The 288,358-nt window shown below is 41.5% G+C and overlaps 4 protein-coding genes and 1 pseudogene across 7 annotated transcripts; 1 reads left to right on the top strand and 4 right to left on the bottom strand.

Moving 5' to 3' along the window:
* Positions 1–60,893: 60,893 nt before the first annotated feature.
* On the bottom strand, positions 60,894–236,374 carry PARN (poly(A)-specific ribonuclease). Of its 3 annotated transcripts, XM_028512738.1 has the most exons (24): positions 236,191–236,374; positions 235,680–235,757; positions 234,309–234,388; positions 233,766–233,833; positions 233,600–233,681; positions 229,145–229,205; positions 222,327–222,492; positions 221,465–221,530; positions 220,723–220,761; positions 219,335–219,377; positions 218,017–218,097; positions 213,150–213,206; positions 207,224–207,301; positions 203,236–203,279; positions 201,995–202,037; positions 201,260–201,335; positions 195,664–195,774; positions 195,286–195,355; positions 166,897–166,952; positions 165,080–165,166; positions 162,598–162,672; positions 105,490–105,679; positions 72,150–72,343; positions 60,894–61,914 (listed from the first exon to the last, which is right to left on the bottom strand). In XM_028512738.1, the coding sequence occupies exons 1-24, from the start codon at positions 236,207–236,209 to the stop codon at positions 61,862–61,864; spliced, it is 1,917 nt and encodes a 638-aa protein (XP_028368539.1). In that variant the 5' UTR covers positions 236,210–236,374; the 3' UTR covers positions 60,894–61,861. The 3 variants fall into 3 exon arrangements, with proteins under 3 accessions (XP_028368539.1, XP_035876808.1, XP_035876809.1); XM_036020915.1 differs by lacking the exons at positions 60,894–61,914; positions 72,150–72,343 and adding an exon at positions 87,294–87,330 and having other exon boundaries at positions 236,191–236,355; XM_036020916.1 differs by lacking the exons at positions 60,894–61,914; positions 72,150–72,343 and adding an exon at positions 88,267–89,453 and having other exon boundaries at positions 236,191–236,355.
* A 4,044-nt stretch (positions 236,375–240,418) lies between these two features.
* Positions 240,419–241,570, bottom strand: LOC118499373. The gene is made up of 2 exons (XM_036020085.1): positions 241,268–241,570; positions 240,419–240,929 (listed from the first exon to the last, which is right to left on the bottom strand). The coding sequence occupies exons 1-2, from the start codon at positions 241,568–241,570 to the stop codon at positions 240,444–240,446; spliced, it is 789 nt and encodes a 262-aa protein (XP_035875978.1). The 3' UTR covers positions 240,419–240,443.
* BFAR (bifunctional apoptosis regulator) lies at positions 240,445–269,694 on the top strand. 2 transcript variants are annotated; one of them, XM_028517044.2, is made up of 8 exons: positions 240,445–240,583; positions 257,663–257,999; positions 259,349–259,553; positions 260,283–260,452; positions 263,530–263,674; positions 264,952–265,125; positions 266,574–266,776; positions 268,327–269,694. In XM_028517044.2, the coding sequence occupies exons 2-8, from the start codon at positions 257,737–257,739 to the stop codon at positions 268,517–268,519; spliced, it is 1,353 nt and encodes a 450-aa protein (XP_028372845.1). In that variant the 5' UTR covers positions 240,445–240,583; positions 257,663–257,736; the 3' UTR covers positions 268,520–269,694. The 2 variants fall into 2 exon arrangements, with proteins under 2 accessions (XP_028372845.1, XP_028372861.1); XM_028517060.2 differs by having other exon boundaries at positions 240,464–240,583; positions 257,663–258,178.
* Positions 242,915–243,226, bottom strand: LOC114500396 (annotated as a pseudogene).
* A 1,196-nt stretch (positions 269,695–270,890) lies between the features above and the next one.
* LOC114501896 (group 10 secretory phospholipase A2-like) lies at positions 270,891–281,283 on the bottom strand. Its single transcript, XM_036020914.1, has 4 exons — positions 281,180–281,283; positions 278,044–278,194; positions 276,223–276,332; positions 270,891–271,584 (listed from the first exon to the last, which is right to left on the bottom strand). The coding sequence occupies exons 1-4, from the start codon at positions 281,226–281,228 to the stop codon at positions 271,442–271,444; spliced, it is 453 nt and encodes a 150-aa protein (XP_035876807.1). The 5' UTR covers positions 281,229–281,283; the 3' UTR covers positions 270,891–271,441.
* Between the last annotated feature and the right edge of the window lie 7,075 nt (positions 281,284–288,358).

The following is a 288,358-nucleotide window of genomic DNA, read 5'->3' as shown; positions in this document are numbered from 1 at the left end:
AGGGGCAGGGGGACCTGGGCCTCCACCCTGGTCAGGACAGTGGACACGCGTCAGAATGAACGGCCGACACTTCCTCGGTGCCAGCACTTCTCAGGCTGGAGAGGGACAGGCTCCTGTGTCACACCCCACAGGCCTGGCCCTGGGATGGGGGCCCTGCTGGAGCACCCGAGGGAGGCAGCTTGGCGGGGAGCAGGCTCCCATTTAACAGTCCTGGTGAGCTGACTTCCAGAGTGTGTTCTAAGTAAGCCCAGCCACCAGGCACTTTCCCCTGCACCCTCCCTTCAGAGCACAGCTTCTCCCCTCTCTTCCCCATTCCTGCTCATTCCTGCCCCCGGGCCTTTGCTTCTGCCACTGCTTCTGCCTAAACTGGTTTCCCAGGCTCCCTTGTGGCTACGATTTCTGCCCTTCAGGGCTAGGCTCAAACTCAACCTGCTCAGAGACACCTGGATGAGCCTGTCTCAGATCGACCCCTCACCCCTCATCTTGTGGTCTGTTTTTCACAGCCCTTTGCTCTCTCCAAAATGACCTCGAAGTACGTCCTGGCCTCTCCCTTTAATCCATGAGATGGACCGTGCCAAGCCCCCCCAGGAGACTTTGAGTGTCAGGAGCGCAGGGACTCGCCCAGACTTTTCGCTGCACTGCTCCTAGGCCTGTCATTGTCATGGCACCAGGCGTGCTATTGGTGCTTGGCAGTTAACATAACCAAAAAAAAAAAACAAAAAACCATCCCACAGCTGGTTTGAGGAGAGGGCCAGGACTTAGGGCATGACCTCTGAGCCACTGGGTCTCCGTGTCCCCACTGCAATGACACAACTCCCTTGGCAGCACCTCTGAGAGCAGGGTGTTGCCATATCTCGGTTGCCTCACTGCTCCCACCCCCACCCACCCCACAGAAGGCAGGGGGGTGGTGACCCTAGTGAAGAGGAGGTGACAGAAGCGAGAGAGGAGAGCAAAGGTCATGTGCTCTTTTCCCAGGCAGCCAAAGGCATTCAAGACCTTCAGGAATGCTGAGCCCGCTAGGAAAGGCCAAGGACCACCACAGCGGGCCCACAGTGGGTACTGGGCTCTGTCACTGAAGGCCAGGTTCTTGGTGGCCACTGCCCACACCAGGTAGAGCTGCAGCCCAGCAAAGTGACTGTCTAGACCCCGCTGGAGCCAGTCTCCTGCCCTCCCAGTCCTCACACAGGGTGCTCCAATCATACACAGGGCCTCATTCATTCATTCATTCACTCATTCATTCTTCAATTATTTATTGAACATCTACCGTAAGCCAGCAGTGTTCTGGATTAGGAGAATACAGTGGTGAGCAGAGGCCCTGCCCTCTCAGCTGTCACAGTTGTGACAGACTGAATAATAACCTCCCAAAGATGTCCCATTCTAATCCCTGGAACCATATGTTACCTTACATGATAAAAGGGACTTCACAGATGAGAACAAATAAAGATTTTGAGATGCAACAATTATTTTGGATTATCTGGGTGGGCATGGCCTAATCACAAGTCCTTATTGGAGGGAGGCAGGAGGGTCCAAGTCAGAGAGATGTGAGGATGGAAGCACAGATCAGAGAGGAGAGAGGATGCCAGCTTTGAAGGTGGAGGAAGGGGCCGAGAGGCCAGGACACAGGCTGTCTCCAGAGGCCAGAGAAGGCAGAGGAAGAGATCACCCTCCCCGCACCCTGAGCCTCTGGAAGGAACCAGCCCTGCAGCCCGAGTTAGGCCGCAGACCTCCAGAACTGGGAGATACCGACATCTATGTAGTATTAGGTTCCTAACTTTGAGGTTATTTTGATGGGGGACTCAAATGTTGGCAAATTTTTAGTTTTAGGTAATAGCTAATAAGCTTAGTAATCAATGCAGGCAAAGAGCTATTGTTTCAGGAGCTGAAGGTGTGACCCACCTCGACTCCAGCTGACCACAAGCAGCTGCACCTCTGTGGTTCAGGAGCACTGCATGTAATTTGAGCCGCGTGCTCCAGGGTGAGAACCCACAGAGGAAGGCCAGCGCCCCAGCACAGAGGAAAGAATGCTGCAGCTCTTTATCTGATTAACTTTGTCCTGAATTCCAAACCCCTTACCTATACTTTCCTTCTCCTTATACGAAGGGTCAGTTTAAAATGGACTGTAAGACGGTCTGTTAGGGCACAAACTCATTGTCTTCTCAGATCTCTGGCCATCTGAATAAAGCACCCATAAGATTCAATCCCTGTCTCTGCTTATTGGGTTTGGTAGTGACAGGCAGCATGAACACCAGCTTTTCCGGTTTCAGTCGGTTAGAGCAGCCACAGGAAACTAGAGGAATGGTCCAGCAGGATAGGCGCTCAGCCCTCTATCCCACCAGCACTGGCTACAATGATTTCGGTGGGGGGCCAGCACAAAAAGAAAATGCAGGGCCCCTGGTTCAAACATTTCTTAAGAATTTCAAAACAGCAACAGCAGAGCACTCAGTGAAGTGTGAGGCCATGTGCAGGGCACAGGTTTTGCACCCACAGAGCTGATCCTGAATCTCCTGTGGAACTAGCTCATTACAATGGTGACATCAGGCCAATAAGTGAAAGGACAGGGGCCCCTGAGCGTGTGCAAGCGTGAATGGGACCCAGGAGCTCTCTGAGGGGGTGACACTTGCTCTGGACCAGATTAAGGGGAGGTGGTAAGTGCTCCAGGCCTAGGGGACTGCAGGGCTGCAGAGGCCAGGAGGGGGCGGGGCTCGGCTCACAGAGGCAGCTGTGCCTCCCTGAGAAACATCCTTCTCTCCATCTCTTCTCCAAGACTCAGCCTTCCCTTCCTTGATTAACTACAGCATTTTGCCCCCACCTATTTTAATATTTGTAAACTTCACTTTGGAAGATCTTTGGATTTACAGAAGTATTACACAGACAGCACAGAGAATTCCTGTGCACCTGACACCCAGCTTCCCCCGTTGCTGACGTCTTGTGTTAACTTCGGTACTTCAGTCAGACTGAAGACATTAACATTAGACAATTAGTATTATCTACACTCCAGACTTTATTCGGATTCCCCCATGTTCCCACCAATGCCCTTTGTTCCCTTCCAGGACCCAGTGTGGGGTACCACATGGCATTTAGCCCCCTTGCATCCCCAAAATTAATGCCTGAAGACAATGACGGGCTAGGCCCTGCGCTCAGCCTCTCCGAATTCCCATCTCCATCACCGCCCCCATTTTGCAGATGAGAAACCTGAGGCCCAGAGGTGGCTGGTAACCAAAGGGCCCTCAGGCACTCTCCTTAAATCCAGTTCCTGTCTCACCCTCCCTGCCTCTACCCCCACAGCGTCACCCAGGCCGGCTTCCTCCTCTCCTCCAGGGCTTCCCAAACCCGAGTCATGTATGCTTTCTCCTCTTTCTTTATTTTTTAAACAAACTCAAGTTTTTTAAACAAAAAAAGTATTACAGATTTGTCACATGTGGAGCATAGTAGACAGCCTGGGCCACTGGCGAGAAATAGAAGGTAAGTGACTGTTCAAGTAGAGAAAACGAGGGTGAAGCGATGGTAGGAGCTCCCCCAGAACCTGGTGTCCGGGCTCCAGGCGAGGGAGGCCACAGCATGAGCCCTTCTTCCTGAGGGATCTGAAACGTGGGGCAGCCTCCCTGCTCCACCCAAGCCCCAGCCCCTGTCCTCAGGGGGCACTGGTGGTGGGAAACCAGCTGAGTCAACAGAAGCCCAAGGCAACGAGGAAGGGACCCGGCAGGGCAAACCCTGAATGGCTCCGGTGTGTTACGCACCTACTGCTTCCCAGGCACTGCACACTGCCTCAGGGAAGTCCTCAAAAGTCAGTCCTGTTTATTACCCCCGCTGCACACAGGAGGAAGCTGGGGCACAGAGAGAAGTCTCCCAGCTCGCCTCCCAGCAGAGCAAAGTGGCACTCGAGCGAGCCCAGTTCCCGTCTGTCCTCTAACCCGCTGTCGGGTGGGCCGCCTCAGGTTCCCCCTATGAGAATGAGCGTGTGAGGCTGGGCTGTCGGGCCGTCTGCGGAGCAGCCACGTCCACCAGGCCCCGTGCTGCACATCTGAGAAACCGTGTGTCCTGTGAGCCTTGTGGCAGCCTGGAGCATGGGTAGTGTGTTTTCCCCAGTTTACAGAACAGGCCACCGCAGCCCAGAGTAAGCCATCTTTTGCGCAAGGTCACACAGGCTAAAAGTGGCAGGACCAGATCTCCACCCCGATCAGCTGGACCTCCAGGCAAGAGACCTTGGCCCACACCTGAGCGCTAGGGACCGGAAAGCTCAGATGTTCACAAAAGAGCTATTGAGAATCTCTCCACCCTGGTAGCGTCCAGCGCAGGAGCTTTAGGCAAATCCCTCTAGGGAGATGTATCTTCGTCCCCCAAAGGTAAATGAGGGCATGAAATTTGACTCACAAAAGTCCTCATGAAGGAGCAGTGTTAAGTAAGGATGAATATCTGATTCACTTCTCAATCCTCTGGGCATTTCCTCCTTTCCCTCCTTACAAAACAGGAGCGGGCCCCAGCCCACACCCTGCAGGGCAGTGGCAACTGGAAGGAGGGAGGCAGGAACGCTCTGGGCCTTTGCCTTGTGGTGGTGGCTCCTGAAGGCCTCACTCAGCCTGGGGCTGCCAACCACTCCCTGGGGGACAAACTCAGCCCCCTGCCCCCTTCGTTATTATGACCGTTGTGGGACGAACACTTACCATGAGATCTACCCAGCAAACAAAACTTTAAGTGCACCATACAATACTGTTCACTATTGGCACTATGTTTTCCAGGAGATTTCTAGAAGGTATTCACCTTGCACAACTGAAGCGCTCTAGCCTTTGAGCAGCACCTCCCCACTTCCCTCTGAAGCCCTGGGCAACCACCGTTCTGCTCCGTCCCTGTGAGTCTGACTGTTCAGATTCCTCGTGTACGTGGAGTCACACGGTATCTGTCCTTCTGCGGACTGGCCTGTTGCACTCGGCACATTGTCCTTCAGGTTCATTCATGTTCTCACAAATAGCAGGATTTCTTTCTTTTTAAGGCAAAATAATATTCCTGTATGTATATACTACATTTCCTTTATCTTTTCAACCACCAGTGGACACTTAGGTTGTTTGCATGTCTTGGCTATTGTGAATACTCTGCAGTGAACTTATATCTTTTCAAATTAGTGTTTTTTCTTTTCAGATCCATACCCAGAAGTGGGATTGCTGGACCATATGGAATTTTTATTATCAGTTTTTTTGAGGAACCTCCATGCTGTCTTCCAAGTTGATCATTTCTTTTACTGAGCTATTTTTGTAAATAAAGTTTTATTGGAATATAGCCATGCCCAATTATTTACATATTGCCAGGGGCTGCTTTTGACCTACAATTGCAGACTTGAGTTGTTGCTACAGAGACTATACAGCCAGCAAAGCTGGAAATATTTACTCTCTGTCACTTGACAGAAAGCTTGCCAACCCTGTCCGGGCCCTCAGGGGCTTCAGGGAATTGAGGCCAGGCTCCGTGTCTGGGCTGGGAACACGCTGGAAGCCAAAGGGTGAAGGTCACATTGAGCAGGGGAAGAATGGGAGGCAGGGGACAGCCATTCTGAAATTAAATGGATTCACACAAAACTTGAATTTCAGCATATCCGTGTGTGGAGCTGTGTCTTACACACCTGCCCAAGTCCACCGTGCATTAATGACCAATCATGAGGCAGAGTCATGCTGACTCACACTTCAGGAACATCTGCACGGGGTAAAGGCAGGCACACAAATGAGACTGCTGGCCCCTTGGTCCCTGTTCCCTGCAGAGTGACTGCCAGCCTTACCTTGTCCTCATGGGGAGCAGGCAGGGTGGTTATCACTCCCATTTCACAGGTGAACAAAGTGAGGTACAGAGCTGTTTATTCAGTAAAAGCAGTCCCCAAGGCCATGGTGGGTAGAAGCTTCTGGAAAAAGCCCTCGCTGGGCAGGAAGTGAAAGGCCTGTTCGCTGAATGCGTGGTCAGGCACACTGCTCGTTCCCTGCTCGGCTTTGGGCAGCTGGCGCCCCTCTGCTGGGGTCAGCTGGTGCAGCACGAGGGCTGGGGGCCATCATGAAGAGTGGTGTCTCGGGCTATACACTGGGCTCTTCACTCTTGGGGTTTCCAAGAATGAAGACTCAGCCAAAGGATCAGAAAGGGCAGGAGGCCAGAGCTGGCTAAGGGGGACTCACCACTCTGTGTCCTCACAGAAACTATGCCCCAGCCCAAACCAGGAGCTCCAGCAATCTGACGCTGCCACCCCTTCCCCCCAGCTCCCAGCTCCACCAACAGCACTCAAGCCTGGAAGTCCCCCCACTCCTCCCCACCACCTGCCTTCACTGAGCAAGGGAATGTGGAGGGGAAGACCCCACTGTCATGTAGCAAGTGGCTCCCATCAGGCCTGGGCCCCTGCAGCAGAGGGGAGACACACCCTGGACAGAGAGGACTCAGAGCACCTCTGGGGTCACATCCTGCCCCCTGCAGCCTGTGCTTTCAAGAAGCCCACCTCCACCACCAGCTCATTCCTGTTGTCTGCCTACTGCATACCAGGCACTGAGTGCAGCTGATCTCATGTAATCCTCCCGCTGCACAAAACTGGAACCATTTTTATCCCCCATTTCATCAATGGAGGAACTGAAACAGAGAGGCTCAGTACCTTACCCAACATCACACAGCTACAAGAGGTTGAAGCAACACTCGGTGTGACACTTGAGCCCAAGCTGCTGCTTTAAAACAGGCTTTGTTTCAAAGCCACCAGGGTTTTTAAGTTTGAGATTTTGAAGAGTATTCAGTTCACAGGGGTCCACATGAAGAAGGAAGGGGATGAACAAATCTGTGTCCCCTCCCCGCCCTCTCCACGTCCCCCATGCAGGGAGTTTCACCCAGCTTCCTCAGGGCATATTTAGTTACTCAGTGGGCGGCCACAGTTTCTGTATGAAAATATAAGCTAATACAAATATATACTCTTGTCCTGCCCCTTTTACACAAAGATACATCCTGTGTGACCTTTTCTTTTCGCACCTGACAAGCTCTGAGGCCGTCCCTCACTGCCGTCTGTGCTCACGCACACCCCAGTCCGCTACATGGTTGGACCAGTTCCTCTGACCGGCCCCTACTCCTTGGGTTTAGGTTGTTTTTAATCTTCATTTTTACAAACAGTGTTGCAAAAGATAACTTTGTATTTAAATAATGTCCCAGAAGTTCCAGTTTATCTGTAGGATTACGGTTGGGCAGCAGTCCAGCTGGGACAGAGGGTTCCTGCGTTTGTAATTTGGGCAGATATTGCCAAAGGAGACCAAGCTTCCAACAAGGTACAGCCCCAATTCCAAAGCCCTGGGGCTGCGGGTAGGAGCAGAGGCCTGTGAAGTGCCGCCCCCAAAGGCTGGGGTGGTCCTAGGAGGGGACCAGCCGGGGGGGCGGGGCCAAGGCGGGAGGCGGGGCAGGGAGCGGGAGGGCAGAAAGAGCAATCGCCTACCCCAGACTGTCTCCTCCAGCCCAGCCACCATCCCACCACCTCAGCCCCACCTGCTTCCTCTAAATCTTCCAGTGATGCCTTAACCAGCCTGGCAGCGCACTGCTTTAAACGATGAACAGCGCACACGATGAACACACAGACGCGCGGGTGAGGGGGACAGTACCTGGATGCACTAAAAGGGAGTAAAATGAGAAAACGTGCAGTGAAGGGGAAGCCTCGCCACCCCTATCCACCCCCAGCGATGGCCGCACACAACCAGGCGAGGCATCATCTGCTGGACTTCCCCTGACCAGCTAAGCCATTAAACCGGAATGCTGAGATGCCTGCCACATACTCTGGGCATTTTCTAATCAGGAGGGTATTTGCGGCAGCCCGTCCCTGCGCCAGGGCCCCGTGCAGAGGGTTTCATGTGCATTATCCCAGTGAAGCCTGCCAGCCACCCATGAGGTCAGTTCTATTATTACCTTCGTCCTCCATCCTCCTGAAGAGGACACAGGTGAGGTAACTGCCAAGCCCACGATCCACAGAATCAGCAGGGCCACAAATCATGAGCAGGACATTTGAAGGGGTGGGTAATGTGGCTAAAAATATTTGTTCGGAAGGGATTCTCAGGGCAGGTCAAACTCCCATCCAGACCCCACCTCCCGCTGTGATAGCTTCGGGGACAGGGAAGGACTGGTGAGGAGGGGCCCGTCCCAGCTCCTCTTCTATGATGTGTGTGGATTTATTACTCAATGAAGGTAACGCAAGCTTACGGCAGGAAATTTGGAACATTGGAAAATGAAATCAATCCATAAACCCACCACCCAGGAGAAAGCTCTATTAAACACATGTACAGAAAAGTACTCTCATCACAAACGTATAGCTTGATGAATTTTCAGCATGAAATTGTTCCCATAACAAGCATCCAGATGAAGAAACAGAATGTGACCGTGCATGTGGGTTTTAAACATAACGAGGACCCTATAGTGTTGTGGCTTGAACTGCGTCCCCAAAAAGGTTTGTTGACATTCTAATGCCAGGTATCTGTGAACGTGGGCTTATTTGGAAATAGGGTCATTACTGATGTAATCAAGCCAAGATGCGGTTGTACTGGATTCGGGTAGGTCCAGAGTAGGCCCTGATCCAATGACTGGGTCCTTTTCAGAAGAGACACAGCAACGCACAGGGGAGAAAGCCGTGTGATGACGGAGGCAGAGATCAGAGTGATGCAGCTTCAAAGCCAGGAACACCAAGGATGTCTGGCATCTTCCAGAAGCCAGAAGAGACAAGGAAAGACCCCTCCCTAGAGCCTTCAAGAGGGAGCTGGCCCTGCTGGCCCCTGAGTTCCAGAGTTCCACCCTCCAGAGCTCTGTGTGCACCAATTTCTGTTGCTTTGAGCCACCCGTTTGTGGCAATTTATCATGGCAGCCTGAGGAAACGAATTCATGTGGTATGTGCCATTTAAATTTTTTCTGATTATGAAAGTCACAGGAGTTCACCTCTCGTCTGGAGATACTCCGACTCCTGGACTGATCTAAGAATGTCGCCTCCTGGAGCCCAGTGACCATTGCAGACACACTGGATGACATCACCACCAAAAGCACTTTGCTCCCCCAGTATCCCTAAGGTCTGGCTCCTGCATCCTCCAAACTCTTCTCATGCCTAGCTCCCTGTCCAGCACCGCGGGCCACTTTTTAGCCCCTTCTCCTCTCTGTCTCTGCTGCCACAGGGCCTTAAATTCAGCGGTGCCATCTGCCACACACACTTTCACTCTCCCCTGGATGTGTGCCCAGCTCACCTTCATCCTTCAGATCTAAATTCTTCGCTGCCGCGCCCCTCACCATGCATCCCTGTATACCAGTGCGCTAGTGCCTCTCCTTACCGTGTTTGGGAAGGGGCTTCCAGGGAATTCTCCCCAGCACACCATCACTGGGGGCCCGGCTCTGCTTTCCCAGCTCTTGGAGAAGAGCCTCCTTCTCCATCCACCACTGGCCATCGGTCCTCAGGGCTCCCACTAAACATCTCCCACATCTTGCTCCTCCTCATCACTGTGGCCACCTCTTGGCACTGCGATGCTGTCTCCCATCTCCCTATTCGCTGCACTTGGCTGGGGGCTCTATAAAACACACCCACCTTCTTACTAAAAACCCTTTCATCCCCCACTGCCATCAGAGTAAACTTCCACCTCCAACTTCCTGAGCCTCCTCAACAAGGCCATTTTGATCCAGCCTCCAGTGAGCACTTGCTTACCGCCCTGGCCTCACCTCCCTCCAGGCTCAGTCCCCAGGACCAATTCACCTAGGTCCCCTCGTGCCCAACTGGCTAGGCACCATCTTGCTTCAGTGCCTTCTCCCTTTGCACCTTCTGTTCCCTTTGCCCGGTCCCTTTACCTTTCAGCCTGACCTGGCTGAAAGCTTACTTCATCCTTCACAACCCCCATTGAGGCACATCACCTCCTCCAGGAAGTCCTCGCTACTCCCCAGGCTGCATTTTCCCTGAGGCAAGAATGGTGGTTTGATTTATCTGTGGAACCACAAAAGTGGGTACACAATGAGCATTTATCAGACAGATTATATTCCAAAGACAAGGCTGGTGGTAAAAAAAAAATCTGATTTTTATTATGTATCCAAATTATATTGACTCTGCCAGGATCCCCTCAGCATTCAAACTTTATCCAAGACGCAGAGCTATGGTTCCCCCTTGTGCCTGGGGATGGGGACCTCTCCTGGTCACAGCACTCTGTCCAAGGCCCCCAGGCCCATCTTCAGAGAACCTCTGAAGCCCACTGGCCTTACTCTGAAGTGGTGCCACCCCTCCAAGGTCCAGGCCACGAGGCCCTGGAGCCTCGAGAGGTCACTTCTCACCTGTCCTGAGACTTACTGCCCCAGGCCACATCCCTGGCCCAGGATGGATTTATTCTTGGCTGAGGGACAGAAAGCTCACTCCCTTATAGGAATCCTGCCCCTTGCAGAAGGAAAGATTGGGCTCTCCAGCTAAAATAATGCCCATCGCACTGGGCCGCAAGGCTGTAACATCCTCACACGCAGGCGCCTTGAGCACCTCTGGGAGGCAGCAATTGTTCCTTCTCACCTGACCTTTACCACTCGGTCCCACCTCTCTGCGCACTTTTCTCCATCAGGAAGCCCGGTACTGGGGAGTCCACATTTCATCTGAACAAGCAGTCCTGCTAGGCCCCAGTCGGCCCCTAACAGGCCGGTAGGCAGGTGGGCACACACACACAGTGTTGGCTGACCCTTCTGTTTTCAGAAGGCAGGTGTCCACACTTCTGTGCAAAATGGCCCTCTTTAAAACTAGACTCTTCCCCCCACCCCCCAAATCCCTAAGTGGCCAGATAGGAACCCAGGCTTGGACCACCAGGCTCAGGACACCAGCCTGATAGTGAGGTCAGTAACAGCTTTTGCTTTCCCAAGCATCACCAGTGGGGACTTGCTTTAAGTCACAAAAAGGCCACCGTGAGGCTCTGGGAAAGCTGGGCTATGGAGATGCTCCTCAAGCAGTGTGAATATTCGGAGAGTTTCATCTGGAAACCCACAAGCCTGGGGCAAGGAGACAAAGCTGTGACTAAGTGTGCCCAGGGCGGGGTTCTCAGCAAGGGTGGCAGGAGGCCCATGTCCTGGAGAGCCTGTGGTATGGGTTGATTTTCTCACCCTCTCTCTGGCAAGGTAACACTCTCAAGAGCAGATTGATCATCAGGAACAGTTTCCCAAGCTGAGAGGCGAGGGCCACCTCCCTCCTAACAAGACCAGACAGCCCAGGAAGGGGAGGGACTCGGGGCAAGCCTGTGCCCGTTGTGGGCAGGGCCCCAACAGGGAGTGAGGCAAACCTCAGCCCACATCTGCTCATCACCTGCCCTGCCTGTCCCCAGAGAGGACTTTGCCCAGCGAGGCCTGGCCATCATCAGCACTCAGTCAATACTTGTGGAAATGACAGGCCAGCTGGCAGGATAGATGGCTGGATGGCTGGATAGACAGATGCAAGGATGCATGGATAAATGGATGGATCAGTGGACAAACAGAGTGATGAATGGACAAATGGATGTGCACACAGACAGACAGGTGGATGCATGGGTAAATACATAGATGGGTATATGGATGAATGGACAGCTGGATGACTGGAGTTGTAAATCTTTAAGGATAGAGAAGGAAACTTGGCCAGCCCAAGGTGCAGACAGGGCATGGTAGAAGCAGTCCACTCGTTAGGTAACGTTTAGCATCCAGCTCAGAGAGCACAGCAGTGGGCAATTTGGGCAATCGCACACCTGGGGCACATGGAGAAGTTGGGGTGGGGGGTGACTACATTCACATACCTCCAGGCCATGGCCTGTGCTATTCCCTCTGCCTGAAACACCATCTCCACTTCTTTGCCTGCCCAACTCCCATTCAATCTTCTATGACTCACTTGGACTTCTGTGTCCACAGGAAGCCCCCTCAAAGGCCCTCCTCCCCCAGCCCAGGTGGGCCGGGGTCTGCCCCGCAGCACCCCTCCATTGCTGCACAGTCCGCCCTGCATGGTGACGGTGTGTCCGCTCCCAACTCCACGTTGGGCGGTGGGCCCCTGGAGCCAGGCCCACGCCCGGATCCCCTCTGCGTCCCCAGCACTGAGCCCGGCAGACAGCAGTGCTCAGAAAATGCCACCCCCTGAGTGTGCAGATGATGTGATTCGATGGGAAACACACTGACCCAACTCAACTTTAAGGAACACAATCAGAGCCATGAAAGAAACAGGCTCAGAAATGAGAGCATAGAGCTCCAACCCTGGCCATGACGGAACAGAAAAGCCCTGTATTCATGAAGTGTCTCATGGTTCCCAAAGAGCTGTCACATGAGTCAGCTCAGCAAATCCTATCATAATAGCCACCTTCGCTCAGTGGGGACAGAGGCCCTGAGATAAAGCAACTTGCCCAGGGTCACAGCGGGTGTTGGGAGCAGGGCCAGGGCTGGGATCCTGGTACAGGGATGTCACCTGCAAGTCTGCTTGTGCTCCCTCTGACCACTGGGATTTTTCAAGTTTAGGAATCTGTTGATAGCTAGGCCCTGCCCAAGAGGAGAAAGACTGATTTTTCCCACACAGAGGCGACAAGGAGGCTCAGAGAACCCAAGTCACCCACCTGGTCTCACACAGCTAGGAAGGTAAAGCATGAGGTGAGAGGTGGCCAGTTGGAGAGAAGGGAAGGCCTGGAACCTTGGATGGGGAAGTCCATCTATTCCTTCTCATGGATGAATGGACAAACGGATGGATGGATGGATGGATGGATGGACGGACGGACAGATGGATAAATGGATGACGACGGACCATCCAGGACCCACAGATGAGCCACCTGTGCCAACTCTAGATACCCCAGGTCCCAGGTTGCCCTATTCCAGGCGTGAAAGACAGAGCTAGCAAGAGACCCTCCTAACTGGCTCAGCTGGGAGACACCCAGGCTTCAGTCAAAGGAACACTTTCAGACCAAATCCCAGCTCTGCCACTTGCGAGCTGGTGAACCTGGGAATGCCTCTCTCTGAAGCTGTGGTAGCTAGACCTGCCTGCAGGGTGGCTAAGCCAATCATGTGAAGTCATCTATTCAAGCACCAGCCACAGGGCCCAATACATGATGAGTGTTACTGCCCTTGCCACCAGGAACCTCATCAGGACACCAAAGCACAGCCAGGAGGGTGAGGCCCAGACCCCGATGATAGGGCAGGACTGCAGGTGCCAGGTGCCCATGGGGCTGAGTGAGCCCCCGCCGCCTGCAGGGTTTCCCTTGTGCTAGGAGCTTTTCAGATCTGCTCTCTACAACTTTCAAACACGCAACACAGTGTTACTAACTGTAGTCGCTATGCTGTACAGGAGAGCCCCAGGACTCATTTTATAACTGGAAATTTCTAACTTTTGTACCTTCAAAATGAAATGTTTTTAAAAATGGCACGTGCAGTATGATGTCCGCCATTGGCTTTCAAACCCTCCAGCCAAACGGGGGAGAAAGCAGGACAGGGAGCTTACAAGCAGGCGATAAAACGAGATTGCAAACCGTCCTGGATGATGACACAGAGAGGTGGGGAGGCCAGAATCGCTGCCTGGGCCTCTTGACGTCTGTTTATTTTTGAAAGTCTCCATAATGAGGAAGTTAAATAAAAATTGCTGATATGCAGTGGGGGGTGGGTTCTCATCTGTCCAGGCACCCACGGGAAGCGTGCACCCAGAGCGCTGACTCACGGCGAGCTCTCCGCCCCGGAACCCTCCCAGACAGCTGGACGTGCGCATGCGCATTAAAGGAAACAGAGAACGTTTAGCTGCTGCTGTGGAATCGGCCGCACTAGGTCACACATCTGTCAAGCCAACTGTAGAGTGGGTCGAAATAAGTCCAGGGTTGTTTGAACTCTCAGAGAGAACTTTCTAGAAATTGGCTGTGGGGTGGGTGACTGTGATGGCTCCTAATGGGAGAGGGTATTGGGAGGGGAAGTCTCCGCAGAAGATGTGGGGTGCGCAACAATTTCCCCAGGTGGCCCCAGAGTCTGGGAGCTAGGGAGGAGCTAGCTTCTAGGCAAAGGGAGGTTTGGGGGGGCATGTCAATTTTGGGGAGTGCTGGGGGTGCCTCTCAGTGTGCCCGGAAGGGAGCTACTGCCAGTCCACCTCACCTGATCCCCTCAACAGCATAATTACTTCAAGAGATTTTAAAATGACGACTTGCCCTTGGGAGAAATCACTTCTTGCTCTGAACCTCAGTTTCCTCACCTGGAAAATGGGTCCGATGACAACGCAAATCTCATAGTGTTGCTGGGAAGGTCAGGTGAGACGGCCACAGCCGTGCACAAAACTGACTCAGCCTCCGGCCTTGCATTGAGGACTCTGTGTGTATATCGAATCCTCCAACACGTGGCACTGTTACCACCCCCACCTGCCAGAGAGAAACTAAGGCACAGAGAGCTGAGAAACTCGTCCAGGGTTGAGTACCTGAGATTCAAACCTGCAGGTAAAGCACTAAGTTCGAGTCCTCAGTAAATATTATGATGATAATGATTTTAAGTTGTAACGCACGTTCGCAGCTGAAGCACGTGTTGGGAGGGAAGTGCAAGGTGGGTGTCTCTCTGTCCCACTTGAAGATCTGCCCTAAGCCTGGCCCCAGACAGAAAGATTGGGGACTGGAAGGGCTGGGCTTAGGCCCCAACCCCAAGGCCCCCAGCTGGGCTAAAGACCAGCACTCCCACCGGAAAGGGCTGGTCAGTTCCGGGGAGCGGGGATGAGGGGAGCAAGGAGGGCGCCCCAGCCACCCCACCACAGTGCCTGGCCCTCTCAATGTCACGTGTCACAGAGGGGCACGTCACAGTTTCCCCCTCTGCACCATGCGCTAGCCAGGCCCTCCACCCAGGTGGCTTTGAGATTTGTTCAGTGCCCACAACTTTTCCACAGCCCTCTGTGACTTTCCCTCTGTCCTGAAGCACTTCCTCCTCATGAAGAAGAAAAGAAGGCCACATCCCGCAAGAACAAAGGGACCTGTGTACAGGTAGATGAGCAACTAGAAGCAACTAGAAGTGACACCTCCAGCCCCCAAGGTGGCAGGGACAAGAACTCCATCCCTGGGGCCAGGTGGGGACAGGAATCTATGTGCTCAGGTGAGACCCATACATGGTGCTGACCTCCACTCAGCTCCCTCCTGTGCCTCCCTCTGCAGAGGTGGGGGGCAGACACTGGACTAGCAGTCACACCTCAGGCCCCCCAGCCTCCTGCCTCACTTCTCAGGGGAATGTCATTTTCCACAGGCACCGTCAGTGAGGGGTGCTGCTGGCTGGTGGTCCACAGCTAAGGGAAGCAGGGGGCATGCAGGCGTGGCGCGAACACAAGGACAGCCCTGCCCTGGAGACCACACGGAGGTTCCCTGCCACCCACAGTCTGGAATGAAGGCTCCCACACAAGGGGAGCCCCAGAGTCGGGTGAAAAGCCTTCAATTACTGCAGATGACAACTTTTCAGCCAGCTTAATTTATAGATGGTCCGATTCAGACATGAAGAGGTTCTTTGTGGGATAAAAGGTCAGCTGGAGGGGCATGCTGGGGCAGGGGACAGAGACAGCCTGAGAAAAGGACACAAAGCTTCTGAGTGCCATCATGAGAAACCCAGCAAGACCAGTCTGGGCCGGAGGCTGGCGTGAGCCATCCTTCCCTCCTGCACCCACTGCCTGGAGCCAAGGATTGTTGGCACCTGGACATGGGGTGACAACAGCACCCTGGGCTCCTGGAACCCCTGGTCCCCTCTGAGCCGCCACTCCAGCCTCAATGGTCCCTCCTAATGTGTTGTTCCAACAGGAATCATAAACTCACGTGCCCCCAGGAACCAGGCTGGAGACCATGGAGCCATGGAGGCCGGTGGAAGACAGCACGGAATGGTAAAGACTGTGGATAACAGGAGATCACAGGTCCCCCGCACTGGGCAGCTGTCATGCTCCAACACATACTTGTCATGTGGAAATGTGGGTCTAGGATTGCCAGAGTTTTTCAAGCAAGTCAGAAATATAGATTGTTTTTCAATCTTGATTTCTAAACTTTGTAATTCCCCCCAAAATGGGAATCGAGGTGCTATATAAGCCATACAAAGCTCATCGGTGGCCAGATATGCTCTTTGGACTCAAAGTCGAGCCCTGGTGACCAGGTAGAGCCCTCTGGCCACCTCCCCAGCTCCTTCTTTTCATTCTCCCGCCCTCAAGGACTCCTGAAACAGCAGCACCTGCCTGAACACACCAGTGGTTTCCAGCTTCCTCTGCCGCCCCATAGAAATGTGCCCTGAGCTCCCCGGGGTGAGGGAACGCAGTTCCCCAGGGTCCCCAGAGGACCTCTACTAAAAACATGTAGCACATGGGACTAAGTGAACCCTCTTCCTCCATTCTAAGCTACTGTTGATCTGATAACAGCATCTAGGGAGACTGTATAGGTCTGTCCAGAAGGTATCCAGCCATGTGATATGAAAAATAGAGACATACACTGAAGATACAAGAAACAGTGTACAGAAGAAAATGATACCTCAGTCCCCTTCAAAGCAGACACTTTGGGACCTCACACAGTTCTCCCAGCTGCCATCAGCTGCCCTGTCGTATTTTCCTGAATCTCATCGACTGTCTGAAATCTCTTCCCTGTCAAAGGTGATTTTAGTTTTGGGAAAAGCCGGAAGTCACAGGGCACCAAATCTGACCTGTAGGCAGGCAGAGTCACTCAGGTGATTTGATGTTTTGCCAAAAAATTCTGCACGAGACATGATGCATGAGTGGGCACATAGTTGTGATGAAGCTGCCAATCACCAGTTGCCCACAGCTGTGGCCTTCTGAACCATCCGAATAGTGTCCATGGAGGAATGTTCAAGCTTAATGAAAAATCTGATGCAGATTTGTTGCTCTGCTCACTCAGTCATTTTGAATGTGATGGCCACACAGTACACACACTCACTTAGTGGCATCTACCACACCCACTGACTAATACAGTGAAGTCATCATTGTTCACATATGTGCATTCTAGTCCACTCTCCTTAGCTGCCGGGTTACACTGATGTCTCACAAACCATTCTCATTATATTAGCAATGGCTGGACATTTTCCAGGCAGGACTCATATATACATAGTCTCAATTCATTTCAAAGGCCTACAGGTCCAGTGTGATGTGGCCCTTATCTCTGAATTTTATCTCCTCCCTCATTTCACTCTGCAATAGCCTCACAGACCTTCTTTCAACTTCTGGATGTGCCAGGTTTCCTCCCACCTCAGGGCCTTTGCACATACCATTCCCTCTGCCTGAAATGCTTTCTCAGCAGGTCTTGCCAGGTCTTGTGTACGGGGTGTGTGTGGCAGGGAGCACACATCTCTCTGTAAAGTGACACTTTCATGGGCTTTGGGCCACCCAGTCAGGCCAACATCACAGGCCATTTCATAACACAGTGCCTTTGCCCAGAAAGTCCCCTTAGCTGAGGATGCTGTGTCACTTTGTCCCAAGACCAACTCCTTCTCAGACATTTCCTCTCCCACATCCAGTAAAATGAACCCCTTTGGACCCTGTGTCCATTCTCCCCCATCAGGGCTCAGTTCAAAAGTCACCTCCTTAGAGACGCCTCCCTCCAAACTCCCCAGGGACAGGTCATCCCAAGACCCCTCCCCAGTCACTCTCCAACCTTTTGCACTATTTTAGTTCCTTCTGGCATTCAGGTCTCCCCGATGTCATCTTGTTAACTAACATACTCCTTTCTCTCCATCTCCCCCCTTGGATGGGGGTTCCATACAGCCAGGGGCTTCAGCTGTCCCCTTCCCCATCCCCCCCAGTCCCACGAGCACCTGGCCATCAGTGAGCACCAATAAACACACATTATTCCAATGTCCGTTAAACAGGAGCACTATTCGGGAGGCATTCAGATTTTGGAAATTGTTCGCATCTGAGGAAAAAACACATCTTAGAGGCAAGACAATACTGTGGCTGGAATACGTGCCTCCTCGGCGCCCCTGCACCAGCGAGGACACGCCTGTGTTGTTTTCCTCCGGGTGCCGGTGCCAGGCCTGGCCAGGAGGCATTTCAGTGGCTCCACTCTGTGGCTCTAGTTTCCAGGCTATTCACTCCGCAGAGGTGGAAGTATCCACCCCCGAGCCAGCAGCCTGGGCTCCCAGTCCAGCTCTGTGGGCTCCGGGCAAACACTGCCTCGTTTTAACACTTGTAACAGACTCAAGGAGGCAGGCAGTGCTGTCCTCATTTTCAAGCCAGGAACCTGAGGCTCATCAGGCCAAGGTCTCACACCCAAAGACACACAGCAGCTTCTGAGGGCAGAGCTGGGACCCCATCCCTGGGCTTTGGCAGCCTTGGCTCAGGACCCAGCCCCCCACCTGCGTGGGGGAGGAGAAGGGGGAGCAGAAAAGAGCCAGCTGGAAGCCAGGAGCCCTCACACGGCAGCCCCAGCCCGGGCCAGTGAGCAGCTTCTGTGAGGCCCAGCCGGGTGGCCCCAGAGGCAGGCTGCAGCAACACTGCAATCCACACGCACTGGCAGGGGATCATCAGGGTCTGGCAAGTGGACAGCCAGCTTCTAGGGGACATGATCTTTGCCTCCACATTCAAGAACGGACTGCCCTTTCTGGCTGCCTGGTCTTTAAATGCAGGAAGCACTAAGAGACTCAGTCTTCTCTTCTTCACAACCCGATGATGACCTCCCTCTGAGATAAAGAAAGGGACTGAGACATTTTGTGCAGAAACCAGAGAACTTGTAACTTGAGCTGGGATCACAAGAGCTGCACAGTGCCCAGCTCTGAGTTACCCCCAGCCTTCCCCCATCTGTAAACAACAGCTTTGTGGGCTTCAACCTACCTGATGGGCCGACATCATGGGCTCTTTTCTACCCCAGGGCCTTTGCACAGGCTTCTCCCTCTGCCTGGAATACCTCCTTTCTTTGTCCCAAGACCAACTCCTTTGCAGACATTTCCCCCGGAAACTTTCCCTGACCCCTTTCTACTCCCTTTGCCCTGGTAGAATTAGCCCCTATGTACCCAGGGTTGATTCTATCTTGGCGCCTCCAAAAGTAGATCCTGTTCATCAGTGCAAACGTCTGCAGCCCTTGGCCACACTCCTGACACCTGGAAGGGCTCGAGGTGTATTTGTTATCCAGGAGACGCTCCTGTGATGGGAGGACAGTGCATTGCACAGTGGCCAGGGAACAGCATGCCAGGACTTCACGTGTCCCAGAGAGCTGCCCTCAGCCTGCACCAAACCCATGGATAGGCCCGAGGGAGCCACACACCCGCTGGCCTTTCCCTGGGGTCCCATTTCCCACCTAGCACAGGCACCTCTGACCCTCAGAGCGAAGCACTGACAAGGGTGGTTCCCCCTCCTGGCCAGCTGGCCCCCCCTTAAGGCAGTGCTGGGCCCCAAGGGTCTCTGTCTCACTCCCATACCCCGTCATCCTGAGGACAGGCACAGGCCAGAGCAAGGACGGGGCTGAGGATGGGCAGAAATGCCGCCCTCCCACTTGCCTGTCTCCCCAAAGACAGCACCTGGTTGTCTGCATACATTCAAAGCCCAGGGCCAGTTATCTAGACACATTCCCAAAAAGGGTATGAAGGAAGACCCGCAGGCTGGGTGTCCAGAGGCTGAACAATAGCAACACCCAAAATATACACTACACTTATTTGGCACCTACTGTATGCCAGGCCCAGCTAGAAGTGCCTTTCTATTTTACCTTGTTTAATCTGCACAAGGTCTCAGAGAGACTTGGTGAGGACATGGGGCTGGTACCCCAGGCCCTGCCAGTTCAGATGGGACCCTACTTGAGACACACCAGTTGGCCAGGGGCCATCTGTAAAATGGGTGACAGCTTGCACCCCTGTTCCCCACCCCCTGGAATCCTGCTAAAAGGATGACATCCTGCATGTGGGCCCAGCCAAGGCTACACACGCAATGAGGGTCTAAGGGGGGAGTCGATGCAGCCTGGAGGGGTTCCTTGGGTGTCAGCAGAGGGAACATGCCCCATGGGGACCCAGCCCAGGGATGGGGAACCCCAGTCCCCTGATCCACACGGGGGGCCGCGGGGATCAAGCACCAGGGGCTGTGGGAGCTGCTGGCCAGGCTGGATGGGTGTGTCTGGGTGGCGGGCGTGGAGCCTGGCTCGAGGTCACCCTGACCTCTGAGGCAGGCCAGCTGGGAGTCACTCTTTCCAACCCCATCAGCAGAGCTTGGCTGCGGCCACAGTGGGAGGTGCAGGGTGGAGGAGACTGCGGGCCTGTGCTTCCGGCCGCTTCCACCGGGGCCACGTGGCCACACTTCACCTCAGGCTCCCCAGCCCCTGGATATACGCCGTGTCCGCACACACTGTCTCCACCATCACTTGCCTGCTGCCCTTCGTGACAGAGCCGCTTCCAAAAATATCCATCCTTCATGTGAAATGGAAATATTTTATCACTCCCTGGTGAAATTATAGTCCGAGGGGCTACTTATATTTCCCTTTACCCCCTGTGGCTCTATGGTAAATAAATAAGAATAAAACATGACTCACCAGCATAGCATGAAACCATCATATGAAGCGGGGACTCCCCCCAAACTGGAATTACCTTCTGAAGGGCAGGCCTCTTGTGGTACAGGTTTCCCCCAATAGGTGAGTGTTCTAGGAACCCATCTATATCAGTGCACCAGCTAGTGGTGGTGTGAGAGGCAGTGTTTGGCTTCAGTGAAATTGTTTTGAAGATATTTTCAACACATTTGCCCATTTCATGATGGGTGATTTATGAGTGCACCTGCCCACACTGCACTGAGTGTTCAGCAGTTTTTAACCAAAATTGGCATGATCCCTGTGCCCCACCCTCCCTATTCACCCAATCTCACCCAGAGCAACTTTTTTTTTGTTTCACCAGACTAAAACGTCCGCAAAGGGAAACAATTTGCTGATGTGGAAGAGATGAAACAAACAAACAAACAAACAAACAAAAACCAGCAGAAGCACTAAAAGGCATCAAAATTGATGAGTTCAAAAACTGTTCTGAGTAGTGGAAAAAACATCTTGATTGGTGTATTGCATCAAATGGAGAGTACTTTGAAGGTGACTGAAGTTTAAACATGTAAGAATAAATACACAGTTTTTAATAAATAAATTCTGTTTTTGGGGCCCCCCCTTGTACGTTTCATCAGGAGTACAAGCAAGTGCCCTGTTCTGTCCAACTTCCAAGAAGAGATTACTGGTTGCTCCTTTCTCAACTCCGGATCTGGGAGGCCCCCTTCTCAGGCTTTAAAAAGGAGGGGTGAGGGTGTAGGAGGGATCCAGGATATTCCTTCAACCCCTGTGTACCAGGCACAAAATGTGGGGCTACAATGCTGAGCGATCACATACTCTCCCCGGGAAGAGACCTTGACACCAAGGCCCCTGGTGCACGCTGGGGAGACAGACACAGCAGGGCAGGCAGTGTGGCCAGCCCTGTGACCCGGGCCATACGTGGGGCCACAGAAAGCCGGAGGGGAGCTCCCTTGCCCTACCTGGCTGAGATGACAGAGGTGGTGTCCAAGGGGCTCTCGAGGATGAGTGGTTAGGTGATGGAGGGGGGCTCCCAGAACTGTCTTGTCGGCTGTCTCTCACCAGCAAGACTCCCTAGGCCTGACCGGGGCCAGCGCTGTAGGACGGGTCATGCCGGGGTTGCAGAAGAGGAAACGAAGGGGCAGAGAGCTAACAGTTTCCCCCGCCAGCCCGGGGAGCATTTCTGAACCTGAGGCTTCTGAGCCCATCACTTGGGGAAAGGACTGTGTCTTCTGCTCAGGGAGCCTGTCGTTGCGGCTCTCAGCCGGCCCACATCAAACACCAGAGCCAAAGCCAGGCCTTCTGCCCAGGCCCAGGCAAGGCCCCTCTGCGGGGGGCGGTTTGCAGCAAAGGGTCACATGTCACTGGACCTGGCCCCAAAGTGGGAAAGGTGGTCGGCTGCCCTCAGGGCACAGACACACCCTCCTCTCCCAAAGTCTGTTTCTGGGTGAACAAAAGGGGGTGTGGTTGCCTCTGAGCTCACCCTGAAGGCTTTAAGCAGCAGCTGTTAATGCCTGGGGTGGGGGTAGGAGGAAGGTGGAGGAAAGGATGCCTTGGAGAGCTGATGGCCCCCCACCTGGGGCTCTTTTGGGGGCATGAACCCCAAACGTTACTTTGAGCTCTTCTGGTGAGAGCCAGGGTCAAGGTCAGGCTTGGAGGCTCTGCAGTGGGCAGTGCCAGGGTTGTGGAGTCCCCATCTCTGAAAGGGAGAAGGGTGAGGGGTCAGGAGCCAGAAGTAAGGGTCTCCGCTTCCCAGACAGGTGTCAGAGGACAGACCCACCCTGCTCCACTCTGACTGCTGTCCCAGATCAGCTGGGCCAGAGGCCCCGGGAGGCCCTGAGGCTTCCTCTGAGCCCTCTCCAGCGGAGCCAACACGGCCTCTGTCTCCAGAAGGGGCCTGCTCGGTGGTGCAGGCAGAGGCCCCCTGAGGGGGTCTTACCAGCCTCCAGCCTGGGCCTGCACTGATGCAGAGACATTTGATGCCCTCCTGGGACTTGTAACCAGAATATATAAAGAGCTCTTACAACTCAATAAGAAAACAAATAGTCCCATGAAAAAAGAGAAAAATATCCAAATAGACATTTCTTTAAAAAAGATATACACGGGCCAACAAGCACATGAAAAGACACTCAGCATCCTTTCATCACCAGGGAAATGCAAACCAAAGCTATGATGAGAGGCCGCTTCACACCTACAGGGGCAGCCAGAATCACACACACACACAGTGGGCACGTTGGTGAGGGTGTAGGAACGGGAAAGAGTAGAGCGGCCACTCTGGGAACAGTTTGGCAGTTCCTCAAGAAGTTCAACAGAGATTGGCCACATGAGCTAGAAATTCTATCCTTCAGTATACGCCCAAGAGAAACAAAGGCATATGTCTACACAAAACCTGTATACAAATATTCATCGCAGCATTGTTCATAAAACCAAAAAATAGAAATAACCCCAATCTCCATCAACAAATGAGTGGATAAACAAAATGTGGTATATCCATGTAATGGAATATTACTTGGTCGTGAAAAAGACATAAGTACCAATACATACTATGACATGGATAAATGTTGAAAACATGATGTTACATGAAAGAGGCCAGACACAAACGATCACATATCCCATAATTCATTTGTATGAAAGTCCAAATGAAAATCTGCCACACAGAAAGCAAAGAAATGACGGTCTAGCACCATAAGGAGGGTGAGGAGGATGTAGGAAAGTGACTGCTAACAGTACCAGGTTTCTTCGTGAAATGTTGAAAAGGCTCTAAGATTGATTATAGTGGCAGTTGCATGGATCTGTGAACACTAAAAGCCAATGAGTTATACTTTAAGTCACTGAAATATATGATACATGAATTATATTTGAATAGAACTATTTTTTTTAACCCTGGAATTTAGCCACTGAAGGACCTTCAAAGCCATTAGGTCCAACTCTGTCCCTAGAGACAAGCAAACTGAGGCTGGGAGGGGAAGAGATTTGCCCAGGGTCCCTCAGGGCTTCCAGCCTCCACCTTGGACTCCCTGTAGCCTGCTGGCCCAAAGGAAGGGGTTTGGAGAAACATGAAATGTGCTTAACCTGGACAGGAGGGTGCTGGGAAGACAGGAAGGGTGGGTATCTCTTGGTTGAATATGTGATGAGCTCTTTGCAGACTCCCTGACCCCCAATCCTTCAAGCAGCCCAGGGTCCTACATCTCTGCCACAACAAACGGGCAGGTAGAGACCTTGTGGACATCCCTGTGACTAGACAGAAGGTGGGCTATGTCCAGGGACGTCCAATATCCCCTCGTCTTGGGGATGGAAGAGACTTGGCAGTGGAAAGGGCCTCACGTGGCCAAGGCCATGGAGCAGGCAGGACACCACCCCAAGCAGAATTGTGTTTATGGCATCCCAGTCCCCACAGATGGAAGGGGTGCCCTGCTCCCAGGCTGTGTGAAGGGAAACGCTGACTTGGCCTCCCTGTCAGAAAGGGCCACTCTCCACGGGCTGCTGGGGTGGGAGGGGCAGGGGATTTGTCTGCTGAGCTGGCAGGTTAACCAGACAGTGGTGGGGCCGTGAGTCACAGGGGCTCAGACCCAGGCAGAGCCCTGCAGCCCTCTCCACCCTGCCTGGGCCCACTGCGGGCTCTCACAACAGATGTTTTTGAAACCTGGGAGCCTACCACCTCTCCTGTCCACTCCCACTCCAATGACTGAGACCAGTCTGGTCCCGCACTCAGTGTCCCTGAGGGTTCTGGGAGAGTTCCCAGGCTAAATTCCCGGTCCTGCCCACTGAGCCTCCCAGTCTTTTTGAAATACTCACAGGGAGGTGCTTTGGGCTTGGACAGCCCCTCCACATGGGGTTATGCCCTCCCACATTGTGCCAACCCTGGGAACCCATCCCAGGATGCAGGTCAAGCTGCTGCCAAGGTATGCGCTTGAAGGCCAAGGTCCCAGAATTAGGCCTAGATCTTTCTGGGGGTACAGGGAGGCCCTGGGATTGAGGGTGGGGGGAGAAGACCTGAGGCCACAGAGTGGAGATGCTGCCCAACCCTCCTGGGAAGGAGGGGAAGGAGAGACCCAGGACACCCCAGATTAGTCCTTGGCCCAGAGGGACTTTGGGAAAACAGGGGCACCTCTCAGAAAGGCCTTCGCTGACCCTCTAAGCAGCTGCTTTCGAGCCCTGGGCCCATCGTACCACACCAGACCCTCCAGGCCCACAGGCTGTATTGCACTCTGCTGCTGCAAAACCCTCATGGCTCCCTCCATCCAGCACAGGGTCACCCCTCACCCCACCCCTGTCTCAGCCTTCGGGGCTTGGTTCCGAACACCTTCCTTGGATGCCTCCTGTTTTGCCACACGTTGTTCCCAACCGCCCTTTCCTCTTTCCTCTCCTCCACCCAGAAAACTCCCTGAACTGTCAAAACTCAGCTCCAACACCACAGCAGCCACCCTGGATGGCCTAGAACCGTGTATACAGCATGTTACTTTTTGTGTCAGACAAGAAATAAGAACACCTACACTTGCCTATTATGCTTCTGTGGTAAAAAAGAAACAAAGGAAAATGAACAGAAACTAAAAACACAGTCACTCAAAGGGAGCTGGTTGGGATTGTATTTTATAATCAATAAATAAAATGAAAAGGGAGAAGCAAACCCCAAAACTGAATACAAAAAAGAACCAAGCAAACTTCGTTGTATATCACAATGATAAAATAACCACACTGAACAAAGAGTATTTCACATAATTCATCTGCCTCTCCTCAGAGTGAGGCATTTAAGGACAAAAGAAATGCAAAGGAATCTTAAATAGCTCTCAGGAGGGATTTTTTTTCACTGATGTAAAATTTACAAAACTTAAAATTCACCATTTTGCAGGTTAAAATTCAGTGGCATTTTGTACACTCACAGTGTTGTGCAACCACCACTGCTATCTAGTTCTAAAGTTTTTCTTCCCTCCAAATGCAGTCTCATAATGATTAAGCAGCCACTCCTCACCCCCTCGTCCCCCACTGCTGGCAAAACCAATCTGCTTTCTGCCTCCTGTGTATTCTCAGAAGCCATTACTCTTACACCTACCTGGTACCATCTTATGCAGAGTGTAGCACAAAGCAAAGAGTAAATACTAATGTTACTAGGAAACTAGACCTTCAGTGTAAGAGAAAAGAGACACAAATATAAAAGCAGTTAAGAAGAACAGATACCGTGCACCCATGTTTAGAGCAGCATTATTCACAACAACCAGTAGGTGGGAACAACCCAAATCGCTACCAGAGAATGAATGGATAAATGGAATGTGGTGTAAATATACAATGGAATGTTATTCTGCTTTGTAAAGAAAGAAAATTGTGACACATGCTACAACATGGGTGAATCTCAAAAACATGCTACTTGTAAGAAGCCAGTCACCAAAGGAGAGGCGTTATGTGATTTCACTTACTCGAGGTGCCTAGAGCAGCCGAATTCACAGGAAGCACAATGGGGCTTCCCGGGGGCTGGGCAGGAAAGGCAATGGGAGTTGTGGTTTAATGGGTACAGAGTTTCACTTAGAGATGGTGAAAAATTATAATTTCTGGAGATGGACAGTGATGGTGGTTGTAAAACAATGTAAATGTATTTAATGCCACTGAATTGTATGCTTAAAAACATTTAAGATGGTACATTTTATGTTTTACTATGCATTTTACCACAATAAAAAAGTTAGCTAAGCCAGCCCAGATGGAGGCACAGGTAGATATGCTTGGCTTCCTCACACAACCAAAAGAAGAATAATGACCAATTTTAAAACAAAAAACAAGAACTGCCAGAAAATCAAACTGTGTGGAAATCTAACAACCAAGGAGTTAAAGAAGAAACATTCATCCAGACTGCTAGGAGGGGCGGTGGTGGGCAGCTGGGGCAGAGAGGATGCACAGCAAGGCGGTGGCTGGCTGAATGGGTGGTCCCATATTCATGTGTGGATAAACCAGGAGGAACAACTAGAGAGCGAGATATACCGCGCAACCCAGGGTTCCAGCATGGGGAAATAAAGCTTCAAAACCTCTGGCTGTAAACATCTGTTGCAGTGGCAGGAGAAACTCCCAGCCTCACAGGAGCATCCGCTACAGAGACCCACAGTGTCCTAGAACATATAAAAACCCACCTGGGAATCAGCACCAGAAGGACACAATTCGCTTGTGGGCAGCGGGAGAAGTGACAGAAAGCAGGGTGAGAGCTGAGCAAGCAGCGTTGTTCCCTCTCTGACCCCTCCCCGACATACAGTGCTACAACATAGTGACATGGGTTGCCCCTCCCTGGTGAATACCTAAGGCTCCACCCTTTACAATGTAATAGGTGTGCCAAGACAAAGAAATACTGCCAAATAAAAGAACATATCAAAACTCCAGAGAAAGAACTAAGCAACGAGCAGACAACCTATCAGAGGCAGAGTTCAAAACACTGGTAATCGGGATGCTCACAGAAATGGTTGAGTATGGCCACATAATAAAGGAAGAAGGGAAGGCTACACAAAGTGAAATAATGAAAAATATACAGGAAACCAATAGTTAAGGGAAGGAAACCAGGACTCAAACTAACAGTTTGGACCAGAAAGAAGAAATAAAAATTCAACAAGAACAGAATGAAGAATAAGAATTTTAAAATATGAGGAGAGGCTTAGGAACCTCCAGGACAACTTTAACATTCCAACATCCAAATCATAGGGGCACCAGAAGGAGAAGAGAAAGAGCAATAATTGAAACCTTATTTGAAAAAAAAAAAAAGATGAAGGAGAACTTCCCCAATCTGGCAAAGGAAATAGACTTCCAGGAAGTCCAGGAAGCTCAGAGAGTCCCAAAGAAGTTGGACTCAAGGAGGAACACATCAAGACACATCATAATTACATTAGCCAAGATTAAAAATAAGGAGAGAATCTTAGAAGCAGCAAGAGGAAAGGAGAGAGTTACCTACGAAGGAGTTCCCATCAGACTGTCAGCTGATTTCTCCAAAGAAATCTTATAGGCAAGAAGGGGCTGGAAAGAAGTATTCCAGGTCATGAAAGGCAAGAACCTACATCCAAGATTACTCTATCCAGCAAAGCTATCATTTAGAATAGAAGGGCAGATAAAGTGCTTCCCAGATAAGGTCAAGTTAAAGGAGTTCATCCTCACCAAGCCCTTATTATATGAAATGTTGAAGGGACTTATCCAAGAAAAAGATGATGATCAAAAATACAAATAGTAAAATGACAACTATCAACAACTGAACTGAAACAAAAACAAAACAAACTAAGCAAACAACTAGAACAGGAACAGAATCACAGAAAGGGAGATCACATAGAGGGTTACCAGCAGAGAGTCAGTGGGGGGGGTGGGGGGGCAAGAATGGGGGAAAAGGTACAAGAAATAAGAAGCATAGATGGTAGGCAGAAAATAGACAGGGGAGGTTAAGAACAGTATAGGAAATGTAGAAGCCAAAAAACTTACATGTACAATCCATGGACATGAACTAAGGTAGGGGAATGCTGGAGGGAGTCAGGGTAGAAGAGGATAAAGGGAAGAAAAAAAATGGGACAATTGTAATAGCATAATCAATAAAAATTTTTAAATGGAGTTAAGAAAACACTTTTTTGCCCTGTCTGGTGTAGCTCAGTGGACTGAGCGCAGGCCTACCATCCAATGGGTTGTTGGTTCAGGCACATACCTGGGTTACGGGCCAGAGGCAACCACACATTGATGTTTCTCTCCCTCTCTTTCTCTTTCCTGTTTTTTCTCACTAAAAATAAATAAGTAAAATCTTTTTTTTAAAAAAAGAAAACAGATATCATAAAGTTAAAAAAGGAAACACTTTAAAAAAAAGATTGAGCTGGCAACCTTTTATTTTGTGGGATGATGCCTAACTGTCTGAGCCACACCAGTCAGGGCAATAAAACACTCCTGATGTATGAAATTCGAATGGGAAATGCCGACATGCACACATGTATAAATTTATCAGTATGCACTTGTGATTTTCACAAACACAGGTCCTATCTCTGTCCACTGTGATGAGCAAGGAGCAGTGACGCCAGCCACGAGATCACCTCCTGCTCAGGTCTTGGTTTTCAAACCTGTGATCTCTCAACAGAGGCTCTTTATAGAACTGGTAGATTCCAGGTGAGCTTAGGATACCTGGCATAAAAAAGTGAGAAAGCTATCAAAGACAAAAAGAACCATCCCAAAAGGATACAGCAACCACCCCGTGGCCATATGGGGACTTTTGAACATCTGAAAGCATAGGGACTATAATGAACCATAATATAGTCAATAAATAACAATCCCTGTGTACATACTGATACAGTTGATCCTCACTCTCAGATTCAGCATCTGCAACTTTGCTGAAGTGTGTTTGTAAGTTCAGAGCCAATACTTTCAGTCATTCTCGGAAATGCCCAGAGTGGTAACAAACCTGAGTCACCGGACCTGTGTCCCCACCCCCCGAGGCAGAGCAAGGCAATGCTCTGCTTCTTCTTTTAGCTCTTATACAGAAAGCTGAATGCAAAAGTGCTTTCTGTAGTCTATTTACTGCTGTGATTTTTTGCATATTTTGTGGGTTATTTTGGTGATTTTGCTGCTTAATATGGCCCTCGAGCAAAGTGTTTAAGTGCTGCGTGTGTTCCTAGGGCAAGGGGGCTGTGATGTGCCTTGCAGAGAACATACGTGTTAGAAAAGCTTCATTCGGGCACATGTTGTAGTGCTGGTGGCCATGAATTCAATGTTAATGAACTGATAGCACATACTAAGTGTCTTTAAGCAGAAACACACGTAAAACAAGGTTATGTATTGATCAACTGATGAAAATGTTGCAAACCCAGAGGCTCTCAGGAACGTAAGCCTGCATTTCCTCTAGGAGCAGTGGTTCACGGATGACAGCAACTCCCCAGAACATAACTAATGAGAATTCCCTGTACTTAAAAAAATAAAGTGGAAGAGCTCTTTTCTGTAGAAGAATACCAGCTGAAAGTGTAGACAGAACGATAGCAAAGTCACAGTCACACTGTTACTGCCAGTGCAGTAACAGACTCAGGCAAGGATAACTACAGTTGTGAAGACCCTGGGGGCAAGGCCGGCAGAGGGCCGAACATTCGCCCGGTGCCAAGACACCGCCCCGCAGGTTACTTATTACACAGGGCACAGACAATAGAGTTTACGACTGGTGAAGCCCGGCAGACAACAACTCAGTGAAGTAGTGAACTCAGCATCACTGTATGTCATAAGCTCCCAGTGTGAGTTTCCTGACGTGAAATAGCATAATGTCACCCAGGGCGGGTGTTCTTGCTGAAAATGGGTCGGAGTCCAGTGAAGCCTCTAGGTCTAACTCCCAGCATGCAGGACATACAGGGGACAGAGGAACATTAAGCAACCTCGTGAGCAAATAATTAGACAAATATAGAACTTGAGATTATCTACAAGATAAAAGACCTAGATTCTTGTAAAGGTCAATGTCATGGGGGTAAAAGAAGACAAGATGAAAATAGTCTAAAAGCTTGAAAAGACGTAGCCAAATGCAAGGAATGAACTGTGTGTGATAGGACCCTGGTTTTAAAAGACAGCTATAAAATATATTTATTTTTATTTTGTTTTAAAGAATATATAGATTGATTGATTGATTTCCTCACCCAAGGACATTTTCTACTGCTTTATTTTAGAGAAAGAGGGAGGGAGAGGAAGAGAGAGAGAGAGAGAGAAACATCCATTGGCTGCTTTCTTGTATGTGCCCCGACCAGGGATCGAACCCACAACACTTCTGTCCTTTTTCTTTTTAAGATTTTATCAATTTATTTTTAGAGAGAGGGGAAAGGAGGGGTAAAGAGAGAGAGAAACATTGGTATAAGAAAGAAACGTTGATTGGTTGCCTCTTGTACGCTCCCTGACTGGGCACTGAACCCGCAACCCAGGCCTGTGCCCTGACCAGGAATTGAACCAGTGACCTTTCACTTTGCAAGACAAAGCCCACCCAAGCCACACCGGTCAGAGCTAAAATATATTTTTTGTAGAACAGGACAACTGGGAACATCTGGATGTGGACTGGATACTAGATAATACTGAAATGGCATTAATTTTCTTGGGGATAATAACCTATTCATCTCCCACTTGTGTCCAGATGGGTCTGGGTCAAACTCCCGGTGAAAACAAGCCCGGTACTGCTGCTGCTGCTCAACGCCAGACCCCCCATGGGAGGAGTGTGCGCACATGGCATCCAGCTGCCTGGGTTTGCATCCTCCTTGCTGGCAGTGTGACCACAGGAAATTCACTTAACCTCTCTGTGCCTCATCTCTTACAGGTTGATAATAATAGTTCCAAACTCATAGGGCTGTTTGAGGACTCAGAGAGACAAGGACTGTAAAGGACTTGGCTCAGATGGGCGCAAAGCCAGTTTTCCACAGTGTTGTGGATTTTCAGATCCAGACAGAGCCGGCCACCTCTTCATGGGCTGCTGCTGACCAATGAGTTAGTGCCTCAGGGCCACTTGGGCCTCTTCCTAAGAGGGGCAGATACTATATGTAGTGATGTGTATCCCGTATTTATACACGTCCTATATTTATGCACATATATCTGCACATGTATAATCAATCCTCACTGTTCAGTAGCAGATTCTGGGTTTGTAAAACTGCATACTCATTAGAATTTACCCACCACCCCAGAGTTAACACTTGTGGTCATCCACAGATGTGTGCAAAATGGCAAAAAGTGTGAGCCGCCCCGTGCACCTTCCCACTGGGGCTGGGCGAAGCCACGCTCTGCTTTGTGTCAGCTCTCACACTGTGCACAAAATCCTCTTAATGGTCTATTTAGTTCCACGTTGTTTGCATTTTTCATGTACGTTTTTAATTAGTGATTTCAATATTTAAAACGGCCCTAAACATAGGGCTGAAGTGCTCAGTGCCGGGAGGCTGGGACAGACGTCACAGGAAAAATACACCTTAGATAAACTTCATCCAGGCACAGGTTACAGCGCTATTGGCTTTGACGTCAATGTTAACCATCCACGATGCATATTAAATAAAGTGAACAAGGTGTCTTTAAATAGAAACATGCAGGTTGTGTATTGATCAGTTGGCAAAAATGTGACCAGAGGTTCTCAGGAACCTAACCCTGCATTTCCCCTGAGAGCAATGGTTCAGGATTTACTAAGTCAGTGTTTGCAGTAACTTTATAAAATATAACTAACGGGAATAATGAGAACCAACTGTGCGTGTGTGATTAACCATTCCTATTATGCAGAGAGAAAACAGGCTTGGGAAAGTTCAGTCCCTTTCCAAGGTCATGAGGCTCGCTGTCTTCAGACAGGGGATTTGAACTCGGGCCTGTGGATGCCAGTTCTGCAGCCCCTGCCCCAGAGTGCAGGCATCTGGAAATTTCGGGGTGGGGTTCCTCTTGACTGCTCAACCACACTGCTGTCCCTTTCTGGAAATATCCGCAAGGCGGGAGAAGACTTGTTCTGGGCCTGGCAGCTGAACAGTGGAGGTTGGGGTTATGAGGCAGGAGGGTGTAAGAGGAAAAGCTGTCTGTTGCCTGGAGAAGCAGGTGCCAGCAAAGGGAGACTTGCAGGTGGCCAGTCACATGTCATTGACACACACAGGGTAGCCCAGGGTCAAGGGAGGCCCAGAGAGGCCAGGTCTGAACCTCACCTTGCACTGTCTGGCTGTGACCTCAAGCCGGCTCCTCAGTCCAGCCCCTCAGTGCCCCAATCCCTGTTAACTGGTCTACAAAAGTGGAGCTAATGCCACTCTCTGAGGGGCCCAGAGGCACACTTGGGACAGTGCACCTTGAATTTCAGAGGCCAAGCTGTCACAGGGCTTCACACGCACCCCGGGGAGAAGTGTGGGCCTGATCCCCACCCACTTCACAGGTGCGGACGCTGAGGCTCAGTGATGCAGGCCCACTACGCACTAGGTCAGGGTCCTTCCCACTGTCTGCTTTCCTGCTGCACTCTCGTCATGTGCAGAGACACTGAAGTGCAAAGATCCCCTAGGGACAGAGAAGGCCAAAGGGGGCCAGGCCCTAGTCTGTCACAATCCCCACCCCCCCCACGTCTTTTACTTTTGCCAGTTTCTAACTAAAGTGAAGAACATAGAGAGAACTGGGCACCATCTTGGGGGTGTCCATTCCACGAATGTTCGGCCACCCCCTGCAACGTCCTGAGCACTAGTTCAGACACAGCGACATGCCGACTCTGTTGCCCCAGAAGGCCACAGTCCACAAGTCCCTGCATTCAGGGCACTTGTGAGGCCAGCAAAACCCTTTTTCATGGAACGTAGTGTTATAGCAGTTTTTACCTACAGAACTAGCAAGCCGCCTGGGAGGTGGAATTTTCAGGAGGGTCATAGTGGTGAAGGTGTGCATCACTCACAGGGTAGAGGACAAATGAAGGGGACCTGGCATGGGTAGAGGCTTCTTTGAGAACAGGGGTCAGCAAACTAGGGCTCCCAGAACAAATCTGGCCTGTTTCCTGTTTTTTATAAATAAAGTTTTATTGGAACACAGCCACACTCATTCATTTACATCATGCCTATGGCTGCTTTTCTGCTACTACAGCAGAATTGAGTGGTCACAATAGAGACTATAGGGCTCACAAAACTTGAAATATTTACTACTATCTGGCCCTTTGCAGGGAAGGTGTGCCTACAGGTGCTTTAGGAGCTGCAGAAGGTTCTGTCTTTGTCAGTTTTGTTCTCTGCTGTCTCCCCAGCACCCTGCCCAGGGTCCAGCCAGTGTAGTGATAGTGCACTGCTTATACCATCATTTTCTTGTTCTGTTAATGTGATGTGCTTTCAAGTACTTACTGAAAACTGTATCTTCCAGACAAGTCACTGAACATCCAACCTTGGACAGGAGAACAAGGGAACCACCTGTTGTGGCCCTCCACCCCTGCCTGGCCTTGCTGTCGCCTGGCGTGGCCGATCTCCTACCCTGCCCTTGGTGGCCTGGGGCTGCCCCGCCAGCCCAGCCAGGCCTGTGAATCATCAAGGACTGACTCACCCTCTGTCTAAAAATACATATTGTCTCATGTTGGCGGGTGCTGCTTTGATCCCTGTTTGCGCTCAACCTGGACTTTTTCTGAGTGCTTTGTAGGCAAGGTCTGGATTTTCATCACTCTGGGTCCCTGGGGTCCAGTTGCCCGCAGCCTGGAGCTGAAAAGGCACCTGGGAGGAAGAGCTCGGGTATTAGATGCAAATCCTGCCCTGCCACTCATTAGCTGTGTGACACTGGGCAAATCACCCAGCCTCTCTGGGCATCTGTCACCAGGATGAAATGGGCAAGGGAGGCACGGCTCATTTCAGTGTGCTCCTGCCTTACCTGAGTGTGACCTGCCCACTGACTCCCCACTGGGCTTTTCTCTGCCAGTGAAATCATTTGACATTATTTCAACATTTTGGGAAATTAGGAACCTGAGCTGAAGCCAAAACCTGGCTCTCAGTGTCAAGCACTGAGTGGAACATACCCAGAGGCCTGGAGGTGGAGCTACTCTGACCTGGCCATTGTCCAGGTGGGGCACCCGGGCTGCTCAGCATTCTCCAGCTCCTGCTTCTGCAGAGGGCAGGGGCTGGGATGGGTGCCCGCCTCAGGACAGCTGAGGAGGGATCCAGATCATGGCCTCAGGGTTGGCGCAACTTCAGTGGATCCCCCTACCCTACTCCATGCTGTGTGACCTGGGGCCTGTCACCTCACCTCTCTGAGCTCAGCTGCCACATCTGTGAAGTGTGGGAACTCGGGGTACCTCCCTCAGAGGGCTGCTACATGAAAGGCTCAGTAGCTCAGCCCCTGGCCCAGGAGGAGCCCTCAGTCAGTCAGAATGTGGAAACACGATGGGGGCAGGCAGTGGGGGGTGGGCAGGAGAGCCAAGACCAGGAAGTCCTTCTCATTTGTGCATTCACTCAACAAACACTTACTGAGAGTCTACTCTGCATCAGACAGAGTAGGCACCAAGACAGAGCCAGCCCTGCCCCCAAAGGAAGAGAATAAGTACTGTTGTGAGATCATAGAGAATACACATGTTGGTCTCTGCCCCCGGTTCCCCGCCCAGAGCTCCTGAAACCCTCACAATTTTTCTGTGATAAGAGCACTAGGAGTATCCTTTGCCCCACGGAGGTGACTCTGGGTGGCTCCTGGGTGGGGGCTGGTCACCAGAAAGAGCAAGTCATGATCAGGAGCTTAGGATTTCTCTTCCCCCAACTCCCCATTTTCTTGAGAAGGGGGGAAGGCTGAAAATGGAGTTAACGATTGATCACACCCTTGTAATAAGACCTTTGCAAAATCTCAAAAGTGTGTGGCTCAGGGAGCTTCCAGGTGGATGAACACGTCCAAGCACCAGAGGGCGGCCTGCCCCACCTCCATGGGGGCACAGACCCCTGGGCTCAGGACCCTCCCAGACCTCACCCCGGGCATCTCTTCACTAATGAGTGCATAATTGGATTGGATTATAGGACACTTGGCTGATGTCACAGAGAGTTGCCCGGTGAGGGAAAACCCCGCACACATTTGGTGACCAGAAGGGTCAGAAGCAAAATGCTCTGTGTGGGAGTAAAGGAGACAGAGGTGGAGTTTTCCTAAAAGTAATGTATATGTAATTGAAACAACCCTGTGAAGGAAAAAAACAGGAGGCTTGGATGGAGAGTCCTGGGTGGGAGGGGTACTTGGGTCAGGGAAGGAGCCTGTGACAGGAAGAAGGGAGGAGGGGGAATTCCAGGTGGGAGGGAGGGAGGGCGGAGTGGGGGTGGCCTTGGGGGGCCTGAAGGCAAGAGAGACTTGCCGGATGGGGTGGGGGTGGCAGAGGTGTTGGAGGTTGGTCAGGGTCAGGGTCACCAGCTCGGGATTGTGGGTCTATCCCAGCATCCTGGGGAGTGGAGGAGGGGTCTGAGTGAGCCCTGACGCCACCTGCAAACCCTGCCTCTCAGGGGAGGGCCTTTCTCTGGAGCCCCGGCTGGCCAGATGCCCCACAACCCCACCCCCCGCCCCCCACCAAGGCCAGATGTAGAAACTGCCCAGCTTCCCCTGAAGGGCAAGGCTATGGCTACGTCCCCAAACCACTTCAGAGCCTCCCGTGGCCCTGGACCAAAAATGGGCTGGGGCAGATGGTGCCAGCTCCACAAGGTAGCCTTGGGACGTGTTAGGGATCCCTGGGTCCGTCCTGCAGAGGCGGAAGCAGATGCCAAGCGGAGGACAGGCACCCATGGTCCCACGATGAGTTAGAACCATTCTGACATCCATCGGTCCGGAAGAGATTTGCTGAGCACCTACCATGTGCCCGCCCTGTGACGAGCACATGGCCAGGTCCTAAAGCAGCTCCAGAGACGGGGCATGCACACCGACCCCTGCAGCCCAGCCTGGAGCTGCCTGCTCCCCAGATCCTCCACCTCCCAGCTCAGTTCCATTCCACCACCTGCCTCTACCCCAGCCTGACTTGGAAGTTTTGTGTTTGAGAGCAAACTGTTCACATTTCCCCTCACCCAGACATACAGACAGAGCCCCAGCCTCCTGCCTTATCTTCAGGAGCCTGCCTGGGCAGTGGAGTGGACGAAATGATAACTCCTGGACAGAAGGACAGACAGAAGGACAGATTAAAGAAGGGAGCCTCCTGCATTTACTCTACCCCACTCAACTTCAGCTGGGGATGTCACCTGGCCCCCCCAGCTCTGGAGACTCAGTGCAGCCCCTGACTCTCAGCATCTGTCCACCACCCCTATGTCCACCCTGCCCGTGGAAGGGGACCCAGAGGGAGGGGCGCTTACACAAGTGAGGAGTTGAGGGAGACATCAGAATGGATGCAGGGCAGGCAACAGGCAGCCGGGCCGCCTGTCTCCTGGGGTGGTGGGGACTCCTGCTCCCAGACACCTGCCTCAGCAGCCAGGCCCCCCCTGACAGGTAGGAGGTGAGCTGGCCCTGGGTGCAAAGCCTCCACTGGGGGACTCCAGCGCGGGCAGAACACACCTGTGCCAGCACTAGCTCCCCCTCATCTTCCCTCCTTAGGAGAGAGCTCCCTGGCTCCCACTCAATGCCACTGGTCCTTCCCTCAGCCCCAAAGTCCAAGTTCAAGGACAGCAACCATCCCTGTTAGCCTGAGACTAAGAGATATCCTGGGAGGCCAGGACAGTCCTGGGCAAACCGGGACCTTTGGTTGCCCTAGCAATTGCCTACAGGGTGAGATTTTGAGGGTGTCCTGAAGGTTCCCAATTCCCACACTAGCTCACCTCCCTTATCCTTCTGGCACAGGCACCTGGAACTCTGCTACTAGAGTAGAATTTCCTAAATATCCTCAACCATGCTGATAATCAGGCAAAGGCAAAATAAAATAATGAGGTACTATTTTTTCACTAAGATGGGCCACAATACTGACAAGCGCTGGCTCTGGTGTCAGAAAACGACCCTCTCTGTGCCAAGTGCGGCAGACCTTCCAGAAGGAAGCCAGACGCAGAAGGTCACATGTTGCACAATCCCATTTATACGAAATGTCCAGCGTAAGTAAATTCATAGGGATGGAGAGCAGATGAGAGGTTGCCAGGGGCTGGGGGCAGTGGGGTGACTGCTTCCTGGGTACAGGGTCTCTGGGGTGATGCAAGTGTTTGGAATTTAGACAGAAGTGGTGGTTGCACAATGTTATAAGGATAATAAACACCACTGAATTGTTCCCTTTCAAATGGTTAATTTTATGTCATGTGAAATTTTTTTTAAGGTTCCCTGTTAATAACACGGAGACCTGGAAGGCATCTGAATGTCACTCAGGGGGTAGGAGGTGTCCTGGGCCCCTGGTACAGTGGGAGTAGAGGGAAAATGAGAAGACCCCCAACCTAACCTAAACCGTGTCCCTGTCTCCACGTGCAGGTATCCAGGGTCGGGCTTGCAGGACAGGTGCAAAAGTAGCCCCTTGGGGTGGACGGTCTCAGCCTCTTTTTATTCCACACCAGCCTAGGCCGGTCACCTCAGCCCAGGCGGTGGGCTCTTGGCCCCCTGCCTCTGACAGGCTCTGGGAGCCCAGTTACCTGGAGATCACCAAAGAGGATTCTATCTCAAGCCTTTTCATAAAAGATTTACAAGTAAAAGGATACAGTGTGTAGGGTATGCTTAAAATCCTCCAGGGGGAAAATGGGGACAGAGGAGATAGAGGAAACAACAACAAAAAGGCAAGATGTTGACATGTGTGGAGCTAGGCATGTCGGAATGCATTGCGCTATTCTCCCTATTTGGTATACATTGAAAATGTGTCCAATAAAAGTAAAAACAATGCACCAAAAATAGGACTGACTGATGGGTACACAGAAGAATGGATGAATACATAAGTTTAATAAAATGTTAATGAATCAGTGTTGCTGTCTGTTGGAAAATCTTCATAATAAAATGTTCGAAGGAAAGTAGCAACCCCTCCCTCCCCTCCCCACCTCCAAGAAAGTACGCCTTCGGTGGCCCTCATTTCCTACAGAACACCTCCAGGTGCTTAGCTGGGCACCCACCCAGCACCTGCCTCAGACCCTGGGTGCACATTTAACCTCTGCAAGCCTCATGTCCCTGACTCACGGGAGCCGAGAGGCCCTCATGGGGCAGCGGAGAGGCCAGGCGAGCAGCACTCAGCATCACATCCACACACAGCACATGCCCGGTAAATGCTGCCTCCAGTCCTCCGGGGTTCCGGGCCGCCAAACAAGAGCTCCCCTTTGTCTGCACCACGGCCTCTCAGTCCCTTTGGTCATTTGTTTGCTGGTCTGGGGAGTATTTTCTGTGAGCCAAGACCTGCACTGGGTGCCACCCAGTAGTAGATCCTTGCCTTTAAGGAAACCCCTCCAGAGATGGACATTTCCAACCCAGTGAAACCGATGGCCCAAGGAAACCGATGAACCAAGCCTAGCTGGCAGCAGCAGCGAAGTCTGACAACACCAGCTTGGTTGGAAAGCCAAGCCAGGCCTCAGAAACCTGTCTCCTCCTCAGCCTGGAGGAGTGGGAGCCTCCACATAGGGAGACCCCCTCCTCCCCTGGCTCAGCAGCCCCTTCCACCTCCTTAGCTGGCCAGCATGAAGCCCCCGCCCTCTGAGAGCAGAAGCCTCACTAGAGGGTCTGCAGCAACCACAGCAAAAAGGCAACAGGTATCCACTCAGGGGAAGAGCAAGGCCAAGAGAGGGAGTACATGTGATCTTTTCCCCTACTAGCCAGCTGTAGCCGGGATCCAGACACCCTGAAATCAGAGCACCTCGGAAGGGCTCACCCAGTTTGAGATCCGATTCCCCATGCCCCATCCTAGCTACCAACACAGCTGTGTTCCCCTTAAGCAAGGCCTGGGCCCGCAGTCACACTCAGGGTCTAGGTTCAGCTCCACAGCTGCTGCCCCAGAGATAGACACCATGGTGTAAGTTCAGAGACGTTAAGTAACTTGCTCGAAGTCACACAGAGCCAGCCCTAGCCACTACCTCTACTCAATCCACGCCGCTGACATTCTGAGCCACCGCACATACCTCATCTTGTCCACGCCCGCCGCGACCCGAGGAAGGAAAGATCATTACTTCCCCTCTGCACAGAGGTTCAGCAACGCCTGAAACAACTTCATGGGTGGACGGCAGAGCCAGCACTCAGTGCAGAACGGCAGCAGCGATGGTTCTAGTCACAGAAGGGGCCGCTGTGTTCCTCTCCTATCGCTGCTGGAACAACCATCACGAACTTGGACTTACAGTTCTTGAGGACAGAAGTCTGAAATCAAGGTGTTACCAGGCTGCACTCCTCTCGGGGGTTCCAAAGCAGAGCACGTTTCCTTGCCTTTGCCAGCCTCCAGAAGCCGCCCCACCTCACGGCACCTGTCTCCACCTTCGGAGTGCGACGCTCCGCCTCTCCCGCCACCGCACATTCCCCACCGCACATCCCTCATCTACTTGGGTGCCCTCAGCGCCTCCCTCATGAAAGGCCCCTCCTGGCTAATCACATCATTGGGCCCACCTGGGAAATCCTTACTCCCGTCTGCAAGGACTCTTTGACCATGCAAATGAACATCGTCACAGGTTCTGGGAATTAGGACCCGATGTCTTTGGGAGCCATTGCCCAGCTCGCTGCAGCAGGTCAGGTTTGCTGGAGTCTGAATGCCAGGCCCTGAGTTTGGCATGTTGCATGCCTCCTTTCACAGCCACATAGCTCACACTCCAATGTGCACACAGCTCCCCAGGAGGTCTTGTTAACATTCGGGTTCTCTAATTCTTGTTCAGGAGTTCTGGATTTCCAACAAGCACCCAGGCAGGGCTGATGCTATCTACCGTCCAGAGACCACACCGGGAATGGCAAGAACCTGGGTGAGGGGCTGACAGCCCTTTGCTATAAAGGACCTGAGAGTAACATGTTCAGCTTCACAGGCCCTATAATCTCAGTCTCGACATCTCTCCTGTGCTGTCACAGGCCCAAACAGCCACAAACGCCAGGACAAACGGGCACGGCTGTGTGCTGACAAAACTTTATCTACAGACACTGAAATCTGACTTCCACATAGTCTCAAGAAATGTTCTTCTTTGGATAGCTTTCAACCATTTCAACCATTTGAAAATGCAAAAACCATTTCAAAATGCAAAAACCATCCCCAGTGTATAGTCCATGCAAACACAAATGCCGGGCCAGCTTTGGCCCAGGGGCCATCGTTTGCAGACCCCTGATCTGGAACATCAATGCCAGGAGAGCACGTATTTCTGCCTTATTTTGTTCGCCATAGTACCCCTTGCATCCAGAATAATGCCCAGCACCTTGTAGCTGCTTGAAAAACAGGTGTTGAAAGAAAGAGCAGATTATCTGATTTAATTCTCACGACTACTTTACTCAGGAGGTATAGTTATGGACCCTGTTTTACAGGGGAGGGGCTGGCGAGTAATTCCTCTGGGTTTAGAGACAGAAAAAAAGGAGGAGAGAGGGCGTGCAGGAGGCCCCGCCGTTGGCCTCCTGGAGGAGCCAGAATCCCTCTGCCCCCTCCGGTGTCTCCTTCCTACAGCCAGAGAGCCCCAGGGCGGCCGCATCACGGCCCCTGCGAGGCACGCTCTGCCCCCCACAGCAGCAGGCCTGGCCCTCTGCGCAGCCACAGTGGAGCCAGGCCTGGTGGAGCTCTCACAGGGCGAGGAGAGGCAGCAGAAAACTCTCCCCCCTGTTGGTTGGGAACAGCAAACCCCCGGCACTTCCGGCCTGGGCAACGGGGCACAAGCTCCCTAGGCCAGAGCCTGGCAAGCACGTTGCCTTCGGGGGCCAGTCTGGTAACATAAACATGTGGAACCAATGGGGCTGAAACCACAGGCGCCAAATTTCTGCTGCTGCCACAGTCGGTGACACCTGACTCCATGGCTTTGAAAGCCCTTTGTGGCCAAGACAACACCGCAGGGAGACCCAGCTGGCCTGGAAGTGGCTGGGCGTGTCTGCCCTCGATTGTCCACAGCGTGTCCCCCACCCCAGGACCCTTGCTCATGCTGTTCTGTTCCCTCAGTGTGGGATGCCCTTCCTGCCCTGTCAGTTAGCTCCTCAGATTTCAAGTCCTGGGGACCCCGTGCCTCCCTTGTCTCACCAGCAATTTCACAGTTGTCTTAGTGATGAGTTGATCAATGCCTGCACACTCTCGTATTAGTTTCCCTGGGCCGCTAAAACAGATTACCACAGCCCTAGCGGCCTAAAACAATGGAAATGTATCCAACATTTCCGGAGGCCAGAAGTCCAAGTCAAAGTGTCAGCAGGGCTGGTTCCTCTGGGAGGTTCAAGGGGAAGGTCCATCCTGTGTCCCTTCCCCCACGTCTGGGGGCCGCGGCACCCCTCGGCACCCCTCGGCTGCAGACGCACCACGCTCAGCTCTGCGTCTGTCTTCACGTGGCCTTCTCCCTCTGTGTTTCCCTCTGTGTCTGTGTCTCAGCCTCCCCCTCTTTTCTCTTATAAGCACACCAGTCATTGGGTTTAGGGCTCACCTTCATCCAGTGGGACCTCTTCCTAAGGTCTTTAACTTAATAGCATCTGCAGAGACCCTATTTCCAAATAAGGTCACCACATTCACAGCTGCCTGGGCTTAGGACTTGGCATATTTTCAGGGAGGGGGGTGCTGCTCAGCCCACGATAACCCACTTAGATTTCAACTCCGTGAGGACAGAAACAATGCCACCATTTCTCACCAGGCTATCCTGGTACCTGCCCCACAGCCTCACATTCCCTTAATGCTCAGTAAATGTTCGTTGAAGATAGGACTGGCTATGTAATTTGTGGAAACCTGTGAAAATAAAAATGCAGAGCCCTTTGTTCAAAAATCAAGAGTTTCACAACGGCAACAGCAGAGCATTCTACCAAGTTCAAGGTGCTTCTGAGAATGGACCCCGGCCACACTCCCGTGAGGCTGGCCCTGGTAGCACGAACGATACCACTGAGAGTCGCCCTGGAGAATGGCCAGTGAGATCTTCTCCAGCCCAAGGCCCAGGCACGGAATCTGAATCCTGTCCGTTTTGCAGACGGGGAACTGAGACCAGACGGGGCTGAGCCGGCACCCACGTCTCCTGCACCCTGGCCACCTCCTCCATCCCAGCCTTTCCTCTGAACCTCTGGCAGGAGCAACCCTCTCAGCTCCCCCTGGTGCTGGTCCTCTCACAAGCTTGAGGGCCCTTCGAAACATGTGCAGTGGGGCCACCAAAGGACCAGTAAAAAAAAAAAAAAACCAGTGTGGGAAGTTTGCCCACAGCTTAACAAAGACTTGGCCCAAATGTCTGTGTCACATGTGCCGGGCGCTGACCCTGGAGCTGTCTGGGGTAGCCTGCAATAGCCAGTCCCCTTTCATCTTGAGGAAAGTGCTACCTTACCCCCTCCTCCAGATGGTGGGAGGGTTCAAGTTCAGCAGAAAGTGCTTGCAGTCACTGCCATTTGCACCTGACTCCGAGATTTGAGGTCCTCACCACACAGCCCCTAACCTCTCCACAACACTGCCAACACCTGTGCTGTGGCCACACGGCCCACTCAGGGAGGACGCCATCATTGCCCCCATCTTTTAGACAAGGGGACTGAGGCACAGGGCAATGCTTTCCCAAGTTCATGGGGCCAGCAGAGGCCAATTTGGAATTCACACCCAAACAAGGAGCTTCCTGAGTCCTTGCCACTAGGATGGCACTTGACAGCCTTGGGTGGGGTCAGAGGCAGGGGGAGGGTAAGGGAGATGTTAAAGGGAGGTGCCGCTTCCGTGCCCAGGAGAGAGGATCCCGGAGGTCAGGAAAGGGTGCAGGAGTCAGCATTTGCCCTGAGTGAGTCAGTGCAGCCGGGAGGGCACAGGATGAGGAAGCTGCCTGCCCTGCTGAGGCAGTGGGCCCAGGACTGTGCCGCCTACGTCCACACACCCGCCTCCCGCTCTCCCGGGGCTGCAGCACACCCTCCGGTGTGGGACGAAGCCTGAATAGTTCACAAAGGACCAGGCACAAACGGGCACTTGATAAAGGCTTTACAAAATGCCTGTGGCCATCTAGGGTAGGACACACACTGTGTTTGAGCCGGTGCCCTGCTCCCAAGGAAATAAAGTCAACCCCAGCCTTAGTGAGGGGAGCCAGCCCCTCAGTTCTTGGGGTGCAGGGCTGTCAGTGTTAAAACAGGGCATGCCCAGCACACAGGGACCAGCTGTCACCCTAGCTGTAGCTGCCCAAAGCCACTGTCTCAGCAGAGCCCTGGGGAGAGCTCAGCCAGGGGCTCGAGGGCGATGCTGGCCACTGCCGTCCCCAGGGGGTGAGAGGAGGCCTTCCCTTTGAAGTGGCCCCAGTTACAAACATCACGTGGCCTTTCTGCTAAAATCTGTCAGCAGCCGAGAATTTACCCTCCTAGAAGGGAGCCAGTTCCTCCTGTGAAGTCCTTCGGGATGAGACGAGAACTGCCAGTGCCCTGTGTCACAGTCCCGGGGCTGCTGCGACACAGCCCCACCCACTGGGAGGCTCAAAACAACGGGACTTCATTCTACCAGCGCTGGGGGACAGAGTGCAAAGCCAAGGTGTCGGCAGGGCCATGTTCCCTCTGAGGCTCTAGGGGCGAGTCCTTCCTGCCTCCCCCAGCCCCTGGCAGCGGCCAGCACTCAGCATCGCTCCGATTTCTGCTCCTGTCGTCAGACGGCATTTCTCCCTGTGTGTGTCTGCGTCCAAATTTCCCTCTTCTTATAGGCACCGGTCATTGGATTCAGAGCCCACCCTAATCCAGCATGACCTTATCTTAATTTGATTACACTTGCAAAAGACCCTATTTCCAAATTAGGTCACAGTCACAGGTTCCTCGTGGATTTGAACTTGGGAGAGACAGTATTCAACTCAGTAGAGCCTCCTGTGGAAAGGGATCCCCCGCACCATGCCTGGAAGCTGGGGCAGGAGCAGGCTTCCAAGCCCCGAAACACCCTCCCCCACTCTCCACCTCTCGGCCACCGCAGCCTGGGCTGGGCTGAAGGTGGGTGCACCCGGGCAGGAGGAAGAGGAGCACTTGGTCAAGGCGCCCCGGGGTCCAGGGCAGGAGCTGATGATGCACCACGGCACAGTGCCACGTGATGCCAAAGTGTGACAGCCTCCTTTCCTCCTCCTCCTGGCAACAGAGCCCAAATTCCCTTTGAAGACTCGCCCCTCTCCCACTCTCAGTTCACAAGACTTGGGAAGAAAACACAGTCTGGGAGAGACAGCTTCATGGCCATGGCAACATTGTTTGCAATAGCCAGGACAGGAAACAACCTGAGCATTCACTGGTAGATGAATGGATGGATACAGAAAATGTGGTGCATGTGTGTGCATGTGTGTATGTATATTACAGGGGAGGACAAAAGTAGGTTGACAGTTGTGAGTACATGAAACACGGTTTATTCTTGTATTATCATTTATTCATTATTGTATTATTTTCTATATGGACAACTGTCAACCTACTTTTGCCCACCCCTGGACAAATGTAACGGAGTATTATTCAGCCCTGAGAAAGGGAGAAGTCCTGTCATTTGCAACAACATGGATGAACCGTGAAGGCATTATGCTAAGTGAGATGTCAGAGAAAGACAAACACTGCATGATGTCATTTGCATGCAGAATTTTAAAAAGCTGAGCTCGTAGAGACAGAGAGTAGAATGGTGGTCACCAGGGGCGGGGCAGTGGGGGAGAGGGGGAGGTGGTGGTCAAAGATACCAACTTGCAGTTATAAGATGAATGTGTTCCGGGGGTTTAATGTACAGCAGCGTGACTATAGTTAACGATACTGCAGCGTACACAGTAGCCTCCCCTCATTCACGGGGGATGCATTCCAAGATCCCCAACGGACTCCTGAACCCCCAGAAAATACCAAACCCTATACACACTGTCTTTCCTGCATCCACACAGCCTTTCACCTAAGGAAAGCACTTCCCAGCTTCTCCTCGGTGCGTCTGAACTGCGAGCATCACCACCCTGGCGCTCTGTGGCCACTGCCGAGTAGAAGGAGGGCTCCCAGAACGCAGGCACCGCGATGCACCGAGATGATGACAGTCGATCTGATAACCAAGACGGCTGCTGAGTGACTAAAGGGTGGGAAGCGCCTACAGCTCAGAGACTCGGGACAAAGGGATGATTCACATCCGGGGAGGGAGGGAGCGGAACAGCGAGGGTTTCATCGCGCTAGTCAGAACAGTGTGCAATTAAAAGCTTATGAATTGTTATTTCTGGAATTGTCCATTTAGTGATTCTGGATGGAAGGTGACTGTGGGAACTGAAACTGGGGAAAGTGAAACCATGGATAATGAGGGACCACTGTACAGCACGTGAAAGTTGCTAAGAGAGAAAATCTTGAATGTTCTCACCACAAAAAAAAGGTAATTATATGACATGATGCAGGTGTTGACTAACGCTATGGTTTTGCAAGACATGAGTGTATTAAACCAACACATTGTACACTTAAGATTACACAATGTTACGTGTCAATTATATTTCAATAAGGAAACATTTTAAATAACAGAAAATTTTTAAAGTTTGTGACATTAAAAAAACCCACAATTGTGGAGTTAACCTCATTCATCTGACTAATGCTGGAGGATCCCACCAGGAAGGCTGCTGGGCACTCCCTGTCCAGTCTCTGGACATGCCCCTGCACCCCTCCCCCTTGCCCCTGCTGGGGGGGGGCACCCCTCCCCGCCCCCGCTGCTTGCTCCTAGCCAGCAGTCAGCTATTAAACCCAGGCAAAGTTGGTAGGACCATCCCTGCCTCGCAGCATGGCTGCATTGGTGCCTCCCCTTATTGCGACTGTTGCAATTCTACCCAGTCCTTTGCAAGCTTCAAGTGGGAAGCCTAGTTTGGTAAAATACCAGCATGTTCTCCTAGGACAAAAAAAGTAAAAATCTCTTAAGAGTGCTAAGCATAGGACAGAAAAGAAAATCAACAAGTTTCTTTTCAAATGTTTCAGGAGAAAAATGTAAAGATGTATCAGTGAGTCTCAGAAACGTCCTGTCACTAACCTCCCTCCTTCTGCCCCTGACTCGATGATGACGGAGCAGTCTGCTGAGTCTGCTGTTGTCATTACTCACTTCCTGCATGCCGCTGTGCTTCGTAACCCTGCCCACCGGCTGCCCATTTCCTCCTGCCCATCCCCAAGCTGGTGCCTTTCCTTAGGACCTCTTCAGGGCTCAGGTTTTCCCTGCTGCTTCAGGGACCCTGTGACCCACTCTCGCCCCAAAGAGCAAGGGCGAGCCCACCACGTTCCCCCCCAACCTGGATTCCCCTGTTCCCTAGAGACAGACATCGCCCAGACCCTGGAGACCTTCCCGCTGAGGCTGACTCTCATCTTCTGAAAATAGAGAGAGGACAATATTCATAGTTCATTGCACACACGTGATCATCTGCAAGACTGAGAGATGGGCGAGAGAATGGGGCTGAGAGAGGGAAACCATTCCAAGTGAAGCCTGGTCCTACGGGGTCCCCACACTGACACCCCCTGACCAATGACCTTTGTGCATTCAGCTTTACCTCTGGGGTGACAGGGCCACCCCCTGAGGTCAGAAAAGGTAAGTGCCAGGGAGTTGCCACTAGTTAAATACTAATGCCAGGCTCACAGCCACCCCCCATCCTGATAATGTTTCCTGTGGATGACACTCTCTGGAAGAAGCCGGCTGTGAGCAAACAGCCAGCTCACTGTATCTTTTGAGCGTATCAAATTCCTAATAGAGAATATAATGGCAAGGGCGGCGTCAAGAAAAACAATCACCCAAGGACCAGTCTGTAACTGTTGCTAAGCTGAATGGCTATCAATTACTCATCTTGAAGACTCAAGCAGGACACACCCCTCCTCCTGACTGCTTCATAAATGGTCCTGCTCCTCACCAGAAAAAATGTATTCCTTTCCTCCTGAACACTCTTCCCCCATCCACAGCTCCTGTGTGCCTGTGCCCGGGCGCACACCCCCAGAGTGCTTTCTGCTGAGTCTGCTCTCCCTTCCAGAAAGAGGGGGTGTTCGGCCTCCCTGCACGTCATTTTGTTGTGAGCACTTTCTGAACCCAGGTGCTCAGCCTCCCCATGCCTTCTCCCTCTGGCCCGCCCTGGACTTTGCAATCAAGCTCCCTCGGGAACCTCAGCGACCAGTCTCTGCTCGCATGGCTTTCACATCATCGGTCAGGTCCCTCTGTGTTTCACAGGCAGGACCCTGAGAAGCTTCTGAAACCTCATGCCAAAAACGTATTAAGGTCAATTTTTAAAAAAATTTCTAAAACCATGCTAACATAGCATTAAATAAGAGCAGTACCCTACATGTGCATCCATGGCCTGTTAAACTCACTGATTTTAAAGAAATGACTGCTTTATGGAATTGAAACAACTGGTAAAAAAATTTAATAATGCAGTGAAACTTTCTATGAATATTTTATTAAGTTCTCATATTAAGTTCTCATATATAGTTCACTAATAAAAATAAGGAGCAAGAATATTAGCACCTTTGTATCTTCCATCATTACTGAAGGAGATTAAAGGGGAAAAAATAAGTCTTTGGACTGACTGTCAATTTTTCTCTCCCCAGAACATTTGTTTTCACTGAAGTGCCTTGGTTTCAACCCATTCTGAAAAATTGGGATTTCATTATATCTGAAATGATTCGGGAGGCCGCATCCCTCCAGGGTGACAAGATCCCTGCATCCTGGGGTGAGGGGGATAAAGCAAGGAGGGCTCCATCTCGCCTCAGGTAGATGCACACATTACTGCAGGACCCGGGGACACTGTCTAGATTTTTCTCCCGGTTGCAGTTGTGAGGGACAGGCTCTCGGTGGACTGCAGGACTTTGGTCTCTTTAAAAAGACAAGAGGAAAGGTCCCAAAAGCCTAAAGGAAAACCAGAAGGGAAATATGATGCTCGTTCACTCAAAAAGCACCTCATGTCCCATAAACCTGACCTCGACTACTCTTGGGGAGAGGAAACTGGGTTGAATTAGTGTAATTTTTTTATGAGGAACTCTACAAATGTTCCAGTCCTGGGCTCTGCCTCAGCAATAGCAGTGGCGGGGGCTGGGGTGGGGGGTGGGGAGGTAGAACAGAGAGCTAGGTCTCTCTCCAGCAGGGGTCCAGCTCCTACCTCTGCCCAGAGGCTGGGGGGCCACGAGCAAGTGTCTGGTTCACATCACAAATGGGGGGACTGGAATGGAGGGGCTCTAAGCCCCTTTCCTGTGAAACTTCACCATTCTGTGAGCCTACCAGCTGGCTTGGGGACCTTTGGTTTCGCATGAGTGTCATTCTTTAATCTGGGAGGGCTTGGTCTGAACTAGAAAACAGGGGAGGGAGCCCTGGGTGGGGGGGTCGGTCGGTGGGAGCATTGTGCCGAACACTGAAAGCTTGCGGATTTGATCCCCAGTTGGGGTGCATGTGGGAGGCAAATAACCTCTGTCTCTTACTTACTCTCTCTCTGAAATCAATGAATAAATCTTTGGGTGAGGATTCAAAAAAAGATGGGGGAGAGGGAGCCAGGTAAAATCACCTATTAGACATAGCACAGCTGTGTCTCCTAGAACAGTTTGGTAAGAAGTCTGGAAAGTGGACTGTGGGTGGCAGCCTTTCACTAACCACCTCTCCTTAGGCACTTTCTGGGTACTGGCAGATTGCAGGTGGGCAATTAATAGACTCACCTCATTCCATCCTCGCAACAGTCCTGAGAGGCAGTTGCAGGTGGTAGCAACTGTTGGTTGCCTCCCAATCTCCACCCTCCCCTTCCTTCTTACTAATAGAATTCTGGGAATGTGTCCACCTGGAAAACTACTGTATTAGTTAGTTATTGTTGTATAACAAATAAGCCCACGATGTAGCAGCTGAAAACAAGTGTTATTATCTCAAAATTTCGGTGGGCCAGTTTTGTGGGTCCCCAGGATTATGTCCCTCAAACTGCAGTCAAGCCCTGGCTGTTGTAGCTCAGCAGATTGAGTGCTGGTCTGTGGACCAAATTGTTGCTGGTTCGATTCCCAGTCAGGGCACTTGCCTGGGTTGTGGGCCAGGTCCCCAGTAGGGGGTATGCAAGAGGCAACCATACTTTGATATTTCTCTCCCTTTTTCTCCCTCTCTATAAACAAACAAATAAACAAACAAATAAAATCTTTTTTAAAAAGAAAGAAATTGTAGTCAAGATATTCGCCAGACCTCCAGTCATCTGAAGGTTTGGCTGGAGGAGAATGTTCTTCCAAGTTCACTCATGAGGCCATTGGACTTAAGGGCCTCAGGTCCTTGCTAGCTGTTTGCCAGACACATCAGTTCCTTGCCATGTGGGCCTCTCCACAGTGAAGCTCACATGACAGCTGCCTTTCCTCAGAGCAAGAGAACAAGGGAAGGTATCCAAGGTAGAAGCTACCCTCTCTTTGTAGCCTAATTTCAGAAGTGACTTCCTATCACTTTGCCATAGACTATTGGTTAGAAGAATGTTACTAGGCCAAGCCCACACTTGAGGGGAGGGAATTAAACAAGGGAGTGAATCCCAGAAGGAAGGGATTGGAGACTACCTACCACAACTACCTTTTCCAGACTCCCCTGCAGCTAAACATGGCCATGTGCCTAAATTCTAGCCAATGAAATATAAGCAGGAGTTTGGTGGTGGACTTCTAGGGAGACTCCTAGGAAAGGTGAGTCAGAATGTACTTCTTCTTTTCTTGAAGTCTGGAACAGAATGGCAGCTCCAGCAGCCACCTTGGACCATAAAGAGACCTTTGAAATAGAAGCTAACATAGGAAGACCCAAGAAGACTAGGTCTGTGAAGATTTCACTGGCCCATACTACCAGCCTTGACTGCCTGCCTGGGGAGCCTTTTTTATCAGTGTTTTAAGCCACCATATTCAGAACTCTGTCACTCACAGATGAACCCAGTCTCAAACAATGCAGTATTATCATCCCCACTGTACAGAGCAAACTACCAAGGTTCGTAGGTACATGGAAATTATCCAAGGTCAAAAAGCAAGTAAGTGGCCCTGGCTGGGTGGCTAAGTTGGTTGGAGCATCATCCTGTACACCACACACAAAAAAAGTTGTGGTTTGATCCCTGGCCAGGGCACATACTTAGATTGAGTGTTTGATCCCCAGTTGGGGCACATACGGTAGGCAACTGATCCATGTTTCTCTCTCACATCGATGTCTGTTTCTCTGTCTGTCTCTCTCCCTCTCTCCCTTCCTCTTTCTCTAAAATCAATTAAACAAACACTCAGGGGAGGATAAAAAAAAAAGCAAGTGGTTGAGCCTGGGCTTCACCTACAATTTGTTTCATTACCAAACACATCCTTCTTCCAAGGCTTCGAGAGGGAGATTGCTGGGGAGAATCGTCTGGAGTTCCTGCCCCGTCTCCTCGACAGTCTCGCCGTGCGAAGTCAAATGGGGGACAGCAGTGGTCTCCCACTGCTAGCAGCCTGGCAAAGCAGTCCCTTTCCTAGGCCAGGGAGCAAAGGTTGCTGTTTTATTCATCATGTTCCCCGTCTTTCCCGGGGACACGCAGCAAGGAACACTGTGGACTGGGCAGCTGTTGGTTTGGGAAACGTTCCCAATTTCAGAGCAAGTGATAAGGAAGGATGTACTAAAAGAGCAAAAGGTCTGGATAACAGATGGTGTGTGTTTGAAGGCAGGCTGTCCCAGGCTATGGGCAGTGTTCAGTAACGCCTTCTCAGAGCAGGGACAAAAAAATGCCGCAAGGCACTCAGCCACATCCTTCTGGAGGAGAGCCTGATCGGGCCCCCACCAGAGCTGGACGGAAGGCTCTGGCTGAGCTGGGTCGTCCCCGACCCAGGGAATTCCACTTCAAGCCCCAGGACCTGCCAGAGAAACCAGCCTTCAGCTGCTGGTGGAGTGATGCTCATCACTCAATGTCTGTGTAGCCTTTTCATGTGTAAGAACTTTCTTCTTTCACTGACCACCCCACACCCGACCTACAGCAGTCCCTGCAGTTGGAACCTTAACCCCCTTAATGAACCTGCCGCTCTGAGGGGTTTGTTAGCAGCCGATCAGTTAGCCATAGGTCAATGGGTACTTCTCAAGGGTCTGAAAAGACCTGACTTTCTCAAGTTAAGCTAAACATTTAACATTTCTACTTTGCTGTTTGTATTAGCCTGCAAATAGTCTGTCCTAGCAAGTCTTTTCACAAACTGCAGGGCCATTCCTCTATCCAAATATTTCCTGTAATAGTCGGGGCTTTTATGGTAGCAAGTCACAGGAATGTAACTCAAACTAAGATAACCAAAAGGAGAGAAATGGTTTATTGATATTTACATAACTGGAAAGGAAGGGGTGGGTCTAGCACTGGGCACAAACGATTCCAGGCCCCAAACGTGCCCTCCACACGCTCTCACATCGGGTTGTCCTTGTCTCCTGTGGCAAGTGGGTTCTCAGCGTGTACTGGAAACAGGCTGGTCCCAGCAACCTCGGACCAGGTTCTTCCAGCACAGAGAGTTAACGCCACCTGCCTGGGACGTGACTGGTCCATGGGGTGAGGGGGGTGGCACTCTGATTGGCTGGGCCTGGATCCCATGCCCACCTCCTGCGGCTAGGAGAGTGGGGTGCTCTGAACGGCAGGCCCTACCAGAATTACATGATGGGAGAAGTTGGGCTCAAAGAAATGGGTGTTTCCAGAAAAAAAGCAACCTGTTTCCAACCTGCAGTCCAACGTTGCAAATACGTGGATGAAGGCTTTCCTGCACATGCTTGCAAAACCAAGTGCCCCACTGATCCCGGCTTGTTGAAGGATGTGTCAATGCACTGTCCCTCCTGAATCTGGCATGGGGCTCCTTCCACCTCCACACCCTCTGCCCTGCTTGCTGCCTGCCTCACAAAGTCCCCTCGTTTTCCCATCTGCTTTTGTTTGCACGGGGATCCTAAATGACACCAGCTATAGAGTTCTGGGACATAACCTAACATTCCCCTCCAACCAAGGCTGAGCTTTCTCTGTTGGCAGACAGGGAATTCCCTCTGTAGTTCCAGCAGAGGCCCCTGACAGCTGCCCTCCCACTCTCTGAAGACAGAAGAGCTGCTGGTAAGCAGGGCCTCCAGTTCCAGATGACATTTGACCTTTCATCTCCAACGGCTGAGTGGCAGCTGAGTGCAAAGCTATGGCTGGACACTCACAGCTCTCGGCCTCAAGGAGAAAAAGCAGGGGTGGCACAGACTCCACCTACAGCCTGGGGCCAGAAGAGGAAAGTGGATCTGATTTGCTGAGTAGACACTGGGTATAAGCTTATTTTTGTTTCTTTTTTCCCCCAAACTGCTTGAGCCATAAAATAAAGTGCTCCTTTCCAAGGAGCACAACTCTTTTTTTAAATTCATCGATCAATTTGAGGGAGAAACATCAATATGTTAATATGTTGTTTCATCTATTTATGCATTCACTGGTTGATTACTGTTATGTGCCCCGACCCGGAATCAAACCTGCAACCTTGGTGTATCGGGATGACGCCACAACCAACCGAATCCCCTGGCCAGGGCCGAGAAGCACAACTCTGCCTCAGTGACCCTTTGCACACGTGTGTCTCTGGCTGTAGCAACCTCAGCACGGCCAGGAAGGAGTCCAGGCTGGAAAACGTGGTGAGGTTGCCCAGCCACCTGGAGAACTTGGAGGCTCAGTTGCATCTGATGTCAGACGCTGGTGAACATCTACAGCTACTGGCCCCTGTTCCGCCATTCGGTCACTGCTGCAGAGCCAGGGCAGCGCTTCTAAGGCAGCAGAGGCCTGTGCCCAGGTGAGCGCCCAAAACACACAGGCGGCAGTGGCAGAATTCTGGAGTTAGGATGGCCCTCAGGAGTCTGCCCTGTCTCATGGTCTTCTTCCACAGACGCACCTTGACCTCTCCTCCGCCGCATTAGGCTGTCTGCCTGGTGATTTAAAGGAGGGCCTCCAGACCACCTTTTTTCGGGGTCCTGCCTTTGATCGCTGTCAAGGTCTACATTCTCTGTCTAGCCACACTCCCTCCTCCCACACATCGCGCCCCGTTTTCTTCGTCATTCGCCCATGTGGGGGCAACGGAGAGAAGGAACACAGTGAAGGAGAGCTGTTCCTGGCTGAGAAGGAGTGGACTGCAGGTTCATGTGTTTCCAGGCATTTATTCAAAACCTTCCTTTCGCCCTATGTTTCCACTGGCCCCATCTATGACCGTAAAGTCATGGCTACACTCAAGAGTCCATTTTAGAACGTTCAGCTTTTTTCTTCTCTCTTTTCAGTGCTGGGGTCCAGAGGGAAGCAGAAGCGAGGGGCAGAGCCTCCTAAAGTCTCAACTCAAGCTCTCTCTCTGCGGAGGGACATTTGCTTCCAGAATTGAGCCGTTTCTCGGCACATCAGTCTATTTTTGCAGTAGAGCTGGCTGCCCCATGCCAAGGTTCCTTACCACAAATAGAACTTCTGGAAGGGCCTGCTGGTTTCCTCCGAGCTTTTAGACACCTCTTCACATTTCATTTGGCTTCCCTTCCCCTGCCTCAAAAGGGAATATTTGGAGCCCCTTCTGTTTTGCTGTGACTGCAGGCACCTCTGGGGCTCTCCAGGGGGATGCCTTCGGGGCAGCAGGGAGCCTGGCCTGATGCTTTGGCTCCGGCCTCTGGCGCACCCTACCCGCTGCTCCCCGGAAGCTGAGCTGCAAAGCCCAGGATAGCCAGAGTACCAGTGTGCATCCCACACTTAGGCTCAGCCCTGAGTGAGATGGTAAACCACCGGCACCGCATTCAATGTCCTTGTCCCCTAGGACCCCCAGCCCTTTCAAGTGCCTTTGGCCCCCACCTGTCATTTGAGACAGGATTTGAGAACTCATTGCATAAAGTGTCATGGGCAAGTGACGTACCACTGAGACACTGCCCTACCAGAGGATGCCTGGAGTGAGAACACTCTAGAAGCAATCTGTACAATTGAACTGAAATAGGTAGGGAAAAATAAGAGATCACCTCATTAACCTGCCAACCAGGCAAGAGCTACCTGTGCCCAAGACCAGCTTTGGTTTGCTGGAGTCTGAGGTTAGAAGAAGCAAGGGAACACCATGTTCTTGAAGCACTTAAAACAGCTTCAGAAGATTCCAGAATAGTAGCAAGCCCAATTATTTGAAAGACTCCCACATTATGTATCTCAGCTCCTTCTCTCAGGTCTGCCACTGACTAGCTGTGTGAGCTGAGGTCGCTTCTCTAAGCTCTCCTTTTCCCTCCCGAGGGAACAAAAGGAATCACGATAATGTGCCCGGCATGTAACAAACTTCTAAGTCTGGATAACAAATGTCTGCAAGAGCTAGACCCTTAACATTAGACAGTGACACTTTCCACATGGTTCCAATTACCCAAAAGATAGGAACAAGCTAAGGGGTGCCGGCTCCTAATGCCAACTAGAGTTGGACATGACCTTGCCCTTGGATTTGCTCCCAGCAGCCCGAGCTTTGGTTGATGGACAGGTATGTGCATTGCTCTTGCTGTGCAGGCAGTGTTCACAAGGCCAGTGGCCCCCGGGCCTGAGTGGGCACCAGAACATCTGCAGGGCTTGCTTCCAGACTGCTGGCCCCACCTCGGGAGTTTCTGACTCAGTAGGACAGCGGTGAGGCCCAGGGATTTACATTTCTACCAAGTTCTCGGGTGATGCTACTGCCGGGAACAGGAGCTTCAAAGGTCTGGGTGTGTTTCTTCAGCGCTCTGGGCCGCCGTGGCCTCCTCTGTCAGTGAAATGATTCACTGGCTCACGTAGTGGGGACTTTGGACACCAATGCTCAGGATCTGAAGTCCTTTGACAGCAGGTAAATTGGAAAGCAGTCTGGCAATACAGATGGAGAGCCTTTAACATGTTTCTGCTCCTGGGCGCTGTGAGCCCTCTTCTGGGAAGCAGTGCTGTAAGCAATAGTCTAAGGTATGGACACAAAGCCTTAGGATTGCCTGTGGTATGCAGGACGTTGCTGGTCTGTGGGGAAGTCTCTATTCCTAGAGCTGTGGGTGGGCAGAGAGTGCAGAGGGGAACCGGCCCGACCAGGACACAAACTCCTGAGGTAATCAGGACAGGTTCCTCTGGATGAGACTCGGGATGCAAACAGTTCCTGCCACCCTGTGTCCCTCAGGTCCCTCAGCACATCTTCCACCGTCATTCTGTCTCCCTTCACGCAGACACGGGACAGTACCAAGTCTCGGTTACACATGTGCCATCGTAGTCAGACATCCTGAGGTTTGAACTCCAGCTCTGCCACTGACCATGACCTCCACAGCGACAGAACTGACCTCGGCCTCCATTTTATCAAGTGGGAATACAAGGACCTACGCTTCAAACGGTCACAGAGTACTCAGAGTACACTGTGCTCTGTTCTACCTTTCCTGTTACTACTCTAGAAAAAACACACAGTGGGGTGGAGAAAAAAAATCTTTCAAAAAGCAAGGATTAAATACTGGAGGGTGAGTTTACACTAAAGTGGCAAGTTCTAGAGTCGGAGTTTGTGTGTACAAGGAGGAGACTCACTTTCTCCCAGCGTGAGCGAGCTGGGGACGTGGCAGTGAGCTGGGAAGGACCTCTGTGAGCGCTCACTCCCCGTGGTGCTTCCCGCTCCCGCTGGGGCTCAGCCGCTCACAGTGGCCCCAAGAGGAGGGTGGCAGTGCTCTCCTCTGACAGCCCGGGAAACTGAAACTGAGCGAGTGTCCTTGGATCGCACAGCCGACAGCCGAGCTCAGGCCTGGGCAATCACCGAGTCCAGGAGCTGTGCACCGCAGCATGCTGTCTCTGCAGTGTGGTTTCCTCAACTCCTCTGATGAATGGAAACTCTTTCAAGAGTCTAAGTGGAAATGAGCGAATGGAAAAGGGAGACAATGAGGGCTCTGAGGCTCCGTAAGGTGGGGGCTCCTATCACACCATCCATCAGGACAGGACGCTAAGTGCTTGCCGATTCGCACACACCCTGTGGAAGATGAAGTCAGGGCAGTGGAGAATTACGGGCATCGTAAAGACAAAACACCCAAAGGACCCTCCATTCCCTCCCCCCCACACATGCTTAGGTCCAGGCTCCAAAAGTAGGCAAAAGCCTAAGCTTCTGAGTCACAGTCATTTGTCAAGGTAACTTGTAGACACAGCATTCTGAGATGGCACTTAATTTTTAGCCCGTTCAACAAAGGAAGGACAATGTGTGGGTAAAACAAAGGCCTCTGAACTCCCAGATTCTGGGTGTTGAAAATAAGACTGCGGGTCTACTAGACTGCAGTGCACGGAGGGGAGAGGTGAAAGGCATTTATGCTCCTCGTCACCAACTGGAACATGGGAGGCAATGGCTTTGAGTCTAAGATTCTACCACCCAGGTTCCGAGAGCACCTGTGAGAGCAGCTGGATTGAAGGGTGCTGCTCCCCACTTGTCCTTGTGCTAGAGGAGGCAAGTGTCCTAAAGTCTGGCCACCAGTCCTCCCACTGGTCTCAGCCACACGGCAAGATGTTTTCGTGGACCAGCAGCACGAGGCAGGTGTGGGTCTGCACAGGTGTCCAATCTGCACACCCAGGCAGTTTCTTTCGCTTCGAGTTCTCTGCTCTAATATTTCCCTAAAAAAAATGGCTATGACAATTCAATTTCTTCTCATATGAAATATTAAGTCCCCCCACCCCAATAAGAGGGCTCTTTTTTGTTGTCTTTCCTTTTCTGATGGGATTATCTTGTCTCAAACACCTCAGTTTTAAAAAATCTCCTCAGCTGGTGACATTTTCACCAGGCCCAGCACACCAAAATCTTGCTCAAGTTCAGGTTCATGGCATGGCTAAAAAAAGCAGGAGGCCGAGACAGAAGTGGCAAGTGGCTAAAGACAAACTGAACTGCTTTAAGCAGGGACTGGACAACTTAGGGGAGAGGGTGGCTGACAACCAGGAGAAACACAAACTGGCCTTCAGGTATTCTATTTCCCCTCCTTGACAAAACCAGGTGCACGGATTTACTCCATGAATCATTTGGGGAATAAGATTTCAACTGAAGTTATGAAGCTTGTCATGAGATTTAAAAAAAAAAGGAGGATCCCAAAAGATTGCACTATTTTTAATGCTCATTAGCTTCCCAGGTCAGGAGAGAGTAACCTAGCCTCAGCAGCAACCAAGGGTCACAGCACTTTCCTCCCCAGGTGATGAGAAGGGCTGCGACATCGGCCCAGTGGGAACTGCCCATGGAGAAATGATGACACCCTCTCTGTGTGGCTCTTCAGCAATAATAACAGCACAATTTAATTTTTTTTTTTTATCTTCACCCAAGAACATTTTTTTCACTGTTTTTAGTGAGGGAGGAAGGGAGAGAAAGAAACATTGATGTGAGAGAGAAACACAGATTGGTTGCCTCCAGTACATACCCAGACCAGGAATCTTATGTACCTGGACTGGGAATTGAACCCACAACCTAGGTATGTGCCCTGGCCAAGAACTGAATCTGCAACTTTTTGGTTACAGGATGATGCTCCAACCAACTTGGAGCCACACCTGCCAGGGCAAAACACCACATTTTACAAACACACACACACACTCTAGACCCACACTTGTTATTGGGCCAACAGATTTTTGCACCAGGCACCAAAGCAATCCAACAGGAAAGGTCTTCTCCACAAATGCTGTTGGAATAACTGCACAGTCACATGGAATGAAGGGACCTCAACTCCTGTTCTCACACCACATACAAACAAGTAACTGAAGATTAACTTAGACAGACTTAAACGCTATAACTATAAAGTTTCTAGAAGAAACATGAAAGAGTATCTTTACGACTTGGGGGTTTCTTAGAAAGGACATAGAAAGAAAAAACTGATATCACAGGCTTCATTAAAATGAAAACTTCTGCCCAGTAGAAGACACTGTTAAGAAAACAAGTTGCTGGGGGAGTGGGTCATGAATATTCTCACCACAAAAAAGAAATGGTGACAAGTGATGTGATGGTGGTGCTGGCTAGTGCCATGGTGGGGGTCCTTGGGCAACGTATGGGTGTATCAAGTTATCACATTGTCCACCCTAACCTCACACGATGTTACATGTCCATTCTATCTCAGTAAGGCTGGTATAAAAAAAAAAAAGAAGAAAGAAAAAAACCAAGCCTGTCATAGACTGGAACTAAAAAACTTCAGAACAACTTTGACAAAGGACTGATATCCAGAATATATAGTGACCACCTACACCTCAATAACAGAGACGTAAACCAATAAAATACAGACAAGTGAACTGAACAGGTACTTTGCAGAGGACTATATACAATTGGCTAGTAAGTACATCATTAGTCACCAGGGAAGTGACTGCAATGAGAACTGCAATGAGATATACTACACACCCACCAAGATGGCCAACGACCCCAAATGATGCTGAGGGCAGGGGCTACTGGAACTCTCACACAGTGTGGATGAGAGTATAAAATGATACAACCACTTTGGGACAAGATCTGGAAGTTTCTTGCCATCCAGCAATTCTACTCCTTGGTAGCTACCCTGCAAAATTAAAGCTTTTGTTCTCAAAAGACTTGCACTAGAATGTTCATAGCAGCTTTATTCATAATAGCTGCATAGTCCCAACCTGGGAAGAGCCCCAGTGTCCATCCACTGGAGGACGAATAAACCGCCGTGGGTGCACACGCTGCAACATGAAGGAAGGGACTACTGATGTGTGCAGACATGGCTGAATCTCAAAACGTGCTGAGTGGAGGAGGCCTCACACCAGAGAGTGACTCTATTTTCATGAACTCCTAGAAAAAGGTCAAACTAATCTGTGATAAAAATGAAAAAAGCAGACTGGTGGCTGCCTCCGGGGGTGGGAGTTGACTGGGAAGAAGCATTGGGGAGAATTCTGGGGTGATGGTAATGCTGTGTCTTGGCAGGGTGAAAATGAACAAAGGAAGCCTCATCAAAATGCGGTCGGAAAGCTGTGAAGGGAGAGCTCTCACCACTACCACTCACCACATAAGGAAAAGTCCTCTCTACCCGACACAGCAAGCTGCCCTTGCCTGCAGCCAATGATGAGCCCTCACCGCTTCCATCTCATTCTCCTCCAATAAACTCTGTTCAAAACAACCCCTCCCAAGCCCCTCCTTTCCTTTATAAAAGAATGTTCTTCTCCTTTGTTCTCCACACTTGCCTGTGGTTCACCATAATTTGCTTGTACCAAATTGAAATTCCTCTCCCATTTTTGAATAAATTCATTTGCTGTGGATGACCTTTGTTGTTTAATTTTGAAGGTTAATAGTATGAGATTTGAGCATTTCACTATAAATTTTATTCCCACTGACCTCCAAATATAAACAAATACTAAACTCTGACTGTTGACAAACATGCGCAAGTATTTGGGAAGGAGAGTGCACTGATGTTTGCAACTTAGAAATGAACTGATGGATGGATAGGATGGCCAAATGGTTATATAATGAAACAAAAACAGCAACATGACAACTGTACAATCTAGGTGGCAAGTGAGTGAGTGTTCACTAAATGATTCTTTCAACTTCTCCACATGCTTGAAAATTTTCATCATAAAATGTTGGGGGGAGCCCTGACTGGTGCGGCTCAGTGGATTGAGTGCCGGCCTGTGAACCAAGGGGTCAAGGGTCTGATTCCCAGTCAGGGCACATGCCTGGGTTGTGGGCCAGGTCCCCAGAGGGGGGCGCATGAGAGGCAGCCACACATTGATGTTTCTCTCCTTCTCTTCCCCTCTCTAAAGATGCATATATCTTAAAAAGATAAGCTGGGGTGGGGGGGACCAGACAAATACAGAGCTATGAAAATGGGCAGAACTACAGTGCTCAGTCTCCACCCTAGATCCAAAAGACAAAAAAACAAACAAAAACCCTACAAAACTCTTTCAGGAAACATCAAGGGCCCTACACCCAGGCCTGCCTCCAGATTCAGCCACAGTCTTCCAGAAACCCCTGAACCACAGCCCCATCATGATAAAATGCCCCTGGGCCTATCAAAAAGCCCAAGTACCATCCTAGGCTTTATGCCCAAAAGAGACACTCAGAAAGCCTAACAGGTATGCATGGAGGGGGAGAAGGAGCACCTGTTTAAGTCATTTGCTATAGTTGGTAAAGCAGAGGCCAGGATGTGCATGAGGGCTTCACTGGGTATTTAATTCTGTCAAATCCCATGTGACCATGCCTATGTCGGCAGACACCACACGGGTTCCAGATCGAAAGTGTAATCTTCCAACATTATTACAATTTATTGTGCACTGTGGGTACCAGGCATTTAACATAATATCATTTAATTCTCACAGCCACCGTGTAAGGTAGGTTTATTATCCTAATTTTAGGATTGAGAAAACTGAAGCTGGAGCTGAAACAGACTCTCTGGAGGTCCTTTCTAGAAAGCACTCCTCATCAAGACCCTCTCTGGACCAGTAGTGACAGGAGTACAACCTGTGCTTGCAAAGCTTTTTGAGTAGAGAGCACTGGGCTTCAGGGAACAAAAAAGATTTTCATTACCTTAGGGCGAGAGGCCTCTCTCCCCCACTGAGGACCTGGCATTGTGAGACCCCCACGCAATCTGCGTTTCCTGGCCAGGTGCCCTCATTAGGCAATTTGTACCTTTCACATGTACGTCAATCACAATCTTCAAGAGGTTTTCCCTTTTATTCGGTGGCAAGAAGTGTCCGGTACTACCTGCTTTCCCTGTACGTTTTAATGACACATCAGAGTCCGGCAGTGCTCTTTAAGCCCCCGGCCTGGATATTTTCCTTTACTGTTTGTTTTCCACTCTCCCTTCACACTTCCCCACTGAGCTGCGAGCAGTGACAGCTTGGAAGAGGTGCCAAATTTGGGTTTGTAACTTTGTGGCTGTCAAACTCCTGTGGAAAGGAGGATGCAGAACGGGAAATGTTAAGAGGCTCCTAATTGGGGAAAGTGTCTTACAAATCTGAATTCGCACAACACCACCGTTTCCAGATTCCGATCAGAGCTGTGAGACCTCAGATTCTTCCCACCACAGAAAAGATGCAGACCCTCCCATGAAGCCTTTACCACAGGGCTCAACTCCTGCACTGGGATGCGATTCGCTGAGGCAGGAAAAACAAGCTCTGGTAACTTACAGAGCTTTTCAGAGGTGATCTTTAGAGAAATGATACCTATGTAGAGGCTGAGTATTTCATTCACTTATTAAAAAGAAAAGGGAAAAAAATCAGAATTCTATGAAAATGTCTTTAATTTTCACCTTCTGGAAATACATTTTATATTTTTATTTCCATGATACAAAAATGTAATATCTCTAACAATGATGTATATGACACAACTCTACTGAAGTAGATCCACGAAATTCTGTCGCTGTTGTGATATGCTTAAACAAAGGGCTGGCATATGTAGCTTTAGATCATGACTTCACACATGTGCGCACACACGCACACGGGCCACCTTGCTCCCAGACAGCCACACAGAGACCACACACTAACACACTGACAAAGTGACCACAGTGTACATGTAAAAACAGAAATTAACGTTTTTACTTGTCCTGGAGCAAGAAACTCACATCTTAGGAAAAATAACTCTAAATAAATATTCCCCAAGGCCAAGGCATATGGTAAGCTCCTTTATCGGTAGAGATTTTCCTACTGGAAAAATAAGCTTAAAAGCTTCGTATTTTCAGGCAGCTAAGGTGGGAAGCAGAGAGACATAACCGATTTCTCCACTAGGAGATGGTAACCACGTGCTGCGGCTGCCCCAGAATCTGAGCATGAGGAGATGAAACCTCTTGAAGCAGAAGGGCGTTCAAGCCCCGAACTCATGATCACAGCATCCAAGAATGTCAGCTCTTTTTGCATATTTCACAGCTGAATCACCCACCCCCACCCCAAAATCAGGTGGATTCCTAAACATACTAATTCATGACAGGAAGGGTTCACATGAGCAAAAAATAACTGGTTAATCATGTACACCTTCACAACAGCTTTTATATTATGCTGTGTGTCAGCAGACAGTTTACATTAAAAAGGAAAGAAGAAAACCACAGCTGCAAAAATAAAAGCTAAGTTTTTTTCAGGAGACACGCTTGTTTTCAAACCCCTCCCATAAAACACATTAAATACAGTATGGCTTCCAATCGTGCCGGCTGGGGTCTTTCTCAGCAACAGCACCCATGACTTGTTTCATTCAGGTCTTGGTTACCACGTGTCAGGAACTTCGAAGAGCTTGGCAGAGCTGTCCGAGATGCTTCCTAGTGGGAAAGGACAAAACAAGATGAGCAAGGAGAGAGCAGCACCTGGAGGGGAACGGATGGCCAGCACAGGGCCAGGGCAGCTGCACAGTTGTAACAGGAAAAAGTCCACAGACAGGTCTTGTCCATGGAGCGCAGTGTCCAGCAAACAGAGTGACACCAGAGACACATCACAGGTAGGACTGATGAGGTGCCTCCCTCCTGCCTGGGCTGCCTCTGTTAATTTTACTGGAGTTAACATGCCTGCAGACGCTTACCACACCTCCCTGTGGCACACACACCAAATTCTTGGTTGGTGACCGTGCTGGGCACCTGCTCTTCAGAAAGGTCCCATACAATGGTGTAAATATCCACATTTCACAGATGCAAGCAGTTCAGTGAGGCTACGTGAGCACCAATGTGCAGAGCTGAGTGAAGAGGAACTAAGTCAGGAAAAGGCGTGTTCGTAATGGAAACTGCAGCAGACTAGGCACCCTAGCACGGCTGGTGTCATGCCTTACTTAAGCCGTAACTGAAGAGTTGGCAGGAAAAATGGGCAGAGCCAACCCCAGCTGCTAACACTCCAAGATTTCAAAAGGAAAGAGGTCTTTGATGATTCCTAGAATGAAGAGTAACTCTTAAAAAGAGATGCGATTCAGTGTCCCCAAAGAAAGAAACTGCTCAGCCGAGATTGACTCCTGTCAGTGACAGGAATGACTAAAGGTAACAGGATCTAAACACCTAAAATAACACGGGAATTTCAGCTAAAATGAGAAGTCCCACTTCTGATCACTTATTGAGATAAAATCCAGAGACACAGGATGAGCAGACTGGGCGAGGGGCACTTTGCAGATTTCACCACTGCTGACCATGCAAGTCTTGGGACCTCAATAAAGACTGCAAGACTTCTCCTGGGAAGGGAAGATGGAGATGGGCCACGTGAAAGAGAGTCACACGATACAGTAATAAAAGGAATAAAGACTGAAAAGCAAAACAAAGCACAAACACTCCCCTCCCCAGAACCACTAAAAATAGCAGATGGTCCATGATAAGAATAACTAGCCTGACCTTCTCACTCACACATTCAAGCAGTACCTATTGGAAAAGAGGAAAATAAAGTTGATAAGAGCATTTTTATAATTCACATATCGAAGAAATAGCAGCCACTAAAGGTAAAGGCCACAAAGCCAAATATGGGGAACTAAAATAAAGTAGCCAAGAGGGGAAAAAAAGATAAAGGGCTAAAAGCAACCACACTGCCATACTTATAGCCGCACCTGCGGTTAGATTGAGGGGAATGTGTGTTAGATGGAGGGGAATATATGGTACGCCACCATATACACAGGAAGTGACTCCATGAAGAGCAAGGGAGAAGTAACGGAAGAAGCTTTGGAGCTGGGCGCGTCTAGCATGGCCATTTTGTTAGCGGGGTGCCTCTGAACAACTCTCATAGCCTCGTCTGTAAGGTGGACTGGCTACTGCTTTATGCCACATGGGACTTTTGAGATACAGCAAAGTCACTGGTACAGAGCAAGTTTTTCATGCACATTAGGTCCCTTCTCCTTATCAATAAGGTGGCCTAACATTGAACATGGTTGCTCCACAGGAAGCCTACAACATGCACTTAGAGAAATGCCAATTTTCACTGCCTATAATATGTAGCTGCTGAGCAAGAATACTCATAGAGGAACCAGAACTTCAGGAACCCTCTACAGGACACCCAGACAAGAGGGGAGCTGGAGGTCACTGCCAGTGTTCTTTCTAGCACTTTCCACAAAGGGAACACTGAATACTGTCCAAGCATCAGTCTCAGAGCTAGTGGATAAGAAACAATGGTTCCCAGTGAACTCATTTTCACAGCCCTGTTTTACTACAATGCAAAAATTATTCAGGAACATTATTTCCTTTTATTTTTTTAAAAGATAGCATGTTTGTTTACTTTTAGAGAGAAGGAAAGGGAGAGAAACATCAGTGTGTGATTGTCTCTCACGTGGCCCCCACTGGGGACCTGGCCCACAACCCAGGCATGTGCCCTGACTGGGAATTAAACCAGTGACCCTTTGGTTCGCAGCCCGCACTCAATCCACTGAGCCACACCAACCCAGCCACATTTTTCCTTTTTAAAATAGATACTTAAGGACATCTATCTCTGGCTATGATGGACCCCAATCCATATCTTCCATCACATACAAAGATTAACTCACAATGGATCATACACCTAAATGTAAAACCTGAAACTATAAAATGACTAGAAGAAAACAGAGGAGAAAATCTTTGTAATCTTCAGTCAGACAAAGATTTCTTAAATATGACACCAAAGGCATAATGCAAGAAAAAAACTGATAAATCGGGTTCCATTAAATTTCTACTACTTGAAAAATACTGCTAAGAGAATGAAAAGATAGGTATTAGACTTATTGGGATGATCACTTTGTAAGTTATATAAATGTCTAATGACTACACCTGAAACTAATATAATATTGTGTCAACTTTAACTGAAAAAAAAAATTTAATTGTGGAAATAAAAGAACTCTATAAAATACACAGAAGGTATTGAGAGAGAGAGAGACAGAGAGAGAGACAGAGAGAGAGAGAGAAGTTTGGAATATTTTGCAAAACACCCAAAAGAGCTTGTATCCAGAATATATAAAGAACTCTGAAAACTCAAGAAGAAAACAAACAATGCAGTGGGAGAAAATGGGCAAAAGAAATGAGTAGACATTTCACTAAAGGAGGGATGTGGGCGGCAAATAATCGCATAAAGAGATACTTAACATCAATTAGGCATTAGGGAAAGTCAAATCAAAGCAACAATGAGACATCAGAACATACCCATCAGAATTGCTAAAAATGTCAATGCCAATACTTGTCAATGCACAGAGTTACTAGAACCCTCCTTCCCTGCTGGTAGGAATGCAAATGGTGCAGCTACTTTGGAAAACAGTACACCAGTTTCTTATGAAGGTAAAAATACACTTGCCACATGACCCAGCAATTCCACTCCTAGGTATTCACCCAAAAGAAATGAAAATTTAGTTCCTTCAAAAGCCTGTACCTAAATGTTTATAGCAACTTGATTCTTAGTAGCTGAAAACTGGTAACAATGTAAATGCCAACTGGTAAAATGGATAAATAAACAGCAATATGTCCATAATGCAGAATATTATTCAGCAATAAAGTGGAATGAACCATGAATACATACAATGTAAACGAATCTCAAATTCATTATACTAAATGAAAGACTCAAATGTTACCTACTGTATGATTCCACTTATATGATATCCTGAAAAAATATCATATAAAGTGATAAGAAAGTTTATCAGTGGTTGCCAGGATCTAGGGGTGAGGGTAGAAACTGACTACAAAGGAGTATGAGAGAGTCTCCTGGAATGACAGAACTGGTCTGTATCTCAATTATAGTCATTATTAAGTGAGTTGTCAAAAGACATCAAATTGTACATCTAAAAGTGATGACTTCTATTGTACGTAAATTATACTTTAACAAAGCTGTCCTGCAAAAGATATTAGGAATGTTGTTTAAAAAATCCAACAAAAGCTTCCCCGTGTTAGCTGGAGCGTTGTCCTGTGCGTGAAAACGGTTGTGGGTTCAATCCCTAGTCAGGGTGCATACGGGAGGCAACTGATAGATGTTTCTCTCTCACCTCGATGTTCTCTCTCTCAAATCAATTAAAAAAAACACATCCTTGGGTGATTAAAATTTTTTTAATTCAATGAAATTTTAATATAAAACATTATGCTGATAATTAAAATTATTTAGCCAAGAGCCGTGGCTGGGTGGCTCAGCTGGTTGGAGAGTCATCCCATACACCAAAAGGTTGCAGGTTCGATCCCCAGTCAGAGCGCATGCTGTGTGGGGGAGAGGGTGGGGAGCCAACTGATGTTTCTCTCTCTCTCCCTTCCTCTCTCTCTAAAACCAATAAACATTCTTGGGTGAGGATTTTTTAAAAAATTATTTGGCCGAGAGTTGTTTCTTTTTTAATGGACAAAAACAGGATACTAAACTGCATAGAGCATGATGCCAACAATGTATAAAAATGACAGGCAGAGTAAAACACATTAATAGAGTTATCAAGTAACCTATTTTTCTTCACTTCACAGATTTTCATAGTGAGCACATTATTTTTATTAACCAAAACAACGAAAGAAATTTAAAAGTGGTCAACAAAGTAGGTGATTGCTTCTTCTTACCTTTCCATAAACTACAGTGGAGAAGAAGGAACTCTGAAAGGTAAGCCATCTCTTCCCTCAGGTGAATCCAAAACAGAATCTAAAGACTACACAGTACACTGGAAACACGCTATGGTATCATTTTCTCCAGAGTGGAAATCTGCATTCAGAAAGATCCCTCCGGGTGCCATGTGAACTTTCTAACTAGGAAAGGCTCCAAAGGGCCTGGTGCCAGGGTGGTTTCCCACAGCCAGCAGGCAGAGCTGCCCCAGATGGCTTATGGGGGCCCCAGAGGGTTGCCAAGAGGGCAGAAATGTGCTGAGCAAACTGCCCCACAGCACAGCACAGTACACACCTTGTTTCCCACATTTAGTCTGGAAACCACTTTAACTGAACAATTACAAAGCTGCTTGGGAGGTCACTGGGCCTTCCTAGCCAGATTGCTCAGGTGAGCGACGGCAACAACTGTAGACCTTGTTTCTGTCTCCGAGGAGACCTGCAATAGCACGAGGAGACGGCTGCTCTAAGTAGATTCTAAATTTCTATAATGATTAGTCAAGACTCCAATATAACTCACAGCTCTTGGCAAACATTTAAAGGTCTAATGTGTTGTGTTTTAAATGCAAAGGGAGAAAGTGTCTCTATTATATGACAAGATCGTCAACAGGACAGTCGATGTCTCTTGCTATTCATACCTCCATGGCCGCTGTTTAGAGGGGTGCCGACGGGACCTCCAGCTACTGGACTGTCCATCAGCATTCTGAGAGTAGCCAGTCTGCTCAGTGTCAGGCTACTCCTCTTGGCCCTGCAGGTGAGGCTGGGGTTTCTCCAGGCCCTGGGGACACTATTTACTTAGTCATCAAAAACAGGTATGCTATGGAAGCCCACCTATTAAACACTGCCTGGGGAACATTTCCCTGAGACAGTTTATTCCAGCATAAATGGCATAGAAAATTGTTTTCCTTTATGTGCCAACAGAGAATTCACCTCAAATTCCTCAAAGGAAAAGTAGATAGTACTACCAACCTACACTAATCACAATAAATAGAAAGGGGAACATATACATTTGCTTCTTAAAAATAGGATGGAAACAACAAAGCCTAAGAGAAAGATATTTATTATGTGTATAATATGTACATAAAACAGAAGCTTTAAAGGAGAGTGGTCGCTTGGATTTTTATCACATGACTTCATCATTTGAAAGTTGAGGTTGGTTAACTGTTTCTGATCCAGAAGAGCTGCCAGAAATACTCACCTTTGTACATAAAGAGTCCTTTGCTTCCTCTAAACCTCACATACTGCAGAGTGTGCAGTGTGCGGGCTCTGGATTGGACAGCACCCGCCCTAGCCCCAGCTATATTTGACTTTGGCAGTTTGTAACTCTTTGAGCCTTGGTTTCCTATAGAAATTGAGTATGTATACCTTACTGGGTTTTTATAAGGATTAACAAGGTAACTAAAGACATTCCCAGTACAATGTCTGGTATTATTATTTAAATTTAAATGGTAATTTGGGTCATTTTGTTACCTAGAAAAGGATCTAATACTCAACTCTTCATGAACCCTAGATATTTAAATGTATAACTAAGAAAAACAGCACTGTTTTGTGTGGTGTTTATTGAGCTTCCTCTGTCCCAGGATTGCCATGGTAGATGATTCTATGGTCTTACTTTTTGCTACCTCCTCCTTGGAAAAGAGAAAATTCCCTAAAGATGAAGCACCACCTTTCATGTTTTTCATGCCTTCACTGACTGTGCTGGGCACCCAGCACACCTCTGTGAATCCCTGAGTACCTGTCAAGACACTCTCCCCAGGAGAAGAGCCCAGGCTTGACACCTTAGCCTGTGTCTGTGGGCCAGACTGTCCATGCCGTACAGAACACTCTAACGCAGTTCCAGCCAACACCCAGACTAGGCCCTCGCAGTCCCTGGAGTGTGAGAGTGGAACACAGACCCTTCCCAGGGCTGGCCTCTGTACTCTCAGTATTACAGGACTTTATTAAAGTAACTGGGCAGTCAAAGTTGGCTGTTTCAACAGCTTCAGCATCTGATCACTTGACCTACATCCTGCTCATACTATTAGGACTCAACACAACAAACCAACTGAAAAGGGTCCACCATACTTCTGCCTGGGCAATGATGGAAGGTCTTACTCAGTGAGCATGCTCCAGAAGAAAGCTCAATTCTCTCAAGTTCTCTAGTTCAATTAAAAGTTGTCAAGATGTCTCTCTCTTTTTTAGCAGCACTGACAATGAAGTACAAAATCTATCATTTTTTTCTAGCTCACATCTAGTAGCAGTGACAGCTTTACTGTCAATGGGAGAGGGGGAAAAATCCCTATTTTAATGATGGTATTATAAATTCAAAACCCCAAATAACTCATATAAAGTTTTCCCTTAAAATGATGTAAGTTATAAAAGGAGCTAATCTATTAATGCAGTCTATTATTAGGTATTTTAATTTTAATACCTTTAAGATATGCTGAGATAGAAGGTAAAAACTGAAATCTTGTCCCTGACAAGTAACAGATAAGCTGAAAAATTCAAAAGAGAATGAGATATGAAGGAAAGGATGCTCAGGGTGATCTCTAAAAGTTATACTAACATTTAATATTTAACATGTTGAGCAGGTACAACTGGCAGTGGTAACAAGGTGTCACAGATGAAGACTCGGTATGCTGCAGATTAAAAACTTCTCCAATACTTATTTTAAGGAAAGAAAGGGAGGCAAGTAAAAGGAGATACCCCCATTCAAAAAGTCAGTTCAAATATATAATCCAGGTTTCAAAAGTTTTCATTTAAGTTAGGTCTCAACAGACTGTACAAAAAGCTTCTGTGACATTTTGCTGCTTTTTTTATTTCATTATCAGTGAGATACAGAAAACTCCCTACAGTTAGACTGGACCACATGCGAAAAAAGGAATTAACTGAAACACAAGTTCCTAGGTCTTGGGTATGAGTCAAGTTCCACTGCTTTACTACCTTCAACTTGATTGTTGGTTCCGCTGAGCACTCTGCTGAGCATGGCAACTGTCACGATGTAAGAGGTGCAGGGAAGGAATTATGGCGGCTAGGCTGGTGCCCCTCTTATCCAGAGCAGACAATACATAACTATGCTTATAAGCACCGGCTTTCTTATACAGAATCAAGGGCTCCAGGACCGTGGGCAAGTCACGTAATCTTTTAGGTCTCATTTTCTTAATTATAAATCAGCTCATGATGACTACCTCAGATATTCAAATGAAAGAATTTCTGACTTCCGGCCAAGACAGAGGCATACATAGACACACTGTACCTCTTCACGCTACCAAAAGGAGGACATCAAAAAATTTAAAAACAAAAACCAACCAAAACGGCCAGAAAATCAAACTGTATGGAAGTCTAACAACCAAGGAGTTAAAGAAGAAATATTCATCCAGACCAGTAGGAGGGGTGGAGATGGGCAGTCGGGATGGAGAGGACCCATGGCAAGGTGGCTGCTGGAGAACCAGACAAGGTGGTGGCTGGCAGAGAGGGTGGTCCCACATTTGCATGTGGATAAATTGGGAGGAACAACTGGGGAGCGAGACAGATCACACAACCAAGGGTTCCAGTGCAGGGAAAATAAAGCCCCAAAACCTCTGACAGAAAAACCTGTGAGGGTTGCAGCAGCTAAAGAAACTCCCAGCCTTACAGGAGAATTCGCTGGAGAGACCCACAAGGTCCTAGAATGTACACAAACCCACCCATCCAGAAATCAGTACCAGAAGGGCCTAATTTGCTTGTGGGTAGTAGAGGAAATGATTGAAAGCCTGCCAGAGACCTGAGCAAGTGGCACCGTTCCCTCTCAGAACCCTCCACCACATACAGCGCCACAATGCAGGAATGTGGATTGCCCTGCCCTGAAGAATACCTAAGGCTCTGCCCCTTACTACATAACAGGCCTGTAGAGACAAAACAATACATCTCAAATGAAAGAAGAGATCAAAACTCCAGAAAAAATACAACTAAGAGATGAAGAGACAGCCAACCTATCTGATGCACAGTTCAAAACACTGGTAATCATGATGTTCACAGAAACAGTTGAGTATGGTCGCAAAATAGAGGGAAAAGTGAAGGCTATGAAAAGTGAATTAAAGGAATATGCACAGAGAACCAACAGTGATGGGAAGGAAACTGAGATTCAAACCAACGGTTTGGAGCAGAAGGAAGAAAGAAACATTCAACAAGAACAGAATGAAGAAAGAAAAATTCAAAAAAATGAGGAGGCTTAGGAACCTCTGGGATAACTTTAAACATTTCAATGTGTGAATCATAGGGGTGCCAGAAGGAAAAGAGGAAGAGCAACAAATTGAAAACTTATTTGAAAAAATAGTGGAGAAATTCCCTAATCTGGCAAAAGAAATAGACTTCCAGAAAGTCCAGGAAGCTCAGAGAGTCCCACAGAAGTTGGACCCAAGGAGGAACACACCAAGGCACATCATAATTAAGTTACCCAGGATTAAAGATAAGGAGAGAATCTTAAAAGCAGCCAGAGAAAAGGAGACAGCTACCTACAAAGGAGTTCCCATGAGACTATCAACTGATTTCTCAAAAAAAAAAAAAACCTTACAGGGAAGAAGGAGCTGGAATGAAGTATTCCAAGTCATGAAAGACAAGGACATACATCCAAGATGACTCTACCCAGCAAAGCTTTCATTTTGAATGGAAGGGCAGATAAAGTGCTTCTCAGATAAGGTCAAGTTGAAGTGAAGGGGTTCATCATCACCAAGCCCTTATTATATGAAATGTTAAAGTGATTTACCTAAGGAAAAGATCAAAAACTATGAACAGTAAAATGACAACAAACACAACTATCAACAACTGAATCTAAAAAACAAAACAAAAAACAAAAACCAACTAAGCAAACAACTAGCACAGGACAGAATCCGAGAAATGGAGATCACATGGAGGGTTAGCAGCAGGGAGGGGGAGGGGGAAGATATGGAAAAGGTACAGAGAATAAGAAGCATAATGGTAGGCACAAAATAGACAGGGGGAGGGTAAGAATAGTATAGGAAATGGAGAAGCTGAAGAATTTATATGTAGGACCCATGGACATGAACTAAGGGCGGGGGAATGTTGGGAAGGTAAGGCGGAGGGGAATAAAGGGGAAAATGCGACAACTGTAATAGCATAATCAATAAAATACATTAAAAAAAAAGAATTTCTGTTAAGCATTAGGTGTCCATGCAGATCCTTGGCAAACACTCAGTCAGCGGCTATAATTACTGTCACCTTGACTGCTGCCTCACCAGGTTATGGCTGGATGTGACAGGCAAGCCCTTACCTACCTCACACTCCAGCCCTGTATACAGCCTGCTATGAAGGACTAGGTTAGGCCATGGACACCCCAGAGCATAAATGGGTGGCAGAGAAGACGTGTGTTTCGGCTTTGGGTGGGCTGGGGTTCACCTCTGGGTCTGCTGCTTACTAGCAGCTACACGGACCTGCCTGTGTTTCTCCACCTCCCTGAGCCCAGACACCTGAATCACTAAAACAAGGACAGTAATTTCCTACATCTGGGCTGTTGTGAAAATGAAATTAAATAAGGAGAGAAAAAGACTCCTATTACAGCATCCAGCACATAGTAAGCTCTCAACATGTGCTAATTTCCTGTTTCCTTTGCTCCTTATATAATTCTGCTTATGAGAGAAATCCAGGCTGCCTGGGTTTTCGTGGGAACAGTGAAAACTGCTACTGAAAATAGCATGTGTAGGAGTAGGCCTCCATGCAAACTTAAATGTACATTTAAAATACAGAGGCTACTTTAAACACATCAGCAAAACCTCTAAACCATGGAGAAGGCAGAGAAGGTACCAAATAGACTAACCATCGAGCCCCCCCACTCTAACCCCCTTCTTGTTGAGAGCCATGGCTTTTAAGGGATTCCTCAAATTACTTAAACGGTCCTAACAACATCTGGTCCCGTGGAACAAGACATGGGCCTTGCTACCAACTGAAGCCCTGCTGTGCCTTTTCCCACAAAATATGCGTTTCTGCAGCACTGAAGAGTACACAACTCTAGAACTTTAGAAAGAGCCAATCCAAACCTGCTGGAGAATGGTCCTTCTTCATTCTTTTAAATTTCTTAGTCTTTTTCCTTTTTTCCGAGGGTGATTCTGCACAGGTATCTGTCTGCTCAAGTTCAAGGTCAGATATCTCTTCTGATACTCTGGCCTCGGAGCCCGTGTCTGCTTGATTGGGACTCAGACTTCTCTTTCTCACTGTGCTGGTGGCTGTAAGACTGAAATGCAAACAGTGAAACAACATGAAAGGTGTTAATAGTAACAGGAAGACTAGCTTATAAAAGTATCTTAATACTGTTAATTCTATTAACACTTAACTAGCAATAAAAAATATGGCAGTTTCTGCCTGTACGTGCAAGTTAAAACATTATTTTGAACTGAAGTCTAAAAGTTTACCCATGAAAAGCTTATTCAGAAGAAAGTTCTGCATTACACTTGTGCAGAGCTATATACAAATCTAAGTTGTTTTTAATGCCTAAAGAACAAATTTTTAAAGAAAACCCCTGGTCTCTATTTTGGTAGAGCTACCATAACAAAACAACAGTCTTGAAGACATTACATCAGAAGCTAGCATTGTTACCTTCACGACTACCTAATGGATATACAGCAGGACACAAGGAACCTTGAGTCAGTTCGCACACTGCTCACGCACCTGAACACGATTCCAGGGCGTACCCTGCATTCCTCATCCTCTCCTATTCCAAAAGGTGTTAAATGTATAATTAAACCTGGCTTCATTTTTAAAGCTTTATAGGATTTGACATGTTGAATTAAATCAGATCATGTCCCAATTTTTCCTTAAGAAAATATGTTCCCTGAAATATAACTTGATAAAAACAGAGTCTACATGACCAGTGTGAATCCTGTCTCTTCTAAAATGGGTCTTACAAATAGATTTTTTATTACAGTCCCCCAGTTACAAAAAGCTTTAAAAAATCAAGTCATTCCACCTTCAACATTCTCCTACCTAAGCCTTCCCTAGGAAATGAATATTTTTCAATGTTACATGTATTAAGAACACTGCCGCCACCACCACCACTCTGGCTACTAAATTATGTACTATTGTGTGGTCAAGACTGTATAACCTGAATGCAATCATGAAGAAACATCACACAAACCCAAAGGAAAAATATCTTACTGAAAAAAAATGTGTTGCAGAATTGGTGTTCTTCAAAGATGTCATAAAGAAAACTAAAGAGACATGAAAGTTACATGGAATATATTATAGCAACTGAATCTTATACTGGAGGGGGGGGAAAGCTGTAAAGATAATGTTAGATCAAATAATCAAACAGATATAAACAGTAGATTAAATGTTAGATCAATGTTCAATTGCCAAGGTTGATAACTGTACTATAGTTATATTACAGACTATCCTTATTTAGAACATTTGGGGATTAAGGACCATGATACATCAAACTTCCTCTCAAATGATTCAGGAAAAAAGTAATAGCGTTGGTGGAGGGGTGGGGGTGGAAGGAGTAAGGAGAGAGAAAAGTGAAAGGGAGAGAGAGAACGCAATACAGACTGGGTGCACAGAGTCTAAGCCTCCCACTTTACGACTTCTATAGGTTGTATGACTTTAAGCAAACTGACATATTGTGAAATCAACTTTACCATAGGCTAACTGATATAAACAGAAGTTAAGTTCCAATAGCCTCTCCTCAACGTTGTAATAAAACAACATCGAAAGAAACGGTGAGGACCTGCTATACAGATAGAGAGAGGGAGGGGGAAAGGAAGAGAGTGTGTGTATAGAAAGAAAAAAAAAAAAGAAGCAAAGTGTTAACAATGGGTGAACCTGGGTAAAGAGTGTGTGTGTGTGTGCACGCTATCATTATAAGATTGTTAGATAGGACAAGGGTCTCAATGTCTGGACAGCTCTAAATGTTATTCTTGCTAAATGTTAAAATGTAGCGCAGTATTTTGCAGCTGCAGCAATAAACAGGATGAGCTTGAGAGGAACTCAGACAGGTAAGTGTAGTAAACTAAAAAGAAGAACTGACCAAATGGTGTATGTAGACATTTCCTTCAAAGCCTTCTTTCAAAGACCCAGAGCCTTGAATATGAACCCCTCCCTCCTTTACTTGCTGCAAATAAATAAAACTACCTTGTGACAATATCTTGAAGAGAATGCCTTGACTATTATACAACTGAATGCCTATCCAGCCACCCTGGCTCACACCCTTGAAGCCGGCCACCTGTCCCTGAGTCCTACTCCTTCAGAGAAATGCACCCCCCATTGATCAGTATTCCACCAACTTAGCAAGTGTCTCCCCTGGGCCACCCCAAACAGCCTCCAGTCCTGCTCATTTTCTTTCTACCTACCATCAGCCCAGCTCTTTCCTCACCCACCGTTACTGTGGGCCCTCCTTATCGTGCCCCAGAGTCAAAAGAGGATCCTAATTAGCTCATCTCTCCCTCTCCTCTTCTTTCCAGTCTCCCTTCCCTTAAGAGCCATTCCTTCCAATGTTGCCAAACTTCTTCCAAAGCAGAAATTTCATCAAGATGTTCCTAGCTCAAAAACTTCTATGGCTCTCCACTACAAAACTAAATTTAAACTGCCTGGCATACCATCCAGGAATTGCTGTCCTCTGGATCTCAACCTGCTTTTCTAGCCTTATCTTCCACTAGGCAGTCAAGTCGCAAAGACAATACGCATTACCCTTAATGAATCCCATTACATGCACTTTCTCATATATCCACCATCCCTTTGGAGAGCTTATCAGCCTCCGTACACCCTGTATTCCCCATTTCAGTGTTGTTTGTGCCAGGACCCTACTGCTCATTTTTTCCTGCTCAAATACCACTAGCCTTGAGAACGTTCCCCAGTTCCTCTGCCTAGTGTTCCTCTCCTTCCCTGCTCCCCATAACACTTGGTTTGTCTGTCTCAAGGGGCAATTAAGTCACCCATCATTATTTATAGTAAATAAAAATGGGGAACAGTGCAGGTGCCCATCAACAGGAGAATGGGTAAAGAAACTGTGGTATACAGATACAATAAAAACAAGGCAGCAATAGCAGTAAGAAGTACTGATATTTGTAAAAACATAGATGAATCTCGAAAATATTCTAAGTGAATAAAGCCTTAACAGAAAAGAGTGTGTATTTCATAATTCATTTATATGAAATTCCAGAAATGCTTAAACTAATCTATGGAAAAAACTCAGAAGACTGATGGGGTAGGGGAGGGGCAGATGGAGCTTGACTGGGGGACACAAGGGAACATTTTCTGAGGTGATGTTAATGCTCTTTCTTCATAGGAGTATGCTTTTGTCAAATGTTAGGTGGATATGCTCTAAACATGGGACTGATTCTTTCATCTTATCATTAATTGTAAAATAATGATTTTGTAGGCAATTGCTGGAACACAGAGTTTTTACCCTAACCATAGGCTACTGTGGTATTTTTGCCCAACAAGGCCCATAAATCTGTCAGTTCCCTCTACACAAACATCTGAGAGTCTACAACGTGTTAGAGACTATGCTACAATACAATCTTGCCTCTGGAAGGTTATTGTTTTTACATAACTTTTAAGATTACAAAGCATTTTCATAAACATTTTCTGCTATTTTGGAATATATGTCTTAGTTCCTAATCTGTAGTTTGTGCTATCAAATAAGAATCCTTTCTAGGAAGCACTATTATTTATGGAACATCTTGCCTGAAAAAGCCTTCAGATGTGTCTGAAATGGAATACATTTCATGTTTGCATACTGTGACAATGAAAAAGATACCCACTAAAAAGGGCCCCTGGTGGCTAACTGGGATCAAATTTTATAAAACAAAGCCTAGCAACTATTTCAGCACAGGGACCTCTCACACAAAATGCACTTCACAGAAAAGCCTGTAGTGAACTGCCTGCCTGCACCGTGTTTCTGCCACCTGAGCCAGCCCTTATAAAGGAGTTCCTGGAACATTATTTCAACCAATAGGACTGAGGCTTTCCCCACCGATCAAAACTATACAGCTATATCTCCATCAACATCTTCACTGACCAATCGGGGCAGCTCCATTCTGACCAATCAGGAAAGTGTCTTTTGGACCAATCAAACTGCCAAGACTTCAAGTCCTCATCTGTATAAGGACACACCAATCAGTGACCAGGGTGGGGGACTTCTGTCTGTATAAGCCACCTGCCCTCTGGCTCTGAAAGTCCACCTTCCCTTGCCACTGACAACTGTGTTTCCCCACAGCTGTGCTGTTTGAGCTTTTTTGCACTGAATCAAGTTTCCTTTTTCATTGCACTCCAAATTGGGGATTCCTGTTTTGTTGAATTGGCACCAAAGGCCGTCAGTTAACAATATGTATTTATATATGTATGTAATACGCACACCAACATAGAATCTCCTCAACTAGCATTCTCTAATGAAAATAAAAGCTATGATTATATCATATATAGCTTAAGTGTTTTACATCAAAAAGAGTTTTTATTAGCCTTGGCTGGTTTGGTTCAGTGGATTGAATGCCGGCCTGTGAACCAAAGGGCTGTCAGTTAGATTCCCAGTCAGGGCACAAGCCTGCGTTGTGGGCCAGGTCCCCAATGGGGGATGTGTGAAAGGCAACCACACATTGATGTTTCTCTCCTCTTTCTTCCTCCCTTCCCCTCTCTCTAAAAATAACTAAATAAAATCTTTAAAAAAGTTTTTGTTATACATTGAAAACCAGATATATGAAGTACTACCTTCAAAGTTTTAAATGTTTTTTTTTTTTATCCTCACCCAAGAACATTTTTTCATTGGTTTTAGAGAAAGAAGGGGGAGAGGAAGGGAGATGCATTGATGTGAGAAAGAAACATAGACTGGCTACCTTCTCATATACACCCCAACTGCAGACCAAACCTGCATCCTGGACATGTGCTGTCCACGGCATCACATCCATGACCCTTCAGTCTACAGGGGAATGCTCCAAGCAACTGAGCAACACCAGCCAGAACTAAAATTTTATTTACCATATTTTGCAATGCACAATGTGCTCCCACATACAATGTGCACCCACGTTTTTAACCCAAACTTTTCAGGAAGAAAATCTTTCATTTTAATTTTTTAACTCAATTTTTAAATTTATATTTAGATACTTGTTTTTATATTATAAAGGAATTTTAGCATTTCTTTTTTTAACATATTATGGTACAATAAATTTTACATTAACAAATAATTACAAAACCAGAGTTACACTTCCAGTGTATAACGTGCATCCTTATTTTTTCCTCAAAAATTTGGGCAAAAAGTATGCATTATATATGGCACAATATGGTATGTATACACTTTAAAGATACAGTTGTTTGTGGGGGTGCCTGTGTTCTATGTATGGATATTCTTTCTCTTGTGCATGAGAGAGAGAGAGACAGAAAAAGAGAAAGATACCCCCATATGGATTGATTTCAAAGGTCAAAAGTCAAAATGAGATCAGGCAAAAACAACCTCCCATTAGTCTTGAGCTTATTTTGTATGCAAAATTATAATGCATGAAGTAAGCCATTTTATAAGGAATATGAAGAACACATTTAAATCCACTGAAGAAGTGGTGACTAATTAAAAAATAAAATGTGTCAGACACAATTTGGTATGTCAAAATTGAACATTAAACCTTGATTAGTATTTATACAGGGGATGCAAATGATAAACCATCCTGGTTATAATGAGAATTAGGTCAAACTTAGAATTTTGCTGTAAGATATTATTAACAAAGCAGCAACTACATACAACGTCTGCAAAATTCTCCATTAACTTCTTCCTTTTAGTAGAAAAACTGTGCTAATAGAAAGGTCACATTTATAATCTCCTTCTGTAAAACCATAAAAATATGACTTCTCCCCTCTATTTTCAATTACGGTATTATTTGCAAGCAATGAAGTTCACATATTTTAAGTGTACAGTTTGGTTAATTCGAGGAATTGTACATAACCATGTTTACACTACAACCATCAAGACACAGAACAGGTATCTTTTCTCTAAAAAGATTCCTGTGGGCCCTGGCTGGGTGGCTCAGCTGGCTGGAGTATCATCCCATGAACCAAAAGGATGAGGGTTCAATTCCCAGGCAGGTCACATGCCTAGGTTGCAGGTTTAATTGCTGGTTGGGCCACATATGGGAGGCATGAAAACATTTCCTTGGGTGAGGATTTAGAAACAGTATTAAAAAAAAAAAAGATTCCTTGTGCTACTTTGTGCTCAGGCCTTTTCCCAGCAAGTATAAACCTGCTTGAGGTCCCTAGAATTTTGCCTTTTCTAGGAGTTCATACAAATGAAATCATACAGATTTAGCCTTCTGTGTTTAACTCTCACTTAGCATAATACTCTGAGAACTAGCCACTAGCCAGAAGTATTGGTATTTCATTGATTACTGAGTAGTAGTATTCTTTCATAGTATACCTATACCACAGTTCATTTACCAGTTGATGGACATTTAGTCTCCTTCCAATTTTTTGCTATTGTAAGTAGTAATACTATGGATTTTTGTGAAAAAGCTTTTCTGAGTTGTTTTCAAACCATGGAAAAATACACACAACATAAAATTTATTATCTTAACCATTTTTAACTGTATCGTTAATGCTATTAAGTACATTTATATTGTTGTGCAACCACCTCCCCATCCACCTTTAAAACTCTTTTCATCTTGCAAAACTTAAACTCTATGGGCATCAAAATATAACTCCCCATTCCCCCTCCCCCAACATCTGGCAACCACCATTCTACTTTTTGTCTCTATGGTTTTGACTATTCTAGGTATCTCGTATAACTGGAATCATACACTATGTCTTTTTGACTGATTTATTTCCTTAACACAATGTCAAGCAAGGTTCATCCATGTTCCATGTGTCAGATTTCCCTTCCTTTTTAGGGCCAAATAATATTCCATTGTATGGATATACCATTTTTGCTGATACATTCATCCATCTGTCAATGTACACTTGGGTTGTTTCCACATTTTAGCTACTGTGAATAATGCTATAAGCACGAAATGTATGAATATCTATGGGGAGGAAGAAATTTTGTACACTTCTAGATTCTTCCAGATAGTCTAATAATGAATTGACAAGAGACAGATCAACAAGAAAAAAATAACCAAATGTACATATGGGAACCCCACACACATGAGAGTCAGAGACCCCATATACACGAGAGGTTCACATACCTCTCATGAGGTACATATAGCATCTTGAGCCAAGAAATGAGGTAAGGTGCCTGGGGCATTACAGGGGAGGAAGGCAATTCATAGAACAGTAAGAGCAGATGTTTAGTAATTGTAAGTTTGCTCTGTCTCTCTGAAATAATAATAAAACTTATTTCTGGTGATAATTCATTATTGGCATGGATGGCCCCAATTTAAATTCTTTAATGGGGAGGTAAAATCTGTCTCGGGTCTGCAGGGTCTCAATTGCCTTCAGCTCAAGATAATCCACATGCCAAAACAGCACATCTTGTAGAGGCCTGTTCTGAAGTCCTTCATATCTCCTCAAGACCTACTTTCAATTCTTTTGGGTACTGACCAAGAAGAAGAATTGTTGGATCGCATGATAAATCTACTTTCAGTTTTTTGAGGAATCATGATTCTGTTTTTCAAGGCAGCTGTACCATTTTATATTCCTACCAATAGTGCACAAAGTTCCAATTTCTCCATATCCTTGACAACTTTTTTTAAATTGTAGCCATCCCAATGCATGTGAGGTGATGTCTCTTTGTGGTTTGGATTTGCATTTCCCCAATAACTAGTGATACCGAGAATCTTTTCATGTGCTTACTGGCTATTCGCATAACTTCTCTGGAGAAACATATAGATGAGTTCTTTGTCCATTTTTGAATCAGGTTGTTTTTTGTTGTTGAGTTTTAGAAATTCTCTATATACTCTAGATATTATCCCTTCCCAGATGTATGATATGAAAAAATTTTCTCCCATTCTGCCTTTTCACTCTGTTAATAGTGTCTTTTGGTGCTCTAAACTTCTTAATTTTCAAGAAGTCGAACTTATTCTTCCTTTCATTGCCTGTGCCTTTGGCATCATTGAAAGAAATCAATGCCAAATTCAACACTGTGAAGTTTCTCCTTTGCTGTCTTTTAAAAGTTTTACAATCTTAGCTTTTACGTTTAGGTTTTGATCCAGTTTAAGTTAATTTTTATATATGGTATTAGGCAAGGGTCCAACTTCATTCTTTTGCATGTGGGTATCCAGGTAATCCAATTTATTGAAATGACTGTCCTTTCCCCATTGAATGGTCTTGGCACGTTGTCAAAAATCTGACCATATTTGTAGATTTATTTCTCTCAATTCTAGTCCACTGGGCCAAATATGTTTCGATAACCACAGCTTTGTAGTAAGATTTGAAATCAGAAAGTGTTAGTCCCCTCAACTTTGTCTTTTCAAAGTTGTCTATTTGGGGTCCCCTGAGACACCATGTTAATTTTAGGATGGATTTTTGTACTTCTGTAAAAAATGTCATTGGGGTTTTGATAGAAATTATACTGAATCTGCTGATCACTTTGGCTAATATTGACATCTTAACATTGTCTCAAATTCATGAACATGAAGTATCTTTTCATTTAAGTCTTCTTTTATTTCAGCAATGCTTTGTAGATGGTAGAAGAGAGCCATTTCTCTCCTTTTTCTTCTTCTTACAAGAGTATGAATCCCATGATAAGGCCCCCATAATCATGACCTCATCTAACTCTAATTACTTCTCAAAGTAATATTATCACTTTGGGGGTTGACACGTCAATGTATGCATTTGAGGGGAGAGGAAGAGAGGCAATTCAGTGAACAACATAAGGTCACTAAGATTTTTCCCCATCTTTTCTTCTATAAGCATTACAGTTTTAATTCTCAAATTTAGGTTTACAAGTCATTTTAAGTTTGCTAAGAGTAGAAGTCCATTTTTTTGCATACCATTATCCCAACTGTTTTAGCACTGTTTGTTGATAAAACTAACCTGTGCCTACTGGATCACCAGCACCACTGTTAGAAAATTTTAATTTTCCAAAGTCCCAATAGTTATTAATCTTCATGATATGAGAATAAGAAATAAAAAAAATTCCCAAATCATAAATTATTCTGTATATTTTAATAGTACTTTATTAAGTCTTTTAAAATAATAATGGGCCCTGGCTGGTGTGGCTCAGTGGACTGAGTGCTGTAAATCAAAGGGTCGCCGGTTCGATTCCCAGTCTGGGGGGCACATGCCTGGGTTGCGGGCCAGGTCCCCAGTAGGGGGCACCCAAGAGGGAACCACGCATAGGTTTTTCTCTCCTTCTCTTCTCTCTCCCTTCCCCTCTCTAAAAATAAATAAATAAAATCTTTAAAAATAAATAATAATGGGTTATCATAAAACAGTGAATCACTTTTCTGTGTTAGGGTTATACTAAAAGCTTCAGAGGGTAGTTTGGTAAAACAAGATATAATAATAAGTGAATGGGTTATCATTATGAACCAATATACTGTGATAAAATTACATACTTCAATAAATAATCTCTACTTGATACAGACATTTAGTAATAGGAAAATTAAAAGACTAAAACATTAGCACCAAAGGGATGCCCAATTAATACCATTTAAACATTGAAAGATGCCATGAATACTTACTATTTAAAAGTTATTGTTAAATGAGATTTTAAAACACACAAGCACTAATTGCTAATATTTGTCCTATGACAAATATTCCAGGTGTAGAAGCTTCTTTCATGTTGTGCTGATTTTGTTCACATTGTTCCATATACATCCAAAGCTACATAACACAAACTGGGTATTAGACTACACATTGCTTCATATAAGCTCATTTCCTTTTATTAGAAATGAAAATATTTTGTCTGCTTACCTTGATTTTTGGTTTTGTTGTTAAAATTGATATTGCTTGCCCTAATTCAGATTTTAGATCAGCTGATTTCACACTGGAGTATTCCACAATGATATTTACAACTGGTCTTTGAGTTTCTTCTGCAAACACGTTTACAAAGAACAGTAGCTTACAGCAAATATTTAAACACTGAAACACCACTGGATTCTATTGTAAGATAATATAACATTCCAATATCCTAGCAAGGCAAAAAGAATCATGTCTCAAAACTGCCAATTTATGGACAGCATGAAAAACTTAGTATTTCTTGGAACAAGACTTGCAGAATTTTTTTTAAAATAAAATTTTGAATGCAATATTTTATTAAAATAAGAGTTTAGTCAATCATTTTATAATTTTTAAACTTTAATCTTTATTGTATTTTTCCCCATTACCATCCAGTCCCCTTACACCTGCTTCCCCCCAGCAATCACCACACTGTTGTCCATGTCCATGAGTCCTTTTTCCTTTTTGCTCAATCCCTTCACCCCCTAACTCTCCCCACCTAGCTGTCATCCTGCTCTCCATCTATGAAGACTCGTAGGATTTTTATAAAGTATACAAATGTGTACATACTCACTAATATATTTTTATTAATAAGAATGACTCACTGTTAGTAGACAGGGCCACAAACACAGCAATAGTGACAAGTAAGAATCACTAATTAAATCACGGCTCCTTTTCTTCTACATGCTCTTGTCCTGGTTTCAGAAATGTTACCTTAATCTTTGATATAGATTCCACTCTTGTTTTCAATTTCATGTCAGTAGACTCATTTGAATTAGTAATACCTATATTGATGATTGAACTTTAATTCCCAGATTTTTTTCCTTTATCCGAATTTCTCAAATGATGATTCCCATGATTTGGAGTAACATACCAATGTCCCTGAAAATGCCAGTAAAGAATTCCTTCCTGAAAACACTACTGGAAATCAACTGACCACATGTTTGGTTTTGTTTTTGGACTATTCTGTTTCGTTATCTACTTGTCTGTCTTTATGGCAGCACCACACTGCCTTCACTTCTGTAGGTTTACAGTAAATCTTAAAGATACAGTTATATCCTTTAGTTGGCTGGAAAGTTCATGCTACTGGATAACATAGTAGCCACATTTCATTTTAAAGGGCTACCCAGTTAAAAAAATTCTCTCCTTTGAGACATGTATAGGACCATTTGAAGCTGAACATGTGTTTTCATTCCCATTTTACAGACAAAAACATTCATCCTCAGATAAGTGACTTCCCCTGGGTCACGTAGCTGATTAAGTAGATCTGAGATCATCCTCCAAGTCCAGTGCTCTTTTCAGAGCTTCCTTCCCACCCCCATCTTCCCAGAACGGGAGCTCCTCAGAAAGGCTTTCCCTGACCTCTGAGGAGCCCAAGCAGCCCCTCTCCCTGTAGCCATTCATCCTCTGCCTTTTGTTTCCTTCCTACTGCTCATCTCTGCCTGTTCTTTTTTAATTCTCTTCCTCTGCCACTAGAATGTTAAGTTCTGAGAGAACAGGATTTCACACTCTGTGTTGACCACCAGGTTCTCAGCACCTGGCACTTGGATTTATAGAGTAAATCCTCTGCAATCAAGGTTTACTGAAGGGATGATGTAAGTGGATGCTTCCCCCAAAGAGCAATAGGGCAAGTGACAAACACCAAATTGCTTATTTTTGTCTTGAATTATATATAATATTAACATGATTTACATTTTAGTATCCAGTCAACTTCCCCAGTCTGGACAACACCACATTCCCTACTAGAGATAACTAAGGGAAAGGGGGAATGTCCCACTGTGCAAACTAACTCACAAAGCAAAATGGACTGGAAAAATCTGGGGAAGTGGGAGCTAGAAAATGCATTTTCATTGTTTTCACAAAGTCTCATTCTGAACTCAAATTCCATGAGCATGACTGCTTCTGTGTTTTTGGGCCTGATCTGGGTGAATGAGGTGAGACCACTGGATAGCCTATGCCTTAGAGATTGCTGATAACTGTGATTCTTATCGCTAAAAAGAAATTTGATTTCAAAGAGCAAAATAAACCTTAAGTAAGTTATGTCTGTTTGATAGCTATTAAGTAATAAAGAACATCTTTTGTGGAATGGGAGTACATGGTGTCGGGGGCAGAATTTTATATATGTGAGTATGTGCTCAGTTCTAGGTACAAAGTTATGTGCAAATATGAGATTGGCCTAAATGAGAGAAAAACTGGTTGTGGGTTACAAAGAATCAATGATATTCAATTAGAAACACTTTTATACTGATAACAAACATGACAGAAATTAATACTAATTCCTAAATAAAGAACTTACACTCAACATATAATTAATTAGAGCTGAATATGAGAACACCTGAAATTTTCAGAAGCTAAGATAAATTTTATTTTGCACCAAAATTTACCTTGGATTCTGCTGAAAGAATTTGCTAACAAAACCAGTAATCTAATCAAAGTTATAGGAGGAAAATATACCTACTGCCTCCCATACCAAAAGCCCAACTATTTCAGAAAAATAAATTGCTTTAAAAATTTTTTCCAGAAAATTAAACATAACCAATTGAACACATATTTGTCTGCAGAGAGATATAAAAATCTTCACAGAAGCACAGAGAACAGGAGAGGCAGCCTCAGAGAATGGGATGTTAGCTCACTTTGGAGATGACCAGTAAGGAGAAGAGTGCCAAAGAACTTTGCACAGAGGAAGCAGAAATCTAAGTGCTTTGTAAAAGGCTGATTCACCCAATAGAGCCCTGCAAAGTCTCAGCAAAGAACAAGTACCAGATTTCTGAAACAAGCAGATAGTAAGAACTGGCGCTATATCAACAGGGAGAAAGGCTGGACTAGGATCCCCACCCCATCCCTGGGAAACCAGGGCAATGGCATTCCTCCAGGCCAGCAGGAGTTAGGGAGCAGGTCTAGCAGAGGAGACTGAGAGCGAGTGGGACAAGAACTAGTTGTGAAAGCAGCATCCCCCACATACTGGGAAGTGAGGTCTCCAGCTTCCTTTTGCCAACCAGTACCCAAAGCACCAGCAGCAGTCAGGCTTATCTCCCTCAAGCTGCAAGATCACAAGATTAATCTATAAAACACAGGAATCCTTACAGCCATTATCATACTTAGCACTGAATACTTTTCTCCTAAAATCACGAACAAGACACAGACGCTGATTCACTACATGTTTTCAACATTGTTCTAGAGGCCATAACCAATGCAATAAGGGGAGAGAAGGAAATAAAACTCATATGGTCCTTTGGACAAGGAGAAATACAATTACCTTTATTTGCAATATGTTTGTCTAAACAGAAAATACCAAATAGTGTACAAAAAGTTATTAGAACTAATAAAAGAATTTAGTATGGTACAAGGATATAAAGTCAAAATATACAAATCAGTTGCATTTCTTTATATTACCAATAAGTAACTGAAAACTGAATTTAAAAACATGACTTACAAAAATCTTCCATCACCAGAGCAAGTTCAGCCACTAGGCTCCTTAAGCACAGTTCCAAGAACATATGAACCACTTAAAAATGTTATTGGTTCAAAAAAATGTTACTGGTTTCAAAAACAGAAAAATATAAAAAATATGTATATAAAATTAGATGTTTATAAAACAAAACTATGACTTACAATAGCATCAAAAAGCCAAATACTTAGGGACAACTCAAAATGTATGTAAAAATTTGTATGTTGAAAACTACAATGTACTGATGACAAAAATCAAAGAAAACCTAAATAAGTAAGAAGATATACCATGGTAATGGACTGGAAGAAGCGAGATATTTAAGATCTAAATTCTTTCTGAAATATCTATAGATTCAACATAATCTCAATCAAAGTCCTAGTAAGCTTTTTGTAGAAATAACAAACTGACTCTAAACTTTTTGTAGAAAAATGAAGGACTTAGAATAAACATTTTTTTAAAAAGGTGAATAAGATTAAAGATTTACTACCTGATTCCAAAACTTATTAAAATATAACAATCTAGACAGTGTGACACTGGTGAAAGGATAAACAACTAGATCAATGGAACAGAATAGAGTCCAGAAATTTTACAGACACACACACCCAACTGGTTTTTGACAAGGGAGTCAAGATAATTCAGCAGAGAAAAAAGAGTCTTCAAATAATGGTGCTCAACAAATGGACAGCTACATGCAAAAAATGAACTTGTACCCATGCCTCACACTGTATATAAAAATTAATTCAAAATAGATCAAATACCTAAACATGAAAAAAAAATTATACAACTTACAGAGAAAAATGAGAAAATCTTTGTGACTCTAGTTTAGGCAACAATTTCTTACACAGATCACAAAAAGTACAAGCCATAAGGAAAAACATAAACCTTACAGAAGAGATATAATTACAAAGTCAGCTTCTCACCTAATCACTCCAAGAGATGAGCCATCAATATGATCTGCCTCCACATCCAGAGTTCTCATACCTTTTTAGTTCACTCTTAAATAACACACAGCCAAAAATAGCCAAATATCTGAAGAAAACCTTCAACATAAGAGACAAAATCCACAACAGACCAATCAATATACAGACAGAAAAAAATCTGAGGAAACAGAAACAATGTACGGAATGGAAGAAAACTTAAAAAGTTATAGGTGTCCCTGCTTTGCACATATTACAGGACCGCAAAAATGACTGGGCAACCTGCCATACCTGCAGGTCAATGGATAAACAGAAAACTCAGGATGTGTATGACTACTTGGAAAAATAGGTAAATATCAAAAGGAAGTTGAAAGTGACTGCCTCTGAGGGACAAGATGGGAGTAGAAGGGGACTGCTGCTTTTCATTATAAATGTTTTTATATTATTTGGCCTTTAAAAACAATATTCATGTATTTCATTAGAAATATTTTAAGAGAAAAAATACCAAGAACTGCACAAATATCCAGTAAACATATGAAAAGCTACCATACCAATAAATCATTACTTGTCTGGTTATGCTAAACACTCAGCTCTTGTTACTAAATTGGCTCTGTGACCTCAAGTGAGACACAGCTTCTCAGACCCTCCAGTTCTCCTGTGTAGTCACAAAGGGTGGACTGAGTCACCTCCAAGACTCTTCTGGCAAGTATATGGCTTCAGCAGTTAACACTTTTACTCACACAATCATAGGTGCCACCGTTCTTTAAAAGAATAAATCTGCATTTCTTAAAAAATGTCTTTAGTTTTCATTTCCATTCATCTGAATTAGTGTGGTATTACTATGTTCCATGATTAGCATTTGCAAGTAGAAATGACACATAGTTATTTAAACAACAAAATTTATATTATTACTATCTTAATCCTACATGTTTTTGAAGACATCCCATCTCTTCGGAAATTGCCATTTTTGGTTGTTGCTATTTTTCTTATAAACCCACTAAACATAACCTGAGAAGGAAACAAAAAACATAATGTCAACTGATCAGGCTCAAACTTAGAAGTAAACTACTGTTTCACAAGTGATGTCAAAGGAAGGAGGCAGGTGGGGTTTTCATGCTCATGGAAGGTACCAAATCTTTCTTTCTGCTTGGGCACTCACCTTTATATGATGCCCACTGTAGTGAAATAATTTTAGCTAGTAAAGAGAAAAAACTGGGGGGTGAAAGAAGAGGATAAAAAGAAAACTATAGACCTTACAGAGAATGCTACTCTAAATTCTAATAGTTTAATTATATTCATTAATTCAGCCATCCTAAATCATACATTTAGTCAAATTAATGATGAGATGACATCATTAGCACTAATAATTTGACTTGTTGAATCAACAGGGTTAAGATGGCTTTACCAGGAGAAGAGAAAAAGGCTCTGCCTGACAGGCTGCTCGTGATATGAAGAATGTCATTTCAGCTTCTTCAGAACAGAGGACCACCTACCACAAGATGTTCTCTTACCAAGAAATTGCATGCTTCTTACATCTTGGTTTGAGGAGATCCTTGTGGGAATTATTTGTGATTATAGCAAACTAGAAACTAATACTTTCCAAGAATTTAGAATCATTAATCTAAGATGATAAACGAATGTACCTCCTGGTCATTCCCAAGAATTTCCCAATTCTTCATATTAAATAGAGATAGCAGATATAATACTCAGAAAACAGTAGTCTGAATACTGATTTCCATAGCATCACATGGGATTGATTTGCTTTTAAAGTTATTTTCCCTTAAAAAATGTGGTAAGGCCTGTATGAATAGTCTTTAGCTGAGATATTCAAAGACATCCACCACCGACCTACTCCCACCTTCACATGGCTCTTTCAGTCTAAACAGAAGGTAAGACAGTAAGATAGGGTAGAGACTGGTGTGATTATGAAAAGAATGTCATTCCTTTCTGTCTTACCTTTAGCAAAGCAATTAAAAGTATTCCTGGCATGACCCAGTACTGTTCAAAAGGAAAAAGCAGTCTGCATGCATTCTCCAGTAACAAACTGAAAAGGAAGGTCCGTTCCTGGTGTATTATGGGTTCTCTTGTTCATTCATTCATTTGCATCTTTTTCGAAGCGAACACAAGGCATCATTTCTTAGGTGCTGGAATACTAATATAAATAACAATAATCCCCAACTTTATTCCAGGTGGCATGGAAGGAGGCACTAAGACTTTTCTGGTAGTAGAGAGGGATCACATGTGGACATCTGAGGGAGCAGACATTCTGGAAAGAGCATGAATGAGATGTGGAGTGAGAGAGATGAGGGCTTGATTCTGAGTTCTGTCATCTATTGGTGTTGTGACTCGGGGCAAGTTCCTTTAGTTCTGTGAGTTATCAGTCTCCTCAATTACAAAATAGGTTATTGTGAGGATCAAATAAGAAAATACAAAACAGAAAAGTTATAATGCTTGACATGTGGTAAACAGTAAATGCCACTGCCTTCTCTGTTTCCTCTCTATTCCATGTCGGGCAAAGGGGGAGGGTCCATGTTTTTAGAGACAATGTTGATGGGTTTTCAGAGGCAGGGTCCAAATGTTTGAAAAGCTTCAGGAAATGAGAAGAGAAAGAGGGAAGAAAGAGTGGAAAGAAGATGCTACTAGCATGAGGAGGTGGTACAGCATGGTCCTGATGGCTGGGAGGGTTAAATGTTCCAGCAGCCTTTCCAGTAGGTAGGTAAGTAATCAGCTAGATAGCTATTTACTAACTCGTGGGTGTCCAGAACCACCCCAAATGCCCTACTCTGTTGGAAATGTATACAAGGTTACTAGAAGACACAGTTCCATTTTTTCCCAACATTTTATTATGAGAACTTCAAAAATACAGAAAAGTATGAAGAACTGTACAATAAACATCAATTTAGCCATTACTTAAGATTCTATAATTAGTTCTATTTTGGGAATAGAGATGTGAAAACATATAACAGATATTTGCTCTTTTTCATTTGGAAAAAAGGGGCATAAAAGGGAGAAGCTCTAGAATGTTCCCTTGTGGTAAGCATTTCACTTCTGCTCTCTCCCAGCAATGCAGTTGAATGAAATGAATCTTTGCTTCAGAGATTCTTGAATGGACAAAAGGAAGCACCTAAAATCTGTAGACAGAATTTAAACATGGAGCCACCTATCAGCATAACGACAAACTTCTGTATTGGGCCACAGTAGTCATTCATCCTTATACCCGACCACCCCCAACACACACATGCTGTAGTTTCTGCCGCCTTATAATGTATTGGGTAGGGTATAAAGCATCAAAAAAGGACTGCCAGAAAAATGTTAAGGATTTCTATACCTGGCCATTAAAATATAGGATTTACACATTTCATACTTTATTTCAGCTAAAAGTACTACAAGTAATACAGGAATAATTCTAACTGCACATGATCTGGGCAACTCAAATAGGAAATTTGTTTTGTGTTTGGTTAATAGATATGGAAAAGATAGCATTTCACTTCCCTATCACCTAAGTGTGTTGAGGGCAATTTCAATTGTTAGCCCCATTCTGAAAAATTATACTGTTATATGAACATAAGTATAAACAGTATAACATATTATTAGAATCACAGATGTTAATTACTTTTAATTATGGTTATTCAAATAAATAACACGAAGATATGAAAAGAAAACACTGCTTTTCAAATATTACTGCTATTATGAAACATGAAAGTATTCCAAAACATCAAAAGTCAGATTAAACTGAGCTTTCAAATTATTTAAAATAAAATCTTGAGATGACATACTGCTTTGAAGTGGGGTGAAGGCAGGTTCTCTGTGCCAAATTCTAACTTTCTGCATACAGAAACTTTTAAAGGGAAATGACGAATTTTCTTGGAGATGGGGACTAATTCCTCTTCTATTTTTAAGTTTAGTGAAAGCTAAGTCATTACTAAAATTTTCTAAATTTTAATAAAATAACTACAGATTGTTAAAGATCAACGACAGAAATCTTAGAGATTGAACTCTTTTAAAAATACACATAATTGCTAATAAATATAATTGTTCTGTTTGCACAGCTGTGCTTTAGTCCATTTCTGTAGTGCTGACACTTCATACTCTAGATCTCTTAAAGTAGACCTTCATCTAAGAATTAATTGGTCTGGCTGCCAGACATGTTATAGCCCATGCAGTAGTGAGGGAAAAAAAGGCCAGATCTTATAGCATTTCCAATCATTTTACCTATTTTTCATATTTTATGTACAGAATTTTTACATCTACAAAAGTATTTTAATAAAGGATAAAACACATAATAACTAAAAATTATAAATTCACCCACTATTTTTCTTGATAATTCATAATTTTCTGCTGAAATTTTAAAAGAATTCTAGGTCAGCCCTGGTTGGCATAGCTCAGTGGATTGAGCACAGGCTGAGAACCAAAGGGCCACAGGTTCGATTCCCAGTCAGGGCACATGCCTGGGTTGTGGGCCAGGCTCCCACTGGGGGCCACACGAGAGGCAACCACACATTGATATTTCTTTCTCTCTCTCTTTCTCCCTCCCTTCCCCTCTCTAAAAATAAATAAATAAAATATTTAAAAATTAAAAAAAGAAAAGAAAAGAATTCTAGGTCAACATCCTTATCCCCAATAATCACAAGAAAGGCTTCAAGTTAACTTCTATAAAATATTGCATTCTAGATTGCCTGAAGTTTGTAAAAATTTTAATTGTGGGGAAACACACCTAACATAAAATTTACCTTCTTAACCATTTTTAAGTGTATAGTTAGTTCAGTAGTGTTGTTATGTGACCAATCTGCAGTGCAGAACTCTTCATCTTACAAAACGGAAACTCTGTATGTGTTAAATACTAACTCCCATCCCTCTCCATGTGCCCTCCCCAACCCCAGCTCATGGCAGACACCATTCCACTTTCTGCCTCTGTGAATTTGACTGTACTAGGTACCTCATTCATAACCATGGAATCATACAGTATTTGTCTTTTTGTGACTGGCTTATTTCACTCAGCATTATATCCTCAAGGTTCATCCATGTTGTAGCATGTCAAAATTTCCTTCCCTTTTTAAGTTGAATAATATTCTACACCAGCGATTTTCAACCTCTTTCATCTCATGGCACACATAAACAAATCACTAAAATTATACAGCACACCAAAAACACCTGTGGCACACTGGTTGAAAATTACTGTTCTATATATCACATTTTGTTTATCTAAGTTGTCTGCATTTTTAAAAATATTATTTCAGGAATATTGCAGAAATATCTTCTTTGAAAGAAATAAGTGTCCTTTCCTATTGGTCCAAGATAAGTCAGAGGAAGTAGACAAGTTAGTTCATCAGTTCAGCTTTCCCTGACACTGGCCAGGCAGACTGGACAATATTTAGAAGGGATATTTGTTATAGTTGTTTCTACATCTTGACTTTTAAAGGCTCCCAGGCTTTATGTCTTAGGAACATTCCATGGTGAAATCAATTTGCCTGATACTTTAAAATTCTGCATTTTACATTAATCAGACTCTATTTTTATGTTGAAGGTTTATTTGAATTTCTTAAATACTGCCTTTAGGACAGACTGATCCTTTCTTCCAATTGTCAGATGTTAAGGTGGAAAGGAGCTGAATAAAAGGGAAGACTGAATGGACGGCCATGGTTATTTTTTTTTAAATCAGTCAGAACAGATTTTAAAGGTCTCTACTACCTTTCTAGTCTGAAATTAACAGAGTCCTTAAAATATAACTAGGGCTAGGGAAAATCAGCAAAAAGGAGGAGAAGGTAGTGGACCAGCAGAAAAGAGTGGTGTCACCAGTTCTATGATCTGGAGCAAGCCACTTCCCTTCTGAGTTTTCCTAAAAATTTTATTTAAATCAGTGTAATAAGACTAACAATGCTACCTTAGTCCCCTCAGATTTCTTCCTCAGTTCCCTGTGAGGATAGAGAACCATTATTCTTCTGATAATGGCATTTCATAATCTTAACATGGTTCCTACTGCCCCTTGCCTCTAGCTACTATTCCAGACTGAACAGACTCAGTATTTCCCCTTCCTTTCAACACCAAGTTATTTTTGTCTGTACTTGCTGTGGCTCCTCTACTGAAAAGCAACCAACCAGCCCTGGCTGGTGTGGCCCAGTAGATTGAGTGCCAACCTGTGAACTAAAGGGTCGCTGGTTCCATTACCAGTCCGAGTACATGCCTGGGTTGTGGGCCAGGTCCCCAGTAGTGGGCATGTGAGAGGCAACCACACACTGATGTTTCTCCTCTTCCTGTCTTTCTCCCTCCTTTTCCCTCTCTCTTAAAATAAACAAAATCTTAAAAAAAAAAAAAAAAAAAAGCAACCGATGAATCCATCAAAGACCAAGACTGGATTCTAAGGGTATGACCACTGATGAGCACACTAGAAGGATGACACTCCAGTAACTTTACATTGGCTTATATATCCCAGGGTCATTTTTGTCTATTTTTTAAAAAACGTACAGTTTTATATTGATAATCTATGGGACCAGATGTCTAAATCCTTTCCCCAAAGAAATAAGGTTGAAATTCACTTTTAAATTTAGGGCTTCTTCAGTTTGTCTTTTTGTGTGTGTGTGTATGTAAGAAACACAATTTGTTAAAATGAGCGAGCATCTCTCTCAAATATGCACACTCATAGATGTATATGTGCCATGTTCCTAAAAGGCAACTTAATACCCTGGATTATGGATTCATGACACCTGTAAATTAGAATCATGTATAACTTTAGCTAAATTATTCAGCTTCTCTGAGACTAAACTTTCTCATACATAAATCAGGAACGTCACTAAAGGTTACACTGAGTTACTACATAGATTTTTTAAAAATGATGTAAACCACCTAGCACAGTGCCTGGAATGCCTGGAATAAAGAGTCTGCTTAATGAATATGAGCATTCTCTCTTGTTTTTCATATTTATCTGTAGGTATTCCAAAAAGCATGCTGTGTGTCAGTGAACTTAACACTTTATACTGATGGGTCAGAGAAAGAAATAAGGTAAAGGAAGAATGATTCATCTGAACTAGAGCACTGGTCATGAACTGATCTTTCACAAAGCATCTACCTTTACAATATTCATGAATTTCACTCCAAGCCTGATCATTTAAACTAGGATTAAACACCCAGGTAAGAAGGCTGAAGAACACTAAAGCCATTTGCAGTGGAAAGAATTACATTTTAACAGAAGCAGAGTAAGAGTGACTCCCAGGACACATGGTAAATAAAAAAAGGAAGGTAGAGAGAAGTATGTGTGGTCCATTACTGCTACCTAAGAAAAGGTAGCGAGTACATACATGTAGTTGTTTACATATTTGTAAAAATGGAAAGACAGACTAAAAACTAGTAACACTGATCGTTGCAAGGGAAGGAGAAAGAGTTGGAGAAAGCAGGGAGACAAGCTTGGTACAACAGATTTCACTGTGGAACCACGTAAATGTTTTACATAATTATAAAGAAAAATTAAATTTTTAAAAATGTAATCTGTAAAAGTAAAAATAAGGCGAACCTAAATGTTTACTTAAGTTGGTGGCTTAACCACACAAAGAATAGTTAATTACTTCAACTGACTTTAAGATAAGGTAATTTGATTGCTTATCTCTGGTCACATATACTGTAGGGACAAAAAAACTGCTACAAATATATAAAATTATTTTCAACAATTATATTCCTAGTAATGATACTAATATAATTATTCTAAAACTAATATAAGGGTGGGGGAAAAGCAGGTTTACAGTTGTGCACATGGAAAACAATACAATATTTAATAAATAATAATATAAGAATAAACTGTTTCACATACAATAGTAAATCTACTTTGCCCATCCTGTATATAGTAGGATAAAGCAAATAAATTAATTTATTCTCACTAGAAATCAGAATTGTCAGCAAAGAAACAGGGAAACAAAATTTTTAAAATGTTACATAAGTTCTGAACTCTAACTGGAATTTGAAATATCAGTAAAAACTTACTTGGAAGCCCTGGCTGGCATAGCTCAGTGGATTGAGCGTGGGCTGCAAACCAAAGTGTCACAGGTTCAATTCCCAGCCAGGGCACATATGCCTGGGTTGCAGGCCATGACCCCCAGCAACCGCACATTGATGTTTCTCTCTCTTTCTCCCTCCCTTCCCTCTCTAAAAAATAAATAAATAAAAACCTTTAAAAAAAAGGATTAAAAAAAACTTACTTGGAAAAAAGAAGAGGAACACAGAAAAGACCCCCTTGCTAGCTCTGTACAGTTAAAAAGGCTATAAAACAATAAAGAAGCCAATTATCAATCAACATCCTTAGAACCCAGATTATGGTTTGTTTGTTTTGATTTTTTTTTAAGTATATTTTATTGAGCCCAGGCTGGTGTGGCTCAGTGGACTGATCACAGGCCTGAGAACCAAAAGGTTGCTAGTTCAATTCCTGGTCAGGGCACATGCCTGGGTTGCAGTCCAGGTCCTCAGTAGTGGGTGAATGAGAGGCAACCACACACTGATGTTTCTCTCTCTCTTTCTCCCTCCCTTCCCCTCTCTATAAAAATAAATAAAATATATATTTAAAAAGTACATTTTATTGATTATGCTATTACAGTTGTCCCATTTGTCCAGTGTCCCCTCCACACTGTACCCCCCTCCCTGAAGCATTCCTCCCCTTTAGTTCGTGTCTGAAGAACACAAAAGTTCTTTGGCTTCTCCATTTTCTATGCTATTCTTAACCCCCTATTTTATACCTACCAGTTATGCTTCTTATTCCCTGTACCTTTTCTCCCATTCTCCTCCCTTCCTCTCCCTACTAACTCTCCATGGTATCTCCATTTCTGTGATTCTGTTCCTGTCCTAGTTGTTTGCTTAGTTGGTTTTTGCTTTTTTTGTTTTTAGATTCAGTTGTTGATAGTTGTGTTTGTTGTCATTTTACTGCTCATAGTTTTGATCATCTTCTTTTTCTCAGGTAAGTCCTTTTAATATTTCATATAATTAGAGCTTGGTGATGATGAACTCCTTTAATTTGACCTTATCTGGGAAGCACTTTATCTGCCCATCCCATTCTAAATGAAAGCTTTGCAGGATAGAGTAATCTTGGATATAGATCCTTGCCTTTCATGACTTGGAATACTTCTTTCCAGCCTCTTCTTGTCTGCAAGGATTCTTTTAAGAAATCAGCTGATAGCCTTATGGGAACTCCTTTGTAGGTAACTGTCTCCTTTTCTCTGGCTGCTTTTAAGATTCTCTCCTTATCTTTAATCTTGGGTAACTTAATTATGATGTGTTTTGGTGTGTTCCTCCTTGGGTCCAACTTCATCTGAGCTTCCTGGACTTGCATGTCTATTTCCTTTGCCCGATTGGGAAAGTTTTCCTTCACTATTTTCTCAAATAAGTTTTCAATTTCTTGGTCTTCCTCTTCTCCTTCTGGCACCCCTATGATTTGGATGTTGGAATGTTGAATGTTGTCCCAGAGGTTCCTAAGCCTCTCCTCATTTTTCTGAAGTCTTGTTTCTTCCTTCTGTTCTGGTTGAATGTTTATTTCTTCCTTCTGCTCTAAACTGTTGATTTGAGTCCCAGTTTCCTTCCTTTCACTGTTGGTTCCCTGTATATTTTTCTTTATTTCACTTCGTATAGGCCTTCACTTCTTCCTTTATTTTGTGTCCATACTCAATCATTTCTGTGAGCATCCTGATTACCAGTGTTTTAAATTCTGTATCTGATAAGTTGGCTATCTCCTTGTTGGTTAGTTATTTTTCTGGAGTTTTGATTTGTTCTTTCATTTGGGCCATATTTCTTTGTCTTGGCACATCTGTTACATTTTTAGGTATTCAACAGAGCAAGGCAACCCACTTCACTGTAATGTAGGGATCAGAGAGGGAACAAAGTCACTGGCTTGCCTCTATCCCCTCTTCCAAGAGACTGGCAGTTTCTCCTGCCAGCACAATCATCACAGGTTTTTACCACCAGAGGTTCTAAGGCCTTATCTTGCCCTCGCTGGAACCCTGGGTTGTATGATCTGTCTCACTCTCCAGTTGTTCCTTTCAGTTTATCCACATGCTAATAAGGGGCTGCCCTCGTCCACCAGCCGCTGCAGCCGCCACCTTGCCATGTGTCCTTTCTGCCCAGGCTGCCTGTCTCTGCTCCTCCTATCAGTCTGGAAGAATGTTTCTTTAACTACTTGGTTGTCAGACTTCCATACAGTTTGATTTTCTGGAAGTTGTGGTTATTTTTAATTTTAAATTGGTTGTTGTCCTTCTTTTGGTTGTGCAAGGAAGCAAAGAGTGTCTACGTATGCCTCCATCTTGGCTGGAAGTCCAGATTATGGTTTCTAAATACCTTTTCCTGTCAAAAGGAACAAGCCTACTAGAGAAATGGTGATTCTGAATATACAAGTGGGGACTCCTAAACCCTGGCATTTATTTATAAAAATATTGTATATTTATTCTTATATGTTTAAACTTCAGTCACTTTCAAAGTACTCTCCATTTGATGAAATACACCTACTAAGGTATTTTTTTCCCAATGCTCAAAATAGTTTTTAAAATAGTGGATTTTGATGCCTTTTAAAAAGTGCTTCTGCCATTTTTTTTGATTCACTTCTTTTACATAGCAAAATGTTTCCCTTTGAGGACTTTTTTTCATCAGAGGAAACAATACAGGAGTCCCTCAGGGTGAGATTGGGTGAATAGGGAGGGTGAGGCACATGGGTCATGCCATTTTTGGTCAAAAACTGCTGAATACTCAGCGTGTTGTGGGCAGGTGCGTTCATAAATCCCCCAACATGAAATGGACAAATACGTTGAAAGAGTCCTCAAAAATATTAACTGAAGCCCAACGCTGCCTCTCACAACAATGCCAGATGGTGCACTGATACAGATGGGTTCACTTAGAGTGGGAAGCCTAAATTACAGGGGGCCCACCCTCCAGAAGTTAATTCCAATTTTTTGGAGGGTCCCCTCTCATAAGGTAGGAAATGTGTAAAAGCCTGGAATATCTTCTTAAACATACCAAAAGTCAAAGAAGCTATTAAAGACTACTGCAATGGGCCCTGGCTGGAGTGGCTCAGTGGATTGAGTACTGGACCAGAACCAAAGGGTCGCTGGTTCTATTCCCAGCTGGCACACGCCTGCATTGGGGGCCAGGTTCCCAAGTGGGGGGCATATGAGAGGCAACCACACACTGATGTTTCTCTCCCTTTCTCCCTCCCTTCCCTTCTCTCTAGAAATAAGTAAATAAAATATTTAAAATAAAAAAAAAGGACTACTAGAATGGTATCAGGAATCTCAAAGAACAACTCAAAATGGTTTTCATTGGTCATAAACAAGATAATTACAGCATTAAAAAGAATAGCAACTGTAATGTATGAAAATATGTAAAATATATTAAAAAAAAAAACCATGATTAAAAACAAATAAAATAAACCTAATTGCTCACCTTTGGAAGGTATTAGCATGGAAACAATAAATTATTCTGAAAACTGGGTTTTAAAGCGTGTATTAGGGCCTTGACTGGTATAGCACAGTTGGGTGGGTGTCATCCTGAGAAGTGAAAGGTCACAGGTTCAATTCCCAGTCAGGGCACATGCCTGGGTTACAGGTTTGGTCCCTGGCTGCAGCGCAACTGAGAGGCAACTGATTGATGTTTCTCTCCCCATCTCTCTTCCTCCCTTCCCCTCTCTCAAAAATAAGTAAATTTTTTTTAAAAAGAGGTGTGTTGGGAGTAGAGATTAAAGAATTTATTCTGCTTTTTCTAGATGGACTATAGTATAGCTCCAGATAACCAAATAGATAATGAGAAGAAATTTTATATTTTAAATAAAAGCATTTGGGATAATAAGAAGGAAAAAACTTTAATATTATCATTTTGCAACTCTTAATGAAATAATGAATCTAGCATTGATCATTAATGGCTACTAAAACCATCAGGTGAAATCTGATAGGGAACTTCATATTGGATGGACCCGAAGAGCAACATTTTCAACCCACCTGATCAATTTTATCACGAGAGACAAGTAGACATGTTATGCCACACAATGTGATGTAATAGGAAATATATAAAACCTTCTGTGAAATATTCTTTTTAAAAATTTTTATTAATTTTAGAGAGAGGAAAGTGGGGAGAGAGGAAGAGAGAAAAAGAGAGAGCAAGAGAGAGGGAAACATCAATTTGCTGTTCCACTTATTCATGCATTCATTGGTTGATTCTTTATGTGCCCTGCCCAGGGACTGAACCTGCAACCTTGGCGTGTAGGGACAACACTCTAACCAACTGAGCTTACCATCCAGGGCCTGAAATATTGTCATTAACTCAGTCCTGAATCAAGTTTATAGATATACCTACACGTTAATTATAAACACAGTAGTCAGGGAACATGTTAAACAACCTTTAAAAAATGTTCCAGAACCTGGGAAATTCTACAGAGCAAACAACCTGGTTTCTGAAATATGCTGCAGAGGTCTGTGGGGGGCGGGTGTGGGGAAGGGAATCCAAAGAGAGAGGGAACTCACAGACTAAGAGATATGAGATGTCAATTAAATGTAATATGCAAACTTGTTTGCCAACTAGAAGTCAAACAAAATCATTTTTAAAAATTTGTGAGCAGGAAATCTGAACACTGGGTATCTTAAGAAATTATTAATTTTTGTGGTATTAGTATTCGAGTTTTGTTTAAAACTGGCTGCTCATCTTTTTGATACATATATATAGACTATGGCTGAAATGATACACTGTCTGTGACTTGTTTCAAAATTATCTGAAGGGGAGAAGGAGAGAGTACTAATGAAATAAAACTGTGACTTGTGACAGCTAGATGGGAGTTTTGTTATATTATTTTTTCTACTTTTATACACTTTAACAATTTTTTCTGTAATGAAAAATTTTGGTATTCTTTTAAGTAGAAATTCAAAAGGCCTCTCTTCTGCTTCCTAGGATATCACTTTTAAATGAAAAGATACAAGCTCTCAGATGTTTTCTTAGGTGTGTGGTGATTATAGTCAAGACAACAGTCCTCTATATGGCATGTGTCTAGATGCAATAAGCCTATTTGAGTCCTTTCTTCCTTTGAGGACAGGGCTATCCCAGACCTGGGAAAGAACAGGGCTTTTTACTTTTAGATCACACTGGTATCAAATCCAACTCTTGGTCAGGACCTGTTTTATTGTCCTAAGCCTCTGTGAAATGGGGATAACTTCACCTCCCCCACATCTAGCCCAGAGCAGGCACTTAGGAAACTGACACTTGAGTATTTATTAATTCATTAATTCACCCAACATCTGAGTACATACTCAGGATCAGACTCTAGGTTAGGTGCTAGAAGTATAAAGACATGGAAAATATGGTGCCTGCCTTGAAGTGAAACAGGAAAGTAAATCAATGATTATAGTGTTAGTGTGTTTAAAGCTCTGAAAGTATACAATGTTTGGATCTAGAATTCTATATTCAGCAACATTATCAATTAGGAAGGTGAAACAGAGGCATTAAAAAAAGAAAAAAATACACCACTCAGAAAAGAAAATTACTTCCCTCAAAAAAGTCTCAAAAAAGGCTGAGAAATTTGGAAGATTCTCCTTTGGATAGCAATGTTTTGATGACACAAGAATACATTTTCTTCTCTATAGGCCCCACCTATGTGCCCTTTTTTCTTTAGTATATTATTGTTACTAATATACTAATTGTATATTACACAATTGCAATAATATACATGCTATATGCCTGTTGCCATCTCTTAGAATCAACCTCTCCAGAAAGCACTGCAACAAAGATACAAAAAAAGCAGTAAGCAGTATAAATAACTTAACTAACAAAGTAAGAAGGGGACAAAGAAAGGTGGAAGGTACTATACATGCTTAATTTTTCATCTTTTATAGAAGTGATCAAGATTGGTCAAAGTGGGCCAGACATTATTTAAAGGTAGAGTGAACCACCAAAAGAAAATGATAAAGTAGCTGTCACTGGCAAGAAGAACTGAGAATGAGGAATGAAGATTCCCCCCTCTTTGTTTTATATTCTCTTATACTACACAAAAAAATTTTTAAATGTGTGCATTTATTAATTTAATGGCTTAAAAAGTGTCTTGGGAAACACTTTCTCTGCTAAAATACAGGTAACCCACAAGCTCTACAATGAATTTGCTAACTCTGCCCAAACACAAGAAAGATTCTGAGGTTAGTAGACTAAGATAACTTCTACAGTCCTTTATAGAAGCTAAGGGTCTATCCAAAAGAATATACAAATTGTAGTTGTTGTTTGCTTAAGATAAAGACATAGATGTAAAGTCTGTTCCTAAGCTATGAAGCAAACAAGAGTGAAACAACAGAAAATTTCCCCAGAAAAAGGCAGCTGAGAACCAGAAACAAAGAAGCAGTTAAAGCTGAACGGAGATTTTTACAATGGAGCCAAGAGCAAGACAGAGAAGAAACAAGAGATGGCAAACAGAAAGCTTCAGAGTGTACTTCGGAGCTGCCCCACCAGGATGAGGGGCTGGTTGCTCAGGCTGTAGAAATGCGTTGGGGGGGCTCTGAATGTGAGGCAAACACTCTCAGTACCCGAAACAGTTAAGCAATTAATGTATAAATCAAGGACCAACACACAGAAGACAAAAAGGGCTAAATACAAGTTTTTTCTGCCACAGACTAGTGAATTCTAACCATTTTTTGAAGTCATGGGGAGACAGACCTTCTAAGAAATTCTAGTCTACACATGGTAGGTGGGAATTAAAAGACTGTACCCATTGAAAGTGACAATAATCTTTTCTTATTTGGTGTGTTGACTTTATTATTTAGTGTAGGTTTTTAAAAAAAATTTTCTTGAACTTTTCCAAAGGTAAACACTGAAAACAACTGGCCATTTAAAAAACATCCCTAGTGGGTACACTCGACGATTTTATTTACTTATTTTTAGAGAGAGGGGAAGGGAAGGAGAGGGAAAGAGACACTGATGTGTGAGAGCTACATCAACTGGCTGATGTGTGAAATACATTGACTGGCTGCCTCTCTATCCAAACTGGGGACCTGGCCTGCAACCCAGGCATGTGCCCTGACCTGGAATTGAACCAGCAACAATTTGGTTAGCTGGCCAGTGCTCAAGCCACTTGAGCCACACCTGCCAGGGCTATATGGTATATAATATTAAAAAGCTTTAAATGCTTTTTATTAGAAAAGAAGAAATATAATGAAATCAATGAGCCAAGTTCCCACATTAAAAAGTGAGACAAAGAATAACAAATCCAAAATAAACAAAATAAATAATAAGATTATAAATAAATGAAAAAAGAAGACACAAAAAACAACAGGAGAGAAACCAATAAAATTTGTTCTTAGAAAGAATTGATAATCACCTAGATAGGAAAAAATAAATGAAACACAAATTACAAGTATCAGGAGTTTTTAAAGGGACATAATTTTAGATTCTACAGATACTGAAATTATAATAAGGGAATATTTTGAGCTAATAATTTTATGCTAATGAATCTGACAACTTAAATTAAGTGAAATATTCCTTGAAAAAGACAAATTCCTAAAGGTGATTCAAGAAGAAACAGAGCATCTAAACAGCCCATACCTATGAAAGAAACTGAGTTCATAATGAACAACCATTCTACAGAGAAACTATGTCCAGATGCCTTCACTGGTAAGCTCTACCAAAAATTTAAGAAAAAATCCTATATACATTGTTTCAGAAAAAAGCAAAAATTTCCTAACTAGTTTTTATGAAGTCAGCATAATCCTCATACAAAAACTTGACAGAAACATAAAATTACAATCTAATATTGCTCATAAATAAAGACATAAAAATACTTAATAAAATATTAGCAAATCAAATCTGGAAACATATAAGAAAGGTAACACATCATGACCAAATAGATTTCTACCAGGAATGCAAATTTGATTGGGCATTTAAAACCAACCAATGTAATTCAAAATACTGACAAAATAAAGGACAAAAAACATATGGTAATTTTAAAAGATACAAAAAGAACCCCTGAAAATATTCAACATCCATTCATGATACAAACTCTTACCAAACTAGAAATAGAAGAGAATTTCCTCAGCCTAAAAAAGGACTTGAATAGACAACCCTAAAATCATTACTTTGTGGGGAAACACTGAACCTCCTCTCTTATACTGGAAACAAAGCAGGGATATCCCCTCTTCCCATTTCTATTTAACAACAGACCAGAGGTGCTAGTCAGCGCAATACGGCGAGAAAAATAAATGAGACATAAGTACTGGAAAAATAAAACTTTTGTTACTAGCACACCAAGATGATTGAGTACATTAAAGCTCTGTGCAATATTTAAAAAAAAAAAACACCACCAACAACTGACAGAATAAGAAAATTTTAAAAGGTTGGAGGGTATAATATCAATATACAACAATTAATTATATTCTATATAGAAGCAGTGAACAATTTGAAAATGAGGGACCTATTTTAAGAAACTTCCCTTTACAATAGCATCAATAATATAAAATATTTAGAAAGAATATTAATATAAGACATTTAAGACCTCTACAGCAAAACCTACAAAACAGGCCTAGTAGAGAAACAGACAAGATGATCCTAAAATTCATTTGGAATACACAGGATCTAGAAGAGCCAGAACAATCTGAAAAAGAAAAATAATGTTGGAGGGTTTATGGTACCTAATTTTAAGTCTTACTATAAAGTCAGAGAAATAAGAAAGCATTGTACTGGCATAACAGACATAAAAATGAATGAAATAAAGGAGTTCAGAAACAGACCTAGATACACAGTCAATTTATTTTAAGCAAAAGTGCCAAGTTAATCCAATAAGAAAAGAAAAATCTTTTGAACAAATGCTGCTGGAACAACTGGGCATCCATATATAGAAAATTAACACTACCTCCAATATCATTCCATATACAAAATTAATTTGATATAGAGCATGAGTTAAATATAAAAGCTGAAACTATAATCCTTCTAGAATAATACAGATAAGAAAATCATTGCAACCTTGGAGTATGCAAAGATATTTCATCAGGAATAAAACCCACTAATCATAAAGAAAAAAATTTTATAACAGGATATCATCAAATTATAAATATTTGCCCATCAAAAGGCACTGCTAATAAAATGTACTGACAACACAAACTCAAAAAAATATATTTCCAACACATATCTGACAAAAGATGTGTACCCATAATACGTAAAAGAACTTTTCAGCAAAAACAGTAAAAAGATGAACAACCCAATTAGAAAATGGGAAAGAGACTTAAATATCCACTTCAAAAGAAGATGACTGAATGACCAATAGGCACACAAGCAGGTAACTTAACATCATTAGTCATGAAAGAAATGTAAGTGAAAGCTGTAAGGCAATACCATCTTACACCTTCTAGATAGGCTAGAATAAAAAACACTAAGAGCACTGAACATAGGCAAGGATATGGAGCAACTGCAACCTTCACACAATACTGGTGGAGTATAAAATGGTACATCCAGTTTGGAGAACTGTTTGGTTGTTCTTATAAAGTTTAACATACACCTAAACCTAAGAACCAACAACCCTAGTCACAGGTATTTACTTAAGAGAAGAGAAGTGAAAACATATGCCCATAGATTTTTTTTAATGAAATGATCAAAGCAGCCTTATTATAATACTCCCAAACTGGAACTAACCTAAATGTCCACCAACAGAACAGGTAAATGTATATTCCTATAGTGAAATGCTATTAAACAATAAAAAATAGTGAACTGCTGATGCACACATCAGGGATAAATTTCAAAAACATTTTAAGCAAATGAAGCCAAACACAATACGCCACATGATTCCATTTTTTACAAATTCCAAGAATAAAAATTAATCTATAGCAGCGATTTTCAACTGATGTACCACAAGTATTTTTAAAACATGTAATACCTGACTATTTTAGTCAGGGGCACTGACCTCTTTTCCCTTTGATTATCAAATAAAAAAATGACAACAGCCAACACAACAATAGCCATCCAGTGTGAATGAATCAAACTTTACCTATTTTTTGTCAGATTGGCAAAAAATATATTTATTGGTGTGCTGCAGAATTTTAGTAATTAGTTTATGTGTGCCATGAGATGAAAAGGTTGAAAATCGCTGATCTATAGTGACAGAAATTAGCAGTAGTTGCTTGGGGCAGCAGACTGCTTAAGAGTGGGGTACAAGGAAACTTTTGGGGGTGATAAAAACATTCTGTATCTTTCCTAGGGTGGTGGTTACATGGATATATATAACTGTACAACTCTTTGCACTAAACATTTTAAATCTGTATACTTTATTGTATGTTAATTATGCCTCGATTTTTAAAATCCCTATAAAACCATTTTAAAAGTATGAAGAGCAATACAAAATACTAATTGTGATTGCTTCTGGATAGTGGGATTCCAGCTAATTTTTTCTTCTGCTAATTCACACCTTTGTGAACTTCTAGAAGTTCATTTCTACAATGAACTTCTCCCACCCTTGTTCTCTATACCTATGTTTTGTAGTTTCACAAATATGCCAAAGTGTTACCAGTATTTAAATTCTGACTCTGGCTAGTGTGGAACAGGGGACTGAGTGCCAGCCTGTGAATCAAGGGGTCGCTAGTTCAATTCCTAGTCAGGGCACATGCCTGTGTTGCAGGCTAGGTCCTCAGTAGGGGGCATGTGACAGACAACCACACACTGATGTTTTTCTCCCTCTCTTCTCGCTCCTTTTCCCTCTCTAAAAATAAAAAAAATTTTTAAAAAATTTTTTTAAAATTCCAAAAGTAGGATTATAATCATTAAGGGAGGTATGCGTCAAGTTCTCTTTCTATAGTAGGTATGTGGTGCAGATCCCTATGCAAGACCTGAAAGGAATTCAGAAGCTCAGGCAGAGGCAACATGGCATGCTGAGAAGAGAAAGGGACCAGAATTCAACCCTGAACCTGGCTCTCTCACAGAAACTGATGGGAAGTCATGAAGCCTCTGTTTCCTCGCCTGTAAAATGGGAATAAGATGTATCCTGTCTGCCTCAGAGGGCTTTGTGAGTGTTAAGTGAACCAGCTGTGGTTGATAAAGCAGAGCAGGAATTAAGGTAGTAGTAACTTCTGATATTATGGTAAAAGTTTTTAAAAAGCCTTTCTCAAAAGTCAAATTTATTACTTCCAATCCTGTAGGAAGCAACAAGAACAGATATTGCTAGAACAACTCTGCCCTTTTAAATCAATAGCCAAGCATTCTTACCTATTGGTGCGGTAATAGTGATTCTGCAGAGCACAGGATATGCACTGATTGTTTAACCGCTTTCTCTCAACCTCCTTCCAACTATCTTCTGGCCACTTTCTCTTGATCTGCTTCTCCTCATGTTTTTTTCCCACATATTCAGCATACGTCTGAATCCGATAGCTTTCTGCATATTTGCTGGTATTGACAGCTACAAGGAAAAGAAAAAATCCTTATGAAAGGGTCTAACCTGACCCCAGGGGTAGTCAAAGGAACTCAGCATTCAGGTTTGAGCTCACACACTGGCTCTGCCCCTTAGAAGCCAGGTGGCCTTGGCAACATTCCACAGACTCTCCAAGTCTGAGTTCCTCATCTGGAGAAAAGAAAGAGTCATTGCTCCTCAGTCTCCTCATAGTGTGAAAGCGCTCTGAAAACTGTAAAGAATCGTCATGCTGTTAAGTAAAATATTTTTTTTATTTTAATTGTTGTTCCAGTACAGTTTTCTGTCTTTTACTCCCATCCCAGCCCACCCCATTAGTAAAATAATTTTTAAAATATTTGCAGGGACCATTACTACTTGAAAATTGTTCATTTTCAGAGTAAGAAAATGAAAACAACAATGAATCGAAACCATTAAGGGAAAACTGTAAATGCTCATTTATTTTGTTGAGAGTAAAAATGGCAATAAAAGCAATCTTCACTGTCAAATGCTGAAGGTCTATTTGTGTCCAGTGTTTTGCATACATGATGTCTAATCTTCACAATACACTTGCAAGGGAAGAATTGTTTTTGCTGATGAGAAAGCACGGTACTGAAGTCAGGTGATTTACCGTAGACCTCACCATGAGGAAGTGGCAGTTTTCAGATGCAAAACCAGGCTACTGTGACCCTAAGGCCAGGGGCCTTCTCGCTGCTCTGTGCCTTACTTCAGACTCTGCAAATTCAAGAGATCCCCACAATACCTAAGACATGCCTCTTCTCCTTCCACTTTTAAAGACCGCTAATTCTCTGTAATGTGTCTCTGGCTGGCAGGAGTACTCGAAAGCTGGATGGAACTTATCCCCTCCTTGGTGTTAATGCTTGACTTAGGCCAGGTCAGTTTTTTTGCAATCCCTTGTTGCCTCCTCCTCGAAGGCTGGCTGTGAGATGGAAAATCCTGGGAGCGTGGGAGTGAGGACCCATGGAAGGCCTTCTGGTGGATGGGCACCCATTTCCTGATTCTGGCTTATGCAATTTGAGCATATACTCTCCTAGCCCTATTATCACTGCCAACAGTTATTGCCCACACTGGCGGTGAGACAATAAGAGCCCAGTCATGCTGACTTGGTACCTGGCCAGCTTCAAAAGCACCATGACACTTGACACAGAATCTATAGACCCACTCCTAGCGAAGTTCTTGGTACAGAGTAGTTCTCAATAAATATTATGTGAATGAGTGCAGGCAGAATGCAGCAAGTGGTGATAAGCCTGCAGTCTTTGAGAACATCTGAACTGGACAAGGGACTCCAGTTATATTAGGCACCTTACACGAGAGGGAAAAACAACGGTGTGAGAGGCAGAGGCTCCATATAGTCAACACCTGATACTTAATCTTCACTCCAAGTGGACCAGATTTGCTTAAAACTTCTCAGCACAACAGTGGATTACAGAATGTGGTGTGCTAAATGTTTAGCCACTTAAAGAGCAAAATAAAACAACTACAGAAAAAGAAAAGAAAAAAACCCAATTCTAAAAAAACACAAATTTTACTAAGAAGTTTGCCATACATTTCAAACATTCACTTGAGTTAAAGAGAAACAAAAATAGAAGAAAAAAAGCATGAGCGTATTAAGGAACTTTCGTATTATATAGTCTCCCATACCACAGTGAGTTACTGGTGTGTGAGCTCTGACTCACTCACCAGCAGATAAACAGAGGCATCAGGTTCTGGAGATGTGCTGTTGACCGAAGTCACTCACATCAGAGAACCACAGAAGCAGGATCTTTTTCTTGAAAACCTTATTCCTGTGACAGTTATATTTCCAGCTTTCAGTGGGCCACATTTTTTACTTTTCCCTTCATTTATCTAACCACCTAACAATTTCCATAGTAACAAACATTATCCATCTATCCTTCCATCCACTAACTGCTCACTCAGTGTCTGTCCAGGGAAGGCACTAGTATTTGGTAAAACAAGGCACAGCTTCTACCCTCTTAAGCTCACCCTATCACATGCAAGCTTTATATAGAGTTGATTTCCCTGTATGTTTGAGACTGCCTACAAAAACAGGATAACCTACCAACATGATACAAAATGAGAACCCATAGATTCTACCATCATTATTCTGTACTGACTCTTGGTAAATGAGCACTTCCTGGATTTTCCTCTTTAAATTTCATTTACCTGGCAGGTTCATTCTGCAAGCGTGCTTAAAAGGCATGACATCTGCAATAACCCTCTCCCAAATTTAATTTGGACTACCAAATAAAAGAGTAGGCCTGAGTCAATATTCCCCATGAAAACAAAGGTGATAACTGGACCACAAAGGAGCCAAGATGATCTATTTAAGTGTCCAATTGTTTCCAATAATTTCACTCTCAGTCCCATGGACAAATGTTACAAACAACTCCCTAACCAAGGAGGGGGAATTTATTTGAGCACATTTGGAATTAGGATCCCTTAAAAGGGGAAACAAATAACAATCCACTTCTCACTGCTGGCCTTCACATGGCAATAATTTACCAGCATTCCTTCAAGTCCCAGCAGCTTTGCAGCTCTCCGCTTTTAATCTAGAAGCCAAGCTCTGGCTCAAAGCCACCCCTCTAATGGATGAATCAGCAAAATGAACTGGCTGTCAGCTGTGTCCTCCAGTGATTCCAGCTCGCCTGTCAGAAGCAGCATGTAGTCGGCTGCTTGGCAACACTAACCTTTTCCAAAATTGTCAGAAAAATGATTCAAGGCCATCTTTTGGTTATGACACTTGGTTCAGCCACTAGGGAACTGAACACACTGAGAGTTCTTTTTCCTTGTAGGTGAATGAGAGCAGTTCCTCCCACATAATAGTCTCATCCACTCATGGCTGCACTGTGCTGGGTCCGCTGTCTCTTGACACTCTGCACACATTATAGCATTTAATCTTCACAACAACTGTATAAGGAAGAGGATGTTCTAGTCATCAAACAGATAAAGGGATGGAGCAGCAGAGAAGCTAAGCAGCGTGCCTAAGGTCTTGCAGGAGCGCAATAAAGCTGGTTTGGAAACAAGATGGGTTTTTCTCTTTTTTAATGTCTGCCACATGTCTGTCATATATTTGTGTGTATTTATGTTTTTATTCAGATGGACAATTATTTCATGAAATGATTCCTTTACTAAGAGTTTTTAAAAACTGCTTAAATGTTTAGTTTTTTTCCCTAAAAATTAATAAGCACTTTCCATTATTGTCAAGCTAAGTTTCTCCAACTAAGTTGATAGATACACTACATTTAAGGGCAAGAAGACTTAACATAAGGGTACAGATTCCTTCCTAAATTGATCCATAGATTTAATGCAGTTGCAGTAAAAAAAAAAAAAATCCAAAATTTTAGTAAGACATTGCAAAAAGTTAAATGAAATTAAAAACACATCCGAACAAAAACCAGAGCAGTGGTAGCCAGGGACAGAGGGAGAGGTCAAATATAAACGAGATGAAGCAATTTGGGGGGTGACGTAACTGCCCTATACATTGAATGTGGTGGCGATTACATTTGTTGAAACACAGAAATGTTTGACAAAGAGTGTAATTTTACTGTATATAAATTATACCTGTTTTTCTGTGGAATTAGAAAGGTCAGCTCCAAGATTTAAGTGAAAAAACAAATGAGCCAACAATAGCCCAGACATTTCTTACGAAGAAAGGTGGTGGAAGGACTTGCCTGGGTAGCTTAAGCTTATTAAGCTCTGACCAATGGTACAGAGGAACCTAGAAATAGACTTACCCATCTGTCAAAGTTTGATTTTCGACAGAGACATCCTAACAGAAAGTGTGGAAAAGGAAAAGTTGGAAAAATTGTTTATCCATAGGAAAAAATGAAATTGAATTCTTATACCCTGCCAAAAAATAAACTCCAGATGGGTGAAGAGCTTAAATGTCAAAAATAAACTTTGAAAACTTGAAAAGAAAATATAAGTAAATATCTTTCTGAACTTGAAACAGGAATTTATAAAGATACAAAAAGTGTTAAGCATAAAAAAGATCAATAAATTTGTCTACATTAACAAAAAAGCTTTTGTCATCAGAAGACACGCTAGAGACTGAAGACAATCCTCAAACTGGGAGAAGTTATGTGCAACACATGCAACTGATGGAGAATGCGCACCAGAATACACGAAAACATGTACAAATAGGTCAGAAAATACCCAACAGAAAAATGGACAAAAGACAGGAAAAGTATGTTTAGTCATTTCACAGGGAAAAAAGCATGTAACAACAATAATTATATAAAGAGCTGCTCAACCTCAGGCAATAAGGTAATATTTGTAGAGGAAGATGTGGGGGGAGGGAGAAAAGAATGGATGCTGTTGGGGAGAGAGAAAGAATTAAAAAACCAAAAACCAAGAAAACGATCCACACACAACTTTCAGGAAAGTAGCTGCCCCTGGTGGGGAATGAGGAGGGTGGAATAGGGGAGGAACAACAGGTAGATGTAATTTATCAGCAATATTTTAGTTCTTTGGTTGAGTGGTGGTTTCATAAATGTTCATTACATTTTAACCAAACCAATTGTTTAGGTTTTCTGTTGTCTTCCTGTCCAGCTACTAAGGGCCATTTCCAATTCATATTTTCCAAGTAAGAAGGTCTATGTAAGACCAGGTTACAGTTAACTTTGGTTTGTATGTCTTCTGTGAGAAGGAGATGCCTCTGAATGGCCTAGGTAGTACAGATGAGCACTGCTGCTGATATGCCAGACTTCTCAAACCTTTCCCAGGACATCAGTACAGCCTGTTTATCAGACTGATAAGATCAGTTTATTGTAACAACTGCTGGGAGGGGCATGAGGGAGCATTTAGGAAATTGCAGGGCATGCCATTATTAGTCCTGCATTTTTTACAATGGCTATCCTCAGCTAACATCATGTTCTCAATTTCTAAGGGAATTACCTATAATCTTATTAATCCAATGTTTACAAGAAAGAGAAATATATATCAAATACACTGCAAGACACAGAAAATCCTGTAAGCATTATCCTGATTTTATATTAATAGATAAGGAAACTGAGGCTCAGAAGAAGTGACTAGCCCAAGGTCCCAAAGATTACAAGTGTTTGGGCTGGGATGCAAACCAAAGCCTACATTCTTCTCAGGACACCACTGGAAGGAGCGCATAGGGTGCCACTTAAAGTTCACACTGGCATACACACCTGTGTGCAAGATGATCAAAGCCTGTTCATCTCTCCACACAACAGTAATAAAAGGACTCTCTATGTGATACGTGGTGTATTAATCCACCACCAGCAGTGACATGTGCCAGAGCAGCTTTGCAGACCCAAAACCTACTCCCCATATGTTAACATGGGTTTTCACACTCAAAGGTGCCTGCTTTAGACCCCCATTAAGCTGGCCTCCCTCATTCCCTGACAGCCTCCAGCCCCGCCCTGCACTACCATACTGCCATTCTAGGTTTCCACCGCATCCTGGCATGATACCAAATGTTCCGTGCTTACTTATTTATTTAACTGTGAACATAATGGATACCAATGTTTTGTCATGTTCCATATAATTGTGATTATATTTTGGTTTTCAACAAAATGACCACTTTTCTACTTTTATCAAATAGGAAATGGAGGAGCAAACTTTAAAATCTTTAAAGAAAGGAGCTAAGACAAAACCAAACCAAACCATGCAAACTTAATGCTCATTCTGAACATTTTTCCTATGTTCAAAAACCTGACCCAGGATGTATTTCCCCTCAACCCATCGAAGGGTCTCAGCAGACACTGAGGTGCAGACAGGAATGAGTGGTCTAATGAGCATGATGAAATATAGCTATTTCCAGAGTGCCAACATGCAAAAATGGGCAGGCCAGCCAGAATAAGAGACCCTCTGCAAGTCCATCCTTTCCCTGCTGACAACATCCACTCTCTTCTGTAGAAGCCTTCAGAGTCTTCAAGATAAAGTCCCAACCTGCAGGTGCACCGTGTAGCGCCCTGAGTAACCATCTAGCCCTGTGGGGCTCTCTCACCTCAGCTCTTACTCTTTCCCTACATTTACCCAACAGGGCCAGATGCCCTTTGAGGAAGGGGACTGTACTTTATTCACCTTTGTAGTGCCTGGGCTCTACCACGGTACATTGGTGGGAACTTAATCCAAGATGATGAAAGGAAAGGAGGGAAGAAACACAGCCTTTGTATCTATTGGCAGCCTATTCCTACTCAAGAGAAAAAAGTCAGAACCAGGATACATATGCACAAAATTTTCAGTTAAATATCCCATGGTGAAGCCTGGATCTAGTGGATGAAGAGCCCTGAACTTGGAACAAGAGGAGATGTCTCTGATGCTAAAGAGTCAGCTCCCGTACGCAGTAATAGTCCCTACACATCGCCACACCTGAGCTTCACAGTAATGAGACCAATGGACTTGTCTCAGGCACAAGGTGAGGACCACAGCATGTGATTCCTCATCCTTGTTATTCCTTCATACAGTGGGTACTTCTCCAACAAACTGTAATTTCTTTAAAAGTACTGAGCCTGAACAAGTGAAAACTAAGGCAACAAGATTCAAGCCCTGTAAGGGGGATAGATGGAAACAATGAAGTAAGAGGCAGAGGAGACTTGATCCATTCGTCTCTGCTTTCCCAAGGTCTCCACCATAGTGCCCGACTCCGAGGGGGCACCCCAAAAAAGAAATAAGGGGAAAGGAAACAGTCTCAAGCACCCACGCTCTTTCAAAGATGTAAAGTGCAGAGCATGATGGCAAGAGCAGCTAAGTGTTTACAGACACCTTCCACATACCCCACTTCGCCGGTTTCTTACCACAGTGAAGGTGGGTGTTACTGACAAGGCTGTGAGAAAACTCAGCTGGCACCCAGCAAGAAGTGGCAGAGAAGGGGAGAGTCACTGTCCCACACCTCATTTCACCTCACAGTTCTCTAACTAAGGCCAAAGAAGTGGCAAAGAAAACACTCTTTATAAACTAGACAAGGGCTGATATGTAGATGTAGTGACATTTACTTGAAGCCTATAATATAAAAAAGAGAGGTAACAAAGTCAGGTGGGAAAACCACAGGTCCGGCAGCTACAAAGGCCTGGGTTCAAATCCTGCCCAAATCTTAACCTGCCTGAGGCAAGTCATCTGCCTCCCTGGGCTTCTGTTTCTTTATCCATAAAATGATCATGTCCACCTATCTGATAAGACTATTAGGAAGAGAAACAAGTATGTACGCAAAGATTCTAGCATAAGGCCTGGCACATAGTAGGTGCCTAATTAATGAGGCTACTGCTGTTAAATTACAAAACGTATTTCTGACAAAAAGAACTATGTGCAAGCCAATAAAGATGTTCTACAGGAACACAGATTCAGTGAGCTGTAACTCATCACACCCTGGTGTGCTAGAAGTGAGGAGGCCTGACATACTTGGGTATGCAACAGCTCATGGAATACGACTATCATTTTAGAATATGGAGTATAGATGCAATCTAGCAAAATCTCTCCTACGCAAAACTGTGGAAAGAAAATGGAAAATATAGAAACCAATGTATCAACCATACTCAGCAAGTATAAAATCAGAAATGGAGCTATAATTTTTGAAAACTGTACTGAGATCAAAATTAATCAATTAATTTCCACTAAGTCTACTGGCAACACAACAGCCTCCTTTTTAAATAGTCACCACTATTCATTTATTCAACAAATGCTAGTCCTAGGTACTATGCTGGGTATTTGGGGTGTGGCAGAAGGGAAGAGAAATTCCCTACCTTGAAGAAGTTCACATCCAGAGGTAGAGGAAAGGAAAGGAACAGACGGGCAAGGGAACACCAAGTAGGCAAGAATAAGGTGAGAAACAACAATTTTTAACATGAAGAAGGCTGGAGAGAAGAAGAGACAATAAATACAAGCTATTAAAAGGCTGAATGTGAGGGGAAGAGACTGGTATTTAGGTTCTACATTCTCAAAGCCTACCAAAACTGCCTTAGCATTTAATGAATGCCGTCACTAAGGAACACTGCTTCCATTAACCAGACTGGTGGTGATTTTTTTTTTCCATGGTTACTAGCTGAAAGCCAATTAAAAACAAATGAAGCTGCCATTTATTGAATACTTACTATATATCAAGAACTATGCTAAACTGCTTAACAAATGTAGTTAGTTCTCACTTGTTCATCTATCCATCCATTTGTTTATGAATACAGAGACTGATATATTAAATTCTCATTTGTTCACTTATTAATCCATTCATTCATGAACAAACAAACCATCTTCTAAGACTAGGCAACTGGAGCTGTGAGGGTGAATCAGAGACACAGTCCTTGTGTTCAGCAAGCAGAGAAAGACAGCATACAGAGCTCCACATGTGTGCTGAGGATCAGAAAAGGAGAAGGGCCTCTGGGGTTTCTAGTGGGGAGCTGATCAAGGCTAGGACACAGGGACCATTTCCCCAAAGAAATGACATTCGTGTCTTTGCTGAGACTTTCAGGTTGGGAGAACAGACAGTGTTAAAATTATTGAGAGTTGGGATTCATGATGTAGGCAGAAGGAACATGATGTGATTGACCTCTGAGTGAGGAAGCACAGTCTTGACTGAGGAACCACAAAAAGACCTTAATGGTGGAGCCCTAAAGAGGGAGCAGAGAGGAGCTCACGGTGAAGCTAGAGCAACAGACACAGCACAGAGGGTCCTTGGCCATGCCAAGTGCGGCAGAAGCCCCCACAGGGTTTTTAGTCAGCAGGAGGATGTGATCTGATGTTCGTTCCTACAAGATCACTGTGGGTGGGGGTGGGGGGCAAGGATAGGAACTGGAATGGAGAAGGCACAGAACAGGAAAAGAATTCCTAATGGAAACAGGAACACGGACATTTATTCATCATGTACATGGGGAAGAGTTGGCACAGGGGCCTGAGAAGCTGCAGGCTGAAAAGGAGAGGGACTAGCCCAGAGAGGATGGTGCCAGGGAGCTCAAGAAGGAAGAATGTCAATGGATTTAGTGACCTAGTAAGAGGAGAGGGTCTAGTGGAGCTATAGTACAGAGGACACTGGGGAGCTTAGTAAGGGTAAGCTCAGGGCTGTGTAGGGACACCACAGCAGACTGAGAGTAAGACGAAACCATGGCAAGGGGGATGCATGCTGATCACTGGAATATGTGCAAGGAGAGAAATGATCAGAAGCCAAGATGAATTGGGATCTCAGGAGTTCTTCTGAAAAAATGGAAGGAATCCAGGTTTTTGTGCCATTGGAAAAAAAGTCACTGGGTAAGCCCAGAGATGAGGGATAGCTAGTGCAAGGCCCTAGGGAGTAAACGTGTAGCATCTACTTGTGAGAGAAGGGAGGAGTGGGTGCAGAGCTTTGAGAATCTGTGGGTAGGAAGCTGTGCCTGGAAGTTGGCTGTTTCCTGGGTAGAGGGGTAGGTCTTCCTGAGCTCCAGGACTAAAGATTAGAGAAGAGAGAAAAGCCCATGGGCTAGTTACTGCAATGACCCTGCCAGAGTTAGTGGCCTTCTTTGCAGTTACTAATCTGTCCTTGTTCTTTTTCTTCTCAGATCAACCCCTCAAGGTGGGCAGTAGCTCTACTTTTACAGATCCGAAAATAGGCTAAGAGGTTGAGTGACCTGTCAAGGAACAAAATAACTAATTGGCAGAGCTGGATTTGAGTCCTGATCTCCCTGACTATGGTTTTGATAACTATTTTAACCTACCCCTCAATGCTGTCAACAGAGCAGCTGCTCTAAATTCAAGTCAAACAAAAAGTTTTCACAAGTGCTGAAATAGCTCCTTAAAAGATGGGGTAGTGATGTGCAGAAAGTAAGAAGGAACTTTATAATGGACTCACACAGGAGCAGATGGAGTTCCAAAAAAGTTTAGAATTGAGAGTTGAGAGAGAAAGAGAGAACCTTCTTCTTCTTCTTCTTCTTTTTTAAAGATGAAACACACAACTTAAAATAGGAGTTGGAAAGCAATTCCATACTTAACAGTTTTGAGGAACTTGACAGACAGCTGAAAGACCTAAGCAATTTACAACATTCTTCACACTTCATGGGAGAAAATTAAGATTGATGTCTCAACTACACAGGAATAATTTAAAGTAAAAATCAAAGATCTCCTCAACTGTACAAAATGGCAGATCCTAGACGTCAAGAACACTGAATAAGTTCTTCTCTAGGGAAGTACAAGTTTTAGACTATTTTATAACAGTATCTTTAAGGGTTATGTGCATATCACAAAGGAGTACAAATAAATAATAATCATGGTTTATATTCTCTAATATCCTAATATGTTAATCTCAACATATTTTCTTTCATCTCTAATCTTACCTACACAAAACAGCCCTGTTTTGAGCATGAATTTGAACAGATACAGCCCCAGACAGGTTAAGTCACTTGCCTAATGTTAGTTACAGTGTTTGATGGTGGTAAAGGGACAAATTTAACCCATCACTGACACAACTTACTCCCCACCCCACATGAGTGTCTTTCACACTCAAATGGCAGCAAAGAGTGTACAATAGGTTTTAAATTGCAACAGTATCACCAAACAATACCTACCTTTACTATACCCAACCCACTCTGATGTTTTCTATTCTGTTTCTTTCCTCTTTCTTTTTTTATACTGGTGTCAACCAGCACTGATTTCCTGACCCACTAATGGGCCCTGACCCAAAGTCTGAAACACACCACAGCTCACTGACACCCACCTTTCAAAATGGCATTTCTAGGCCACAATGTGCTTTGTGTTCTAAAAGGTTAATCAACAAAAGAACTTTTAGGACACAATCTATTCACCAACCAGAGCTCACATGTAACTGAACTGCTGGCTGGAGATAGTAGCTGGGTCTATAGTCAGAATTAAGTAGGGTCCTTTAATCTGGACTAGTTCTTGTAACAATGCTTTGGATGCCGGATACTAATGCACACCAGATATAAACATACACCACATACACCAAGACTATACTTTTTGACTACTTAATCTTGACAGCTTATGGAGCTGTTTATGAAGCATTTCATCTGCCACAATATTAATGCTGTTGTAATGAAACATAACTGAATCATCTTTTCTCCACTTCTCATAACCAAGCTTGCAAAAAGCCTGACAGGGCAGCACATTTTCAGACTGAAACATTTCAGTAGTTGAGAAGCTTAAAGTCTGTTTATAAGCCAACCAGAAATAGGAGATGCTGTGCTGCAGTATTAACACTTTCATTAAATGTCTCATTGTGGATGTTTTGATGTGGTTTTCATTTGATCAAAGAATTTACTTATACCTCCTGACTCAGCTTATTCATTAAACAACTAAAACCCCTGAGGAAAGGAGGGGACTTTGAGAGAAAATGAGAATGACAGGCCCTTATCAGTGAGGCAGGGCTGAGCTATCTCACCTGCAAGATGAGTCATTACCCCTGGGAAGGAGGCTATCAGTCACCAAAAAGCAACCTCTCCCAACCTAGTAAGGAAGGAGTCACAGAAATTACGTGTAAATTCCACATAAATGGGACAACTCTGCCTGTGCGTTCCTTTAGCCACTGCTTGTCACACCACGAGTCTGGAACCCGTCCGTGCTCTCATGAAGGCACCATGGTGTTACTCTATGAACAAGAGTCCTCTTCCTAGCCCTGCCTTTCATCTCTTCCCTACTCCTCACCCCTACAATCCATCTCCAGACGCAGAACATTCTGAATCTACATCAAATGTCAATGCACCTTTTCAGTGTCTCTAGGGCACCCCACATATGATCTGTCACCACCAAAAAGGTTTGGAAAAATACCGAAACAACCTCATTTCACACTTAGGCCAGCTGCCTCCGTGACTTCATACAGCCCTCACAGGCACTGTGCCTGCCTTTCACGGAGAGTAAACAGGTTAACAACAAAAGGAATAGAATCTGCTTTTCAGACTATAGGTTGGCCTTGGGACAATGAAATATATTTGTTATAATTGGCAATGTTTGACTCTAGAAAAGAAGTATACAGAAAATCACACACTTTTCAAAGGGAAATAAAGAATGACAAAGTTAGTCTTATTTTCCACATCCATTTTACTCTGCCTTTGCTTAGACGATGTGTCCAACGACTGATTTATTTCACTGATGGGTTCCATCTGTAGACTGCACACTAACACCCTGAGGATTATCAAACGTCACAAAAGGAGAGCACAAACCTGAACAAGAATTATTTATTATTTGAAAGTCTCATCTTGACATTTAACACAATCATTCTTCTACTTGTACTTTTCTCCTTTTAAACTACCAAATCACATCCCTATAGATTTCATGATTTTAGGAAAACTCTATCACCTCTTTATTTTCTTCACCCATAAGTTTATTCACCTGTTATGGAAGGCCATTCTCCAGGGAGTGTTCAGGTCTGACAGGAGAACTCTAAGGTGCCAAAGCAGCTTAAGCAAGTGCAGTGACAGTTCTCCAGAGTCAAACACATATACACATACAGAGGAACGGGAGAAGGAAAGAAGAAAAAAGGAGAGAGAAAAAGCAGGACCGGGAGAGGAATGGGGCATGGAGAGCATGCCAGTGTGAGTCAGGGAAAGCAGTTTTTCCCATTTGATGAGTAAGTGCTTCTAGAAGGCGGCAACTCCCAAAATTCAGAGAACTAACAAGTTCTTCACCATTCATGCACATTTAATGAACCTGTGAAATTTTTTGCCAACAGGAGAATAAGGAAAAAAAAAATTTTAAGTGATGCTGACATTGTCTAGCTTTCCTGTTTCAATTTGTTAATATCTCTAAGATGTTGTAAATAGTCATCTTGTTTTCTACACCCTAAGGTAAAAGTAATGTAAATCTCTTTGCCTGTCTGTACAATGTAAGATCAACTGGTTAGATAAAAAAGTTAAGTCTTATATTTGAAAACATTTACATGAAATTAATACAATGGCAAATGTTGTAAAATTGCTACATAAAAACTTTTGGAATACTTTATAACACTTTAAAATTCACAATGGTGCAAGGGTTTTCCACAATGTCAAAGTACTCAACGCATATTAGGAAAATGACAAACAACTTTGGAAAGTCACGTGATACATTTGGGAATACAGTGGTACATAGAATGCTCATGAATGAAGCATTGGTGGATTTAAAAACGTACTCTCTCCCTTTATTTTTCTCTACAAAAATATTATCATCCTTTAAATTATAACCCAAGGTCCCACATCTAATACCTCTAACATAAGTAAAGTCTCATTTTAGAGCATGTAAAATCAAGTGTGTTTGTATAATGAATGAATTTACTTACCCTGACTTTGCATGTTATTATGCTATGATTTTAATGAAGAAAAATATGAGTATGTGACAGCAACTTGGTGTAAAGCTCCACAAACCACGTTTTTCCAGTGAACTCACAGACAACCTCCCATGCCCTGTGCCAGATTAGGGCAACAGCCAGAGGCCTTCATCGACAGGAAAAGAACGAGCCAGGCTTGCTTCAAAACTCACAACTGGATCCTTCTGTCAAGACCAAATCAATGGCAAGAAAGTGCATGCTATAGACTCCGCTGCTATATAACAGACTCTGAAAACATCCCCAGGCTTGAATCACAGATGAAATAATTTTGACTAATAAAAAAAGAATATATTTTTAGTAACTAATTCCCATCTTGTTTCAGGACCCAACTGTCCAGACTCTACATTTAAGTGATATACAAATGGGAACAGAAGAGACAGCAAATGCTAAAATGCAGGCAGAGACCTGAAAAATAAAGAAAGTCACCCAGCCGGTGAAATCAAGTTTATCTCCTACCCCACCCTTGAGTGGTCAGCCAAGAGCTGATAGAGGGCTTTTTGGTAAAGTATGTAGAAAAAAGCCCCACGACTCTCAGGTTGCCAGGCAACATGCCACATTTTATTAAAGGAGTAGCAGTGAGAATCCTGGCTGCTGCAATTCTGTGTCATGTGTTCTTTCCCAGGCTCCAGCTGGTCACCTACCCTTGCACAGGTTCTCCCCGCTAATATGCTCTTGGGGGACTGCATGAAGAAGCAGCTACCTGAAAGTAGCCTGAAAAATCAAGAACAAGGAGCAATACACAAGCCAAACGGGGCTTGTTCTTTATCCAACTCAAGCCACAGCACAGACGGAATTCGTGGCTGTAGCCAGAAAAGCAAAGGCAAACCCTGTGCTTGGTTCTCCAGAAACCTTAACTAAATGCTGCGTAGATTATTTAAAAGAAAGAAGGAAGGAAGGGAGGGAGCAAGCAAATTAGTTTTGACCACTTTATGATTTAAATAAGCATTGATTTAAATAATTTAAATAAACATTGTATGAGCAGAATGCCGCAGCAGGATGAGTGCCCTCAGGGGTGAGACAGTTCTGCCCTGGGACTACCAGTTCAGTTCTGGCCAACTGCTTTCTTTATCCTTGAGCTGAGGTGCTTTCCACAGCTGATTTCAGAGAAAGCACCAAGCACTGTGGAAGTGCAATAGAGTTGGACAGAGGGGTGGCAAGACTAAAGCAGAAAACTGTTTATTCAAAATTACCCTTGAAAATTACCCTGTGTTGGAGGCACCTCCAACACAAGCCTCTGACATGTCCCTCCAGTGTTGGAACATACTGCTATTCCTTCTCTTTCATACCAGAGGAAGAAGAGCACATTGCTGAACACAAACTCGTGTGAGAACACACAGTTTCCAGTCAGTGGGATGCTCAGTACACACAGGAGAAAACTGACATTCACATGGGAAAAGCAGACCCATCGTTCTCATTTCATCTCCAACTCACTTGGACATCTTCTTTCACCAAGTGAAGTAACAAGCAAACTTCAGGGAGGAAACGTTAAATAATTAATCTGGTAATTTAAACCATTTTAATATTAAAATAAAATGGATGTATTATTGAGAATTTTTCAAATTTGCAAGAGTGGTTTAAATGGTTAAAAAATAATTTTCCAAAATACGTAAATTTGAATTCACACTTTGAATCAAGCTTTTATGATGCAACTCTAGTTGGAACCTAGTGAATACTGGGGCGAGGGGAAAAAGAAGGTTTACAGTTGTGAGTATGAGAAACACTGAGTTTATTCTTGTATTACTGCTTATTAATTATTGTATTATTTATTTCTATTACAACTGTAAACCTACTATTGCCCACCCCTTTATATAATCAATGCCTTCGTGTCTGTCCTCTGATTACACATACCCAAGCTGGTTCTCTGAAGACAAAGAATGTGTTTTAGTCCATTTTATCTCACCAGTGACATTTCCCCAAGAGAGAATATGTAACAGCTATTTCTCTGCTTCTGAACAGCCCTGTGCTTGCAATTACTACAAGCCACTGAATAACCATGGCTTAACTTCCTGGAGCATAGATTTTTACTGGCCATCAGGGAGGAAAAGTTAAATAATTAATCTGGTAATTTAAAACATTTTAATATTAAAATAAAATAGATGTATTATTGAGAGTTTTTTTAAATTTGCAAGAATGGTTTAAAAGACATCAGAGAAATTCCAACTCTTACTCCCCTCCTTTCTCTCTCTCCCCAGCGCCCCCCCCAGCCCCCCCCCAGCATTCCTATCTGCTCTCTTTTGGTGTTGGGATGCTTAGTGAAAGTTTAATAATAACCTCCTCCCACAGACACAAACAAACATCCTAATGTTCAACAGCAGGGAAAGAACTAAATAATTATGCTATTCATATTTATTAAAACTTACACTTTTCTTGGGATAAGTATAATATACCTCCCACAGAAGCCCTTAGTAATACATATTAGCTGAATGAATGATCAAGTCTCCTTCCTGATAAAGTGAGAACGTCAGAAGAAAGAAGAAACTCCCACCTTCTCTTCCTGACAGCAAAGTGGTGTAATGTCCACACAGACTAGTTTACACAAGACAATTTGTACTCTAGAGTCACAAATGACACAGAGCTGTTAGCAGCACTTTAGGATTGGAAGCAGAGCTTACTGGTATGAGAAAGAGGTAATGCAGTACCTTATTTTTCCAGCAAAGGTAATGGACAGTAGAAAATATGGACATATCATATGTAAGTGAGTGAAGATGAGGGCAGCCTAAGCTGGGCCCTCGTGCTCTCACAGTTAAATAAACATGTCTGGAAGGAATTATAACCTGCATACCTGTAGGCACAATGGGAAGGTATGAATCCTGTCCTTTAAGATCACATCCTAGCCCTCATTCACTTGACAAGTACTTCTTGTTCTAGTTGAAGTGGTCCCCTTGCATCCATCAGTCAGCTTACCTAACAAAAGAGTCTGGACCAGGGACTGGGTAAATTTTGAGCACCAACGCCAACTGCACTAGAGCTGCAGTTATGTTTCCGAGATTACACACCATGTAGTCCACACTGCCAATGCCACAGACTCTGCTAGCCTCGCTGCAGAGAGGAATAACCTGAAATCTGCTAATGACTTGCCCAAAGTCTTGTAGCTGGTAGAAGGGGAGTAGCTGGAATTCAAACCCAAAGCATTTCAGTCCCTCTACCCACCAAAGAAAATAATGTCAAGGCAACTACCATACACTGGCCACCTACTCTGCTAGCTATTCTCTGAAGCAGGGAACACAAGGCCCCAGTGTCAGTTCTTTCTGTGTGCTTTCATCAGCAGATAGGTCTACTGCCTGCCAGTGAACGTTCTACCTACATGAGAAGGGGCTTAGACATGCTCATATCCTTTGACCTAGTCATTTCTTTTAGGAAAATAATCTATGAACACAATCTGAAATGAGGACTAATTTTTAGTGCACAAGGTTTTTGAAGATCAAAAATACATACATATATACATACATACACACATATACATTTGAAAAACCACAAACAAACATCCTAAATGTTCAACAGTGGGATAGCTAAATAATTATGCTATTCATATTCATTAAAAATTATGCTTTTCAATGGGATAACAACCAAACAATAAATAATCAATAAATTCTCTGGTTAGTAATTTGGACAAAAGTAACCTGACCGCCTAACTCACCTGTTACACCACTGATTTATTCAACAAGTATTGCTGATCACCTACTATGTGTGTCAGATACTATTATAGGCACTGAAAATATATTCAGAATAAAAATCTTTGTCCTTCACAGGGGTGGTGGAATGGGCGGACATCTGTCATAGTATCAAGAATAAAATAAGTAACTAAATAATTAACTAAGTAAATAAATCTTTGTCCTTCTCCAGATGGTGGTTATATGGGTATGTTCATTTTGAATAATTCATTGAGCAATACACTTATAACATCTGCACTTTCCTATATGGATATTAAACCTCAATTTAAAAGTTAAAAAAAAAAAAGCTTGACTTCATGGAGTTTACATTCCAGTAGTGGAATACAGACACGACATTAAAAAAGTAAAATACATTGTGTACATATAGTGCTATGGAGAAAAAGAAAAGCAGGAAGTGCTGAGATGGGAGTTACAATTTTAACTGAAGTAGACAGGGAAAGCCTTACTTACAGTGTTGCCAAATAAAAACAAAGGACTCCTAGTAAAGGTGAATTTCGGACAAGCAAGAAATTTTTAGTATAAGCATATTTCATAAAATATTGGGAACCTATAATTGCAGAAACTATAAAAGAATAAATTCATAGTTGTTATTATGGAACAATGTAACATTTTGATGTTACAGGTAAATAGACTATTTCAAGAAGTGCAAAATAAGTGGACACAGATAGTTGCATAATACAAAGTCCACCATGATCTCTCAAGCTTCAGTTTCTTCTGTAAAATGAAGGGGTAAAATGGTACATAGGTATGAAGATTTCAGAACGGCATCTAGTATCTAATGACTAACAGCTCACTAAATGTTAACAACGAATAATAATCATAAAAGAGTACTTACAGATCAATTAAGAAAAGCACATAATCCATAAGACCCAATTAAACTTCAAAATAATTCTACTGCCTGCTTTAACCACATACAAACTGAAATGTGAAAGACATCCTTGCACAAGTACTACCCATAGAGTACTAGTTTATTACAGAAGGGGAAAGCTGCAGTGGTGAAATCTGAGGCTACCATTTAACTAAATCATCTCACGAAACATATGTAACAATGGAACGAACTGACACCATGGGTCTCTGGATATGATACACTGAGAACACATCACCTATGTAGTACTCCTGCCACAAATGTTTAATCTGAATCTTATCACAAGACGGACAAAGCCAAATTGAAAGACACTGCAAAACAACTAGTCTCAACTCTTCAAACAATGTCAAAGTTATGAAAAAGACACACGGGCTAGGGTACTATTCCAGATTAAAGGAGACTAAAGACCTATAATGACTAAATGCAATATTGTGATTTTGACTGGATCTTGGATCAAAAAATAAAAATAAAAAACTGTAGAAGATATTATTGGGACATTTGGGGAAATTTGATTACACCCTGAATATTAGATCCTATCAGTATCACAAATTTCCTAAAAAAAATATATATATATATACAAACATTCATATGACATGTGTGTGTATGTACAGAGCAAAGGGGACATAAAACAAATATGACAAAATGTTGCCATCTTATCAATAGGTTTGAAAGTTTTCAAAATAAAAAGTTGGGAAAAACAGCAAAAATAAAACAAAAAATGCATGAAGTCTATCAGCAAAAAGAAAAAATACATTCTCAGCAATCAAAGAACTGCTAATAAGAATGGTTTTAAAAAGTTAAATACCTAATACTGGATGGATTATAAATTGATTATAAAATTTATACAGGGCAATCTGGCAATAAATGAGAACTTTTTATTTTTAAATTTCTTTTAATCAATTCTCTGAATCTACTGTGTAATTAAACAGAGATCAAGTAAAATTCCAGAGATATTACTTTGCACTTGGAGTTCCTTGTGTCACACAAAGTTCTTGTGCCCTAAGAGACTTGAGAGTATTAGTTACAGCATTAAAGATAAAAAAATAACCTAAAAAAAATCTATGAGTATTTTATGAATAATCTATGGTACATTGACTTGATGGCTTATTTAACTAATGCAGCCAATTAAAATGTTTTCATAGAGTTTAAATAACAAGAAAATTTCTCACACCTGTTAATGAGAAAAGCAAAACCTGAAGTGTTATATATAGTATAATTATACCCACATAACGAGACAAATCACAGGAAGAAAATATACCAGAATGTTACAATTATTTCTAAGTGATTATTTTTTATTCCACTGGAGTGTTGTGTGTGTTTGAGTGTATTCCTCCCCAATTTTCTGTAATGAGCATGTATTTGTTCTATTTTTTGAAATACTTTTTAAAATTAAAAGACAAAAAGTTGGCATTTTTAGACTCAGAATATAGTGAATTTTTTTGTTATTGTAGTTAACCAATTAAGATGATCTGAAAGCCAAGTAAAGGAAACACAGGTTCATATTCTCACAGTATTGTCCTCTGTAATAACTAGAAGACAGCTGCATTTAAAAAGGAAACTTTTTAGCCCTGGCTGGTGTGGTTCAGTGGATTGAGCACCAGCCTGCAAACTAAAGGGTCAGTGGTTTGATTTCCAGTCTAGGGCACATGCCTGGGTTGCAGGCCAGGTCGCCAGTCAAGGGCGCATGAGAGGCAACCACACACTGATGTTTCTTTCCCTCTCTTTTTGCCACCCTTCCCCTCTGTCTAAAAATAAATAAATGAAATCTTTTAAAAAAGGGGGAGGGGACTTTTTAGCTGACTGTGGTATAGCAAAGTTTTTAAAATTTAGAGAAAGACTGAGTTATGAATACATTTACAGCTTATAATAACCCACGACCTTCAAACCAACTTGAATATATTTACACATGTTATTATTAATATGCTGAAATGTTATACTCAAAAGGACTGATTCAATGCCAACAAGGACCAAATAAATTTTCTTGGAAAAGGATGAGTCTCAATTTTTTTACTTAATTAACTTGGTGTCTGGCTATAGTAAACCTCAAAAATCCTAACCTATATGGAAGAAAATTCCACAATTTGTTTCATTTATAGCTATGAGATTAAGAATCAGTGTTATCACAAACTGAATGAAAATCCTTAATGTCTTTTCTGACTTATGCAATTAATATCTTAAGCCAACAATTGCTAATGTTTGATAGAATTTTAAAGTTAGTCTTAGAAATAAATCCAAATCTATTGTTCTGAGAATAATAGTCAGAAGGCAAAATTTTAAAAAGGTGAAATTTCTAAAATGTAAGCTAAATTGTAAATAAATAAGTATTTTCAGAAATAATTATGTAAAATTATCCTGAGAAATAAAATAACCCTCTTAGGGGTTTTTGCCTGCTAAGACTGACTTCTCAAGAAAGCCAACTCCACTGAGAAAGGACCCTCTCCTACAATGCTGCAAGCTGCCAAAGAAAAGATGTAAACCGTGTGTCAACCTATTTGACTTTACTGATCTGCCCCTGATGTAGCATCAGAGAAGGACACCATGGCAGGGAAGGGCACTCTGCACTTTGGAAATATCATCATTCAGCTGGCCCTGCTCACAAGAAAGAACAAACTTACTGAATTGAGGGCGGTAAGGGGAAAAAAAGGCTTTATTCAACGACGTGATTTCACTGTATGATTATTTAAGAACTTTTTCTTTGGCTATAAATAGACTATTTTTAAATGTTGTCACAAATGGTAAAGCAGTATAATTACCATTCATTTTCCTGTGAAAAAGGATATTTGGAGGATAAAAATTTTACACCCTAAACCCCATCTATCCCACGAGAGATATATTAAATGGATATCAAATTATAAACTCTTATCATCATTACTATGATTTAAAACCCACACAGATGTAGCTCTAACACTTGGTCAAATATCACCAATATGTAAGAGCACCTGAAAGAATTTTTATTTGTAATTATCAACTCTAATACATAGTATTATGGCAAAATGTATTGCAATAAATTATAGAGGGTTTTTTTAAGCTGGAATGGGAATAAAAAGTCTACAGAAGCTATGTTTCAGGTAGAAACCTGCTTCATATGAACAAGTGCATTTTCCAACCCTTGGGGAGCCTTATACATACGTATTTTTCTATTCTTTAAGGAATAAACATTTTATCATTAAATTTCTTTAGTAAAGGAGGAATATGGCTAAGTGTTTTTGTTCCTTCTAGTTCCTAAAAATGTGTTTCACAATTCACTAGAGTTAAGATATACAACTTATGCTAACATATTCCTGATAGTTTTTCAGTGGAGAATTATAAATCCTTACCCAGAACCAACCAACAAACTATAAACATCCCCAAAAAACAATGACAAACACAACTGGTGGAAACACTCATATTCAGAAAAGATTCCTAGATACCCAGGGGTTACTAACTGAACCTGTTCAGTGTTGCTGCAAGCACATTTCAAGAATCTCTGCAGCCCCAGACTCTTTCCCCAAAGGACAGAACACACAGCAGAGAATTGGGGGAATAGGTTCATTTGTGAGGAAAAGGAAAACATCAGGGCTATTTCCAAAACATGAGGTAATGAGCTTCACCAAACGAATTTCAACATAAAAACTGCAAGAAAACAGAGTAAAACAAACTATTCTCCTAAAGTCATAAACTGCCATACAGGGCAATTCTTTTAGCAATACATATACAATAGCCAACTTAACCAGTACTATATTTTTCTATCATTTTCACAACTTCTAGAAAAAATATAAACGCTAGGAGAGCTATCTATTTAGGCATAGTTAGTGCCTATATAGAACCACAAATCATGTAGGCACTTATAAAAATTCATTTTTAAAAAATTGTAAGTAAAAAAGAAAGATTAACCTATATGACTTGAAGAAGAGGAGGAAGATTATCAAGTCCTTCAGAGCAAAACAAACAAAAATCTCGCTTAGTTGAAAGGGCCAAAAAAAGCCCTGGCTGGCATAGCTCAGTGGATTGAGCGTGGGCTGCGAACCAGTGTCACAGGTTCGATTCCCAGTCAGGCTACATGCCTGGGTTACAGGCTATGACCCCCAGCAACCGCACATTGATGTTTCTCTCTCTCTCTCTATCTCCCTCCCTTCTCTCTCTAAAAAAAAAACAATAATAAATAAAATCTTAAAAAAAAAAGGGCCAAAAAACCCCACAAATCTTAAACTGGACTTAGTTTCTTAATCTAGCATTCTGCCTTTCAAAAGAACACACCAGATCACTGCATTTTAAAGCTAGGTCTCCACTGACAAATGCAGAAGCACAGATCAGCTTACCATCCTGTGACGTGGTGTTCTGACTTTGCTGTGTAGACAATGTTTATCATCTAGCCAAGCTTGCCTTTCTGTTATGCTAAACCAAGACAAGAGAAGAAAAGAAATCTCTACAGATTGCAGAAAATGCAGAAAGGAAGTGAGCCATGGAGGGAAAAAAAATATTCACCAATGTCAAAAGTTGTGAATGCCACCCAACCATGGGGTTGCTCCATAAAAGTCATTTCTAAACCATTTCCCCTTTTACAGAGTCCCAAGAACCCACAAAAATTAAGATCACAAGTTCTTGCTCTTCTATTATCTCTAATCTATACAAGTATTTCCTTTAAATAGTATATTAGTCTTCCCTTATTAAAAAAAGGAAACAAAATTACAAATTCACTGCTGGCCCAAACCCTAAAGCCCATAGCTTGCTTATCACCACGAGTTGACACAGGGTGATAAGTCCAAGGTTCCATTATCTTTTAAAGGTTAAGGATGAGATAGGTTGGCCTGTTCTAGGGACACAGTCTATACACCAGCACCCTTAACACACTGCTCAGAAATAAATGCTGTTGTTCACAAAAGAGAGGGAAAGAGAATCTGGACATATTAACACAAGTTATTCCAACTGCTACGAAAACCCCAAGCCACAACCTATTTGATAGTTCATTAAAAAAAAAAAGTTTTGTTTACTTGGAAAGCATTCAAGCAGTAGACAAATTCCAACACTACTTAGAGAGGGTAGCTAATAATACATCACATATAACATAAGCTTGAATTAATGCACTGAAATCATGACAAAAATATGAGACTGAGATATCTTTGGCTTTCCTCTCCCTCCTGAATGATTAAGTTTAACAGATTCAAGTTGAGATCCATGTACCTAAATGATTAGATGCATCAAAAAAGTAATTCTGAATAACCTTTAAGGTCTAAAAAGAAGTGATTTTCTTTTCTCACTCTGGAAGATGTAAGTTAAAAAGCCATTGATTATATATAAAACCCAGTAAGACAAATTATTTTATCTTCTGTTCAGTCGATAAGAGCTACCACTTAGTTGAGACATTCCTAAGTGCCAGATCCATGTTAAGTGTTGTACTAATGATCATCTCATTCAACCTGGGAAGCCTATGACAAAGAAGCTACTGCTAACGGGACCTCTATGAGGAAGAGGCTCACCAACTTGCTACAGATGGATGGGCATAGTACTATTTCAGCTTTGTTTTGAAATCTAGGCCCAGAAAGCCTGGGTATGTAACTGGCAAACATCACACAGCTAGCTCATAAGAACCAGGCCCCAGAAATCAAAGTGAGGCCTATGGAACTCCAAAAAGGTCCACTCTGTCCACTCTGCATTACTGCCTCTGATACTTTTTAAAATCCACACACAACTATGAAACTTGACCTTTCCAAGTGAAACTAGCAATAAAACTAGTCATCTTTTACATATTAAAAGTTTTTTCTTTCTTTTAAAAAATGTTACAACAAAAATAAATGCTTCTCTTCCAGGAGCACTTTAAAAATATTTTCAGAACACCAGTAAATAAAGTATACTATTACAAACAAAAATATTATAGTACTGTGACCTTGCTAATATATAATACAAATATGAAGTATTTGTTACACATATTATCTTCATTTTATCTGAGGTCTCTAAAAATTGCTACAAGGGAACCACTGGTAGGCCATGAGAAATGGATTCCATCAGTTCTGTGCTTGGACGTCTTGTTAAATTCTGTATTTATTATATATATTGTAATTTACCATACTATTTGAGTTGTGACCCAACTTATGTGGCTGTGACTGGTACTACTTTTTAGATAATGCAGTAAAAGCAAAATGTGTAACTTGGCCTAAAAGCTCTGCCTGACATGGCTGGCCCTGCCTGGCTTCCCCACTTACCTCTCTCCCTTAGAGCACTGTCCTTCTTCCAATCTGTTTAACTGAACTTGTCATTCTTGCTCTCTCTTGCTACTGAGCCTTTGAAAAAGATACTCCATTTTTTCCGTAAAACTCCCTACATTGCCACAAAGCTCACACATACGATTCTTTTACTTCTTAGCTTAAAACTCTCACAGAGATGCCTATCCTGACAGCCCTAGGCAAGTTGTTTCCCCTGTTGTGCCCTTTCATATAGCACCTTCCACACTTTATTTGACTAATTTCTGTCTCTCCCACTGGACTACAAATTCCCTGAGGGCAAGGCACTGGTTGCTCAACACTGCATCCTCAGTACCTAGCTCAGTGCCCAGCACATACACATTGACTCAATAAACCACTGAGCATCTAGGGCATGTCAGGAACTGTTCTAGGCATCAGAGAGATATCCTGGACCTTAGATTCTAATGAGGACAGACATGGGGGTAAGGATATGAAAATGGAAAAAGAATCAAACATTTACAGTGCTTTTGAGAACAATAAGGCAAGACTGAGGGTGGGGAGGAATGAGGTGCTCTTTTTTTTGGTGGTGGTGGTGATGGGCTTTAATATTTTTTTAATTTTTAATTTTAAAAAATGTTCTTTTTTATTGAACTTATTGGGGTGAAATTAGTTAATAAAATTATATGGGTTTCAGGTGTATAATTCTATAATACATTATCCGTGTATTGTATAGTATATTCACCACCCAAAGTCAAGTCTCTTCCGAACACCATTTATCCCCCTACCCCTATTTATCACTGGTTATCACCATACTGTTGTCTGTGTGCATGAGGTTTTTTTCCTGTTTTGCTTAATCCCTTCACCTTTTTTACTGAGCACCCCCAACTATTATGAATCTATTTCTACTTGTTAGTTTATTTTGTTCATTATGTTCATGAAATTCCACAATGAGTGAAATCATATCTGTCTTTCTCTGACTGGCTATTTCACTTAGCATAATGCTCTCCAGGTCAATTGATGCTGTCACAGAGGGCAAGATTTCCTTCTTTACTTACACCCAAGTTTCCCTTGTGTACATGTACCACAGCTATTTTATCCATTCATCTATTGATGGATACTTGGGCTGCTTCCAAATCTTGGTATTGTAAATAAAGCTGCAATGATTACAGGGGTGCAGATATTCTTTCAAATTACTCCGAAATGAAGTGGTATACCAGGCAAATAAAATTTGAGCAATGATTGGACAGAGGTGAGGTACAGGAGTGTAACTCACCAAGTATTTGGGGAATGATGATTCCAAATGGAGGAAGTAGCTAGTGAAAAGGCCTGCAAAGGGAGGGTGCCTGGAACAAACAGTTCCCACATAGTGGGCACTCAATAATGATGTTTTGTATAGATGAGATGGCACAGAAAAGCTATATAATAAGATCAAGCTGCTAATTATAACAGATGCCAAGGTAAAGCTAAGTTTTCTTCAGATAACTTCTCTGTTGGTAATATCATACTATGTGGTCCATGGAACAAAAATCTTTACATATGCCCCAAATCAACACTTACCTGTTCCTCATTGTCCCCCCAACCAAACTTGCCCTGGTCATTGTGCTTGTCAAATTCCAAAATACATACCTGCTCCTCTCCCTCAATGTTCAGCCATACACATTTCATACATAATTTGAACCTATGTACCCAAAGATGCTAAATTCCTTTTTAAAACAGTGTCACCAATGGAAACATAAATGGTTTTAACCCACCTCAGGTAGCAAATTCTCAGTGTTTCACTGCATTTAAATCACTGAGACTGACAACTGAGCTCAAATATATGTACATGAAAATATTTTATTGCCAATTTAATGACTTTTCAAAAGTTTTAATAGTAAAAAGAAAATACAACCAAAATGAGAAACAGAAGAGGATTTTGTTCAAATTCCACAGGAAGGTATTATAAAGAAGAAGCAGAAAAATTACCTGCATGGCCAATAAAAGCATGCCATGAAGACATGCTACAATAAAGATGAAAACAGAATTTACATTTTGAAATGAACTAAAAGAATTTAAAGGAATAATATATGAAAACAAAATCAGAATTAGAAGAACTCAGAAATGAGGTAACAGTAGTAAAAAAAAAAATGCATTAGAACTAAAGAAAAAAAATTAGGCATCAGGCCTGGCTGGTGTAGCTCAGTGGATTGAGCACAGGCCTGTGAACCAAAGCACCGCTGGTTTGATTCCCAGTCAGGGCACATGCCTGGGTTGCAGACCATATCCCTAGTATGGGGTGTGCTAGAGGCAACCATACATTGATGTTTCACTCCCTCTCTTTCTCCCTCCCTTCCCCATCTCTCTAAAAATAAATAAATAAAATCTTTTTAAAAAAGTGAAATACACCCTGGCTGGCGTAGCTCAGTTGGATTGAGCGCAGGCTGTGAACCAGAGCATCGCAGGTTCGATCCCCAGTCAGGGCACATGCCTGGGTTGCAGGCCACGGCCCCCAGCAACCGCACACTGATGTATCTCTGTATCTCTGTATCACTGTATCTCTCTCTCTCTCTCTCTTTCTCCCTCCCTTCCCTCTCTAAAAATAAATAAATAAAATCTTAAAAAAAAAGAATGGAATCTCTCAATTCCCTCACCAAAGCTTTAAAAAAAAAGTGAAATACATTTAAAAAATTAGGTATAAAGAAAGCATGTTACAAATGAACACCAAACTAGAAAGTACATAAGAATAAATAAATGTGGTATGCCTTAAGACACAGAGAAGATAAAAAGGAAAATTTTAGAACCAAAAGAAATAGATTAAATAAATGATTAGAAAGTGATACATAAGATAGGCAAAGAAGATTCAAATAGATAAAGTAGCCATTCTCAGAGACAAAAACAAAAGCAATGAAACAGAACAGTGCTGAAAATTATAATGTAAGACACCTTTGTTGAAGTAACCAAAAAAAAAAGAAAAAAGAAAAAAAAAGACTTGATATTGTACATTGAAAAAACATACCATATACCTAGGAAAACTGGCCCCAAACCATTAGCATGAAGATATATCCTACTAAAGCTAGTGTACTTTAAAGCAAAAAATCTTTTCTTGATTGCTGTTGTTGAACCAATAGGTTTTATTGGGAGATGAACTTTTACCCAATACCTAAGAAAAAACAACTTTGATATCTCAAATCACAGCATTGCAATGATTGACAGGGTGAGGAGAGCACTGCAATGGCTGAATAAGCTGTGCTTAGACTAGCTCTTATTTGATTCATGAGTCTCCTCTAAAACATTCCCAAGAAGTGCTCATTAAACTTTTGCTTGAATATCTCCAGTTATAGGGAAATATTCCTTAAAATAGCAGCATATTCCATTGTTGGGCAACCATAACTGTTAGACAGTTCTTAACATTGAGTAAAAAAAGGCTGTCTTCTTATTTGTTCTAATTTCCTGGGTGGAGCCAAAGAATGAATCTGGAAATTCTTCCATTTAGCAGCCTTTTGATTATCTACAAACATTTATTATGGGCTCCTTGGATCTACTTTTCTTCAGGTGGTAACACCTCAGTTCCTTCAAGCACTTCTCATATTTCTTGAACTTAAGCTAAAGACACAATCCAGGCAACTTTGCATGGTAAACCTGACCTTGATGCTGGCAAGTCAGGTGGCTGTGGGCTAAAATTCTGGCTGTGCCATTTCTGGCCATGTGCCTGGCCTTTGGTGAGTTTCTGAGTCTCAGTTTGCTCCTTTGTAAAACAGTGATACTCATGACTTATATGATTTAAGTGAGATGATAAATGTAATGTGTATATAAAATACCTGGCACAGAATACATATACAGAAAAATAATGTCCAAAAGATTATTAGAAAAGAAAAAAACCACATTTCCCTAACACTATGAGAGAGGCACTTCAAGTGAGAAGAAAATGGAATAGCTTATTTAAAACATGCAAAGAGTGCTTCTCAACTAAGGCTCCCATACTGACTTCTGGCCAAGATGGAGGCATGGGTAAACACACTCTGCCTCCTCGTGCAACTACAGAAAGAATTACAACTAGACCTCAAAACAAAGAACACCCAGAACCACCAGAAAATCAAGCTGTGTGGAAATCCCACAACCAAGTACTTAGAGAAGCCACATTCATCCAGACAAGTAGGAGAGGTAGAGGCACAGAGATAGGCAGTAGCAGAATGGACAGTTACACATTCAAGCATGGTTGATAAAAATCCTTGGGAGTGAGTGATCCCAGCCCCAGGACAGAATGCAAAGCCTGGGATTCCCAGCACCAGGAAGATAAATCTCCATACCTTCTGGCTGGGACTGCGAGAGAAACTGCCAGATTTTCAGGAGACTTTGCTAAAGGGGCCCACGGGGACCAAGAACATATACAGACATTCCCAGCCCCTCTGAAATTCAGCACAAGGGCAATAACTAGAAGGGTACCAGTCACATATAGGGAGTAAGTGAAATGACTGGGAACAGGGTGAGTGCCAGGCAAACCTCCAGAAGCCAGGCAGTGCCACTGCCCCCTATCTGAGCACTCCCCACACACAGAGCTAAGAGCAGTGAAGTGGGTTGCCCCACCCTGGCCAGTATCTAAAGCTCCACCCCATACAATTATAGATGGCTTTTCTACAATAGGCCATGCTCCTAAGACACGGAGTCAAAGCAGCTCTACATAATATATAAAAACAAACACAGGGAGACTGCCAAATTGAGGAGACAAAGAAATAGAGCCCAAATGAAAGAGCAGATCAAAACTCCAAAAGAAGAGAACTAAGTGAGGAGGAGATAGCCAACCTATCAGATGCAGGGTTCAAAACACTGGTAATCAGGATGCTCACAGAATTGGTTGAATATGGGCACAAAACAGAGGAAAAAGTGAAGGCTATGAAAAGTGAAATAAAGAAAAGTGTACAGGGAACCAACAGGAAGGAAACCCAGACTCAAATCAACAATTTGGACCAGAAGGAAGAACTAAACATTCAACCAGAACAGAATGAAGAAACAAGATTTCTAAAAAATGAGCAGAGGCTTAGGAACCTCCAGGACAACTTTAAATGTTCCAACATCTGAATCATAGGGATGCCAGGAGAAGAAGAGGAAGAACAAGAAATAGCAAACTTATTAGAAAACACAATGAAGGAGAGCTTCCCTAATCTGGCAAAGGAAACAGACTTCCAGGAAGTCCAGGAAGCCGAGACAGTTTCAAAGAAGTTGGGCCCAAAGAGGAACACACCAAGGCACACCATCATTAAGTTACTCAAGATTAAAGACAAAGAGAAAATCCTAAAAGCAGCAAGAGATAAGGAGACAGTTACCAAAAAAGAGTTCCCATAAGGCTATCAGCTGATTTCTCAAAAGAAACCTTACAGGCAAGAAGGGGTTGGAAAGAAGTATTCAAAGTCTGAAAGGCCAGGACCTACATCCAAGATTGCTCTACCCAGCAAAGCTTTCATTTAGAATGGAAGGGCAGATAAAGTGCTTCCCAGATAAGGTCAAGTTAAAGGAGTTCATCACCACCAAGCCCTAACTATATGAAACATTAAAGAGACTTATCTAAGAAAAAAGATTAAAAATATGAACAATAAAAGGACAACAAACTCATAACTATCAACAAATGAACTTAAAAGAAAAGAAAAACAACCAAAACAAAAACTAAGCAAACAGCCAGAACAGGAACAGAATCAGAGAAACGGACATCACACAGAGGGATTTCAGTGGGGATGGGGAAGAGAGGAGTAGAGGGGAAAGGTACAGGGAAGAAGAAGCATAATTAATAGGCACAAAACAGACAGGGAAAGATAAAAAATGGTATAGGAAACAGAGAACTCAAAGAACTTATGTGTACAACCCATGGACATGAACTAAGGGGGGATGCTGGCAGGTTGGGGGGGCAAGGTGGAATGGGGATAAAGGGGGAAAAATTGGGAAAACTGTAATAGCATAATCAATAAAAAATGATAAAAAAACAAAAACAAACTAAGCAAATAACTAGAACAGGAATACACTCACAGAAATAGAGATCACATGGAGGGTTATCAGCGTGGGGTGGGGAGAGAATGAGAGAAAAGGTACAGGGAATAAGAAGCATAAATGATAGGTACAAATAGACAGGGGGAGGTTAAGAATAGTATGGGAAATGGAGAAGCCAAAGAACTTATAAGTACAACCCATGGACATGAACACAGGTGGGGGAATGAGTGTGTGGTGGGGTACAGGGCAGAGGGCAATAAGGGGGAGAAAAAATGGGACAAATGTAATAGCATAATCAATAAAATATATTAAAAAAAGATAAACAGAGAATCTTAGAATCTTAAAAGCAGCAAGAGAAAAGCAGAAAGTTACCAACAAAGGAGTTCCCATCAGACTGTCAGCTGATTTCTCAAAAGAAACTTTGCAGGCAAGAAGGGACTAGCAAGAAGTATTCAAAGTGATAAGAAGCAAGGACCTACAACCTAGATTACTCTATCCAGGAAAGCTATCATTTAGAATCGAAGGGCAGATAAGGTGCTTCCCAGACACAAGGTTAAGCAAATGGAGTTCATCATCACCAAGCCATTATTACCTGAAGTGTTAAAGGGACTTAAGAAAAAGAATATCAAAACTATGAACATTAAAATGGCAGCAAAATCACAACTATCAACAACTGAATCTAAAAAAAAACAAACTAAGCAAACAAGCAGAACAGAAACAGAGTCATAGGAATGGAGATCATTTGGAGGGTTATCAGCTGGGAGGGGGAAGGGAGGGAATAGGTGAAAACATGCAGCAATTAAAAAGCATAATTGGTAGATACAAACTAGACAGGGGAGTGTTAAAAACAGTAAATGGAGAAGCCAAAGAACTTATATGTATGATCCATGAACATGAACTAAATGGGGTGGATTGCTGGAGGGAATGGAGGGTACTGGGCAAAGGGAGGCAAAGGAGGGGAAATCAGGACTACTGTGATAGCATAAGCAATTAAAGATATTTAAAAATAAAAATAAAATATACAAGGAAAGGATATTTCAACCAATGTTTTTACATAACAATATGTATCTAGCTAAATTGACTTTCAAGTATAACGGCTATAGAAAACTAAAATGTAACAATTCCAGGTGCATTTTCCCATACTTCCTACAAAATGCTAGAGAATAAACTTTGGACAACCAAACTAACTGAAGAAACATCAGATAAGTACTGAGAGTGAGCATTATATGCATATTAATTTACCTGTAAAACACACACAAAATGATGGTTATTGAAGATAAAGTAAGGTGTTTGGCTCTGACAATGCAGATACAGTGTAGTTACTTAAAAAAGAAAAGGAGAATGGGAAGGCATACAAGAGGGGTAGAATAATAATGCTGCCTTCCTTATCATTGTTAGTAACGATGAGTAAAAGAGTATTTTTTCAAATAAGATGTAGAGGAGATGGGAGGCAAGGGAACTAAGAGATTATTAGCTAATTTTAGTAGGGAACCAACAGACAATAACTAAATATAGGGAAGATTAAATATTATACAATGTTAGTTGTGGTAGACTATAAAATGGCCAAAAATTTTTTCTTCTGTCTATGCACAACCTTTGCAATACAACTTTTCTACTCTCCCCATCAAGAAGTGCACTATATTTACTGCTACCTTTGAATCTAAGATTGGCATGTGACCTGCTTTGGCCAAAGCATAATGCTAAGAGAGGGAATTAATGGACAATGAAAAAAGTGGTATAGTAACTAAAGTGTTACATAATGGCATTAGAATATGGTAGCCCTTAGAACAATAATGTAAGTTGCTCTTTAAAATACCCCACAAAACAATAAACAAAAACAAAATCATGCTAAGTAATGGGGGGAGAGAATAAATGAAACAAACCATACAGAGGAAGACTATTCAATTAAAAGACTCATGTACACACATATGTAATATAAAATAATAATAGAACTGAGGACAAACGTATCAATTATATGAATAAATTTAAATGGGCTCAAATTCACCTAATAAAAGAAAATTTCAGAATGGCTAGCAAAGCAGAACCCAATACTATGCTATACTACTGATAGTGGACTTAAGAGGTGGAAAATTTTAGCTTAAGGTAAATAGTTATAAGCCTAGCAAGTAATGCATATGTTAAAGCTTTTGTTTCAACTACAGATAAGGTCCACCTTGGCTCCTGGGAAAACAGCCGACCTCCTAGGGCACTGCTAAAGATTACCCCCTGGAAACAAGTGGAGGCATCCAGGCCATTGTGTTTCAGGGAGAGACAGACCACCACCTGCCCCTGGGAACAGCTAACAGCCCAGGACAGGAATTTACAGTTTCTTCTACGTGACCCTACCTGAATTTCAAAACCCCTCATCATACCTTGTTCTATTCCCTATAAAAACCTTGGCCTGGAGAGAAAAGACAAGATGGTCTGTTAGGGTATGAACCCACCATCTTCTCAGATCTCCAGCCATCTGAATAAAGCGCCCATAAAGATTCAATTGCTGTCATTGCTTATTGGGTTTGGTAGTGACAGGTAGCCTGAACTCCAGTGTCTTTTCTGGTTTCACTACTATTGTGGTCCTACTAAGAAGTAATCTGAATCTTGTGAAAATGAAAAAGTGAAAAAAGGCACTGTATTTTTCGGACTGTAAGATGCACCTTTCTCCCCCTACCTCCCAAATTTGGGAGGAATAATGGTTGTTAATGCTGCTGTTGAGTTGTTTACATTTACACTGGTGAAATATTATGTTATTTATGTTATTAAATATTTTACCACATTTTTTGCTTCAAAATTTTTTTCCTGTTTTCCTCCTCTAAAACCTAAGTGCATCTTATGGTCTGAAAAATATGGTAAATATGGTAGATTGTAATTTATCTAAGAAATAAAAAGTATGTGTACACATATCTGTTTATGTTAACAAGCAATAGAGGGATAAAGAACAAAGTTTTTAATAGTTCCTTATAAGGGAAGGGAGAGAACAGGGTACAGGAGAAGGGGATAAAATCCAGACTTTTCTGAATACAGTATACCTTGTTTTTTAACTTTGACTTTGGAACCATGACCAAATGTTAACTAATGACAAAACAATTATAATCTTAAAAGGAATCCCTAAAAACTGAAAATCAAAGAAAACAAACCTAAATCTATCCAGCTGGGGGTATAAACTCAGAGAGGGAACTGATCAAAAAGGCTTTATAAAACAGCAATCAGAATGTATGCCCCTCAAGAGGGGTACATTAAACAAAAAAATACTGCGAAAGTCTTACACTGTTCTCAATTATCATATTGGTAGTGACTGCACTGGTTTCATTACTCTGAGACAGCCATATACATATCATGGGATAAAGCAAATGAATAACTATATATTCGATTTCTACCATTCCTGGTATCATTGAGAACCAGGATTACTGGCATGAGAGAAAGAAGATACTTGTACAGTGTGCGTAAGACAGAAGAGGTTAAGTAGAAACTGTAGCCCTAATATTGAATCAGAAGTACCAGTTTAAATGCATGACATATTTTTATCTGGAAGGAAGAAGGGAGAGAGGGGGAAGGGAAGAAAAAGAAAAAATTTTCTCAGCTCTGTCTGCCGTAAAGGCTCAGAAACAATGACCGACCCAGTAACCGCCACTCCAGCACCTAGGCTGTGGTCTTGAAATACCATTTGCCATGAAAAGTAACCAGGGTTCCTTGGATAAGTGCTGATTTTGGGTCTGGTGCAGAACATATATAAGATGAGCCTGGAACACCCTGTCGTATCACAGGGGAAGTCAAAACAATGGGGAAACAGAGAGGCTGGGACAACTGAATCATCAATAAGGGTCAAAACTGCAACTATGAGTTCATAATGATCCTAAAACAAAATAACTGACTGGTCCCCAATGAACAAGTCTAGTAAATCAACTCACTTTTTAAAAAAGCAGTAAGTGAAGGGAAAGAATCAAATCTATATTCTGTTCTTTCTATAATAATTGCAAACCCCAGATAAGTGAGTTTTTCTTTATAAGTGTATTCCAACAAATGAAAGAAAAAGGAATGCTAGAATTACAATACCACAATATTACAACCTCTAATGAAATAATGGATATAGATTAAACAGGAGGAAGAGAGAATACACAGTCCCCGAGGGGACAAAAACCAGTAAAATCAGGGCTACAGGAAACTCTACAGGACAAATGACCCTGTTTCTTCCACAAATGAAAGAAAGAGAAAAAGACCTATAGAATAAGAGACATATTAGGCACTTCAATAATCATAGTATGTGGTAGTCCTTACATGGATTTTTGACTTGAAACAGAAAAATAAAAACTTTCAACCCTTGAGATAACTGGAAATTTTAATAGCAAGGGAATATTTGATGATAATAAAGATTATTTTTAAAGAACAATAACATTGCTTTGTTTTAAAAAAATCTGTCTTTGAGAGATACACATTGAAATATTTACCAATGAATATTATGTGGTATTCAGAATATGCTTCAAAATAAAACAAAAAGGGAGAGAGTGTACATTGGTAGAGATGAAACAGGATTGGCCACAATAGGGGTTGAATGGGGAGGCAGTGAGTACACAGAGGATTCACTATATTCTTCTGTCTTCTGAGTTATCTAAAAAGATTCCCATAATAAAAAATTCAACCAAGCCAACAACGAGGCCAAAGGGAACTTTCCCCTTCCCTTGCCCACATTGCTCAGAAAATTTTCTATGGTTCAAGACTCACCACTGTATTCACCTGTCTGGTGACTATGACCCAATGTGCTACCCTTTGGTTTTCTAGTCCAATTCCCCAAATAGCTTATCTAAGGTAAAAGATCTAACAGAACCTCATTTTTACTTTCACTGCTTTTTCAGCTCTATCAAACTGCTCTAACAACACACTCTGGCAAACCTAAATATTCATTTTTCTTTTTCATATGACAAAGTAAAATAGAGCATATGACATACAGTAGACTAATCTTCTCTAATTCTTCCCACAGAGTAATTAAAGTGAGGCCTAAGCATCACTTAAGATATCTCGACCAGAATTTGGCTCCCTTGTAGGGATTAGGTGTTCAAGTAAAAAATGGAGAACATATCCCCAAATCATTTTCTGGAAGCAAACTGGGGTTGCCAAAAAATTCAGCAACTGCAGGTCCTGTCCCCACAGTCCTCCAGCATGGCACATGTCCTACACATAGTAAAGTCTAGACAGAGTCCATGTCAGTAAATGAATACACAAAACCAGTGAACATCAGTTCACACTAAAAGACAAATGGTGCTGTTTTCCATTTGGAATATTTGTTAAAATATTAAAAGGAGTAAGTCAAAGGTAAAAGTGGTCCAGCAGGTAAAAACCAGAAAAGCCCAAAAGATCTTTAACCACAGACATCACTTACATCATATCAAGAAACAAATAGAACTGGGTGCAGGTGAATAGGACTGAGCTAATGCAGAAATGCAGAGCCTCCTCCCACTTTTTTTTTTTTAATGTACAGCTGAGCTTAAAGGAAAGAAAAGGAGCTCCTCGGGTGTCAGAAATAAGAGAGAACTTAAAGACAGGTGTTCAGAACAATAGAGGGCTGGGACAGCTGAAGGGAAGAGGGTGGTATAGGACCTGTAGACCCCAACATCCAGAAGCCACACAGAGAACCAGACACAGTTTTAGGCCTGTGGGGAGCAGGAACTGGGCCAGAATATAAAACTGGACACATACAACAGCTACTCTATCAGCGAGGACTAAATTAAGAATTCATAGCCCTGGCTGGTGTGGCTCAGTAGATTGAACACTAGCCTGCAAACTGAAAACTGGTTCAATTCCCAGTCAGGGCACATGCCTGGATTGCAGGCCAGGTCCCCAGTTGGGGCATGCAAGAAAACCAATCAATGTTTCCCTCCCTCCTTTCCCCTCTCTCTAAAAATAAATTTAAAAAAATTTTTTTAATTAAAAACTCATAAACTGGTCCTGAGACTTGGCAACCCTGTCTGTACCTGCCTAAGCCCTTAGGTAAGAAGAGTCTGTAAGAGAAATCACACCTCACACCTGCTCCACAAGTTGGTGTTAAGAAAAAAGAAATATGTGTGGTAAATTAACCAAATTCACCATTTCAAAGACAGAGGTTCTCAGACTAAAGAAAAGCAAACTGTTATCTTTATGCTATTCACAAAGGCACATCTAAAGCAACTCAGAAAGGTTCAAAGTAAAAGAATGAAAAGAGTTGAGATAAATACTAAACAAAAAAGGAAAAACTTAGTATAATTTATATCAAAGAAAGCAAAGTTCAGGACATAAAAACAAACAATAAACCACTAATTAGAACAACAGCATTAATTAAATTATCCAAAGCAAAAGCCAACAGAATTACAAGGAAAAGCCAACAATTTCAAAACCAAAGGAAGAGTTTAAAAATATATATATTCTAACTATAAACTTATAAATCAAGCAAACAAATGTAATTAGTAAATAAATAAAAGATTAACAAACTTGATTACTGGACAAATCGAACCCTATACCACTTCACAATTAAAAATTATAATAATATTTTTCTTCCAAATACACTTGGAATATTTTTATAAACTAATTAGGTCATAAAGCAAGACTCAACAAACACTATAGTGGGGACCAGGGTGCAAATTAGAACAATCTCCACTTTCTGCACCTATTTCTCTGATCACAGAGAGAGAAATCAATCTTCCCACTAACCTAAAGAGAATATTGTATTTATTTAGAGAGAGAATTGATACAGGAAAAGCTAAACATTTATATGAAACATGGAATGATTATGACACTTACCATCATCAAGCAGCTTACTAATCCCATGGGGAAAAAAAAAAACAAAACCTCTTAACACTGTGTCACATCACCCTGGAGTGATGCAAAGACTGGGGAGGAAAAGGAGTAAGTCAATTAGGGGTGAGGGGAAACTAGAAATAACATAAATAGTTGGTTTTCACAGGCTGATAGCCTGTGAGTTTTATTAAAATTCTTTTTTTCTTATCCTAAGACACTTAAAACCTTTCGTTAGCTGCTGTTTTTCCTAGGCCACTACCTAATTATAAATTCTTTGTTTTGATTTTCCCTGTCAGTAAGCTCTCCAAGAAGAGCTAAGGCCTGAAAGCAAACCAGTATATTATCATCCCTTGGTCCACTGCTGGCAGTTTAGATAATCAAGATGCATTACCAGGTATACTTTCCTGTCCAAACATGAATTATGAAAAAAGATCTTTACTCCTAAGGTCAGCTGTTGTTCATTCACTACAGCTGCTAAACTGCAGCATTAAGAGTATTCAATTTATCAAGATAAGAAGACAAAGATCAAGCTCTAATATAATCACTTTTCAAAATGCTTGTAAGCATTTAAAATGGGGAAAGAACTATGAGGGGCAAGTTTCCTTTACTCAAATTAGAAATCTAATGAAAATTTAGAGGAAAGTCTTTAAATTTACTTCAAATACTTTATGGAAAACTTTTGATCTGCACTTACATATAATTTCCCAAACATTATTCAGCTAAAGTGTCTCTGTCTGTAAAGGTCTCTGCAATATTAAAACTGAGTATCAACTGCTTGTAAAAATTTCTCCAAGGAGTTAACATCAACAAAACAGCCATCGGTGTCATTCAGACTCTGCCCTGTAGTTTTTATGTGGATCTTTCCTCATTCAGACACATTAAATCTTCCTATTACCAGATATCTGGTAGTATTTTACACACATATATAGATATAAAATGAAACTCTTACTTCATTTGTACACCAAAATAAATATCCCCTTTAAATATAATAGCACAGTATCTAATGGGAAGGAAGATCCAATTTCATAAGAAAGGAGAAAAAAAATTTAAACAATGATGGATTTTTAAATTAGTCTGTGATATTTTCCAGAATGAACAGTACTAATAAAAAAAATTGGGGTTAAATAATGTACTTCCTTGTTTCTGCTTATCTGAAGTTATCCAGAATATTTAGATAATTATGGAATTTCAGCTTGAAGATGTCTGAGAAAAACCTCCAGATTAAGTTCCTATGCAACTTTTACTAAATGTCACTCTCTACAGCTGAGGAAGTAAGCACACGGAATGATAAAGGCTGTTCTCTGCCAAGAAATAAAACAGATGACTCCTCCCATCTGAAAGATAAAGATGTGTCTGGGAAATGTAGGAAGCCTGGTTTGAAGTTGTCCAAGACCTGTCAGTTTCAGTCAGTACTTAACACTGATTCAGTCATGTCAATGCAGCAGTCACCAAAGGGTCAACCTCTCTGAGACAGCAAGGCGCGGCACCCAATCATTCTCAGAGTGAGTGAGGTAGGGTGCACAGACACCCCATTCCAATGACAGTCAATGTGGCTGTGACTGTGGAACAAGCTTCCAAGTGGATGAGTGAAGGCAGCGGCATGCCAGGAGTGGGATCTGTTGAAGCACAGGACAGTCCCCATTCATATGGCCATGGCCATGGTACTCACTGCAGCCTCTCTCCATTATCACCCACATGACAAATGACAGGTCAGAGCTGGCCAGTGAATCCAAGGCTTTGGCTAGCTCAAACCACCTAAAAGCAACATTGTCCTTAATTGTAAACTCCACTAGGAAAAGACACTAGGATGGTGTGTTATATGTACAGATGTGAAAAAAAAAGATTGCATAATGGGACATTAAGTGTTCTCACTTTAATTTCAACAAAATTTGCTACATGTTACTTATTCCAAATACCTGTCAAAAGAATTAAGTGACTTTCATTGCTTTTAACCCTTTCCCATCTCAGGCCCGTTCTTTTCTAAAGGGGCCAATGTGTTCGTTAAAATGTGGCTAAAGTGAAGAGGCTGGCAAGGTAAACCACACATCCCTGATTTTCTCACCACAAAATGGAAAAGTTAAGGTGGAGATCTACAATAAGAGGATTCATCAGCAGAAATAGGATATCAAGAAAAATAAAAATAAAGACATCACCTTCAATTAAAGTCAAATTCAACAGTTGCAGGAATTCTAGGTGCAGAAGATATGTTCAACATACAACGTAATTTAACTAACCTCAATCATAGCCACACAACCATGATAAGAAAAAATTACCAAAATCGCAATAAACTGAGGATATGGCTCATTGTCCTCATCACACCAAGTGAAGATCCTAGGTCTCCATACACCTAATTATCCAGCACTTGGAGCCATCTCAGGGTGGGCCAGTTAGTGTCAGAGCAGCTGTCACTCTGCAGGAGTGCCAGGAGAGGCTGTCACCCTGCAGCAAGCCCATTTTATAGCAGCGTTTCTATTAGGCACAACTCTTCTGAACTCTGTGATAGGAACCTCTCCATCAAAAACAAAAAGTAAGCAGCTCAGAAAACCTTTTCCTTAAGGTCTCTGGGTCAAATACCCTGGAGAAGAAAAGAACAAAGATCCAAGTCTCAAATCTCATTATTCCTGGTAGTTATGGTCTATCAAGTGTCCACAAACACTGAACCATTCATTGCTTCTAGGGGAAAACCAGGGTTAGGTTCCTACAAGCCCTTCGACACAATATTTTTGTAAACCAATCAATACATACTCTTGTTTTATGTGTGCTTCTGTTTAAAGATACCTTATTTAATATACATTGCTGACTCACTAATACTGAACTCACCAACAACAGCCCTATGACTCCTGCCTGAATTAAGCTTATATAACACTAATATTTTCTCCATAAGGCATATCATGGTCTTCTTTTTTGCTTTGACACTATACTTGGGGGCCATGTTTAACAGCAAAATCACCAAGAAAATGCACAAAAATGTGGAAAATGCAGCACACTAAAGACTGTGAAAAGAACACTTGTTTACAGCATGACAGCTGCAACAAGTAGGCTGAGCACTGCCTTGTTCCCACCTCAACTGGGGAACCTGTGCACTGGGAGACTCAAAATGCCACCATTCTTCACACATCCACGAATGACTGCAACAGCTCCATAAGTAGTGATTTTGAGGTTACAAAAAAATTTTAATGAGTAGGTGAGTTCACAAACACAGAATCTATGCATAATGAGATCTGACTGTACTTTTGAGACCATTCCCAAACCAGCTTCCTACCCTGAGTCTGAAAATCCACAGATCTTACAGCAATCTTACAAACTTCTCTGTGTCTGGAAAACCCTTCTGTTATTTAAGAACCTACTCAAAAGCTAACTTCCATATCAGAAAACTGCTCCAGTAACTCCCTGAGTAGGCTCTGTGGGAGACCCCTGACCACACTGATAAGAGATTAATTAAAATGGCAGCCAGCTATAGGAAGCCATGGGAAAGAAAAGGAGACACAACTAAGAATCACCGTGGCAACAATTTTGGTCTTTTGTTCACACGGTACAAGCAAGAGAAGATTTTAACTGCAGATCACTACAACAACAAACACGGCCCTACCTGAGGGACATGTCATTATGAAAGCTGAGCAAATACTGAGAGCTTTATACTTAGCCTCCATGATGCAGCAATGCATACTTTTTGTAAAACCAATTTGGTAATATAATGTCTAGATTTCTGGATGTGGATGAGATGGGGCAGAAGTGAACACTTACTGAGCAGCTAGTGCCAGGCACTATGTTGAGAACATTACCTTTATTACCCAGATCAATTCTTCCAAGGCCTGAGAAGCAGAATTTCTCACCTTCATTTTACAGCTGAAGATTCAAAGAGGTTAAGTCAAGCACTCAAGGTCATTCAACCAATTTTACTCCAAGTTCATCATACTGTCTGGGTTTCTTTCCAGTAGTAAAATAAATGAAGAGATTGCTTGGGTATTTCAACTACTGAAGTATTCAGTTAAGCACTGAAATAAGCATAGTATTTCTTATAAACTTAATGCATGACTTTTCCTCTAGGTACTCAGATCTTTCTCAAAAAGAAAAAAAATGGTTTCCCCACCTAAGGAAACTTCTCTCATTTCTACTCATTCATCTCCAAACCAAATCAGAGAAGTCTGCACACAGATCAAACAGCACCTAGCAGCCATCTTCCTCCTGCCTCCTATAACAGTATCACTTTACCCTGAGTTGCAAAGGTTGCCCTGGGCAAACACCTAACCAAGGCCCCGGTGCCTGGTTTCTCTAGCCCCTTACTTTGTAAGTTTGACACTATGATGTTCCATATTGCCCCTCTGGTCCCATTCTGCATGAGGTGGTACACTGTAAACACCATATGCTAAATGTCCACTTGATTTAGCATGAATAGCATTTAGATGGTAAGTTTTACTAGAAGGAATAGTGAATTGGTTTCCAGCACAACAGCACCATCTTCTGGTGGGTGAAATGGAATTAAGACATAGAAAGTCACATCTGGAGTTAAGCACTTCAATAGTTGGTAACGCAGAAGGGTATCAAACTAGAAAAGTAGTTACCACAGACTCTGAACAATATCAGTATTAAGTAAACACCCTCACAGACCAATTATGGAATAGAAAAAATTTTAAGGTGTAGGTCACTACTGGTCATCATTCCACTTTTGCAAAAACAGCAGCCTCTCTCACCTCTTCCATACTGCAGAACCCATTATGCACCTTATGAAAGAAATTTCTTATCCTGTAATCAGAGTCACACCCATCCCCACCTGGGTGCACAAAAAAGGCTCTCTGCTGCTCACGCACGAAGTCGAAATTTGATGCGGACAGTGATTGCTATCAAGGCCTTCAGAATCTGGACCCTTTTAGTACTGGATAGCAGTTAGGGAGCATCATCCTCTCTTATGGGTCCTAACAAATTGATGAACAGATAGAAGAGCTAATGATGACTTAACATCATCTTTATGTTCCTCCGAAGTACAGGACTCAGTAGACTGTGTTGAAACAGACCTTGGGCCTGAGGTTCAAATGGTGTTTTCTACTTAGCTGCTGTCACCATCTAATGAAATCCAGATCAAGAGACCTAACAGCTGCAAGGAGACTCAAAACTATTTCCAAATCTCAGCTGCCAGAACAGACCCCAGCAGCTGGTTTCCAGGCCTGCCTTCTTCAATGAAACGGCCTCACCCACTGGTCAGAAAGGCCCTAGGATGTCAGTCTCTTCCTGATTTTACTCATCAGATATGCCATTTGTCCTTTCATGAGGAGGACCAAGCAAGGAGGATAGAGTGGGGTCAGACACTTCAACCACAATATTCTTCTTTCAGTGAGAACCAAAATGTCTCCTCCTGGTCCATGGAGATGTAAGGGTAAAGAAACAAGCATTCTTCCTAGATGCTGTCTGTGTGAATCCCCAGGCCCAGAATAGTCTAGAGAGAGGAAGCACCTGAGGATCGAGACCTTAGGGCTACCTTTGATTCCTCCCCTACCACAGTGCTTTGCACACAGAAGAGAAAAGTCTCCTAAACCATCTGAGTGCAAACTTTTTTGACCATGACCTACATCAATACATTCTGATTACAATCCAGTATACATACATGTATTATCTGCATGTACAGATTTGTACCTAAACGAAAGTTACCTTTAAAAAAACAAAACAAAACCTATCTACCTTTATTATATGGCATTCACTCTGAACTTTTCTAACTCCCTTTTATAAAAATGCTGGTCACCCTCACAAAAACAATTTCACAACCCACTGAGAGAGTGTGACCTCTGACAAACACTGTTGTATATACCCACTTTCATTCCAATCTCTGTTAGCTGGCACGATTCTCTCTATTCTCTGCTAGCCCAAATCAGCCCTCCATCAAGGGCCAAAGCAAGGTCTCTCCTTAAAGCCATTACCAATTTGTGGCCAGCATGTCCCAAACACCAAAGATGTAAAATAATGACTATGACTAGTCCCTACTTTGAGAAGCCAAGTCTGCTGGGTGGGACACATTAACTTTTTATGATATGTTTTAGCACAGTTATCTCCTCTTCCTCTAAAAACAAAAATATATGCCATCTGTACTCACCTGTTCATTTGTTCATTCATTTACTCCCCACCTTGACTTCTTCCAGTACCATTTATATAAACATTTAAATGTTTACCAAAAAATTAATCCAAGTAAAATTTCTTCTTCTTCCTCCTCCTCCTCCTCTTCTTCTTCTTTACAATAGTATTTGTCAAGGGATAATTTTCATGACCTCTAAATTAGAAACTAAAGTGCACTGTCACTGACTCTTGGAAGCCCTGTGGCCCATTTATTATTCTGTGCAGCATTTATACATATGGCAGTTTCCCAGATAAATTCAATCTGGCCCCAGTCTCTTAGAGAAGATTATAAACTAGAGAGTAAATGCAACAACCAACCTTCTAGATATTTAAAAATAAATGGAACCTGCTTGAATATTTTGATTCTGCTACAATGCCACCATACACACATGGACAAGTGCCACTGAGCATACCACTTCTGATAATAAGCAGGCTTTCCTATGGCAGCTCCCTGTTTGGTTGGCATGCTTGGCACTCAATACCTGGAAATTCTTTCGAGAGCCCCAAACTTTTAAAAGAAACAAAGTTAAGCACAATATTTTATTTTAAAACTTGATTTAATTTTAAAAAATACCCCCAAATCAACACTATAGCAGGGTCTGTACAAAGGATACAATTCAAACTCCTATTTTTAATACACAAATTCCATATTTGCACCTTCTAACTTCCCCTCCAGCCATGCCACCACATGTACCCTCTGTTCCAGTCATACCAAAAGAATGTGCTAGTTCCATTCTTTGCCAAAGCTTTCTCAGCCTTCCTCTACTGGGCTAAGTCCAACTCATTGTTTGAGGCATCACCTACTCCAAGAAGCCTTCCCTGCTACCCTCTGCTGCATTTCTATACCAGTCTGAGCTGGTCCTCCCTCCACCTAGCATATGCTGATGTGCTAGTCCTCTAGATACCCATCTGCATTGCTAGACCATGAATTCTTTGAGTGTAGAGACTATTATTTCAACTCTATTACCCATCAAATTTGGTCCCTCAATTCTTCAACAGTAGAGAGGCAAATATTTGTACAAAGAAAAACACTGCAGTTTCAAAAGAAAACCATCTTTTTAAAAGTCTTACAAATACCTTCATAGTTACTCGCTGCTGTTACTATTTAAAAAAAACTAAACATAAAAACATAAGGTATATAGTGTGAAGTAAGGAATAAAAGCCTTACATTTCATCTGAAAATATAATTATAAAATTTCACACTTAAATATGATCCTATCCATGCTGTCAGGTGATTTAAACTTATTTGGGGAATTAACAATTACTAAAATCTAAATCTACTCTAAATCTAATCTATTACTAAATCAGTAGATATCTAAAAGTAGTACTTTTCTTGCTATATAATATGCTAAAATAATTTATTTTACTTCTCTTTAAATTGTCTATATAATAACAATAAAGGATCTGAAGGCGGGGGTCTGTTTCAAAGTTTTATTTGAATGTGTGGGTGACTTTACTGTGCTCCTTTTCCCAATACTGTAGCAATCTGTTCCTTGGCCCTTGACACAATTTGAAAAAGGGTGTCTATGAAGTTCCCCACATTGCTACAATTCACACAGAGAAAGGATAAAAAGGCATTCCTGCTAGTTGGACAGTATAATATAAAAGCTTTGTAACTACCCTGGCTGGTGTGAATCAGTGGACTTGAGTGCCTGCCTGTGAACTAAAGGGTTGCCGGTTGGAATCCTAGTCTAGGGCACATGCCTGGGTTGGGGGACAGCATCCCAGTAGGCAACCCAATAGGCACGAGAGGCAACCACACATTGATGTTTCTCTCCCTCTCTTTCTCCTTCCCTTCCCCTCCCTCTAAAAATAAATAAATAAAATCTTTTTTTAAAAAAAGCTTTATTACTAAACAATTATTTTAAGCCATGTTTGCTTTTTATAATCAGACAACTTAAAAATACTCATTAATACCCAGATGTATTAACATGGGATATAAAGCTTAAGGTAAAACCTGGTCTGAAGTGCTAGAACCACCACCACCATCGATTATAAGTTACTTAATGCTCCAGTGGTCTAACATTTTCTGGAATTTTTGCTAAACATAAGGAAGTGACATCACCTTGATACTAAAGTGATGGCTGGACTTTTTGCCAGGATAAATGAGAAGAGATAGGTTGTAAAAATACTCAACAGCAGAAATATAAACATATCAAAAATGTTTCATATTCATCTTTTTAGAATAGCAGAATTTTTTAAATTTATTTTATTTTTATTTTAGAGAGGGGGGAAGGGAAGGAGAAAGAGAGGGAGAGAAACATCAGTGTGAGAAAGAAACTTCAACTGGTTACCTTCTGCAAGCGCCTTGACCAGGGATGGAGCTGGCAACCCAGGCATTTGCCCTGACCAGGAATCAAACAGGTGCCCTTTCGGTTTGCAGAACGATGCCTAACAAACTGAGCCACACCAGCCAGGGCCAGAATAGCAGTTTTAACTCAAAAGATGAAGAAGGAAAATTCAAAGAAATAAATTCCATAAATGTGATGATTAGAAAGAAGATGCTATAAAATAACTACAATCAAATATGAAAAGACCACTCTACCAGTTAAGAAATTCAAAAGCCAGATGTTTCCCTTTGCTGAGTTCCTGTGCATATAAAAAAGTAAGTAATACCTTTTCAGTCTTAAATTTCAATATTTTAGTACCTGTTCACAATGGGGGGAAAAATCGAAAAATAGAAAAAAAGTAAAATCTACCTCTTTTTCTATCACCCCAAAAGATTCATTGGTAACATTTTTAGTAACACAATATTCTAAATTAACCACTTAAGTACTCCAAAATCACTTCACATTTATTTCCAATTTGCTAAAAACAAATTTATTTCATCTTCAAAAATAGTAATGTTTAGACAACAGGAATCATATATGAGAAAACAATGTATACACGTAAAGAGTAATACAGCTAACCTACCTAATCAACTAGTTCATTATTTTGGCTAACAAAAAAGTAAAAATGACATCTGAAGCCTCAAGAATAACAGAGACACAGTGTTAATGCTAAATTCTCAAACTTAGTCTCTCAGTGGCCTGAGAGCAACCAGGCATTAATATCACTGCTTTAAATTTCCAATTACCACTATCATCCTAAAATCTTTACTGAGAGCTGACTATGGCAGTAGTACTAAATCAGACACATGTACCTGCTTTCAAAAGTATTCTGTATAACCTTAAAAAAGTATGCAAGACAAAAAATAAGAACAACAATAAAGCATACAACTAAATTCACAGATACATAAAACTACCTGTGCAAATGAAGAGAAACACTATATTCCTGGTCTTAAAGGTTGAGTAGGTCTAAATAAAACTGTCAAGGGGATTAATCTGTTAATGTCAGTGAAAATCCCAAAGGGCTTTTCAAGTGACACTAATAAAACAATTCTAAAGTGCAATCAGAAGAACAAATAAAAGCCTGAGAAATATGATTCGAGTCCTAAAAATGGTTTAAATTATGTGTCCAACAAAGAATTGGTTAAATAAATGGTAACATACTTATAAGATGAAATGCTGTTCAGCTAAACACACAAAAAAGAAACGTACAGGAAGAGTGTATTATACAAATAAAGTACTGTTAGGTTAAAAAAAATTGTAAAATGATATCCATAGAATACTGTGGATGAAATACATACTTAAATATCATATACAACTAAAAAGTAAATCTCAAATACTATTGCAATGATCTTTATTAACAAAGAAAGAAGCACTAGACAATGTTTCATTTTTTCTTTGCAGCTTAAAATTATTCTAGTAACAAAAATAAATGATCATCGTTTAATATAATAAGAGGAAAAATGAATTATTTTTAGATTTTTTTAAAGATCATCATTATGGACCTAGTAATTTCACTTCTTTAGAACATATTTTTAGAAATAATCAAATATAGACAAAGACTGAGACAAAGACACTCATTAAAGAATTAATTTCAAATAGTAAAAATTTGGATATAACTTAAGCATCCAAAAGACATATAGTTAGTTATACATGCTCTGTGTATGTGTATAATATACAATATAATATAATGCATTCATTTAAAGAAAACACTTTTAGAAAAATTTGTAATGGGAAATGCTCATGGCATGATATTAACTAACAAAGTATCTGCAAAAACATACTTAAAGTCAGAACCCAATTTATATTTAAAATGTTATGAAAATATCCCTAGCCAGTGTAGCTCAGTTGGTTAGAGCAGCATCCCATAGACCACGGGGTCACAGGTTCAATTCCTGGTCAAAGCACAGCCACAGGTTACATGTCCAGACCTACGTCAGGGTGCAAACGAGAAGCAACTGATTGATATTTCTTTCTCACATCGATGTTTCTCTCCCCTCCCTTTCCTTCTCTCTAAGCATGTCCTCAGGTGAGGATTAAAAAAAAATGTTATGAAAATACCTCCTAAACAAAGTAAAACTGAAAGGAAATACTAATCAAAATATTACCAACATTCATGTCTAGGTTGCAAGATCATGGGTGAATTGTTTTCTTACCTATATTTTCAGATACTTTTCACATTTTTAACAACTTAATTTACTTCTAAAATTGGGGGCAGGACAGTACAACAAAGTAATTTTTTTTTACAAATTATATTACAACTAAATCTGATAGACTTACTAAGTATCCTGATAATATTATCACAAAGCAAACATTCTTAGATCAGATAAAATAGCCCCTAAAACACAAAAACCAAACCCAATGCTTTGGGTTAGAAGCAATTTAACAGAACATGAAGATTCAAAACAATTTAACAGAACATGAAAATTCAGCCTCTAGAGCACAAACACTACATTTCTTTTTCCTGGTTATGTTGTCACAGGACTCATTTTCTCACTGTTACATTAACTCTGGAAATTTTAATAAGAACTTGGGCCCTGGCTGGTATGGCTCAGTGGATTGAGCACTGGCCTGCAAACCAAAGGGTTGCTGGTTTGATTCCCACTCAGGGCACGTGCCTGGGTTGCAGGCCAGGTCCCCAGTATGTGGCACACAAGGGGCAACCACATACTGATGTTTCTCTACCTCTCTTTCTCCTTCCCTTCACTTCTCTCTAAAAATAAATAAATAAAATCTTTAAAAATAAAAAAAGAACTTGGGATGCCTTATCTGGCGGTCAGGAAGTTTTTATCCTATTTTCATACCAGCTAATGCCCTAAACCATTTATACGTATAAATATATATACACACCCATATTTTATATATACATATAAAAATGCCCTAAATGTGTATACATATACTTTACATATATAGTATGTACATATAAATATATATACATAGATATCTTTTACATATACATAAATGTGTGTGTATATATACACACACACACACTAATTAGGTAGAGTGCTTATTGTTACACTCTGAAATAAATCTGCCTGATACAGATTTCATAGCAGAAATGTATAAACTGCTAATTCTCAAGATTAAACACCTAGGGGAATTAAGAAAACATGAAGGTTCTTAATAAATATTATCAAAAATTTCCACTATGCTTTGCATAGATTGAATTAGAGGGAAAAGAAAAACAATCAGTTGCTCTCAAAAGTTTTCAAATCAGAAAATATCTAAACAAAACATATAGATATTCACCCTTTTCACTAATAAAGATTTTTCTTTACCAAACTTGACATATTCAATAAGCTACTAATGTAAAAATCTTGCCTAAATATAAGAAATACATTATTTCCAGGGTCCAATACTTGTGGCATAAAAATCATATCACTTAAACCACAAGATAAGTAAATTATGGGATCCTTCCCTCTAAAACAAGCTTATTTTAAAAAGTCATGTCATAGTTAAGCTCATTTGTCTATACTGCTATACTTATAATTCAAGATAACTATTACAAACCTACATAGTTTAAGATTAAGAAAATTAACATGCAAGGGAAAAAAACAACCTTTCCAATGATAACAGCTAATATAATAAACTTGGAGGCGGGGAATGAAAGAAAACAAAACCACAATCATTTGAGGTTCTCTGGAAGATGAACAGAAAGAGTTTTTGGAGAGGAAGCAAACTGGCAGAGAGTGAATTTCCTGGTGGGTGTGTGTGTGTCTGAGAGAGAGGAGTGGAGGGAAAAGGAAGAGAGAGAGAAAGAGACAAGGAGAGAGAAAGTGCCCTAAGGAGAAACTGTAGTTAAAGGAGCATAGGCCAACTAAAACTGATAGAAAATCCTTTGTTTTCTTGCAGGAGGAACCAGAGAAAGAAGCATGGGGCAACCAGTGGCAATAAAGAGTAGGGGAGGAATCCTAGAGGAGAGGAAATCAGAAAATAAGAACCCCAAATTTGGTGTATAAACTCAGCCAAGATCCCTGGCTGACCCTTAGCCATGCATGTGTAAACTAAAAGCAGTGGAGGCTAAGATTTCAGCTGCTGCCATAAGTATGGCTTAAGCATGAAAGAGTTGCAGTTTGAATTTATGTAAGTTAATTGTCTGCTAAAACTAAAACAAAAATATCAACACTCTTGAGAAATACAAGTAAATCCAGAGTCTCCATAAAAGAACATTCACAATGTCTGTGAGATCATCCCAAATTACTCGATATATGAATAGCTAGAAAAATGTGACCCATTCTTAAGGAAAAGGTTATCAACAGGTATCAACACCTACATAACACAGATGTTAGAATTACTAGATAAAGTCCTTAAACAAGCTATTCTACTTTGCCAAATGAGGTGAAAGAACAGAGTTCGAAATACAAGATAGGATATTTCAACAGAGAAACAAAGATTTTAAAAACTGAATGAAAATACAGAACTGAAAAATAACATGAAATTAGAAATTCACTGGATGGGCTTAATAATGATTACTGAGGAAACATTCAATGAGCCAACAGAAATGATCAAATCTGAAGAACTATAAAGAAAGGTAGAAAAAAATGAACTGAGCATCAGGAACCAATGCAAGAATATCAAAATGTCTCCTATATATAGATCATTATAATCCCAGAAAGAGAAGCAAGAGAATACAGAACAGAAAAAGTATTTGAATCATATCTAAAATTTCCCAAATCTGGTGAAAGACATACATTTATATATTCAAGAAGCTTAGTCAACCCCAGTAGGCTAATCCATGACTAAGTACATCAGTGTCAAACTGCCAAAAAAAAATGGTAAAGAGAAAAATCTTGAAAATAGCCAGAGAAAAGCAACCCATTACATGTAAAGGGCAACAATGATTCAAATGACTGTAGGCTTCTCATTAGAAACCACTGAAGCCAAAAGACAGAACAGTATCTTTAAAATGCTGAAAGAAAAACCCAGAATTTTAATCCAGCTAAAATATACTATAAAAATAAAGGCAAAATAAAGAGACATTTTAAGGTAATAGAAAATTAATAGAATCACTAGTATAATAAGAAATACTGAAGGACTTTCTTTTTTTAAAGATTATTTATGTATTTTTAGAGAGCGGGGAAGGGAAGGAGAAAGAGAAGGAAACATCAATGTGTAGTTGCCTCTCAAGCACTCCCTAATGGGGACCTGGCCCACAACCCAGGCATGTGCCCTGACTGGGAATCGAACCAGTGACCCTTTGATTTGCAGGCTGGCGCTCAGTCCACTAAGCCACACCAGCCAGGGCTGAAGGACTTTCTTCTGGCTTAAGTGAAGTGATACCCAAAGAAAATCTGGGTCTTCAGGAATGTCGACATTTAAAATAGTAAATATCTGGGTAAATAAAAAAGAATTCATCCTCTTAAATATAGGATTTAAACTTTTTAAAATACATATGGCTATTTAAAGCAAAATTACACCACAAATTATGGGATTTATCATGAATACAGATGTAACACATATGCCAACTATATCATGAAAGACTAGGGGATTGGAGTAAATGGACCTATATGGATATAAGGTTTCTATATTCTGCGTTAAGTGGTACAGTATGAACTCTAAGTAGACTGTGAAAACTTATGGACATGTTCAAATTTCTAAAGCAACCACTAAAAATAATGCAAAGAGGTAGCACTAAAAAGCCAACAGAGAAATTAAAATAAAAATCTTTGTAAAAATTCAAATAATTCAAAAGAAGACGGAAAGGGGAAAACAAAGGAGCAAAAAGCAGAGGTGTTGGGGACCACTTTGCGTGGTATCAGAGACTACAGCCCCGCACAAGCAAGGCCTTGAAAGAGGCCTGTAAGTCTCCACTGGAACACCAGGAATGCAGGTGGCAGGCATGACTGATACTAACACCAAGGGTTGTGGGGGGGGGGGGGGGGGGGATATCAGGCCTGAAGAATACATTGTAACCTTTGAAGCTTGTTTTGCTTTGTATGGCTCTGTTGATATAAACCAAGTGTTTAAGTTCAAGGTATTAAGGAGTGAACTCCTTACCTCACGAGACATGTCTTAAAGACTATCTGGCATCAACATGTCTAGCAGATCCTGACCTGAGGCAGATATCTCTGTGTTCCTTCAATTGTTATCTATAGATAATACCTGTTTTCTATAACTATAGCCTTTTGACATTGACTGATGAGCTATGCATGCATGCTGTATACTCCTACACATACTGGTCCTAATAAAAGCCGCTTCAGAGAAGGGCTTAGGGCATTCTCCACTAGAGGGAATTGCCACCCCCTTTCCCACCAGAACAGACTGTGTCCGGGAGGCCTCATTTCATCTGAGACCAGGAGAAATCTGCAGGACCGGGTTCTCCGCACAGAGGGTACAAACAAAAAACAAGTTTTAAAATGACAGGCCTAATCATATAAATAATTATATTAAATGTCAATAGACTAAGTATCCAATTAAAATCAGAGTTATCAGGATGGATAAAAAAAGTGAGACCCCACTACATGCTATCTATAACTACATACTGTATACACATATAGGTTGACAGTAAATGGAAGGAAGAAGGTATACCAGCCAAATATAAAAAGCACCAAAAGAATAGATCAACTATATTAATACCAGGTAAAGTAGTCTTAAAAATAATAGCATTATAGCCCTGGCTTGGTGGCTCCATTGGCTGGAATGTCATCCTGTGCACCAAAAGGTTGTAGGTTTGATCCCTACTGGGACATGTACGAAAACAACCAATTGATGTTTCTCTCCAACATCAATGTTTCTCTCCCCTCCTCTCTCTCTCTAAAATCAATAAATGTATCCTCGGGTAAGGATTAAATAATAATAGTAATAGCATTATGAAAGATAAAAAAGAACATTTCATAATAACAAAGGAGTCAATTTATCAGAAAGGCAAAACAATTATAAAGGTGTATGTACCTAATTGCATAGCCTCAAAATATGACATGCTAATTGACAAAATTAAAGGAGAAAATAGACAAAATCACAGCAGATTTTAACAGCCACTGTCAAAGAATGACAGAACTACTAAATAAAACACCAGTAAAGTGAGTATCTGAACAACAAGGATATTATAGACCAAATCATATAACATATACCAAACCATTTATGGAATTTCCATTTTTTTCTTTTCTTTTTTTTTCCCCAGGATTAATTTTTAAGGGTATGCAAGAAGGCCAGATCCCAATGACCTTTAGAATTCAGAAGCTTACAGATGTAATTTAAGATATTTCTGTAACTTTTTATTGCCCCAGATAATAATTGATTTGGTTATTTTTTTCTTTTCTTTTTTTCCCCAATTTTATTTTAATCATTGTTCAAGTACAGTTTCCTGTCCTTTACTCCCATTTCCATTTCTTTCAAGTGTATGTAGTATGTTTAGCAATACAGACTTTATGCCAGGCCATAAAGCAAGCATTAGTAAATGTTAAAGGACTGAAATCTATAATCACAATGGAATTAAATCAGAAATTAGTAAAAACAAGAGATCTAGGAAAGATCTAAGTACTTGGAAACTAAATAACACACTTCTACATAATCTAGGGTCAAAGGAGAAATTAGAAATTTTACCTAACTTAATGAAAATGAAAATGTAACATGTAATTTGTGGGATGCACCTAAAGCAGTGCTTAGTGGGTATTTATAGCTTTAAATGCTTTTATTAAAATAGAAAAGTCATACTCAATGACTTGGAGAGATTCTAAGCTATTTACACACTGCTGACTGGGTTTGAGGCCTTGTGTGCCCACAGAGGAGATGAAAAATTCCAGCCAAAAGTAAAAACTGGGCAGACCTGTAAATTGATTCAACATTGAGTGTGTTCCCCAATGCAGTTGGTAAGGGTGGAAGCCTTACTGGCTCAAGGTGTTTAGGCACAACAGCTGATCAATAGTTAGCTGGCCACTAAGCTATACTGACTGACCCAGGGGCAACCAACCTCTAGGAGGCCAAGCTTTAAAACTTTTACAAGAATTTTTTAAAAATCAATCACATAAGGCTGTACCTTAACAAGCTAGAGAAACAAAAGAGAAAGTAAACCCAAAGCAAGTAAAAGAAAGGAAAAAAGAAAAAATGCAGAAACCAACAAAATAGATAATATTTATCTGTTAAATGCAATCAAAAGCTGTGCTTTTAAAAAAGTCTGATTTAATATAAGCACATTCATACTTTGGAATGAAGTGAGGCCAAGATTCCACCCACCCCCACCCACCCCAGTCCCAACAAATCATCCTAAACAAATCCCTAAGGTTCCAAATCAGGAATTTATATAACTAGCTGAATTTGGGCTGGCTTTACAAATATTGTAACTGTTGCTAACTCTTCTGAAGTATCTTTATCTGAAGTATGGTGTGCTCTAATCCCCAACTTTCAAAATAAACAAAAAGGCTACTTTTCTCAAACTATTACTATAAAATTATAGGCAGACAGAAAATGTCTTATAACATATTTAAAGAAACTCAAAACAATGTCTAAATATTGAAAGTATGACTAGAAATTTCAACTACTTCTGAAATATTGTTGAGCTCTTTTCCTTTGTAACAAAACTTAAGTATGAATGTGCTTCAGATGTGACCATTAAAGATTTCTTATTTAACTACTTTGAGAAAAAAATCTCAAAAATAAAAATCTCAAAGGCTAGGGATAAGGGATCTTCTCCATAGTATCAAGTCCCACACTGGCCACCTGAAGAGCGAAAGGGGAAGAAGGCTGAATGTGTGGCTTGTATGGGTTACCACTATCCGAACACCCAAAGCCACCAGGGACCCTCACTTTCCCAAGCAGCAGCAGAAAAAAAGCTCAAGATGCACAGCACTCAATAGAGAGTTTCAAAAATTAGTACAATAAGGTCTCCTAGAAAAAAGAACTCCAGATATTCAAGATCTTGAAAATAATTTTTTAAAAAATCTTTATTAGACTTAATATCAAAAGATAGTATCAACTAAAAGCAACTCCTTAAATGTAAATCAAAAATAGTCTGTAGCTGGGCCAAAGAAGCCATTACAAGCTGCTATATAAATAGGCATTTAATGATTTTTTTCCAAAGTTACATTATTGATCTAACAGGACCTCCATTTCCACAGAAATGAGTAATTTAAAGTAAGATTAATAGGATTTGCAGCACGTTAGAATTATCACCATAAGAACAAATTTTACATTGTCTTTCGATGAAACATCTGCGTAATTTTAGAAATCACAGCGTAAGACCAGAGACAGTAGGTATATACATCGTGTGCAAAAAATCATTTCTAAGTCATAATACTTCAACATCATTTACTCAGCTAAATAAATATTTAACATGCACTTACTAATGCCAGACAATACTACCCTAAGCACTGAAAACACAATGGTGAAGAAGAAATACGGCCCCTGTTCCTAAAGAGTTCAGTCTGTCAGAGAAGACAAACAAGGTGTGTCAGTACAGGATGCCAAGCTGGCACAGAAAACAAGGTACATCCCCCTAACAAATGGAGCCAGGGAAGACATCCAGAGAAGTGGACATTCAAGCTGAGATGAGGAGGGAAATAGGACCCAGACAGGCTCTAAAGGAACCTGGGTGATAGTCGAGTCAAAGATGGCTTCTGCCAAAGAACATTAAGATCACAGGCACAGCACGTGCAAACGGCCAGGTATTTATGTTAAGAGTTGTCTTTTAATAAGAAGAGACATGACAGTGGAAAATTAGACTTTACCAGTAAAACTGCATATATCAAAAGACAACGGACACCTACTTCTTAATCTGTGAGGAAAAGGGTAAAAGGATCACAATGTCACCTTGGCCTATTCCACATATTACCCGTTCAAACACACATTTATTTATTTATTCATGCCTCAGTGTGTGCCAGGCAGTAGAGAAAGGGATTCAATGGTGAATAAGGTGGACTCAATGTTACCTTCAGGGAAGCAACACACATAGGCAAACAATCAAATAACAGTGCCTCTGTGTCTACCTGATTCTGAAATCATTGCATAAAATACTGAGCTTAAAAGCTACTGTTTGAACAACCTTTCAATATAAGTAATGGAGAAATTATTACTGAACATCAAATACAATATAATACCCCATACACATAAATAAGAATTATGCTTGTATTTTCCAGTAAATACTACTAACTAGTGTTTTATAAATGTCAGAGCATTTTTACACATTCTCATTTTTACTGTTCACAGCAAGGGAGGCCAAGTAGTTATTTTAATAATTACCTATCATTTGTCAAGCATTGCTTGTAGAGTGGTAGCCACTTTGGTGGGAACTTAATATTCATGATCTCACTTCACAGAGTAATTATAGCACCTCCATCTCTCAAACAGGGAACCTGTGGCTTACAGAATTTACATAACTAGCCCAAAGAGACATGCCTGACAAGTGGCAGAGTCAAGGTTAGTCCCCATGTCAGTATGACTTTAAAGACTAGGCACTTCCTTCGCTCTCTGCATAGCTTCAGTGTTACAAGTGTGAACAGTGAGGGAACTGACGTGTGACACTGAGCAGAGGAGGTGTGACCAGACTTTGGATCTGGAGTTTTTGTTTAATCTTCTTTCAGCCACAGTGAAGTCTCACTACAGTCTGAATCTCAGAGTCCCTTGGCCCCTACTTGAATTTATCTTTAGCTCTCTAATAATCCAACTCCTTTGGACTCTATCTAAACTGTCTTTCAAAGGGTTGTGGGGGAATGGATCATAGAAATAAACAAATATTAAAACATTTAACAAGCAACATTATTCACAGCCTGCATCCAATGCCATTCTGGGTGTGTCATGTGCTCCTGAAGTACATTTCACACTGAAATCTACTATTAATAACCAAAATAAAAGTCTGAAGCTATGTCAAGCTTTACATACATAAACTCACATAATCCTTACAATAACCCTAAGAAGTCCATACTATCATCCTCAATTTATGGAGGGATGCAGATGCTCATCAAGTTTAAATACTTACTCAAGGTCACACAACTACAGGTAGGAATGCAAAATATGACTCCAGAGCCTAAGGTTTTCATTTCTGTAATAGCCTATATGTCTGTGGTGGCCGTGTAATTTCTTAAAATACCCAAATACTCTGATCTGAATTTGTATGTTTGTAGAAGTTTTCATAAATAAGTACTCTTATAATTACTTTATCAGAATTGTTAGTTTTGGCATACGGTGCTTCGTTAAATAAAAAGAAAAAATTAATTAGATATGCCACTTGAAAATTTCATACATTTACATTATTAAGCACCAGAAAACTTAAAATCTATTTGAATAAGTAGCTTAACACTACGTATTTTCTCCAGGATTTTTTTCAGGTAACTTTTCATCCTAAGAAAATGGAATGTTTTGTGGTGGTTAGTATCAAAACTATTTAGGGTTCAAGTAGAAATGCGATACTCCATCTTTTCAGAATCCTGTTTTAAAAGCAAACAACATATCTTTCAGTGTATTTGTTTGTAAAACAAGTATTTGATACAAGTTTAATGGAATGAACAAATCACCAAAATTTATAAATACATGGGAAAACTATAGACATGAAAGTCCAACATTGGTATCACTTTTTGGTGTCCCCCATTCCTTTCAGTTTGCTACATCTACTCATAAAAGTAAATCTGCAACTCATATTAGCAAAAATGCAATGGGAAGGGAATAGAATGGAGGTAAGTAAAAATATATATTATGTAGTATATCTAATGAATCAATAAATTTGTCTTATTTTCTCATCTAAACATGACTTACTAGTTATTTCCTTTATTTTACAGACAGTCTCAAAACAAACCAGGCAGCAATGCTTGTGAATCAATTGTTTGAACCCACAATATTCAGACTGGGGATGGGACGCAACCTCCTACTTTGATTAATACACAAAACAATGTCCAAAACACTTACCAATTTGTACTTGCTCAGGCTGGCTAAGAGAAACGAATGCTGATGTATCATCAATCCAAGATATCTGAATGTTACCTGTAATATTGAATTAAATGTAAAGTGAACACTTGACCATTAGATAGAATCAGATTTCATTTTCATCTGTTATATTTCAGTATACATGTTAATTTAGAGAAAGATGAGGTGCTGGTTTAAAATAAAATCAAAATTTATCATTTTGGTATTAATAAATTGATAAGTTTATTATAATATCATACTATAAAAAGCTAAATCAGAGATCTACCACAGCAGTTATTTCAGTGAGAACTTCAAGAAAAAAGACAAATCGGGGGGAAAAGGAGCGTTAAAAATTTATTTTAAAATCAAAATATCCTTCATGATTCACAATGTCATGCTAGCACTGGAAACTTTGTCCGTATCAAGATCACAAACAAAATTCAGAGACTACATAAATTCAAAATCATAACAATTTCTTTTTAGAGATATAAACTTTGAAAATTACAAATGGGAAAAATAAAATACATCAATGTAGCAAGAAATAAGAAAAATTCAATGCTGATTTCAAGGCCAGGTAAAGAAACCAGGTATCAGAATGGAAGAAAAGGAAAAGAAGGTGTCAGAGAGAAAACAAAAACAGATTAACGGTGGGGGGGGGGGGGGGGGGTTGGATGGACCAAACAGGAGCAGGAAGCAGTATAGCATAATGGAACAAAATGATTTTCAGAGAAACGAATCTCAAAAAGGCTAACTATAAACAGAATGAAATATGGAACAGTGCTGAGGAGAAGGAAGGAGGAGTGGGGTGGGAAGTTGGAGAAAACTGAAAAGAAAACAAAAGATTTAATTATTCTGCTACCAAGCTTCTTGAAAAAAAATACAGAAAACTGAAAATTTTTAAAAAGGATAAACACACAGGAATTTAGCAATGAAAAAAAGTTTTAATTCCAACTAAATTTTCAAAGGTAAGGAAACTGCTTTGTTTTACTGTCACAGGAGAAAAACTCTCAATTCCTGATGTGCAAATAAGTCCCATAATGACTTCTTCAATTAGAAAGCTGCTTACTATTATTTTGTTACCTCTCTACTCTACATGTTGTCTTTGAAATAAATAACAATAGCTAATATTTACTAAGTAGTTACTATATGCCACATACTATTCTAAATGCCTTCCATGGATTAGCTCATTTTAATCTTTGTGAAATGTCTAAGAAATGGGAGGTATTATGATCATCATCAGCTCCATGAGGAAACGACGATATAGAAGGGTTACTCATCTGATACCACACAGTAATTTTCTTCACTTTAAATGAAAAACAATTCCACTCAGAGCATCCTACTTAATTTAGCCAATTAAAGTTTGACTACACAGGGACAAAAACTTAACAATACAAGACAAGAAACAACATCGAAAACTTTCAAAAGAAATGCACTGTGAAATCAACTGTATTTCTATACCTGTGTTTAAGTTTAAAAACAAAACTAGAATTTCAGAAGACATTTAGACTATCTGCGAAGATTAGAGTAACATTCTAGACATATACCTGCTTTCACTTGCTTTTCTAAAATTTAAGTGGGTAAAGTTTTTTACTTAAAAAGCTAATATATGCTTACTTTAGAAAATACAGAAAGCATAAAGAGGAAGAAAAAAATCTTATCTAAAACATCCACTGATAGTAGCATGGTGTTTCTTTTCAATCTGGTTTCTAGACAAAGCTGTTTAAAAAATGATTTTAATTACAAAGGAATCCTACTTTGTATTCACTTTTTACTCTAAATATTAAAATACAAACACTGTATCATCTCTTAATAAACTCTTCAAATATTTTTAAGCGGCTACATACTAGTCTATTGAGAAAACAGGTGAACACTTACTAAATATTCTTACTATTGGACATTTAGATTTTTGCTACCTTCACTTTATCCAAGAATATCCAAAGAGAACAGCCCAAATACTTCATTTGTTAAAGAGGCATTGCTGACGACTTAACAATCAGAATAGTCTTTATAAACCTTAATCAGAGACTATTCAATTTAACCTAATCACCTGACCTAATAAAAAGGAAAAAAGAAAAGCTGTCCTACCTCACACATATCACATATCATGGTCCTCTCAAATATCTGTGTTCATCTGCTTTGATTATTCAATGCCAAGCAATGACCAACAGGCTGCCCTTAATCTTAAAAATAATTTATCCTCAGCCTAGACTTATTTGCCATGGTCAGCAGTAAGGGAAGTCACAGTAATTGTATCTTGCTTTCCATGGATTAATAATAGCACTCTATTGTGCGTTGCTATTAAAAGTTCCTCAGATCATATTAGCACAAAAATAGCAGCATGCCAAACTACCAAAAATTCTGTGAGATTAAAACCTTGCCAATTAATATTCCTTCATGCCCCTGAAGCTATCTATTTACCTTTGATTACCTAGACCAAAAGAAGAGCAAAGTCTTAGAAGTGCATTTGTACTTGTGATGAACTTACCAAAGGCACTGAAAAGCTGGTAAAGGTCACTGGTTTTCCACTCTTTGGGGAATGTCACATGGAGAACATGATCGCGTTTAGGCTGCACTGTAAAACAAATTTTTGCTAAAAGTTTGATAGCTGAAAAGTGAACAAAATACCAGTGGTTCTTTAAGTCCAAGCTAACTTGGGTAATCATAAATGCCTCCTGATTACCAAATATCTAAAAGCATTCTTAGGAATGGCAGGACTCAGCCAACTTTGCCTAGATATCACGTTCTTATATTTTATAGAACCCACAACAATTTGAACCCTAGCAATTCTATGCAGAAACATTTTTGCTCATGAAGTTGCTATGAGAATTATTTAAAAGAAAAAAATGGCTGCTCTGTTTGAGAAGTTTCATTAAACGTTTAACTTTATTTTAATCTAGTTGTCCAGATGTTTGTTTAGCTAAAAAAAAAAAAAATGCACTGTCCAAATTAAATGGACTAATTGTGTTTACCTAAAGGCAATTCTAAGTCATAATCTTGTGTTCTAATATCAGACCCACTGAGCAAGAAACCTAACCACCCTAGCCACTCATGGCTTTATGACGGGGGACCCCCCAAAATACCTGAATTTATTTATTAAAAACTGTGCATTTATTCTGATATGTTTAAACTTCAGTCACCTTCGAAGTACTGCCCACTTGATGCAATATACCTATCCAGACATTTTTCCACTGCTCAAAACAGTTTTTGAAATCGACAATTTTGATGCCTTTAATAGTTCTGCCATTTTCTTATTTTACCTTTCCACATCAGACATCAGCAAAACCTTCCCTTTTGAGGACTTTTTTCATCCAGGGAAACAAAAAAGAGTCACTTGGGGTGACACTGGGTGAACAGGGAGGATGGAACATAGGGGTCATGCTGTTTTGGGTCAAAAACTGCTGAACACTCAGTGAATTAAGGGCAGGTATGCTCATAAATCACCCATGATGAAATAGGCAAACACTAAAGAGTCTTAAAAAAAAATTCACTGAAGCTGAATGCAGCTTCTCACAACACCACCAGCTGGTACACTAATGCAGCTGGGTACCTAGACCCCTCACCTAGTGGGGGAAACCTCTACTACAAAAGGCCCACCATCAAGAAGACAATTTTGGGTTTTTTGGGTCCCCCCCCTTGTAAATTGGGAATGACAATATTTAACTTGCAGAATTGTTGAGAGGATAACAGATTAAAATGTAAGTCTAATAAGGAGTGCAACACAGTATATCCTCAGATTGATATCATTACAATAACCTTCATCAAGTAGTGTTCACCCATTTCTATATCCCTGTAGTATGTACTAAGACAAACATTCTAAGGCTTGGAAGAGAAGAATGGGGATGTGGATAAAGTACAGGATAATTAGAAAATGAAGGAACCACCTCCCAAACAGATCAGCTTTCCAAGGTTTTCAAAAACAACAATTTAAAAAATCACATACTAAACTTAAATATACAATACTATAATAACTGAAAAAATAGGGAACTTACTGAAATAGCTAACATATCTTAAAATCTATTATACACATACATTTGTAAGAAATTATAAATTTAGAGTTCTAAGTGAAAAAAAATTATGGAGGTACATTTTTTAAAATTCAACTCATGCATAAACTGGAAAATGTAAGAGATGAGTTGAGGCTCAAGGGTACCATTAACTTAAGCATACTATTCATATCAACCACAAAATCACTGCCTATTTTTAAATGAATAAAGCTCTTTCTTCAGTCATACTTTTCCTGTTACCCCTTCCAGACCACAGACTTAAATGTGTAGATGTGTAAGAAAATAAAATTTCACTTACAGTCTGGTCCTTCCAAGTTTAGATAGGGAATATCCATGACTCTCATAAGAAATAACCTACAAAAAAGAAAGAAAGAAAGAAAGAAAGAAAAACAGGTAATGAACTAATTTCTACTGAAAAGACAGGCATCTATTAAAATTTTTAGTGGCTACTTGATTAAACTACTCTATTTTAAAAATTATTTTAAAAGCTCTTAAGATTCATTTCAAAGATTTTTCTTGGGCTTTATCAAGTATCAAAAAACAAACTGGGGTATCCCCAACACCTACAGTAGTTCCTGGTATTCAGTAGCTGCTAAGTGAATATTAGCTAAATCAATGAAATTAGTAATCAAAGAGTCAAAAGAAAGTCCTCTGCAGACCTGCCTTGTCAGTCCAGAGACACTGAGGAAAAGGCAAACATTATAGAGTGCTAAACATTTTCCCAACCTAAGAACAATCGTTCCCTAAATTGTAAAGGTCACCCCTATAATTGGTGTTTTTTGAGTTGAGAATAACAGCAGAGATGTCTTTTTTAAAGAAAACTATCACACTGATATAAACCGTGGTAGTCATTTTATGTATGACTTCCAAAACAGATATAAAGACACCTAAAGAAGAATGCTTGAAAACTGCAAGTCTATAATGCCATTTAATTTTCTCTTATTTGCAAGACTATGGACAAAACATCAGGCATTCTGTTGTTTGTGAGAGGATTTCAATGAGTTTTAGATAACTACATATGATACACTTCTGGTTGAGAGTACATTGTACAGCAAATTAAAAAGGCAATCCAAATGCCCAACAAGCAATTAGTTTGGCTTTACTGACCCACAATTAAGGCATTTTTCACAAGACATTCAAAAGCCAAGCAGGGCATGATACAGTTTACAAATGGAACCATCAGCCTGAACAACACTTTCATTAAAAGTAGAAAAAAGAAGGCATGGTATTCTATGGTTTGAAACTTGTAGCCAAGCCTACAATTTAATAAACCAAATCCTATGGCTAAGAAACCAAATTTATTTTTAGTTCACTAATTTAGGATAAAGTGTACCATTCTGGTTCTGGTAGCTATTTTTACCCAATTTAATTAGTACTACCTGCAATGCTAGTAGACAATAAAACATATAAAGCACCTAACACACAGGAAATTCTCCTGGCAGTAGCTATTCTTACTATTGCCAACCAGAACCTGGAAAGGTATTCCCGAGTTAGAAAGCTCAGTATTTTTATGTTTCATAAAATCTTAAATTGTCCATTTAGCAATTTTAACAATGGTTTCCAAATTCTAAAAATCAAATTAAAAATCATTTTAAAGTTAGCACAACATATCAAGCACCATAAAAATAATTTAAAAATTTTACCCTAATTTCAACAGAAGAATAAAGTTGAATTGACAAGATGCTTATGGCCATACTGCCAGATACACCAATAATCAAAATCAACCTCAAGATTTAACAATATGTGGGGGTGGTTAAATTATAGTTCATTATGTCTACAGAACATTAAACAATCAAAATAAATTCAAAATAACTTTTGAGAGCTTCACAACATGAAGAAACTGTGATACAATTTCAAATTTTAAAAAAGCACAGAAGTTTATACTATAATTACAGCTTTGTAAAATATTTGTCATTAAACCAAAAATAAAAAATATCCCCACACCAAGAAAAAAAGCCAATGGTTTTATGAAACTAAACTTTGTTTTTCAAAATTCTTTTACCATTATTTTTAAACTTAAAAAAAAAAAAAAAAACATAAAGGCTACCAGAATTGAGAAACCCAAAGGAAATAACTAGAGACTTTCTTAGAGAAAGACCAGCTGCAAATGCCAACTGAATCAACCTTATATATGCTGTGTACCATTTCACCTGTTGTGGGGGAGAGGAATATAAAGCAAAATCACAAGTTGTGAGTCTACAATTGCTTTATTTCTTATTAAAATACTGTTTTACTTCTAAAATCATGGGACCTCAACTACGAGTTTAGGAGACCTAATGACCTATAAGTACCAATAAGGTACTTAAAAAGAAAAAGGGACTTCCAGCCAAGATGGAGGCGTAGGTAGATACACCGTGCCTCCTCATACAACCAAAATAAGAACAATTTAAAAACAAATAAACAACCGGAACTGACAGAAAATCAAACTGTATGGAAGTCCGACAACCAAGGAATTAAAGACATATCCATCCAGACCAGTAGGAGGGACAGAGTCAGGTGGCCTGGCGGAGAGGGGTCATGGCAAAAAAGTGGTGGCTGGCAGACCCCAGGCATGCAAGACAGCAGCTGACAGACCCTGGCACACAAGATGGCAGTGGGTGGTCCCACATTCGCACAGATAAACCAAGTGAAACTGAGGAGCAAGACAGACTGCACAACCCAGGGCCCCAACACAGGGAAATAAAGCCTCACAACACTGACTGAAAACACCTGTGGGGGTTGAGGTGCCAGGAGAGACTCCCAGCCTTACAGGAGAGTTCACTGGAGAGACCCACAGGGTCCCAGGACATACACAAGCCCACCCACATCAGCATCAGAAGGGCCCAGTTTGCTTGGGGGAAGCAGTGGAAGGGACTGAAATCTGGCAGAGCGGAGCAAGTGCCATTATTCCCTCTCTGACCCCTGCCCCACATACAGCATCACAACCCAGCGAATGGGTTGACCCGCCAGGGTGAGGACCTAAGGCTCCACCCCTTACTACAGGTGCATCAAGACAAAAAAAAAATGGCCCAAACAAAAGAACAAAGATCAAAGCTCCAGATCAAATACAACTAAACAACAAAGAGATAGCCAACTTATCAGATGAACAGTTCAAAGCACTGGTGATCAGGATGCTCAAAAAATTGGTTGAATTCGGTCGCAAATTAGATGAAAAAATGAAGGCTACACTAAGTGAAATGTACAGGGAACCAATAGTAATGGGAAGAAAACTGGGACTCAAGTCAATGGAGTGGACCAGAAGGAAGAAAAAAACAACCAAACAGAAAAGAATGAAGCAAAAGAATTCAAAAAAATGAGGAGAGGCTTAGGAACCTCCAGAACATCTTTAAACATTCCAACATCCAAATCATAAGGGTGCCAGCAGGAGAAGAGGAACAGCAAGAAATGGGAAACTTATTTGAACAAATAATGAAGGAGAACTTCCCTAATCTGGCAAAGAAAATAGATTTCCAGGAAGTTCACAAAGCTCCGAGTCCCCAAAAATTTGGACCCAAGGAAGCACACACCAAGGCACATCATAATTACATTACCTAAGATTAAAATTAAGGAGAGAATCCTAGAAGCAAGAGATAAGGAGACAGTTACCTACAAAGGAGTTCCCATAAGACTGTCAACTGATTTCTCAAAAGAGACCTTGCAGGCAAGAAGGGGCTGGAAAGAAGTATTCCAAGTCATGAAAGGCAAGGATTTACATCCAAAATTGCTCTATCCAGCCAAACTTTTATTTAGAATGGAAGAGCAGATAAAGTACTTCCCAGATAAGGTCAAGTTAAAGGAGTTCATCATCACCAAGCCATTATTATATGAAATGTTAAAGGGATTTATCTAAGAAAAAGAAGATAAAAAACATGTATAGTAAAATGACAGCAAACTCACAATTATTAATAACCACACCTAAAACAAAAGCAAAAACAAACTAAGCAAACAACTAGAACAGGAAGAGAACCACAGAAATGGAGAGTACATGGAGGGTTAGCAACAGGGGAGGGAATGGAGGAGGGGGAAAAGGTACAGGAAATAAGTAGCATAGATGGTAGGTAGAAAGTAGACAGGGGAGGGCAAGAATAGTATAGAAATGTATAAGCTAAAGAACTTATAAGTATGACACATGGACATGAACTAAAGGGGGGGAATGTGGATGGGAGGAGGTGTGCAGGGTGGAGGGGAGTGAAGGGGGAAAATGGGACAACTATAATAGCATAATCAATAAAATATATTAAAAAAAGAAAAAGGACACTCTTCAATTTTTCTCACCATACAAATGTTTAAAATTTTTTTGAAAGATATCTTTTGTGAGAAAAAATAAACAATGGGACTACATCAAACTAAAAAGGGTTTGCACAACAAAGGAAACCATCAACAAAACAAAAAGACAAGCCAATGAATGGAAGAACATATTCACAAATGATACAACTGGTAATGAGTTAATATCCAAAATTTGTAAGAACTCATGCAACTCAACACCAAAATAACAAACAATTCAATTAAAAATGGGCAGAGGACCTGAATATACACTTCTCCAAAGAAGACATACAGATACTCAATATACATATGAAAAGATGCTCAATGTCACTAATCATCAGAGAAATGCAAATTAAAACCACAGTGACCTGTCAGAGTGGCTATCATCAATAAACCAACAAATACCAAGTGTTGGTGAGAAAGTGAAGAAAAAGGAAACCTCATGCATTCATGATGTAATTGCAAATTAGTGCAGCCACTATGGGAAAAGAGTATGGAGTTTTCTCAAAACATTAAAGAGAGCTAGGTTATGACCCAGCAATTCCACTTCTGGGTATGCAATGTGGGGCAAAAGTAGGTTTACAGTTATAGGTACATGAAATACACAACTTATTCACACATTATTGTTTATTAATTATTGTATTATTTTCCATATAAACAACTGTAAATCTATTTCTGCTCCACTCTGTATACCTGAACAAATCCAAAACACTAATTTGAAAAGACAAAGCACCCCTATGTTTTGCAGCATTATTTACAGGGTCCGGCTGAAGTAACGCCTGCTTGAATGGGATTGGTAGGGTAATAATATGGGTGTAATTTATAATTTTAATTTGCATCTTTCAACTAAGATGTCATATGGTGTGTTTAAGTATGATATTGTTATGTTACAGAATTACATGCCTTTGTAATAAAGGCATGTAATTATGACTTTGTAATAAAAGATTCTGCAATTAAAAGGGGGCATTATTTGTGTCAGACCCTGTACAATAGCCAAATATGGAAGTAACCAAAGTATCCATCAATAGACAAGGGTATAAAGAAGATACTGGATAAATATACAATGGCATATCACTCCGCCATTAAAAAAGAATCAAATCTTAACCATTTGGGACAATACGGATGGACCTAAGGGATATTATGCTATGTGAAATAATTCAGAGAAAGACAAATGCTGTATGATTGCACTTATTACTTCATATATGTGGAATCTAAAGGACAAAAGAAACAAAACAGAAATAGACTTATAGGTACAGAGTTGCCATATGGGAGGCAGGACAGGTGACTGGGTGAAAAGGTGAAGGGATTAGGAAGTACAAGTTAGTAGTTAGAAAACAGTCATGGGGATCTAAAGGAAAGCATAGGGAATATATTGTAATAGCTTATGTATAATGTCAGGTGGGTATTAGAATTATCAGGGGGATTGCTCTGTAAATTATATAATTGTCCAAGCACTATGAGGTACACTGGAACTAATATAAAATAATATTGAATATCAACTGTAACTGAAATTTACAAAAAGAAAGAAGCCTGACTGGTATGGTTCTGTTAACATATGAAAGGCAACTGATCAATGTTTCTCTCCCTCTCTTTCTCCCTCCCTTCCCCTCTCTCTAAAAATAAATAAATGCAAACTTTTTTAAAAAATAAGAAAAGAAAGAAAGGTATCTTTTGTCAAGCAACATACGGGCTATCTGTTTCCAAAGATTTCATGTGAATTTTAAGTATCATCTCTGTTTAAAATAAGAAAATTGATTCTCAGCTAAAACATGCAAATGATTTTTTTAACTAGTTAATCCTCTATTATTTTGGTTGTTTACTTGATACTTTTTACCTAAATGGAAACCCCTCTCAAATGAATTATTAATAGCACTTTTCACACTCTTCCCCTAGGCCTCCACCTTCACGTCTGGGGCTTCCCAGAGAACTGAATAGCTCCAAACCCTGGAAGAACACGAAAACCAACTCTGTGCAACTTGGCAGACTGTGTCTCTGGAGAGAGCCATGCAATTAATTGGGAGACGGACTCTAAAACTGTAGCTGAGTGTCTGTGGAACTGAACCAAAGTAAACTCTCCAATGGCCTTCCACCCCTTTATACAGGGCTGTTTGCAAGCTACTGCTCTGGTAATATGTGTCCTTTTGAAGTAAAATTAAAGCATTTCATTGTATGCATGCCTCATACAAACTAGCTGTCAAAAGGCCTACACTGACTCTCTGAATGATCTGATAAAATAACTTCACATATGGATCACTGGACTAGACAGTTTCCGTTTTAACATGTGAGAAACGCACTGGGTGAGCAGAAAGGATGTCCCTTCACTGTGAATTGTACTGAAGAACAATTTTTCCCAGAAGGCCTTTCATTGGGAGATATCAAAAAGACATTCAGACTAACACTTGCATAGAACATGTTTTCTGTTTTAGTAAAGATTCAAGATGGCTGTAATTGGGTAAAGACACTCAAGACTGTGCAAGAGGAGTCTTACCACATTCCTGCAAGCTTTCTAATGAAATGTTATTTTAGCACTTTGTCCCTAAAGTACTAACACTAACTCTGTCGAAAACTAAAATTAAAATTCCCATTTGACACAACAGCCAAATTTACAACAGGATTTTATCCTAATAACTGTATAACTCAAGTTTTTTTAAAGTTCTATGATTATACAACTAGTGATGCTGCTCATCTCATCTTTCCAACAAGTCTGAAAAGATCCAAGGGTAAAGTACAGTGTACAACGACTTTATCTCCAGGGTCACCTCTGTTGCCCATATGCTGTGTGGCACTCACAGAGAGCCATCTACTAACATTCTTTTCTGACCAGGGAAGTATGACACTGTGACCTACACTGTGTAAGAAACCTTGCTACTCACAAAAGAATTTCGTTTCAGATATAAAACTTCTTAGGGGCCTTGAGCCTTTATCCAAATGTAGTTCCTCAGACAAGCAACAGGGACATCACTAGGGAACTGGAGAGAAAGGCAAATTCCTGGGCCACACCTAACCCTATTGCCTCAGAAACTATGAGGACTGAGAATCACTGAGTTAACAAGAGTATGTTCAGGGCTGTGTGATTAATTGCCACTGATGATGAATAATTAATCAGTTGGATAATAATGACTTGGGTCAACTTCTCCAAAAAAGTACTAGTGTTAATGGTTTGTTTATATCAAATGATTTTGGCTTAGAAAAATACAAACCTATTAAAACAAATACCAAGGACTACCTCAAAATCCAGGAAGCAATAACATAAGTCTTCTACCAGTCCCTGAAACAAGGAGGTCAACTATAGCAAGCAACCAGTTTCTATGTAAGAGGTAAATTAGGGGAAATTATTGCTCTGGAGCTATTTTTCTCATTTTAAGAAGGAAGAAAAAAAGATTACTTATACTGTTCTCTTGGCAGCTCATTAGCAGAAGTCTAACCTGTCTCTGTGAAATTGACTACAAACGAACACCTCCAGCATCACAAACTGAACTTGAGCCACTAATGCAGCACTGAAGACCAGCAGACAAAGAATCAGACACCTCTAAACCTTTATCAAAAAACCCCAACCTTACCAACTAGTGTCAGACACGGATTCTGGCAATCACAAAATATATTAGGCTGCTTTAAGAAGTCCACTTTGATGACATAATAGCTTATCTGAACCATTTGCTAGTTGTCCAGTGAATATGATCAAATTGCAAAAGCAACACCAATATTAACCCATTTTATGCAGCTGAGTTCAAGAAAACAAAAAGGACAAAAATGATAATCAAAAAATGTGTGCAAGAATCCCAGAAGGTGATTCAGAAATACTCTGCCCAAGAGGCTCAGATCTTGGGAAACTGAAAAGATCATCAAAGTTCTTTAAAATTCTGCATAACCAAATGTATGAAAGAAATCAATTATTCTATTCAGAAATGAAAGAAAACATTTAATTCTGCCCCTGCAGAAGCATGCTTTCCACTGCTCTGTGGAAGGGGCACCCCTCTCACATTCGGCTTTTAACCTGAGGGTTGTCCAAAGCCTCCATGTGAAATGGTGAGCTGGAGTCCTGGTAGGAGCATCTAGGGACAAGTCAGGTTTTAGTCTTAAATCACTATCCAAAGCCCTAGTATTTAAAAGTGAAATGAGAGAGCTCAGGATACAAGATCTCAGAAACATTTTTTTTGTAATGATTTAGGGCTGATTAAATTATAGCTTTGTGTTGATAAACACGACCTAAATACAAGAAATAAGTTTGCTATCTGCGAATGAGCTTTGGGTAGATTGAATTTTCAAGGCAATGAGAATAGGCAGTGAAGTTATCTATGTTGCCACAGATCAAAAGGACAAACTTCCTATGATTACAGAGCAGTTAAGAGCTGCAACCTGGGCATCAGGCTTTCCTGTCACACTTGTCCCCACACACCATGATCACCATCAGAAAAAGTAGTGAGTAGATGCTTCTCAGAGTTGAGTGAGAATAGAGGTGTCTGATTCAATACAGAGGCTTATTTTATGTAATGTCAGATTTGTACACATACACACAAGTCTAAACAATCTAGAAGGATTTCTAACGTTATGGCACATCTTAAAGAAGAACAAGCCCTGGCTGGTGTAGCTCAGTGGATTGAGCGTGGGCTGCAAACCAAAGTGTAGCAGGTTCGATTCCCAGTCAGGGTACATGTCTGGGTTGCAGGCCATGACCCAGCAACCACACATTGATGTTTCTCTCTCTCTCTCTCTTTCTCCCTCTCTAAAAAATAAAAATTAAAAAAAAATAAAATCTTTAAAAAAAGAAAGAAAGAAAGAAAAAAGAACAGTGTTTATTCTGGTCTCTTTCCTTAGCAAAAAGAAGAAACCACAAGGCCCCGAACTTTTCATTCTACCTCACAGAAACTCAGTATTTCATTCATAGAAACTCAGTATTTCATTCAGTAAGTAAAACTTCGCATTTGTTCATCTGCTTTCTTCAAGACTATACTTCTTTAAAAGCTTTTATCAAAAAAAAATCCAAGGAAAATCGCACTTCTCTCATAACACTAAAGACTGGGATACAAAAATGTTGAGTAAAATCTAATCTCAACACAAGTGGAGCAGTGAATTAATTTGTAGCTTACCCCAAGTCCCAAGCCTTCCAAAGGAAAACTGAAACCTTTAATGATCCCCAGCTCTACTGTACCTGCGAATGGTCTTGGTATTTCCTTCAGAGCACAGCGGTCAAAGCACTTCACGGGAAACTTGTATGCAAGGGCTCATCATTATACATACTTATGTGCTATGAGAAACTAATTTTATCATTCAGGGTAGGAAGCATGCAGACATCTCTCACAAAATGAGCTCATTTATTTTGCTCACTAAAGCTCTTATGTAAAATCAGAGGGCAACCACTGACTAGCAGGGACTTACTTCGCCATCAGTCATTTTAAATTTACTCGGTGGGGGGTGGGGATACAATTTTCAATCTAGTCACTTGATGTTTTGACAAATAAGAGCATTACTTGACATTTGTTCTGAAGCCAACTCATGTCCTTTCTTAAACAGAGATACACCACTAAAAACAAGAATGGAAGGGGAAGAAAGGAGGCGGGAGAGAAAACCAACAGCTCACTTGACCAGTCTCCACCAAATGAACCACATCAAATTACATCAAATAAAAGTTAAATTAAGCGTAATACAGAGGCAAATTCTGCAGGGCCTGTAACACAACAATTTGTAAAATGTCAGCAGAAACTGGCCGCATAAAATCCAGTGGTCAAAGTCAACAACTTTAGAATCATTGCTCAGGCTGAGAGAAAAATAAATCTTTCAAAGACACCAGCGTTATCTCTTAAGAAAATGTGCAACTAGCTATACAATTGTTTATTTTAGAGACTGTATACTGTGGTATAAATTCTAAAGAGTGGAAGAGGTTCAGTGGAGAAGATATATAGTAGCTAGTCTAAATTTCTTAGTGTACACTGCTAACCCTTGAATCATAAACACATAAATTAAATGTTAAATAGTTCTTGGACAAGATAGAGGCATAGGTAAACACAGCTTGCCTCCTCATGCAACCACATCAAAATTACAACTAGGCTACAAAACAAGTTTCACCCAGAATTGTTGGAATGCAGAGCTGTATGGAAATCTGACAACCAAGGAACTAAAGAGGCCACATTCATCCAGACAGTAAGAGGGGTGGAGGGAGAGAAATGCAAAGGGGAGTGGAGAGGTGCAGAGACATGGAGAGACGTGGAATGAGCAGTCCCACACCTACATGTGGTGGATAAAAATACGTGGGAGGTAAGATGCCTTGGTAACATGGGACCCCAGCCCCACAACAGACCACCAAGCTCTGAGTTCCAACGCCAGGAAGGTAAGTACTCATAACTTCTGGCTGTAAAAACCAGTGGGGGATAAGGCAGTGGAAGAAACTGGGATTCTCAGGAGCCTCCTCTTAAAGGGCCAGCAACAGACTTAGGTGAATTCACTCCCTCTGGGCTTCAGCACCAGGGCAACAGCTGGAAGAGCACCAGTGGCATACGGGGAGAAACTAAAGAGACAGGCATCAGGAAGAGTGCTGGGAGACAGCCTCTTCCTGGACAAAACGCCAGAGGCTAGGCAATGGCACTGTCCCTTCTCTGAGTCCTCCTACACACTGAGCCACAGAGTGACGACTTGGGTTACCCTGCCCTGTTGATTACCTAAGGCTCTGCCCCATCTAACTTACCCATGTGCTTTTCTACAATAGGACATGCTACTAGGAGCATGTCCTTTGACAGGGAGTCAAAGCAGCTCTACCTAACACACCGAAACAAACACAGGGAAGCTGCCAAAATGAGGAGACAAAGAAACATGGCCCAAATGAAAGAACAGAACAAAACTCAAAAAAGAGAACTAAATGAAATGAAGATAAGCAATCTATCAGATGCAGAGTTCAAAACACTGGTTATTAGGATGCTCAAGGAACTCACTGGATACTTGAACAGTGTAAAAAAAAGACTCAGGCAGAAATAAGGTTACACTAAGTGAAATAAAGAAAAATTGAGAGAAAGAGGGGATGAAGCCAAGAATCAAATCAATGATTTGGAACATAAGGAATGGAAAAACATCGAATCAGAAAAGCAAGAAGAAAACTTCCCTAATTGGGTGAAGGAAATAAACATACAAGTTCAAGAAACACAGAGAGTCCCAAACAAAACAGACCCAAAGAGGACCACACCAAGACACACCATAATTAAAATGCCAAAGGTTAAAGAGAGAATCTCTTTAAAAGCAGCAAAAGAGAAGCAGAGAGTTCCTACAAAGGAGTTCCCATCAGACTCTCAGACGATTTCTCAAAAGAAACTCCGCAGGCAAGAGGAGACTGGAAAGAAGTAAGCAAAGTGATAAAAAGCAAGAACCTACAATCTAGATTAATCTATCCAGTAAAGCTATCATTTAGAATAAAAGGGCACACAAAAGTGCTTCCCAGACACAAGATTAAGCTAAAGGAGTTCATCATTACCAAGTCATTATTACATGAAACGTTAAAGGGACTTATTTAAGAAAAAGAAGACCAAAACTAAGAACATTAAAATGGCAACAAATTCACAACTATCAACAATTGAATCTAAAAACAAAACTCAGTAAACAAGCAGAACAGAAACAGAACCACAGATATGGAGATCATTTGGAGGATTATCAGTTAGGAGGGGGAAGAGGAAGAATGGGGGAAAAGGTACAGGGAGTAAGCAGTATAAATTGGTAGGCACAAAAGAGACAGGGGGATGTTAAGAATAGTATAGGAAATGGAAGAGCCAAAGAACTTATATGCATGGCCCATGGACATGAACTAAATGAGGGGGATTGCTGGAGGGAATGGAGGGGACCAGGTGAAGGGAATCATGGTGGGGGGGGGGACTGAGACAACTGTAACAGGATAATCAATAAAATATGTATATTAAAAAATAGTCTTGGAAATAACTATTGCCTACTTGCTCAAGCCAGTGCCAAAGCATGGTGAGGAATACCTAAGAATGCTGACTTTACTAACTTGCCTACAGTAGGCTGAATGGTGGCCTCCAAAAAAATATGTCCACAGTCTAAACCCTGGCACCTACGAATGTTGCCTTATTTGGAAAAGGGGTCTTACTAGATGTAACAATAATTAAGAGTCTTAAGTCCTAGCCAGTGTGCCCCAGTTGGTTGGAACATCATCCCATGAACTGAAAGGTCATGAGTTTGATTCCTGGTCATGGCACATACCTGGGTTGTAGGTTCGGTCCTGGTTGGGGCACATACGAAAAGCAAGCAATCAATGTTTCTCTCTCACATCAGTGTTTCTCTCCCTCTCTTTTCTGCCTCCCTCTCCCCTCCCGCCTCTAAAAATGAGTAAATAAGCACACCCTCGGGTGAGGACAAAAAAAAAAATTAAGAGTCTTCACGTGAGGACAGTATCTTACACTATCCACCTAGGCCCTAAGTACCATCACAAGTGTCCTTATAAGAAGAAGAGGGAGACAGGACAAGACACAGAAGAGGAGACATTGTGACCATGGAGGGAGAGGTTGGCGTGATGTGGCCGCAAGGCAAGGAATGCCAATAGTCACCAGAAGCTGAAGGAGGCAAGATTTTTCCCCCTGTGAGGAGCACAGCCCTACCTATACTTGATTTCAAATTACTGGACTCTAGAACTATAAGAGAATAAATTTTTGTTGTTTTAAGCCACCAACCTTGTGGTGATTTGTTATAGCAGTCATAGGAAACTAATACCCCACTATGGAGGAGACAAGCTTTTAAATATATACCCCAGGGCTAATTTTTTTTTACCTAAACAAATTACTTGTTTATCATATGATAAACAAGTAATTAAGCCAGAGTATATACTATAAAGTAACCAGAGCAAATACAAGACTAAAAGAGCTCAGCATGTGACTAGCCCCTGTAGACCCACAGGGTTAGCATGCCAAGTAGAAGTTTGTGGGATGGATGTCCTTTAAGGTTTCTTTAAAAAGCAGCCTTTTGATAAAGCCACAGAGGCGGCTTACCTGATAAATATGGAAATCAAGATTGCAAGGTAGAAATTAGATAAATTAATATCAGCTTAAAGCAAGCACCCCCTTTCCCTGAAGGAGTTGGGGAAACAAGTACTAGCCCTGAGTCCTAAAAAACAAACAAAAGGCTTTAGAATACCTTAACATGCCCTGCCCTACCTAGACTCGCTTATCTTTTACCTTTATGCAAATCAGCATACTAAAGAACTTTCAGTGCGTTCAAACCAAGCCAATTCTGGAGAGCATTTCTACCCTAGTAGTAATCTGGGGGTCCCAAGGTGAAATGAACATGACCTGGGGCAAAACAAAGCTCTTTGATTAAGGTGTGTGAGGATAACATATATTTTGTGTACTAGGGAAAAATACATTGTAAACTAGAAAGAAATTGGCTTCAAGCCTTCTGGAATTTCGGAGGCCGCTCCATGCATTTTTAACGACGAGATTTTACTTCCCATGGCACCTGATTCCAAAATTTGCACAATCTGGAAAATGGCAAAAATGATTTTTTTTTTTACCGAAAGGCTTATTCCTTTATAGGCTCTTTATAATTAAAAAGCAATGTCCACAATAGCACCATAGTCCGCTTCTAACCAGTAAGGATGAGTGATGACCTATGCGTCCTATGTTCCCTTTCCCTGGTTCAATATCCATTTTTGGTAGAAGCTAGAGGACAGAGGACATCACTCCTTTACTCAAGCACCATTAATATAAAAGTCAAGGATAACTACCAACAAATTCTTGGGAAAGGTACCCGTTGGAGAGGAAGGGTCCCACATTCACCAATGCTACTACTTGTTTCCATCCTGCCTCCCCTGACCTCCTCGGTCCTGGCATCAGCAGAGGCTCCTGGGGAAAGAGATGTGCAGGGCACAGCTGCTCCTGGTGGTAAATGGAAGGGGCTATCAGAGGCCTCACAAATGACACAGCCTCACCACCATCATAAAGCTCAACATATACACTTGAGACCAATAAACAGGGCAGTCTCCTGACTCACAATTCACAACCCAACCTCACAGCAAGACCTGTTTTTTTGTTTGTTTTAATCCTCACCCGAGGATAAGTTTATTGATTTTAGAGAGAGAAGAAGGGAGACAGAGGGAGAAACATCCACGTGAGAGAAAAACAATGATCAGCTGCCTCCCTTGCATACCCCAATAGGAGATTGAACATGCACTCTGGGCATGTGCCCTGACCAGGAACTGAACCCAAAACATTTTCTTTTGTTTTGGTATACAGGAAAACACTCCAACCAAATGACCCACCCAGCCAGAGCAAGACATGTTTAATAAAGATACAAAGACAGCCCTGGCTGGTGTCGTGCAGTTGGTCCCATAGACTGAAGGGTCGATCACAGGTTCAATTCCCAATCAGGGCACATGCCCAGACTATGGGTTCAATCCCTGGCGGAAGTGCATCCAAGAGGGGAACCAATCAATGTTTCTCTGTCACATCAATGTTTCTCTCTCTCTCCCTTCCTCTCCCTCTAAAAAGCAATGAAAAAATGTCCTAGGGTGAGGCTATAAAAGAAAAAGATAAACACCATGGCTACTGTGGCTCAGTGGACTGAGTGCCAGCCACTGAGTGGCTCAGTGAACTGAGTGCAAACCAAAGGGTCACCAGTTTGATTCCCAATCAGAGCATATGCCTGGGTTGCTGGCCAGACTCCCAGTAGGGGACACACAAGAGGCAACCACACACTGGATGTTTCTCTCCCCCTTTCTCCCTTCTTTCCCCTCTCTCTAAAAATAAATAAATAAAATCTTTTAAAAATAAGGTACAAACACAGTTATAAAGTGTTTACTTAAGAGGACTTCTAAGTTGCCGCTCTCTCTAGAAAAGATTTTATTGGCACCATGCATTCCTGCCTCTTTATTCCTACCAACACACAGGGACTGCCACCCAAGGATACTCAGCCAGGCACACACAGCCCCGCGCTGTTTACCTTCTACTGCCCTCAATACCAAGAAAAACTAGATTCATATTATTTTCTCGAAAGTTCACTGTAGTGAAAGCCCCAGCACCAGCTATACTCTGTACCCCTACTACATGCCACACACTGTACTAAGCAGCCTTATCAGTGATGCTACTCCACAACCTCAGAGCAACCCTACAAGGTGAACATTTATTACCTCCATTTCTCAGATATGGAAACCCAGCCTCAGAACGGACTAATGTCCTGTCCAAATGGTGGGCTATGAACCAAACTGGCCCACCCTGAGGCCTCTGCTCTTTTCATCCTGCCCGTGCCGCCTAGCTCATGAGCAAACCTCAGTGGAAGAAACTGCACTTCACATCCACATATCTCAAGGTTGATGTGCCCAAGAAGTGATCTAAACATGAGATAGCAATACAGATTTTAAAAAATGCTCCAGGTATTTGCAATATATCAGTTAAGTTTAATAGATTAAATTCTCACTGAATCAATGAGTTGTTCAGAGAGAAAAAGCTCACAGGACAGCAATACTTATATAAGACAAAATAAACTTCAAAACAAAGTCCATAACAAGAGATAATTATATAATACACAAGAGATCAATCCAACAAGATATAACCCTTGTACACATATATGCACCCAACATAAAAGCATCTAAACCTATAAAGCAAACCTTGATAGACATAAAGGGAAAGACCAACAGTAATACAATCACAGTAGGGGATTTTTAACACCCCACTGACATCAACAGATACATCTTCCAGACCAGAAAATCAAGGAAGCAGCAGCTGTAAATGAAACACTAGACCAAATAGATTTAATTGATATTTTCAGAGATTTCACCCCAAAGCAACAGAATATACATTCTCTTGAATTGAACAAGGAATATTCCCTAGGACAGAACACATTAGAACACAAAACAGGTCTTAATAAATTCAAAAAGACTTAAATCATAAAGCATTTTCTCTTATCACAATGGTATGAAACTAGAAATCAGTTACAAAAAGAAATACTGAAAAACACACAAATACATAGAGGCTAAATAACATGTTACTAAACAAATGGGTCAACAGTGAGATCAAGTAAGAAATCAAAGTTACCTGGAAACATGCCCTGGCTAGTGTGGCTCAGTGGACTGCATGCCAGCCTGTGAACCAAAAGGTCACTGGTTCGATTCCCAGTTACAGCACATGCCTGGGTTGCAGGTCAGGTACCCAGCTGGGGGGTGTGAAAGGCAGCCATCCACGTACCTCTCACACATAGATGTTTCTCTCCCCCTCTTTATCTCTCCCTCCCCTTCTCTCTACAGATAAATAAAACCTAAAAAATGAATAAATAAAAGTGGTACTTTTCATTTAAAAAAAAGGAAGAAATTAAGTTACCTGGAAACAAAGGAAAATGAACACACAATAACCTCAAATCTATGAGACACAGCACAAGCAATCCTAAGAGGGTAATTCATAGAAATACAGGCCTACCTCAAGATGCAAGAAACATAAATTAATAATCTAACCTAGCACCTCAAAGAACTAGAAAAAGAACAAATCCCAAAGTAAGGAGAAGGAAAGAAACAATAAAAACCAGTGCAGTAATAATTGACATAAATGTAAAAAAAAAATTACAAAGGATCAATAAAACCAAGAGCTGGTTCTTTGAAAGGATAAACAAGATTGAAAAATCTTTAACCAGACTCATAAAGAAAAAGAAAGAAGACTGAAAAAACAAAAAAAAAGAAATGAAAAAGAAGCACCAGCTGACATCACACAAATACAATGGATTTTAAGAAAATATTACCAACAACTACATGCCAAAAAATTGGACAATCTGGATGAAATAGTTAAATTCCTAGAAATATACAATCTTCCAAAACTGAATCAAAAAGTATCAAAAATCTGAATAGAGTAATTACAACTAATGAAATTGAAGTAGTAAACAAAACACTCCTAACAAAAGTCCTGGGCTTCACAAGTGAATTTTACCAAACATTCAAAGAAGAATTAGTACCTCTCCTCACACTATTCCAAAAAATTCAAGAGGATGGAAAACTCCCAAGTTCATTTTACAAGGCCGGAATTACCCTAATTCCAAAACCAGATAAAGACACTACAAAAAAAAAAAATAATAAAATTATAGGCAAATATTCCCGAAGAATAGAGAGGCAAAAAAACTCAACCAAATGTTAGCAAATCGGATCCAGCAATACATTACAAAAATCATGTACCATGATCAAGTGGGATTTATTCCAGAGATGCAAGATTGGTACAATATTAGCAAATCAATAAATGTGACACACCACACAAACAAAATGAAAGATCATACCAAGAGATGCAGAAAAAGCATTTCATAAAATCCAGCATTCATTTACAATAAAAACTCTCAGCAAAGTGGGAATAAGGGGAACATACTACACCATTATAAAGGTCACATATAACAAACCCACAGCCAAAATCATATTCATAGAACCAAAACTAAGTGTTTCAATTATGATCAGGAACAAGACAAACATGTCTGCTTTCACCACTCTTAATTCAACATAGTTCTGGAAGTCCAAGCCACAGCAATCAGACAAGAAGAAATAAAAAGCATCCAAATTGGAAAGGAAGAAGTAAAACTGTCATTGTTTGCAGATGACATGATACTATATATAGAAAACCAAAAAAACTCCACTAAAAAACTACTATGATAAATTAATTCAATAAAGTAGAAGGATATAAAATTAATATTCAGAAATCAAGGACATTTTTATACACCAATAATGAACTATCAGAAATACAAATTAAGAAAACAATACCATTTACAACTACAAAAAAACAAAGTAGTTAGGAATAAATTTAATCAAGGAAGTAAAAGACCTGTACTCAGAAAATTATAAGATACTGAAGAAAGAAATAAAAGATATAAATAAGGGGAAGCATATACCATGTTCATGAATAGGAAGGATAAACATCATTAAAATATCCACACTACCCAAACTTCTATCAAGATACCAACAGCATCCTGGACAGGAGGCTCAGTTGCTTAGAGCCACTGTCCTATGCACCAAAAGGTTGTGGGTCCAGTTTCTGATCAGGACACACACATGGGTTGCAGGTTTGATTCTCAGTCAGGGTACATAGAGGAAGCAACTGAATGATGTTTCTCTCTCTCTTTATCTACTGTCAATAAATATACCCTCAGGTAAGGATTAAATAAAAAAGATACCATTGGATTATTTCATAGAACTAGAACAAACATTCCAAAAATTTATATGGAACCACAAAAGACCCCAAATATCCTTGGCAATTGAGAGAAAAAGAACAAAGGTAAAGGCATCACACTACCTAATACCAAACTATACTACAAGGTCATAGTGATCCAAATAGCAGAATACTGGCATAAAAACAGACATGTAGATCAAGGGAACAGAATAGGGAGCCCAGAAAGAAACCCACATCTTTATGGTCAATTAATATTTGACAGAGGAGGCAAGAACATCAAATGGGGTAAAGACAAGTCTATTTTATAACGGCTGTTGGGAAAACTGGACAGATACATGCAAAAAATGATACCTCCTAGATCACCACCTCACACCACATACAAGAATAAACTCAAGATGGATTAAAGACTTAAGTGTAAGAGTCAAAACCATAAAACTCCTAGGAGAAAACATAAGCATTAAAATCCCAAACATTTCCATTAGCAATATTCTTTTTTCTGATAAATCTCCTCAAGAAAGGGAAACAAAAGAAAAAAGTAAACAACTGGGACTACATCAAACTAAAATGGTTTGCACAGCAAAGGAAGTCAGTGATACATCTGGTAAGGAGTTAATATCCAAAGTTTATACAGAACTCATACAACTCATCACAAAAAATCCCCAAACAATCCAATTAAAAAATGGGCAGAGAACCTGAATAGACACTTCTCCAAAGAGGCCATACTGGTGGCCAATAGACATATGAAAAGATGCTTGACACCACTAATCATCAGAAAAATGTCAAATTAAAACCACAATGAGATATCACTTCATACCTCTCAGAATGGCTATCATCAATAAATCAACAAACAAGTGTTGGCAAGGATGTGGAGAAAAAGAGAAATGCAGATTGATGCAGCCACTGTGGAAAAAGGTATGGAGAGTCCTCAAAAAAATAAAGTTGGAACTTCCTGATGACCTAGTGATTCCACTTCTGAAAACATATCTGAAGAAACGCAAAACACTAACTTGAAAGAACATATACACCTCTATGTTCATTGCTGCACTATTTACAATAACCAAGATTTGAAAGCAGCCCACGCTATCAATAGATGAGTGGATTAAAAAGCTGTTCTATATTTACACAATGGAATATAACTTGGCCATAAAAAAGAAGGAACTCTGGACTTCTAGGCAAGATAGAGGCATAGGTACTTTGGCTCCTCCACAGCCAAAAGAAGGGTAACAAAAGATTTCAAAACAAAAAACAACCAGAAATGCCAGAAATTCAAACCATATGGAAGTCTGACAACCAAGGTGTTAAAAAAGAAACATTCATCGAGACTGGTAGGAGGGGTGGAGACAGGCAGCTGGAGCAGAGGATGCACAACAAGGTGGTGGCTAGAGGACCAGGTGGGTAAGGCAATGGCTGGCAGTCCTATATTTGCTTGTGAATAAACCAGGAAAACAACTGCAGAGTGAGACAGACTGCACAACCCAGAGTTCCAATGAGGAAAAAGAAACCCTCAAAACCTCTGGCTGTAGAAACCTGTGGGGATTGTGGTGGCAGGAGAAATTCCCAGCCTCACAAGAGAGTTCATTGAAAAGACTGACAGGGTCCTAAAATGTACACAAACCCACCCATCCAGGAATCAGCACCAGAAGGACCTAATTTACTTTGGGTAGCTGGGGTAGTAACTGAAAGCTGGCTGAGAGCCCAGCAAGAGGCACTGTTCCCTCTCATTGGAACAGTGCCACAACAGAATGCAGTGGGTTGCCCTAGCCTGGTGAGTACCTAAGGCTCTGTTCCATACAATATAACAGGTGCACCGAGACAAAGAAATAGGGCCCAAATTAAAGAACAGATCAAAACCCCAACAAAAGAACTAAGCGAGGAGGAGATAGCCAACCTATCAGATACAGAGTTCAAAACACTGATAATCAGGATGCTTACAGAAAAGGTTGAGTATGGTTGCAAAACAGAGGAAACATTGAAGGCTATGCAAAGTGAAATAAAGAAAAATGTACAGGGAACCAACAGTGAAAAAATGGAAACTGGGACTCAAGTCAACAGTTTAGAGCAGAAGCAAGAACTAAACATTCAACCAGAACAGAATGAAGAAACAAGACTTTAGAAAAATGAGGAGAGGCTTAGGAACCTCCGGGGCAACTTTAAACGTTCCAAAATCTGAATCACAGAGGTGCCAGAAGGAGAAGAGGAAGAGCAACAAATTCAAAACTTAATTGAATAAATGATGAAGGAAAACTTCCCCAGACTGGTGAAGGAAACAGACTTCCAGGAAGTCCAGGAAGCCCAGAGAGTCCCAAAGAAATTGGACTAAAGAAGGAACATACCAAGACACATCATAATTAAGTTAACCAAGATTAAAGATAAAGAGAGAATCTTAAAAGCAGCAAGAGAAAAGGAGACAGTTACCTACAAAGGAGTTCCCATGAGACTATCAGCTGATTTCTCCAAAGAAACCTTATAGGCAAGAAGGGGCTGGAAAGTATTTGAAGTCATGAAAGGCAATGACCTATATCCAAGAGTACTCTATCCAGCAAAGCTACCATTTAGAATGGAAGGGCAGATAAAGTGCTTCCCAGATAAGGTAAAGCTAAAGAAGTTCATCATCACCAAGCCCTTATTATATGAAATGTTAAAGGGACTTACTAAGAAAAAGAAGAAGGTCAAAAGTATGAACAGAAAATGACAACAAACTCACAACTATCAACAATTGAACTTAAACAAAAACAAAACAAACTAAGCAAACAACTAGAACAGGAACAGAATCACAGAAATGGAGATCACATGGAAGCTTATCAGCAGAGAGAATGCAGAGGGAGAATGGTGGAAGAGGTACAGAGAATAAGAAGCATAAATGGTAGGTACAAAATAGACACAGGAGAGGTTAAAAATATTATAGGAAATGGAGGAGCCAAAGAACTCACATGCATGAACATATCATCCATGGGCATGAACTAAGGAGCAGAGGCAATACTGGTGGGAGGGGATGCTGGGTGGAGGAAAATAAAAGAGAGATAAAAAATGGAACAACTATAATAGCATAATCAATAAAATAGACTAAACAAAATAAAGAAGGAAATCTTACCCTTTGCAACATTTGGATGGACCTGGAGAACATTATGCTAAGTGAAATAAGTCAGACAAATACCGTATTTCACTTATATATGGAATCTAATGAACAAAATAAACAAACAAAATAGAAACAGACTCACAGATATGGAGAACAGACAACGTTGTCTGAAGGGGGGTGAAATAGATCAAGCAAAGAAAATAGATTAAGCAAAAAAATAAAAAGCTCATATATAAAGACAACAGTATGGTGATTACCAGAGAGACGGGGGTAGAGGCAGGTAGAAGAGGGTAAAGGGGAGAGAAATGCCAACAGGAGACTTGACCTGGGTGGTAAACACACAATACAATATACAGACAATGCATTATGGAATTACACACTTGAAACCTATATCACTTTATTACATTAACCTATGTAATGCCAATTAATTCAATAATTTTTTTAAAAGAAGAAAGAATGAAAGAAATAGCTTCCGAAAAGACAAATTTATAGAAACAGTAAAGTAGGTATTAGTGGTTGCCAGGGCTGAGGCAAGGCAGAAATGGGGAGTTACTACTTGATGGTTATGGAGTTTCTGTTTGGGTTGAGGAAAAAATTCTGGAAATAGTAGTGGTGGCTGCAAAACATTGTGAATGTAATCAATGTCAATAAATTGTATACTTAAAAATTATTTAGGTAAATTATATTACATATATTTTACCAAAATTCATTTAAAAATTAATAATACTGCCATAACTAGCATGGCTCAGATGGCTGGGCATCACCCCTCAAAGCAAAATGTCACTGGTTCCATGCCCAATCAGGACATAAGCCTGGGTTGCAGGTTCAGTCCCTGGTTGGGGTGAGAGGCAACCAATGTTTCTCTCTTGCAGTAATGTTTCTCTCACTCTCTTTTTATATTAAATAAATATAAACTTAAAACTTAATATTATATACTATTAAGTATACTATTATACTTAATATATACTTAATAGTATATTAAGTTAATATACTATTAGTATATTATACTATTATAATATACTTAGTATAATTAATATACTATAATATAATATTAAGTATACTATTAATATTATATAATATTAAAACTTAATATTATCTACTAAAAACCACTGTATACTTTAAATGGGTGAATTGTATGGTATGTGAATTTATACCCCAATAAAGTTATTAAAAATGAAAAAGAAACAGCTCCCAGAAGGTCACTAGTAAATGCTATCTCCTTACTGTCGTCTCTCAATAAAAATCTACAACTGAAATTGCCACACAGCACAAAGACTGAGAAATAATCATATGCCTCAAAGGGGGAAAAACAACAGACAAAAAAGATAAAACATTCAAATCTCCCTGAACACTGTTTAGTTACAAATGGCTTTTCCTCCCCTCCCTCCCTTTTCTGATTGAGGTTTATAATTGACTACAAAACCTGCCTTATAGGGTATGCCCAGTACAAAAGGTACAATTATCAGCTATCTTCTATGAAAGCAAAAAACTCTCCATTTGTTTCCAGCATCTGGTCTGAGAAGCACATCTTCAAAATATAAATATCCTCACAGCAGTGGCAGCAGTGATAATGCATTTTACATACATTCTCTCATTTCACCCTCACAATAGCCCTATCAAATGGGCACTAATATTCTTAATTACACATGAGGAAGCCGAGGCACAGAGAGGGTAAGTAATGTGCCTAAGATTGCACAGGTATAAGGAGTGGAGCTGGGATTCAAATCCAGGTACCTGGCCCCAGGAACCACCAGCAACCATAACTATTTTACACTACACAATACCCTGAAATAAAGCAATTCTACTGAATAAACTGATCAAATAGTTTTTAAATTGTAAATGCAACTGGAAACTAATTATGTAAAGTGTTGTGACACTCATGGCTATGCCTTATCAATAGCACAAATGGTTATAGCTCTTGCTTACATTGGGAATTTGGAAGTCCCATGGGATAGGAGGGAAGGCTACTCTAATACTTAAAACAATACAGCTGTCCTGACTGGTGTGGCTCAGTGGATTGAGTGCCAGCCTGCAAACCAAAGGGTTGCCAGTTTGATTCCCCAGTCAGGGCACAAGCCTGGGTGGCAGGCCAGGTCCCCAGTTGGGGATGCGTGAGAGGCAGCCACACATTGATGTTTCTCTCTCCCACTTCCCTTCTGTCTAAAAATAAATAAATAAATCTTAAAAAAAACAACAACAACAATTCATATCTCAGTAAAGACACATTCAATTCATCACCCAGGATGCTAAAAACCAATAGCAAACACTGGGAATCAAAATAGATTAGCCTTATCCCCTCGTCATTCCAACACCTTCTGCTCCTCTGAGGAGGGGCAAGTAGGACAAGAGAAGGTCCAGTAAGAGCCACCTTGCAGAGGATCAGGCACCACCCTCCTGAAGGACAAGCAGTCTGTACTTCCAGACATGTGGCCTACTGACAACCTGCTACCAACCTGTCATGTGATCTGGCATACCACACAGTGAAGCATGAATAGCAGGTTAATAGTAAATGGGGCTAGTAAGAGTTGCTCTGTCCATTATCAGTGAAAGAGCTGGGAAGGAAGGAGGTGCAGTTGGCCTTCTGCAGATTCAACCAACTCCAAACAGAATGTTTAAGTGTTGTATTGTTGCTGACATGTACTATGTGGTCAGGCCTACTAACAGACTTTTTCTTGTCATTATTCCCTAAAAACAATACAGTATAGCAATTATTTACATAGTACTTTCATTGTATTAGATATCACAAAGAATCTAGAGATGACCTAAAGTGTACTGGAGAATGTATGTAGGTTATATGCAAATACTACACCATTTTTATATGAGGGACTTGAGCATTCATGGATTTTGGTATCTGCAGGGGATTCTAGAACCGATCCCCCTTGGATACAGAGAAACAACTATACAACCCTGATATTCAGTATTTTCTTCCTATTATCCTTCATTGTAAAATCTCTCATGTTAAATATGAAGCACATGCACATTACAAAAACGACTTGCTGCCAGCACATGACTGCCTTCCATTGAAAAATAGGGGAGAAACACTGGTGTGCTTTATCTTAGTCACCATAATGGTTTCTCTTCTCTCTATACTTATCACAGTTACATATAGCTATACCAGCTTCCATAAACCGTTGTATTCATTTGAACAACAAAACTTTTAAAATGCTCCAAATCAAAGCAAACTTGCTTCCACTATGTACCAATCTGGGTCACTTCATCATCTGATTTTTTTCATAAGCAAACACTAAAAGGTAGGTACAAGCAAAAGGGAACACTTCACATCTGCTGCCACTGTATTACCATTTTGTATGCACCTGATAAATTTTCTTCTGTATCATCACTGAACTAAAAACATCAAACACATTCTGCTACCATATTTACTTTTTTGAATCTCCTAGCCCATTAAACTCTTGTATTTCAAGACAAGAAAACAATATATACCAGACACCTGCTAAGTTCTAAGAACTATCAAAGTCCTTTCACATGGCACTCTACCTTTATAACTAACCTCTGTGAGCGGGGAGCAGCGCTATCCCCATTTCACAAAGAAGGAAACAATTTATCCACGAGCATATCACTCCTTCTCTCATCTGTTCGTCTGCAGCTTAGAAACAACATATGGAAGAATCACCCCCCAAAGACCTCGTTTTCTACAGGAATCCCATTCAGACGTAGAACACTTGTGTCAAGAACAAGGTGACCATCCTATACATACTGTAAACTGCAGGCAATTCTTTCCTTTTCATTCTATTATATACAGAGAATACCCAAAATTAAAGACTTAGTCATTTACTTTCTAAGAACTGAGATAAATGAAAAACAACCTTCCCAAAAAAACCTTCATAAACGGTTATCCATAAGAGAGTTCAAGGTGTCTTGCAGAAAGCAGCAGATGTCTGTTAATAAAACGTAAGGCAAAACTTGGAGTTTGTGCTTTCTATGGTGCAATAAAAAGTAAAAGCAGAGAGTATTTTTAGCTCTTCCCAGACTAAAAGGATTTAACCAAAGGATCTTCTCTAAGTCTGGTTTTCCATGCATTGATTAAAACTGACCAAGGTTACTAAAAAAACGTAAATCATTTCCTGACCAAAGAGCATACAACACAAACGAAGAGCACATTTCACACAGCCTGTCATTAGCAGTGGTCGGATCCTGATTTCCGTCACTCAGCTCTCTTCTTTCATTCTGACTCCAACAAAGTAAAAAAAAAAAAAAAAGGGGGGTGGGGAGGTGCCAGGCTATAAAAGAGACAAAATGGCACCATGCAAAACTGTCATGGAACATTCTTGTAGACAAATATGGCTCAGAATGCACCTTATATCACATTCAGTCTCTGCATACTGCACAAATACCAGCTGTCCAGGGATCTTCTCAGTAGTTGACTCAATGAAGCTCCCCAAAATATGCCTAATACAGTCAAATGCTAATATAGGATACGTGGAAATAGGTGGTTACTTCCCCTCGGGTTTTACTTTTTAAACAAGTCTCGTGACAGCAAAACAAAGTATTAGTTGCATATGTGAGCAGTTTGATGTCCTTCCAAATTGATGTTAGGACTATGCATATTTAGCTGAGGTATACTGAGAAAAGGCCTGGTGCCAAAATATATAAATCCTCAGAAAAATTAACATATTTTTCTAAAATCAATCCCTTGAGATAATGTTTATGGCAATTGTTAAATGTTTTTATTTAAGGGTAATCTTGAAAAAAAAGTCATAAATCAAACCTGCACGTAAGTAAGAATGAGGTCAATATTAACACGGAATGACATCAAAAGAAACAACTGCTTTTCCCACTTTCTATAGGAGCTAAGAATGGATGACTGTACTTGACCAAGTTATTCTAATACAGAATAATAAAAACATTTCTTATTTTACATTTCACATCCTTCTGGAGTTATTTTTCCTTCAAAGATGAAGAAAATATTCTTCCTTCATACATGAGGAAAAATAAGAGCAAAAAAATCAAATTAGGCAAGAATTTTCAGTGATTGTCACAAGAGGATTCCTGTCTCAACTATTTCTGGTTATGTATTTAAGTTTCACAAAAAAACTTGAATGGACGCATGTCCCAATTTAAAAAATGAAGCTATATGTTTATCATCCAGTTCTTCTGAGTAACCATCTTGCTGATTATTAGCAATATTAAATTGATCTAGAAATACATAAAGTCTCAGTTACTTTCTAATCAAAGTTTATTTTGAGTGCTCTTTATGTTGGTCACATCGATTACTGATAAAATAGGTGCTTCCTGTATCTAACAGTTTGTACTTATCACCTGATTTTATAATGGAGAATAGGATCACTGTTTTACATATTTACAAACAAGTAAACATCTCCCAGTTGAAAAATATTGTTGAACTATGAAGTTGACTTCATGCACATAAAAATGAAAGGAATAACCATGACCCAAACAACATTTAGTGTCATCTGTAGGTTCCATGGTCTATGACTTAAGCTGCCCTTCTGAGGATTTACAAACTAGGCACTGGCCCCAAAATAAGGGTTAAGAGCTAAGAAAATTCTGCTGTATCTGTTTAGCAAGATTTGGATACATGGCAAGGAATCAACTGTGAGCAGAATTAAGTTCCCATAGAGAAAAATTCAACTTGAATTTTTAATAAATACTACATGGTTACCCAGTCCACTCTGAAAGACATCTGAAAAAAATCAAACACATTTACTTCTGAACTTCCATAGAAAAGAACAAAGATTAAAAAAAGAAGCCACAGAATGATAAAATTTCCTGAGACTACACAAATTCTAAACCTGTCTCAGTGGCACGGTTTGTGCAAGGGGCCACCATCTGTACCACCTGGCTGGCTGCAGGCAGATTAAGAGACTTTCTGCCAAGATAGAGGCATAGGTAAACACACTTCGCCTCCACAAACAGCTACACCAAAAATTACAACTAAACTGCAAAACAAACATCATCCAGACTTGTCAGTAAATTGAGCTATATGGAAGTCTGACAACCAAGGACTTAAAGAAGCCACATTCATCCAGGTGGGTGCTTTTTCTACAATAGGCCATGCTACTAAGACATGGAGTCAAAACAGCTCTACCTAATACATAGAAACAAACACAGGGAGGCTGCCAAATTGAGGAGACAAAGAAATATGGATCAAATGAAAACACAGAACAAAACTCAAGGAAAAGAATTAAATGAAATGGAGATAAGCAACCAGGAGGAGAGGGGCAATGGGGGAAAATTTGGGACAACTCTAATTGCAAAATCAATAAAACATGTTAAACTAAATAAATAAATAAACCTGTCACAATCCAGATGTTTGGAATTACTAACAGTCTCTGCATCATGTCAGCCAAATACAAGCACAGTGATACTAGTATTTATACACACACCCTAAGGAGAGACAGTATTCTTACACAGTAAAGTACTAATAGAATTATAAACTGCTGCACAGAATGTAAGGAAATGATGTAACCAACCCAACACAAACATAATTTTTTCTCCCAGTGGTGGTGATCACTGTGAGATGCCTTGTTCTCTCTGGTTCACCCAGAATCTCCGGGAACCAACCCTGCTAAGAGAGCAGGAGTAAAGATGAAGGTTTAGGGATCTGGCACAGAGCCAAACTGTGGCCTGCTTGAGCAGTACATCCATAACTTTAGCCTCAACTGTGCTAAGTAAGCACAAACCACACTTTGAAGTAATAATCCTGAGATTCTTTGAAAATGTTCTAAGCTTAGACTTTTCCCTAACTCACGCTGACTTCTTCCAACAATAAAGATATATGAGCAAGCTTGTACTTCACTAGATCTATTCAGATGAGGGCTCAGGATGCAATGATAACCAAAGCTCCATAGATTATCTTACAAGCCATTTTTATAACCACCATCTTCTTAGAAACTATATTTAATCAGATAACAATACAAATGTAAAAATAATCTCACATGTAAAGTTTGTTAGGCATAAATTAGGTCTAATTGTGAGTGCACACCCACACAATCTCCCTTGCAGGCAATTAAAATTCAAATCACCAGTTCTTTGTCTTAGAAGTAATGCACTATCTATCATTGGCAGTGTTTTCTTTCCTTCTTTTTTTTGGTAATATATTTAATAAATTATTTCCCAAAAAGTCAATTTCTACTTTCAAAAAATATCTCAGTCACTAGAGATGAGAAATATTTCATCTAAAAATGCACTGTATCTCCCAGTCATCCTTAATTGACATTCCAGACACCAGGCTATTCCATAGTGATAGAATGGGCCTTGGGACCCACTGATTACTTACTTGTTAATAAAAGGTTCAATGAGTTTTGATCTGGCAGACACATGAATTTTTGGAGGACTAAGAAATGAACCTAATTAAAAAAAAAGCAGAGTATTATATATACAGGCAAGTAGACAAAGCCTGAAAGTTCAGGAAAAAATACATTTAAGTCAACAGTATGGATCAGCAAGGGTAAAAGGTACTCACATGGGCCAAGTCCCATCCAATCAGTACAAGTCAATGGTTCCTCCCTCTTTACTCTCCATCCCCTCCACTCCAATCTCCTCCAACTCCAACCCCTCCCACTTCTAACTGGGTGAGTGGAACCCAGGGAAATTGTAGACATGGTAAAATCCCCTCTAAACCACGATGTTTGACAGACACATATACAGTGAGTACCTAGGTAGTTTGTCATGGAGATGAAACACAATCCTGTGATATAAGCATCATAGCCTGCCTCGTGGAGCTGCTCAGAAGCTGTGTCATAACTTGGAAAACCTTCTGCACTTTCTAAAGAGTAACAAGAAAAAAAAGTTTTACTAAGGACATCATAAACCATGAAGACAGGTAAGTGTACTGCCCTACCAAATCCAAATTGTATTTAGTATGTGCTACAGGAATATTCTAAATAAGCATTTAAAAATGCATTTTTTAAAATTCCCACTTTGTTAATTATATTTTATAGATTATCCTATTACATCCCAATTATTCCCTCTTTACCTTGCCCCTCCATCCAGCACCCTCCACTGACTAGGCAATTCTCACACCACTGTTCATGTCCATGGGTCATGCACGTAAGTTCTTTGGCTACTCCATTTCCTATACTGTACTTTACATCCCCATGGATATTCTGTAACTACCTATTTGCACTTCTTAATCTCCTCACCTCTTCACCCATTCCCCCACAACACCCTCCCATCTGGCAACCATCAAAATGCTCTCCATATCCATGATTCTGTCTCTGTTCTTCTGATTTCTTTAGTTTGTTTTTTAGATTCCATTGTTGATGGAAAATAGGTATTTATTGCCATTTAATTGGTCATAGTTTTGATCTTCATCTTTTCCTTAAGTAAGTCCCTTTAACATTTCAAATAATAATGGTTTGGTGATGATGAACTCCTTAAGATTTTTCTGGTCTGGAAAGCTCTGTATCTGCCCTTCAATTCTAAATGATATCTTTGCTGGGTAAAGCAATCTTGACTGTAGGCCCCTACTTTTCACTACTTTGCATATTTCTTGTGAATCAGTTCTAGCCTGGCAAAGTTTCTTTACAGAAATCAGCTGACAGTTGTGTGGGAACTCCCCGGTAGGTAACTGCTTGTTCCTTGCTGCTTTTAAAAATCTCCCTTTATCTTTAACCTTTGGCATTTTAATTATGATGTGTCTTGGAGTGGGCCTCTTTGCTTCCATCTTGTTTGGGACTCCCTGTACTTCCTGAACTTCTCATCTATTTCCTTCACCAATCAGGGAAGTTTTCTTTCATTATTTTTTCAAATAGATTTCCAATGTCTTGCTTCCTCCTCTCCTCCTGGCACCCCTACAATGCGAATGTTGGAACACTTTAAGTTGTCCCAGAGGCTGCTTACACTATCTTCACTGTTTTGTTGTTGTTGTTGTCTGATAGGTTGTTTTTTAGTTCCTTATGTTCCAAATTATTGATTTGACTTGGCTTCATCTATTTCACTGTTGTTTCCCTGTAAATTGTTCTTTATTTCAATTAGTGTATCCCTCATTTCTGACAGGATCTTTTTTATGTTGTTGAAGTCCTCACTAAGTTGCTTGAGCATACTTATGACCAGTTTGTTGAATTCTGCATCTGATCGATTGCTTACCTCCACTTTATTTAGTTCTTTTTCTGGATTTTTGACCTGTTCTTTCATCTGGGTCATTTTTCTTTATCTCCTCATTTTGGCAGCCTTTCTGTGTTTGTTTCAATGTACTAGGTACAGCTGCTGTGACTCCTTGTCTTGATAGTGTGGCCTAATGTAGTAGGTATACTGTATGAGTCCAGTGGCATGGCCTCCCCTATCACCCAAGATGGGTACTCAAGATGCACCCTTTGTGTGGGCTGAGTACACTCTCCTCTTGGCAGCTGAGCCTTGACTGCTGCTGGCAAGTCAATGGGAGGAATTTACCCAGGCCTTTCACTGAAAGGACTGGCTATGACCACTGACCACCAACCTCTGCCCCTTGCTGTTCTTTATATTCCTGGAACTATTTTGTAACTACCAATTTGTACTTCTTCATCCCTTCACCTTCTCCACCCAGTCCCCCAATGCTCCATCCCTTTGGTAACCATCAGTCTGGTCTCTGTATCTATGAGGAGTCTGTTTCTGTTTTGTTTATTTTAAAAAATCCACATATAGTGCTGGCGGGTATGGCTCAGTGGATTAACTGCTGGTCTGCAACCCAAAGGGTCACCAGTTGGATTCCCAGTAAGGGCACATGCCTGGGTTGCAGGCCAGGTCCCCAGTGGGGGGAGCCCGAGAGGCAACCATACACTGTTGTTTCTCTCCCTTTCTTCTTCCATTCCCCTCTTTAAAAATAAATAAAATCTCTATAAATAAATAAGTCCACATATAAGTGAAATCATATGATATTTGTCTTTCTCTGACTTATTTCCTTAGCACAATACCCCTTAGGTCCATCTGTGCTGTCACAAATGGCAAGATTTCATTTTTTTTTTATGGTTGAGGAATATTCCATCATATATATGTGCCACAACTTTTTTAACCATTCATCTACTGGTGGGCACTTGGGTTGCTTCCAGATATTGGTTATTATTAAATAACACTTGCAATGAACGTAGAGGTGCATATATTCTTTCAAGTTAGTGTTTTGCATTTCTTTGGATGTATAGACACAGAAGCGAATCTCAGGTTCACAAGATAGTTCCACTTTTAATTTTCTCAGGCTCCTCCACACTGTTTTCCACAGTGTCTGCACCAATCTGCATTCCCATCATTTTTTGTTAATTTATTGATGATAGCCATTCTGAGAGGTATGAAGTGATATCTCATTGTGGTTTTGACATTTTTCTGATGATTAGTGATGTCAAGCATCTTTTCATATGTCTATTGGCCATCAGTATGGCCTCTTTGGAGAAGTGTCTATTCAGGTTCTCTGCCCATTTTTTAATTGGATTGTTTGGGGATTTTTTGTGATGAGTTGTATGAGTTCTGTATAAACTTTGGATATTAACTCCTTACCAGATGTATCACTGACTTCCTTTGCTGTGCAAACCATTTTAGTTTGATGTAGTCCCAGTTGTTTACTTTTTTCTTTTGTTTCCCTTTCTTGAGGAGATTTATCAGAAAAAAGAATATTGCTAATGGAAATGTTTGGGATTTTAATGCTTATGTTTTCTCCTAGGAGTTTTATGGTTTTGGCTCTTACACTTAAGTCTTTAATCCATCTTGAGTTTATTCTTGTATGTGGTGTGAGGTGGTGATCTAGGAGGTATCATTTTTTGCATGTATCTGTCCAGTTTTCCCAACAGCAGTTATAAAATAGACTTGTCTTTACCCCATTTGATGTTCTTGCCTCCTCTGTCAAATATTAATTGACCATAAAGATGTGGGTTTCTTTCTGGGCTCCCTATTCTGTTCCCTTGATCTACATGTCTGTTTTTATGCCAGTATTCTGCTATTTGGATCACTATGACCTTGTAGTATAGTTTGGTATTAGATAGTGTGATGCCTTTAACTTTGTTCTTTTTTCTCAAGATTGCTGTGACTATTTTGAGGTCTTCTGTGGTTCCACATAAATTTTTGAATTATTTGTTCCAGTTCTGTGAAATACACCATTGGTAATTAATTGCACCGAATCTATAAATTAAAAGAAGCTATTTCTTAATTCTCTCCACATAAGCTCTTACAATATAAAATGATTGAGTCACTGAAAATGAGGGCTTTGTCTAGGCCACGGCAATGCCTCAGTTATGTTATCAAAGAGAGACATAGGCCTCCCTACTGCACAATGGTGGATGCTATTTACAATCATGCCTACCTCGCTTTATGACAATGATTCCTCTTCTGATTGTTCTCTAAGGTCACAAAGAGGAGTGTCTTCCCTTACAACATCAAGGTATAACAAGAACTTCATAGTAATGATTAACAAGGACTCTAGAGTCCCACTGTGTTTAAGTGCGAATCTCTGCTCACCACTTATGTGCAATGTGATCTTGAGCAGGTTGCTTTACCTCTTCTCAATTTTGGTAAAATGAAGACAATAATGAAACCTCCCCATTTAATTAGGTGAGGATCAAAAGAGCTAATGTAAGTGAAGCTCTTACATAGTGCTTAGTACAAGACTCACTATTTATTACCCATTAACACCCCAAGTAATTCTCCCAAAAGCAACATTTCAATCAATATTGGTAGCTCAATTCAAAATTGTCCTCTACTATGCTGCACGTTTACAGTTCTAAAGATGAAAGCACAACTAACTCCAAAAGTCTATCAGAACCTCCTATAATGCTGCCCTTAGAACATAGGACCACTTTATATGAGACCATTTTACAACATGATTCTTTTGTACATGGATGTATACAAATGCTGAGAGGATAACATCTGAGTGACCTACTTGCTTTAGAGTAAAATTTCCACCAAATACCAGAACATTATATGGAAATAGTATGATAAAACTGTAACTCATAATTATTTACTAGAACCACTCAGGAAACAAGTATCAAAAAGGTTGCAACAGCCCTGGCCAGTGTGGCCCAACTAGTTTGGCATCGTCTCACAAAGTAAAAGGTCAAATCTTGGTCAGGGCACATGCCTGGGCTGTAGGTTCAGTCCCCAGTTGGAGAGCATGCAAGAGGCAACCAACTGATGTTTCTCTCTCACAGTGATGTTTCTCACCCTCCCTGTCTCCCTCCCTTCCCCTCTGCCGAAAAATACATAAAATCGTTTTAAAAATCTGGAGTTCATAATAAAGAAAAAAAAAGGATGCAACAGAATCAAAAGTGCGAATGAAAATTATCAATAAAAAGGCTGTAATTGTTTTTACATCAATATAATGTTCTATAAGCAAGAATTATTTAACCCCCATAAGTATTAAGTATTAAGACTCTAAGCTTTAAAAAAAAAATCTTAAACATGACAGCCAACTAAGTCATCGCTTCTACCACCAGCTGAAACACAGATTTCCAAAACCACTTAATTCCATTATATTGTTATAGAAAAGGTCAGGTTTTCTCCCCCCAACCCACCCCTTTTCTTATGTCCTTTTTTTGGACTATTACCCAGAAAGGGAAGCAAATAACTGTATTCTTGGCTACTTTAGTAACTACCACTGTAAATGTCTGAATCCCTGGTCCTATTACCAATGTCTTCAGAATTCTGCAGGCTACAGCTAATGGAAGGCTAATTAGAGAATCAGCAGCACAGTTAGGCAAACATGAACCAAGGAAATAACCTCTGGATGGTTCACCAAATACCTAGGTAGCTGCGATGGCCAGACATGGCAAAACATCTTCATCCCAAGAAACATTCCTCCTCCCTTCTTTTAGATTCCCTCCCGGCTGCTATTCCACTGCAAAGCAACCTCTGAAAGAGGAACGGTGGAGAGGACTCTCCTTTCTCATCTGTAACCCTTGGGCTTTTCTGAGACAAAAGTCTATTTTCATTCTAGCCCTGGCAATTAATCACCAACTCTTTGTCTCTGCTTAAACAACACACCATAGGAAGAACACATCAAGTTTTGGGAGAATTCCAAGAATTAGGAAATGAAAGCCCTGAAGGTTTAACTGCTCAACTTCTCAATGAACAGGCTACCCAATTCTATGCACATAAAATAAACATAAGGTTAGAAGACCACTTTTATTCAGAAAACACAAATTCAACACAGGGCATAAGCAAGTTAATTTAGCCAAAATCTATAAATGTGCAATGTAGTTTGTAGACCAGTTTTATTTTTCTTCTATAATGTACACCAATTCCTAATCATCACAAAGAGTTTGAGGCTTTCATTTTATATTTTGTATTCTTACCAACTTTAGGAGGGTTGAAAGGTGTCTCTTTTAATCGCTTTTCCAACTCTGCAAGGGATGTGTTGTTAATGATATCCTGCAAACCAGTAAGCAGAGAATTACGAGCCTTCATCATCTCAGTGCAATATATGTTTAAAGAGATACTGACCCCTTGTGTTCTTTAAAGAAACACAGGAGTCATCATTTTGGTCAACATGAAAAAGAAGCAGCAAGTTTAATTTTCACCATGTGGAGGTTTTAGCCATATGAAAGAAGATTTGTACAAATGTGCTAAATGTATACAGAGCTTGGACCAAAAAGTTATACTTGTTCTTATACTGTGGTCACATTCATTTCACTCAAGTCACTTCACAAAGTAGCAAATGATTATACTTTTACCTGAATTTTCTTGATTGGAAAATATATAAAATAAGAAAATAAAAAAGAAGTGTGTGCATGTATAACCTATTCAAAAATACATTATATATTTTAATATTAAAAACTTACATTTAGAAAGAATAAAGGGGAAAAAATAATTCCACCACCCAAAGACAACTGCTATTCACATTTTGATTTACATATTTCTAGTCTTTTTCCAATTTCCTTTTTTTTCTTTCTTGTTCTTCTTTTTTTTTTTTTTTTTTTGGATGGATTTGAAAATGACATTTAAATAGACCAGGACTCCAAAAGCTCTTAGTAGCAATTCTGAAAATTTCAAATATAGCTTAGCACTAATAGTTCAAATTTTAAAAATACCTTAAAAGGTTGTGTGCTGGCCATCAATTTAGTATCCAAGAGTCTAAAAACAAAAGAATTTTTAATAAGGTAAACAAAATGTATATCCATGTTCAAAATATATTTTACTCAAATGAATAGCCTATTGTCTTAAAAGTGGACAGGAGAATGAAACATATTAGCCATTGTGAACCTGGTACTAGCATCCTGGTTAGACTGGGAACTTGGTCCCCTTAACCAGCAACTTAATCAAGAGGCGGTGGAAGAGTCCATACTCTGCCATACACAGAGCACAAGTTCAGGATTTGCTTGTACCCTGAGACAATGTGGGCTACAGCAACCTCAAGGGGAAGTCAAATATCCTCACATGTCTTTATATGGTTCAAATACTGCTGCAGGTCTAACACTGTTGAGCCATTACCATCTACCACCACTACCCCGGTTTGTACGCTATAAACTCTTGGAGGGTCAAAATCTGCATTTGATAGGTTCATGCTATGTAGTTATTTCTTACTACTGTGTTTCATATTGGAATACTAAAAGAGAAACACTAATGTGAAAACTGTTTCTTTGCACATAAATGTGAACACTAGACAATAGGACAGAAATATCCTGGCTATCTGACCAAATGCTCCACTGCCACGACTGCCCCTCTTCAAACAGGCCCTCAAATGCAGAGGCTTGCTTAGTCAGCTCCACATGGCTGATGTGTGATCTATTAGTCATGTGACATGTGACTTATCAGAACTAACATGCAATACTAACTGTGAAAAACATTAACGGGTAAAGGCACTGACTGTAAGTTGAGGGAAAAAATCTCTAGCTAGACAGTTCCTGACTGACTACATAATACTCTCAACTGGACATTTCAACAATATTCAACCACATACTTATTCAATTTTCAACTGAACACTCTCAACTGCCCACTTCACTATGACATGGTACATCCAACATAAAGGAAAGACAAGAGCCAGCTCAAGAAAACTTCATTAGTTCTTTAGATATTAATACATGGAATGAGAAAAAAGGAGTTGCTGTTGTCACTCTCAGTTCAAATTCCGATGTTAATGAATGACAAAACCAATCACCAATTATAAAAGCAAGCCATCACTAACTTGAAGCTATTAAATCATTTCCCAACTTATATGAACTGGATTGTAATCATGATCTAGTAATAGTTTCAATAAATTACTATATACCTATTTGGATTATGTATGCGATGACTATTTTAAATGAAAGACAAATCCTGAAAAGAAGCTTACCTCGGAAAAACACATGTTGTCATCTCCTTAAATTCATTTAAGTCCTAAAAAACAAGAGAATAACTTGTGACAATTTTATTAAGACACTCACAGTATTAAAAACATACACAAATATTTCTAGCTCCATAGGTCTCTTCTCAAACTATTATACCTCACACAGGCCCTTTAAAACTAAACGACAGACCCGTTTCTGGTTAATAACTTTTTAAAAATCTTCACAATTTCCTCACTGATTGGAAATCACAGAACCTGATGTAAAACCTCTACGTAACTGAAACAGAGAAACGTAAGTATTTTATGGCTGAAATAGGAGGGGAAAAAAGGATTTTATTGTATGTAGAAAACTTTCAGTAATAGCTCTATTACACAAATTCATCATTATAGTGGGTCTAGGAAAATTATTTAAATAAATGGTTTGTACAAGAAATGGATACTGTAAACTAGGTTATAAAGTATAGGTTATACTTTTATTGGGAACATCTCTGAAATGTTAGTTAAAACAACCACTAAAACACACACTTTCCTATATATACACGATTCCTGTTTTGACTATTCAGAAAATTGCTCAAGTGGCACTAACAGCAAGTACCTAAATTAGACAATTAGTTTCCCAAATTTATTTTGATCAGAAAGTCTAAAGCTTGAGATTGCTCTAACTTGAATTAACTCATTTATATACATACATAATTGCCACACTAGACTGAGAGTCATATTCCTGACCCTTTGTAACTACACTTCTCTTCAGCGTTATTCATGCTTCATAAGAAACTGCCATTTCCAATTAGCTCTTCAAGCCTGTAGATACAGACTATACTTAGCTACTTTGCAAAATTTACCAGCTATTCAATGGCTATCATTAAATTAATGAACAATACATGAATAAGTCATTACAATGCTAATTCAAACAAAAATTCAGTAAGGACTGTTTGTAATCTCTCAATACTTATTACAAAGCTTCACAAGCAAGAAAAAATTAGACTTATGGCTACTTCCAGGGCCAGTAGTAGCAGAGTTCTAGACCAGTGCCTTCTAAAACACAGGTCATGTGGAAGTACCATGAAGATTCTTAAGAAGAGACTCTCCCTTAAAAGGCAGCTCAAAATAGGGATTCTTTAGTATACTTTTAAATGCATATTTTGGCACTAGACATTGTAAAAGTTCTACCATTTTACATAGGTTTTCTCCTTTACATCATTGCTTCCAAAATTAGATGGGAGAAAACCATTTTCTCCCTCTGACAATGACAGAACACAAAGAAGTTAAGTAACTTATTCAGGTTTATTTATTATTTAGTAATAAAGCAAGGAATAAAACCATTTATCCTAATCCACCTCCTGCTCTGCAACAAATCAAGCATTCTTTCTACTAGAATTTGCTTCAAAACTAGTTTTATTCAAGGTAACATTTATTAAGTGTTTACCTACGAAGTGCTATATTAGGCATTTAAACAGACAATAACAAGATTATACTCCTTGTCCAAGGGTCTAATCACCTAGAAGGAGAAGGTGGGTAAGCTGTAAAGACAAAATTCATGTACCATAACAGGTACATAGTTGTGTGGGAGGTCAGAAAAAGAAAAGATCACCTCTTGGGCAAGGCAGCAGGCAGGGGAAACTTCCTGGAGGAGGTATAAACTAGACATTAGTTAAGACAGGTAAAGTTGTACACAGCAAGCATTTAGAAAGGCCTGAGAAAATTCAACTTGGAGGAAATTATATTCCAAAAACACAAAGCACTTCCAGGGAACAAATAAGCTAGTCTGACTGGGAATAAGGAAAGTAACAAGTGACCACACTACACAAGAAGGTTGTGTCAGGTCACAGAAAACTTGACATGCCAAGTTAACTTATGCAAAATCAACTCTATAGACGTGGGATTAGTTCAGAATTTTGAACAGGGTCAGTAATGTGAATAGTCATATACCAGAAGATTCTAAAACTGGCACATTGGGAAGATAGTCATTTGTTAAATCAATATTCAATGCCTCCTTATGTGCTAAACTCTGCTTGATGTCCAGAACACCTAGAAACACACTTCCCTCTTTCCTTACTGATAACTTCATTGCTGTAAAGATCCAAGAGTCATGAGAAAAGCTGCTGTTTTAACATGTTCAGCCAATAAGAAGTAGTTAATCTGAAATAAACATTAGATCTTTTTTTTAAAGACTTTATTCATTTGTTTGTAGACAGAGGGGAAGAGAGGAAAAAAGAGAGGGAAAGAAACATCAATGTGTAGTTGCCTCTTGTGTGCTCCCCACTGGGGACCTGGCCCACAACCCAGGCATGTGCCCTGACTGGGAATCGAACAGGTAACCCTTTGGTTAGCAGACTGGCGCTCAATCCACTGAGCCACACCAGCCAGGACTGCTAAACATTAGATCTTTAGATTTATACAAAGCAAACTCACACCAATCATGTTTTTCTTGAGACTCACAAGTATGAAACCTTTGAATCCCAGAGAATGATACAGTTGTCATGAAAAGAAGTGACAACCTTAAGGTTGCAGAAATAGGACAAGGGGGGCAAAAGAGCTGCTGTATTCATGGTTGGGCTGTGCTGGACTTTTCCAAAGGATAGTAATCAAGATGCTGATGGGACAATGTACCCTGAGGAATGGAAAGTAACTGAGGCTTTGCATATGTATAAATGAGACCAACTCCAAATCAGGTATATCTTTCAATCCAGAAGGAATAAAAGATTAATCTAGTGGCAATTTAAAGCAGGGTTGGAAAACTACGAACTACAAGCCCAATATGGCCTATCATCTATTTTTTAAATCAAGTTTCATTAGAACAAAGCCACACCTCTTTCCTTCTACATTCTATGGTAGTTTTCAGGCTACATAGCAGTAGCAATTGAGAGTTATGACAGAGGCAGCATAGTCTGGAAAACCCAAAATACTTATTTTACCATTTAGCCTTTATAGAAAAAGTTTGCCAACCTATGATTTTAAAGGATGGGCTAAAGGTTAAAGTGAGACAGGAAATCCTGCCTGACGTTTGCTAAACTCTAGATGAAAAATAACTCACTTGCAACTGAAACAAAAAGAAGCTAAATGTAACAGACAGCATGGAGACAAAATTGTCAGAATTTTGTAACTGACCAGATCTGGAGGAAGAAGGAAGAGTCAAAATCTATGTTAAAAATAGTCTTGGTGATGGGTATCATGTATGGTAAAGGAATCAGTAGAAGAAAATGGTTCAGAGGCAACAATAAGGAAAGAAAGATAGTGTAAATTACAGATATCCTTTGCAACATGTAAATTTTAGACACCGTTTAATCTGAAGGCTCTCCAGGTACAGACATTTGCAGTCCAGCATGAACTGTGTGTCTGTCCACTTCTGAGGAGACTAATGCCAGTGTCTTCAGCTGAAGTCATGAAAGTGAGTGAGACCACTAAATTGAAAACATGGAGAGAAAATAAAGGAGATAGGAAGACAAGTGAGATAAGTCCATGTGCAGTCAGGACAGAGAGAAAGAGACAGAACAGAAGCTCTTTTCCTAAGGAGCCGAAGAAGCTCGTGGTTCCATGTACTGAGACAACTTGGCTCCAAGAGTGAAAATACACTCAGGTCAACAGAGAATCTACGGGAAGCAGCCTAGCAAGAGGTAATCCAGAACTTTGCAGGAGCTGATCCAGTTTAGCTGACCTACAGCAGCACTTACCTTCAACGGCCCTGCTATGTCTAATGTTCGTAGTAGCAAACTAGACAACCATACCTGTAGGCGAGGATCCCCTACCCAGAAGTAACTGAGAAAACCAATGACATTAAGATAGAAGAAATGTTAAGCTTTGCTCTGATAACGGCAGATAACTGAAGATCCCTTAAAATGGCCTGTATGCACATCCCCTCAAAAGTGTACAGCCTAGTGCATGAAATTCTCTCTCTGGGAACATGCTGCATACAAGGAAACAACACTCAACTAGAAAACACTTTCTCGGTAATGAAGACCCATAAGTTTTCAATACAGGCTGACAAGTGACTTACCTCAGGGAGAGGGCAGCAGAACTGATGAACTGTGTGCATAACATCCAAGAGCATATTGTGTCCAATAACAAGCTTTCCCTAAAGAAAGTCAAAGTTAGGAAAAAGACTGCCAGGTACCAAATTGTACTAGTGGGGTTTGAGAGTGAAGACCCATGAGGACTTTCTACTAAAATTACTTTACCACATTAAAAAATATTATAAATATATGCAAATGAGCCAATTAGGGTAGGTTTCATTCTTTTTCAATTTTGGAGGTATTAAATATAGAATGCAAAATAAAAGATCCAAATGATTTTGATTTAATTATCTTTTTCTCTGATTTTTAATCTTGCCACTGACAAGAACCAGGAGTAGTAAATTTTGATTGAAGAGCTCAAGTTAAAAAGGTAAAATCTGAAAATGCTAAGTCCCCAGAACTATCAAATAATTTGTGAACAAACTCCAAATATCCAATTAGGGTTGCATTCATAACAATGCTAAAAGATAAAAATAACTCTCTAATTATACTAAACAGAATGAATTTTAATTTCCTTTATCATCTGTGTCAAAATTCATGGGGCATGTTCTTAAATACCATTTCTAATAAAATCATTGCTTTTCAACCAACTGAAGTACAATATGTGTGCAATAAATTCACTCCATTTTGATAAAAAATTAAACTACCAAAATGAAACATCAACTTCAATTCAGCTAGCCAGGTGGCACCATTTTTAACATAAACCATCAGGTCATCGTAGTAGAGCTTTTTACTATGACCCAGTGGACCTTCAGAGCAACAGTCCTTGACTCACAGGGCTAAACATAATCCTTTGAAATAAGTAATTTTATATAAAACTTCCCAAATCTAACACACAAACTGTCCTTTTGGCTCAGTGTTTGTGTTCATTCTGAATACCTGTTCAATGCTAAAAGATCAAGTACTGATTGATACTACAGAAAAAATGTGAAGGAAACCCAAAATGGAATACAAAGATGAATAGAACCTAACTGTATTATAAATACCGTAAGCACAATAAAAAAAGCTGGTACAAAAACAGTATTGTGACTACACGCTGTCAAGCTAAAGACAAAAAGACCTTCACATGAGTGCTGTAGCCTAGTCAGTGAACACACTTCTCACAAAGTATGGGTAGTAATTCTGAAACATTTTATATGTATACCAGATTTAAACAAACATATATAATGCAGATAAGAGCTGGATTTCCCACTGTTGACAAATAAGAAAAGAAATGTAGACAAAAAATAAACCCTGTGGTATTGGATTAGAATCTGAAGTATCAGTACAAAGGCATGGTTTTATATGTATGACATGTATCATTCTTAGCTCTATCCAGTGAGGGGTCCTAGAAGTAGTAAAACCACTGTAGTAACCTAGTGATAGGTCCTGCTTTCTAAACACCATTCTCCAATAAAAGGAACCAGGGCTCCTCAGAGGAGTCACTGATTCAGAGCTGAGGTAGGGAAAACACAAAATGAGTCTGGAACATCTTGTGATACTAGAAAGTAATTAAGCGCTCAAAAAAGGACACGGACTTCCAGCAAGATGGAGGCATAGGTGGACGCACCGTACCTCCACTCACAACCAAGATTGGAACAACAACAATTTAGAGGCAGAATAACAGAACTGACAGAAAATTTATCTGAATGGAAGTTGGACAGCCAAGAAGTTGAAATAGACCCGTTTATCTAGACCGGTAGGAGGGACAGAGAGAAGCAGCCAGGCGCTGGGTCGTGGCACAGAGAACAGGGAGAATTGGGCGCATAAGGCAACCCGGGAGCGCGTAAGGCATCTGGGGCACACAAGATTGCAGCGGGTGGACCCTGAGTATGCAAGCAGCAGCTGGCGGACCCAGTGAGGCGGTGATTGTGGAGCAGGGCACAGGGCGCAACCAAAGATCCAAGGGAAGGGACTGAGGTCCCACGGAGAATGGAGCTACCACCACTGTTCCCTCTCGAACCCGCCCTCACAATACAACATCACAATCTAGCGACTGGGGTGCCTAGCCCCGGTGAACACCTAAGGCTCCACCCCTTACTGTAACAAGAGCGACCAGACCAAAAAAAAAAAAAAAAAGAGAGAGAGAGACAGATGGCTCAAACAGAAGCACAAATCAGTGCCCCAGAACTCATCCTTTTGAACGACCAAGAGATAGCTAACTTTTCAGAGGCATAGTTCAAAACACTGGTGATCAGGAAGCTCACAGAATTGGTTGATTTTGGTCACAAATTAGATGAAAAAATGCAGGTTACCATAAAAGAAATGAAGGAAAATGTCCAGGGAACCAACAGTGATGGGAAGGAAACTGGGACTCAAAACAATAGAATGGACCAGAAGGAAGAAAAAAACATTCAAGCAGGAAAGAATGGAGAAATAGGAATTCAAAAAAAACAAGGAGAAGCTTAGGAACCTCCAGGACATCTTTAAACGTTCGAACATCCAAATTATAGGGGTACCAGAAGGGGAAGAGGTAGAGCAACAGATTGAAAACTTATTTGAACAAATAATAAAGGAGAACTTCCCCATTCTGGCAAAGGAAACAGACTTCCAGGAAGTGCAAGAAGCTCAGAGAGTCCCAAAGAAGTTGGACCCAAGGAGGAACACACCAAGGCACATCATAATTACATTAGCCAAGGTAAAAATGAAGGAGAGAATCCTAGAAGCAACAAGAGATAAGGGGACAATCACCTACAAAGGAGTTCCCATCAGACTGTCAGCTGATTTCTCCAAAGAGACCTCATAGGCAAGAAGGGGCTGGAAAGAAGTATTCCAAGTCATGAAAGATAAGGACCTATATCCCAGATTGCTATATCCAGCAAAGCTTTCATTTAGAATGGAAGGGCAGATAAAGTGCTTCTCAGATAAGGTGAAGTTAAAGGAGTTCATCATCACCAAGCCCTTATTTTATGAAATGTTAAAGGGACTTATCTAAAAAAAGATGATTAAAAAAAAAAGGATAGTAAAAGGACAGCAAACTCACAATTGTTAACAACCACACCTAAAGCAAAACCAAAAGAAACTAAGCAAACAACTAGAACAGGAATACAACCACAGAAATGGAGATCACATGGAGGGTTAGCAACAGGGGAGTGGATAGAGAGAGAGGGGGAGAAGGTACAGAGAATAAGTAGCATAGATTGTAGGTAGGAAATAGATAGGGGGAGGGTAAGAATAGTATGAGAAATATAGAAGCTGAAGAACTTATAAGTATGACACATGGACATGACTAAAGGGGGGGAAGTGGGTGGGAGAGGGTGTACAGGATAGAGGGGAGTGAAGGGGGGAAATGGGACAACTGTAATAGCATAATCAATAAAATATATTTAAAAAGAAAAGGATACGGGTTCTTCAAAGGACACAGGAGCCAACCTGACGAAGCTCTAATAGTCAAAGGTAGCACAAGTAGAGCAACAAAATAAACAATAAAATACCATGTTATAATCCATATAAATGTATTTCCCTGAGTCCATACTCATAAACACTTTTTTAAATGATTAAAAAAACAGGGGAGGATAGCTCTTTCTTATAAAAGAATTCCAAGAACTAATGCAGAAAGAGGGAAATACAAACTTGCCATTACAACATCAGAGTAATAATGGCTGCAGGTAAGATCCACTGATAGATGCTGTACTAGTGGACAAAAGTTTGAGAAAAAAGTGATTTTCATAGTCTTAAGTATCTACACCAAAATATTTATTAACCACAAAGACAAAAGTAGTAACTTCACAGTATACTAATCTAGCAGAAAGCACCCTATGCAAGTGATCAAGGTCAACATTATGAACCATGATTTCTGTGGTATTCTTGCGTAAATTGTATTTCCTCAGTCCTATCACGAGAAAAGAGCAGACAAATCCAAACTGAGGGACATCTGACAAAATGCAGTCAATAGTGTTTTAAAATATCGAGGTTATAAAAGACAAAGAAAGACTGTTACTAACTGCAGAAGACTAAGAAGAAATAATAAATAAATTTAATGTGGGGTCCTAGATAAAATCGTGAACAGAAAAACTGGTGAAATTCAAATAAAATCTACAGTTCATTTCATAATATTATGCCAGTGTTACTTTCCTGGTTCTGATAACTGTATGATTATATAAGTTGTTGACATTGGGGGTAGCTAGGTGAGAAATATATGGAAACTACTGTTTTTGCAACTTGACTGTGAGTAAAAAAATTAGTAAAAATAAAAAGTTTTTAAAACTATAAAAAACACAGATTTACTACTACAAATGACAGGAAAAGAATTTGGTGTGACATAAATATTTAAGAGTAATTACTGCTTATAAGCTTTATAAAGCCTAAATTAAAATGTTAGCATTTTTAAAGTATGTGACTTAAATTTTAAATGTCTGCATCACTAATAAATTGGGTTTTTCATAATACAGTTTGTGATGTAAACTACAAAAGGTCAGCAATGTGTTATGAATTATTCTGTATTAGACAAAAAAGAGGAAAACAAGCACAGCAAGCTAAAGTATCTGAATTTATACAAGGTAAGCACATGTCCCAGCTAACTAAACCATCATGATAGCTACAGGACAGCTCAAAGCCAAATGATGTCCCACATCTCTGTATTTAGGGTTCACCTCAGTCAAGCCAACTATCTGAAGTCTTTTGGCTACTGTGTATAATGTAAGCAAGACCAGAAACTCTGCTTTTCTAGATACCTGTGATCTTAGCGACTTGTGAAAAGACTCACATTTTTGTTTCTCTCCAGGCTCATCCAATTCACTATTCCATTCCAATTATCTCCCTTACTTTAGAGAAGGAGCTCCTAGTGAGCCAGCCTTCTTCTTTTACAAGGCTGGGTAACTTGTGTTTATTCCCAGTTGAGGACAGTGATATACCTGCTTTGTCACCTGGTGGTGACAAGGCCACAGAACTCTGAGAGGGTGTCTACAGCCTTAAAGCTTCCCTGATGCAAAGCTCAGCATCTAAGGGACAAAGCAAGTCCTTCTCTAGGAAAACAATTTCTTCTCCCAAGGCCAACTACTCAAGGAAAGAAATGCAATCTGGCATCCAAGTAAGTAACCTGACTTGGACGTGTAGTTCACAAAACCACCAGCACTGTGACCCAACGTATCTACACAAGATGTGCATGCCTCTTTTCCGAAAAGACTTAGAAAACAAGAAAAAATGTCACCATATATATCACAGAACCCTCTAGCACATTTACACAGTGGTAAACATGTTTTTAAAATACCAAATATTAATAAAGCTACCAGATATAAGAGTCTATTACAGTTATGTAGAAGAATGCAACACAGGCAACTAACTACTTTTATCCTCTAGATTCTTCCTTTTATTTTTTAAGATTTTATTTATTTAATTTTAGAGAGGGGAAGGGAGGAAGAAAGAGAGAGAAACATCAATGGGTGAGAGATATCCATTGCCTCTTGCATGCCCCCAACTGGGGACCTGGCCCACAACCCAGGCATGTGCCCTGACTGGGAATCGAACCAGAGAACTTTCAGTTTGCAGTCTGGCACTCAATTCACTGAGCCACACCATTAGCCAAGACCTCTAGATTCTTCTAATTAAGGAAAAAAACATCTTCAAATACCTGATTGTTTCTCCCCATATTCCTTATTTTCTTATCCTACTTCTTATTGGCTTTGAAAATAATAAATATTAGTTTCATGTAGCTGAATAAGGACCTCATAGTATAATAATCCTATGATTTTTACAGGAACAGTTTTCTGAAAAAAAAAATGGCTTGGATAAAAAAAATGGTAACAGCAATTATGATATCACGCCAAGCATATCATAACAATAGTCTACCTTTATGAAGTTCTAATTTCTTCCTCCATACCAGATAAATATTCTAAATGTAACCAAACAATTAATTTGCAATGATAACTAGGCACTTCACCTTAATATTATGTTCTGGAATATAGTTGAAAATAAAAAGTCTGGTTCACTTACTGAATTGGCAATGGCATGAATGACTCTAGAAAATCCCACAGCATCATTCAGTTCTTCCTAGTTTAAAAAAGCAAACCAAAACAATTATTCATGTACATATATTCCTGTATTTGAATGTGTTAAAACCTAGTAAAAAAATAAAGTACTGAAACTTTATAGTGAGCTTTAGTTTCACATGCTTTGTACCTATTATCTCAAACAACTACATCTGAAATTATTTATGATATTCCTTTTTTCTGTTTTAAAAAGTGGAATGAGCAAGTGGCAAATTATTCATTAGTTACCAAAATTCCAGTACTGTCACTTCACATCACTTGAAATTTCAGTCTATCAAGCCATCTTAAAAACTCACTTTTAAAAGCTGCCATCTGCTGGCCAAATTCAGTACTGCATTAAATTCTTAGGAAACCCAACCAGCAGTTAATGGATCAAAAACAGCATTACCATTAACTCTTGATATTTTTCTTGTCAAAAACATTTTTATAAAACTTTTATAGTACAGCACTCTGAGACTCATCCCCACTTAGTTTCTTCTTTCCTACTTCCTAACGGTGTTCAAATAGGTTCAATTTCTCTCCTATATTGAAACTGCTTCTTTAACTTGAAGCTCCATGCAACTACTTACTGTCCCTTCTCCTTGTCTCTTAGCAGCTAAATTACTTAAAAGACTTCTCTCCACTAACTAGCTCCAGTTTAACTCCCAGGTACTTGCAGGCTTCTGCCCTATGGTGGCACCCTCATTGAAACTGCTCACCTCTTTAAACTACTCCCAGGGTAACTATTATTAGCAAGGATGTGGAAACATTCGAACACATGTGACTTGCTGGTGGGAACAATAAAGTGCTACAGTTGCTATGGAAAACAGTATAGAGGTTCCTCAGAAAATTAAACACACAATTTCAATTTGATCCAGCAATTCTACTTCTGGGTATATTCCCAAAAAAACTAAAAGCAATGACTCAAAGAGATACTCACACGCCTATGTTTTTAGTAGCATTATTCACAAGAACAAAAAGGTTGAAGTGACCCAAGTGTCCACTGACAGATGAATGGATAAAGAAAATGTGATACACCCATACAATGGGATATTATTTTACCTTAAAAAGGAAGGAATTCTGACACACACTATAATATGGATGAACCACGAGGACTTGATGCTAAGTGAAATAAGGCAGTAACAAGAAACCAAATACTGCATGATTCCACTTACGTGAGGTACTGTCAAATTCAGAGAAAGAAAGTAGACGAGCGATCACCTGCGGCTAGCAGGAGGGGGCAGTGGGGAGTTGCTTAATGGCTACAATTTCAGTTTTGCAGGATGAAAAAGTTCTGGAGATGGATGGTGTTGATGGTTGCATAACAATCTGTACTTAACACTTAGGAAACTTACACTCAAAAACAGTTAAAATGGTAAATTTTGTGTTATGCGCATTTTACAATTAAAATTTTAAAGATATTTTTAAAAAGAAAACTCCTAAAACTAAACCCAATGGCCACATTTCAGCCCTTACCCTTTCTCTAGAGCACTGGACACTGCTGACATCTCCTTCCTCAAACACTCTCTTCCCTTGGCTACAGTGTCACAATAATCTCCTGACACATTTTTCCACTTCTGCCTATCATTCAATTGCTGGCGGTCTTCAGAACCCTACACTCAGTCCTCTTCTCATTCCTCAGGCACACTGTAGGTGTTCTAATCCAGTCCTGATCTCCCTGCCAAGACAACCAAGTCTAGCCCTCACCTCTCCCTTATGCTCCAGAATGACAACTCCACCTACAGGACACCTACTGTTAGATGTCCCAAAGACATCTAAAACTTCGTTGGATCAGATACGCTGTAGAGGGAAAGCTCCACCATGGTGCCCTGGTGACCCTGCACACATCCAAATGGGCCGCGCAGGCAAAGGCTTGAGCTGCAGTTAACCTGCATCTTGATGACACACCCCAGGAAAGGATGGGAGGCAGAGGCTTGTAAAAAGTTGCCAATATGCCATCTCCCAACCACCTCCCTCTCTCTCCCCCTGGGAGGCTGTCATGAGAAAGTTTCTCACTGCCTCCCAGGTTTTGATGACGCACGGGGCTTTCTGCCTCACCCTCCCACCCTCGTCAGAAGAGAGCTGTAGCATATAAAAGTGTTTAACGGCAGTCTAGAATTGGCTCCTCAATAACGAGGTATCCATAACTCACAACATAGTCATCTGGCTCCTTTTCTTTTAGTGTTGTCTATTTGGTGTGTGAAAACAAGAACCTCGTGCAGCTGGCACCTTTGGCTGATCTTCCTTCTCTATGTAACAAACTGTCTAAATCTAACAATGGCTTGTTGTATCTTTACTAGTTTGAATCAGTCAGATGCGGCCCTGCCTTAATATATGTGTGAGCTGGACATCCACCCATACGCAAACCCTACTCCACCTGGCCCCTCACCCCCAACCAAAATCACTCCATATAAGTGAACTGACATCAGTCTACCTAGTTGCCCAAATTTCAGGCTTGAGAATTTTCCTTCTTCTCTCCTCCTCTTTTGCCACCCACATCCAGGCACTAATTACAATGATTCTACCTTCTAAGTATCTCCATATTTCACCTGGACTGCTACTAACTGTTCTATTCTAGGTCACTGATATTTCTTAGCTATGTTACTCCACAGCTTAATTGGTCTTCCTAGCTCCAGTCTTACTCAAATCCATTCTCCAGATAGCAACCAAGAGGATATGCCAACAAGTCCATGTCACCCTAATCTGCCAAGTTTTTAGCACAAAACAGTCACAGCACCAGGGACATCTCCCCCTGGCAGCAGGGGGATGGCAGCAGGGGGGAGTACCTCAGTGTTCTTACACTGAACACACAGAAAGCCTGAGCTCACAAAAAGCTAACAAAACAATCAGATTTTGAAATGCCCTCCCCCTACCCTCCTATACCTGACTGGAGGTTAGACCTGGAAAGGCAGGCGCATGCGCCATATAAGTCAAAATGGCACAGGGGGAGGTGCTTGACCCTCAGTCTAGCCAAGGGAGAAAAAGAGATGGTTGGAACACAGACCTACCCAAAGCACACAAAATTTTGCGAGGTTGACTGGTCACTTTGAAAAAGCAACTGGTCCGACCCAAGCTAATACATTCCTAGGGGAACAAAGCAGCTCTCTCTTGTCAACTCGATGATGCTCTCAACCGAGTATTCATCACTGTGCTCTCAGAACACATGACCATGTGGCCCTCGCAACATTTTCCACACGCAGGCTCCAGGACGGAGCCTGAAATGGACAACAGCAGGGAACAAGCTAAGCCACCTGGATAAGAACTAAAACCACTTCGCAGCCACCTACAGATTCCAAAGGACTATACTTTTAAATGGAGCAGGGAAATTAATTGGCAATGAGGACAACCCGAGCTGACTGAGGCCTATTAGCAGGGGGTTGCCAGAAATGAACAGCCAGATTCCTTATGACTACCCAGTGGTTTTCCTGCCTGTGAGACTTCCCCAACATGGGTTCCTTTTCATGAGGTAGGAACCATCTGCACTCTTAAATACTGGATTTTTCCCCATGGGCATGGGATGATACATGAAACACAGCATAGCAGGGTTAGAGAGCTCAACAGAGAATGAATCTTATGCTTTGTTATAGCCAAGGGACTCAGAAGTTGGATTCTGAGCCACTGGAGCCTTTGGAAACTTCTTACAGAATCCTTCTGCCAGAGTCCACTCATATCACAGAATTATGGAAATTGAGAGCTCCAGTTTCCATTCTGCCAAGAGGGTATACCACCCAGACTACAATGAGTTGACCCAGTCTCTGTCCCAAATCATCACACTGAAGAAGCCCCCTGGAGCTCAGTGAGGATTTAACATCTAAGGAGGAAAGATTACCCAGCTAGGCATCTTCATCTCCAAGATGATCTCTGCCTCTTATGCACTACAGGAAGGGGGTGAAGTCCTAGCTGTAAATGATGTGGATTTATAAGATACCGAGCATAACAAGGCTGTTAAGATCCTGAAGACAGCCCGTGAAATCAGCATACACGTCTGCTTCTTTCCCTATAATTACCATCGCCCAAAAGAGAGGACTGAGAGTAGGAACCCACGGCCCTCCACATGTAATCTTCTAGGACAAGCTGGCCAGGCTCAGGGAAGCCACATACACTCTTATACAGTCTCATACACTTTGGAGACTCCAGGGGGACACTGTTTTTCTTCCTCTACCTCCTAGTATCTTCTCCAAAAAATAAAACACAATGCTTAAAAAAATAAATAAAATAAAATGCAACAAGAACTTTGGACACTGGTTTTATCTTGGCCTTGCTAAGGATGGTTGGACTTTTTCCATAATAGAAAGAGCAGAGAGTCCTTGAGATGGGAGTCCACCATCCTCCCAGACTGCAGCACCAGAATAAAACCTCTCTCCTTGTGCACCAGCACTGGCCTCTCATGTTTGGTTTTTGTGGCAATAGGCAGCTGAACCTCCATTTTTGTTCAGTTACAAAATCATATTTTCTAAACTTAAGAAAACTAGTAATTTGCTTGAAGTCAGACATAACAACATTAGTTAACAGGCAATGAAGATCAGTGGCATATAATCTGACTGATAATCAAGGATACTTTTTTCAAGACTGCTTCATATATGGGAAGATTGGTCAACCATGTCAGACTTACTTTGTTGTCTATGATTAAATATTTAACCTTACAATCCCCCTGGTTCTACTATAGATTTTCCTACCAATTCAATTTTACCATGGCAGAAAACTAATCACTAAATTGAATCCTACATACTATACACAAATATAGAGAAAGGTACTATATTGCAATTTCAAATACAGGAAAAGGTACTATGTTGCCATTTCTCACCCAAAGGAAATGAACATAACTCAGTTACCTGTTCTTTAGCATGTTTCTGCTGCTCTCTTCTTTTGCGTTCTTCTTCATCTACTTTACTGACAACTATGTATCGCTCTTTCTGAAAGACATAAAGCCAACATAAAACTTTCTGGAAGAAACTTGACCCCCAAAATTAAGAATTCTGCTACCATTAGAAGTTATTGTTTTTATCACCTCACAGTCTTTCATGGGCTAAACACAATAAAAAGATTCTGAAAAGCCACCAAAAGTTGAACTGATGCATTACAAACCGAAATTCTGCCTCTGTGTTTCCATGACACTTTCCCATGGTTTATTAATCCAACCCAACAGATGTCAGTTAACAGTATCAACAGACTGTGAGAATAAGACACTTTTCCACAGTGAACACTAGGAAATTATACCACATCTGAATATGAGTTTCTAAGCAGAAGGCTTTAAAATAAACTTCTACATCTTACTTCATTAATGTAACAAAAAAAAAATCCTGGATTTTCTGGTATTTGTCAGATAATTAGTGCCTTCTTCCTCATATACTGCATTTTTTTATCAATTAAACCACAAAACCTATGTTAAAGTTTGAGATTTCTCTTCTAGCAAGATTGTTTTTAATTTATTTTATCTCATATAGTTTGACACCTAAAGCAACAATTAAATTCTAAATCCTAAAATTTTGCACAAGGAGCCCACCATCAGCCCACCATTATCCATCACGTTCTATCAGTGTACCTTGGGAATGTGTGACAATACCAGTATAGACACTTACGCCCTAAGTTTTTTTAAAGATGTATTTTTTAAAGATTTATTTATTTATTTTTAGAGGAGAATGGAAGGGAAAAGAGTGAGAGAAACATCGATGTGCAAGACATACATCAGAAGGTTGCCTCTCACATGCCAACTAGGTACTGGGGACCTGGCCTGTAACCCAGGCATGTGCCCTGACTGGGAATTGAACTGGCCAGCCAGGGCATGCCCTAAATTCTAACATTTAATTTTGTTTGCTCACATAATGGAAGCCATTTTTTCATGCATATCATCACAACTTTCTGCTGTAGTTAGAACATGTGCTAACATTCACATGCTTTCAGGTTTACAAAGCCTGTTTACTTTCATTTACCTACTGGATGACCATAAAAAAGCTACGAGATCAGTACAGATCATCACTATCATGTGCACCCCCAATGCACAAATGAGGAAAATGAGGCTTAGAGAGGTTAAATGACTTGCCCAAGGTCACCCAGCTCATAAACAGCAGAGCCAAGAAGTGAACTCTGACTTTCAGCATATCAATGAATCGTTGCATGTGTTTGTTAGCCCTGGATAACACTTGAGGTTACCTTTTCAGTTTCTAAAGTCTCAACGTGAATGCCTTTGGGATACCTAAAGAAAAGGAAGAAAACATGACATCAGTAGACGAGACAATGGCAACTAAAACCTTAAGTATTTTAAAAGCAACTATAAAGCTTTAATTAAATGGATTGTCTTATTAAATATGAAATAAGTATTATTATGATGAAAACTTTACAGTAAGCATATTCCACAATATTTCAGCTGCTAAATCATTCCCTATCTTTGCTCTTAAACACACAGGTATGTGTCTGATTTCAAAATAATTTGTTTTAGGACTTAGGCATTTTCTGAAATGTCTGGCATCGCATTATACAGATAGTTTATTACCACACAGTCAAATCTTCCTTCCAAATATGTTTACTTCCTAACTGATTATAAAGGTTTTAATATTATATGGGCTCACACATGGGAGATTTGAAATGGATAACTCTGCAGTTTGGCATGGTAGTTTGCATCAGCCAAGAAGAGTGATCTGGAATCCACATGGAGTAAGTTCCAAGGATAATATAAAAAAGAAAAAAGGAGCTGGTCAAAGGACAATGGCCCTTTTCCTGTTATGTTCAAAGTAAATTTCCAGTAAACATGTCATTGATAGATTCTAATCCAAGAACAAGAATCCCAAACAAAGTCAAATGCAAATATCAAATTGTCTAATAGTGATGTGCAACTCTGGGGTTAGAGATCCACTTGAAAACAGAATGAAACCAATAGAAACAAAATTTTAGGAGGTCAGGGGACTCACAGACCTCCTAAAACCCATTCTTCTTCTAAATCATGGTCTAACCCCAGATTTAGACAAAGAATTCAGCTATTTCCTAGGTCTTAAAACCAAATCTTTATTGTATACTTTCAAAGGGCAAGAACAATACACACCCAGGACTTAACAAAGCCAAAGTGACAATTAAAAGAAAGATTAAAGGCTTTAGAGCCTCCATTAAAAAGCAATAACAAACAAAATAAGTGGGTATTCAACTTAAGAAAATATGGGGAAATAAAATAAAGCACCGCACAACAACATGGGATGGTCACCATGACTGGTGTAGCTCAGTGGGTTGGATGTCATCCCACAAAACGAAAGGTCATCAGTTCAGTTCCCAGTCAGGGCACATGCCTGGGTTGAGGGCCAGGTCCCCAGCTGGGAGCATGCAAGAGACAACCAATCAATGTTTCTGTCACATATGAGTGTGCCTCTCCCTCTCTTTCTCCCTTCCCCTCTCTCAAAAAAAAAAAATTAATCTCAAAAAAAAAGAATGTGGAATGTCAAATCACCAAATACTGTAGAATTCCATTAAAAAAAATGGGAACTAAAATACTATCTTTAGTTTTTAAGTCCTGGGTTTCTCACAGAGCTCTTGCATATAATATAAACACTTACTTCCAGCTCAAAGTCTGATAAATTAGTTTTCTTTGGAACCTATAAAAACAAAAGAAAAGGCATTCATCTTGGCTCATTAAAAGAAAATCCTAACTGATCAAGCACTGGTAGGGAAAGACATTTAATTTTTAAAACAGATTTCAATAAAAGTGACAGATAATATGTAAACAAAACTGGGCAGGATGTTTATAGTGTGAGGATTCCTCACCACTTGTCTTCATCAAAAAGCTCTTTCTTATTATTATACTACCTTTATAGAGGGGGTCAAGTTCCCATCTAAGCAAAGTATTACTTCCTGTGGCTTATAAGGAGTGTTTAAGGTATACAGATACACTAAAACACTTTTGTGAAGCTAGTCACAAAGTAAAAAGAAAGTAAGATGGTTTTTACCACAGAGAAAAATTAAAAGGATAGAAGCAGCCTGAGAGTAAATGCTCTTCTGAAGTGTTTATGCATTAAGTTCTCCTTGAGGCTAAAATAATTACGCCACTCTCGAGCATAAACTTGAAACCAAAGTTGCACAACAGTTGTCTCCCCTCCAGAATGGGACAAAGCATTCATTCAGTGTCTCAATACACCATCATCTCCACTGTATTAATGTTAAAGTTAGTGCTTACATCTTGGGAGCACGTCTGCAATAAAAAGGCTATTTATGAAGGTGTTTTTAAAAGATCAAATTAGCACATGCCAGATATTATCTACCTTTCCCCAAAAAGATGTGAAAAGATTCAGGGCAACTAACCCTGTACATGGCTCTAAATCCAAGTTCTTATTTTCTTCACTTTGTAATAAATCTTCTATTTTCTCTCTGAGGAATTAAAATAAAAACATAACTGTTAATACCTTTAAGGAACAAAGTCATCCACCAACAAAACAATCATGCTCAAAAGCTATCTAAACATAAAAACATACTCCATGGCCAAGTAACTTGGTTAGAGTATCATCCTGATATGCCAAGGTTGTGGGTTCAATCCCCAGTTAGGGCACATATAAGAATCAACCAATGAATGCATTAGTAAGAACAACGAATCGATACTATTCTCTCTCTAAAATCAATTTTAAAAAAGAATATGACAATGTAATTTTAACAAATCATGTAACTTTTTACTATATAAGGCTTAAAGAAAAATAATTTATTTTGGCATTTTTTAATTGTCATTAAATAGTAACAACTGCTCAAGGCTACATCAATACAAGTAATTTAAATATTTACTTTTCTAGTAAAGCAGTTATACTGATAAGTAAACTTTAAACATTTCTTCGATGGCACATTGGCTTGTCAGAAACTTCACTGAGAAAAAGACATGGCCATGTTGCAAGTACCTGGATGGACCTGATTCATTCCTCCGCCTTCAGAGGAACTAGACAGTGGCTACCAGGCCCTTAGAAGGTCTTTCCAGTGACATGCAACCAGTCTTAGTACACAGAATCCTATTTACAATGTGCTATTGTCACAGGAATACAGATGTGCCACAATTAAACCCTCCAATCACATCACATCTGAGTGTACTGTATACGTGCAGCACAGGTTCAAGATATAGATGTCAGTCAGACTTGCCCAATACACATACATGACACACATTGGGTTCCAGTTTAGAACTTACACCACTTGGTCAATAAACTTTTTCTGATCCTCAGGAATCGTCACAGGACATTTTGATGTGTTAGGAGACACATATGATAGAGCTCCTGCACCATTGGACTGTAAACGTTTTTCATCATACTGCTCTCTTAACTGTCTTTCTTCTTCCTGATTTAAATATGGAATTCCTAAACACAGTTTTTAAAAGAATGGATTAGTAGAAATACCTGTATAGTATAAAAATTGTTTAACAAACCAAAGAGCCTAAAATACTCAGGAAAGGCTTACCATATTTAAATATACCTCAAAAAAATCAACAGAAAACACAAGTAATTTTGAAATATGTTTGTCTATTCATGCACTCCATTCATTCATTCTACTTTCAACAAATTTTTATTTGGCACTTACGCTGTTTCAGGAACTATATCAGACTCTGGGGGATCTAACAGTGAGCAAAGCAGATATACCCTGCTCTGAAGTGAAGAGAATCACTTAGCCAGGATGATCCCACAAAGCCACTGTGAATGAAGATCCAAAAGATAAGAACAAATCAGATAGGCAAAAAACTGGAGGAAGAGTATTTCCAGCAAGAGAGTAAGATAAACGTGCTGAGAATGGAAATGGCTTGGACTTTTCCAAAAACAGTAAGGAAGCTGGTGTGGCCAGAACACAAAGAACAGGGAGATGGCCAGGTTGGAGACAGGATGGAACAAGATTACACAGGCCCTTATAGGCCAGAGTAAAAATTTATTATATCCTAAGAGCAATGGAATGCAATTAGAGAATTTTAAGCAAGATAATTACATTACCTGCTTCATGTTTTTAAAAGAACACTTTGACTCCTGTGAGAATTTAAGTAGGGAAGTCACAGCTACAAGCTAGTGTCCACTGTAATCATCCAGGCAGAAGATGATGGCCTAAATCACAGGTCAGTAAACTTTTTCTTAAAGTGACGAATAGTAAATGTCTTAGGCTTGTGAGATATAAACCTAAAGTATAGGCATGGGGGTCTCTGTTGCAACTACTTAGCTCTGTTCTTGTGGCATAAAAGGAGTAATACAGTAATACACAATGAGTAGATGAGTGAGCATGACTATGTCCCAGTAAAACTTAATTTACAAAACAGAAAGTAGGCCATAGTTTGCACCCTGGCTTAGGCTATAAAGATAGGGAGAATGGTTTTTAGAGATAAGAAAGATGGAAACTATTGATATACTATAGGTAGAGAATAAAGGGAAAAGCAAAACAAAAAATGATGCTATTAAGTTTAAGCAATTGAAAAGATGATAGGGCCACTTAACAAGATAGGGAAAAATAGGCAAAGAATAGGTTTGGGGCTCCAAGGATGAAAATCAAAAGCTACCTGCTGGATATATGAAATCATCTAAGGGTATACATAAATTAAAAACTTATATATAAGTCTACAGCATAGGAGAAAAGAGTTGAGAAATTTAGGCGACATCAGAATATGTGTGGTCTTAAAAGCCATAGGACAACAATGAACTCCGCAGAAACGATGATGGAATTAGGGCCGAGGGGCTGGTCCAGGCCACTAAGAGGAGACCAAGAGGCAGGGGCTGTACTTGCCACCCATCATGCTGAGATATAGGCATTATTTCTGCTACTATAACAAAGTTAATTAAAAACCATGATATGGATTCCAGTCAAGATGGCAGCATAGGTAAACATGGCTTGCCTCTTCCCACAACTACATCAAAATTAAAACTAAAATATAGAACAAGCATTACTCAGAACCATCAGAAATTGAGTTGAGTTGATGTCTGACAACTATAGAATTAAAGAAACCATATCCATACAGACTGTAGGACGGGCAGAGACACAGAATGGGCTGTCCCACGTCCATGTGCGGTGGATAAAAATTCGGGAGGAATATCTCAGGAGTGAGGAGTCCCAGCCCATACCACACCCCCCAGCCCAGGGTTCCAGTGCAAGGAAGATAAATTCCCAAATCTTCCGGCTACAAAAATCAGCAAGGATTGAGTAGGGGGAAGGAACTTCTGGAGTCCCAAGCAGTTCTTAAAGAATCCACACATGGACCTACTCAGACTTACTTCCTCTGAGCTTCAGCACAGGAGTAACAGCTTGAAAGGCACCAGTGGCATACAGGGAGAAAATGAAGGGTCTGTCTGGCATCAAGGCAAGAACTGGGGGACAACTTTCTTCCAGACAGAAAAGCCGGCAGAGGTCCCTCCCCCAACAGAGCCACAGAGCTGACAGGCTGGTGTCATATCTGAGACTCCATCAACCTGGCTAACACCTTTTGCCCTGCCCTGGAGATCCCCTGAGACTCTTGGACACTCAACTTATAATCCCACCCAAGCTGCTTTTCCATATGAATGGTTGGTCTTGGCTCTCATGTTTCACAACTTCCTAAATCCTCTCAAACAAGCACTGGCTGGCCTCAATGAGCCCCCAGCCCCTGTACCTCTTGCTAGGTGGCCCCAGGTCCAGCACTAGCAGCAGTCAGCTTAGATTCACAGCTTGGCCTGGCCTAGGAATCTCCAGGCCCAGCACAAGTGGCAGCCATCTCAGACTGCTTCATAGCTCAGGCAGGAAAACCCAGGCAGACAACAGGGGAGGGCTGACAGTGGCCTGCACCACTCAGGAAACCCCAGAGCCTATGCACCCAGTGGACAGCTACAGACCATGTCAGAACACCTCCACCCTACACCTGCACAGCTGACTCTGCAAAGGGTGGAGGTTAGTGGTAAGTGGTCACAGCCAGTCCTTGTAGCTGACTGGCCTAGGAAAATCTCTCCCACTGACCTGCCAACAGCAATCAAGGCTCAACTACAAGAGGAAGGTGTACTCAGCCCATACAAAGGGTGTCCCTCGAGTACCCAGCTTGGGTGATAGGGGAGACTGTGCCACTGAACCCTACAGGACACCTACTACATTAGGCCACACTACCAAGACAGGTAGTCATAGCAGCTCTACCTAATACAAAGAAACAAACACAGGGAGACTGCTAAAATGAGGAAACAAAGAAACACAGCCCAAATGAAAGAACAGATCAAAACTTCAGAAAAAGAATTTTAAAAAGGGAGATAAGCAATCTATCAGATGCAGAGTCCAAAACACTGGTTATAAGGATGCTCAAGGAACTTAGTGAAGACCTCAGCAGCATAAAAAAGATCCAGTCAGAAATGAAGGATTCACTAATTGAAATAAAGAACAATTTACAGGGAAGCAACAGTAGAGTGGATGCAGCCAAAAATCAAATGTTCTTTACTTCAATGATTTGGAACATAAGGAAGAAAAAAACAACCAATCAGAACAATGAGAAGAAAAAAAGAATCCAAAAAACAAGGACAGTGTAAGTCACCTCTAGGGCAGCTTCAAGCATTCCAACATTTGCATCATAGGGGTAACCAGAAGGAGAAGAGAAAGAATGAGAAATTGGAAATCTATTTGAAAAAAATAATGAAAGAAAACTTCCCTGATTTGGTGAAGGAAAGAGACATGTAAGTTTAGGAAGCACAGAAAGTCCCAAACAAGATGGTGCAAAGAGACCCACTCTAAGACACATCATAATTAAAATGCCAAAGGTTAAAGATAAAGAGAGAATCTTAAAAGCCCCAAGAGAAAAGCAGATTAGTTACCTTCAAGGGAATTCCTGTCAGTTGATTTCTTAAAAGAAACTTTACAGGCTAGAAGGGATTGCCAAGACATAGTCAAAGTCATGAAAGGCAAGGACCTACAGCCAAGATTGCTCTACCCAGCAAAGCTATCATTTAGAATCAAAGGACAGATAGAGTTTCCCAGGTAAGGTAAAACTAAAGGAGTTCATCATCACCAAACCATTAGTATTTGAAATGTTAAAGGGACTTATTTAAGAAAAAGAAGATCAAAACTATAAATAATAAAATGGCAATAAATACATATCTATCAACAATTGAGTCTATAAAACAAACCAAGCAAACCAGAAGAACAGAAATAGAATCATGGATATGGAGAGCATTTTGATGGTTTCCAGATGGGTGGGAGTTGTGGGTATACGAGTAGAGAGGTAAGGGGATTAAGAAGTACAAATAGGTAGTTACAGAATAGCCATGGGGATATAAAGTACAGTATAGGAAATGGAGTAGCCAAAAAGCCTATATGCATGACCTATGGACATGAACAACAGTGTGAGGACTGCTTGAGGTAGTATTGGCGCTCGGGGTGGGGGGGGTTAATAGGGAAAAACTGGGACAACTGTAATAGTATAATCAATAAAATACAACAACAAAACTTAAAAAGTATGATGGAATTAGAAAAGTACTTCTGTCACCAGATACTAATACTACTGAGGTGGTTGCCTACATTCATTATGGAAGAAATTACCAACTTCAGTTCAAAGTTAGGGAAAATATAAACAGGAATGATCCAGTGAAGAAGGGAAAATAATTAAGGAGAGAGAAGGGCAACCTGGAGGAGCCAATGCTTGACAAGGAGGCAGGGACTAGCCGCAGACAGGCACAGGGACTCCTCTACACGGTATGAACAGAGGTAAGAAGGCCAGGTCCAGACGTGGATCTGGTAGTAGGAACATACATGCAGCAGCTCTTCTCTGCTTTTTTCTGTTTTCATTGAGAGGCATGGTCATTAGGTGTGTGGGAAATTTGGAAAAAGATATAGTTAAAAAAAAAAAAACACAGACATTTTAAAGAGCCGGAAAGGAAATTTCTAACTCAGAAAAAGTATGATTTTTGAGCATGACTGATCATTTAAAGTTTGTGGTCATGAGTTTAAAGTAACAAATTAGCTCAGGTGTGGCACGTTTTCCAACAATATTCAGATGCTCAGAAACAAAGAAGGTGAAAGGTCAGATCTAACCAGTGTTAGGACTGTGCTAGGCAAGTGCAATAGCAGGAGAGAGGAACAAGGGAAGGGAGGAAGGACATGGTGGACCACGTGGCTAAAAAGAAAAGTCAATACAGGAGAAGAGAAGGATACACAGTGAAAAAGCAATGGAGGTTAACAGATTGCTGAAATGAGGTACTGGAGTAAGTGAATGAGAAGGACAGGAGGAAGTGCTCTCAAAGAGAAATGCTTGAAGTGGGTGTTAAGACCCACAATGTTACCAAGAAAGGAAATAGCTAAGGGAAGACAGAAGCAAGGACTGCTGACCATCTCGTCAAGAAACAGACCAGACCGAGCACTTGCTGGTCATCCTTGTGGATACAGAAGTCACCAACAATGAGGACAGAGGCAGAAGTGGAGAGAAAAACAATGAACCAAAGCCAAGGCTGTCATTTTGTTGAATGTCATATCCATGAAATCCGCAAAGAGGGGTGGCAAAGCTGGGGGACAGTTCTGAGAACTGCAGCTCTTAAGAGGGAATTCAGGTGGTTTGAACGTGGTATGGGTAAATAAGGATACCTACCACTGTCTGGCTGGAGATATAAAAAGAGGGTGGGGGGCGGGATCACCTGTGTTTGACAGGCTATAGGGAGAATGGTAACCAGGAGTCATCTGGTTCCCTTTTAAGAAAGGAAGTCACAGCCACTTCCGACAACATTACCAGGAGAAAAGGTCGGCCATTTACAGAGTGTGACTGGAAAGATCTGATAAGGAAAAGAAGTGAAGGTCTAAATCAGATTTAGAATGACAACAGCATGAATATAGGAGTCCCAGTCATAATAGATGGCCTGGGAGTCCTGATTCATCTGTGACTAAAATATTCCAAGGTCTGACTATGAAACAATGAGATGAGGCACACCCTAAATTAACTGTTTCTCTCCTTTTATGAAAATAAAACCATCAGGCTAGAAACTATACTACATTGATAGGAGCCTGGTTAAAGTAATTCCTTCAAAAGATTTTTGTGCTTATTCCAATACAGTGCTCTAACTACATTTAGAACTTGTACTTTATAATGGCTTCTAGAGTCAAGTATGAGCCAAAAGGGAAAAAAAATAATGTTATACACCCAAATTGTGTTACCCAATTGGTTCATTCACCCACTACATTAAGCGGTTTGGGCTCTAAAACTTTTTAGTACTTTTAAAACCCAAAATCATCAATAGAAATTATGATGCAGCACCACTGAAGCAATTAAGTAACAACATGGCAACTGGTTCTAAAGACCTCCCAGGAAGGTCACACTGAGGGGAAATGAATTTATTTGAAGTCTATCTGCTAGTTCTATTGCTAAAAAAATCATTTTCCTTGCCTTACTCAATAAATATGTATTTACATGGAAAAGAGTTTAATTTAGGAGAATAATTAAATGAAAAATAGTTATTAACCTTAGAGCAACAGGTGCTTAATAATGATGGTAAAAACCAGAGATTTTCCAAATACTGTTCAGGAAATAAATGAATGGAGGAAGAAAAACCACTCTGGTGTGCTCTAATGTCAAACATGCATTCATCAGATATTTAATGGTCACCACCCCTTGAAAAGAAGAATCGTGCTATGGACCAAGGGCACAGGATGAGACACAGTCCCTTGTTGCAGGGTGCCCAGCAATCTCGCACACCAGCAAGTTAGCCATCATGACCGTACAGACTGTGCAGACTTTTCCTCCCGTGAGAAACAGAGAAACCACCTACAATTATAAAACAAGCACCAATAGGAAAAGGGAGTTTTTCATTATGGGATTATGAGAATACAGCTACTTTTTAAAGTACAATGTCATACCATTTTCCTCACTGAAAAAAAAACAGAAGTGTTCCCCACAGGTGTTAGGTGAGTAAATCACATAGAATAAACTAAGGCTGCATGTAATGTACTAGAAATCTGAGGTTCTCTCTCAGAGAACAAGCACAAAAAGATAATTCTCAACCGAATCCACATTTACAAGTTCTAAAGACAAGTCACGCATAATCTTACCATTGCGAAAAACCTTATTAAAATCAAATCCTTGGCTTGCCAGAAAGTCAATACTTGAGCTCTGAAACAAAAGAACACAGAACATACATGTCAGTGATGTTAGGGGCAGGTGTGTAAACAGAAGCAGACAAGTAACTCACGTGAGTAAATATAGGCAACCAGGCAAAGAACCAACATGCCAAGGATGAGAAGACAAGGGATTTCTACACCCAGCCTGCCAATCAATCTATTCATTTACTTAAATTATCCAGGCTCTGCTCCTTTATAGCTTATAAAACAAATACCCTTTGTTTCACAATATATAAGGAAATCTTACTTGGTGAATATACATTCTCTCAATAGGCAGAAAACTCCTTATCACTATACTGACCCAAATGACTATAAGTAGAAGTAAAATGTATTTGTATTATCTCACCCAGGTTCAAGTTAGCTCACTCATATCACTATCCATGTCAAACTATAAAACATCACTATTCACAAATTAGATCTTCACTGGATGTTCTTTACATTCAAGATCAAAATAGACAAAAGTTCCCAGTAATAAGCCTTATTAAACAAACATCTCAAACCTAGAGTGAGTCAAAATATGTAAGTAAATTTAAATTAAAACATCAAGTAAATAAATTACACAATGTACATAAATATGGCAAAATCACAAAATCCTTACTCAAGCTGACTGAAGAGTAGAAAACATTACTCTAGTTACTCTAATTTTACTGTTGTTTTAAGTCTGAACATGAAAAGGCAAAGCATTTGAATCATTTTAATCTCACCTCTCACAGAACTACCTTTCCTGAACTGTACTTTGACATTATACCATTAGTCTAGATTGAGGGGCATGGTACTGTCCCATTAAACTCATTACAGCATTCACTTGAGAGAAAAGACAAGGTCTGCATTAATGATTTCTTTGTGATAATGGACAGGGAAATGTTCTGAGGTCTCTAGTCTCAGCAAAGCTGAACTTCTCCTGAGCTCTGGTTTGTTTTGATCCTATGGCCACAGATCATGTGTTTCCCCCTTTTCTTAGATGGTAGAAAGCTGAAAAGTAAAGAGTAGAGACTTGCTCTGGCACAAATTCTGTGTTCTAATCATACTACAGTAATCACATCTGCATTTTTCTTTTCTTCCAATGTTTTAATTTATATTTTGTAATCTTCCATTAAAACCTTATAATCTTATTAGCCCACACAAATTATTTTTCAAATATGGTGGAATATAAAAAGACACTCTTATACACACACACACACACACACACTCAGGTACATTTACATCATTTTCCATCATGGCCAGGTTTTCTACAGTTTTAAAACAAGCAACCTTTCTCCTGACGTCTTCCATTTTTATTCTGTTCTGAACCAAGACCCAATGTCTTCTGACTTGGGCCACAAGCCACCTTGCTTGCGTAGTCTTGTAATTCTGCCCACCTACATACTCCATCACTGACAGAAGCATTGAAAGATGTACTATGGATAGGCATTCTTGCCCCTCTTGTAACTAGATTCCAAAACATCTTAACTTCCTCCTCTTTAAAAATCCAGAGTCAAAGATTCATCTATTCCATTTCTGAAGCTATGTATTTTCCAGCCAAACTTAGGTTGCACATGTAACCAAAATAATGTAAATGTGCCTAATGCCACTGAACTTAAAACCACTAAAAATAATAAATTTTACATAATGTAATTTTACTATAATTTTTTTCAATCCGTTGAGTCAACAAAATCTATTTGTGGTTTACTATCCACCACCTTTGGTTTGTGTTAAATGCACCATTTTCAGGATTCAAGAGATGAATGCAGCTATTTGGGAAGGCAATTCCACTGCTAGAAAATCTGTCCTATAAAAATACTCCTATATATACACAAAAGTATACTGCACATGGATTTGACTATAGCACTATTTAAATTGGGAACCATTGGAAAGCTTCTAAATTCCAATTCAATAAACTTATACATATCTGTACTATGGAATATAAGGATGTGTTAAGTGAGAAATGCAACTTATATAAAATATGAATATTAGAATTCTGTGTATATTAAAGAAAAAGCTAAAATTCTGTATATGTGTGTAGACATATGGATATAAGTATACATGCTCATAAAAATCTAGAAAAAGAAGTGAAATGGGAAGAGGTTTGGAGAAGAGAGCATTACAAAAAAAACTCATTTTCTACTCTATAGATAGCAGCAATGTTTCATTTTTCACCATGTGTATCATCTTCCATTAATTCAACTTCAGATGTTTAGCCAGAAAAAAGGAGAAGAAAAAGAGGAGATGAAAACAATGTAAATGCCGTGCTATTCTGCCTGTCATTCAGGGCACATTCACTGGGAGCGTGTTTGGTTCTCAGTCTGCCCATCCCTCCATATCCAGCCTAGTGTGTGAGCATCTCACTGTGAGTACAGATATTGCTTTTCAAATAGCACATTAGGTTGCTTTATCCCCGCCCCCATATCCATCTACTGTAAGGGTGATAACAGCTTCTGAAGAGTGATTTTTGACTAGATGTGATTTTCACCCTACTTGTTGACTCCAGGTCCTAACTCCCTTATAACATATGACTATGCTGCAGTCATAGAATTCTAAACAAAACCAAACCCACCTTAGATGGAGGAAAAAAGAAAATTCAAAGACACAATCATTTACCTTATCCATATAAATCACAAGTTTACATGCTGAGTCTAAACCTTTTCTCTGTCTTTGCTTTTCCTGCCTAGAGAATTACAGCCTTTTTAGCACTCCTTCCATTTAAAACATTAGTCTCTGGCTTGTCTTCAAGTCTGTACCTTTTTCTTCTTTAAGGAATGGATAGCAACTAGAACTGTATGAAGTACTCCAGGTATAGTCACAACATGGCTATGTACAATGGATAGAGTTCCTCTAAACTGTTTCCAATGTATTTCCTAGAATAACCTTATTTGTGTTGATCTTTTAGAACAGAGAATCATCCCTAACGTGCCTCAATGCCACTGTTTTTTTAGTTCAATTTTTTTTAATTCATACTGAAGTGAGATCATACAGTATTTATCTTTCTCTATAAAACTTATTTCACCTAACACTGTATAACTGAACAGTATATAGAAATGCACTGATATTTGAGCACTGATTTTGATTCCTGCTAATTTACTATATCTGATTATTATTAAGAGTTTGTTGGTAGAATCTTCAGGGTTGTTTTTTTTGTAACTTCTGGCTAAAGCCATGGAACCCACTTTAAGTAACTCTCTTCTGCTGGTACTGCTGGAAAACTGGAGCCACACAAATTTCCAAACTAAGCCTATTTTTCTCTCAGTGAAGAATCTACAAATACTCTTTATTTAAGTATCATATACCAAGGTGACTGTTAAATAGCTGTTAACTAATCGTAGGACAAAGAAAATATCAACTATGGTTTGTTTGCTAATTTAAGAAAACAGGTTACAAAACCAAAATTACGTCCATGTTTTCTCTTCAGCCCCAAACATAACTGAGATTATCTCTCCATTTTATTTGCTATTATCTGCCTTATTACAGAAAGAATCTGACATGACTCAGTCACTCAAAACTCTTCCCTTCAGGATTTCTTAACTGCATTACTACTTACATGCAGGAGAAAGGAAAGTCAGGAAGACTCAAATGAACTAATGTTCCTACTGAGAGAGAAGCTAGGGCACAAGACTATAAGTGGAAAAAGATTAACACTCATCTTTAATCACATATCCACACTAAAATACTTATTCACATTCTCCTTATCCATTATAACAGATTATTAAGAGCAAAGAAAAAGGAAATTGATATTTACTGAGCATGTATCAGGTCAGCTACAACAACCCTAAAGGGGATGTTATAAGGGAGAATCTCCCGTATGCTTACCTTGGCTCACAAAGTAAGTCCTCTCCTCCTGTGGAGGGAACCATCCTCCCTTTACTAATGGGTAAGTTTGGGAAAAGGAACTAAATGTATGTAGTTTAACTCTTGGGTTCTCTCTTTTTAGACAGGATAAGCACATATTCTGCTCTTCCAAAAAATAAAGCTCTACTCTTGGAGGTGGGTACGTAAAGAATGAGATGGAAGTCTGCAGGTCCTAAGCTGTAAGTGCAATTCAGGTGCAAGATATTAAAACCCCAAATAGAGCTGCATTACGAAGCCAAATTCTCAAAGCCATTCTGTGGCTATACCTGGACCACTTCGTGCAGTTCTCAAAGTATTACTAATAATAAAGCTAAGTTCGGATTTTTGCTTATCACTTGATTTCTTAATTCATTTCGAAGTAAGGCGGGAGATAGCAGTGTGATTAATTTACAACCCTACAACTGAAGGTCAGAAAGGTTAAATGATTTGCTCAAAGCCCAAAGTTAGTGGCAGAACCAAATTTTAAAGAGAATTCTGATTCCACATATCCACACTGACCTATCAGCAAGCCACAGCAGGAAAAAAAAAAAACTAAACTAAACAAAATTCAATTATGCTACTAACCTGACAAACAAATTTGACATCTGGGGAGGATCTATTGAAGGGTTTCGGGAAAACATAGAAGTTAAATGACTTTATTATATACCTGGAAAAATAAGACAAAAGGAGATTTAGAAGGTTATATTACACCATAACAAAAGAATTCCCACCACTTGTTAAAACAACCTACTTTGAATTTATGTAGTCATACTTAAAAGTGCAAAGGCCAAACTGAAACAGCAAAAAGTCCATGGAATGCTGGAAAAGGGAAATAAAACATCTGTCAAAACAATGCCATATATTCTATCAAGCAACACTATTCTCAATTAGGCTAATTACTCAATTTGACTTCAGCAGAATACTTCCAATTAGAACAGATTACAGATTATGTATTAGAAGCATTATTAATTTATATGCATTTCTTGATGTTTTTCCCAATTAAGCACCTATCCACCACCCAGAGCATCATCATATTAGGCCTATTTTCAAATGATCAAAGTAACTGTATCATATTTCCTATACATCAAATTAACAATGGAAATACTAAACCTTCCCCAAAAACGTTTTCCAGCAAACAATTATTTTTGCTGTTGTTTTAAAATAATACTAAAATGCTGTTTCACAGCTGGGGTTGAGAAGTCAATGTGCTAGTTTAATGACTGTATTTCTCTATAATTCAACATAAGGAGGACCAACATGGGGGAAAAGAAGATTTTCTAGCACAACCACTTACCTTTTTAAGCTTCTGATACCTTTCTTCCGGAGTATCAAAACCATTTGTTAATGCGGTGACTGAAGGTCCATCACTGATTCCTAGATTTTAAGAAAAGTTAACTTTTTAGTAAATGCTAATGTAAAAATGTCATTTTTAATGTAAAAAAACTATTCCATGGCTCTATAATTTTATATTCTCATGAATTACAAAGTGCTCCTTACTTCACTTTTTCAAAATTAGCATTCATTTCAGTGGTCACCAACCTAAACTCTATAATAACAAATTTAGAGATGTGAATGTTTCAATATGAGATTAGGCAGTTCCAGTGTCTAAAACAGGTTTCAAAACACAGTAATGATTAAAGAAAACAACCTCTATAATTAAGTTGTGTTGCTTTCAAAATTTAACGCACAATCTGGTATCAGCAAATTCTGAAGTATATTATTGTTAAGAGTCTCAGTGTTGGCCAACAGTTTGGAATAACATCTACACAACAAAGGTACTTTCAAGGTCAATAGAAAATGATTTCTGGTGAAAACTCTTAGCTTCCCACAGAATTGACTCCAACTACAAAAGGCATGTATAATTAAAACCAAGGAATCCCAGCATGGATTCCTTCAGAAAGAGCTGAGTCTTTTAAATATGTAAAATCGGACAGGGGAAGTGGATGCTTATACCAAAGATAGTCTACTGTTCATACTGACTTGAACGATTTAAAAATTAGTCTTTTACCCAAAGGAAAAAAATCCTTGCAATTGTGTTGGTGAAGTACTACACACACGTATACACCCATGCCAAGGTAAGCAATGAACACTTCCACAAATGCATAAAGCCCAACCCTGAAGTCGGTCACAAAGGGCAAATATTGTATGACTCCACTTACGGAAATGTCTAGAATAGTCAAATTCACAGAGACAGAAACAGTGGATGCCAGAGGCGGGGAGAGGAGGGAGGAACTGGAAGTTGTTTTTCGATGGATAGTTTCCGTTTGAGAAGACGAAAAAGTTCATGAGATGGATATACAACAATGTGAATGTACTTTACGAGAGTTAACTGTAAAACTACTTAAAATGGTCAATTTTCTTATATTTTACCACACACCCAAAAAACCCTGACCCTAAACGTCAAGCTCTCTACAACCCCTCTGTCAAAACGTTTTAAGCAGCATCGAAACCATATTGTCTCTGCAACCCTCAGAGCACCAATAATCACAAATCTACTTCCCTGCTCCTGAAACATTTAAGAGGAAATGTTGAAGACTCGTGGAACTTGCCCAAGGATATAAACAGGGAAAACGGGCCAGCAGGCAAAAGTTAGGGGCAGGGTGTCAGGATTCGTCCTAGCTACGCAATGCAAGGTGTTAGCCGCGAGCTTGTAAGCGAGGGATACCTGAAAACTCCCCATCGATGGCAAGGAAGTCCGCTTCCTCTATGGCCTGGTACACTTTATGAAGATTACTCTTAAAATCTGTGGAGAAACCGAGAAGCTCAGAACCAGTGGCCTGGTTGCCTGCCCACAAGCGCCTAAGGGGAGAGGGAAGGAGAGCGGAGGAATTCCGAAGGCCTGGGGCTGGAGGGCAAGTCCTGGAGGGACGCTAAAAAACGGACGGCGTCAAGTCTCCGAAGGATGCATGGGCCGAAAGGGAACAAGGGCTGAGGGTGTACGGATCAGGAAAAAGCAAGGCCCTGAGGGGTGCCGGGGCAGGAGAACTAGGCCCCGAGGGGCGCACGGCCCAGAGAAAGACAAGCCCCCAAGAGGCACACAGGGTTAGGGGGGCAAACTCCTGACAAGCTGCCTCAGCCTCAGGCCGATCAAGCAAATCGGCCGACTGTTGTCCGGGCCTAGCAGACCCAGTGAGGGGAACCGCCGGGACCCAGGGAGGTGCATGCTGGACACGCACTGCTCCTGATTATCTCCATTCTGTACGGAGGCCGGAACCCCGGCTCCGCCCGGGCCGAACCAGGCTGTTCTACTCGCAGAGTTCCGCTGGCACGGCACCGGCGGAGAAGGAAGCAGTGGCAGAGACCCCGGCAGCGAGTTCCGGAAACAGCGCGCGCCGGCGCGCGTCACGTGCGTCACGGCGGGGGCGGGGTCAGGGCCGTGCTTCCCTTCACTCCTTGGGACAGAGGAGGGGCGTGCCTATCCTCCTGGAAGTCCCCAGGGCCTGTTCTAAGTTGTGAGACTGAGACCAGGCCGCAGGGCATTCACTTTAGAAGTAGGCGTGTCGTGACTTCCAGTCAATGAACAAATATTTCCTGGGTTCCTATTGTGTGCCAGGCACACTAAAAGGAGTGGGGACACAGTAATGAACAGAAAAGACAAGGTCCCTGCCCTATTAGAGTTTAACTTGGGGAAACAGGGAAAAGTCAAGCAGGAATCAAACCTGCCCTTGGAAGCACAATAATCTATCTCTTTAAGAGAAAGAGCAAGATGCTGCAATAATAATAATAGGAGGGAGAGTTACAAGCAAGACCTTATCTACCACATTAGCCACTGGCAGTGGAGAGGAAAGCAGATGAAGTCTTGACTAAAGTAGTTTTGGGGGTTGCCGCTGATCCCCAGAGCCTGCAACAGTGCTGACACATAGTATAAGCTCAACAAACGTAGGCAGAGTGAATGAATTCACCTTGATCTTTCACAAAAGTCAACTACGAAATTGGTTAACTCTGCCATTTATTAGGTCTAGGACTTATTCAACCTCAACCTCCATTTCCTTACCCACTGAATACGGTTAAGGATCAGTGGTGATAATGTATGTGAATTGTAAAGCACTGTATAAGTAAATGTAAGGTACGATTATAGTACTCACTTGCCGCTGTCACATTTCCCTGCATTCACATTCTTAGGTTTGAAGGAATGTTGAGTACAAGCTACCTGTGCTTTTTGAAAAAAATTACCATTGTCATCATCATCCCCTGCTTGCCCCAAAATATTAAGTACTCTAAAGAACAAATAAGAGTCTGGTCATATTTTCCCCACAAGGTCCTGTTATATAGGACAAGGATCTCAAGGCCTGAGCCATTCTTACTACATGCTATTCTTGCTAAATGTTAAAATGTATTTTGCACACCAATTGTAAACAGGATGAGCTTGGCAGGAACCTAATGTATAAATGTAGCCAACTGCAAAGAAGAAATCAACATGTAGTTGACCAAATAGTGAATATAAGCAATGTCTAAGCCTCCCTTCCTGGAAACAGAGCTTTGGATATTAATCCTGTTTCCTTTTCTTGCTACAAAAATACAAATCATCCTTGAGACAACCACATCTCATTCTTGAATAGAACACCCCATGTGGTTAACCCCTTGAGTTTGGTAGCAGTCCCACAACAAAGCCTTTTTCCTTGCCTCAGTCAATGGAAATTTATATGCAGGTAATTATTCCCACTATCCCTAATGTGAGGAACAGAAAGTGAATGTGAATTCTAGAGTTCAACTGGAATGGGGGCAGAAAAAAAACCCAATATGACAAGTAGTCAAACCTCAAGCTTGAAATGTTTCTGCCTTCTTGTTTCAGCTTAAAAACTAAATTAAAAGTATTAGCCCCATATAGCCACTTTAAGTTAAATTTAAGTAATTTAAATTAAATAAACATCCAAGTTTACAACAGAGATTTAGTAATCAAAACACTCTGGTTTTTATTAAAACTGGCATAAAGAAAGACAGAAACTAACTAAATGGAAAGCCCCAAAATAAACCCTGGCATATATGGTCAAATGATTTGCTACAAGGATGTCAAGATCACTCAATGGAGGAAGGATGCTCTCCTTTTTTTTCTTACTGTTCACACTATTACAGATATCCCCACTTATCCCCCAATTTGCCTCCCTCAACCCAGCCCCTGTCTCTTCAACCTCCACCCCCTGCCATCACCTCATTGTTCTCCCTGTCCATGGGCTATACATATACGCATATATATTCTCTGGCCAATTTTGGGGAAAGGATACTCTTTTCAACAATGGTGCTGGGAAAGCTAAACATCCACATGCAAAAGAATGAAGTCGGACCCTTACTTAACACAACATAAAAAATAACTCAGAATAGACCAAATATCTAAATGTAGGAACTAAAACTATAAGATTCTTAGAAGAAACAAAGGGGAAAATCTCCATAATGTTGGGTTTGGCGATGATTTTCTGACTATGACACAAAAAACACAGGCAACAGAAGGAAAATAGATAATTTGAACTACATCAAAAATAAAAACACTTGTGTATCGAAGGACACTATCCATAAGATGAAATGGCAACAATGAAATTGGAAAAAATATTTGTAAATTACATATATAATAAAGGGCTATACCCATAAAATGTAAATAATTCATACAACTTGACAACTCAAAAACAAGCAATCCAATTTTTAAAATGGACAAAGGATTTGAATTGCATTGACTGATGTGGCTCAGTTGGTTGCGCATTGTTCCACGGAACCTAAAGTCCCCAGTTCCATTCCAGATTAGGACGCGTGACTGGGTGGCGGTTTCAGTCCCAGGGCATGTACAAGAAGCAACGGATTGATGTTTCTCTAGCTCATCAATGTTTCTCTCCTGCTCTTTCTCCCTCCCTTCTCCTCTCTCTAAAAATAAATAAATAATCTTTAAAAAAAATTTAAATGGAAAAAGGATTTGAACAAATAGTTCTCAGAGAAGCTATGCAAATGACCAATGATCACATGAAAAGATGCTCAATATCACTAATGCAAATCAAAACCACACTGAGATGCCATTTCACACCCACTGGATGAAAAATTAGAACTTTGTGCACAGCTAGTAGAAGTGTAAAACAGTGAAGCCACTATGGATAACAATATAGTGAGTCTTAATTTTTTTTAATTCCCACCCAAGGATATACTTATTAACTTGAAAGTGAGAAAGAGAGACATCGATGTGAGAGAGAAACATCAATTGGTTGCCTCCTATACACGCCTCACCCAGGGATCTGACCCACAACCTAGGTACGTGCCTTGACTGGGGACCAAGCTTGCAACCATTTGATTTAGGAGATGACACTCCAACCAACTGAGCAACCCAGACAGGGCATAGTATGATAGCTCTTTAAAAATTAAAAATAGAATTATAGGAGGCAGCAATTCCACTTTTGAACATGCAGCCAACACAAGTGAATCTATAAGTTTGAACAAGTATTTATACACTCATTTATTAGCAGCATTATTCACAACAACCCAAAGGTGAAAACAACCAGAGTGTCTATCAACAAATGAATAGACAAAATGTGATATATACATACACTGGAAAATTATTCAGCCTTAAAAAGGAAGGAAATTCTGGTATGTGCTACAACCTATATGAACCTTGAGGACATTATACTAAGTGAAATAAGTCACTCACAACAAAATACTGTACTATTGAAGTTATGTGTGGTACCTAGAGTAGTCAAATTCAGAGAGACAGGAAGTAGAATGAGGGGTTACCAGAGGCTGGGGGATAGGACCATGAGGAGGGGTTAAATGAGCATGGAATTTCAGTTTGGGAAGATTAAAAAAAAAGTCCTGAAAATGTATGGTAAAATGATGGTTGCACAACAATGTGGTTATACTTAATGCCACTGAACTGTCCACGTAAAATGGTTAAAACGGTAATTTTTATATTACGTCTTTTAACACACACACACACACACACACACACACACAATGCTGATACGTATTGCCAGATTATCCTCCAGAAAAATGAGTTCACACACTCCTGGCACTAACACAAGTCGTTACCAATCTTTTTACTCTTTAGTAATTTGATAGGTAGAAAACGTCACCCAAATGATAAACTTAACGATTTAAAACATTAAAAAACGCAGTAAGGTCATTTTAATTCCTATTCTAAATGATACTTTAGCCATGGCCCTGATTTTCTACGTAAAAATGGGAAAGCAAAAGAAAACTATGGAAGTACAGTGAGGACTTGTAATATTGTTTTAACTTCTGGGCAAATTTCCTCAGAAACAGCCGCCTCAGAGTAGCGGACACAAACACCTGACTCAAGCTCAGGACAATAGTTACTCCATGGCCCCAAGCGGTCCCTGAAGAGGAAAGGGCGAGATCGACCATAGTACGCATGCGTCAAAGTCCTCGGCCTGGGAGTGGCCGCTCTAGGCAGCAGGGAGGTTGCGGGGTTCAGGGGGCTGGGAAACAGTGCGACCTCTCATCTATGGTCGGGAAGGCCGGGCACTCTCCTTCGCCGTCTTAAGTTACTTCCGGGAGTGAAGCTGCCAACTCCTCTTCTGCTTCCGCAGGGTCCAGGTAGGGGGCGACCGCCGGGTGAGCCTCGGGATGATCGCAGTGGTAAGCAGCGCCGCGGAGGATAATAGAAAGTGGGCGACCTGGGCTCGATGTAAGGACGGGATGTGGAGGACGGGCATGGGGTTAGAGGTCCGAGGAGGCACGCAGGGCTCTCCTGAGCAGTTGCAGTCGTGGACTCAAGGCTTGGACCCCAACTTGGCCAACTTCCCCATCTCTCCCGAGAAGCCCACGTCGGCACGGCGGGTCTCTGGGTCTCTCCTGTTTCCCCCTCCCAAGTTAGCGTCAGCCTCCTCTCCAGAATCTCCCCAGCGGGAGGAGGGGGCGTCGTTTCCCCACACCTGGTGGGGAGACGACGGAGCGCCTGACCCAGAGGAGCATCTGCTTCAGACTACGACAACATGTTCAGAATCGATTAGGCTCTTGATGCCAGGCTGGGCTTCAGGTCTAATTGGCGAGGCACTATATGCCATACAAGACGAAACGATTGCTCCCCTTTTAAAATAGGGTAACGGGCCCTGGTTGGGTGGCTCAGTTGGTTGGAGCTTGTCGTCCCCGCACACGAAAAGGTTGTGGGTTCCGTCCCTAGTCATGGCGCATGAGAAGCAACCCATCGATATATTTCTCTCCCTCTCTCTCTCTCTCCCTCCATCCCTCCCCCCCCTCTCATTAATAAATACATTCTTAAAAAATAGGGTAATGAAGGCGAAAGTGAAACCGCGCACTCACAGTGGGATTAGGCTGTAACCAGTTCTGTGATCCCAAGCTTACGGGCAAAAATCTGAGCTTGTGCGAAACGAAGTTTTCTTTAGGGGGGGAAAAAACCAGCAAGTGAAATTCAGTCTGTGGGTCTAACTGGTAATCTTTGGCAGGGCAAGAGGCAGCCCTGTCAGTGCCCGAGAGGGCTGCCCTCCTACTTTCGTGGAGAGGATAAAGTGAGAGCCCAGAAGCTCTTGTGCCCTCAAATGTCGCTGTTGAGCCATCCCCGCCGAAGCCCATTGGTTGGTTCATTGGGGGTGGCCCTCGGGTCATACTGTGAAAGACCTATACGAAGGAAACAGATTTACTCTCCCCTCCACCCTCAGGCACACCCCACAGCCTGTGCTGACTGCACGTGCTGAATGAGTTGTTTGGTTTGTTTTTGTTATGGCTGTTTTAAACAGCTAACCTGGGTATACCATGTGCTCTATGGTGCTGTCAGTACTTAAGGTAGGTGGCACTCAGTAAACACAACTATTATTTTAACAGTACTACCATACAGTAGGCTTTTTGAATAGCTATAGATAGAAGTTATCCCTTAAACCTCATTCGCAGTAGATACTATTTTCCTGAATTCATAAGTGGGAAATAGGAGACTCAGGGAGAATAAGTGGGACCTGCTTTGGAACCCAAGTCTCATTTCCATGACCATAGGAATTTCCATTTCCATGACTAAACTATACCAGCTTCTCCAGGGACATTATAGTCTATGAAATGGCAAGACATGCACAAATAAAGATTAAGTTAGTGCACAGAGGCAGGAAGGATTAATTTGAGTGTGGAGGTAGTTAGTCATTAAAGACATTCAAATGAAAGTTAATTTGGGTCTTGTCATCTGGACACTTGACCCAGAGATGGTGTGGAACTGTGTTACGGATGGAGGAAACAGTGTGATATGGAAAGATGAGCAAGGAGCAGGAATTAATATATGGGACTAGAGTGTGAATAGGTGAATAGTAGGGGATAATCACAATAATAGTAATAGTTAACACTTAAATTGCACTTAATATGTCCCAGGCACTATTCTGAGGGCTGTGCATAGGTAAATTTATCTAATCCACAATCCAGTCAGGAAGATGCTATGAACATCTCCATTTCACAGATGAGGAAACTGAGGAACAGTTTAGGTGACTTGCTTGAGGTCACACAACTAATAATTGGTGGAGCTGGGGTTTGAACTCAGTCATTCTGGCTGCAGAATTTGTACTCTTTAAAAAGTTGTGTTGATTGTGAGCAGGCTGTACACACTCTTTTTTTTTAAGATTTTACTTATTTTTAGAGAGAAGTGAGAGCAGAAGAGGGAGAGAAACATCAGTGTGTGACAGAGACATGGATGCGTTGCCTCTGGCATGCTGCCAGCCAGGGACCTGGTCCATAACCCAGGCATGTGCCTTGACCAGGAATCAACCTTCGAACTTTCACTTTGCTGGAGTAGACCCAACCAACTGAGCCAAGCTGGTCAGGGCCATAAAGATTCTTAAAGGACAAGCTTCCAACTGTGGGTTTTAATTTATGTTTTCTTTTGAAATTTTTTTATTCAAATACCATTCTGATCACTCATGGTTCAAGAACATTAAAATAATAAACCAGAAAGAAACAGATGTAAAAGATGGATCTTCAAACATTGTAGCCAGTGACACCACACTTGCCTGTGATCTGGCTGATGTCAAACCACACCCACACCTTAGTGGCCATCAAAGCGTTCAGCAGAGTTTCCATGACTGAACTGTTGGAAGCTACCAGTTTGAGCACTATTGACTAATTTTTTCAAGCTCTGAATAGTTTTTGGGATCTCAGAAGGGGTTGGAGGAATCATCTCAACTTTGGTATAGTGCCAGAGTGTGTGGCCAATCCTGGCTTGGAGTAAGTCACCACAGCATTTACCAGCGCTGGGGCCTTCTCTGTGAGGTTACAGACAAATTGGGCCATGGGTCTAGGATGGAAATTCTGCAGCCCAAACAGCTAGATGAATGTCTATGGGTTTTAATTTGTCATAGTTGGAAAGGTTCTGAGAAAAGGAAGGGCTTGATCAGAATTGTGTTTTAGGAGGATGGTTTGGGCAGTGGTGAGAGGAAGGACTGAAGAGAAGAGCAATGGAAATTAGAAATGTTATTGAAACTTTATTTTGTTTACACCTTCCCCATTCCTTGTCTGAAACATATCTAGGGCATGTAAGTGTTTATTTGTACAGGCATGCTTCAGAAATACTGCAGGTTTGGTTTTGGTTCTAGGCCACAGGAATAAAGTATCACAGTAAAGCAAGTTGTAATGTTTTTGCTGGTGGAGGGCCTTGCCTTTAATTTGTAAAAAATGCAACACATGTGAAGTGCATTACATTGAAATACAATAAAACAAGAACTGCCTGCATGAACAGCTGTCTAGTTCCCAAACTTTTGTGTGCATAAGAATCTCATGCACAGGGGCTGGTTTGTTTAACATGTGCATTCCTGGCCCTCTCTCTGAGATACCATTTTGATATCCTGTTTCCCAGAGATCACCAAACTTGCCAGGTGATTCCGATAGAGGTTCTAAGAAATTACAGAGTCAAATTTTTCTTGGTTTCATTTTCATCTACAAATCTGTAGAGCCCAGCTTTGTGCTAGCAAATCTCAGGTGTGGTGATGGAATTCTATGGGTTGGTTTCTGACCTCAGGGAGCTCAGAATTTGGTTGGGGAGGCAAAGACTACTCAAACATTAGTGCAAGAAGCATAAGAGCAAGCTAAACCTGAAAAGGATACCTCATTTTATAATATGTGAATCATAACAGAATGGTTTAAAAACAACACTTAAGGCATGGTTTACTGGTACATACTAGTAGTTTCTGGATCACTTTCTGAGTTATTGGATATCTACAGCACTGAGTACAGGATAGGTTATTAAATTAAATGCCACATAACAGAAATGACAGAGGACAGTCTCTAGAGAGAGCCAGGACAGCCTTCTCACTGTTGCCCAACAGCACTCACACAATAAATCATCGGGCCTCAAAGTTCAGGCAGCAAATCACTGGCCCCAAAGTTAAGGCAGCAAGTCAGTATTCAGTGAGCCAGCTACCTTTGCCCTAGTGATTTCTGACCTAATCCAGAAAGAAAACCTGTTTGGACTTGGAAAAACACAAGGTTTAGTATGGTAAGAGCCTGGAAATGCTTCTCGTATTAATGAAAGCCAGTTTTTGCCACCTATAAGAAGTGGACTTAGTGGTCTCCTTTAATGCTGTTTCTGACCCTTGTGTTGCTTACATTTGGACACATTTTTTAAAATTTCAGTCACAATAGCATGGTTACGCTTTGAACATTTAATAATGTCTGTAATATTCTGCCAGTGTTTATTTTTTAAGTATATTTTATCGATTATGCTATTACAGTTGTCCCACTTTTTTCTCCCCTTTATCCCACTCTGCCCTGCACCCCACCTCCCTCCAGCATTCCCCTTCCTTAGTTCATGTCCATGGGTCATACATATAAGTTCTTTGGCTTCTCCATTTCGTATACTGTTCTTAACATCCCCCTGTCTATTTTGTACCTACCATTTATGCTTCTTATTCCCTGTACCTTTTCCCCCATTCTCCCCTGCCCTCTAGCCCTGCTGATAACCCTCCACGTAATCTCCACGTAATCTCCATTTCTGTGATTCTGTTCCTGTTCTAGTTGTTTGCTTAGTTTGTTTTGGGGTTTTTTGTTTGTTTGTATTTTAAGATTTTATTTGCTCATTTTTAGATAGAGGGGTAGGGAAGGAGAGATAGAGAGAAACATCAGTTTCTGGTTACCTCTCACGTGCCCCCTGCTGGGGACTTGGCCTGCAACACAGGCATGTGTCCTGATTGGGAATCGAACTGGCAACCCTTTGGTTCGCAGCCCACACCCAATCCACTGAGCTACACACCAGTCAGGGCTGCTTAGTTTGTTTTTTGTTTTTTAGGTTCAGTTCTTGATAGTTGTGAGTTTGTTGTCATTTTACTGTTCATAATTTTGACCCTTTTCTTAGATAAGTCCTTTTTTTCATATATTTTATTGATTATGCTATTACAGTTGTCCCATTTTCCCCCCTTCACTCCCCTCCACCCTGTACACCCTCTTCCACCCATATCCCCCCCTTTAGTCATGTCCATGTATCATACTTATAATTTCTTTAGCTTCTACATTTCCCATACTATTCTTACCCTCCTCCTATCTATTTTCAACCTACATTCTATGCTACTTATTCTCTGCACCTTTTCCCCTTCTGTCCTCCTCCCACTCCCCTGTTGCTAACCTTCCATGTGACCTCCATTTCTGTGGTTCTGTTCCTGTTCTAGTTGTTTGCTTAGTTTCTTTTGGTTTTGCTTTAGGTGTGGTTGTTAATTGTGAGTTTGCTGTCCTTTTACTCTACATGTTTTTTCTTTATCTTCTTTTCTTAGATAAATCCCTTTAACATTTCATAAAATAAGGGCTTGGTGATGATGAACTCCTTTAACTTGACCTTATCTGAGAAGCACTTTATCTGCCCTTCCATTCTAAATGAGAGCTTTGCTGGATAGAGCAATCTGGGATGTAGGTCCTTGTCTTTCATGACTTGGAATATTTCTTTCCAGCCCCTTCTTGCCTGTAAGGTCTCTTTTGAGAATCAGCTCACAGTCTGATGGGAACTCCTTTGTAGGTGTCTGTCCCCTTATCTCTTGTTGCTTCTAGGATTCTCTCCTTCATTTTTACCTTGGCTAATGTAATTATGATGTGCCTTGGTGTGTTTCTTCTTGGGTCCAACTTCTTTGGGGCTCTCTGAGCTTCCTGGATTTCTTGGAAGTCTATTTCCTTTGCCAGATTGGGGAAGCTCTCCTTTATTATTTGTTCAAATAAGTTTTCAATCTCTTGCTTTTCCTCTTCCCCTTCTGGTACCCCTATAATTCGGACATTGGAACGTTTAAATATGTCCTGGAGGTTCCTAAGCTTCTCCTCGTTTTTTTGAATTCTTATTTCTCCATTCTTTCCTGTTTGGTTGTTTTTTTTCATCCTTCTGGTCCACTCTATTGTTTTGAGTCCCAGTTTCCTTCCCTTCACTATTGGTTCCCCGTGCATCTTCCTTCATCTCTTTTATGGTAACCTGCATTTTTTCATCTAATTTGCGCCCAAAATCAACCAATTCCGTGAGCTTCCTGATCACCAGTGTTTATGAATTGTGCATCTGATAGATTGGCTATCTCTTAGTCGCTCAAAAGGATGAGTCCTGGGGGATTGAGCTGTTCTTCTGTTGAAGATATGTCTCTCTCTCTCTCTCTCTCTCTCTCCTTTTTTTTTTCTTTCTTTTTTTTTTTCTGGTCTAGTCGCTCCTGTTACGGTGAGGGGTGGAGCCTTAGGTGTTCACCGGGGCAGGCACCCCAGTAGCTAGATTGTGGCGTTGTATGTGGGGGTGGGGGCAGGAGGGAACAATGTCTGTACCTCCGTTCTCCTGGGGCATCAGTAACCCCCCTAGGATCCTGGGTTGTGCGCTGCAATCTTGCGTGTCCCGGGAGACTTATGCACTTGGTTGCCTTATGGGCCCAGTTCTCCCTGTTTTCCGTGCGCCGCTACCCACGCCCGCTGCTCCTCTTGCCCCTCCTACCGGTCTGGATGAACGGGTCTACTTCAACTTCTTGGCTGTCCAACTTCCATTCAGATAAATTCTCTGTCAGTTCTGAATGTTATTCTGCCTCTAAATTGTTGTTCTGATCTTGGTTGTGCGGGAGGTACGGTGCGTCCACCTGTGCCTCCATCTTGCCGAAAGTCCAGATAAGTCCTTTTAACATTTCATATAATAATAAGAGCTTAGGATGATGAACTCCTTTAAAATGATCTTATCTGGGAAGCACTTTATCTGCCCTTCCATTCTGAATGATAACTTGGCTGGATAGAGTCATCTTGGATTTAGGTCCTTGCCTTTCAAGACTTGGAATACATCTTTCCAATCCCTTCTGCCTGTAAGGTCTCTTTTGAGAAATCAGCTGACAGTCTGATGAGAACTCCTTTGTAGGTTACTGTCTCCTTATCTCTTGCTGCTTTTAAGATTCTCTCCTTATCTTTAATCTTGGCTGATATAATTATGATGTGCCTTGGTATGTTCTTCCTTAGGTCCAAGGGAGACTCTGAGCTTCCTGGACTTCCTGAAAGACTGTTTCCTTTGCCAGGTTGGGGAAGTTCTTCATGATTTCTTCAAATAAATTTTGAATTCTTGGTCTTCCTCTTCTCCTTCTGGCACCCCTATGATTCAGATGTTGGAACATTTAAAAATGTCCTGGAGATTTCTAAGCCTCTCCTCATTTTTTTGAATTTGTGTTTCTTCATTCTGTTCTAGATGAATGTTTATTTCTTCCTTCTGCTCCCAATTGTGGATTTGGGTCCCAGTTTCCTTCCCTTCACTGTTGGTTCCCTGTGAATATTTTTCTTTATTTCACTTTGCATAGCCTTCACTTCTTCCTTTATTTTGTAGCCATACTCAATCATTTCTGTGAGCATCCTGATTACCAGTGTTTTAAACTCTGCCTCTGATAGGTTGGCTATCTCCTTGTCACTTAACTTTTTTTCTGAAATTTTGATCTGTTCTTCCATTTGGGCCATATTTCTTTGACTTGGTGCACCTGTTTCATTGTAAGGGACAGAGCCTTAGTTATTCACCAGGGCGGGGCAACCCACTTTGCTGTGTTGTGGCATAGTCTGGACAAATGTTTCTTCCTTAATTCTTTGGTTGTTAGACTTCCCATACAGTATGATTTTCTGGCAGTTCTGGGGTTGTTTGTTTGTTTGTTTTTAAATTGGTTGTTGTCCTTCTTTTGGTTGTTCAAGGAAACAAAGCATATCTACCTATGCCACCATCTTGGCCGTAAGTTCTGCCAGTGTTTATAGTTGTGCCCCCAGAGGCGGACTTGGGTGCAAGAAACAGGGTGCTCCCAACCACCCTCACCCCTATTTCTATTGAAAATGTTTTTGTTTATTTATCTCGTGGAGCAGCATACTCACCTTAAAAGTCATATGGGAATTCATGTTCCAAAATGCAGTGGTGTTAGATTCTAATTTGTTTTCTTTAATTTGGATTTCTCAGCTTTGCAGTAGTAGCTCTGGTATGTGGCCTAGATAATAAAGGAACAAATCAGTCCTTTGAACTGATAGCTGTTATTGATTACATTGTTAGGATAATGTAGTATTGTAAGGAAAGGCTTTAAGCCAGACCTGGGTTTGTACCTTCATTTTCTCATGTTAAAACGGAGATGATAGTAATAATTATACCATAGGATTGTTACACTTATCACATTATAAGGGCTCAGTAAATATTAGCAATTGTGGTTATTTCTGGAGTCAGGTGATATGTAATGAGAAGAAATAGTCTAGTTAAAGGCCCATATAAAGCCAAAATTTTTTATTGCAGTGAACATGTTTGCTAAGAAATTATTGAGATCCACAGGAACAAACTTAAAGGACACATGGTCATAAACTCAGGGGAGGGTGGTAATGGGAGGGAAGTGGGGAGGGGTGGGAGGGGTGGGAGGAGGGGCTGGATTGGGAGTAAAAAGGAGAAAACTGTAATTGAACAATGATTAAAATAAAATTTAAAAAATTAAAAAATAAAAAAGAAATTATTGAGATCCTAATTTTCGGGCTGGAATTCCTCTAACTTTGCCTTTCAAAGGATTATTCCTAAAACATTAGGCATGTACTGGTCACAAGTGCCTTGCTGAATGAAGAGGTAGAACCATAATTATATACTACTGAACAAAGCAGTTTAAAGATTATGATCTCTGTGAGGGTTAACAGTCATTACATAATAAGAACTTTGTAAGCTAAGGTATAAAAATTATCAACTTAAACTCAGAATTAACTTTGAGAAACTCAATAAAAATGATTGCTTTAATTGACTTTCTTAAATGTTTGTTGAGTAACTAAAGAATCAAATAGGTAGCAGCATAGGAACCATGAGATAGTAATCCTTTGGAAAAACCCATAGATGAGTACTTGACCAGGTCAAACAACTTTTTTTCTAAGCGAGTCAAGTTCATTTCAGGTTCTTTAGTTACACAGAATTAATTATTGGGAGATTGTTTGTATCCTAGTCCCCCCACCCCCCTTTGTTTCTTAGATTTTTTCAGATAACCATATGTGTCAGTTAGGTATTTCTTTGGAAGAATATAGAAAAAGTTACTGTGATAGATATCTCAGAAATGCTGAAGTCATTGGAGACTATGATAATTGTTTGTTATTAGTTGAGCCAACAGGCCAAACCCACCAACATTTCAGAAAAGGTTAACAATACAATTTGTTCATATATGTGTATTCATGCCATATTTCACATATCAATACTTTCTAAGATTGTATGCCATTTCTTGACACTGAAATTTTAGAAATGATATGTTCATCAAGAAGCATATCTCACCCTGGCTGGCGTAGCTCAGTGGATGGAGCTCGGGCTGGGAACCAAAGTGTCCCAGGTTCGATTCCCAGCCAGGGTACATGCCTGGGTTGCAGGCCATAAGCCCCAGCAACCGCACATTGAAGTTTCTCTGTCTCTCTCTCTCTGTCTCCCTCCCTTCCCTTTCTAAAAATAAAAATAAATAAATAAAATCTTAAAAAAAATGACTGTTAAAAAAAAAAAAAGAAGCATACCTCTCTGGGTGTTTTAAAAGTCACATCGGTAAGCTGTTAGAACAAAATTGTTGATTAAATGGCATGGGCACAAGAACAACTTTAGGGATTCCTCACTTGTATCCAGCTGGAGCATGATATGGAAGAAGGGACCACAATTACTGAACACTTTTAAGTGCTAGAGCTAACATGTGTCCTCCTAATGCTTATGACAGCCCTGTGAGGTGGGCAGCAGTAACCCCTTCCTTGCATACGCTAGTGTGAGACTTGGAAAGAATGAGTTATTTCTCCATGATCTCTTGGCTCCTAAATAGTGGAACTAGGACTCAGAACCTGTCTTCAGATTTTAAAACTGAGGTACATTACACTGTTTCTCAGAATCAAAAAGTAAATAACAACAACAAAAAATTAAAATAAGTATCTTTAAAGGCCTTGTATGAAATATTTGATTCATAGAAGAACCCACAAAAACTTACTCCATTTATTTTGCCCTATGTCTCTGGGGATATAATGACAATAAAGACTACTTAGAATTTTTAGACTTAATCCCTGCCTTCAGGTTCATCCAGAGCCTTTCACACACAATCTACTAAGCTGGGTTATCTAGCCTCAGAGTCTAAAGCAGAACAGAAGCAATAACTTTAAAAATTGTTGAAGACCTAATAGGCCATCACTTTCTCGACAGTGGTAAATAACAACCTGACAGCAAACCAAGAGACAGGAAAACTGCCCAGGCCAGGTGGCTCAGTTGGTTGGAGCATTGTCTAGTACACCAAAAGGTTGTGGTTCCATCCCCAATCAGGAGGCACCCTGTTGATGTTTCTCTCTAATATCAGTGTTTCTCTCCCACTCTCTTACCCTCTCCCTCCCCTCTCTCCCCCTCCCTCCTTCCCCTACCCCTCAGTCACTCCCTCCTTTCCTCTCTCCCTAAAATCAATCAATAAGCATATGCTCAGGTAAGGATTAAAGAGAGAAACAGAAAGGAAGACCGTAAGCTTACCAGTCTAAGGCCAGTTAATCTAGAAACATCATACATTCATCTAGAGACTGAAGGCATCACCTTATGGGACAGAGAATGGAAATGCAGTTATCTCCAGGGGTCAGGCAAGTAACAGAAATGGGGAAAACAGGTGGGTGAGGACTGAGGCAAACTGAAGTCCCACTTGCCCTGTCTGAAAAGGCCAGCATTGTTACTCACCTTGAGAGGATTCTTGTCATGCAAAATGAGAGCCCTGTGTTGCCAGACTTTTTGAGTTTTTTGAAAAGAAGCCAGGAATCTGGATTTTTATGTGAAGTCCGAGTTTTAAAAAGACTGGCACCCAATTCAAGAGAGAGAGAGGAGAAGGAAAGAAGAGGGGGGAGAGAAAGAGAGACCCTGTGAAAGAAAGCCTGCTTACAGGCCAGATGTTGCCCCAGTGGAGTGGTAGCTGTCAATGCTGTGACTGTTCCAGGTCAGGGAGGGTGGATGTGTACAAGCGTAATGTTGCATCACTGCAGACAGGCTCACCTGGACTCCTTATAACCACTCTAAGAAGAAAAGGGTTGTAGTAGATTAACAAAGCCTTCATCCTAGTGTATAAACAAGAGTTCTTAACCTTTTCTGGGTCTTGGTCCCCTTTGAGAGCCTAATAAAAACTAGATTTCCTTTAGGAAACTGATCATACTACACACTCAAAAGCAGAAACACAAGCTTGGCATGTAATTTGAGAATATGCATAGACCTACTGAAGCATCTTTATAGACATCAGTTGAAGATCGAACTTTTTTGTCAGAAACTGCTGCTCTTCAGAGTGACTCTGTCTTCAGAAGTTTTGTTCTACTGTTCAGCCTATCGGTTTAAACTTGTTTCTGCAGATTGGTAGAGTTTCCCAAACTCAGGCACTCTTCCCATTAGTTTTGAACTTGGTAATTAACACCTACAATGATGAAACATAAATCAAAGTGTATACATTTGAACGGGGCACATGGGAGTGGGAATGGAGTGACTCTTCTTGCCCCAATCTAACCATGTCTCCCCAGTCTTCCCTTATGCCTTGGGGACAAGGGGGAAAGGCCAGGAGGCTACAGGGATATCCTAACACACGGTTACTTATGAAGGAGCTCAGAAAGAGCCAGGAACCTCTCAGCTTCAGTCTGCTGATGACTGTGCCTAGAACAGCTGTAAACATCCTGAGGCACCTGGGTCTTCTCCTCAAAGAGGTCTTAAATCCTTGCCAGTGTAGGAGAGTGTGTTTACCCAAATCAGACGACGCAGCTGGGAACTGGAGTGTCTGATTTTATTACTCAAGAGGCACTTTCATCCTTTCAAAGGACTGGTTTGTTTTGTTTTGTTTTGTTTTTAATGGAAACAATCCAAATACATACAGATAGAAATAGCAGAAGAGATCAACTGAATTTGGTTAAGATGTACATTCTTCCCATTGCTTTCACTTTCTGAATTTAGGGTGAAATGAAACTAGTCAAATTCCTAAGATATAATCAAAGTCTATGCAGTTTATTTAGCTTGTTAAAGACAATTACAAAACAGTGAGTAGCTACCTCAGTTTTTCAAAATACAAAATTATAAAATACACTTTGATGTCAGTGGGTGATTTGTTTTCTCATGAAAAACAAACTTTCAGATCTGGTAAGCTAGGAACTACTAGCGTATTCTAGTTTTCAAAGGCTAATTTGTGAGAAATTAATATATGATGCCATTTCTCTGCAAATGACTGAAAGCTATACACTTGCCCTCATTCTTAACTCCCAACTTCAGTTTGTGCCTCCATTTGATCACTGGGCAGTTGTACATCACCACAAACTCAACTTTTCTAAAATGCATCTCACCTTTCCAAGACTGACCCCATTTGTCTATGCTGATCCACTTCTATTAGATGTACTGTTCTTGCCCAGTTCTGAAACCTAGCCAGCGTCTTAGATATTTCTCTCTAGTCACCAAAGCCCATAAATTATTTTTTAACATCTTTTGGCTAGCTCTCTTTTCCACCTTTCATTTCTGTGCTATTTTCATTTTTGACACCTTAGTTTCAGGAGTGATAACAGTTCACTTGTAACTCATCCCAGCCTAGTCCTAGCCCTCCTTCCTGATGCGAGTATCATCCTAAAGCACAGCTTTGCTGATCTCATTGCCTCTGAAACCTTCACTTGCTCCCAATGGCCCACCTGTCATTAACCAGGCACATAAGACCCTATATCAGACCAGTATCTCCTGTATCACTCACTGCTTCCCATGAAAACACTGAGAGCAGCGCCAGGTTAGGACCGTCTTTTTTGCCCAGCCCTCACTGGCAGGCAGGCGTGTATCGTTCCTGTGACGCCGAATCCACATGCGACCATAAATGTACCTGAAGGGTCTGCCCGGTATCCCAGCTCATGGGGGAGGTCATCAGGTAGCAGTGTTTTAGTTATTTCCTAGGGTAATACTTCCTGCATGGAAGTTGTTTAATGACCGTGAGCCAAGTAAAGGAACTATTCAAAATGATTCTTTTTCCAAAAACCTATATATAAAATCTCTCACTTCCTTAGCAATTTGAAGACTATCCCAAGTAAAGCACTTAGAATTTTTTTAAATGTTCCTGAATATATAAATAATGAACAAATATGATTTTCAGAGATAATTTAGAATTTGTTATTATTATTTAGACTTTTTTCTTCCAAAAACACCAGTTTTTGATGGGTCTATGCAAAAGGTTGTTCCCCTCTTTACTACCATCTATTGTAACTGTATTACCGTACTTTAAATATATGTTTAAATTAACACTGTTTTAAATTTAGTTCTGTTTATTTTCTAAGTTGAAAATCTATCATTGGTGTTAGGCCAAAAGTAATGCAATATATTTTTATAACAATTATAATAATGTCATACATTTGCCTTAAGAACAACTTAGTAAGTACAGAAAACCAAAACCAATGAAACAATCATGACCCCAGCAAACATACCCACTACTAATACTTCATTGTATTTTCTTCTCGTCTTTGTTTATAGATTTGATTATTTAAAATATAGTGTAATCATGTTCTATGTAAAAATTTTCACTGTATAAAATTCTCTTATCACTGCATTAGAAAATCAGGTAATCAGGCAATTTGGTTGGAGCATCGTACTGTGCACCAAAGGGTTCTGGGTTCAAGTCCCAGTCAGGGCATATACCCAGGTTGTGGATTTGATCCTTGGTTGGGGCATGTATAGGAGGCAGCCAATTGATGTTTCTCCTTCGCATTGATATTTCTCCCACTCTCTCTAAAATCAGTAAACATCCTCTGGTGAGGATTTTTTTTAAACCCTTCCAATGGACACCTGAAAAGCATATAATATTGAATGTCAACTATAATAATTAAAAAATAACACTTTTAAAGAAGATTGATTCAGTGATACAAATGACCTATATTTGAGGCTTAATGTGGACTCTTCTTTTCAAGTACTCATAAAATATTTTAGAATCTTTTAAAAAAAATCACTCAGTGGAATAAATACTATTACCACCCCCAATATACATGAGAAAGCTGAGACTCCAAGTTGGTAAAGGACAGGTGGGGTAAGAACCCAGGCAGCCCAGCCCAGGGACCTGTGTTACTCACCACTGTGCCTGCAAACCATAAAGTGAGCTCTTCTCTGAGACCAGCATGGGAGGTGGAGAGTGATTTGCTTTTTTTCCTTTACAATAGCGACATTGAAAAACTAACCCACTAGTGCCTACACTATGATAATATCAGAAATAGTATAATCATTTCTTTTTTAAAATATATTTTATTGATTATGCTATTATAGCTATCCTATTTTTTTCCTCCTTTATTCCCCGCCACCCCCCTCCCACCAGCATTCCCCCCTTAGTTCATGTCCATGGGTCGTACATATAAGTAATTTGGCTTCTCCATTTCCTATACTGTTAACGTCCCCTTGTCTATTTTGTACCTACCAATTATGCTGCTTATTCCCTATACCTGTTCTCCCATTCTCCCCCTCCCTCTCTCCACTGATAACCCTCCAGGGGATCTCCATTCCTGTGATTCTGTTCTTGTTCCAGTTGTTTGCTTAGTTTGTTTGTTTTTTTGTTGTTGTTTTTTTTAGATTTAGTTGTTGATAGTTGTGAGTTAGTTGTTATTTTACTGTTCATAGTTTTGATCTTTTTCTTAGATAAGTCCCTTTAACATTTCATATAATTAGGGCTTGGTGATGATTAACTCCTTTAACTTGATCTTATCTGAGAAGTGCTTTATCTGCCCTTCCATTCTAAATGATAACTTTGCTAGATAGAGTAATCTTGGATGTGGGTCCTTGCCTGTCCTGACTTTGAACACTTCTTTCCAGCCTCTTCTTGGCCTTAAGGTTTCTTTTGAGAAATCAGCTGACAGTCTGATGGGAACTCCTTTGTAGGTAGCCGTCTTCCTTTTCTCTTGCTGCTTTTAAGATTCTCTCCTTATTTTTTATCTTGGCTAATGTAATTATGATGAGCTTTGGTGTGTGCTTCCTTGGGTCCAATTTCTTGGAGACTCTCTGAGCTTCCTGGACTTCCTGAAAGTCTGTTTCCTTTGCCAGATTGGGGTAGTTCTCCATTGTTTTTTCAAATAAGCTTTCAATTTTTGTTCTTCCTCTTCTCCTTCTGGCACCCCTATGATTTAGATGTTGGAATGTTTGAAGTTGTCCCAGAGGTTCCTAAGCCTCTCCTCACATTCTTGAATTCTTGTTTCTTCATTCTGTTCTGGTTGAATGTTCAGTTCTTCCTCTGCTCCAAATCATTGATTTGAGTCCTGGTTTCTTTCCTTTCACTGTTGGTTCCCTGTATATTTCTCTTTATTTCACTTTGCATAACCTTCACTTTTTCCTCTATTTTGCAACCCAACTCAACCATTTCTGTGAGCATCCTGATTACCAGTGTTTTGAACTATGCATCTGATAGGTTGGCTATCTCTTCATCACTTAGTTCTATTTTTGGAGCTTTAATCTGTTCTTTCATTTGGGCCATATATTTTTTGTCTCGAGGCACCTGTTGCATAGTAAGGGGCGGAGCCTTAGGGTATTCACCAGAGCGTCAACCCACAAGTTGCTGTTTTGTTGCACTATATGGGGGAGGAGTCCCAGAGGGAACAATGCCCTGCTCGCACTTGGCAGGCTTCCAGTCACTTCTCCCAATACCCACAGCAAATTGGGCCCTTCTGATGCTGGCTCCCAGGTCAGTGGGTTTGTGTATGTTCTAGGACCCTGTGGGTCTCTGCAATGAACTCTCCTGTGGGGTTGGGAGTTTCTCCCACCACTGCAACCTGTACAAGTTTTTACAGCTTTCTGGTTTTGAGGCTTGCTTTTCCCATGCTGGAACCATGAGTTGTGTGGTTTCTCACTCCCCAGTTGTTCCTCCAGTTTATCTGCATGTAAATGTGGGACCACTCGGTTCTTCAGCTGCCTGCTTGCTACTCATCCTCTCTCCCCCAGTTGCCTGTCTCCACCCCTCCTACCAGTCTGAATGAATATTTCTTCTTTAATTCCTTGCTTATTGGACTTCCACACAGTTCAGTTTTCTGGCAGCTCTGGTTATTTTTTTATTTTATTTTTAAAGATTTACTTTGTTTGTTTGTTTATTTGTAGAGAGAGGTGAAGGGAAGGAGAAAAAGGGAGAGTGAAACATCCATGTGTGGTTGCCTCTCCTGCACCACCTACTGGGGACATGGCACACAGCCCAGGCATGTGTCCTGACTTGGAATGAACCGGCAACACTTTGGTCTGCAGGCCCATGCTCAATCCACTGGGCTACAGCAGCCAGGGCTATTTTTTGTTTTTAAATTTGTTGTCCTTCTTTTGGTTGTGGAAGGAGGCAAAGTGTATCTACCTATACTCCATCTTGGCTGGAAGTCCAATAATCATTTCTTTAGCCCCTGTTTATATCACACCATCCTAGCCACTTTACTCTCACTGTCTCTAATCCTCAAAGGAAGTCTTGAAAGTTTTTGTACTGTTATCACCATTTCACCGTTGAGAAAAAGGCTCAGAGGGCTCAAGTAACTTATGCATAGTTACAGAACTAATGAGTAGGAGAGTTGAGATTCTGACTCCGTGGTATTTGCCATTATACTACATCTTCAAAAAAAAAAAAACTGACCCAGATGAGAATGAGAAGAGAATGGTCCTTTGCCATTTGCATATTAGAAACATTAGCATGTTTCCCTGGCAACAAATTGGCCTGATCCAGAGAGCATCATATGCATGTTTGCGTTAATTTGGGGGCAAAGGTAATATTGAGCCATGCAGGTTGATCTGACACAGGAAACCTCAAAAACAAGGCTTCGCTCACTTACTGGAACTGCTCTTGTGGGAGCCTCCAAAATGAATTGTTTATAAAACAAATAATTACCTAATGGAAAGGAAGATTTGTTTGGGCAAAATGTGTTATTTACATAAAATACATTTGTTATTGCCAACTCCCGACATTTTACTGGACCAAGAAGCTAGTTTATTTAAAGTCAGACACACTGAAAAGATTTTAATTGAGAAATCAAGGCTGGAGAAATTACATTTTCAAAAGAAATTAGTGAAAGAGAGTAGGATCTAGAAATCTCTACACCACCTCTCAAGTCTGTTGAAATTTCCACTACATTATTTTGATTTACCTAATTTTCAAAAGTAAGACAAATAGGCCAGAAAGAAATTCAGTGATGTCTATTTGCTTTTAAATGTAAATTTTTAGAAATCAAATTTGTCACATTTGAAAATCAGCTTTAATTGAATGGCAGTAATCTCAAATATTTACTAAACCATTTGTCCTATTTCTGTTGCTATCTCTCTTTTTCTAGATTTAATGATGCTCTGCAGCAGTTTTCTGAGTCTGAAATTTTCTGTGCCTGTGGATCCTAGAATTTGCTAAGAGATGGAGGAGTCTGAGCAAAATGATCTGAACACGATGAGCCTTGAGAAAGATGACCTTCTCAAGAGCACCAGCCCTCAGATTTCTGTTAGCGAATTTTCTTGCCACTGCTGTTACGATATCCTGATTAACCCCACCACCTTGAACTGTGGGCATAGCTTCTGCCGGCACTGCCTGGCTTTATGGTGGGCCTCTTCGAAGAAAACAGAGTGTCCAGAATGCAGAGAAAAATGGGAAGGTTTCCCCAAAGTCAATATTCTTCTCAGGTATGCTCCGTCCATAATGGTAGCACATACAGCTTGTTCGATGTGGTTTGTCTTAATGGTGCAGCCATGTTTGAAAAGGCCAGAGGCACAGAGCTGACCTCCACCGTGGTCATTCTGGATCTGCTGGATGTGAATCAGGGAGCTCAAGGACCTGAAAATCCAGACTCCCTTCCTCATAGGTGACTGTGATTTGTTTATTATTTATTATAAATAAATGAAAGAAATTCTAGTTATCAGTCCATTGTTTATGGTCCTTCGTTATATAATACTTTTTAATCTATTTGTATTCACTGAGAACACCCTTGGTCTAATGGGAGAAATGGTATAAGTGTACAACTCTGAATAACTGATTTGATGCTGATTTTCAGTCTTTGACTAAACTCTGTACCAGCTATTACATTAATCGAGGCAGGCTCTCGTATATAGCATCACACAGCAAATGGCAAGACCTTTCAGTTAGTGGTTATTCTGTTCATAATGTTCATAATATTTAAAGTTCTTTGGGGGTATTGTTTATTGTGAGATCTTTGAGGCTAAATTCCTTGTCTCTTCTTCTGTCGTCTTGATATCAACAGAATACCAAAAGTTCCATGAGAACATTAACACAACATTCTCATTTTCACAGGAGATGTATTTACAAACACCTTACTTTTACCTGCCAGCCTTGTTTCACCTGAAGGTTAATCTTAAATTGAAGGAGGGTTCTCCAATTGTGTGTAAATGAGAATGAAAAGAACCCTATAGTATGACCTGATGGATGGTCTTTTCACATACTATTGAACTTCACTTTTTTTCTGAATGAATTTTTAATAACCTAAGCAGTACATACATACATTCATTTGTTTATGTTTAAAAATATATTAGAGTGTTTCTGATAAAGCTAAAGATACTTTTGAGCCCTCTCCCAACTTACCCTCCCTTCCTTTTTCCCAGAGTAACATGTTTTGACTTAGTTGTGGTAGTTGTGGTTTCTTTCAAATTTTTAAAAATATTTTTATTTACATATGTGCCAATAGGAAATGCAAACATTTTCTCATCAGTGTATTCTGTCTGCATAGTTCTAAAGTTCACTGTTTTCATTCATTGTCCTAAATTTACCCATCTTGATAAACAAGGATATCCAGTAAGTTCATTTTTAAAACTACGTAGTGTTCCATTATATGATACACCGTGTTTTATTTCACTGTTTTCCTAACAGTGGACATGTAGGTCATTTCCGATTTTTGCTGTTTCCAAAGTACTAGAGTACTTGCATATTATTAAATGCTCACAGTTTTATTTTGGCTTTTAAACATTATAAGTGTATATAATAAAACATCTCTCTTGTGATTTTTTTCTGTTCTCCATAGGGATGCCATTGAAAAATTATTTCCTGATGCCATTAGAATGCGATTTGAAGACATTCAGCAGAATAATGACATAGCCCAGAGTCTCGCAGCTTTTCAGAAATATGGGAATGATCAGATTCCTGTAGCTCCTAACGCAGGCCGAGTGAATCAGCAGAGAGGAGGGGGATTCTTTTCAGGAGTGCTCACAGCTTTAACTGGTGTGGCAGTAAGTTTATCACTTTTTCTCTGTCCCCCACCCTCCTACAGCTTGTATTGAAATCAGTTCTGTTGAAATACACTTAAATGATTGATGACATCACTGCATGTGGTCATTCAGTGCATGCATTGAAATCTGCTGGGTTGTATGATTCTTTGGGGATGTTGCTTACTCAAAATAGACAGTGTAATTGTCAGAGCCCACTGAACATTAGCTTTATCTCATTTCATCTTCCTCATAGCCTATGCAATAAGGACCATTATTATTCCCATTTCAGAGATGAGGAAATAGGTGATAAAACTGGAATTTGAGACAAAGTCTGTCTTGATGATAGAGTCTTGAGCACACCACTTAACTAACTTCCAGTGTAAATAAAGACTATTTCCTTTTTTTAAAGTTCATGCAAAAGAAATCTAATTGTTATACATTTTTCAGTAGAAAAGAGACATAAGTTAGTTATGTTGGCCAGGTTGATGGGGTCATGGGAGCAGTGCACCCGGGTGCTCTGTGACAAGTCCTACTCTGTCTCTGTTCCCTCACGGCCCAGCGATCATCAGACAGATGAGCCTGCCCAGAGCTGTGCCTCCCCGTTCTCTAGTGGTGGCTTTGCCCTGCTTCTGTGTATGGACTTGGCATCATTCCCTTCGAGTTTAGCCTCTTCCCTTCCCTGCCTCACATGTTTGGAAACTGGCATTTCTGACTTGTCTGTGTCTTAAGATCCCTGTCACTTCTCCCCAGGTGGTCCTGCTCGTGTATCACTGGAGCAGCAGGGAATCTGAGCATGACCTCCTGGTCCACAAGGCTGTGGCCAAGTGGACAGCAGAAGAAGTTGTCCTCTGGCTGGAGCAGCTGGGCCCTTGGGCCTCTCTCTACAGGGACAGGTTTTTATCTGAAAGAGTAAATGGAAGGTGAGGAGCAAAACCTTTGACACATCACTGACATTTTAAAAAATAGCTTTATTGAGATATTATTTACATAGCAGAATATTCACCATTTAAAGTGTACAATCGGTGGTTTTTAATATAATCACAGATATGTACTGACTTTACCACAGTCAAATTGTAGAACATTTTCATCACCCCCAAAGGAAACTCCTACCCTTTAGTGGTCCATCCTGGTTGCAGTCCATCCTTGTTTTCCCCTCACTCTGCCCCATGTACCACCATTCTACTTTCTGCCTCTGTGGGTTTGCCTGTTCAGAGTATTTCATTAATGGTGTCATGCAACATGTGGCCTTGTCTGTCTGGCCTTTTTACTTAGCATCATGTTTTCAGGGTTCATGCAAGTTGCAGCATGCAAGTGCTTCATTTTTATGGCTGAATAATATTCCATCTTGTGGCCATACCACAGTTTGTGTATCCATTCTTCAGTTGATGGGCACTTGGGTTGATTCCAGGCTGGAGCTATGATAAACAATGCTGCAATGATCATTTGTGTACAAGTTTTTGCGTGAGCATATATTTCAGCACTGTCTTGGAGTGGAATTGCTGGGTCATGTAGTAACTCTATGTTTAACTTTTTAACTATCAAACTGTTTTCCAAATGGCTGTACCATTTTATGTCACTTAAATTTTAATTTCTTGCTTTCTTATAAAACTAGCATATATTTATTATTTATTTAAAAATAACAACACACCCTGGCTGGTGTAGCTCAGTGGATTGAGCGCAGGCTGCGAACCAAAGTATCGCAGGTTCGATTCCAAGCCAGGGCACATGCCAGGGTTGCAGGCCACGGCCCCCAGCAACCACACATTCAGGTTTCTCTCTCTCTCCCTCCCTCCCCTCTCTAAAAATAAATTAATTAACTAAAAAAAATAACACAACTAAAGGATATTGGATGAAATACCTTAGACTCCTACTCTTCAGAGAAAACCGTTATTATCATCTGCTGGAGTCTATTCAGTTGATCTCTACCAAAACATATTTGGGTTGTTTCCTTTTCCTGTTCTAGGCAGCTTCATACAACCTTGTAGCAAGTACTTGGAGGAACTCATTAATATAAGGAACTCGCTAATCTCTGGGCTCTAAGAGGCCTGCTTCTGCCCATCAACAAACCCCTGCATGTTCTAGAGCACTGTCCATCTTTATTGGGGCTCCTCCTTCCCTTGGAGGGACTGTGTAGGGATGTTACTTAGAACAGCACACAGCTCCGAGAGTAGCAGCTCTCTAAGTTGCTTGTTTGAGACTTGAAGTCCACTCACTGTCCCACCTCCCACCCCAGTCACTTTTCCCCCCTGTACTGAGCTTCCACTGTTGGCCCTTTGTGGAAGCTAGAGTACAGTTCCACTGTAATTGTCGGGGGGGGGGGGGGGTTTTGTTTTTTGTTTGCTTTGTTTTCTTTTGTAAAAATTATTGTGTTCCCTCCCACAGCCCAGAACTGTGGCTTTAAAGAAAATTCTCTACCTAGATAATAAAAGATATCTTTGTGTAACTGTCATTCTTCTGGAGGTAGATTCATAAAACTGGAATTGCTGGATCAAAGGGAGTAATAAGTAAGCTTTTACCACCTAAGTAAGTGGGACCAAATCACCCACAACAGGACGTCATTGCACATTCCTCTAGCAGTGATTATGGTGGTCTCATTTGCCAGCGCACAGGGATGCTTCTTATGATGAATCGCCGCAGGTGGATTTGTGTTTTCTCTCTTTTGCTTTTTAAGGTTATTTTTTAAATTGATTTTTAGAGACAGAAACATCGATTTATTGTTCTACTTATATATGCACTTATTGGTGATGCCCTGACTGGGGATTCAACTGCAACATTGGTGTATTGGGATGACGCTCTAATCAACTGAGCTACCCAACTAGAGCCAGATTTGTGTTTTCTGATGCAGATAAGAGATCTACAATTATTTTTTTTAAGATTTTATTTATTCATTTTTGGGGGGGAGAGAGAGAGAGAAACATCAATGTGCGGCTGACACTCATATGCCCCTTGTTGGGGACCAAGCCGGCAACCCAGGCATGCGCCTCGACTGGGAATTGAACTGGCGACCATTTGGTTCTCAGGCCAGCACTCAATCCACTGAGCCACACCAGCCAGGGCAATCTACAATTATTTTTATTAAATAATTACCCCAAAGCAACTGCTACTAATGTCATAATGTTTTACTGGCTTTCTTTCCAGTGTTTTTCCTGTACACACACACACACTTTAAAAAACAGAAATGTGTTGAGGGGTGGGGGGAAATAAGGGGACTAAAAAGTAATGTAAAAAAATTACAGTAAGGATTAAATTTTTAACAAAACAGAAATGTGCCCTGGCTGGTGTGGCTCAGTGGATTGAGTGCCTGCCTGCGAACTGAAGGGTCACCAGTTTGATTCCTAGTCAGGGCACATGCCTGGGTTGCAGGCCAGGTCCCCAGTAGGAGGCGCCCAAGAGGCAACCACACATTCATATTTCTCTCCCTCCCTTCCCCTCTCTAAAAATAAACAAATCTTTTAAAAAAATGTGAGAGGTCAAAGTGCATAGCTGAAAGATCAAAGGTTAGGAGCAAAGCAGCCCTGAGTATGCCTTGAATAGGTCACTTCATTTCTCTGAGCTGGTTTTCTCATCCAGCATTGTTAAATAGGTCAGTGCTGATTTGTGAAAGTATTTTCAGATAGTCAGTGGCAAATAGTAAGCAGTTGTTTGCTATTATTAATAGTATTTTAGCCCTGGCCTGCATGGCTCAGTTGGCTGGATGTCATGCTACAGGGCAAAAGGTTACCACTTTAGTTCCTGGTCGGGGTATATGCCTGAGTTATGGGCTAAGTCCCTGATTAAGAGACAACCGATTGATGTTTCTCTCATACATGAATGTTTCTGTCCCTCTCTTCTCCACTTCCCCTCTCTCTAAAAATAAAAACTTTAAAAAAATCATATTTCATATTATAGTATCTTACCTTACCTCAAGGCTGAAGTATTTGTGTTGATAAGATGGAACTCTGGAAAGTTGGCTTCCAGTACATAACCTCAAAAGAATTCTATTCCCTTCCCACCATAGATTGCTTTTAACTTTGACAGAGGAGGAATTTTCAAGGGCGCCATATACCATAGAAAATAGCAGCCACAGAAGAGCCATCCTCATGGAATTGGAACGCGTCAAAGCCCTAGGCGTGAAGCCCCCCCAAAATCTCTGGGAATATAAGGTGAACTCTATTTTTTTAATCGAAAAAAGTATAGAGAACAACATAGCAATCACCTGCATACCACTGCTTAAGAAAACATCACAGCCATGATCAAAGCCCTGCTCCCCACCCACCTTGTAGGTCCCGCACTCCTACAGCCAGCTGCATCTCTTTTCTGGGCATGTTTTCCTGCTTGTATTATGTGTCTGCAAGTACTAGGAGCATTTTCCTGTAGGTTTTCAACCTTAATGTACAAGGAATAAATTGAGCCTGTCCTTCTGCCAGTAGTGTCTATCTCTGTGGCTCTCATTCCCTCATTTCCTCATGTGTGCAGTGTCCCCTGCACAACTAGGTGACAATTTATGCATTCTCCTGTTGATGAATACTGAGATTGGTTCTATCTCAGCTCTCAGAAAGTGCTGCTGTGGACGTTTTTGGAAGTTTTTACACTCATATACAAGAGTTTCTTTATGGTGTACTGAGGAAAAAGGTTACTAGGTCATAAGTAATGTACATCTACACTAGATGTTGGTAAATTGTTCTTCAGTACAACTTTACCAACGGGTCCTCCTTCACAGAGAGGATTTTGCAAATACTGTGCTATAAAACAAATATTCTATTTTTAAGTTTGTTGTAGAGTATCTGGAATATTCTGAGTGAGACTCTAAAAAAGACATCATGGAGAAAAATTTTTTAAATTTATAAATAACCAGTAAGTTTATGGGGAGGAAGAGGCTCACTCCTGTAATTAAAGAAGTGTAAAAATAACCAGAAGGCTTTTTTTTTTTTACTTTTGTCAAGGATGAAAACACTCAATAATATGAAGAAAAAGGCACAAAATGTTTAGAATCTTTTTTTTCATTTAACATATCATTAGCATTACCCCAAACTTCTTACATTCATTTTTCAGTGATTCAGTATCTACTATAACATTATTACTTAAGTTGCAGATTTTACTTTTTCTCTATCATACACAATGCAATGCCAAACAGTTTGTGCATAAAGCCTTCTGTACTTCAGATTATATATTTTTAAGACTGATGCATTTTGCTTTCCAAAAATGTGTTCTATTAGCAGTGCTTGAGAGTACTCTTCCCATCACCCCTTCTCTCCCCAGCTGTGGAGAGATTATAACTTTATATAATGTAGCCTCTTGTCGCCATTCATTCATTCCTTGTTTATGCAAATCACACAAGAAAAGGCTGATGGCAGAGGGTGTGAGGTTTGCAGATGTTACGTGGGTGGGAGCTGGCCACCATGGTGGTGACATGGCCTTGAGCCCACCTCATCTCCTGCAGGCTGTGAACCCAGGCAGGTCCCTGTTCCTGCTGTATGCCCTCAAGAGCTCCCCCAGACTCGGTCTGCTGTATCTCTACCTGTTTGACTACACAGACACTTTCCTACCCTTCATCCACACCATCTGCCCTCTGCAGGAAGACAGCTCTGGGGAAGACATCATCACCAAGCTTCTGGTAGGTCTGCAAAGTGCCTTGAATGAAATTACTCTACCATTTCTCAGTGTGGTATGGAACTAGAGATGTGGCTGTAGCCTGTTGTGGAAGAGCAAACAACAGCCAGCTTTAATTTGGATTTTGCAAGGAGAGTCCCTACAAAAGAAAATAAGAAACTTCTCCACTCTCAGAAGCCCGTTTTGTTTCCAGAATTGCATAGCAAGAGACATTGCCCTCTGGGCTTGAAATATTTAGAGGGGAAAAAAAACAGCATTGTTTCTGTTATAAAAGATAGGAAGATAGGATAGGTCCTGACTGTCCGAGAGTTAGATTTATGAGTCTGCCAGCTTGGTAATCTCTCTCTCAATAGGATCCCCAAAGGATGATTTCTTGCTTTCCTTCACAAGGCAGGGGTAGTGCCTGTCCTGTTGATCTCAGAACAATAAGCTGTTGTCCAGCTCATTGATGGACTTAGGTAGGTAACCTAAGATGGTTACCTACCATGGCTCTTGTTACTTCAGTTTGACCCATGGATCCTTCAGAGTTATTAGTGGATCCCATTGATTCCACATGATTTCTGTGTCTAGTTGGTCATTTGAGGGTACATTGTCCTTTGCATTGCTGCTCTTGGGGCAGTCCCTTTGATTTGGTTATTTCAAAAAGCACAGAGATACAGGAATTGTCATATATGACCCATACCTATAAATGTTGAAATAGAATTCCTAAATCTTCAAATAACCTTTTTAGACATTTCAGTCAAGTACCTGCCTATTTGACTTCAGCCTTGGAAGTAGTTTAAAGCCTGCTGATTAGCCCCTTTGCACAGTGTTCCTCTCATCACCCACTTCCCAGCCGTCACCTGCCCTTGCTGGACCAGGAGCACAGACCCACCTGACCTTCCCATTTTAACAAGCCCCAACACCCCTGCCGGCTTATCAGGCTACCCTGTTTCTTGGAATACTCAGTATCTGCTACATCATACAGTCTTGCTGAGCTTCCATTAGCTTCTAGATGCCTATGAGTTGTTTAAGTACTTTTGTTAATAATTTTTTCACAAGAATTTTTTCAAGGTTTGTGTTTAATTTTTCCATGACCTGTTATTCTACTACAGCCAAGATGTTGCATTTAGGTAACTGAGCTACACACACAGTGGGGGAAAATTTTTTAAACTGGCCAATTTCAGTTTATTTCAACCCCATTTTTTATGACTCACACTTAGATTTTTACTTCTGAACTTCCACAATTATGTAACAAGCATCTGAGTTCAACCTCTTTGGTAACATCTAGCCAACGTAACATTATTAGAAGGTGAGTTGATGGATAGAAATTTCATTTTAGATTGTTTGTGGGGGGGTTGCTTTAATAAATGTAAAACTCATTGGAATAACCACAATATTATATTTCATGTCAAATTCAGTCCTCGTAATTTGTGTGCCCATTTTTTATTTGTTTGTATGTTATTTTTAAAGGATCTTAGAGAGCCCACATGGAAGCAGTGGAGAGAATTTCTTGTCAAATACTCCTTCCTTCCTTACCAGCTGATTGCTGAATTTGCTTGGGACTGGCTGGAAGTCCATTATTGGACGTCACGGTTTCTCATTGTCAATGCCATGTTACTCTCGGTTCTGGAATTATTCTCCTTTTGGAGGATCTGGTCAAGAAGTGAGCTGAAGTAAGTGTGTTTTTATGTTGGAGATGGTTGGAGCAATAGGGACTAGAAAAGGTGTCTTTGAAGTATTACACAGACATGAAGACTCCTTGTCCTCTGGTTTAGAAACACCTACTTAAGCAGCAAATAGGAAAAATTGCCTTGTGTTTGTAGGGTGGGGAGGTTTTCACGGTGCTCATTATTAAAGTGTTTCTTCATGTATCTTATCACTACATAATCTACCATGTAATCCCTGGGGGTGGAGAGTGTGCCTGAAGAATTTTAATAATTAGGGAATAAACAAGTGAGAAATGAGGGTACTTTATGGAAAACAGCGTTGTGGTGGAGCAAAGAGATCTGATGAGGAATTCTGTAGACAAGAATTCTAATCCTGCTCTGCCACCAACTGGTAGAGTAACAATTTCTCTGAATGTGTAAAATGAGAATTGGACTAGATAGCCACATGTTAGGGCACTTGGTTGCAAGTGACAGAAACCAACCTAAATTGTCTTTCCTAGAAAGAAAAATGCCCAGTTAAGGCATCCTGTGTGGCTGGACCCAGAGACCCACGTGCTATCGTTAGGACTGAATCTTTGTCTCCCTCTTGCAGCTCTGCTCTTTGCTGTGTTGTTCAGCCTCAGGCAGCTCTCTTCATGGCGGGGTCCTCGGTCACTCCAGGCATAGGTGCAAGCAGCTTAGCAACACTTGTGAAAAGAGAGCACTTTTTTCCCTGTACTACTTATGAAAGTCTCAAGCTCACATGCCTTTGCTCTAATTGGCCCAGCCTGGGTCACATGCTCACCTGAACCCATCACTTGGTGCAGGGGTATGCTAATTGAATTTACTGGGATGACCCTTTTTGGGGCTCTTGTTGTTCAGGCTCAAGGCCTGCACTCATCCCCCAACCAGGGGCCAGCTCCAGCCCCACTCAGACCACATGGAAAAGAATAGGGGAAAGAGGCACCCCAAAGAAAAACTCAGAAAGTGTTTCCAGAAGAAAGGGGATAGCTGCTTGGCACACAAAAGTAACATCACCTCACCAGTATCCTTGAAGCCTGAAGTATCCTGTAACTCAAAGGGTTCTTGATTTTGTCAATCAAGAGCAGCCTTAAAATAGTTCTGAGAACATGACAAGAATCTCCCACATTTATTTCAATTCAGTGAACTAATGTCTTCACACAGTTAATTGAGCCCCTACAGTGTCCCTGGCTCGATTCTGGGCACTGCAGATCTTTTGATTAAAAAAACACCGTGTGTACTCTGAAGGCCTATGGCTTCGTAGAGAAAATACGCATGTTAAATACATACGGATGTGACACAGTGATGAAGCAGGTGGGGTTGGGGCTGCAATGGGGATGCCTCACTTGGTGCAGATAGAGCCCTGAGGCAGCACTGCGTAAGCTGTATCCTGGGACTGGAAGATGGATTGGTCAGGCAAAGGCTCATCTCAGACAGAAAACAAGGTCTTCGCAGCACAGGTGACCTGGGAAACGGTCCAGGGGCCGGGCACTTTTGTGTCATCATTAGGATCACCATCACTATGCCACCTCTGAAATGCTTTCTTCTTCTTTCAGGACTGTGCCTCAGAGGATGTGGAGCCATTTTTGGAAAGTCTCAACACAGGGGCTTTTTGTGGCCATGTTCTGGCCCCTCATTCCTCAGTTTGTTTGCAACTGTTTATTTTACTGGGCCCTGTACTTTAACCCAATTATTAACATTGATCTTGTGGTCAAGGAAGTCCGACGGCTGGAAACCCAAGTGTTGTGAGTGGCACTGCTCAGGCTCTAAGGGACTCTTGCAGCCTCCCTGGCGGCTGAGCTTTGATGCTTAAGTGAAGGGGCAGTGGGGTGAGAACTGACTTCCTGTTTCCTCTCCCTGGTAAACAAGGTGCTGCTTTCTCTGTCAAAGACAGTAACCAGGTCCTCTCTTCCCTCTGCTTGTGCCTTTGTGGCAGCAGGGACTCATGTCCCAGAGCTGGGCCGACACAGCAGTAGCACCTCACACCTAGCCGCCTTGCTTACAGGAACTTAGGAGGCCCAATCCACTGTGGCCTGCAAGGACCCAGGGTTCTCAGAAGATGTGGTGTGGGGCCAGCAGAAGGCTGCCGCATCAGCAATCCTGCGCCCTCACTTCAGTGACTAACAGAAGCTTCCAGGGCAGGTTGGAGTCCTGAGACTGAGCCCGATCAGGCTTGTTGGTGCCAGGCCAGTCCTCTTAAGTCTAGTATAGGAAAATGAGAGATTTTGTCATAGGCATAGACAGTTGCACATAAAAAATACAGAGGAAAACCCAAAAGCCAATAGACAATTATTGCAAATGAGTTGCTAGGAAGTTGAAGAGTTAACTCTCTAAAGGATTTGGTTTGAGACTAGAATGATGGTTATTAGACTTAACCTGTTTCCAACTTTTGGTCATTGAAAGTTTGGATCCCTTTCTCGGGGTGGGGGGAGATTGAGTGGGATGCTGGGATATTAACGAAGGATAATTCACACCAGGCTGAGCTGCCTCAGTGCTACTTAAAATTGTTTTTTTTGGGGGGGGGGGGGGGGGTTGCTTTGTTTGTTTTTAAGACTTTAATCTGTAAAATCCAGGATAGTCCTTTTGTTCAATGAAACATTTTATACATTGACCTCACACTGTATAATTTTTATCCTCTCATTCTGGTGTATAAAACAGCAAGTATAATTACACCAAATGCTGTAATTGTAAATGTGAATGAGATGAACTATGCCTCTTCCTTCTGGTTTGAAAACGGCAGGTGTGAAATGGGACCCATCTGAAGATGGGCCCACAGAGATAAGCTTGCATCCAAAGTGTTTTTTTTGTGACTCCATGAACCATTCATTAATCCTTTGTATCTTTGAAGATTTCACTCAAACTTTGCATCTGAAAGTTTGAAGAAATTACTTGAAATAAAAATAAAGATCTTTAATAAAGACAAAACTTCTAGAGAAAAATGTTTAGAAAACATGATGAAAATCAGAATTGCTCAATACAACCTCCTAGTCCTGCTGAAGTCCCCCTTCCTCCCTGCCTGATGGTAGTACTGATTGAACCAAGGAGCCACCTAAGGTATCTTAAGTGATAGGAGGGAGAATATTTTCCTTCCTCAGGGGATTGCTGTCAGGCCCAGGCCCCAGGGCTGCCTGACTTTACCTGCATGACACTTGACCTGCCAGAGACACTGCACTACAGGTTTGGGTACACTGTACTATTCACACACCCCTGGTCTCCTACCTTGTGTGGTTACTGTTCTCCTTTCCAGACAAAGAGATGGAGGCTGAGTGGCACTGGTGGGGCTGGGCCCAGGGTGGACCACAGGTTGCCAGACTCCCAGCCCAATGTCCTCCACCCCTCCCCACATCTGCTGCAAAAAGGAGTGATACCCACATCTGCTCAAGGGAACAAAGCAAAGGAGACCTGGCCTAGAGCAAATGGGCTGAGCTGGACTTTCACTCTGCTGCCAGTAGGAGAGACAGGCACCTCAGAGCCAGGACCACAGCTGCCTCACTTGCCTTGGACCCTCTCAATCACAGCAGGCTACATGCATCAAAAGGGTGTGTCTATTTAAAATACTCAGACACTGATGTAAGAATTCATTTCTGCAAATCTGGGTTAAGGAATAATGAAAAGGAGCAGTGGGGAATGGCAAAGGTTTATTCAGAAGCATCACCAACACATGATTTATTGATCAAAATAGGAAATTACCAATATTCTAAAGTTAGCAGATAAAATGGTATCTAATATAGCTCTTTAAAATGGAGCTTTCAAGGATTTTTTAATAACAGAAAAAGGCTCATAAAAACCATAAAATGAGTCTCAACTACATTTTTAGAAATTATAGAAAATGCCCTGGCTGGTGTGGCTCATTGGGGTGTCATCTTGCAAAGTGATAGGTCACCGGCTCAATTCCCATTCAGGGCACATGCCTGGGCTGAGGCCAGTCCCTAGTTGGGGGCACGTATGAGAGGCACCCAATTGAAAACATTGCTGTTTCTCTCCCTTCCCATTTCTCTATAAGTGAATAAATAAAATCTTTAAAAAAAAAAGTTACAGAAAAGACTGAAGAACAGTACCCTAAGAAGCTAAAAGTGGTTATTTTGGATTGTCGGAATTGGAGTAGTTTGGGGTTTTTTTCTCCTTTTTATTTCTCTGCATTTGCCCTTTTTTAAAGCAGTGAGTGTAATACTTTTGTAATCAGGAAAAATTTTTTTAACTATTAAAGGAGGAAGATGGTGAAGAATACTTTTTTCTTTTTTTTTTTTTAGAATATTCTTTCTTGAGCTAACAACTACTAGACTTGAACTTCACAAGGGTGTCGTGTGGTTGTCTTGTTTACGGCCTCAACCCAGTACCTAGAACAAGGCCAGGCACTTAGCAGGTGTTTGTGCACCAAGGGTAGGTTAGAAGACAAGCTCAGCCTTTTCACACAGGTTGAACCTCAAAAATGGTACCAAACCCAATACAGTCATAAACACAGTTATGATTTTATAAATACACATGGGATTTTGACCTTAAGCAAACTGGAAACCTAACAGGCTCCAGCCCCAAGTTCCGGGACAGAGAGGGAAAGCAAACACAGGTTGCAGCTTTAACTCAGTTCCCTCGTGCAAATAACTGAATATGGCTATTGATTAGTGAAAAGGAGTTTTATTTTCTTGTGCAAAAGAACATTTCAAGTCAAACTAGTCAGTCACACTTGAGTGGGCCGTGCCTACATAAGAAACGTGGAAAGAAGAGGTACTTTAAATTGTACTCAGTTTGGGCTAAGCAGTAAGCAATCTCCTGGTCGCACTTGCATAAGAGTTCTTGGCATTTGTCCTCTGTTGGTTCTGAAAGAAATGGGAAAACTGAAATTAGAGCAGAGACTTTCAGGTAAACATGAGGGAAGCCAGTAGCAACACTGTTGTTAGGAAGGGTCACACATTGCAACTGTGTGATGTTTGACAGTTCACCAGTGATCATCGTCCTGGCAAGTCAAGGAGGAAGGTGATGTTGGCCCCATTTTGCAGAGAAGGAAACTGAAGTTGTCAGAGACATGATTTCAGAAGCAGAGTCCAAAGTCCACATGAACTTTCGGCTTCTTTTGCATCAATACTACACTATTTCATTTGAGGATCCATTTAGATAAGTGGTAGGGAACCATTCTGGCCTTTTTTAGGAATGCCTGCTCTGTTACTTCTAGCTGTGTGCTGTTGCCTAAATGACTCAAGTCTTCATTTAAAAGGGAGCATTATTCACTTTGCGGGGTTCTTGGGAAGTCTATGTAAAGTATCCAGGAAAGACTTAGCATGCACTCGATCAGTGTTGGCTACACCTGTATTTCTCTGTGCCTTCTTTCTCCAAGTCTTCAGATACTCCTTCGAGAATAAGAGTTTGTTGTAGACAACAACCACATATCCATCTCTCCTCTCCATCCTGGCTGAGCCTGCCTTCCACAGAGGGGCAAAGGTTGCCATCCAAAGATATCTTCAATAAGTCTCCCTCTGCATCCCTACATTTTTTAAATTGAAAAATTCCCGTAACAAAATTTACCATTTTAGTAAATGCATGATGTGTAATCATCACCTCTATCTGATCCTACTAAAACATTTCTATCACCCCAAAAGGGATCTTGTAACCCTGCGTCCCTTAACCCTGTCCTGTGTCCCTGTCAGCACTAACTTGTTTTTTGTCCCTATTGATGTGCCCGTTCTGGATATTTCATATACTTGGGATCCTGTACTCATGTGGCCTTTTGTGTCTGGCTCCTTTCACTTAGTATCACGTTTTCAAGGTTCACCCATGTTGTAGCAGGTTCACCTGCTTTGTTTTCCAACACAGCAGTTATAAAAGCACTTGGTACAGACACAATTTCCCACTCCTCATTTTAGACTTCTGTCTTACCTAAAACATAACATGGAGGCTGGCACAGAGTAGATTCTCAATAATATTTATTGGGAGAATACAGAAAAGCCTCTCACACAAACAGAATCTAAGTTTTATTATTTCCATTTTACAGATGTGTAAAGTGAGGCTCAGAGGGATTCAGTAACTTGTCCAAGACCACAGAGCTGGGAAGGGGTGGACCAAGGACTCCAGCCCAGGGTCTTCTGACTCAGTGCCTCCCTTGTGTTCCCTTCCTCCTCTCTGAGCAAGAAAGATTCTTTCAAAAGCAATACTTGGTCTCACTGCTCCATAGCCTCAGGAACCCAACAGCATCATGTTATTCAAGAATAATAAAAACTTAAAAGGAAAAATAGCTCCCAAGGGTTAAGTTTAAAATAAAAGCCTGCCAGTAAATATTATTATAGGCTTAAAATTTTTTAAATATATTTAAGTCAGGCCCATAAATGGAAAATGGGCCACACCTGTAATTAAGTAAACAACTATGTTCAGAATATCTCCAAAGAGAATAAGAATATTTTTAGCCAAAAATGCATAATAGATATTTTGGTTTTCTTCATTTGGTTCGGGGAGGGCAGTTCTGTAAACAGGCACAGACTCCACCAATAAATATTTTACAAACACCGTTTTCACATGGCTAGGGTAAGCAGAACATGCAAGTTGAAGGGAAGAAGGGAGAAATCTTTAACAGATTCTAATTCAAGGCCCATTTCACCCCTCTCGACCCACACCGGAAGGGGGCAGCTTGGGGACAGGGAATGTGCCCAGCAGCCACGTTAGGCAAGTCACTTCTTTCCCTGGGCTTCAGTTTCCCCAACTCTAAATGAGAGGGCTGGACGAGATGATGTCTGGGGTGCTTTCAATCCTAAACGTTAACATGTCTCAATATTAGTGCAGCTTCACTCTTATGCCAGCTCCAAAGTCATACTAAGAAGATATGGCTGAGAATCTGTGCATATTTAAAAACATCCTTCTTATAATTCATGATTGCCTCCTTTCCTCCAGAACGGACCAAGTTGCAGAAGAAAGAGTTTTAGAGGAAAGTTACACCAGAAATTCTGTTCTCTCTGGTGGGAGGTAGTAGGGTCAGAGGGAGGTTCAGATCAGGATGAGGAAGGGTGGAGAAGAGATGGGAGAGAGTAATAACCCCTGTCCAATCTGTTTATCACATTATAAACCCATTTTTTCATCTCTGAAACACCCATCTTCAAGCTAAGGAAACTGAGGGCCAGAAATGTCATCCATCTAGGGCCAAGAGATTTTCAACAAGAGAAAGAGGAGTTTCTTCAACAAATGGCATTGGGACGACTGGATATCCACATGCAAAAGAATGAAGTTGGACCCCTACTGCAAGCCATGCACAACAGTTGACTCAGCCCTGGCTGAGTGGCTCAGTTGGTTAGAGCATCTTCCCAATACGCCATGGTTGCAAGTTCAGTCTCTGGTCAGGGCACATGCAGGAAGCAACCAATGAATGCATACATCAGGGGAACAACACAGCAATGATTTTCTCTCTCTCTAAAAATCAATTTAAAAAACTTTAAGAATATGAAAGCCCTGGCTGGCATGGCCCAGTTTGCTGGGTATCGTCCCACAATGCAAAACGCTGCCAGTTCGATTGCTGGTCAGGCACACAGCTGGGTGGCAGGTTCCGTCAATCACAGGCAACCGACCGATGTTCCTCTCTTATATCGATGCTTCTCTCCCTCTCCTACTCCCTCCTTTCCCCTCTCACTAAAAAAATTAAAATAAAATAAACTCAAAGTGGATCAATGACCTAGACATAAGAATTCAAATGATAAAACTCTTGGAAGGAAATGGGGGTAAATGTTCATGACCTTGGATCTAGCAATGCCTTCGTAAACAGGACACCACAGACATGATTAAGAAAAGACAAAATAAGCCCTGGCTGGCGTAGCTCAGTGGATGGAGCTCGGGCTGGGAACCAAAGTGTCCCAGGTTCGATTCCCAGCCAGGGTACATTCCTGGGTTGCAGGCCATAACCCCCAGCAACCGCACATTGATGTTTCTCTCTCTCTCTCCCTCTCTCTCTCTCTCTCTCCCTTCTCTCCCTAAAAATAAATAAATAAAATTCTTTAAAAAAAATTATTAAAAAAAAAGAAAAGACAAAATAGAAAAATTGGGCTTTATCAAAATTATAACTTTTGTACATAAAAAAACATTATTTAAAAAAATATTTGTGCCCTGGCTGGTGTAGCTCAGTGGATTGAGCGCGGGCTGTGAACCAAAGCATCGTAGGTTCGATTCCCAGTCAGGGCACATGCCTGGGTTGCAGGCCAAGTCCCCAGTGGGGGCCATGTGAGAGACAACCATACATTGATTCTCTCTCTCTCTTTCTCCCTCCCTTCTCCTCTCTAAAAATAAATAAATTAAATCTTTAAAAAAATATTTGTAAATCACATATCTGATAAGGGTGCAGTACCCAAACTATATAAAAACTCTTGTAACTCAACAACAAAAATGACAAACAACCCAATTTAAAAATGAGCCAAAGACTTGAATAGACATTTCTCAAAGATATAAAAATGTCCAAAAGCACATGAAAAGATGCTCAATGTCATTCAGGAAAAGCAAATCAAAACCACAGTGAGATATACTAATCATCCCCACTAATAAGATACCATCCATCAGGAGGTCATCTGAACATCTGTCATCCATCCACATTTTTATTTTATTTTGTTTTGATGCACATCAAAGTAATTTGCAGAGATCATATGAGGCTGTATATTCCTTTTTTTTTTTTTATTTTATTTATTTCTTTTTAGAGAGGGAAGAGAGGGAGATAGAGAGATAGAGAGAGAGAAACAAACATCAATGTGCGGTTGCTGGGGGTTATGGCCTGCAACCCAGGCATGTACCCTGGCTGGGAATCGAACCTAGGACACTTTGGTTCCCAGCCTGTGCTCAATTCACTGAGCTACACCAGCCAGGTATTCCTTTTCTTTTTAATTTTCAATTCGTAATTAACTCATGAAGACATTCTCTTTGTAAAATTTGGAAACATTACAAAGAACATAAAATCACCTTCTACCATCATTCCCTTCAACCCGATTCTGTCCCTAGAGATGACCACCACCATCCTCAGTTTGGAGTGTATCTTTATGTTTTCCTGACCTTTGCGTATGTCTACATTAGCCATGGAAAGTAGTACGGTACTATTTACAAGCTTTTTTTTCTTTTAACACAAAAGTGCCTAATTGGACATGTTATTCTGTAGTTTGCTTTTTCATTCAACATCTTTCCTTGTCCTTTCTTACCTTATCCTTTCTTTAGGCTGCAGTCTTCCATCGTGAGGATACATCACAGATTTATATACCCAGGCCCATCTGATGGACATCTGGGTGGTTTATATCTGGTGTCATCTCTATCTTTTTCAGTTTTTGTCCAAAGAGCAAAAAATTAGCTTTCTTTGTTTATTTTTTTAAGTGCTTAGTATTAAAGGTAACATATTAGATAAATCCAAAGAGTGGCCTACGAAGAGTTGGAAGCAGTGGTAAGTTATTACAACCAGGATGCCCCAGGGACTCTCGGGTAGGTCACTGTGGGTGTTGCAGGGGACTCACCACACTCAATGCGCTGATCGACGCATTTCCACAAGTAGGGCTCCAGCTTGGGCCGGCAGCCAGCCTCCTGCCGGGCATTATAGTAGCAGCAGTCGTGATTATGACAGCACCTATGGATGGCAGACAAGCAGACCAGCTGGTAGGGAGAGGCAGGGCTGCCCTCCCGGCCACCTTCCCAGGCCAGGGCTATGGGTGAGCATCTTCTGGTCCAAACTTTGTCCCTAAGAATCCTATCCTGGGAAATAATTCTGCTGACCCTGGTATGTTCTGCCCTGCCTCCATCACAGCCATGTTGGAGCCTGGCCCCTGCCTGGGCCCCGCCTGCTTCACTCTCTGAATCTCTGAGCTCCAACAGAACCTGTCTTCTCTCTGTTGCTAGAGTGAAGCTGCCTCCTGCCTGTCCCTCTGGGGACAACTGCATGCCAACCCTTCCTCTTTTAGTCCCAGTCTAAGCCCCAGCCCCCATTCCCAGAATGTCATCTGGCTCCCTACCTCCCAGCTTATGAAGGTGTCTTTGTTACACCCTTTCATAAAACCAGGTTCCTTCCCTTCAGGGCAGGTTCATAATGAGACTCTCATTAGCGAGATTAGCATCTGTCTGTCTTCCTAATGACCAGAGCTCTAAGATGTGAGACCATTTCTGTCTGGCTCCTCACAGTGTCACCAGCAGCCAATCCAGCCTAGGGCCTACTATATAATAGGATCTCAACAATAATTATGATTGTGATCATTAATATTATTATTTATTGATAATAATTATTATCATTTACTATTGAAAAATTCGCTGAGGAACACCCACAAATGTCCCAAATCTTGCCAATTATTCATTTATTCACTGGTATTACCTCCATCCAGCCACCAGCCCTGCTCTGTGTTGAGCCCTCAGCTGAGTGTGGCAAGGACAGGTCAGCCAGATTCCGCTCTGCCCTCACAGAGCCCCCAGTCTGGTGGGGGAGGCAAACAAGCTACCAGATGCTCATACACAGTGAGCAGTGCTGGGATGTGTGGTAAGGACAGGGGATTCTGGAAGCCAGAGGCGGTACTATGCTCACCAGGGCTTCAGGAAAGCCTTCCCAGAGGGGCTAATGCTTGATCTGCATCTGCAGATACAGGAACCAGACAACTAGAGTGTGGGAGGATGTGTCCAGCAGGAGCCTTGAAGGTACAAGGCTGAGTAAAGACTTGTTAACGACAATCATATCCTCCAAGAAAGACAGTCAAATTCTGCCCTCCACTACCTACCAGCTGTGTGGAAATGGGTAAGTGGCAGTACCTCTCTGAGTCTCAGGTCCTACTCCATGAAATAGGTTAGCCATTGTGCTTGTTTCCAAGGATGGCCATGAGCGTAAAGGAGTAGTAGTCATGGAAAGATACACGTTCACAGCCTTGCACAGAATGGGCACTTCTCACATGGTAGCAGAGTGCACTGATTAGGGCCATGAAGCCAGCAAGACTGCTGAGGTTCAAATCCCAGCCCCCACTCCTTACTCTCTCTCTATGTGGTCCAGACAAGTTACTTAATCTTTCTGTGCCTCAGTTTTCTCATCTTTAAAATGGGATTATTGTAAGGATTAAAAAGGTGTTCTCAGAACAGATCCTGGTACACTAGAAGTCTGATCAACTTTGTTATTTTTTTTTTTAGCCCAAGTAATCATCCTATAGCCAGATTGAAGAAGGCAGCTGGCACCAAGGTTTGGCCTTATTGGCATGTTACCCAGGAGGCCCTCTGCCTACAAGGTAGTACCATGTGCTATTTCCTCATAGGCCTTAAATACCCCAGAGGGTGGGAGACCTTTTAGCTTGGCCCAAGCATGAACTCACCAGTCAATGGCATCCAGGGGCTGGCCGTGGCCACCCAGGCCACAATAGCAGCCATAGCTAACATAGGCTAGGGGGGTGCGGGAGCCAACACAGTTTATGGTTTCTGCCAGTTCTATCAGTCCACGCCGGTGCACATGTGACTTCAAGGAGGCTGGAGAGAAACAAAGGTTAGAGGCTGAAGGTCAGGTCTGCCTTGGCCCTGGGCCCTGGAGGTCACTGGCCTGAGAAGAGCCTAGACCACTGCCTGGGTTTGAATCCTGCTCCTCTTGCTTCCAAGCTGTGTGATCTTTGACAACTTATTCAAGCTCTCTGTGCCTTGTTTTCCTCATTTATAAAATAGGGAGATAAGTGTATCTCACTTGATAAAGTAAAATGTGACCATAAATGTAAAGCACATAACCAGCTCTAACTATTTCCACCAATATCCTCAAGGCAGCCATGAAAGAGAAAACAAGACACAGAGCCACAGCATCTGGAAGCTCCCACCACTGGGCCTGTGCACAGGCTGGTCCCTCTTCCTGGAACATCCTGATTCCCAGTCTCCTGCCCTTGTCAATTCTAGACACAGTCAGAGTCCAAGTTGGACATCAAATGTCTGTCCAGTTGCCTGTGATGAGTACTGGACATCAGAGATGAGCTAAACAGGGTCCCTGCCACCAAGGAGGGCTCCTCTGTGGGGGCTTCCCTATCTCTGGTTCTTCTTTGCTCCCCCCACCCCCCACCACCACCTCTTCTGTTAAGTCTCTGGTTCAGGGGCCTCTCAATCTCCTCTTATTTCACTGCCTAAGCCCCACTTCCTCCCACACAGGGAGGCCCTGTGGTCCAAGCCCAGCCATGGCTCTGACACAGAGCAGTGCACAGTAGGTGCACCTGAAAACCCTGCCTTTCACAGGTGAGCAAGAGGAGGCATGGGCAGTAAGGATGAGCCCCACAGTCGCACGCCAACAAGAACCTGGCTGACTGGGGGCTCTGACTCAGACTTGACTCCCAATCCGGTGTTTGTCCCTCCTTGCCCAGGAACATTCGGTGCAGGAGGTCTGCCAGGGTGGCAGAGCTGAGGGGCACTGAGCAGATAGAGGCCACTCCTCAAAGCCAGGCATCTCTAAACCCACTGTAACCTTGGCATCAGAGAATCCCAGAGCAACTCCTCCTTCTAGTGAAGGCAATGAATCTATTTTCTCCGGCATTTGGTCAAAAACAAATCAGGGCAATAACAGGCAATGCAGTCCTTTGAACTGCGCCCTGCACCAGGCATCATCTGTGGTCAATGGCATAGCCTCCTTGTCTTGTGGGTAGCAGTCACCCCACTTACAGATGGGGACAGTGAGACAGAGGAGGAGAAAGGACCCTTCCCAGGTCATGGGACTGGTGAACCTCAGAGCAGAAGCCCACACCCAGGCCTGCCTGGCTCCTGTGAGTCCGCTCTCCACTGCTCTGGGGCTGCCAACACAGAGATGTATGCATTGTATGTGGTCATTGTGTCTCTTTTGTGTCTCTTATCTAGAAAAAGTTTTTATGACACTGACTTTTTTGAAGAATACTGAACCAAATTAAATCCAATTTTGTTTTTCTTTTTCCTCAGTGGAGAAAGTAGCATATTCATGTGGGGGAACAGAGAGGAGTTAAATATAAAACAAAATGTAAAAAAACAAGTTTAGAGTTCAACGCTTCACTTTCCTTTCTGGATAACCAGTCCTTGCTCTCCCAGAACTTGCTGAGTGCTGCTCCCAGCTGCCCACACCTCTGCCTCAAACCTCCCCTGGCTCCCACCACCCTCCAGATAAAGCTCCAGGGCCTCACTGCAGCCCAGAGGCCTGGCAGGAGCCCATCCCTCCCTCCTCTCTAGTGTCCTCTCTCAATGTCCACCACACGGGCTCTGCTCATCATTGCCTGTTCCTCTAGTTAAAATTCCCATCACATACATCCTGTGCTGCACATGCCCTCACACCATCCTCACCCAGCTCACCTGCTAGAATCTGCTTGCCTTCAGGTGACCACAGGGGCCCTTGTCACACTGTGCTGCTATCTGCTTATGGGAATGACCTTCTAGCCTGGGAGCTCTTCGGGGACAGATCTCTGCCATAGGCAGCTTCAGCTCCCCTGGCACACAGTGGGCTTCTAAGAAAGGTCCCTTGACTTCTGGATCCACCAAGCCCCAGTTCAAGCATACCTGACAGGACCTCAGTCTTAATCCTATACCTCACAGCTGTCCCCAGAGGTCCCCCACTGTGACCTAACTATGCTCTGGCATCTGTGTCCCGGGTACAGCCCTATGGGGAACCCAAGCATGGGGCAGACTTCCAGCAGTGGGTTTGGAACCAAGGAAAACACTCCCTCTGGGCCAGTGTAGGTGGGGCGGGTCACTCTGGGGTCTGTTTGCTCTGTCTGCCCACGGCAGCCTCACTGGGAGTGCCACGGCTGACCAGACTTCCTATCTTCCAGGGCCTGAGGGTGCGTGTGTGTGTGTGTGTGTGTGTGTGTGTGTGAGCCTGTCCATGAGCCATACACTTAAGTGTCCAGGTTAGGCTGGGGGTGTGTATGTATATGATGTGGTATCTATGTATTTCCCTGTGAGTGTGTGTGCCTGTACACCCCAGAAATGGGCAGTCACTGAGGGGACCTCTCCAGGGATGGGTGAGAAGGTAGCCTTATGGTCTTTCCTGACCCTGGGTAGGGCTGGGTCTCTTCTTCCCCTGCTCCTCCCAGCCTCTGATGTCCCCCCACACCTCCCATGCCCCAGGGGCAGGTGGAGTGAACAGTCCACCTGGACTGTTACACTGGACCCGGGGCCAGGTAAATGGGGAGGGTCTGGTAGGTGAAGAGGGATAGTGATTGGAGGGGATGTTTGAAGAGGACAAGGAGCTTCCCTGAGCCCCCAAGGAAGGACGGAGCTAGACTTGGGTTCCTGGGAGGAGAGAATGAGTGGAAGCTCTTGGGGAGGGCTAAGGGACAGGGTCCTTAGAAACCTGGTAAGAAACGTGTCAGTGAGGCAGAGAAAGGAGGGCTCGGGCTGCAGAGCTCCTGGGACCTTGAAAAGCGCTGGTAAGTTGGAGTCCTTGCAGAGGGGTGGGGAGCAGGAGTCCTGGGCCAGGCGAGAGGGCTGAAGGAGTGTGCCGGGAGCTCCTTGGTCACTCACCTGAGCGGGGCAGGAGTCCGGGTACCAGTAGCAGCAGCAGCGGCAGCATTATTGGCTGGCACAGGGGCAGCTGACCCACAGGATGGTGGCAGGTGTGGGACGATCTGGCGGGCCAGTGTAGTTACCAAGCCCGATCTGGCGGGCCACTGAAGTTACGAGCCGGGGCCGAACCCCCTCCCCCACGCCCCGCCCATTCCCTCCCCTGCCCTCACCTGCCCTCGGGGCCCGGCGGAGCCCGGCCAGGTCAAGCCCCTGGGGCCCCAAGAAAAGGAGTGGGTCCCCAAGGAGGAGAGAGAGAATCCGGCCCCGAAAGTCTTGGATGAGAGTTTGGGGGAATTACGGAGGAAAGCAATTTAGAACAGGTGAAGTCACAAATTCGCAGAGTAAATTCGCAAAAAGTGTGCTGTGTTAATATTATCACTTGCGGCCCCCTCGCAGCGCTCACCTGGCCTCCAAAAGGAGAAGACTTGGAGGGGGGCGGAAATACTGAAATTATTTTAAACACTTTAAATGTAGGAAACTTGGCGCTCCTGATACCTCTAGAAACCAGCTCTTTGCACCAGCCCCCACCACCACGACAGTCGGGAAACTGAGGGGGTCCAAGATTTGCCCAAGGTCACACAGTGGGTTCTGGTAACAGACAGAGCTGAAATAGTGTAGGAGGGGAGCGAGCCCCGCACCCCTCACCCTTTCTACTTCAGGCCTCTCATCTGATCAAGGGTAATAATGATAGGGGTGACTCAAGACTTAGGAAATTTACCTTAAGGTAAAAAGTTATTAAGTCTAGCAAGTAATGTGTATGTTAAGCTTTTGTTTCAGAAAGTACAGATAAGTCCCATCCTGGCTCCCCGGAAAAACAGCCGACCTCCTGGGGCACTGATAGAAGATTATTGCCTGGGGACATCCTTGTTCCAGGGAGAGCAGATGACCACCCTTCCCCCTTGGGATCAGCTAACTGCCCAGGACAGGACTGTTGCAGCTGCTGAATCTCAAAGCCCTCACTGCACCTTGTTTGTCTTCTCCCACCCCCTTATAAAAGATCTGGCCAGGAAAGAGAAGAGATGATGGTTTGTTAGGGTATGAACCCACCATCTTCTCAGATTGCCAGCCATCTGAATAAAGCGCCCATAAAAGATTCAATCGCTGCCACTGCTTATTGGATTTGGTAGTGACAGGCAGCCCGAACGCTGGTGTCCTTTGCAGTTACAATAAGGCCTCCTCCGAAGGACACGTGAGGCAGAGAAGACAGACGCAGTAGTTGCTCAGCATTGGAAGGAGATGAGAGCTGTGACACACATCCGTTCCCCTTTGTCCCTACTCAATGTCATCAATTGCTGTTGATTTCCAGCTGTAACTGCTTCTGAAAGTGGAACCCTGGGCTCCTCCCATCTCCACGGCCAAGCTCTAATAAAAGTAATGGCAACTAATGATGGTCATGTCTCACCAGCTACAATGCGCTATAAGGGCACCAGGCACATGTCTCATCACAACCTCAGACCCCTGGCGTCCCCATTTCACAGGAAAAAACCTGAGGCTCAGAGAAGCTAAGAACCAAGAATTGTGGGTGCCCAGATTCAAATTCATTTCTATATGGTGCCAAACCTCCATCTTCCTTCCGCTGCCAAAACCTAAAGCATCAGACCACTCCTCTGCCTCTCTCCAAGTCACTGCCTCCCGCTGGAGTGAGCTCCTCAAGGCCAGGCCCGGCTCTCTCCTCTTGGAGCCGGAGCGTGTGCGTGCCTGGCACACAACAGGTGTTCAGTTAGGGCTTGTCCACACAGATTATGGGTTTCAGACTCTCCAAAACATGGGTTAAAAAACATTTTCTTTATTCTGAATCTCCCATGAGTAATGGGGGATAAAATAACCCACAAAAATTTGTGGAGAAAGACTTGCTTTCAAGGAATTTCCCAATCAATGTGCACGGAGAAAAATTTATTTACACTGATAATCCATTATAATTAAAAAGTTAGGAAATCTGTTCTCAGTATTAAAACTTTTGCATCAAAAACTCTACTACTTTAACTGGTTAGCCTCAATCGTCTGCAAAGTTCATCCATACCGAATAATTTATTCCTAATTATGCTCGATAACTGGGGCATTGGGCCCATCACCAAATATACTAATGTCCCATACTCTATCAAAATTTACATATTAAAAACATAAATTATAAATCATGTCTTCAAGAGCCTCAGTTGAAAGCGCTGGGAGGTGAGGGGGTATGAGAGAATGTGAATAGGATCAGAAATTGGTTCACTTCCTAAGGGTGAGTTACACATGTCAATGACCTGTGCCCTAGTGTTGGTCTCAGTTTATCCAGATCTTCTGGTTTCATCCTAATCTATTGACAAAAGGTTGCTACAAATGTTTGGTGAGTAAAAAGATTTCTTCTTTGTGGCAGAAGTGGGCACCCTTCTTTGACTACAAGGAAAAATAACCACACACACCAGGGAACGTGTGACCTGGGGGTTTCTCCAGCTCATGAGACCTCAAGGAAGAGAATGGTGAATTCTGATACAAACCAGCACACCCTTTGACCAAGTGACCTGTTTCTGGAAATAGCTCTAAAAAATAAAATATTCAGAGAAGATTTATTCACAAAATTGATCCTTAGCAAAGAGCAAAAACAAGTGAGAAGAAATCTCAATATCCAGCAATAAAAAGATAGCTAAATTATAAGATTTTTTGAAAGAATTTTTATTTATTTTTAGAGTGGGAAGGGAGGGAGAGAGAGAGAGAGAAACATCAATGTGTGGTTGCTGGGGGCTGTGGCCTGCAACCCAGGCATGTGCCCTGACTGGGAATCGAACCTGCGATGCTTTGGTTTGCAGCCCAAGCTCAATTCACTGAGCTACGCCAGCCAGGGCCAGATTTTTTCATATGATAGAATATGCATTCATTCTAATATAGTGTTTTTAAAGAATATTTAATGGCCATTTTAAAATATTTTTAAAAGTAGAAATTTATATAATTATAGACCATTCAACTGAAAGGGAGATGTACATAAGTATATCTACAAACACATACTGACTATAATACATAAATGGAGCTCTCTGGAGAAAGCAGGAGGAAGAGGAAAGAAAAAAGATAGGAAAATTGAATGAAATGTACTAAAATGTAATACCGGTTATCTTCTGCTGGTGGAGTTGCATGAATTTTTATCTTTGTCTCTTTATCCAAATTTCCATTAAAACCTAAACTTTTGTGATTCAGAAAAATTTAAACCCAAACTAGACTAATAAACTTCAATTCAATAAAGCTCACCTGACTGGTGTGGCTCAGTTAGTTGGGCATCATCCCATGAAGCCAAAGGTCACTGATTCTCTTTCTGGTCAGAGCCATGCCTAGGTTGCAGGCTGGTCCCTAAAGGCAACTTTTAGACGTTTCTTTCTCACATCAATATTTCTTCCCTCTTTTTCTCCCTCCCTTCCCCCTCTCTAAAAATAAATAAAGTCTTTTAAAAAAAGAAAGCTTGTCTATTGAAAAAAGTTATTTTGACATTGTTCTAAAAACACAGAGACACAAGCATAAAGATACTAATATTCATCAGTTTTTGGTTTCTGTTTTGTGATTTTTTTTAAACTTTGTATTCCTGCAGTTAACATGGGTTGTGGGGAGGGAGAAGAGCGTGTTGTTTAATAAGTATGGAATAAATACATATGCATTTACCTTTTGAATAGCAATACAATTTTAAGAATCTATGACAAACATATATGGGCAAAAATATGACAGGGCATATGCTTAAGGCTATTATTCATTTTAACACCTACTGCAGTAAAGTAGTGGAAACAACAAAAATGCCTATCCACAGGGGAATGGTGCAGCCTCACAATTTTAATAACTTTTAGTCAGAAATAGTACTGTTTTTTAAAATATATAAATTTAATTATTTTAGAGTGGGGGAAGAGAGGGAGAGAGAAGCATCAATGTGTGAGAGAAATGTCAATTGGTTGCCTCCCATACACACCCTGACCCAGGATCAAACCTATAACCTAGGTATGTGCCCTGATTGGGATTTGAACCCCCAATGTTTTGGTGTACAGGACAATGCTTCAACCAATTGAGCCACATAGGCCATGGCAGCAACAGTACAGTTTTTGTTGGGAACTGCCCTACCTGGTTTCAGAAGCTGTAAGCCCCCTTGGCTAAGGCTGAGTAAAGGACCTTGGGATCATAAGCCACTTAGGAGACAAAGCTTATCTTCCTTGTAGGGGCACCACCTCTGCCCCCTTTCTCTTCACCCTGTTTGGCCCCAGGTGGATGACTGGTTAGCCAATGATGGTTAAGATTCCTCAAAAGAGGGATGATCTAAGACAGACATGATCATGAAGGGGCCCTCAGGGAAGAACCTGAGGGGCTATAGAAAAAGGGGATGATGGACCCTCACCCCTCCTTGTTGACATAGCTTGAGTCCTCATTCTATCTGCAAGAAGTCTCCTAATCTCTTGGCTGCCTCACTTCCCCTGCCTGACTTAAGCCTGAAACAATGCTGGAGGTGGGTGCAGCCCTGTACTGGAAAGGGCAGGTTCCCTAGGGGATCAGGCCTAAGAAAGGATGCAAAAAATCCTATGAAACCTACTTTGCTAACACCCTCAATTTAAATGATAAGGGTCCAAGCAGGAAGTGAGTTTGTTCCCTAAAGTTTTATGGCCCTTTATCTGAATATCAGAATAAGCCCTCAGAGTTCCTTGAATGTTTAATCATTTCTGCCTGACAATGATTGATGAGCTCTACATATACACCCTGTATTCCTGTGCAAATTGAACCCAGTAAAAGCTTGTCAAGGCAAGGGTCGAGGTGCTCTCCCCTTGAGAGAGAAGCTACACCATCCCTTTTCTTCCACAGGATGCAGTAGTCCATGTGAATTTGTCTCATCTCATCCATAATGCCACAGACCCCAGGAGCAAGGATTCCCATCAGTTTTAACGAGGAAACATTCTGCATACAGCTATGAGTGATCTCTAGAACATATTGTTAAGTAAAAAAACCAATGTGTAAAATAGTATGTATATCAGGCCCTGTTTGTTTTCAAAAGGGGGGTATATAAATGCACATACATATAAATTGTTCTATATATAAAAGTAACATTGCAAAGATAAACCAAAAACTAATTAAAATGATTACCTAGGTTACCTGTAGGGAATAACAGAACAGACTGAGGAAAAGGTAGAAGGGAGACTTCTCTTTGTGTATTTTATTTTATTAGTTTTGACTGCAGATTCATGTAAAACTTTTACATAATTTGGAAAGTAAGCTTAAAGGATAATACCCCTAAAAACAAATAAACAAACAAATGAATCTATCTATGTAAGTAGTGGGTAGATACCAACAAGAAGAATTATTTTGAAAGATTTGAATATATAGTATTTTGACTGTACATCCTAAAGACAAAACATCTCCACCAAACAATCCTAAATTGTGTTCAACAAGCTGATTGATAGTGGTAATGGTATGTAAATTTTAAAATAAAGTGAATATAGCAAACTAGGAATAGAGAAAACTTCCTCATCTTGATGAAGTATATTTACAATTAACATCATAGTTAATGGTGAGAAACTAGAAGCTTTCCTGCTAAGATCAGGAATACAGCTAGGATGGCCTTGCTCACCACTCCTTTTCAACACAATGCTGGAAGTCCTAGTTAATTGCTATAGAGGGAATGTGTGTGCCCTCTCATATTCATGTGTTGAAACCTAACCCCAAAGGTGATGGGATTTGGAGGTGGGGACTTTGGGAGGTGATTATGTTATGAGGGTGGAGCCATCATAAATGAAATTAGTGCCCTTATAAGAGGCCCCAGAGAGCTCCCTCACCCCTTTCCTCCAGGTAAGGACACAAAGAGAAGATGGCTACCTATGAACCAAAGAGTAAGCCTCACCAGATAAAAAATTTGCTGGAAACTTGATCTTAGACTTCCTGGCCTCCAGAACTGTAAGAAACAAATTTCTGTTGTTTACAAACCACCCAGTCTATGGTAATTTTGTCATTGCAGCCCAAAAGGACTAAGACATTAATGCAATATGACAAGAAGAGGAAATAACAAGCATATTGATTGCAAAGGAAGAAATAAAGTTGTTTTTGCTTACATATGACATGACTGTCTGTGAAGAAAATCCTGGAACTAATAAGCAGTTACTGCAAGGTTAGAAGGATACAAGGTTAATGTAGAAAAGTCAATTGCTTTCCTATATACCAATGATGAACAAATGGAATTTTAAATTAAAAACACAATATCACCCTGGCCAGCGTAGCTTGGTTGGTTGGGTGTTATCCCACAGAGTGAAAAGTTGCTGGTTTGATTCTCAATCAGGGCACATGCCTGAGTTGCAGATTCAGTCCCTGGTCAAGGTGCCTGAGAGAGTAAACAGATCGATGTTTCTTTCTCACATCAATGTTTCTCTTCCTCTTTTTCTCGCTCCCGTCCCCTCTCTAAAAAAATAAATAAATAAAATCTTTAAAAAACACACATTACTATTTACATTAGAACTCCCAAAATGAAATACTTAGGTATAAATCTTGCAAACTATAGGATCTGTACAAGGAAAACTACAAAAACTGATGAATGAATCCAAGAAGTACTAAATACATGGAGAGTTATTCCATGTTCACGGATATGAAGGCTCAATGTTACCAAGATGTCGGTTCTTCTCATTTTTCTTTAATCCTCACCTGACAACATTTTTCCAGTGCTTTCAGAGAGAGAGAGAAACATCAATGTGAGAGAAAAAAATCGATTGGTTGCCTCCCTTATGCTTCTGGACCTGGGATAAAACTCACAACGTAGGTATGTGCTCTGACCAGGAATCAAACCCTCAACCTTCCAGTTTCAGGACAACACTCCAACCAACTGAGCCACACTGGCCAGGGCAGTTCTTCCCACTTCCCAATTTGATATATAGATTCAATGAAATCCCAATCAAAATCCCAGCAAATTCTTTTTTGGATATTGACAAAGGAGTGCTAAAGTTTACATGGAGAGGCAAAAATGCCAAAATAGCCAACAACAATATTGAGGGAGAAGAACAAAGTCAGAGAACTGACACTACTAAACTTTAAGACTTACTCTAAAGCTACAGTAATCAAGGCACTGAGGTGCTAGTGAAAGGATAGTCAAATCCACCAATAGAACAGAATAAAGAGCCTAGAAATAGACCCACACAGTTTCAGTTAACTGACCTT

This window comes from Phyllostomus discolor, chromosome 3 (assembly GCF_004126475.2).
Source record: "Phyllostomus discolor isolate MPI-MPIP mPhyDis1 chromosome 3, mPhyDis1.pri.v3, whole genome shotgun sequence".
Taxonomy (NCBI): domain Eukaryota; kingdom Metazoa; phylum Chordata; class Mammalia; order Chiroptera; family Phyllostomidae; genus Phyllostomus; species Phyllostomus discolor.
This window is presented reverse-complemented; position numbering and strand designations above follow the sequence as displayed.

Coding starts and splice junctions, on each gene's coding strand:
- PARN (XM_028512738.1), bottom strand. Junction 207,302..213,149: donor TTCATGCCATTGCCAATTCA/GTAAGTGAACCA, acceptor GACTTTCTTTAG/GGAAAGCTTGTTATTGGACA. Junction 195,775..201,259: donor TTTCAACCCTCCTAAAGTTG/GTAAGAATACAA, acceptor GTTACTCTTTAG/AAAGTGCAGAAGGTTTTCCA.
- BFAR (XM_028517044.2), top strand. CDS start 257,737: ATGGAGGAGTCTGAGCAAAATGATCTGAACACGATGAGCCTTGAGAAA. Junction 259,554..260,282: donor CAGCTTTAACTGGTGTGGCA/GTAAGTTTATCA, acceptor ACTTCTCCCCAG/GTGGTCCTGCTCGTGTATCA. Junction 260,453..263,529: donor TCTGAAAGAGTAAATGGAAG/GTGAGGAGCAAA, acceptor TTCCCACCATAG/ATTGCTTTTAACTTTGACAG.
- LOC114501896 (XM_036020914.1), bottom strand. CDS start 281,228: ATGCTGCCGCTGCTGCTGCTACTGGTACCCGGACTCCTGCCCCGCTCA. Junction 278,195..281,179: donor CGGACTCCTGCCCCGCTCAG/GTGAGTGACCAA, acceptor GTTTCTCTCCAG/CCTCCTTGAAGTCACATGTG. Junction 276,333..278,043: donor CCCCTGGATGCCATTGACTG/GTGAGTTCATGC, acceptor TGCCATCCATAG/GTGCTGTCATAATCACGACT.
- LOC118499373 (XM_036020085.1), bottom strand. CDS start 241,570: ATGACCCGAGGGCCACCCCCAATGAACCAACCAATGGGCTTCGGCGGG. Junction 240,930..241,267: donor GGTTACAGCCTAATCCCACT/GTGAGTGCGCGG, acceptor ATGTTGTCGTAG/TCTGAAGCAGATGCTCCTCT.